The sequence below is a fragment of the Balaenoptera musculus genome, chromosome 5, assembly GCF_009873245.2.
Source record: "Balaenoptera musculus isolate JJ_BM4_2016_0621 chromosome 5, mBalMus1.pri.v3, whole genome shotgun sequence".
In the NCBI taxonomy this organism is placed as follows: Eukaryota; Metazoa; Chordata; class Mammalia; order Artiodactyla; family Balaenopteridae; genus Balaenoptera; species Balaenoptera musculus.
In genome coordinates, this window is record NC_045789.1 from 88,108,007 (window position 1) to 88,396,364 (window position 288,358).

The 288,358-nt window shown below is 44.0% G+C and overlaps 3 protein-coding genes across 5 annotated transcripts in view; 1 reads left to right on the forward strand and 2 right to left on the reverse strand.

Annotated features, from left to right (window-relative positions):
* SMIM20 (small integral membrane protein 20) overlaps positions 1 to 5,478 on the reverse strand; it is a 12,636-nt gene extending 7,158 nt beyond the window's left edge. Inside the window, exons 1-2 of one of the 2 annotated variants that reach the window (XM_036853774.1) lie at positions 5,260 to 5,463; positions 4,433 to 4,479 (exon numbers count right to left, since the gene is read on the reverse strand). In XM_036853774.1, the coding sequence (XP_036709669.1) occupies positions 4,433 to 4,479; positions 5,260 to 5,368 (156 nt within the window). In that variant the 5' untranslated portion in view covers positions 5,369 to 5,463. Of the gene's footprint in view, positions 1 to 4,432; positions 4,480 to 5,259 lie in introns of both variants that reach the window. The other variant, XM_036853773.1, reaches the window with a different exon arrangement.
* Positions 5,479 to 52,201: 46,723 nt separating this feature from the next.
* Positions 52,202 to 153,025, forward strand: SEL1L3 (SEL1L family member 3). The gene is given in 25 exon segments (XM_036852909.1): positions 52,202 to 52,453; positions 64,274 to 64,844; positions 75,077 to 75,203; positions 76,838 to 76,959; positions 77,312 to 77,427; positions 80,431 to 80,470; positions 80,473 to 80,488; positions 87,971 to 88,103; positions 89,969 to 90,101; positions 91,580 to 91,720; positions 105,266 to 105,477; positions 106,717 to 106,896; positions 115,464 to 115,583; positions 118,031 to 118,171; positions 121,773 to 121,835; positions 124,852 to 125,028; positions 127,405 to 127,532; positions 129,089 to 129,172; positions 136,384 to 136,474; positions 136,607 to 136,691; positions 137,813 to 137,922; positions 142,707 to 142,834; positions 143,443 to 143,545; positions 143,628 to 143,700; positions 151,883 to 153,025. Coding segments are annotated over 25 exon segments (3,402 nt in total). The 5' UTR covers positions 52,202 to 52,285; the 3' UTR covers positions 152,023 to 153,025.
* A 43,172-nt stretch (positions 153,026 to 196,197) lies between these two features.
* Positions 196,198 to 221,256, reverse strand: SLC34A2 (solute carrier family 34 member 2). Of its 2 annotated transcripts, XM_036854030.1 has the most exons (13): positions 221,122 to 221,256; positions 212,293 to 212,407; positions 212,051 to 212,185; positions 210,869 to 210,997; positions 209,253 to 209,396; positions 207,941 to 208,052; positions 205,003 to 205,198; positions 204,140 to 204,235; positions 203,589 to 203,709; positions 202,259 to 202,426; positions 200,757 to 200,873; positions 200,532 to 200,656; positions 196,198 to 198,612 (listed from the first exon to the last, which is right to left on the reverse strand). In XM_036854030.1, exons 1-13 carry the CDS (start codon positions 221,230 to 221,232, stop codon positions 198,007 to 198,009), a joined length of 2,175 nt encoding a protein of 724 aa, XP_036709925.1. In that variant the 5' UTR covers positions 221,233 to 221,256; the 3' UTR covers positions 196,198 to 198,006. The 2 variants fall into 2 exon arrangements, with proteins under 2 accessions (XP_036709925.1, XP_036709926.1); XM_036854031.1 differs by lacking the exon at positions 210,869 to 210,997 and having other exon boundaries at positions 221,122 to 221,254.
* Between the last annotated feature and the right edge of the window lie 67,102 nt (positions 221,257 to 288,358).

Sequence of the window (288,358 nt, forward strand, 5' to 3'; positions counted from 1 at the left end):
CCAGGGAAGAGAGTGTCTCAAGGAGGGAGAGTCTGGCTGGGGCTTGTGCCTCTCACGCACAGTCACCTGACCTCCTGCGTCACAAAGAGGACAGAAGCCACAACAAACAGGAAGCATCTACAACCTCCCAACATCACACCTACATCTAGCGGTATCCACACCTGCCCTTCCTCCTCAGTTGCTGGAAGAGGTGTCCTGCCTTTGGTCCAAGTCTCCCTCCTCCATCTGATCTCAAGATCCCATGCCACTTCCTACTCTATGGATTGTCTTCTCTCTCCAGCAGTCTTCTTTGTCCAGAGGCTCTCTTGGCTCTCCCACTGCTCCCAGGCAAAACGAAAACACAACAGCCCCCTTGACCAGCTGCAAAATAATTTGTCATTCTCCTCTCCATACAGCTCAACATCTTTAAACAGTCAACCTAATGTACTATTTACTCTTCAATCCACTGCTATCTGCTTTCTGCCATCAAACCATTGAAAGCACTTCTAACAAAACAACCAATGAGCTTTACCTTCTTTTTGCTAAATCCAATGGATATTTTCACTTTTTATCTTTCTTACCGTCTTCAAGCAGCCTAGCCCTGCTGACCACACCCTTTTCATGAAGAGCTATCTTCTTGGGGCTTGTGACTGCAGCCTCTTCTGGTTTTAATCCTCTCGCTCTGGCCACTCCTTTGAGGGCCCTTCCTCCTCTGACCACTAGCTCTTCAGACCTTCAAATGCTAGTGTTCACCTGCATTCTACCCTGGACCAGCTTGTCTTTTTCAATCTCTGAATACCGCCTGGGAGCCCCACCTACTGCAATGACTCTGCTTCCCATCCGATGTCAATGATGTGCCATCTCTAGCTCCAGCTCAGACCCTGTGGCTCAGCTCCCATCGCCTATAGGAAATCTCCAAGAGCACATCCAGGTACCTGAAACTCAATACATCCCAAACCGAACTAGCATGTCCTCTCGTCCTCCAAACAGACTTCCTGTATTTCATAATGCCTAGTACCGTATCTCCTCAGCTGCTGGACCCAGAAAGCTGGTTATCAATCTCTTTCCTCTGCCTCCCTCACCCCTGAGCTAATCAGTCACAAATCCCTGTAGAGGATTTATTTCTTAAATCTGGCTCTGGAATTCAGTCCTTCTCCCCAGTCCCATAACCACCACCACTCTGGTTAAGGCTACAGTCACCTCTCCCTGAGGTCACAGGAAGCACAGCCTTCCCATACCTGGCCTTCTTACCTCCAACCTTGACCCTCCCAGCCCCTCCGTCACACACAGTCAGAGATTCCTGGAAAGAGTGAATCAGATCACCTTGCACTCCGGATTAAAATTCTTCAATGATTTTCCACCGGCTGGACTCCGAGGACAGCAGGGTTACTGAAGTATTTTGACTAAGCAAGTGAGAGGATCGAATTCAAAAAGCAAACAGCACAATAGACTTTTCGACAGCCACAATGGAAGACCTGCAGTTCTATACACTCTCTGACACACAAGAATGGATATTCCCAGTTACAAATTCTCACCAAAGAAACACAAAGATGTATTTCAGAATGAAAAAAACTGAAACTAGAAAGGTGTGAGATGAAAGAAGGATCAGTGAGTAAAGAATGAGGGTAAACAGAAACAATCAGTGACTGTATAAAACACTGATGGTACTAAGTGATCTGGGGAGTAATAAACACAAGGCAAGACGGACGGTGTGTCTGGGACAGGAGCTAAGGCATTCTAAGGTCTTTGTATATTTCATAGGAGGTAAAGATACTAACTTTAAACTGTCACCACAAAAGAAAAAGAGAATGTAAAACTTTCAAACGAGTAGAGGGGAAGAGAATTAAATAAAGAAACCTTGAAGGCAGAAAAGGAGAAAAAAGGGAAGTAGAGAAACAGAAGAATAAATAGAAAACATAAGATAGGAAAAATAAATGTATATATATCAGTAAACATAAGTGAAAATGATCTCATTCCAACAGTTTAAAAAGATTATCAGATTGGATTTTTTAAAAACCCCGGTTTAGGCTGGTTATAAGAATTAAGGACAAATAAAGGCTAAATATAAGAGTATATCTATATCTATATCTATATATATATACATATAGATATACACACACACACACAAAGAAAACACTAACCAAAAGAAAGCTGATAACTATGATAATATCAGATAAAACAGAGTTCGGGAGAAATATTAGGGGTAAAGAGGACTCATATAATAATAATTGAACCCCCCCCAGAATATTCTAGATTGTGTGCACAGAATAATATGGCCTCAAGATATCTAAGTAACAGAATTAAGAATGATCTGGAACCATCATATACAGAACTCTGTACTCCCAAACAAGAGAATATACATCATTCCCAGCACACAGTGAACATTTGCAAAAACTGACTTGTACCAAGTCACAAAGCAAATCTTGACCTATCAAAAAATCAAAATCATATAGTCTGAATTCTTTGACCACAAATGCAAAGAAGGTAGATCAGCAGCAACACACTAACCAGAAAGACCACAGGCTGCTGGGTAAAGAATGGGTGGTCCTGGGGACCAGTGGGGCAGGGAGAACGGCTCAGAGTGCAGGGAGTGGGTGGGGGACTAGACACGGGTGAGGACAGTGACATGAGAGAAGAGCTCTGACCGTCTCGTCCGGTCACATACATCCGGCACCTAACACAGTGCCTGACACACCGTAACTGCTAAAATCCAGGTTTAAAAAAATGAAACGGAAGCTAACTAAATGCTAGCTGAATGCGCTGAAATGAACTGAAGCTCCGTCCTCACAGCGGGTCCCCATGACCCGGTCACGAATGCCTCACCTGGGTCGGTCCACCTGCTTAAATCTCCTTGTCTCACTTCCCTGCCCTTGTGGTTCCTTATTTTTGAAATGTTTTTATGGGATGCCTAGTGTACAAATATACTATGTGTTTCCACACCTGTTATCTCATTTAATTCACCCCAAAACATGTAAATTCAGTACTGCAAATTCCACTGTTACAGATGAGGAAACAGGCCAGGCTCAGAGAGGTTAAGTAACGCACCTTAAGGTCCTCCTCTAGTAAGGGATTTAGACCCTCATCTGACTTACTTCTCTCACCCTCTTAGAGAGGCAGTATGGTGCCGTGATGTAACGATTAAGGGCACTGGTGCAAATCCCAGATCTGCAACTCATCGGTTGTGGGTCCTTGTACAAGTTAACTGTTCCATACCTCAGTCTGTCCACATATAAAATGGGGATGATGGTCACACAGCAGCTACAATGAAGGGTTGTTATGAGCACCAAATGGATTGATATATAAGAAGTGCTTAGAAGAGTGTCAGACATATAATAAGCTTTCAATAAATATTAGCTATGTAGTATCATTACCTGTTTAAGGAATCAGTTATGACTCTCAGATAAGAGTGTCCAAATTAATTAAAACTGAACCAGAAAAGTGGGCAGGTGTTGACTGCCTTACAGTTAAAAATGCAGATATTGTAGCCACACACACTAAATGTTCACTTAAAAGGCTTAATCTGTCTGTCTCAAGGCGACTCAGACAACCATAGACTCCGGACTACCCCTATAAGACTGTTGTTGGGAGACACAGCGCAAACCCACACCCTGAGCATCTGACCCAGAGGAAGGTTTCTCAGCCTTGGCACCATGCGCATTTTGGGCTGGATAACTCTTTGTTAGGGGTGGCTGTCCTGTGCATTGCACAGTTTAGCAGCACCCCTGGCCTCTATGCACTAGATGCCAGTGGCACACTCACACTACCCCACCCCATGCCGCCCATTTTGTGACAAGCAAAAATGTCTCCAGATAGAACCAATTGTCCCTAGGGGGACAAAAATCATCCCCAGTTGAAAACCACTGCTCTAGTCTTCGTGACTGAAACTTTTCTAGTGGGATCCAAAGCAGACCCCCTTGTCCCAAGTTCAACTCTAGAGGCTGTCATAAAACAGCATGGGGCAAGGATGCAGTAAGGAGGGATAATGCAGATAGATTATGCAGGGCTTCACACAGCCCCATGTTCACCCTCACGCATGGTGCATGGAGATAGGCTGGAAGGCAGAATGCAGAGGCCATTTCAATCTTGGCTGATGAAAAGAAGCCACAAGGAAATCTGTGTACTTAAAACACTCTTAACTCAGAAACCAAATGTTGTAGCATTTGTAATGGGCAGAGCATTTACACGGAGCTTTCGCCTTCAAACCGCCAAGCTTTCAGCCTTCGCTAATATTGTCAAGGGGCACAGTTGGCCCTCTTCCATCTTCAAGACGATTCAGGTTTCCTGGAGAACAAAATGAGCCTCTAATGCCTAATATTTTCTCTCTGACAGATGGTTTCAGACATATCAAAGTGCTAATCCTTGCTGAGGTATAGGTCTCAAGGAAGGAGAGCTTGGCTTTTAGAATGATAGGACTTGAATGATTAAGGAAGAAAATTACTCTCAGGATATTGACCATTGTCATGTGAGCAACCAGCTTAAAATGAAGGAAGACAGCAGAATCTGGAAAAATATTTGAGGAGAAAGGAGAGGAAAAACTCAAAAACCCAGGTTAACAGTTTACGTTTGAAACATATCCACTCAGAGACATCTTTGGGAGTGGAAATGAAGTGCAATAAAAACACCTTCAAGCTCAGGATAATTAGGGTCCATCTCCCTCCCCTCAACATTATCATTCCCAGCTTCAGTGTCTGGAAGGTCTGGAAACAGAGGCGGGAGTAGGAATACTTGTCTTGCCACTTACTAGCTGTGTGTCCTGGGGCATGTTGAACAACCTCGCTGAGCCTCAGTTTCCCCATCTGTAAAACAGATAATAATACCTACCTCAAAGTGAGGGTGTGTAAATTAAATGGTCCAATGTGTGCCTAATGAGATACATAAAAAGACTTCAGTGAATATAACTATGAGTATGAACTACTATTTAGTGTCGACCTACTATGTGCAGATTGCTTTCACTACCACCTTTGAGTCTCACCGGAGGCTAGATGATTTTATTATACAAACAGATAACTACTAAAGGGGTTGCTGAGATTCTGAGAGGTTGAGTCACTTGTCCACTGTCACAAAGCTGCACACAGCAAGATTCGAACCCGGGTCTTCCTGACTGGCAAACCAAGCTCTGACCATGGCCCCACGTGGGGAAGGGAGGGGAGTTACTGAGGACAGGCCACCGCGTGGGGTCAGAGGTCACTCTCAGTTACTAGGCCCAGGCCACCGCGTTGGGTCAGAGGTCACTCTCGGTTACTGGGCCCTGGCCACCGCGTGGGGTCAGAGGTCACTCACGGTAATCCTCCAGCCGCATTAGGGGCCGGAAGTAGATGGGGTAGAAGGCGGCGCCGATCAGGGAGATGAAGCCGCCGAAAATCAGCGCGGTGCGCAGGTTCGGGGTCATGGCTCCAGCCGGTGGCCGCCCTGACCCGCCGAGCAGCCCTCACTCTCGGAAACACAGATCCCGCCGGCGGTATCGTGACCCCGCTCGGAAGAGGAGGAGTTGCTTTCGCTTCCGGGCCTTGGGGGCGGGGCTAGGAGGCGGGCCGGGGCCGGGGGCGGGGTGGGGTTGGAGGCAGGGGTGGGACCAAAGGCGGGGCCTAGGACTGGGTGGAGCTAGGGCAGGGTGGGGCGGGGCCAGGGACCCGGCGCACCGCCTCCCGGGCGCTCCCTGGCAGCGCGTAGCGCGGGGCGAGCGCGAGCCGCGGCTAGAGACTGGAGCTTTAATTGATTTCCTGTTCTGCCCCCGACCCCCCAGCCTGGTTTTTCTCTCAGCCGCTCCACCCACTCATCTTCTGACCTCGTTTACCACTCCCTCCTTTACCAACCACGTTTTTTCGTTCTTCCCCCATTGATTTGATTTTTGTGACTATACCAGGAGGTGGATGCTCTCTATGGCTCGTTGATTTAATCCTTGTATTTTTTACAGGTGAGGGAATCCTGGCTTGGCTGCGCGAATTTGGACAAGTCACTTGGCCTAAAGGGCGGTTTGAGGGGATTAGAGACAAAGGTGCAAATCGCCTGGCCCAGGATGGCCCGCAGGGGATTCTGAAATCGGAGCCACAGGGGCTTATGAACCACCTGGGAGGACGGTTTCAACATCCAAGCTACATCTGACTCTTGATTTTCCATGCCCTCCTCTCTCGTTCTTCCCTTTGCTGGATGTCAGGGTTACGAATGAGGATGGGGAGTAGAGATCAGCACAGGGCGGGGAGCCAGCAGCCAGTCCCACTGATGGGACCTTGGGGCTCTGCCTTGTGGCCTGAGGTGGGAGCCACTGAGGACAGACATCTGCTTCCTCTTCCTGAGATTGCCATCCTCCATGCTTCCAGGTGGGCTGTGCCGGCATATGACCCACCCAAGGCTACTGGGCAGCTGAGACTAAGATTCCTTGGGCCTTCATTCAGTCCTTTATTAAAAAGAATGATACCAGTGGCTGGGGGCTGCAGAGGAAAAAAGACCCCAGCACATCTTGACCCCAGCATCATTAGTTAGTCCAGAAAAGATCTACTGTCTTTCAAAAATGGTGTAGAGGACACAGGTTTCCTCTTTCTTTGTAGTTTTGTAGTTGAGTCAAGCTATTTACTTCCGTAGTTCCAGAAGCATATAAACCAGGTGTTTGATCTGTCAGCAGATTTAGGGACTGTCTGCTACGCCCCAAACATCAGGCAAAGTGCTTTGGGGGACACAAAGATGAATAAGACGTGACCCTTGTTCTCCAGGATCCTGCTATATGGATGAAGAGACAGGACATGTACATAAAAAGATAACTAATGACCCAATGCCACCTGTTGCTGGTGAGTGATACGGTCCTGTGGGCTACCAAGTTCAGAGGAGGAAGACAGATGACTGTAGGGTGAGACAGCTGCTCCTCAGGCGCTTGCAGGAGCTTGTTAGGGGGAAGACAAAGGACTTCATAGGAGAGAGGGAAGCTGCAATGCATGCTTTATATCATGTGATATAAAAATCCCAGGTGTAGGGCACATTTGTTGTTTTAGCCACCCAGCATCCACTTCTCTTTCTGTTAATAGTACCCCAAATATCTTTTGGCAAACCACTCCTCTCCCAATCTGTGAGGTAAACTGGGGCTTCTCCCCCCAACCCCAGTCCTTACTCTTTCCCAGCTCTGAAGGTTAAGCATATAACTAGGCCTGACCAAGCTCCCTCACTCATCATGGGGATGGTGGGCACTGGACCCAGGCCTGATTGTCCAGGGTGGCTGCATCCAGATTGTCCAGCCTGGCCACATTACCCATGTTGAGCCAACCATAGTCTATCCCAGCTGCTGGGAGGCTGGATTTGAACTTGAAGGGATGAGACTCTGGAACTGCTGGGGACCATGGTTTAGAGACTGAAAATGAGGACAGTATAGCAGAAGGAGAGCTGAGAGATGGAGAGAAATCAGATGCTGACACTACATTTGAGCCCCTGAAGCCAACTGTGCCCCAAACTGGATTTCTCAGTAACATGAACCAGTAAAGTCTCCTCTTCACTGAAGCCAGTTTGAGTTGGGTTCTTTTTTTTTTTTTTTAATAGACCTTTATTGGAGTATCACTGCTTCACAATACCGTGTTAGTTTCTGTTGCACAGCAAGGCAAATCAGACATATGCATACACATGTCCTCATATCCCCTCCCTCTTGAGCCTCCCTCCCATCCTCCCTATCCCACCCCTCTAGGTCATGGCAAAGCACCGAGCCAGTCTCCCTTGCTATGCTGCTGCTTCCCACCAGCGAACTATTTTACATTTGGTAGTGTATATATGGCGGTGCTACTCTCACTTCATCCCAGCTTCACCCTCCCCCCACATGTCATCACGTCCATTCTCTATGTCTACCTCTTTATTCCTGCCCTGCAACTGGGTTCATCCAAACCATTTTTTTTTTTTTTTAGATTCCATATATATGCGTGAGCATACAGTATTTGTTTTTCTCTTTCTGACTTACTTCACTCTGTATGACAGACTCTATGTCCATCCACCTCACTACAAATAACTCAACTTCGTTTCTTTTTATGGCTGAGTAATATTCCATTGTCTATATGTGCCACATCTTCTTTATCCATTCATCTGTCGATGGATATTTAGGTTGGTTCCATGTCCTGGCTATTGTAAATAGTGCTGCAATGAACATTGTGGTGCATGACTCTTTTAAAACAGAAGGAGTTCCACATGAAATCACCACAGGTGTGATTTCATTTGCTCAACATCTCCATGAGCTCCAAGTCAAGGATTACCCTCTTATTTAGATCAGGTCACTGAGAGCAAGAGACCTCACACCATTGGCTGAGCCAGGACCAGGACTGAGCTCTCATGATTCCTAATCGAATATGCTCCTCCATGACATCCTACTGTCTTTGCGAGCAAGCTTGGCAGATGGCTGGCTGAGCCCTGTCCACAGAGCCTCTGAAAGCCAGTGTGGAGGGTGCCAGGGTGTCCTCATTGGGTACCAGCAGTGCCTCCAAGGCAAGGACAGGACCAATGTGGGACAGATGAGCCACCCCCTCTCCAAGGTGATGAGGGAAGTAACTGGTGGTTTCTCTGTCCCCTCATGCTGATCTAGAGGTTTTAGACTGGCCAGCAGCCAGCCTATAATCTATACAAATACACTAATCTGTACAAACAATATAGTCCATCTATAGCTTATTAGCATCATTATACCATCACTTGCCTGCCACTGAGTCCTATTAAATACAAGTTCATCTCTTTGATCACAATGTTCTTCCCCTTTCTAAGAATCCCACCGGCCTATAGATTCAATCAGCAAATACTTATTGTGTGCAGGCAAAGCACTGTGCTTGTTGATCAGGAACACAAGAAGGAAGCAGTCCACGTTTGCAGATTTGACAAAGGTTCACTGAGCCAGGCACTTCTCAGGTGCTGGTGGATGCAGCGGTGAATTAAGAAGAGAGTCTGGGGCTTCCCTGGTGGCACAGTGGTTGAGAATCTGCCTGCTAATGCAGGGGACACGGGTTCGAGCCCTGGTCTGGGAAGATCCCACATGCCGCGGAGCAGCTGGGCCCGTGAGCCACAACTACTGAGCCTGCGCGTCTGGAGCCTGTGCCCCGCAACGGGAGGGGCCGCGATAGTGAAAGGCCCGCGCACCACGATGAAGAGTGGCCCCCACTTGCCGCAACTAGAGAAAGCCCTCGCACGAACCGAAGACCCAGCACAGCCAAAAATAAATAAATAAATAAAAATAAAAGTAGCTATAAAAAAAAAAAAAAAAGAGAGTCTGCTGTCCTCATGGTGGTTACAGTCTGGCGGAGGGATAAGATACTGGCTGTGGATAGTAATTGCTTTGTGGACACTCAGCCTCCCCTAATAATAGCTCCTGGTTCCTTTCAGAGAATGACCTCTCATCTTGTCATTCTTGGTTGGACTGTAAATCCAGGGACCCTGTGCATTCCTAGCAGTATTAATATCAAAGCTGTAGAAGACTTCCTTTGTGCCAGTCACTATCACAGGTTTACCCAGTTAGTACTCACCAATCCCCAAGGATAGGCATCCCCGTTTACAGAGGGGGAAGCTGGATCACTGCAAAAAGGACTACCTCTAGGTCACATGGCTAGTAAGTGGCAGAGCCTGGATTCAAATCCATGAGGCTCCAGAGACCCGCTCTTACCATCAGTCTAAACTGTCTTGCAAAGTTAGTGAGTTCATGTTGTCTGAGTATGGGTTCAATTCCAGCCGGGTCCAATTGTTCTCTTTCTCCCAGAAATAAGAATCATGAGGATGGTGACACAAGGACAGACAGCACTGTTGCAGTGGATTTCTTCCTATTGCTAATGTTCTGGTAAGATTATTGCATATCTCCCGCTTTCCTGGGGTCCTGGAGCTTCCCTTGTTTTCCCTCCTTGCAGTCTGATTCTCGATTGTTCGTTGTATTCTTTCTGAAGGTCACCCCGTATGCTTCCAGTAAACTCCCTCTGGATTTCAGTTAGTCAGTCAGTTTCAGTTGCATGCCATTAGGAGCCCTAATAGATAAAGAAATTCCCACATTTACTTCCAACACATGACATAGATGAAGGGCTTGGGGCTTCATAGCTGTGCTAATGTTTGTGAATGCCAAAGGAGGTTCGGGTCTGGGGAAGGTATTCATGCAAAGGGAGAGAGAGCTCAAGGGACGTAGGGAGACAGGATGCAAATCAAAGATGTCAGGAGTCCTAGGGTGCATATTTTCATCTCAGTCACTGAGAGAAAAATTGCTTTGGGCTCCTATCGGGCACTTCTTCCTTCTTCCCTTGGATGTGAAGATTGAATGCTTGTGGGAAGCAGACCACCAGTGGTGTCTTGCAGAGTTCAGACAGACCTCAAAGTTAACCCGCTCTCTGATCTAAGGAAAATGTGATGAGGGTTTCCTGGGACAGCAGCTCCACTAATTGTGGCACTGCAGCCCAGCTGCTGTATTTTTAGCCTATTGTGGATTCCCAAGAAGTATCATTACCTTCTGCGGGAAAACAGACTAGAAGCTTGGGGTTTGGAGTGGGGCGAGATCTAATACAGGACCCTCTGGACCTGTACTTTTGAGAATATGAGAGTAAGTTGGGGAAATGCTTCCCTATATTTCTTGGGCTCTGTGACTTTCTGAGTCCCTACCCATCTGTATAAATATTTCCAATTTAGATTACTTGTCAAGTTTTTCTTCTTTGATCTGTTTTTTACAGCTAAGAGATCTCCCCAAATGTCCATGTTGGCTTATCTCTTGCCACACCATCCACCCTACAGTTTTAACTGGTATCTTTATGACTTCCAGGTGTCTAGACCCAGCCTTCCTGATAAACTCCAGCCTCATGGGCCTGATGGCCATCTTCAGGTCCAAGACCCACTTGCTCCTGCTCCCTCCTCCTCATTTTCAAGGTCACTGGCTTGGTCTGAGGCTTCACCTGCTCACTTGGCCATGGCGGCCCAACCTGTCTTGCATGCGTCATCTTCTTCAGTCACTAACTGTCTCATTTGCAGGGCAGCCGAAGTTATTTTCTGAAACCATAGATCTGGTCAATCACTGCTCTTCTCAGAAGCCTTCAGTGTCTCTCTAAAGGATTAATTATTCATCCTGGACCCCAGGCTCTGGTCAACAGGCCATTAAAGGCCACCGCTGCATCCATGGGCTTCTGCTGCATGAAAGTAGTGCTCTATGTCTTGGTTGCCATGCTCTGTGCCCATGGCCATGGCTGATTGAATCAGCAGGGATGTAAGACCCAGAACATAGTCAAAGGCCCCAAATCTCTGCCTAAATGGGGAATGGGCTGACCCAGTCAGACTCTCTGCCTCTGGAATTTCAGCTGGAAGGTCAGGGAGAGTTGGGAGGTCGGCAGAGAGAGCAGAGGTTGGACAGATGCACAGGGGGATGCGGTAGCAACGCGAGAGGAACTGTGAGTAAGCCATGGTGATGAGTTAGCAGAAGCTGTGAGAGAAAAGCTGGGCCGAGTAGATGGGGAAGGAATTGCCTGGGAAGAACAGGAAGCGGAGCACAGTGGAGGAGAGTGAAAACCAAGATCCACAAATCCCTGCTGCTCAGAAGTAACGAGGTACCTTAAGCCCGAGGACTGCCTGAGATTCATTTATTCATTCATTGATTTCTACCAGTTTTATGGAGCACCTGTTATATGCCAGACACTATTCTAAGCTTTAGACAAAGTCCTTGCCTTCATGGTGCTTGTATTCTAGTTGGGGAGGTAAATAATAAATAGATTTAAAAAAATAAATGGGGACAGTTTGGCAATTTCTTACCAAACTAAACATACTCTTCCCATACAATCCCAAAGGAGTGTCCTCTCGAAAACCTGCACATGGATGTTTGCAGCAGCTTTGTTCAAAATTGCTAAAACTTGGAAGCAACCAAGATGCCCTTCAGTAGGTGAATGGATAAATAAGCTGTGGAACATCCAGACAAGGGAATGTTATTCAGCACTAAAAAGAAGGGGCTATCAAGACATGAAAAGACATGGAGGAGCCTACGTGAAAGAAGCCAATGTGAAGTCTACATACTATACGATTCCCACTACATGACTTTCTGGAAAAGGCAAAACGATGGAGACAGTGAAAGGATCAGTGTTTGCCAGGGGCTAGGGCACAGAGAGGGATGAACAGGCAGGACCTAGAGGATTTTAAGGGCAGGGAAAATACTTTGTTTGATACCATAATAATGGATTCCTGTCACTATACCTTTGTCCCATCCCATAGAGTATGCAACACCTAGAGTGAACTATAACTCTGGACTATGGACTTCGGATGATAACGACGTGTCAACGTACGTTTATGGTTTGTAACACATGTTCCACTCTGGGGGAGGGTGTTGATAGTGGGGGAGGGTATGTGTATATGGGGGCAGAGGGTATATGGGAACTCCCTGTACTCTCGGCTCAGTTTTGCTGGGAACCTAAAACTGCTCTACCGAATAAAGTCTATGAAAAAACAAAGTCCTCTTCCCCACTCCCCCCACCAAAAGTAGAAGAGGTTTAGTAAGCTGTGGCATCATGGAGCCATAGGAGGAAGGAATGGATTCTGAGGAGGGAAAAAATCTATTTCGTAACAAAACACTGTGGGAAGGGGTTACTCCAGATTAAAAGAAACTAAAGGGACAATCATAACTACCTACCTAGAAAGATAGATTAATAAATAAACAAATAGGGCTTCCCTATTTGTGCCACTGTGTGGACAGTGGTTGAGAATCTGCCTGCTAATGCAGGGGACACGGGTTCGAGCCCTGGTCTGGGAAGATCCCACATGCCGCGGAGCAACTGGGCCCGTGAGCCACAACTACTGAGCCTGCGCATCTGGAGCCTGTGCTCCGCAGCAAGAGAGGCCGCGGTAGTGAGAGGCCCGTGCACCGCGATGAAGAGTGGCCCCCACTTGCCACAACTAGAGAAAGCCCTCGCACAGAAACGAAGACCCAACACAGCCAAAAATAAATAAATAAACTCCAATCAAAAAAAAAAAAAAAGGATAGTGAAGTAAGGATCTTTAAAAATAATAATAATAATAAATAAATAAACAAATAAATGGAGTAGTAAGTGCTGGAAAGAAAAGCAGAACCAGCAAGAGGACTGGGGGCCAGGTGGGGGACAGCTGTTTTTATTTAGGTGTCAAGGAAGGTCTCTCCGAGAAGGCAGCAGACCCCTGAATGAACGGAAGGAGGGGCCCATGTGAATATCTGGGGGATGAGCCATGTGGAGGGACCGACCGGCGCAAAAGCGCTGAGCCCACGACGTGCTTGCTCTCCCGAGAGCAGCAGGGAGGTGGTGTGGCTGGAGCTGAGCGAGCGGAGGGGACGTGGATGCGGCCGGGGCAGGAGCACCGTGCCCGGGACCTCGGAGGCTGCGGAGCGCTCAGGATGTCACGGTGCGTGCGATTGGGGTCGGGGGTGGGGCGGTGGAGAGCCACTGGGGGATCCGGAGCAACCTTCCAGTGCCAGGGTCTCCGGGGGAAGTCCACCTGCTCTGCAGTTTGCATTCTTCCCGCAGACACGCCTGTCTCCATGGGGCCCCGTTGTTTCCCACAAAGCCCCTTTACTCAGAAGAGCAGGAACAAGTTTTCCTTCCTGGCAACAAAGTGAGCGCGTCCCCATGATTTGACCCTGAACGACGATGCCCTGGGCTTCTCTTTCTCCGTCTCACCCGTCTGTTCCAGGGCCTCACTCCAGCCACAGATCTGTTTGCCAGGTGCTAAATGCAGCCCGCCTTTGCCTGCCTCCACGCTTTGCTTTAACTCTTCTGTGTCTCTGGATGACTTTCTCTCCAGAGCCTCTTGTCGCAGTCCTTCTCTCCTAGGACGTTCTCCAATCCCACTTCTTCTAGGAAACCTTCTAGATCACTTGACTGGAAATGGACTCTTCTCTCCTAAACTCCCATGGGTATTATTTTTGGCTGCATAACTAATGACCCAAAACTTAGTGCTTAAGAATTAAAACAACAATTTACTATCTCTTGAAATGCTGTGACTTTACTAGGCGTTCTTGCGCATCACAGGTGTGGCTGGGCGCTGGTACAGCTGAAGTCGTCTGGGGGCCTAGCTAGACTGGACCATCTAAGATGACTCACTCCCATGGCTGACAGCTGATGCTTAGCTGGGGCCGATGGGAGCACCCATAGGTGGCATTTCTCAGATGGAGGCTCCGTTGCAAGAGGGAGTGTCCCAAGGAGATCAGGAGGGAGCCACAAGACTTCTGATGGTTTGGACTGGAAGGCACCTGGAGTCATTTCAGCTACATTCTATTGGTCAAAGGTCATGGCTGGACTAGTTTTAAGGGGTTGGGGGGTGGGGCATGGGATGGGGGCTAGCCCCTAGCTCTGCAGTTATTTTTAATCCACCATAGCTCGCATGGTGATTTTCCCACATACTGATTAGAATGTTTATCTCCTTTTGCCTATATTAAAATTATTTAAGTGTCTTTTACCTCACATACTAGATTTTAAGTCCCTGCTGAGAGATTACATCTTATTTAACCCAGTTCTTTCATTGTGATAACCACAATAGCAACAACAAATATTAAGTGCCTGCTATGTACTTGATCTCATCTAAATAAAGACATAATCTCATCTAATCTCTACCCAGATATGGTAGACGTTATCTCCATTTTACAGATGGGGAAACTGAGGCACAGAGAAATTCAGCCTTGCTTAAAGCCACATAGTTGGTAAATGGCAGAGCCAGGATTTGAACCCACTGAAGAATCTGCGCTCTCATTCTCTGTTCTATTGTCATCTTACAGTTTTGGCACCAAGGAAACGTGCTCGAGTCAATCTGTGTTGGCATTACAGAAGTGTCACTGGGCAGAAGAACAAAAGGAAAGAAGAAAGGAAGCAATACAGAAAGTGAATGGTGGCATGAAATTGTCATCAGGTGCTCCAGGTGGCTCCAGTCAATACATGGTCCAGGAGTCCAGTCCTTTGCAGCCTGGTAGACGGAGTGCGGAGCGTTTGGGATCTCAGCAAGAAGTGGGAGTATTTATTCGGTCTGAGCACCTGATGCAAAACTTTCCTCCCAAATCCCAATTTTCTATCTGCCAAGATAAGTGATGGAGGTTTGTGGTTCCCATTCTAGCACATCCACCCAGCCCAGGGACCTACAATTCTGAATTTCTGGCCTGCTTCCTTCTAGCTAGAAGTGAATCTAGATTTACTTCCCATCAGAAACAACACAACCTCCGTGCTCCATGAGATCCTAGTTTTAGAAGACTCCACTGTTATCCTGGGGACATCAATCTATGTGTAGAAGGTCCCTCTCTGTGGAAGAAGAGACACTGAAACAAAAAATAAGCGGAAACTTCATATTCAGAGAGATGACAAATAAAATTTTAATATTTCTTACATTAAACCACCTCTTACACCTCTGTTCTTTTATGAACATAAGGGCATCGATGGGCCAAAAGTCCAAAAAACAGCCTTAGTTCCTGTCTTGGTGCATTCAGGCTACTGTAACAAAATACCATAGACTGGGTAGTTTATAAACAACAAGCGTTTATTTCTCACAGGTCTGGAGACTGAAAGTCCAAGATCATGGTGCCAGCATGGTTGGTATGGGCCCTAATTCTGTATAAGTTGTGTCCTTCTTGCTGTGTCCTCATGTGGTGGAAGGGGGGAGGGATCTCTCTGAACCCTCTTTTTTTTAAAGCACTAATCCCATTCATGAAGGCTCCACCCTCATGACTTAAACACCTCCCAAAGGCCCCACCTCCTAATACCATCACCTTCGAGCATTAGGATTTCAATATATGAATGTTAAGGGGACACAAACATTCAGACCATAGCAATTCCTCAATGAGAATGTGAACAGTCGGTGCAGAAAACAGAGACAGATTTTTTTAGCCTCTCTCTCCTGTCACTCCCACATTCATAGGGCTGATGGTCCCCTGCCCACATGCTCACCATGCCTGAAGAACATCGCCTTGGAAAGTTCTTGGACATCACAATGCAGGCGTGTCTGTACTACTTCAAGGACACAGTCATGCAGCCTCTATGTACCTTGGAAATGAAAAAAGAATTTCACTGGTTGGCCTGGTCAGCCAACATTCTTAATCCTTTACAGTCAATTCTCTTTGTTCCAGGTCCAGCCCTGAGCCCCGAGAAGGATAAAAGGGTAGGTCAGCTTATAAAAATACTGCCTTAAGACCCTAGAAAGTCTGAAATGATGGAACTCTGCCAAACAACAGAGAAAATTCGTCCTGAATATACCAACTAGTTGTGTAGGAAAGTCAATAGAAAATTGGGCTCTATCAGAGGCAATATGATCTAACATGGACTGTTGGTCCCATTGAATATTTTTGTCCCCTTTATCCCTGCCAGTCACCCGCATAACCATTCTTCACCTATAAGCCAGAGCTAACTTTGACAAATTGAAATCAGATTGTATGACCTCTTGTGAGAATACCCACAAGTCTTCCCAATCACTTAGAATAGTATCCAAACATCTTACCATGTCCTTAGAAGGTTCTAGATCATTTGCCCCTGCCTACCTCTTCCAATCTCATCTCCCTCTATTCACCCTCCATTCGTCTCCTTGCTCTCTTTTCTACAGCGCCCTCAACCTACCTGTTTACACATTCACCATCGCCCCTTACTCTAGAATGTAAGCATCACGAGTGCAGAAACGTTATCTACTTCCCCACTGCGTCTCTAGCACCTTTCAGAATACTTGGCACATAGTAGATGCTCAATAAATATTTGTTGAATGACTGAAGATATCTGTTTTCTTATGTTCTCCAGGCATTTTAGAAAAACTCTTGTACAGGGGAGATAGTTGGAAATTTAACCTCTCTTGGGAAGGCAGGAAAAGCTTTGCTTCTCATTAATTATTTAATTACCTTCAAAGCTTGGGATTTCAGGAAGATTAAAAATCCTCCCTATTCCACTTATCACAGCTACATGCTCTCAGGCCTAATCATAGCACCTGTGACTCTTATACTGCTTGGTGGTGTCTGGTCTCCTGAAAGGATTAGTACAGCAAGAAAGCGTCTGCAGACTGCTACCACTGACATCTTTTGAGATTTTAATTAATGGAGTATTTTTTTTTCTTTCTCATTCATGGTCAGAATTTTGATTAACTTGTAAGTGGGAGCTTTTCATTTAGAGGAGTCTGGAGGAGGGTGCTTAGGGCTGATGAGAGATGCCAGGGCTGCCCTTAGCTGCTGGTGAAGGAATTGGCGTGTTCTAGCTGCTTCCACCCCATATCCACGTGGTCCACACCCCACGTGGGAGGATGGACACGCACACGATTGTTGGCTGCAGTGGGTGGTTGGACTTGCTGGGACCTCTCTGCTGATCAGACATTTCTTTCTGTCTACAGCATCTTTGTGGACGTGGGGGTCCCCAAGTTCTCAGCCGGTGAGACCAGCAGGCAGCAGCTCACTCTGATGCTTTGTCATTTGGGCACCTTCGTCTCAGTGTTTGGACCTCCATCTAGGCTGCCTCAGCACTTCTGAATGAGCAAAGCCTGGAAATAGTTCATCCACAGACCCGGCTCAGCAGGTGAAGGCTTCTCAGTGGAGCATGGGGTAAATCTGACCACTCCCCACTCTGGCCTGTTCTGTATTTGGATGCAGCTTTGCAGTGAGATAGATCTGGGTTTGCATCTTACCAATTTTATTTAACCTTCTAAGCTTCAATTTCTTCATCTGTCAAATGAGGATGATAAGTATAACCTACCACGCAATTTTTTAAAGAGGGTTAAATGAGACACTGCGTGCGGTTGTTTAGAATAGTAAATGTCAGCTGATATTATTTGAGTTCAAGTCTGTGTGTGGCAACTTACAAGCTAATTCACATCTCTGGACCTCAGTTTCCTCATCTATAAAATGGGGATAATGTGATTGTGTGAGGATGAAATAAGAATGCAAGATAAATAGTCAAAAGCACTGTACAAATCCTAGCTAATTTCATCAATGAGTCATCTGCATCTACCCCTGGCCATTAAGTTAAGTTGACTTTCTCATGAAACCCTAAACATGGACATGCCGTCTCTCTTACTCAGTTTTTAAAAATGTAGAAATATAAAATGGGGAGGGCTGTATGCAAACACTGCTGAAAAGTTAAAAAAAAAAAAAAGATAAAAGCAAATAGCATTTAAATGATTATTTCGAGTGACCGGACTATCGTCCCTCAGGGAGAAATAGTTCCCAGTTTGCTTAGAGCAGCAAAAATAGAGGAGGAAAAAAATGATTTGATGGTTATTTCAAAATCTGTCTCCCCCAGGGAAATTAAACCTGAGTTATGGGGTATTTTGCATAAAGCAAAGTCTAGTATAAAACTAACAAGTTAAAAAAACACTGTGAGGCAAACCTACGTGGATTCAGGCAGGGCTTTCCTGAGCACACCAGCACTCCTGCCACAGAACCTCCTCTTATTCCCACCCCACCCCACGTCCTCAGCCTGGGGAGACCTCGGGGTATCCATAAAGAGTTGCCTCACCTGGCTGTGGTCCAGTCTCCCTAGCAGGGACATCCTGGTGTTAACAGCTGATACGTTGATAGGCCCTCTCACTCTATGTCACTCCCAGCAGCCCTCCTTATCCCCAGCAGTAATTGATGTGCTATGAGGACCACAAAGGCAGTATTTTTATATTGAAGCAGCAAGTTATTATATATAAGCTGTGGTTTCCGTTTTTATTTTTTTCAAAAACTACACTGGGTACTTTTCCAGAAACCTGATGGTTTTTAGCCTCATTTAAAATTTTCTGTTCTATGGGCAATTTTAAGGATCAGGGGCATTTCTTATTTAAATCTTTTCAGCATCTCTTTCTGTAACAGAACCTTTTTTTCTGTAGGGACTCCATTTCAAAGGAGTCTGGAACTGCCCAATTCGCGTATCCTATGCTCTTGGCTAACTAACCAGTCATTAGACTGGTTCTGACAGGCACATGATCCAAATCAAGCAAATTGGGATCATTTTTGGATCTTTTCTGATGCTGCAATCAGGAAAGGCCATTTCTTTCCCCTGGGGTTGTTAGGCTGGGAGGATTTCAGTCTGAGGCTCTGGTAGCCACAGAAAGAGGGCCTCTTGGAGAAACGGGAGATCCCTGATTGCATTGTTTGCACTCTGGATCAAGCCTTGCCTGAAGCCAAACAGTAGGGCATTATGTGAGCTAATAAATACCTTCCGTGCTGCTTTTTGAATGGAGTTTGAATGGAGTTTCTGCCAGTTCCCACTGAAAGCATCCTGAAAAATACAGTTAGATTAGCCTGTATATTAGGCTTTTTGCAAATCTTGAAGAATTGATACGATGGAATGAATGTAGTGGAAAGAAATGTGAACTAAATGTGAAAGAAATGTGCACCACCATCCTGCATGTTATACTCATTCTAGAAAGGAGAAAATCGAGGCTCAGGGGAGCTAAGAGACTTGCCGAAGACCATTCAGGTAGAAGGTAATGGAGCCAGGATTTTACACTCAGAATTTGGGCCAGATGAGCCATATCATACAGATCTGGCTAATATTATCGCTAATTCATTCATTCAGCACTAATCAGACATTAGGTATTTGCTGGGTGGTCCTAGGCACTGGGGATATGAAATAAATAAAATAGTGCACATCCTTCAGTTGCTTACAGGCCATTGGGGGACCTTCATCAGGGTCTTCATTGGTTTGAACTGTCTCCCCCCAAAAGATAATCTTGAAGCCCTAACCCCCAGTGTCTGTGAATGTGACCTTCTTTGGGAATAGGGTCTGTGCAGATGTGATCAAGTTAAAATGAGTTCACTGTTAGGGCAGGCCCTAATCCGGTAGGGCTGGTGTCCTTAAAAGAGGGAAATTTAGACTCAGAGCCACACAGGGAGAAGGCCCCGTGAAGATGGAGGCCTCCTCCAAGGCCTCCATCTTGGAGTGATGCATCTCCAAGCCGAGGAACAATGAAGATTGCCTGCTGTCACCAGAAGCTGCGAGAGAGGCGTGGAACAGATTCTCCCGATGAGCTCTCAGAGGGAACCAACCTTGCCAACACCTTGATTTAGGACTTCTAGCCTCCAGAGCTGCGAGACAAGAATTTTCCATCGTTTCGAGCCACTCAGTTTTTAAGTTTTTGGTATTTTGTTACAGCGGCCCCAGGAAACACATACAGTCACCCAGGGTCCTGTCCCCAGCAACCTACGTTTATTTGAATCTCACCTAAGACTGCTCTGCCTGTGGCCCCCCCAGATCCCCCCCCACCAGGGACAGGTCTCTGCAGCCAGGGAGTCCCACCTTGTCCTTCCATCACACCCTGCGCGTGGGCTCCTCTTAGCCACAGCTCCCTGCCCTCTTTGCCACAGGTGTGTGAAGCCACCAGGTCGTGGAGTGCCCATCTCCAGGACCCACCCTGTGTGGCCGCTCTTCCCTCCCCTGCCCTCTGAACACACTCTGGCCCCAGTGGCTGCCTGGGGCTCCACTGTTTGCTCCGGATGGGCAAGTGCCTGGAGGCAGCAGACAGCTAATACCAGGGTGTTGCCCTTCCTTTATATACCAAGACTGTTCCGTTTCCAGGATACGGTCTCGTGATTTCTCCTTTGTGATGAATGTTGAAGCCATTTCTTGATGTACTGCCTTAATAACTTGGTGAAGGCACACAGCCTTTGGTTGGCAAACATGACAGCGCTTTTATCTGACCAGCCCTCACCCCCGCCTGTTCCTGCAAGTCAGGTAAGCAGCACAGATGTGGAAGAAGATGCAAGACGAGGGGAGATGAAGTCTGAATTAACGATTTGCCTAGAGTAGTGCTGAGCAACAATTTGGACCTTCTGCCTAGCATTTTAAGCAATGGCCCAACTTCCTCGAGTTGTCAACTGTCTCGCAGTGCCCACAGAACTCTTCTAATAAAAAGCATTCAGCTGCTGATGTGTTTGGAGGGCAAAATGCCAACTCATTAAAAATAGTGACGCTCCTAGTAACTAAAGCTTTCCCTGTGGGTGAACTTAAACTTTCCGTACTCCCGAAGAAGGGGACGATGGCAGTCATAATTACTCCCAAATGGGCGTTCTGTCACTAGATCATCAACACCTCAAGGCCAAGGCCCCATCTTGCTTTTTTTTTGGTATCTTTAAGAACATCTAACAGAGTGGGTGCTTCTGGCCTGCTGGTAGGCCTGATTAAGTACAGAGATTTAATTTGGGCCATGGTATCCCCAGTATGTTTTTTTTGGGTATGGTAGTTAAGAATTTGGGATTTGGGGCTTGGCAGTCAGACTGCCTGGATTAGAACGCTAGCTGGCTGTGCGACTTTGAGAAAGTTTGTTAACCTCTCTGAGCTTCAGCCTCTCATCTGTTAAACAAGCTGTTAGAACGAGTCAATGAGATATGTACCCGAAGTGCTTAGCATTCAAGAAAATGACAGCCATTATTACTATAATTAACTAGTGACTGACAGAGCTGGGACTTACCCAGGCTCGTCTGGCTCCAGAGTCCCCGCCGTTGCCCATTTTGGGAACTCAGCGTGACTTCTACTGGATTGCTCTCCACCACAGGGTGGCAGTCATAACGATGGAGGACCAGCAAGCAGCCTCTTGCTGTAAGAGCCACGCTGGTCGCTGGTCTCTGGTCGTTGCTAAACCCCTTCCACAGATGGCTGGGCACCTATGCCCCCCACCAACTCACGACCGAGAAACCCCATCCTCCCACCGCAGTTGGTGATCCAGAAATCTAGGGAATGTCCTTGCTTCTTTGGGGGAAATAGAAGCTCTCCAGGCTCCTTTAGGCCTCCCTCTCCCCCAGGGCTTGTCAAAGGCCCATGTTGTAAGGACAGGAGCTCAAGAAGAGAAGACCACTTTAAGGTTCTGCTTAGCTCCCTGCCTCCCCACATGGGCAGGTGCCCATGGTCTCTCAGATGCGGAAGCAAGGTTCCAGTTATCCATCAGTATTAATCCCCTAGGACTGCTGTAACGTGGTACCCAAAGCTAGGTGGCTTAAAGGCGAAATTTACTGTCTCACAGTTCTGGAGGCTAGAGTCCAGCACTGAGGTGCTGGCAGAGCCATGGTGATGACTCCAGGGGAGAACCCTTTCCTGCCTCTTCGAGCTTCTGCTGTTTGCCAGCACTCCCTGGCCTCCTTTGCCTTGTAAATACACCACTTCAGTCACATGACGTCTTCTCCCTGGGTGTCCTCATGTGGTCTTTCCTCTGTGCATATCTGGCCATGTGTCCAAATTTCCCATTTTTACAAGGACATCAGTGCTATTGGATCAGGGCCCACCCCAAAGACCCATTTTAACTGAATTTCCTCTGTAAAGCCCCTGTTTCCAAATAAGGTCACATCCTGTGGTACTGGAGATTAGGACTTCAGCATATCTTTTTTTTTTTTTGGGAGATTCAATTCAACTCATAACACCATCTGTGATGCTTAATTTTGTGTGTCAACTTGGTTAGGCCACAGTACCCAGATATCTGATCCAACGTTATTCTAGATGTTTCTGTGAAGTTATTTTTCCAGATGAGATTAACACTTAAATCAGGAGATTTTGAGTAAAGCAGATTACCCTCCATCTGATCAGCTGAAGCCTTAATAGAAACAGACTGATCTCGCTGGAAGAAGAGGGTATTCTGTCAGCAGACCGCCTTTGGACTCCTGCTGAAATCCTTCCCTGGATCTCCAGCCTTCCAGCCTACCCTGCAGATTTTGGACTGGCTGAGCCTCCGCAATCATGTGAGTGAATTTCTTAAAACAAATTCTCTCTCTCTCTCTCTCGCACACCCAGTCCATAGAGATATAGATATAGATAGAATTATAGTTATACATGGTCTCTTTCTTTGAAGAGCCCTGACTAATGCACCATCCAAGGGTCCCCGTCCCCAGACCCCCTCCTCCTTAGGCCTCAGGATCTTGGCAGGGCTGGCAATGCCTCACCTAGACAGAGCTGAGTACCTGAGGCTGCCTTTCAACCCCCTTCACTGTAAACAAACTATCAGTCACCCACTGAACAAGCATTTCTGAGCCTTCCATTTTTATTAATCCCTTGACAAAGGAAGGTTGAACAGTTCAGTCTCAGTGTGAATTGCTGTAATTGATGATGGGGAAGAAACGAGAAGAAATTCCTTCACTTCACAAGTTAATACATTTCTAGAAGCTGCCGTTCTGTACAAGGAGTTAGAGCAGAATCACACTTTTAAAACAATGCATGAAATTTTAAAGTCTGTTCCATGGTTCATGGTCTGGTGACCTATTGCTGTATAACAAACCATTGTAACTCTTTTATTTGTTCAGGACTCTGTGGGTCAGCAGTTTGTGCTGGGCTCAGTGAGGAGGTTCTTCTGCTTGATCTCTTCTAGAGTCCCCGAGGCAGCTTCTGTCATCTGGCAGCATGACTGCGTTCAGGCTGCTGTAATAAAAATATCATAGACTTTGTGGCTTAAACAACAGAACTTTGTTCCTCACCATTCTGAAGTCTAGGAAGTCCAAGATCAAGGTACCAGGGCTTCCCTGGTGGCGCAGTGGTTGAGAATCTGCCTGCCAATGCAGGGGACACGGGTTCGAGCCCTGGTCGGGGAAGAACCCACATGCCGTGGAGCAACTAGGCCCATGAGCCACAACTACTGAGCCTGTGCGTCTGGAGCCTGTGCTCCGCAACAAGAGAGGCCGCAATAGTGAGAGGCCCGTGCATCGCGATGAAGAGCGGCCCCCGCTTGCCGCAACTAGAGAAAGCCCTTGCACAGAAACGAAGACCAACACAGCCAAAAATAAATAATAAATAAATAATAAATAAATTTAAAAAAAAAAAGATTAATGTACCAGATGATTCAGTTCCTGGTGAGGACTCTCTAACTGGTTTGCAGGGGATGTCATCTCCCTGTGTCCTCTCATGATAGAGACGGAGACCATGTCTCTCATGTCTCTTCTTATAAGGTTATTAATCCCATTCATGAGGGCTCCACCCTCATGACCTAATTACCTTCCAAAGGTCACACCTTCAAATACCATCACATCGGGGATTATGGCTTCAACATGTGAATTTGGAGGGACACAACTCCATAGCACTGGGACTAGATGGTCCAAGATGACCTCACTCACACATCTGACAATTGGTACTGGCTGTTGGCTGTACAATCGAAGTTCTCATCTTCAAGATGGCTAGCTGGGTCTTCCTTACATGGTGGTCCTGGGTTCTAAGAAGGTGAGAGCAGAAGCTGCAAAGCCCTTTAAGGCCTAGGCTCAGGAGTCACCAAAACATCATTTCTATTGTATTCCTTTGGTCAAAGCAAGTTACAAAGCCTTCCTATGTTCAGGGCAAGGAGGAATAGACCCCACCATTCAACAGGAGATGGTTCAAAGTGACATTGCAAAGGGATGTGCATGCACTGATGCGAGGATTTATTGCAACCAGTTTTGCAAACAATCTACAATGTTCACTAAGCAAATTAAGCTAGTGAATGTAAAGGACAAGTTCTTTCTGGAGGTGACAGCATGATACCGATCAGAGCCAGGGATCAGAGGGCCATATCGGACATGCGAGGCCATGGCGGTTTATTATGCCATTTGATTGAGAACCCGGCAGGGAAGGTTTCTGGACTCTGCCTGATTCAAAGTCTAGTCTATAAATTTTTTTCCTGTGAAATTAGATATTTGCCTCATCTCTGTTACAGCACAGCCAGAGGCATCTGGTTGGGTCAGCTAACGTATGTTCTTAGACTTTCCTTGGCAGAAGTTAATTTTTTTCTTAAGAATTTTTTTTCTTTCTCCAAGGCTGAGTCTTTGGGTTAATACCAGGGATCCACAATTCATAAATTTGTTCCTCGTGGTTCATTGTTTCAAAATGAGACTTTTAATAGATTCCAAAGACTTAATAAGAGTGCTGCCTAGTCACATAATGAAGTTACGGTGCACATGGCTGACAGGTAGTAATTTATTATTATCTTTGTCCCTGATAAGAGTCGTGCCGTGCACAGTGGGTACCTAATAAATATTAGCTCTAACAACGTAAGCAATGGAAAAAGTTTGCCCCTTTGTGTTTCAACCAACCATTCACAATGCGTTCTTCCATTACCATGGTGTCTATTTTCTGTTAATTTTATCAGTTATATGTAGAGGGGAACCAGAGCTGTGTGTCTTTATTACCGTTAGCTTAAATGTCCTAATTTATCCTGTCGCCATGTTTCACTTAGCATAGCAAGTCACAATATTTTTCTGTCCCTGCAGTGAAAGACTGCAGTAAGTTGATCTTGCTAACAAGAGATAATTATTAGCTTCCTCAGGAATGTTACTGTATATGCATTGCTAAGCATTCCAGGAGGATTAATATTTCTGTGAATTTTGGACAAGACGAGGTAGCAGCACAGAGCAATAGGGCTGTTTGAATATTCTTCCTTTCTCCATTTGCCTCTCCATCACTAGTAATTTGTTAATGCTGCTTGTGTTTCGTCTGAGGTCATGCTGAGAATTAATGCACCTCTACTGACTAATACACCCAGTTCCAAAGAGAGAATGAGGCAAGTCAGAACCTTGGACGATCCCGGCAGTCACAAGGTTTGCATTCAAGAGCAACTTCTTCGCAGGGTGATGCTTTTCTGAAAAGTTGGCCGTGAAATGGCAGTTTAAAATCACGGTTCATTGATGTTCAAGGGTTTCTTCCTCAGATGAGCAGAGCTATTCTGGCACTTGGAATTGCACACTTTTTTGGCTTTTTTTTCTTATTTGTTTGTTTTTGTTGTTGTTGGGAGCAGACAGGGAAGGCAAGCGGATTTAAAATTCAGCAGAGGATCACTGAGAGTTAGAGGCTGGTGGGGCTGGGAAATCTTTGATTGTCAAGCTCAGGGTCCAAGAGAAATGGAAACCTTCTGAAATATCTGGGCCTAGTCATCCCTTGATTATATTAGACACCCTAACCAGACTGCATATGTGTGTGTGTATTGAAGACATTGCATCCTTCTAATACATTTCCAGTGAATTCTTCTATTTAGGAAAACTTTAGATAAACCACAAGTAGGCAATGTTGACATATCAACTTGAAATGGGAATTTGGCTCTCACTAGTAAACCTTTATGAACTATCTAGGTCAATCATGCATCGGTTCATTTAGTCGATCAACAAATAGTTACTGAAAGTCTCATGTGGGCCAGATGCATGGTGGGCTTCGGGAATACTGGAGGGGTTTGCGTTCTAGAGGAGGAGAAAGGCAAGCAGGCAGGCCGTTCCAATACGAGGGGATTTATGGGAGGGGTCAGCCCAGAGGGCTGTGTAGACACACACAGATGTCTCAGGCCCGATAGAGGAGGGGCTGGGTGGGCCCATCTGAAGTGACCTCTCAGGTGAGGCAGAAGGCGTGATGAGAAGTGAGGCAGGAGGGGTAAACAGCACCAGGTCTGTGGGATTTAGACCCATGCGACGGAGTTTGGCCAATGGGAGGCATGGACAGTTTTAAGAAAAGAAGTGACAAGATCAGGCTGAGGTTCTGAAGACTACACTGCTTGCAGTGGGGAGGGTGGCATAGAGAGGCATCCTAGGTTGGGATGCCAAAGAGCTGAGCCTGAGACTGGCTTTCTGAGCAAGCAGTTTCTTGGGGGGAGTGCTTTCAGGTGAAACCCGACAAGATGTGCAGGAAGCACGAATAGTGCAGGCAGAGACGTGGTCTAGCCCCAGCCTGATCCCATGGGGATCTCTGGGACATGAGGGCCTTGTGCCTCGTTATCAGGCCGTCCTGGCCGTGGGCTGTCCCCAGAGGGGAAACAAACCTCCCAGGCATTTCCAGGTGAAAATGCCTGGTGCTTTTCTCCCAGGGCAAGTCTCAGGAGAAGGGAGCAGCTGTGAGCTATTAGCAGCTCCCGGTCAGGGGGACGTGGGTCGGGTACCAAGAGCATCTACTCCCAGAGGGAAGAAAGAGCCAGTGAGGGGGTCTTGACCTCTTCCAAGGGGGTAGATTTCGGCTTGTCGTTGCTGGAAAGGAAAGGGCAAATCGGTTCCTCTAATGGAAAATGCATTAGGCTTTCTAGAAGGAGCTGCTAAGCGAGAGGTGAGAACAGTGGGAGATTACCAGTGGTTTGACTAAGAGCAAGACCAAAGAAGCGTATCATCAACCAGGAAGAAAAGAGACCCACAGTCCAGAATTAATCAGAGGTAAGGGGAGGGGGATTTGAGTAGCATTGCGGTACGTGTCAGTCAAGGCAGTGACGGGGCTATGCCAACATTCTAAAAATAAATAATTCTCTCCTCTTTCTATCCGAGGTGCTCAAGGTAATTTGCAAACATTTACAGGCAAGTTTTCACCAGGCTGAACTGAAGGCAAAGCCCCCGTTGACTTCACAGGGAGCTCCCGGGGGGACAGGCGGCAAGGTGAGGCTTCGGTTCTGGGTAATTAAGACTTAGAGCACCCTTGTTAGCGATGAGATCCCCGTGCGCATCATTGAAATGCAGTAGGCTCTGAAGCCCTATGACCCCTCGCCGGCTGTGGCCATCAGAGCCATCATTAATTTTGCTCTCCTCCACTTTCTGAAATCAAAGGAGGACATCACTTTGATAAAGAGGAACAGTCACGTTACAGACAATCAGTGGAGTCAGCCTGCGTTGGTCAGTGTCCTTAGAGCTACTTCCTGATGGTGGGGTTGGTGCTCCCAAGGGGAATATGAGTTCTGCGAGATAAGCTGAGAGCCCACTGTCACCTTCTGAGCAGGCAAAATTCTCCCCAGACCCCACCTGCACTCCTTCCTTAGTTTATCCTTTTCTGTTTCCCTTCCTATCGCCATTTCTGAGACACAAAGGTGCTCATTGGTGGTCAAGCCTGGATAAGAGGAAATGTCTCTAGAACACTTCAGCTCCCTCCTCTGGATCAGGGTGGAGGAGGGATGGGTAAATGAATGAGCAGGTGTCTATGGAGCTTCACCTCATGCAGGGTGCTGTGCTGGTAGCTAGGAAAGATACAGAGAATTCTGGAACACAATCCTGACCCTCAAAGAGCCTACAGTCTTGCAGAAGGGACACATCTCTACCAGCCAGGGTTAGCAGCACAGCTTTGGAGGCAGACAACTTGGTTTTGAATCCTGGCTCTACCACGTGGGCTGTGTGACCTTAGGCAAGTTATTCAACCAACCTCTAAAGACTCAGTTTTCTCATCTGTAAGATGGGGATAACAATAGTACCTACCTCGTAGGGTCATTGTGAGGAATAAACATATTAACAAAAGGACTTAAACCATGATCATTACTCAATAAATGTGAACAAAGCAACAGACATTTGTAGAGTATTCAGTGTGCTGAGCTTTACATGCTCTATCTCATCTAATCTGCAAACAGCATGTAAGATGAGTACCATTGTTATCCCTGTTTTACCAACAAGGAAGTGGAGGCTCAGAGAAGTTAAGTGACTTGTACAAAGCTACAAAGCTAGGAAGTGATGGAGGTGGGATTTGTACCCAGAGCCAAGGGTCCCTATAAGAAAATCCATGAGGGCTTTAGGTATGCAGAGAATGAAGAGCTCCCTGGGAACTGGGGCAGTCAAGGAAGGTTTCTGCTGAGTCTCCCATTTGCATGGAGGAGGTTCATTTATTTATTCAGCCAATATTTGTTGAACACATAATATGACTGGGCCCAGAGCTGGGGATCTCTTGAGTAATGCATGATTTCTATTCACAGTTTGAAGGGGAGGAAGTACACCATCAAATGCTACAATGGCAAGGAGGGGGCTCTGTAAAGGGTCCCTCTGAGCAGGACCTTGATGGGGGAGAGGGATGGAAAGACATGGAAGAAGGGAGAGGAACAGGAAAGGATTCCTAAGGAGGTGAAGGCTTATGGCACAGTATGAGCAAAGGCTCAGAGGGATGAAACAGCTCAAGGAACCCCAAGTATTTATATGGCTGAAGCCAAGGGTGAATGTGGATAGGAAGAAAAGAAATAATTACAATAACCGACATCCTTTGAATACTCATAGTGTGTTAGGTACTTTTCACTATCTCTTATTCTTTCTCTGAAGTATTTAGAAGAACTATGGACCAAATCTAGTCCACCACCTGTTTTTTTTTTTAGTCCACGAGCTAAGCATGAGTTTTCACAGATGAACATTTGCAAAAGATTTTTTTTTTTTTTTTAAAGGTTTCACATTATTTATTTATTTATTTATTTATGGCTGTGTTGGGTCTTCGTTTCTGTGCGAGGGCTTTCTCTAGTTGTGGCAAGCGGGGGCCACTCTTCATCGCGGTGCGCGGGCCTCTTACTAGCGCGGCCTGTCTTGTTGCGGAGCACAGGCTCCAGACGCGCAGGCTCAGTAGTTGTGGCTCACGGGCCTAGTTGCTCCACGGCATGTGGGATCTTCCCAGACCAGGGCTCGAACCCGTGTGCCCTGCATTAGCAGGCAGATTCTCAACCACTGCGCCACCAGGGAAGCCCTGCAAAAGATTTTGATGATAGGGAACCCTAACTTTGAACCTAATTAAGCAAAATATTATCTTCCCCCCAATAGAATTCCATTGTTCTCCGTATTATTAAAATAGCAGATCTATATTATTAAAAAAAAAGTCCTCAATTATTATTATATTTTGAATTTTGCCAGTAGAAAAAAATTATTTTTTGTGGAAATTTATTCTCTCTCTAGTTATATAAGTACCTATATCATAGCCTTAATTTTGCATCTTCACCTACAAAACCGGAAATACTACCTGAGCCGTTTATGGGAAAAGCCTGCCAACCCCTGTCTTTCCAAATGCCCACGAGGCATCATTCTAATTTAAGGAGGTCTGGGGAAGAAGCAAAGGACCTGAGCCAGAGCAAGGGGAGAAGGAATGGAGGGGTTAAAACTGCCTGGATGCGGAGACAAACAGGAAGTAGGAGCCTCCCCTGGCTATCCTGATGCCTGTGGACCTGGGCTCAGGGCCGGGACACAGTAGGAGTAAGGCTTGTTTACCAGAAAAGAATTCCTGGCCAGGGGCATTGCATTTCTTGCTTGGATGACTGGGCATACTCCCAGCGCTGCAGGAAATGCCAGAGGAAGTGCAGGTCTGGTGGGCTGATGGTGGGACAGACAGGCGGAGCTGGAGATGGCTGGGGATAAATATGTGGAGACGTCCAGGAGGAGGGTGGGTCTCAGGAGCCAAAGGTAGAGTTGGGAGTCACTAGCAATGGAGGCTGAAGCCTCGGAGAGTCAGAATCCATGCATTAAGGGAAGAAATTATTTCTTCTGTCAAGAGGAGTTAAAAGGTTCACCTTCTCAGAATGGGAGCGGGGACGGAGCACTTACGCATCTTTGAAGCTCTGGGGTGGAGGGGAGTGTGGCCAAGTTCCTGGGTCCAGTGGATCTGGGAAAAGGAATCAAGGCTATTTTTGAAATGGGTTATCCATGTCGGTATATGATATCTCTTCTCACACACACACACACACACACACACACACACTCCAAAGGATCATAAAGGATATATTTTTAAAACTCCAGTGTGTGCACTAATTTACACAGAATTATCTGATTAGCTTCAGAGGCTGTTGACTTGAAGATGTCCAAGTAAAAACAGAGGGGAAACGCTCAGTGTGATTGAGAACGCAAGGGGAATTTCCTTCCAGTGAAGTTCAGAAAAACAAAAGGAGTAGCAGCCTCTGATGACATAATCCCAACCTGGGAAAGTAAAAATCTTTGATTATCTATTTATGCTCTGCCAAACTCAGAGCCCAGAGGAAATCAGGCAAGCCGAAAAGAAACTGATTTCCACCACTTTTCCTCTTCCTCTCTCTCGTTTCGTGGCCTCTGTAACCTTGCGGAGCTGGCCTGCTCGGGCTTCAGGTTGGCGTGGCGCTCCCGGCAGGGTGGATTCTTCACTGCAGCCAGAGGCGCTGGTGAGGGAGCGACTGGGATGAAGGGAGAGAGGTGAGGATGCCACCGCCTAACCGGGGGCAGGACCAAGTCTACGTTGTCAGCTGCGGGGATTCTCATAGACCTACTGTTTCCCCAAGAGTTCTTGGGGCAAATAAGGGGGAAAATGTGAGGCTGTCTGAAGTTTTACAGGAAGTGAGGGCTTATTGAGGTTTGGGGTGTGCTCAGTCTTTGGAATTTTTGCCTTGGTTTTCCTTGGGGCCAGTCCTGGTCCATAAGGTGTCTGTGTGTAAGTTATGAAAAGATGACCCCCTGCCCCAGGCCCCATACCCTGGGCAGCCCAAGGCTAGGACTAATGTCAGGGCAGCGTGACTGGCCTCCCACTTGCCCTCTTGGGTGAGCCTGGGGGCAGAACACACCTGTACAACTGTCCTACCTCCACCCCCAGTCCTGTGTGCCCTATTCATTAATATGCAGAAAAAGCAGCATCTGGAAAGTGGGTGCTGCAGAAAACCTGATGACGTGGCAGGGTTCAACTAAGTACTTAATGCGTGTCCATCTCAAATACCTATTTGTCTTTCCCTTGGACAAATAATGTAACAGTAGGCCTGGGGACACCTGGCATTTTATGGGCTCTCTTCTCCCCTGGATTTAACCCTGTGAGGGATCATCCAGGAGGCACTTTGAGAAATTGCAGCCACACTTTGAGCTGCTAGGATTCCCCTGAATAAATGATCATTTTAGTGTTCTAAATGGAACTGGAGAGCAAATCAACAAGTTCTAGGAAATCCATTAAAAGAAGAAAAAATGCAACATGGTCCCATATCTAATACAAGAATGAGATTTTCATGAGATGTCTTTCAAAGAGAAAAATGCATGTGCAGAAACAGACAACAGCTGTATAAACTCAAACAATCATCTTTCCTGATTTGAAGGGAACGTATAATGTAGGTAGAGGAGAGATTCGTATTATTTACCTCTGAACCTGACTTGATTTTCATGTCATTCTGTCATTTATGAACAGTTCCCAAGTGCCTTGTCAAAAACAGTTGCTTATTAAGCCACTGAAAGTATAAAAATACAGACAATCTAAACTGTGAATCATTTCACGAACCCCTGGTGGCCCAGACTGGATTCTGCACTGAGTTAAACAGTTGTGCAAACATGAACTCACCTTCCTTTGCATGGCAGATCTGCTCCTAACTCCAGGTGAAGGAAGTTTCACAAGGCAACACTGTGTCTGAAAGTGTTCACAACCGAGTGGGGAAGAAGCAAACAGATCTTAAAAATACTATACAAGACAAGGTTAAACGATTAGAAATCAATTAGAAGGGATCACTCTGAAGTTGCACTGAAGAGTAGATTATGTATAGAGTGTGCTGGGAACATAGAAGAGGCGGAAATTAACGCAACCTAGGGGGACTGGGGAAATGTCAAGACAGAGACATTTGAATGGTGTCTTGAAGGATGAATAAGAGTTTGCAAATGTCAAGGGGAGTCTTCTCCGCAGAGTAACAGCATGGGCAAAGGTTGGGGGATGTGACTCTGCCCAGCTAATGAGGGATCAGGAAAGAGGTCTGCATGGTTGGACGGCATGGTGTATGTGAAAATGATGAAGGATGAAGCTGGAAAAGAAGGCAGGGTGGCTGGGCCAGGCTCCGTGTGAATATGAGCCCTGAAGATTTTCAGGCTGAGAAAGGCACAAACAGATTGGTGTTTTAGATGGTTTCTCCTGATGGCCTTTGATCTGCAGAGCAGAGCCTCTCAGTGAGATCCGCCTTAAGGTGATACACGGTGTTGTTTTTTTCACTGATTCAGAAAATTAATCCACTTCCTAAAGTTCTTTGTTTATTCCCAGGGGGTGTTTATACCCTAGAACAGGGGTCTACAAACTATGGCCCACCAGTCATATCTGGCCTGCCACCTGTTTTTGTAAATAAAGTTTTATTAGAACACAGCCTCGTCATTTCATTCAGTGCTCTCTATGGCTGTTTTCCCACTATGGTTGATTTCAAAGCAGAGTTGAGTAGTTGCAACAGAGACTGTATGATTTGCAGGGTCTGAAATATTCATGATTTGGTGCTTTACAGAAAAAGTGGGCTGACCCCTGCCCTTTGGTTCTCCAAAGACTTTGCCAAATTTCCCATCAGACCAGAAACTTCAGAGATCACCATGAAGATTTGCCTCATTACCTTGTGTACTGCTTACCTCCGCCTTTATCAAGTGGCCAAGTTTGACTGTGCTCTTCAAGTCAGTAGCAGGAAACAGAGTGGAGAGTCACATACAAAAGAGGCAGCAAAACACTGAGCACCAGGAACCAGGCAAGTCTGGTCAAACCACTCCATGTCTTCTCATCAGGAGTCCCCGAGTATGAGATCAGCAGCCTGCTAAGTATACCGATTGAATCAGAGTTCAAAAACCTCCCACCATGTCCTTATAGATAGGGCAGAACTGATTAGGTGGTTATGTTGATGGTCAAACAATGGCCCCCAAAACATACACATGAAAAGGCTGACATCAATCGTGGAGATCTCTAACAAGTACTCACAAGACTTCGGACCCAACTCCTGTCCTGCTCAACATTTTTACTGGCAAGAATAAATCAGAAGCCATGTTATCAATGTGAAGCTTGCCCATAGCTGGGGGATGGGGAACAGCTAATAACTGGCATCGATATGTTGGCATCACTGTTCCAAAAAATTCTTGATAAGCTAGAGTAGTGACCAAAATGTGCTTTCCTAAGGGGGAAATGTGAGGCTCCTATGGGTCCACCCCTAACATTCCAGGGCCCTGGGGTGAGAGTACAAATGAAGACCAGCATACCATATATCCAAATATTTAGAAGTTATAAATCAGTCTAACAAGCTTCTAGACAAAATATGTTCTATCTTCCTATCTTAACACCACCTAGAAGCCTAGATTCAAATTCAGATTCTCTGAGTCCTCAGAGTCTTAATGCTGGAACATGGCAGCATGGGAGAGCCAGCCCTAGTCCCCCAGGTCCCAGCTCTTAACCCACCTTTCTATTTTCTGATCTCACTTAAACTCCTCAGCAACTTCTCTCCAGTTGTCTCCTCTTTACTGTCTCATTTGTTATATCTGTCATTTGGTGCCATTTATCTGGCTCTACCCTCTGACTTCTATACTTAAACCCAATTCCTCTTGCATTGTGGATTAATCTGTTTCCAGTCTCTTCAGGTAACCCTGGTCTAGTGCTTACATTTGGTAGTCCCCAGGTGACAGTGTCCCTGATGGGCTTCCCCCTAAGGCTAGGAAACAGAACCTGGCCAACTCCCACCTACTTTCCAGCTCCCAGGTCTTCTACGATAACCCCTCTCCCTTGCCAATACCTCTTGAACTTAATCACAAAGGATGAACACATACTTCAGCAAATTGGGGGCCCTGGGGGTGGGAGGTAGTCCCACCCACAAGCAATATATTGTTCTGAAAGCTAGTGTTTTTATTTTCAAAGGGTTACATGTTTTAAGAAAAAAGTTTTAATCATTGGAATATGATTAAATTAAATATGCATAACATACATTCCAGAAAGTACACAAAACATAAATAGACAGCTTAATGAGTTATCACAAGGTGTATGACCACCAGGTAAACAAATGCCCCCAGAAGCCCCCCTGCCCCTTTGTGCCTCACTATCTTCACCCCAAAGGAAACCAACTACTATTGTTGGTTTTGCCTATTTGGGGATTTTATGTAAATGGAATCGAACACTATTTATTCCTTTGTATATGGCTTTTTCACTCAACATGAGATTCATCTACGATGCTCTGTGTTGTTCTAGTTCATGCACTTTCATTGCCATGTGTGCGTTATGTGAGTATTCCACAATGTATTTATATATGTCATCGTTGATAGGTTGGTTATTATGACTAATACTTCCGTGAACATTCTTGTAAATATCTGTTGGTGCCCCTGAGCATGAATTTGGGATTGTATATATCTAGAAATGGACTTCTGGATGGTGAGCTTTGCATATTTCAACTTAGTCAATACTCCCAAACAGTTTTCCAGAGTGACTGAACCCATCTGTACGCCCACCTTCAGTCTGTGAGAGTTCTTGTGGCTCCACATTTTCATAGGTTTTTTTAAAAAAAATTATTCCTTATGATATAGCCATGTTTGTTTCCATGTTGAAAATTTTTATACCTTTTTTGCCAGAAAGGGAAAATGACCCTTCTGGAAGATGTACCAAGTTAATTCTGTGGCTTCACCTGTCCCAAAGTGGAGGAGCTCAACCAAGCTGACCTCTTGGAGATTCTTTTTTTTTTTTTTTTTTAAAAACACCTTTATTATTTATTTATTTATTTATTTATTGGCTGTGTTGGGTCTTCGTTTCTGTGCGAGGGCTTTCTCTAGTTGTGGCAAGCGGGGGCCACTCTCTTCATCGCGGTGCGCGGGTCTCTCACTATCGCGGCCTCTCTTGTTGCAGAGCACAGGCTCCAGTCGCGCAGGCTCAGTAGTTGTGGCTCACGGGCCTAGTTGCTCCGCGGCATGTGGGATCTTCCCAGACCAGGGCTCGAACCCGTGTGCCCTGCATTGGCAGGCAGATTCTCAACCACTGCACCACCAGGGAAGCCCTCTTGGAGATTCTTTATCCAGAGTCATGACCTTCTGGCCTTTCACCAAACTGTTTCATATTCAGGGACCAGCTTCCCTTCTCTGTCAGTAAAGAGGATCCACTGCTGGCCTTTAGTTTATTTTTTCAAGACAGTACTTATCTGAATAATCTTATTTTGATCACACGTTCATCTATTTGTCACTTAGATTCGCCTCTAAGTCCTTTCAAGGAAACGGACCATATACTTCCTTTATACCTCCATTACCTGCAAGAATTCTTGGGACCCCATGGGGAGCAGTCAGGATTTGCTAATGGACTGCCTGACTCAGTGTAGCTTAAATTCCATCTTTATTTTTATATGATAGTTTAAGTGATTTAATGAGTGGCTGTCACTGACAAGGCATTTGGGGCCTGTGCATAAAATGACACAATAATTTAAAAATAAAGCTTTGCTCAGAGACTAATGCACAGAACTGCCTTCCACGTACACCTCACTCTTTATCCTAGAGGAAACAATTCTTTCTTTGGTCAAGTGCCGTTTGTTTTCATTGATAAAAATAAGTAAATCCACATTCCCTTCTCCTGCCTTGCTTGAATGCTTACAAAATCAGGAATCATATATAATATTCATTTCAGCAATGAATATGCAGAAAGTTCTGCATCTCTTTATTTAGGGATTTTAAACATTGCAGTCATGTTCATCATGGTGACGGTAGGCTTTTATATCTAAGACAGACTCATTTCTCAAAGTTGTATTTAAATATCTCACATGGTACTGTTGGCCTCTTGGGTATTGCACAACATACAACTGAAGAAGGAAGCTTAACCAAGCAAAAAAAAGAAAAAAGTAAAGGAATGGTGCAGCTATGGATATTTCACTTTTAGGAAGCAGCAGGACCAGGGAAGAGGAGAATTCTAGGGGAGCCAACTTTGCAATGAGAATCTGGATGTTGGCTTCATTTTAAAGCACAGTGTGGGAGTTGTTCTCTAACTTAATGACGCTCTAAGTGAGGTATACAATTTTTTCTCAGTTGTTTTGTAGGCCAGTTTTCTCTTCTGCTCCTTTCAATAATCTAAATACCAAATACTGACAATCCAGATGGTTACCCGGACCTAAGCACACACACAGTTTCACACCTATGGCTTTGCTGTTGATTGTACATTTTAGGATAGATTCATTCATTCATTCATTCATTCGTTTGTCCATTTGTTTAATTAAATAGTCAGGCAACAAATACTTCCCCAGCATCTATGATATGCCAAGTGTTGTGCTTGGTGCTCAGAGTACAATGACGTGTCCTAGCCAGACATTATTCAAATAATTACACAAAGAGTTGTAAAACTGCACCAGTGAGTGCTCTGAAGAAAGAGCAAGGTACAGTGGGAATGTGTATTAGAGGGATTTGACTTACGGAGGTCTGGGAAGAGTTCTTACGGAAGTGATAGGCTGAGCTGATGTCGGTTAAATGAGCAAGTAAATTAACTAAGTAAAGTTGGGGGAGTGGAGGGGAGCTTGAGGAAATGAGAACACCTTGTGCAAAGGTCCTGTGGTGGGACAGTACGCCTTATGTGAGGATTAGAATGAAGGTCAGTGTGGCAGGAGAGAGAGCAAAGGGTGTGGGTAGGAACTTGTGGGCTCTAAAGGAGTTTTGTCCTTATCTCTTTTTAAAAATTAATTGATTAATTAATTAATTTTTGTCTGCATTGGGTCTTCGTTGCTGTGCATGGGCTTTCTGTAGTTGTGGCGAGCAGGGGCTACTCTTTGTTGTGGTGCACAGACTTCTCATTGTGGTGGTTTCTCTTGTTGCAGAGCACCAGCTCTAGGCGCGCGGGCTTCAGTAGTTGTGGCACACAGACTTCAGTAGTAGTGGCTCGCGGGCTCTAGAGCACAGTCTCAGTAGCTTAGTTGCTCTGCGGCATGTGGGATCTTCCCGGACCAGGGCTCGAACCCACGTCCCCTGCATTGGCAGGCGGATTCTTAACCACTGCGCCACCAGGGAAGTCCCCTTTGTCCTTATCTTAAGAGCAAAGTTGACACATGGAGAAGAATAGGTGGAGGACAGGAAGAGATTCGATTTCACAGTGTGAATTGTGGGACTCAGAGGCGTGCGAGGAAGAGGGTTTTTGAACTTCTTGTTCTTGCCTTACGCAGTCCCTGGGCATCAACTTGACTCAATTGCAGGTGTCCCCTGACAGCTGTTAGCTGTCGGCCAGGCTGGTCTCCCAGGTCTGAGCGGGTAATAAGCAGGATGCTTAGGGGTGGTGGAGGGCCACGCTCCAGTGGTCCGGGCTGCTCCCTCTGCGCACAAGGAGCCATTTGGGCAGGACGCCTGTGCTTACTGCCGGAAGATCGGAACCTGTTGAGCTGTAACAGTCTGACAGGGAAGCCCAGTTTCAACTTGAATAGAACACAAGGCAACCAACCAACTGACATAATCTCTCCCCTGAAAGGTAACGTGTGGCCTTTGTGTGCTGGAGCTTCCATTTACAACTGAGATGAAATGTAGACAAATTCAAAATACAACCGTTCTTGACCCCATTTATAATGCTAATCATAATTTACATCATAAATGGCATTTTCAGACTCCAGTATTCAACATTTGGAGATGCAAAAGATCTGGAAAAGTATTCTAAAGCAGAGCGCGCTAAGACACAATAATAACAATAAGAATTAAGGCAGAATTCTGGGCGGGAGAAGAAAGGGGAGGGGCACCTACTTCCCGAATGTTGAATGTGATTGTCAAAAAGCAGAGTTTCTCAACCTCGGCGCCGCTGACATCTGGGGCTGGATCACACTTTGCTGTGGGGCTATCCTGTGCACTGCCACATGTTTACTAGCATGCCTGGCCTCCGCCCACTAGACGCCAACAGCAAAACATCCCCCGTCCCGGGCTGTGATAAGCTAAGCTGTCTCCAGACACTGCCGTATGTCCCCTGGGGGGTAAAGTCCACCCACCGTCCCCACTTTTGAACCACTCTCCTGGAGGATCCATAATTAATACACTGGTATAGAGGCTTTTGTGAGATAAGAATACTCATTGCCAATAATCTGAAGATTGTTTCATATAACAATGTTTACACTTTTCTATAGAATGTGGCCAGAAGATTTTCAACATGAAATCAGTTTTACTTCTCAAACAATTTAGACACATAGCATGTATATGAAAATGACTGTACTTGAAACTCCCAGCTAAGGAGCAAACGCCTTTCCATTCACTGAGGGAAGTTGAGCTTTTGATTCTGCAAGTCCACTTTTTAGTTTTAAGTCGGGAGTACAAAAACACCTGTGCCATTTCTTCCTTTGTAGAGGAACAACAGCAGCAAAAAAGAACCAGTTGTTCATCTTCTGTGCTCTTGAAACTTTAAATATTTCTCCCCATCTCAGTTTTGGTGGGAGATGGGAGAATATTAAAAGCTGTAATACCATCATTTGGATGTTTACCCATAGTCTGGAGGAACTGGAAAAGCTTTGTAAAATTTCCCAAGAGAGTGAAGTGCCCTGACAGGGGCCCAACGCTCCCCGTCCTCTGCTGGAACAGACACCACGGTCCAGCTGAGACTGCCGCAACCAAGAAGACTGAAGATGTTTGGCTTTCGGCCTCTTTACCGTGCTGTATGTGAGTGACCTTGAAAATTGGCTAAATCTCCTTGGATCTCCACTGTCCTTTTTCCGAGAATAAAAATAAAAGCAGTGACCGAATTCCTCATCCGAGTGTTGTGAGCTTTAATGAGATCACAGCTGGGGGATCTGGCATTATCATTTAAGGAATGTTACTTCCCACCTTGATGTTGCCAGGGCTTTCCCCTTATTTTGCCTATTTCTGTTAAATTGGTTAGGTAGACAGATGTTTCTTTTATATAACTGGAAATGCAGGATTTAGAAATGTCATGGAAGTACCTGTCAACCACCCTAAATTTAAAGCTGGTGAGTTGAGATTAGATATAGACAAATATAAACTTATTTCATGTATTTATAAAATACATAGATTATATAAACATATATACAAAAGAAGTTTAAATTTGTCTCTAATATATAGTTGTTTGCTTTCTATATGTAATATACAAAATAGATTCAAACTGTATTATATATATAGCAAATATCCTTGAATAGATTCCTAGTGTAAATGATAATAAAATATTACCTAAAATATTAATAATGCCTTAATAATACACCTTAATAATACCTTAATGGCTTACATGATTTGAAAAGGCTTTTGGTACTTTAGATTAGAAGTTATAAGCTATATCTACTGAAAATGTGACTAGAGTTAGTAAAACTTAGTTGGTCTGAATATCAGAAAGCCCTGGACAAAAGTCACCCCAGGCAGGCTTTGTGTTTATCTTGGGGAAGAAGAATTTATCTACAGCCCCTGAAAGAATACAGAGACAGGGCTTGTTTGGTTTGGTTCTGTGGTCTGTGCTGCTGGAAGGAGGAGGGTTAGGCAGGAAGATGTTGGTCCATTTATGTAAAGGCTGAAGACTGCTCCCTGAGGTTGAAAGTCACCAGATAAACTCCGGTGAGTCCAGGGGGAAAGCAAGTAATAAAAATGAGACCAACATTGGGACTTCTCTGGTGGCAGAGTGGTTAAGAATCCGCCTGCCAATGCAGGGCACACGGATTCGAGCCCTGGTCCGGGAAGATCCCACATGCCGCGGAGCAACTAAGCCCGTGCTCCACAGCTACTGAGCCTGCACTCTAAAGCCCGCGAGCCACAACTATTGAGCCCGTGTGCCACAACTACTGAAGCCCGTGTGCCACAACTACTGAAGCCCATGTGCCTAGAGCTGGAGCTCCGCAACAAGAGAAGCCACTGCAGTGAGAAGGCCGCGCACCACAACAAAGAGTAGCCCCCGCTCACCACAACTAGAGAAAGCCCATGCGCAGCAACGAAGACCCAACGCAGCCAAAAATAAGTAAATAAATAATAAAATAAAATTCTTAAAAACAGAAAAAGTGAGACCAACATCTTTGAAACTGGAGCATGATGTTGGAACATGCCAGGGGCAGCAGCATGGGATGTTGGTCTAAGGAAGAGGGTGGGAGGGAGAGACCTGTGTGGTTTTTATTCCTGACGCTCAGAAGTGTGTGTCCTGAACAGTAGACTTCACCTCTGTCCAAAATGGTACAAACAACCCCACATTTGTGTAGTTTGCAAAGCACTTCTCAGCCACTATTTCATTTAACCCTCAGAACAATCCTGAGAGAGGCTGGCGTCATTTTCAATGGATAAAGCCTGCTCAGAGGGGTGAAGGGACTTGCTCAAAGGACCTTGACTGGGAATTGATGGAGAACAAATTCTATCCCACACACTAAGGAAAACAAATCCCCTTTTTAGAAAAGGTAAAATAAAATAAAAATTGAAAGCAGTCAGGAATGCAGGTGGAGTTGGGGATCTAGAGGATGGTTGTCTTTGTTTTTTAAAACGTTTCTTCCCTTCCAACTCACCACGCTACCCTTTTTTATTTTAATTTCCTGCTAGTGGGCTTGGGGTAAGGTCATCTTTCATTTTAAGAAGGTATGAAAACCTGTCTTCTTGTTCATCACCATCTGTCTCCTCCACACTGAAACTTCCTGTAGGTTAGCTGGCCAAATTTCAACATTAGCTGCTAGGTACTGTGTCGCCCAGCGGTAGTTAAGTGAATGATTACATGTCGTGATTTTAATCACCATGATCTCTCCAAAGACCATGCCTGTCCTCCTATGTGTGTGGATTCCAATTTACCAGTTTTAAGATGCAGTGAACAGAAGTCTGTTCCTGTAATTGACCAAGAGGTCTTAGCCCACGAAGGCATGTGTCTGCCCTATTCACTCTGCAGTCATGCTCACTGCTGCCACTTTCACTTCTCAGTTTTGTTTTGTTTTTTTTAATTTCCTAAGTTTTTTGTTTGTTTTTGCCCTCCGCTGATTTGGCGAATACATTTTTACTTCCCGGAGAGATGTTTAAACCATTTGTGTTAGAGGTATATTTTTTAATGTGTGTCCTGTCAACAGTACAGTGAGAATACAATTTTAGGAACTCAAAATATGTTTAAACACAACCTAGTAAATGTTATGGCTCATCATTTGGTGTTTGGCCTTTGCAGTTTCATTTTATTTAATGCCATATTCGATGTTCTTGATTTGAAATACTTCCTTTTATATTCGTTTTGAAGGCAGTATTTTTTTTAATGTTCTCCATTTGACTTTCTTCTAATAACAGCCTCTCCCAAAATATACTGGATTTCTATAGTAATTTATGTCTATTTATGTGTCTGCCTGTCTGTCTGTCTGTCCTTCTAGTTTCATTTATTTACATAAACAAAAACTGCTTAATCTGGAAGGTGCTAGGACAGACCACCAGAGTATCAGCCCCCAGAAGAAGTCTTGTGCTCTGTGGCCTCTGCTGAGTACCACGTGGATTTGCCTTTTCAAAGCGAGACATCTGGCCATCACTCACCAACCCGCTTGGCCTTTCCTGGAGTAATTTTGCTGTCTCTCCACTTCACTCAGATTTGAGAGAGTTAATTATTTAATGTGTTTGCAAAGCACATTGGGTTCCCTAGAGAAAGTGTGCCACATAAATATATATAAATGAATAATTAACTAAAGTTTAAGCAGATTACTTGGTGAGTTCTTCCGTAACTGCCCCGTTTTTCTAATGAGGTATTTTGAATTTCCAGTCTGGGTTTGGTTTCTTGACCCTCCCCCTTCCCGGCACCTTCTCTTTCTCCTCTTCTTAATTTGCTTCTGTTTAATTCTTTTTCCCTTCTGCCAGTTCTATCAGTGCCTACCAGATTTTGCGGGCACTCAGTCAATCACAATGATTTAGCGCCTGATCTATAGGTAAAAGCCTTCATTAACTTCAACAGGAGTCATAAGCTTCTCAGAACTCTAGGGTGAGATTAATAATTAGATAATGATTCTAAGGCACTGTGAAAACGAGAAACCAGCCTCCTGAGATGCTGTGCACAGCGTGGCGATCGGTAGTCGAGAAAACCTTGTTTACTGACCCCCTTTCCCTGATCCGTTTCAAGTAAAACAAGAGATCCCTGATACTCTAAAAATTAATATAAATCAAATCCAATCCCTCCTACAGCCTTGGCTCCTCTCAGAGACTAGAACAAAACGAGGAGATTGCAATTTAAGAGCACGGTTTTGCGGTTCGTTGGATCCTCTTTGAGGGAACAATGGACTAATTTAGATGGAGTCTGAAGGGGCGACATAATTGCTTATTGAATGTGGACGTCCAAATCCTAGTTATTCCTTTACCAGAGATTAAAAGGAATTAGGGAACAGTTCACGTCCATCCTGCTAAACCTGACCCAGTTTATTTACACTGTAATCTTACTTCAGAGCACGAGAGGTAAAATGAGCTCTCTTATCAATTAATAGCTGAAGAAAAATTTAGATTTCAAGTTCAATGTAAGAGCTATTTATTCCAAAGCACTACAGAAATGAAGAGGTGCTCTCTGTTATGCTGGGGGGAGGTGGGAGAGGAAGTGCTGAAGAGAATTTTTTTCTCTCCCTCTCGACAGTTTGAATTACTGTGTAATCTTGGATTTTCTAGTGACCTGTGTTAAAGCCCTGGGGCTAAAGCAGACCTATAATGGATCTATTTCTGAATTGTTCAGCAGTATTGGAGTTTAAAACAGCAGTCGTGGTACATGCGTGTAATGAGGCCGGTGCTTCCTTCTGCATCCAGGAGGGCACCGGTCACAGCCCTGCACGGCCTCTCAAAGTACGGAGGAGACCCAGCTCTTCCTCAGCCCACTTCCAGAACTCTCCAAGGCAGCCAGCCTTATCCTGAGCAGACACAGAAGTTGCTTTAGGGATATAAGATAAAGGATCGGCAAAAGACTCTGTCCTTGGACTCTGCCCTTGCCCTCAAATCTCCCCGCCCTGCTTGGCCTACACCCCCCCAACCCCATCCCACATTTCACGCTCAGAAATTCCCTTCTCTGGGTGAAGGCATTGTTCCACATTCAAATACCTCTGGGAAGTATAACGCATTCTCTTTACCAGTCATTAATAATTTCGTGTTCATTCGACAAACATTTGTTGTTTGTTGAATTTATTCATAACATGAATTCATCAGAGTCGGGGAGTGCAAAGATGTGGTGGAGTCCAAGGTTGCCTTTCTGCCGGTGGCAAGACCCCTCTGAACCTCAGTGGGCACACCTGGAAAACCAGGAAGATGGATCAGGAGACCTCCCAAGTCCCTTCCAGTGCCAGCACTGTCTACCTCTCAGCCAGCTGTGGGAACAGGCACACACCAGATGGGAGGGGGGTGGCTGAGAGAGCCTGAGACACACGGGAATGCGCGTGGGAATTCACCAGATGTCTCGGGGGCTCTGATTTGCTCTGTATTAACCTATAGCCTTGTGTCTGGGTTCCAGAGCTCAGCACAGAGCCTGGTACACAGTAGGATCCCAATGACACTGGATTAAAAAAATAAGAAAAATGATAACACCTGTATGTTAGTTTTCTAGGGCTGCTGGAACGTGTCACAAACTGGGTGGCTTGAAACAACAGACATTTATTGTCTTACTGTTCCGGAAGGTAGAAGTCCAAAATCAGGGTACTGGCAAAGCCATGCTCCCCCTGAAGCCTCTAGACGAGGGTCTTTCCTTGCCTCTTCCAGTTTCTGGTAGCCCCAGTCCTTCCTTGGCTCATGGCAGAAAAACTCCAATCTCTGCCTCTGTCTTCACATGGCCATCTTCCCTCTGTGTCTTCACGTTGTCTTCCCTCTGCACATGCCTATGTCCAAATTTCCATCTTCTTGTAAGGACAGCTGTCATGTTGGATTAGGGCCCATCCTATGATCTCACCTTAACTTGATTATATCTGCAAAGACCTTATTTTCAAATAAAGTCATATTGGCAAGTACCAGGGATTAGGACTCCAGCCTATCTTTTCAGAGGACACAGTTCAACCCATAACCACTTACTCCACAGGATTGTTGACACAATGAACTGAAACACATATATGAAATGTCTTAATGATTAGAAAGTGTTTATGCAAATGTAGGATAAGGAACTCAGCTGTGATTTGAGTCTGGCCCCTTCTCCCAACCATTAGGCTATCCACAAAGAGTTTCAACATAAGGACTCTGAAATCCAACTGTGAAGACAAATGAAGGGGAAGAGTATAGAAAACGAGGTCAAAGGCCCAAAAGACAAGATTCGCTACCTTACAGGGCTGCCTGGGCCTAGTTCAGGTCCCAAGTGAGTGAGGTCACTTCAAATACCCCACCTGCTAACCCAGACTTCCCAGAATGTTCCAGGCATTGATTGCCTGCTGGTCCCATTTGTCAAGGCCACACTGGAGAGAATGGAAATCACTGATTCACACTCATCTCAGGTCTTTTATTATCATAGACTTGGAAGGTCACTTAATGAAGAAAAGCTTTAATAAACACCAGTAAGGCATTAAACATTGCACTATTCAGAAGATAGATATGGTTCCTGACCTTCCAGAGCACAGATTCTGAAGTATACAAGGCACAGGCACATGTATATATTTTACGTTTTTTTTTTTTTTCCTTCCCTTTTTGGAGGGTTAGCACCAGGGAAGCACTGCATTCTAGCTGATTAGGAACCACAAGTCTAAATTTCAATTCTGGGCTGAATAGTAATTTTTCCTGAAGGTCTGAATAAATCAACTAATCTTCAGTTTCAACTATTTTCAGCATTTCTATTTTAATCATTAATTTTGGCTGCTTAGGACCCCGGAGTCACCGAGCCCGTTTGTGACTTAATTTGGGATGGGAATGAGGCAGGAGGCAGAAGATGCACTGAGAACCAAACAGGAGAAAATGGGCTTGAGTTCCATTCTGAAAGATTTGGGCCAGATGCAAGGGACATTTTTTCGTTAATGACAATTGCAATTCTTCTGTCTAGCAAGGCAGATCATAGAATTTGCGCAACTGTAATTTTGGTACAGGTAGGAGAGATTCTCACGTAAGGAAGATAGTTTAATTTTCATTCTGATTTGACTGCTAGGAGATGGGTCAGAGGAACTATCCATTCAAGTAAATCATAGTACCTCAAGACAATAAGAAGTGCGTATAATCCACCCTGCTCCCTTTTTGCTTTGAATGCCAGGAAGCTCAAAGCCAACTATACTGTTCAGTTAAAACATTAAAATTAGCCTAGGGAACTGTTTTAGTTATCTATTGCTGTGAACAAACAACCCCCAAACTTAGTGACTCAAAACTATTTTTATCTTTCATGGTTCAGTGAGTTGACAGGACTCAGCTGGGCAGCTCTTGCTTGGAGATGCTCATGCAGTTTCAGCCTGATGGTGGCTGGAGTTGGAGTCATCTAAAAGCTCAACTGGGGTAAGCATGCAAGATGGTTTGCTCATTCACAGGTGTGTCCTTGGGTTGAGAGGGCCGGAATGGCTGGAGGCTGGCTGTCTCTCGCCCTCCAGATGGCTAGCTTGGGTTTTCTCACATCATGCCAGTGGTCGCAGTTCACACATGGCCACTGGCTTCCCCCAGAGGTCATACTGGGGGGATTTATTCCTCCCCTGCAAGGTTATAATGGGAGATGTGGTCCCTGGGTGGGGTCATCTTTGGAGACATGTTACCACAGCTATTTATTAACCTTTTATTATTTTTCATGGTCTCATCAGGGATGTATCTTTCATTGCGAGCCTTTTTTTTTTTTTTTTTGAAGTAGGCGAGCATGAATAATATCTATATGATGCTTTACTCTGGTCTAGGGCTTGATAATTGACAATGCACCCACCTGTGCTACATTACCTGGCCTTCATGACACCATGTAAATGGGCAGATCCAGTGACTTTATCCTTATTTTTACAGACGTGGAGATGGTTTCAAAAAGGATTAGTGATTTGCCCAACATCACACAGCTGGAAGTGGTGGGACAGCACAGCTGGACAGTGGTGTCTGAGATGGCAATCTATGTCCTCAAGCACTGGGTGAAGCCCAGACAGAGCCCTAAGCCTAAAACTCAGGTGTGACTCCCCAACACGCTGCACAACACCTGCTTGCCTCTCCGTCACCCATTCCCAGCAGGAGTTTAGTGCAGTGGTGCAAGCATGAGTCCTTGAGCAAAACTGAATCCAAACTGGCTCTGCTGCTTCCTAGCTGTGGAGCTGGGATCTTTCAGACGACTCAGCTTCTGCATCTGTAAAATGAGGTTGTTGATGACGCTGGTGCTTATTCCCTCTCAGGGTTGTCATGAGGATTAAATGAATTAATGCATCAAAGTCATACTTGATAAGAACTTTAAAAAGAAATCTCTCAGTGAAAAGCTGTAGAGATAAGTAGCTATTAAGAGGACTCTGGTCTAGTTTTCTCTTCTTTATGCTTTTCTTGATTTTATATGGACCATACTAAGCGCCCCAGATGATACTGACATTTTACTTTGCTGGATATTACATATTATCGGATAGACTAAAAGCCCTAAGTCAATGTTATTGCCTGACTGAGTATCACGATTTCAGCTGCAAGATGTAGTTATAAAATATTGTCAGGACTTGTCGACACAAGCTGTTTTCCCCAAGCTTTAGTGTGCACTCACTTTCCCTCTGCAGTTATTTACACTGACATTCTCTCCTTTGGTGCCCAGTGGCTCTCTCCTCTGACTCTCCATCCCAAGCAGATCTGCACATTCACACCCAGCTTCTCTCCACTCTGCTGCTTTCCACACACATGTTCTTCTCAACACACTCAGCCAAAGACATCCTTGCACCTATGGACCTTCTGCATCCCAGGGCACCTTCCTTCCTCAGACCCCCAGTGTACAAATATTTCTGTGCTCACTGAGCCTGAAATGTGCCCTCCATCCCAGGTTCCCCCGGGGATATGCTGGAGAAGATTTGCAGCCACGCCACACAGGGCAGAATGCAGACCTGTGTATGAGTGAGGAGGCTCTAGACCCTTGGCTGTACCTGCCCAGGGATGTTCGGTTCACACAGCTCTTCATCAGTGGCCAGAGAGTGGATTGCCCTACTGCCCACCTGGACACTGCACAGACATCCTGGGCGCAGTCCAGAGAGCAGACGACAGCTGCTGCTTAAGGGGACAAGTGTTCCCGACCCAGGCTAAGGGAAGCTGCCTGTTTTTCCCAGCTCAGGGTTGGGGGAACATTGAGCTGAATATGCACCTATTCAGAAGGGCAAAGAGCCAAAAATAACTAGGAGCAACAGCATTTCATCTGACAGGCCCAGAAATAGAGCTCATTTCAGAGCTACAGACCGAGTGATTCCAAGACCTTCACCATCCCCATAGAAATACACCTTCAAATTCCCACAGGAAAATTCTGAGGTGACACACGAACTACCATCCCCTCTTCACTACAGCTTCTCAGAGTGAGGGCTCTGGGGCCCATAGGAAGAGAGTCTGCAGAGTCAAAGACCTGAGGCTCAAAAGACAAGGTTTGGGGATCAAGACATGAGGATGCTATCCGGTGGAATGTTCTAAGGAAGGAAGAAGTAGGAAGTAATTGATCAATATGGAGATTGCAAAACAGGAAGAACAGAGATAGAAAAGGGATGTAGGGAAGGTAAAGAATAGGTGTTATGAGAAAAACAGAAGTACTGAACATTAAGAACAGTGTGCAGTGGACTTCCCCGGCGGTCCAGTGGTTAAGACTCCACCTTCCAATGCAGGGGGCGCGGGTTCAACCCCTGGTCGAGGAATTAAGATCCCACGTGTCTCACGGTGCGGCCAAAAATTTAAACAACAACAACAACAACAAAAAAAACACAACAAAAAAACCCAAAACGGTGTGCAAGATTTAGCTGAATCCTGAAGGTCACCCTTGGCAGAAAAAAAAGCCATGGTCTTCCAATCAGAATGGGAGTATGTTGCCTTCTATTTTTGTTTTCTTCTCTTCTATTTTGATGTAAAAGGCAAATGTCACAGTTCAGTCTATGTTCTGAATATCAGAAATTGCAGGAAGGAAGTTGGGGATGGAAGAGGCTGCAGGATTCCAGAGACCCCTGACTGTGGGGAAAAGCTGTGTTCTATTGGAAGAAGATCGGGGGAAGAGTAATGAATAAGAAAGGAAAAGGAGGAAGGAAGATAAAAAGGGACAGGAAAGGGAGGATGGAAGAAAAATTGAAAAAGGAAGATGAGGGGTTCAATTTTATTTAGCGAATTTGTCTAGGAACTTTCTATACAAGGCATGAAGGGTTTACACAGAGCTGATTAAGAAACAACCCCTGTTTGCAAGGAGCTTATAGTCTATCTGAGGAGGAGATACAAAATAAATAAATACAAAATAAATAAAGCAGGATTAAACAGGCAATGCTTGGTGGGGCAGAGAGAAACGACCAATTGAGTTTTTTTCATATGTTTACAATTTTATTTAGTGGCTTTTTAAAATTGAAGTATAGTTGATTTACAGTATTGTGTTCGTTTCAGGTATACAGCAAAGTGAGTCAGTTATATATATATATATTTTTTTTTTCCAGATCATTTTTCATTAAAGATTATTACAAGATATTGAAGTTTGTAATTGAGGTCATGAGGGGAGCTCCCTGGAGCTGGGGCCCTAGGTTTGTCCAGGGCCTCCTGCAGGGCCTCTCTGCCACCTCTGTAACCCCTAGGTAAGCTCTCTCTGTAAGAGCAGATCTCTTGACCCTACACATCCTTAATATTTAGAAATGTGGCTTCCACGTGCCCAGCAACGGACAGCACTGATCTGAAGGTAAGTTGCTACTCATCCACAGCAAAATAAGACCAAGACAAGTTAGGAGTATTTCACAAGCAAATGATATTCAATTTAAAGGACTGTCTTTTATTATAATGTTAGGTCTTTCCTAACTTTTTGCTCGTTAAAATGCCCTGTCTTTTTAATGAAATAATGTTGATAGAAGATTGTGTATTGGGGGGTTATTTTTTTGTTGGTTGGTTTGGCTTAAATATTTTTACTTGGCAAGTTGATAGCTGGCCAACTGCATTGGTCCCTGAGATTTTTCTGATCTCCAACCATTTCAGAGTCTGAGAACTACCGGCCTCGGATGTTATTCAGTGCCCACCCAGCAAGCAGATTCTCCCTAGCCCCTTTCCCTCCAGGTCCCTGGGTGCTCCTCCACGGAGCTTGGATAAGCGAGGCTGCCATCCTCCTTCCAGACTCCGTTGCCTTTGTCCTTTCCCGTGTTCAGGTGTGGCGTCATTTACCTTTCACTGTCTCTTTAGAGGGGACGTGATGAACTGACTTATACTTCAGCAGTAATGAGCAATACCAGATTAATATACTCTCCCCAGGGGCCTTCACATTTCAGTGGAGTATTAAAACTTAAGTCAAACCAATGAATTGTAATAGTGGAATTTTAAGCCCTTCCACAGGACAATGGAAAAGAGGGCTATTTTTAAATAAAGGCCCTCTGAAATCAGACCACACCCTTCAAATTACCGACACAAACGTCTAGAGAGAAGGCAAGGGCAATAATGGATTCTGTCTTCTGGATCAAAATTTCACACTCCACTGTGAGTAGAAATTCTGACCTTCTCTTCCTCTACCCCTCTGCAATACAGAATTAGTCAATCCCATCACCCCCTGCCCTGGGCCACAGAGCAATGTGAAAGTCACTTTTAAAGGACGGAATTGTGTTTTGGTGAGTTTTCTGCATGACTGATGCTCCTCAGGATTCCCAGGGCCTGGGGCGGTGCCAGACGCACAGTAGGAACACAGTAGAAGATGAATAAGTGAGACATTGGCTATACCAGGTTAAAAATAGCCCAGGCCCCTAGGGGGTGCCTCCACATTGACTATAGTTAGGTAAATTCAAACCTTTAAAGCTCACAGGCTTGAAAACTCCAATTCCATAAATCCTGAATGCCTGAGGGACTCAGTTCTCTGAAGACCAGCCCAAACCGGGTGCAGTGAAGGAGGAGAGAAAATCCAGAGGAAGGGCCAGGAAGATAGGTGGAAACCCCAGAAACACTGTGAAGTCCTGTTCTCTTGAACTGGAACAGTTTTCCTTCCACACACATTAAAAAGTATAGTCTACCATACTGATAGAAAAAACATGGACATGATCTAGGACAAAGCCACCAAATCTTTTATCCCCTTGGACACTCAGTAGAATAAATGGAATGGTTTTCTACATCACACAGGAGAATTTTGAGAGCTTTGGGTCTGTGGAAGTGGGACAAGGCATTGTCAAAGAAACCCTCAGATGCTTTAATGTGGTGGCCTGCGGATGAGAGAGGAGCAGAGTGACCCTTTCTTATCAGCCGGTGGTTCTGGAAATGGGGTCTCTGGATTGGCGGCAGCGTCACCTCCCAGCTTGTTAGCAAGGCGGCTTCTCAAGCCCCACCCAGGACCAGCTGAAGCTGCAATTCTAGCCCAGCAGTGTGTGTTTTAACAAGCCCTCCTGGTGATTGGGATGCACGCTGAAGTTTGAGAACAGTTGACATAAGTCATGACTTTGCAGGAAGTGACTTGGAGCCAGGAGCCTGACCCAGGGCCACAGCCCTTAGGTGACCTAAAAAAGGTAAGGGATGACTCAGCTGAGGTGCTGAGTGTGGCCAGGGCTGTACTGAGATGGCTGAGGGCATATTCAGGCACGGGAGATTCCAAAGCTGTTCTAACCCCACCCTGGGCATCCTGTCTTCACCACCAGCCTCTCCTGACGCCTGTCGGGACTTGACCTGCTATGGTGGCACCTCCACTGGGAAAGGGCTGTATCCTCTCAGACTCCCATTCTTTTATTAGTTCCAATCCGCACAAATCCACCAGTGCCAAAGGGAAGCTTCTGAGAACTTTCGAAGGTGGGTTAACTGTTTCAGAGCAGCCGCGGGCCCAAGCAATTATCTGAGTCGCTAGACACAGCCACTCTCTTCCCAGAGCGCCAGGGCTGGCGCGAGCTGGGGATCCCTCTGTCCAGCCGGGCCCCTCGGCCTGGCGGCAGAATCCGGGTCGCCGAGCAGCCAGTCCCAACCTGTGTCCCCAAGGCCGAGGATATGCCTGAATTTTTTTTTTTTTTTTTAAAGCTGTGCACTTCAAGAGCCTCACGCCTTTCACTTGGGGCTTGAGCACAACTGACTTGGCCTAATTAATTCATTTTCTTTTCGGTCCAAAGTGGAAGCCGGGGCACAGGGATGCAAATCAAATACAAACGCGATTTGGGCGCCGGCACTCTGGACAATTAAAACAAAGAGCTCGGCGGCAGCGGCGCCGGCCCGGCACAAAACCCTCGGGAAACATCCAGAACGTGCCGCGAACCAGCCGGCAGGGTGCGGCGCACCCCGGGCTAAAACTGTGCCCGGAGGGAGGAGGCCCCGCGCCTGCAGGTGGACAGGTGGAGGTTGGTAAGGGTCAAAATCCAGCCTTAAAGACTGGAAGCTGGGCCACAGCGCGGCGCGACTCCACGGGGGCACACTCGCACTGCGCCCGACGGGAATGGCGCCCTCGCCAAAAAAGCAACCAAACAAAAACCCATTGCACGGGCGGGAACTAGGCTGCAGGACCCGCCAAAGGAGTGGGTGGGAGAGAGAGGATGCGCAAGAGAGGAATAGAATGAGAAGAGGAGGGAGTGGAGAGAGGAAACGGATTGAGAGAGAAGGAAGCAAGTGAAAAAAAGAAAAAAGAGGGGGTTAGGAAGAGAGAGGTGAGAGTGAGAGAATTGTAGAGAAGGAAAAAAGGGAAGCGGAGGGCGGGGAGAGGGATCGCGGAGAGAAAGAGCGCGGAAGGGGGGGGGTGGGGAAGGAGGAGGAAAGGAAAGAAAGGGAAAGGGGGTCTGGCCGGGAGCGGGGGGGCGGCGGCCAGGGGGCGGGGCCCGGGTCAGTCCCCACCTGCGTGGGCGCCTGCTGCCCGCCGGGCCGGAGGGAGCGGCCGGGAGGCGGGCTGGGCCGGGAGCGGAGGGGAGGGAGGGGACGGGGACTGGGAGGCTGGGAGGAGCTGGCGCTCGGCTGGGGCTGCGGGGGCGGCGACGGCGGGAGCGGCAGTGGAGGCGGCGGCGGGTCCGGCGGCGGCGGCGGCGGCGGCGGCGGCAGGTGGCCCCGCGCGCAGCGGCCGGCCCGGCCGGGGGCGGGCGGGAAGGTGGCGCCTCGGGCGGGGGCCGGTCCCTGCACCAGGTGACCTGTTCCGGCCCGGATCCGGGCGGCCTCGCCATGCAGCGGCGCGGCGCGGGGCTCGGGTGGCCACGGCGGCAGCAGCAGCAACAACCCCTGCCGCTCGCGGCCGGCCCCCGGGCCGCAGCCATGGCCCCCACGAGCGGCGGCGTCCCCCCGGGCCTCGGCGGGCGCCCTGCCTGCGCGCTGCTCCTGCTCTGCTACCTGGTGAGCGCCGGACCCTGCCCGGGTCCTCCCCTCCGCGCGGGGCCCCGGGGACGCGGGTGGGGGCGGTCGGGGACCTCCACCTCGCGGGCGGGTGCGGCACGGCTAGTTTTGTCTCTTCCTCGCCGCCGCACCCTGGGCGCTCCCGGCACCTGGGACGGGTACCCGGGGCGCGGAGAGCGGTGCGTGGACCGGAGTTGCGGCGCTGTGCTCTCGCCGGGGTCCCTTCCTCTCCCTCCGAGACCCGCTCCAGACCCGGGTCAGGTTCCCCTCGACACCCAGTGCTGTCCCCCACTCCACCTGGGAGCCTCGCCACCCCGCGTTTCCTCCCTCCCCGCTGCGCACGGCTCTCCAGCTCCCTCCCTGCCGGCCCTGGGCGTCCCTCACAATCTTCTCGAGGTTCCTTTCCTTCCCGAGCCCAACTTCGCCTCTTTCTCTCTGTGAATGCCACCCGCCTCGCCCCTCCTTTTAGTTTCCACCCGGTCCTCATGGCCCGGACCGTTTTGTGCGGACGCACCCGGCGATGAACCTCGTATTTCCAGCGCTCTTCAACTCCTCCATGGTCACTCCAGCCAAGTTGCGGCTGCCAGAAAGAAATCTAGTTCTTTGTAGCACGCTTACCGCCAGAGTGGGGACTTTAGCTGCGTCTTGAACATTGTCATTTCAGAGAACACGTTTGGCTCCTGCGTGTCCGTTTACAATTTGCACACTTCCTGGCTTTTGTTTTAGTCATCAACTAAATGGCAGTAACCTGTTTTTCAAAACCAACTCATTTAAAATACCAGAGTAATTTAGACCCTCGGAACAAGGTGGGGGAATATTCCCCAATTCCTTTTCTGGCTTGCTCTCTTCTGCTTTGAATTCTCCTAAACAACAGTAAATTTACAGGAGGTGACACCCTTTCTGTCCAGCCTACCTTATGTTCCAGGATCCTGCAGAAACCTTGGGTTATCTCGCCATATATTACTGTAAATAAATGAAATGGAAAATGCTGAATCATGAAACTGATGTAATAGGAAATTCACAGAATGCTGAAAAAAAAAAAGAAAAGAAAAAAAATTGAGTAGTGTCATTGTCCAGAATTCTTTTCATTTATGTGGCATTGCCATTATTTGGAGACTTTCTTCTTGGAGGCAAAAAACGGCTTAGGAGACACTGGCAGGAATTAGAATTTGATTCCAAAGAAATTTGCCACTCAGCCCAAGTTTCTTTTGACACCCTTTACTTGTTGAATGTTTCATTTCTTGAAGCAAGAGGATGTAAAAATGCAAATTGTAACTCTGCCTCTTCATCTACCTGTTGAGCAATCCATGCTTTTCCTCATATTGTAAAATAAGCCAGTACCAGATTTTGTGGTTGGCTTTAGTTCATATTTTTGTAAGAAGTTGTCAGTTAACATGAATGATTTTTTTCACCCAGGTGATATTATTATTTAATATTTATGCCACAGGGTTACAGCACACAGGCTCATAAATAAAACTGCCATAACAGATGACAGGGTTGCAGTTTAAACAGATGATTCCTGTCCACAGTGCACTGGTTACCCACAGAGGCAGAAATGATGTAGTAGAGTAGTGTGTGAAACATTAATGTACAAGTGGTCAAGAAAGTTCCATGTGGAAATACCAAGACCTGGCAAGCAGAGACTGCTTCTTGACAGTTACAAGAAATCAGAGAAACAAGAGCAATAAAGGCCTAAGTGGTCCACAGGAGCAAAGACAGATGATGGAGCAAGTATAAAAGTGCTGTATGGGGGCTTCCCTGGTGGTGCAGTGGTTAAGAATCCGCCTGCCAATGCAGGGAACGCGGACTAGAGCCCTAGTCTGGGAGGATCCCACATGCCGTGGAGCAACTGGGCCGGTGAGCCACAGCTGCTGAGCCTGCGCTCTAGAGCCCACGTGCCACAACTACTGAAGCCCGAGCCCGTGCTCCGCAACAAGAGAAGCCACCGCAGTGAGAAGCCCGCGCACCGCGGCGAAAAGTAGCTCCCGCTCACCGCAACTGGAGAGAGCCTGCGCGCAGCAATGAGGACCCGACGAAGTCAAAAGTAAAATAAATAAAATTAAAAAAAATAAATTTATAAAATTTCTGTGTGGACCAAGGGGGATTTGAGACAGCAGATCACAGAGAGGAGAAAAATGATGCTATGGACAGACTATGGTGAGTTAGTGAAGTGGTGAGATAGGGCTCCAAAAAGAGAGATTACAGAAAATACTGTAATGTGGAAAATAACTAGAGCATGGATGAATGTCTTGGCAGACAAGGAGGGGATGGATTTTGGAACTACCATGGAGAGGGAAATGTCAGTGCTTCCTGAGTATGTGTGTTTCCTTCAGATGGGCTTCGGATATGCTACTGTTAAAAAAAAAAAAAAAACTTGAATAAACAAGAAAACCATTTTTCAACTGAATGAGAAAGTTTTGCAAAACCCGGGGAAGCAAAAGTGTGACTTGGAAAGTGGGCTTCACCTTTCTTTCTAAAGGTCTAGCCATTGGTAGGGATTTTGCTCGAGAGGTATGTGCTACCAGAGAAACTGCTGAAAGGTAAGCCTTCTTGACCTTGGAGAAATTCAGTTGCAAATTGGGGAAAATGTAAAACAGCTGCATGAACACATGAAAAGCATAAACTACTGAGAAAAATGCATAAGTGTGTGTCTTGTACATCAAGGAATACTTCCTAGAGAAAGTGATTGGTCAGGGCAGGGGGGTGGACAGATAGAGGGTAGAAGTCGAGCAGAGTAGCTAAGCAGGACCTCAGGAATAGGTAGACACTAGAGGAAGAAAGCTATCCCATAATTTGGAAACCTAAATAATAATAGTAGTAGTAGTGGTAATAATAGTAGTTTGCATTGTGCTAGGTTATTTATATGCATTATCCAATATTAGTCTTAACAATAACCTTGTGAGGTAGGAGCTAGTATGATCCCCATTCAGATGAGTTAACTGAGGCTCAGAGAGGTTAAGTTAGTTGCACTAGGCCACACAGGTAGTCCAGGTTTGAAACCCAAGTCTATCTCTTTCCAGAGCCCCAGTTCTAGCCGTTCATTGCCTTCTAGCTTATTGCCTTCTGGATTTTGCTGCTTGTAACCCATTCCCGTTATTCATAGATGTATGGGCCATTAGCAAAGTTCTCAAAATTAGCAGCTTCTGTGAAATTGGCCAGGATGTGAGGTCATGTCTAAAGTAGCCTAAAATATGCAAAGCTGGAAGCCCAGGCCACAGAGTAGAAGCAGGATGTTAAAGAGGGGGAAAAAAAAAAAAAGTAAAGCCAGAAGATATTTGCCATCACAATAGAGAGGTAAAGGATGGGGTCCTTGTATAATCCAGAGGCAGCTGGCAGAGTTTAGCACTTGAGTTTGTATGAACATGTGTCCAAGAGTATAGCCAAGTGTGCCTTGGAATGTATTCCAAAGACAAACTGTCCGTGATTTGGGGACTGACTCCTGTTTTGTGTTATCCTTACCTATTTGCTGGTTCTCAAGAGGTTGAGAGAGGCCTTCTAGTCAGATGCCTTTAAGCCCCTGCCACCCTCATGGAGAACAGGGTCCTGAGGTGATGGGCACATTCCTTCTCGGTCGGCTGGGACAGAATAACCTTCAGTAGCAGCCCAAGAACAGTACTGTGACTGTAGCTAGCGTACTGCCAAAGCATGAATAATTGTGACGAGGCCTGAAAGATAAGTCACGGGACGATGCCAAGCAGATTTCTGAAAAGATGATCCCTGGTTCCAGCAGCTGCCCCCCAAATTCTGAGGTCACCAAAGGTCAAGCAAGATGCAGAGAGCCTCCTCAGAGAGGGTGGGGCCTTGAAAGCAAAAGGTCACGGAAAGCGCTTCCACTGAGGTTACGGGTGCTGAGTGGTGGGGTCCATGCTGGTCTTTCTCTGCCTCAGAGACCCCCTAGCCATCCTCGTTCATCGTTAACTCTTACCTTCCACCAGACTTGGCTAGAACAGCCTGAGACTGCCCAGCCCCTTTTGTGACAATGGCACTTGGAGAAGGCAATTCTGTCTCTTCCAAACTCTGATCTCGAAGTATAATTTTTTTTCTAAAATGAGAAAACAAATCTCACAATGGCTGGTATTGGTGTCAGCTGTAGAGCTGAAATAATCTGAGTGGACATTTGCACTTGTGAGACAACCAGAAGACAAAGAAACAAGAGGGCATTAGCGGCACAGATGCAGATGTATGTGAGGCTCATTAGCAGACAGTGACTGTGAGAGTCTTGTACAGAATTCTCTGTAAGCGACCACAGACCATCAGTTATCCCTCCAGAAGTGTTCATTAACTCCTTGCTTTGTGTAACACAGGACCTAGGGACTTCAAAACAAGGTATAGAGACCTTCAATTATCCAGTTTGTGCAAGAGTGATTATGGATATTTGAAATACAGAGACCCATCCTCTAACTTCACATCAGCCAATAGCTGCCACATTCATTCCAACCAGAGTCCCTAAAATCTCCCAACTGGCCGTGTTTGCCTCTCGCCTTCTCTTCCTTCTGGCTGCCCGTTGGCAAAAGTGTGGGAGCCACCAATTGGCTGAACGGAGCAGCTGGAGGGAAGGTAGCAGAGAAGGCGTAAAGAAGCCAGGCAATTCACGGAGAAGTTGGATAGACTGGAGTAGACCGTAAATAGCCTGAAGTGAATTCAGTTACCCTGTTTATTGGCTCATCCCATTCCCCGGAGAAAGGAACGGAGGGGCACGAGGGCATGCGGGATGTGAGGAATTGCTGAGGAGGTTCTGCTTTGGTGGCTGGTCATTTGCCTCCCAGCCTCACCCGAAGAAGGGCTGAACCAAGCGGGGGAGTCGGCTCAGTGCAGTGTGTGTGTTTGTGAGTAAGATAACATCTACCCTCCCCAGACATAATGCATGGTGATCTGATGTGATTTTAGCCCCTCACCCCACACTTTCAAGACGGGAGTGAGCCAAGTCCCAAGATTCCCTCACCTGTAACCAGAAGGTGGTGACAGGTGTAGAAGTGGATGAGGTGAGGGCATCATTTTGGGTGTTTCTGGAGGGCAGCAGGCACACCATCACCAGCTTTGGAGTCAGCAGCTATGGATTTGAATTTTGGTTCTGCTTTTTAGTAGCTGGTTGTTCTTGTGCAAGTTACTCACCCTCTCTGAATCCATTTCATTTCCTCAGCTGTTAACTGGAATGTTGTGTCCCTCAGAGAGCTGTTGTGAGGTTAGAGGGGAGAAGTTCTATGAAATTCAGTGTGAGAGGATGAGGTTAGAAGTGAATGAGAAGACTTACTGCGTTTGTCCCCGTGCCTAGCACGTAGTAGGTACTCAATGAAATTAAACTGCACCAAACTTGGTTACCCTCTCATAATTTGTGTTAGCAAGAAATAGCATATCAAACAGTATTAAAAGGGGGAGAGGATCCAACACAGCAAGGAGTGTTGATCGTTATTGCAATGGCGTTTCTCTAGCCAGCTCTCAGGTTTGGGAAGGCACACGGGTCGGCTGGGAAATGTTTCCCAAGGCTCATCTTGATCTCGAAGTCCATATTGATGTCATCGCTCATTCTGCTTAATTGCATGCTTTGTTGACATAAACAGAATTTTTGCTTATTTCTAGTTGGCGGATATCGGAAACGTAGGCCTCTTAAGCCAATACAATTACCTTTTGACCTCTGGAAAGTTTGATCCAGCCAGTTTGGAGAGAGGGCGCTCAGGAGCCAAGGTTTTCTTAGGTGACTGGGGCGGAATGGACAAGGATAAGAAAAATAGTCAATTGTTGTTTGCAATCCGACATACCCACATGCACATGTAAGTGTAAATGGACTTCCCATAGAGAGACACAAGTGACGTGAGTTAAGATTTTCTAATCTCTCTGTTTCCTTAAATAATAAGTGGATCATATAGAGAAAAGAGCCAAGTTTTCTCACATCTTTGGAACAAGGGAAGGTTATTTGAATAGAGTTTCCTCTTACTGATTTTTAAAGGAATGAGATGGACTCATCCTAAAAAAAGTTCATGTGGTTTTGATAGATTATTTTTTCCATCCAGAAGATACATTAAGTTCATCTGTTTCTTGATTCCCAGGCTGAACGGAATGCATTTAGAGTTCCAATTTGGGGTCTTTTATCAGGAACACACACGAAATGACCCATTTCTGTCTTTTTTAAAAAAAACTTACAAAACATACACAATTACACAAAGACAAAGGAATCTATGTTTTGTGACTGTGTGGGATGTTGTCAAATTTGACTTTGATTAGGGCTTCATTCTGGTATAAACAGATGTTTGAGGGCTCAGGCATCTTTCAGGGCCCAGCTCCCGTTGTGTGCGGAGCAGATCAGCAGCTTCCGAGGTGAAACATCTATGTGGTTGCCTAAATGGCATAATTTGAGGGGCACAGAGGTGCCCTTTACACCGCAACTATCTTGCTTACAGCTGCAGTGCATTTGGCCTTTGTTTTTAAGGCATTATCTCCACCAGGCTGGCCTAGAAATGCAGAGATGTGACATTACCGCAGTGTTTCTTCATTATCACATTAACATGGGTGAACTCGCCAGATGAGCACGAGTCCAACAGGGGGTGGAGGGGCAGGAAATTTAAAATTTTTAATTTATATTTTTTGGTGTGGGGAAATGGAAAAGTTCTAGAATGTAGGGCAGTTGCCTGAAAGGGAGAAGTCCACCCTAACGGGACAAGGTGGGTGCGAGTGCCACCTTCTCTGACCTCACAGTCCCCCGGGTCAACTCTGACCCCCAGGGGCCCAGTGAAATGTTCTTTGGAAGGAGATTAATGAGGCTGGATGAAAAACAGAGAAGTGCCAACCCCCATCCCCCCACCTGCCCCAAAGAACTTGTGAATGTCAGGAAAGTTTCGTGGGGATTCAAGATTGGATCGAGTGCTTTGGTTTATATGCAGGTGCCCCCAGGGCTGTGGGGCAGTTGATCTGAGTTGGACCACCGAGGCACCTGGCAGAAATGCCCACGCCTGGTACTTATTTCAGCAAAAAACCCTTAGCCAAACTCTACAATGTGCCGAGCTCTATCTTATAAGCCGGGGACGTAACAATGAACAAGACGTGGACTCTGGCTTCATAATTTCTAAACAAAGGAACGTTTGGGTAATTTTTAGCTTATGTTAATGCAACCTGGCATGTGAAAATACCTTATGAAGGTTGGACACGTGTCATGCCCGTAGCTGAAACTCTTCAAGTTAATTGCCTTATTTTCCTGGCAGGAAATAGCTCATAACACACACATAACTTGAGCCAGGAAATCAGCTGCAGCTTAATCAATATTTAGAATGTGATGTGTCTCTAATCGGTGTTGGTTTTGTACATAACAGAGGTAGCCACGACTCATGGCGTAGCAGCTGCCCGCTGGGTCTGCTCCAACCCACAAGATGCCAGCTTCCTATGTTACACAGGTGCCCACGAGAAGGAAGATTGTGAAACCTTCCTGAGGGACTTAGACCATGCTCCTCAAATCACATACAGTAACTCTGAGGTCCTCTTTGGGGCTGGCATACCCCCATCATATTAGGGACATCACCCTATCCCTGAAGTTGCTCTTCTCTTGTTCCCCAGCTGTCACTGTTTCTCTCACTTCTTTAAACATCTATCTCAGTCCATGAAATTCTCATTGTTGTTGTTGTTGTTTTTTGGCTGCGCCAAGTGGCTTGCAGAATCTTCGTTCCCCAACCAGGGATGGAATCTGTGCCCCCTGCAGTGGAAGCGTGGAGTCTTAACCACTGGACCGCCAGGGAAGACCCATCAGACCATGAAATTCTACCTCTTTTCCTAGCCTAGCTCCAACTTCTCATCCTACTTAGATCTTTATTGAAACATTAGCAAGGTGTCAACATACCTATGAGGGACCCTTGGCAAAATAGCAAATCAAGCCCCATCAACCACATGTATAGGAAATGATGCCTGACTGGGTTATTCATCTTATTTCCCCTATGTGATTGTTCCTTTAAAAAGTCTATCTTCTGTCCCTCTGTGTTCTTTAAAACTCTATAGCACTTTAAGTGGTCTTCTAATTCAGCTGATTATTATATGATCTTGTCATCTTTGAAAATGGCTGTAATCTAAAATAATGAGAACACATTTTCATAAAAATGACAAAATAAATAATACCTAATAATACAAAAACTCTATCTAGAATAAAAGCTTGATAGTCTGTAACAGTGATCTGCAAACCATGGCCCCCGGGCCAATCCGGCCAGCTACATTTTTCTGTAAACAAGGTTGCACTGGACCACAGCCATGCTCACTGGCTTGTGTGTTGTCAGTGTCTGCTTTCTTGATACCACACTAGATGGACATCAAGCGGCTGAAAAACCCAAAATAATTACCATATGGCCCTTTTTTACAGGAAAAGTCTCTGACCTCAGATCTAGCATAGCACCACTGGGTAGAAATATGTGAGCCACAAATTTGAGCCACATATGTAATTTCACATTTTCTAGTAGCCACACTAAACAAGTAAACAGAAACAGGTAAAATTAATTTTAGTAATGCATTTTATTGATCTCACTGTATCTTAATCTTATCATTTCAACATGTGATCAGTATAAAAATTATTAATGAGATTTTTTTTTATCCTTTTTTGTGTTCAGTCTTTGAAATCCATTGTATCTTTTACACGTACAGCACATCTCAGTGTAAGTGCTTAGTATGACTTGTGGCCACCATGTCAGATAGCATACATCTAGGACCCATCAACCTGGAATTTACTTTTACTTCACTTGAGACTCTGAAGCCAGTGAAAACAAAATGATCTTCATGTGCGTATATGGAGATTTCCTTAAAAACAGAATTTCAAGAAAAAGTCCTGGAGAGAATACACAGTCAGGTGTCCCATACCTTTTTCATTCTCATCTGTCACCACCCATCTCCACAATGATGAGCCTGGGGTCTGGAAATTTGTGGGTCACCAAGCAAAAGTGAAACTATATTTAGCATGATGCTGTGCTTATTAACGTGGAAAAGTGGGCTGGGGCAGTTTTAGCAATAAGATGTAAATGAATTAACTGCACTTTCCAATGAAATTTAAGGAAATCAGACAGCTCTGTTTAAAAGAGGTTTTCACTGGAGTTCCTAGCATCAGCAATAAAAATGTGATTTAAAAAAATTGAAGTGGGAGAACGGGGCCTGGGTGAGGTATTAAGGTATACATGAAAAGAATGAGGAAGAGGTTTTAAGTCATTCTTTGAGAAGGGACACAATGTGATATTTAATATACCACAGCATATCCTGGACTCTGCTCCCTATTGTCTCACTAAATAAGCAAATGTCTCCTTCCGGGGAGCTGAGAAAGGGAAGCCTTTGGGGGCATTTGGACTGAGGAGCGCAGGTCACCCATGGGCACCACTCTGGTCCAGCTCCCATCAGCACCAGCAGTCTCTGGCTTCGGCTAAATGCTGCTATGGGCTTAATAGCTCGATTTGAATCTTGAGAAGGGGGCCACGTCTCGGCACATCTGGCCAAATGAATAAACCATCGCTTGTGGACAAATGCTGGCTGTATCTGTCTTCATATGAAAGCAGAATCAGCCTGCAGTTCTTAGGCAGCTGTGGAACAGCAAATCTTTGGTTTCATGGTGTGTGCTGTGGGGTGGAGAATGTCAGAGTGGGCATGAGGAAAAGGAGCCCGGCTTGCGGGCCGGCCTCTGCTAAGCCTGCAGCTGCGGGATGTCGGAGAACATCCCCTCGGGGTTGCCATGTCCTCGTCTGAAAACTGGGGTGGGCTGGCTTATCACCAAGGGCTTGTGACCCTCATATTCCCGTGTCCTTTTGTGTCTTTATTTACCCCCCTTCTGTCCTCTGGCCAAACCCGGCTGCTTGCTAGACCCCCAGGACAGCCGCCTGTCCCTCCTTTCATGTCTCTACTTAAACTGTTCACACCACTCGCAGTGTCCTCCCTTTGCCTCTCTACCTAAAGAACTTCTGTTCATCCATCGAAGCCCAACTGAAATGCCGTTTCCTCCATAAAGCCTTTCCCAGAGCCCCCAGTCAGAATTACTGTCATTTGGTGCTGTGTTCCCTTAGGATTTGCATTTAGTTTGACTGGAGTGCAGGCCATGTTCTGCCATGTGTCTGCTATTTGTAAACATGATTCTCTGATTCCAGACTTCGCGTGTTACTCACCTTTGGCCCTCCTACAGCCTTAAGCCAGAATTGAAGAAAGAGGTCCCTATTTCTTCCTTCTTTGGAGAAGACCACGGTGACCTTTTTCTTTAAACTTGTGGTGAAAATATTTATAGCCTAACATTTACCACTTTAGCCATTTTTAAATTTATAGTTCGGTGCCAGTAAGTACTTTCACGTGGTTGTGCAACCATCACCAGAACTCTTTTCACCTTGTAGAACTGAAACTGTACTCATTAAACCACAGCTCCCCATTTTCCCTCCCCCCAGGCCCTGGTAACCACCATTCTACTTTCTATGAATCTGACTACTCTTGGTACCTCATATAAGTGGAATCAGACAGTATTCTTTCTTTTGTGACTTTCATTTCACTTAGCATAATGTCCTCAAAGTTCATTCATATTATAGCATGTGTCAGAATTTCCTTCCTTTTTAAGGCTGAATAATATTCCATTGTGTGTATATACCACATTTTGCTTATCTGTTCATCCATCAGTGGACAGTTGTGTTGTTTCCACCTTTTAACTACTATGAATAATGCTGCTGTGAACCTGGTGTAAGTCTATGAACATATCTCTTCCAAGCCCTGCTTTCAACTTAGATATAGACCCAGAAGTGGAATTGCTGGATCATATGACAATTCTGTGCTTAATTTTTTAGGAACTACAGTACCGCCTTCCACAGTGGCTGCACCATTTTACATTCCCACCAGCGATACACAAGGGTTCCAAATTTCTCTGCATCCTCTCGAACACTTGTGGTTTTTTTTTAAAAAAATAGTAGCCATTCTAATGGGTGTAAATTGGTCCAAAGTAACCTTTTTGCTATTGTGTTACGGATGTCTAAATCTCAAAGTCACATTTAGAAGAGCTCTTAGCATCCATCCATCCGTGCCTCATGATCAAAACATTGCCTTAATTTCAGGACCAAACTTTCCAGATTTCTTCTGGAAGGAAAGTCCACACTGAGAGGGCTTCATCATCTAAAGAACTAGATAACTAACACAACATTGTAAATCAACTATACTTCAATATAAAATAAAAATGAAAAAATGAAGAACTAGATAAATAAACCTGCAGCTAAAATCTTTCTTGGCACCTGTGGCGCCATGCATGATGAAAGAATCAGACAACACAGCTTGTGGTCCACGCCTGCCTGTGTGTGATTTGGAGCAATAGAAACCTCTTGCTGGCCCATTCATCATGCATGCCTGTCCTAGCTCAGAACTTATGGAGAAAAAGCGCCCCAGCTGGCATCCCTGATATGTGTTCTCTCCGGTGCACTTTGAACTCTTCTCCCATCCTTTGATTTGGCTGCATTTGACCACCATTTGAAGTCAGGACAATAGTTTGGAAATGTCTGGAGCTGGATTGCCTCTTTTTCACTTTAAGGCACGTTCACTGCTCCTGGCTTTGTCGTGAACTAGCTCCATCATTTGGAAACCAACTCTGGAATGTTTGCCACGTAGATTTGAAAGTCCCATCTTGATGAGCAGATGCTACTGAGTCTGGAGAGGGAGTTTAATGTGGCCTAATCTTCATTTGTGTGTATGTTGGTTTTTCTCCAATTATTCGGTAGTGCTTTTGACATCTTTTATCTTCCACTTTCATTACATTATGTAAATGGATATTTTTTTCTTCCAGGAAAATAATGATTCACGTATCTGTTAATATGATCATTTTTAAGGTTTCTCTATTTTTTTTTTTCTTTTCAGAATTTTGTACCATCTTTGGGTAGGCAGACTTCCCTGACGACGTCGGTGATACCCAGAGCTGAGCAGAGCGTGGCTTACAAAGACTTTATTTATTTCACTGTCTTTGAAGGAAATGTTCGCAACGTTTCTGAAGTCTCGGTGGAGTATTTATGCTCTCAGCCTTGTGTTGTCAATTTGGAAGCAGTGGTTTCATCTGAGTTCAGAAGTAGCATTCCCGTGTACAAAAAAAGGTGGAAGAATGAGAAACATCTTCACACCAGCAGGACACAAATAGTACATGTGAAATTTCCAAGCATCATGGTTTATAGAGATGATTATTTCATCAGACACTCCATTTCGGTATCTGTGGTGATACTACGCGCCTGGATTACTCACCAATATAGCAGTGGAGACTTGAATGTTAAATGGGAGGAAAACTTGCTACATGCTGTAGCAAAGAATTATACCCTGCTGAAGACCATCCCACCTTTTGAACGCCCTTTCAAAGATCATCAGGTGTGCCTTGAGTGGAACATGGGTTATATTTGGAACCTTCGAGCAAACAAGATTCCCCAGTGCGCTCTCGAGAATGGTAGGTCGTTTGCCTTGCTAGGAACCTAATTCTCATTTTTTTTCAGACAGCTTGGATCATAAGAGGAGGGGAGGGGAAAATTCTTGTATTAGTGGTGGGGGACAAAGCAAATGGAATCTGTAATTTTGGACTTTGGGGACAAAAGAGGAAAAGTGAAAAGGTGTTGAGAAGAGACAGAGTAGCAGAGAATAGGATTGAACAGGGAGGTGAGAGAGGGACAAAGAGCCATGGAAGGGGTACCTTGAGAGGCTTGGATCTGCTTTGCATTGGAAAGGAGCTTTAGTGCCACTGAAATGAGGATCAGGAGAATCTTCCTCCCCATCTCCCTCAAAAATCCCACATGTGTCAGTTTTCGTGCAGCATTGGCTTTTCAGCCAAGCCTACCTGGGTTCAACTCCTGGCTCTGCCACTTTCTGCCAGTGTAACTTGCAGAGTCTCAGTTTTCTCATCTGTAAAATGGGGGTAATAAATAACAATTCCCTCAGGGCAGTATTGTGAGAATTAAATGAAATGTGCTCAGCACAATAATCATCACTCAGTAAAAAGTAGTAGCCATAGTGATGATAGAATGCAAACTCTGTATTGTATCCTAAACGTCACAGGGTCACAGCCACTGAAGGATCAGTAGAGGAGGCTCCCGTGCCCTTTCTCAGCCTCTTTGAAGCACTGGGTTTGGAGCTCTCTGGCTGCGTGCATTTAGAAGAAGGGGGGCTGAAGTTCTCTCCATTGTCGCGCGGGCACCTTGCTGTATGGATGCTGAGCGCCTGCCAGCTCCTCTCCATATCCCGCAACGGAAAGCCTATCCAGGCACACTCCCAGGCACCCGCCCGGAGTCGGGCAGTGTTTCCTAAAGTGGGAGCCTAAGACCACCTGCAACAGAATCACCAGGGCTCTTGTTGCAAATGCAGATTTCCAGTCCTCATCTATGTCCTGCTCAGCCAGGATCTGTGGGGCGCAGGGCCCTGGAATCCACATTTTAAATACATTCCCATGACTCTGATGCACCTTAAAGCTTGAGAACCTCTAGAGCAGGGATAGAGCTGGTGGGACTTTGAGTTGCAGTGGCTGGACCCCCAGGCAGGCTTGGTGGGTGGAGGAAGTCCACAGGCCTGTGACAGCAGACCCAGGGACGTGCCTGACACCTCTTAGTCTCCAAGAGGACTGGTTTGGAGCAAGGTGACTTCAGGACACAGTGAGAACACTGGCAGTGAGTATTTCCTGGGGCTACCCCCAAACACCCCTGCATATAATGAAAACTTAAAGGGCCAGAGCCCACTTGCTGTAGAGCCAACACATTTGGCAGTAAAAAAAAAAAAAAAAAAAACTCTTTATTTTGAAATAATTAGAGATTTGTAAGAAGTTGTAAAAATGGGAGAGAGTCCCCTGTATCCTTCCCCCAGCTTCCCCTAACTGTGACATCTTCCATAACTATAGTACAATGTCAAAACCAGGAAACTGACGTTGATATAATACTCTTAACTAGACTGCAGACCTTATTCAGCTTACACTGGTTTTTACATGCACTTTTGAGTGTGCGTAGTTCTAGACAATTTCATCCTACATTTTATTTTAATAGCCGTCTTCTGTGTCTGGCTTATGTTTGTGCAGTGCTTTAAATACAGAAATAACTAGAAGAAGAAGACAAATTCCCTTCCTGTGTGTGTGCGCACATTGGGGGTAGGGTGGGGTGGGCAATTAAGCCTCTGAAATCGTCGAGCTGCATGCGTTTTGATGATCAGTGTGCGTCCCTCTTCCAGGCAGAACCCCATGCTAGTATCCATCTGGAATGCCTTCCGCAGGGATATCTAATTTGTTAAGGAGAAGGAAGCATGGGGCACACGCAGCCACAGTTTTGCTTTGCCTCCGATTGATTTTGTCAGGGCTTAATGATTCCATTTCATGTTTGGCAAATCACATATTTCTCATTGAAGAATGACTGAATTGCAAGCTGGAAGTTTTCAAATGAAGTCATTTACGAACCGGTTGAGTACTTAGGGCTCCTGAACATACCCTTAAACTGTGAAACGTCTTTTCTTTTCTTTTGTTGTTCCTTCCCCTATTCACAGGGCTCAGGAACAGCACAGAGGGATTTTTTTTCTCCCTGCCTCCTTCAGACCATTACTTTTGGGGTGAGAACCAGTCTAATAACGCAGAGGAAAACCTTTTCTAAGAGTAAGAGTCACTGGAAATAGGTGCGGGGAGCTTCATCCACCCTCAAAACCAACTGTTTGTATGGCTAAGAAAAGGGGAGCACTTCCTCTCCCTCCCTTAAAAAGACAAATCAAAAGAGTGCCTGCAGCAGTCCTGTCAGAGTGTCCACGACCTCTGTTCTTGATATTGTCTGCGCGATGGAAGGGGGCCAGGCCTCTGGCTTGTTCCCAGCAGGGGCTTCTTTATTCGGCTCTTGAAGAGCAAGAGTCAAGTGGGAACAACAAGGTGGCATCAGGGCGCCACGGGGGAGCTCTCAGGCCTGGCCTCGTCACAGTCTGCAGCCAGCCCTGGTGTGGGGTGGTGGGGGGAGACATTTTCTGTGTCAAGTGCCTGATGTCATACAAGAGGTCTGCGTCTGAACTAAGCACCCCCTGACTCGCTTGCCTTTTCTCTTTTTCTTTGCAAAGAGAGAGCCCAGTCCTCACTCACCGATGTTCTGTGAGTGTGGCTGCAGTCCCCCTCCATCAGAGCCTTAGCTTCGGCTCCCAGGCCCCGAGCTGTGTGCGCCCAGACGCTCTGCAGCTTACCTCCTGGGCTGGGACTCTGCCAGGCCGGGCCGGTGGGCTGATTGTCGGTGGAGGTGCAGCCGGCTTCTGTCCCGCCCCGCTGAGTAAACCGACCCCAGATCAGAAGCCGGCAGCCTTTCAGGACACGTGTGTGCCAAGGCTCGGCCACGTGCCCTTCGGATGCACCTGTTCCTCCTGCATCCTGGGTGTGTGGGCCATCGGCGGCTGGGTCCCCCCTGCCTGGGGCCACTTATTGTCCTTTCCCTTGGGGGAGGGCACCGGCCATTAGCTGCTGCCCCTCACCAGCCACACGTGTGCCTGACTCACCCAGAGGAAGAAATCAACCACACAGGCGGGTAGCTCTAGGGGCGCACCTGGACTTGACGTCCTGTTTTGACAGGTCAGCTAGCCCTGCTGCCTCTATCTTCGGCCCGTCACTGCATATTCAGTTGCTTCTCACCAGTGTTTGCTGTCATCCTAGTCTAAGCCGCCACTGTCCCTGTCTGGACTCTGGCCATAAGCTGCAAATGGCCTCCCCACTTGCCCTCGTTCCTCACACGGCAGCCGGTGCAAGCAGCTCACCGCACCCCCTGCAGGCGGCTCCTCCCATCACATCAGGAAGGGTCAGCCATGTCCCTTAGCACGGCCTGTGGAATCTGTCCCTGTCCCCTTGCTGGCCTCATCTCCTGCCACGCTCTGCCACGCTCACCCTTGCCCACCTGTCCCAGCCACGCAGACCTGCTTGCTTCTCCCTTGATGTACCAAGTTCGCTCCCATTTTCGGACATCTGCATTACTGTCCCCTCCGCCTAAGATGCTCCTCCCCCAGATCACTACGTGGCTTCCTCTCTTATCTCATTCCTACCTCTGCACAAATGGCGTCTCATCCGGGACAGCTTCCTTGACCACCTTATCTAAGGCGGCAGCCCCACCCCTGCTACTCCCGTCCCATCGATATCCACCTTTTATTTCCTTCACAGCCTTGGCACGGCTGGACCTTGTAATTAAATATATGTAATGGCTTATTTGCCTGTTGAGTGTCTCCATACTAGAACACAGGCTCCATAAGTCCCGCTTTGTCTGGTGCCAGTGCCCAGCGCGACGCCCTGCACGCAGCAGGCTCGCGGTGACTGTTTGTTGATTGAGTGATGAATGCTGTGGGCCAAGGGGCAAGGACCCTTTCTCTCTTAGCTGATGTGTGACCATCACACTGTGACAGCACCCTCACTCGGCTATCGTAGGGAGCATGTGGGGATGGGCGGCACCCACGAGCCTTCCCTAGGGCCAGCACACTCTGAGGCTTCCCGGGTGGAGCCCGTTTGGGCTGAGCTGGATAAAGCTGCAGTGATTCTCCTTTGCAACCACACATGAGCTCACCTGCACCCTGCACATGCCCTCTAGTTTGAGTCTGTGATCTCCCACCCCTATGCCTCGGCTAAAGAAGCTTCTTTTACAGGCAGCTGCTGTCCCTGGCTGCCCCCCAACACTCCCCCACCCCCAGTGCCATCTTTCATGTCTTCCTGGCAAAATCATACTCATATTTCAGTAGCCAGCTCAAATTTCCCCTCCTTCCCCCAAAGCACTTTTCTTTTCTTTTGATTCTCACATCAGAAATTAACTTTCTACCCTCCAGCCTCCCCTAGTTCTCTGTTGGTACCCACCACCCCCTTATGATGTGTATCATGTTCAATTCAATAAAGATTGATTGAACACCTATCACGTACCAATTTCTTTACTAAGTCTGGAGGCTCCAAGATGCAGACATGGTCCCTCTCTTTAAGGTGGTTTTACAGGAAGTAAACACAGCTACCAATCGTAACAGCTACTTTCCCTTACTGAGCACTCGCTATGTGCCGGGAACTGGGCTAATTGCTTTGTGCGAGTATCTAATTTAATCCACCCCGTGCTCTACTGTCGTTATTTACAGAGGAGGAAACTGACTCAGAGAGGTAGAGTAATTTGTCTAAGGTCACACAGCTAATAATGGAGCTAGGACTTGAACCCAGGTCGTTTGGTTCCCAAACACCATGCCTAACCATTAAGCTATACTGCCAGATGACATCATGAAGCTATTTACTTATTTAAGTCACTTATTCATTGAAAAAAGTTACTGAGCAGTCGACGTGTTAGGCACTTTGCTAGGGTTCTTCACAGAGGAAGTGCCATTTGAACAGAAACTTGAAGGATGAGTAGAGTTTTCACTGTCAGAAAAGGAATAAAGGAAAGGCATCCAGGCAGAAGGGAAAAAAAAGAGGAGGCAATGCAGACTGATGGGGGAGTGGGGACGAGCCTGCATCCCTTGGTGTGAGGGATGGCAAATGAGTTTCATCTTGCACGCCAGCTCAGAGCGATGGGGGTGGCTACCTAGAGCACAGCGCTGAGAGGGATTCTGAGGCCGAGTCTGTGCTTAGTGAGAAAGAGTGCCATGCGGATTGATTACCGATGTCTGCCACAGGTGAAGTGTGGAGTAGCAGCACTTGAACTATTATTTGTTCAGGTAGAGTCTCAAGTGTGAGATAGGCAATTCAGGAAATAAGACTGGGAAGGCAGGTTGGGGCCGCACTTTGGAGGTTCTTAAATGCCAGGGTCAGGTGCAGTAAGCATTCTGTCCTACTTCTACCTATATGAACATTTTCCTGACCTTCCCTCTTAAGTCAGAAACTGGGGAACCTGGAAGTTTCCTTCTTCTCCACTCTCTTTTCACTAACAATTCATTCTCATTTTCAGGTCCAATAGATTGGAAGTGGAATTTCTTATAACAAAATTCCTTTACAACAAAACCATAGAAGACTAAGTCAAATTTTGGAGACAGACTTTACGTGTCTCTGTGAAAATATCAGTTTATTCAGTGAGACAATTCAGGTTAATGACATGACAATACTTTTTGTAACTATAAGAACTACACATTTGATACTTCTGGGAAAAAAAAGACACAGTTCTTTCTTTCCCCCAGTTAATCACTGTAGACTGGATTTTTCAGTAATACTGCTAATGAGTACCTAGCATCTGCATTGCCCTTTATGATTTTTGAACCACTTTTCCTATACAGAATGTCTCATTTAACCCTTAGTAGCCCCAGGGAAGGACAGTATTCTCATTCTCTCCTTACAGAGGGGAACACTGAGGCCCAGGGAACTCGTTAATGGAGTCCCAGTTCTTGATTCTTTCAACTTTGCTAAGCCACCTCTCTGAAATATGCTAATACAGTCCTAACCCAGGTTCTAACTTAGAAGGAATACACTTTTTTATAAGTTGAATTTTCACTGACCTGGATCACCCTGTTTTCCTCACCCACTGGACTTTGCCTCTTTGAAGCGGATTGAACCACCACAGCGCCCAGCGCGGGGAGACCTCTGCATGCGGCTGGCTCCTTCTCCCCGCCTGCACGGAAATGCTCGGAGATGTTGTTCTCTTCCCTTGTAGCCAAAAAAGTAATACATGTACCTGGTGGAAAGTTCAGAGAGCATAAAAGGGTTTGGGGGAAGAGTAAATTCCCACCCACCCTACTCTTTTGGTCCTATTTCTAGAAGCAAACTCAATAACACTAGTTTCTGTGTCTCCTTCCAGAAATGTTCTCTGCCCATATAAGCATTAGGTTGATAGCCCCTTCTCTTCATACACACGTTGGAGGATACTATAGACTCGGCCCTGCGCTCATTAACAATATGGCAGAGATTTTTCTATGTCAGTACTTGCTACACATCCCCTTTCTTTTCAATAGCTCCTTAGCATTACATTGCCTGACACTCCATAATTTATTTACCTTGTCCCCTGCTGATGGTCATGCAGGTCATTTCTAGTCTTTTACCATCAACAACAAGGTTTCTCCAAGCATCCTTGTACATGTATCTTTGTACACACAAATAAATATTTTTGGGGGTTAAATTACTGGGAGTGGAATTTATTTATTCTTAAGACTCCTAGTATTGAGTATGTTACAGACTTCCTTAGTCACTCACTTCACTGCCTAGTATCCTTGGGGTGGAAGTTCTGACCTAAATCATACTTGCTAGAAGGTAGAGTTTTTGTTCTCAGGCTTTGGCTTTAAGGAAAATAAAACTCCAGATCGCTGCTGCCTGTTTAGTGTCCTGCATTTGGAAAGCAGATTGAGTTATCGACATTCTAATTTTACTTCTCTGGGTGGGAAACTCTTAGCTTCTTTTCCTCCAGGTTCCCCTTACAAACTTTTAGCCACAGTTATTCCTTGCCTCAAGACTATCTCTAACTTCCCCACAAAGGGACTGAGGATCTCAGCTGCATCATTGTGATGTATTTGAAGCTCATCCTGAATAGGGCTTTGTTATGTAGAAACGGGCCCTTCCCCAGAGCAGGTGTCCTCTCAGGGCTCTGATCACTATGCTGAACTGGAGACTGGGCTATGTAACCCCCCAGCCACTCCGCTCAGGATGATACTCAAAATACTTAACAAATAGTATGAGCTGGGGGCCCCAGTCAGGCTCCCCCGGCCGCTGGCCCTGGTGCTGAAACAGGATGGTGCTGGAGATCCTTGCTGAGCCGGGTTCTACTCTGAAGGAGAAGCCAGGGTGGATGGGTAGTGGGTGGGGGCTTTGGAGGTTCAGGGCAACACCAATCATCTAACCAATACACTGACATGTTTCGGTACTTTAACAACCAGTACAGCCGCTCAGGGGCATGCCAGCTGAACATCAGTCCTAGCTCTCTCTGTGAGGGCTTGTGAGATGTGATGTGGTTTAATAAAAAGCTCATTGTTTTGCAGTGGCAGACCAGGTTTGAGTCATACCTGGGTCTCTTATTAGTTATACAACCTTCAACAAGACACTAACCCTTTTCTTGTCGCCAAATGAAGGCGTTTGCACCATGTTGTATCTAATGCCTCTTTTTGCTCTAGAATCTGAGGAAATAAAACAAGCAAAATGACCAAGGGGGTAGGTTCCAAACCTGAACTGTTTTCCTGGCATTTTGTGTTTACGTCATAATGATGCCTTTTCCCTACCTAACTTCCTCATTCAAGATTAGCCAAAGAAATGGATCTGGGGGAAGGACCTGAAAAAAGAGAGACTTAATTTTTGGCTTGGGCAGCATGGGGCAGGTTATAAAATTATGAACGTGTTGGGTGAAAGACAGGTTCAAATTCTGACTTGGCCACAACTATGCTCATTTGATCATTCATCCATTCATTCATTCACTCCCTAAATATTTATGGAGGCTCTATCAAGTGTTGGTCACTCTTCTGGCTCTGAGGATGGAATAATGAATGAAGTAAAGTGCATGCTTTCTTGGAGCTTACATTCTATGTAAGCGAGCCATTTAACCTGTTTGGGCCCAAGTTCTGGGCTTAAGTGTTCCTACCTGTAAATTCTTTAATGGGGCATGGCACTGGTACTGTTACTCCCCATTCTAGTGCCTATGACACCCATCACTCATCATTTATAGCACTCCAAGCAGCCAGTCAGTTACTAGAAAATGTTATCCTGGGCTAGGTGAATTCTGAAGTCCTTCCCTGCCCCCAAATTTCATTCATATTAGTTATTTCTAATGAAATGGAAAGACAATATTATACTGAGGGAAAATTGTAATAGAACTCCAAATCAAAGAACCATTAGAGCTACTGATTTTACAAGAGAACCACCATCACTTTGGTTTGGTTGGATACAAAAGATATGTGTTTATAAAAATTATTTTAGATCTTTGCATCTTAGAGTTTCCCTCCACAGTCTTTTGCTGCAAGTTCTCCTATTCAGCCAGCTTTTCTTTGATCACTGGATAAAGGAATGGCTCATCAACATTCACTTTTAACTCCCTTCACTTTGGAAACCTCCTTTATGAAGCCTCCTTTTACTGGAGTCAGGTTGGGCAGAATGAAATCCTGTTCATTTTGATAAATGTTTCTACTCTACACTGGATAACTCAACATCAATCACTAGCAGAAGGCTTCCCAGGGGGCAAACATGACCGTCTGGTCTCTTATGTTCCACTCAACATGGTGGAAGCCAACCAAGGTTGGCTGATATCAACCTCTTGGTGAATTTTTTCCTTGGATTCTGAAGACACCCTTGCAGTATTTCCACTTCTAATCCCCTCCCTCCACTCCCGTAACTAACCAGCAAGTCCGGTGTGCGCAAATTGAGCTCAAATTGCAAAGAAATAAGGTTTGAAGTGTTTTTGTTGGAATTGATAACTCCACGCTTTTGGATTTCCAAATGCATTTCTGAGACTATGAAAACATTGCTCTTATGATTTCCAAGTTGTAATGAACCAGAGGTACCTCTTTATATAATAAAACATTTTTCCCCCTTGAGGAATGAGAGCTGGGGTGTCCAATATCCCGGGCTGAGGCTCCTGTAATTTCTTCCAATATTGGCATTCGGTAACTTGCGCAGAAGTCAACTCTAAGAAGCCCAGGAAAATAGATTATTTCCACCATTTAATTATGGATATTTAAACCAAGGAACATTTTAAGAAAGAGAAAAGTGATCTTTATTTCTAGGTTGTATTCGGTGAATTTTTTTTCTTTGAAGGGGGGTGGGGTATTGGAAATAAAAAAATCCATATTAGCCTTGTAGGTATTAAATATAGATGAAATAATTCAGTTTTCCCTTTCAGATTTGTTATGGATGCTCCTCTTTTCTAGAACCACAGAATTCTCACACATTTGCAAAATAAAGTGGAAGCCTCCCTAGTTTTAAGGAGTATGGTTAGTAATATTTGCATAGGGTAACATGTTGAGGTTATGTGGAAAGTCTGCACAGATGAAAAAAAAAAAAACTATGCAATTTTAAGTGCATAGATTCTGAAACCAGACTGCTCGAGTTTGAATCCCAGCTCCACCTCTTATTATTCAACCTTCTCTAAGGCTCAGTTTAAAGGGGGACAGTAATAGAATCTACCTCATAAATTGTGAAACTAAGCAAGATTATTCCTGAAATGTGCTTAGCATGTTGCCTGGCATATTCTAAGTGTTAAATAAATGTTAGCATTTTGGCATCTGTGCATCTATTTCCTCATCTATAGACTGGGGATAATAATGAGGATTAAATGAATTTATATATAGATATATATATATATATATTTTTATACAGTAGTGTGGACCATAGTGAGTGCTACTGAAGTGTTAACTATTATTACTATTACATAATTTCAAAATGCTTTTCTTAGCATTAGAAGGGCAGGATGTAAAATGGTTAAGCACATAGACCCTGAGCTGGAAACTTGAAATCTCGCTCTACTACTTATTAGCTCTGTTACCTTAGGCAAGTTATTTTACCTCTCTATACCGTGGGCTTTTCATTTGTAGAATGGGACTAAAAAAGAATCTCCTTTATAGGGTTGCTATGAACACAAATTGAGATAGCTCTGTAAAGTGCTTCTCAGGTGCCTGGCATATATTCAGTGTGCAATAAATGTTTGCTAATATTTTCAGAATCTTCATTTAAATGTTTGATGGGAGCTAGGCAGTGGGTTCCAGGAAGAATGTGATGTTGGAAGCAGTGTTTTTCTGGAAATAATTAAAAGGCAGCCGTCTTGCTGTTTACAGATGTGGTCACCCTCCTGGGCTTTCTCTTTGCCTCCAGTGGAGAAAACACAGGCATTGTGAAGAAGTTCCCGAGATTTCGGAATCGAGAGCTAGAGGCCACCCGACGCCAGCGGATAGATTACCCAGTGTAAGAAGAGGCCGGTGATGGGGGCCGGTGGGGCGGTAGTGCTCTTTTTATCTGAGGACCAGAGCAGGCTAGTGGAGCCAGTTAGGAAGACCTACCTTTGTAATATGCTTTGGAAAAATGATGAGATCTACATAGCTTAGGCAGAATTTGTGGACCTGGGAACCTCAAAGCATTCTGAAATTATTCTTGCACTTAGCAATCAATCCTCGCTTGACCTTGTATGTTGGTGCTGGGAATGACCCAAGTAGGTGAGTCAGGTGTTGGATCCTGAGGCTTTGCAAGGTGTCAGGTTCAGCCAGCCACAGCCCTGCCAGATTGCAGCCTTCACTTTGCCTTTTCTGTCTTGGAAGATTGGATGAACTGCTTGAAATCTCACAACTTCTGATCTCCTCCACTGATTTCAGCAAAACCCAGATATATTTTTTTCCTTCTGCTGAATTGAAGATGCTGAAAATTGTTCGTGGTTCACCTCAGACTGGATGGATTTAGCAGGGTGATTTAATTCTTCCCATGCTGCTGGCTGTAGAAAGATCTTGAGTCACTTTACTAAGCGTATGTTCTTGCTAAGCTTCCTTTGTAATAACTTATCTTCATGAGCTTGCTCAGCTGGGTGGGTCAGGAGGGAGCTGTGTGGTACCATCTGTTTGCATATCTTACCACCGATTCGAAGGCCAGATGATAAAGCCCAGAATATTCTAAAGGTCTTGTTGGGATGAGTCCCCAAAGAACCTGGGGCTGCTGCCCCTTTAACCCAAACTGTGAATTGGTTACTGGGGTAATGGAGAGCATTCTCTGTACGGGTTTTGACCTTGATTCATGTTTCACGTGCAGAATGCATTACTCCCAGCTTATCTTTAAACTGCTGGTCACTAGCACAATGTGTGGCATCAAGCAAGTGTTCTAACAGCAAATATTTGCTGAATGATTGGTGGATCACATAGCTTGGCTAAATGTGTCCTAGTTAAGTTGACCACTGTTATTTTATCCTCACTCCACAAATCACAGATGGACAATATTTTTTCAACTAAAATAGCCCTAGTCCAGAAATGGAACAATTAGAGTAGTTGTTCCACATTGGTCAGCCAGAACTGTGATACTGAATAACCTAATATGGGCATTAAAATTGTATCTGTGTGTCCTGATTAGCATATAGTGGTGCCATTTGCAAATTATGGCATTTTTCTGCCTTACGGCTTTTATCTTTGAAAGAAACAAAATTGCTCAAAAAGCCCTAATTATGTTTTTTTTTAAATCATTGAAATTAGAACAACTTATCAAGTCACCTCTTACTAAAATCCAGATTTTTATTCTGTGTCTGGCTTTATAAGCCTTAATCAAGGATTCAAATAGTGGGCCTGTGCGAAGCTCAGAAAGGCACAGGAAGAGTTTTTGGTGCAAGGTACCATGTCTGCTAGTTTTGTACAGCGACGCTTAACTCCTGTCTTTTGCAGTTACTATAACTACCTCCTTTGTCTCAAAAATCAAGCTTTGCAAGCTGATCTCCCATGATGAACACGAAGGCAAATTCATCCCTTCATTGGAAAGAAAGCAATTTACTCCGTCATTGTTAACTGTAATTACCTGCTCTTGGATGATATCAATCTGCAGAATTTTTTTTCTCTTCACTCTTACAGGTTTACTGTTTCACTGTGGCTTTATTTACTCCATTATTGCAAGGCCAATCTCTGTGGGATTCTGTATTTTGTTGATTCTAATGAGATGTACGGAACGCCTTCTGTATTTCTTACTGAAGAGGGTAAGTATGAAACAGAACCTTTAGAACGATAGTGTAGTTTTCTTATGCTCTGTCTACTGGCAGATACGTCTGTCTAGAATAAGGAATGTTGTCAACGTGGCAATTCAATGAGAATGATGGTTTCCAAATATGGGATTCAAGTTAAATTTTTTTTCTGGAAGCTTAAAACAAACATATACAGATGAATGCACATATGTGTTTTGTTTGTTTTGCTTTGCTTTGCTTTTATTTAAAGGAAGAAGGAATGTGATCTAGTCTTATAGCTTTTTAGGACAGTCGTCGAAAAGATATAGCCCCTTCATCACTCCTAAGTATTTTCTGTCATTTTCACAAGCTTTCATTTTCCTTTTAGGCCACTTGCATATTCAAATGCATCTTGTCAAAGGAGAAGACCTTGCTGTAAAAACGAAATTCACCATACCCTTGAAGGAGTGGTGTCGCCTGGATATGTCTTTTAATGGCGGCCAGGTACTGAAAGCTGGCTCCACCGTGATTCATATCAACATCGTCACTTAACTTTAAGCATTGCTGTAAAGTCAGGGAGCTAGGAAATCAGCAAAAACAAATTTGTGGTATCTGATAAACTTTTACAACCATAACACTTTTTTAATCAAATTTTTATAGTTGGAAATTTAAATCATAAGAATTCTATCCCATTTAATTAACTTTTAAAGTGCTTCTTTCGACTATATTGTGAATGAGTAAATAATATAGCCAGCTACATAACCACAATTATCTGAGCAATTGAAGCCTTTTCTCCTAGCGAGATAGGCTTTGGGGAGATAAATGTTAAGACAGCTTTGGCCATATTTATATAGTGTTATCAAATCTACAACTTTTTTACAGGAAATTTATTGGTTAGTTCAGCCAAGAAATGGTATGACTGTTTTGGGCAGTTAAAACAATTGCTTATGCTTGGCATTAAACCGACAAATAGCAACCAACAAACCTAAGTGATAATTCTGGTGAGATGGAGGTTCTTTAACTACTTTGTACTATAAAACACTGCACATAATAGTTTCAAGCTTTCATAACACAGATTTTATGGATTATGGCAAACCTCTTGCTATAATTGAAGATAATTCCATTTCTTCATATATACGATGTCAGTATGCTCCTTTTTTCTGGTTACTTTATTTTCTCCTCAGCTTTTCTTGTTCATTTGTAATTTTCCGATAACAAAACTGGAAAAGACATTTTGTTTGTCTTGTGTATTAGATAATACACAGACTTCCCTTGGCGGTTAGGTCTATCACATTTCCTTTTTCTGAAGAGAAAAGAAATCAAGTCAGTCCTTGTAGCTTTCCTGAGGAGAGTCTGTAAGATGTTAGCTGGCAGTTTTTGTATGTTTGTTTCCTTAATGCTGTTAGGTGACATTGCTGTGGTCCATGTTTTAGCTTCTCATTTGCATGAGGATTATGGCGGCATAGCTTGGTTGCTGCATCCTCTTAAGGTCAGCTCAGTACCATGTGTCACTTAGGTATCAAATCATCAGAGCAAATCACAGATATTATTTTGCACCAGCTGTATGCAAGGCACTCTGCTCAAGGAGCTTACAGACTATTTATGGAAGTCACATTAAGCAGGTGAAGGGGTGTCATAAGGCGAGCTTAATTGCCAAATGATTCGTATTGATTCACAGAAGAGAGACAGCACTTCACCCTGGGGTGCTCAGGGGAGGTTTCATAAAGAAGGTTCCTACGGATGGGCAGAGTTTAAATGGAGAAGCAAGGAGGGGGTACTTTAGCACATCATTGGAGGTTGGCAGATAAACCAGTTTGGAGTAGAAATTCGCTGCCTATAGAACGCTAATAGAAGAAAAAAATGTCTTTAGGGCTAGAATGTGGAGAATCTTGAATATCATGGAATTTAAATTTCTAGTTGCAAGGCAGCACAGCGTCATCGAAGCTTTCGGGGAAGAGTAAATCAAAGTAGTTCTTTAATTAAAGAGATGAATTTAATGGCAGAGTACATGATCGGGTAAAACAGGAGAGGAGAATTAGGAAGACCAGATGCAGTGGAAAGAAAAAAGAAGTAGATTTTTTTTAGTAAACTTTTGCCATTTGCCCTTTCGTCTTTCCATCCATCTGGTCTCTCTGATCACATAGGTTCCAAATAGTACTTATTGTTTTTCTACACAAAATCCAGCTCTGTGGTGAGACTACTATATTCATTGCTTTGACTAAATGGACACATTGGCTTAAAGTAATGGTTGGTTTAGAGAAACAACTGGTCTGACTCATTTTCTTCTCTGAACCAAACATGCTCTATATGGCTGAATTGGGTTGGATTTTATGGGTTAGCTTTTCTTTCATAGACATGGTGTGGAGCCATATCTTCGACAATCTAATTAAGCCAGAATGTGTTTCCTGAACACTTGCTCTGCGCTAGCACTGGGGGGAATAAATTAAGCCCCTTAACCCCAGGGGCTTATGTTGTAGTCCCAGACACGAGAAGAATACATGACAGCTAACAACATTCGCGACGAAAACATTGTCACCATTGAAATGACAGTGACAATTCTCAGCGCTGAGGGAGAGAGGTTGGGAAGCCACAGTGCATGAAGAACATTCATCCCCTGTCTTGTTTTTCCCCCTAAGGCTCTCCTGGAATCACAGTCAAATTCCAAGAACTCCTTGTTGTATCTTACACATTTCCTTGTCTTTTTACGCAACAAGCTTTCAAGCACGAATACACCAAATGAACCTTTGGCTGGTAGTGTGGAAGTATCCACAACCCACTGGGGGAAACTGCATTATAGATATTTTTATCACATTAAGTCATTTGGAGGGACTTTCCTGGTGGTCCAGTGGCTAAGACTCGGAGCTTCCACTGCAGGGGGCATGGATTTGATCCCTGGTCGGGAACTAAGATTCCACATGCCACACAGTGTGGCCAAAAAAATTTTTTTCAATAAATAAATAAAAATAAAACGACCAAAATACTTCTTTAAAAAAAAGTCAGGACTTCCCTTGTGATGCAGTGGTTAAGAATCCTCCTGCCAATGCTGGGGACGCGGGTTCGAGCCCTGGTCCGGGAAGATCCCACGTGCCGCACAGCAACTAAAGCCGTGCGCCACAACTACTGAGCCTGCTCTCTAGAGCCCACGAGCCACAACTGCTGAGCCTGTGTGCCACAACTACTGAAGCCCACACGCCTAGAGCCCGTGCTCTACAACAAGAGAAACCACTGCTCGCCGCAACTAGAGAAAGCCCACTCAGCAATGAAGACCCAATTCAGCCCAAATAAATAAATAAATTAATTAATTAAAAAAAAAAAGTCATTTGGAGAAATTGTGTCTTAAGTCTCAAAATATACACAGGGCTAGTAAATTGCTCCTTTTATTTTTTGCAGAAACTGATCAGGTGAAAGACTATGAAGCCTATTTTACGAGTAACTGATATCAAGGACTGTATTTATGATGTGGGGTCTTGAGGCATAACTGATTCTTGTGTATCTCTCCCAACATAGATAGTAGTAACCACCAGCACTGGACAGGATTTGAAAGACTACCTAATCAGACCATTAGGTAAGTGTGATTTTTCTTTTGATTCAAAATTTGCTGGATGAGGGTTAAGGAACCTTCATACGTTAGCCCTCAACCCTGAAGTTATTCCCACCCTGTCTGATTCAGTTTTTTCAAGCATGGACTGTGGCTAATCTGCCCTGTAGCTAATCTTTGTACTATTTTTTTTCTTTTTTAAATGTACAAAAACTCTCCGTGTTTTCCCCACAACCTTTTTTTTTTCCAAGCAAGAGAAACTTGTTCTCTCTCCAGATCTCACTGTAAATTATTCCTTTCATGACACTTTATAATTTGTTTTCTTTGAAAATTATCTTCTACAAAGGATTCGGAAAAATAAAGTATTATGTTGCTTATTGAGAAGGGTTGGTAAGTTTGGCCTAGTATAGACATAAAAGCAGACAGCCTTCATATTTATGTTTATAATGTAAATTTGAAACGTATGCAACTATTGATATTGGGGTAACTTTTCAATCTTATATAACGATTCTCTACAAGAGTTACAGAAACTGAGAATTGGGTCTTTTTCCTCATTTGTCATATATTTTAATTTGCTTCTACATCCTGTTTAAGAGTGGTCTTACAGTGTCAGAAAAATGGGGCATGAGCTCTTCTTTAGGAACTCGGGATATCTCATCATAGCTAGATTTTATATATATATATCAATATATTATAATGTGTGTATATATATATATATATATATATAATGTATATATATATATATATATAAATTCAAATGCTTAAGAATAAGTAAAGGACAGAAACAAAAATTAGCAGCTTAAAAAAATAAAATAAAATTAGCAGCTTCATATGTATAATTTTAAAAATTTATCAGGGGAATTCCCTGGCAGACCAGTGGTTAGGACTCCACACATCCAGTGCAGGAGGCATGGGATCAATTCCTGGTCGGGGGAACTAAGACCCTGCATGCTGCACAGTGCGGCCAAAAACAAAAATGTATAAAAAAATGTATCAGGACTGTTGGCACTTTGGCTGGGGGATGGGGGGTGGTTCATTCCTTCATCCTTTAGTCATTTCACTACGCACAGCCAAAAACCATCTCTCCAAACAGGCTCCATTCACTCAGAGTCTCCACACAATCCAAATTTTCTTGGAAACCAATTATTAGAGAAAGGAAAGCAAAGAGGGGTGATGACAGCAGAGTAGGGGACGTACATTCTACTTCTTTTTTTCCCCCACCATTCTGTTTACATTAAGTCAAACAATTTCTTTTAGGCTCTGGGCACATAGACAATTCTTTTTTTTTTTTTTTTTTTTTTTTAGAACAATTCTATTTTCATGACTGGATTAAGGATTAGAGTTATAGCGAAAGGCTAAAGCAGTGTTATTCCTTAGCCTGCGAAAGAGAAGTCAGGGGGTGACTTGATAGCTATATTGAAGCATAGAGGCTGAGGCCTTAGAACAGAGCAAAGTCTTAAGTGCACCAGGTGGATTTAGACCAGTGAGGAAGAATTCAACAGATATGCGTTTGTTATATAACCAACGGCCATGGACTCTTCTATGAAGAGTTTGAGAATAGGAAAGGCCTGGGAGTTTGCTTTGGAGAAACAGCTGATGTGTGGCCCGTTTAGAAATCTCTTCGAGTGCCCTGTTTTGCCCCAGAATTAAGGGTTTGCATTTCAGGATGTGAGGTCTAAAATAATGCCTGCCCTTTCTCCCCTGACACCCACATGCAACCTCAGACACTTTTTGACAACCGATTGAATTTCATAAGCTTTTTTTCATTTTCGATGTAAGGGCTTCCTTTCCTCTTAAATCCCAGAAGCATAGCTGCTGACACGAGCGGAGTGAATCACAGTAAGATCCAGGGCTGGGACTAGGTGAGGCAAGGGAGGCACCTTCCGCATAAAATGTAAGGAGACACCAACAAACTTAGTCATTATATAGTTTGCAAGGCTGCTGGAACACAGTACCACAAACTGAGTGACTCTTAAACCACAGAAATGTATTGCCTTGCAGCTCTAGAGGCTAGAGGTCCGAGATCAAGGTGTCAGCAGAGCTATGCTCCCTCTGAAGGCTCTAGGGAAAGATCTGTTCTAAGCTTCTCTCCAGCTTCTAATAGTTCCTTGGCTTGTGGCAGCATAAAGCCAAACTTCACGTGGCATTTTCCCTGTGTGAGTGTCTGTCTTTGTCCAAATTTCCCCTTTTTATAAGGATACCAGTCATATTGGATTAAGGGCCCACCCTATTCCAGTATGATCTCATCTTAACTAATTATATCTGCAATGACCCTATATCCAAATAAGGTCACATTCTGAGGTACTGGGGGTTCAGACTTAAACATGAATTTTGGGGGGAACACAATTCAGCTCATAACGATAGTCATGATAAATAACATTTAATACAGTATTTTTTTTTTGCGTTTTTTTTTTTAATTAATAGCTACTCTATTTATTTATTTATTTGTTTGTTTGTTTTAGCTGTGTTGGGTCTTCGTTTCGTGCGAGGGCTTTCTCTAGTTGTGGCAAGCGGGGGCCACTCTTCATCGCAGTGCGCGGGCCTCTCACTGTCACGGCCCCTCCCGTTGCGGAGCACAGGCTCCAGACGCGCAGGCTCAGTAGTTGTGGCACACGGGCCCAGTTGCTCCGCGGCATGTGGGATCTTCCCAGACCAGGGCTCGAACCCGTGTTCCCTGCATTAGCAGGCAGATTCTCAACCACTGCGCCACCAGGGAAGCCCCTAATACAGTTTTTTAAAAAATCAAGATTAATGTAAAGGATCCATGATGAACGAAATTACAAACTTTTAAGTAAAGATGGAATCAGTATGATCATGTAAGATTCCTGAATTCAGGACTGATTTTCAGGTACATACCGATTCAACATCCTGGTGAAAGCTTTGAAATGATTCCTTACCTGGTAATACGAGCAGTCCCCAGGCCCAAGACTTCCCCTTACCACTGTCTCAGCTGCCCTTCCCCTACTCCTGGGACCCCCTCCATCAATAGAACAACTAAAGAATTAATGTTGGGCCCACCTGGGATTCCTGTGGTTAACTAAAGAATTAATGTTGGGCCCACCTGGGAATCTCATTCACCAGAGAGATTTCAGAATGGGCCAAGGTAGTAACTAAACATCAAATATTGTAGATGGTTAGGTGTTCCAAGGAAAGCCTCTTAATCCTCCTTTTTATTTGTTCTTGTAAAGTAAACATAATGATAGCTGTTATCCCCCGCAAAAGTGGTGTAGGAAGATCAGGAATTAAGTGCTCAGAAGTTCAGTGCTGCAGTAACAACTGCAGACTTTTCTAGTGTCGAATTCATTCATCTGTCCATCCATCCATCCATCCAGTATATATTCATTCACCCAACACATTTACCACATGCCTGACACAGTGCTGGACTCTGGGAATAAAACGATGAAAAACAAGAATACAGTCCATCCCTGCCTTCATGGAACTAAAAAATCTAGTGGGGGGAAGACAGATCTTAAACAAATACATTCACAAATAAATTTAAAATTACAGATTGTGATGAATGCAGGGAAGGAAATAAATAGGTTGGCTTGAGAGGATCTCAAAGGGGCCAGAATTTAGGCCAGGCCCTGAGGAAGTGACACTTAAAATGAGAATTACTTTAAGGGGTGAGAGGGACAGCTATTCTGAGGCTTTAAATTCCCCTGCTAAAGAACCCATGAGCAGGGAATTCCCTGGTGGTCCAGTGGTTAAGACTCTGCGCTTCCACTGCAGGGGGCCCGGGTTTGGTCCCTGGTCGGGGAACTAAGATCCCACATGTCCCTGCCATGTGGTGTGGCCAAAAAAAGAACCCATGAGCCAAAACTGTTCCCTAATTCTGAGTGAGGCCTAGTTAAAGACAGAGGCAGGCAATCCTTCCCCACTGCTGGGTCCTCCACAGTAATAAACCAGGGCACTCTCCCACATCCAGATAAGAATAAAGATAGTTTGCCAGCTTGTCTGAGGCTTGCGGAAGGGACTGGCTTGGGCTTTTGAACTGTCTAGCTCAGCTCTTATGTCAGCAAAATTGATGACCATCAAACAACGCACAGTGCAAGGAATCTCTTGCAGTCTTGGTGCAGTCACTGAGAATTTTAGAGGAGAAAAATGTGGAGGCACCGCTGTGGAGGGAGACGGAGCTGGAGAGGTCTGTTAGTTGTATCATAATGACGATAAAAAATTGCAATCTAGTACCATAGGGACCAAGTAATTTATTGATTAGTTGAGAGTTCAGTTAAAGCAAAGATCCATAAAAAAAAGTGGGTAAATATTTTATTTTAATTTAAAATATCGAAATGTGCATTAATTTGCCAATCTTTCTAGCTAGAGCCTTGCCTTTGAGTATGGGTCTACTGATTGGAGTTCCCTGTGATCTTTCTTGCATAAACGGTACCCAATTTCTGTTTCTCCCAAATGAAAAGAAAACAAAGACACCTGTGAAACTATCAGAGCCCAAAATCCATCTAGATTTCTTCAGTTTCTTTTTCCAGCCTTTTCCAGCTGTCCTAATTCCACAACAATTTTTTTAGTAACCATTCTTTACTGAGTCTACCGAAAATATTCAACTTAATTTTTAAAGAATGAACATCTCTTTCTTCTCCATCCCTATTTTATTGGATCACATAAGATTGAATTACATTGTATGGTTACAATGACCATACAGTTGGCAATTGACAGGTTTGGGAACAAACACATCTTACGTAAGCATGCAACTCAAAAAATGGCAGCAGGGACTTCTCTGGTGGCGCAGTGGTTAAGAATCCGCCTGCCAATACAGGGGACACGGGTTCGAGCCCTGGTCCAGGAAGATCCCACATGCCGCACAGCAACTAAGCCCGTGCGCCACAACTACTGAGCCCGTGCGCCACAACTACTGAAGCCCATGTGCCTAGAGCCCATGCTCAGCAACAAGAGGAGCCACCACGATGAGCAGCCCGCATGCTGCAACAAATACCCAACGCAGCCAAAGATAAATACATAAGCTTAATTTAAAAAAATGACAGCAAAAGTCCAAGTTGGAGTAGGTTAATAATAATAACTGTAGTTAACAGCTATGGTGCCTGCTATGGTGCCTATGATGTGCCAGGCACTGTTCTAAATGCTTTGTTTAAATATTAAATAAATTTTCCCAACAACCCTGTAGATAGGTACTATTTTTATCTCCATTAAAAAATGAGAAGACAGGGAATTCCCTGTCGGTCCAGTGGTTAAGACTCCGTGCTGCCACTGCAAGGGGCCCGGGTTCGATCCCTGGTCGAGGAACTAAGATCGCACAAGCCATACGGCGCAGCCAAAAAATAAAAAAACATTTTTTTTCAAATAAAAAATAAAATGAGAAGCCTCCAGAGAGGAACCTCCAGCTGGCAAGCATCCAGTGTGTTGCAGGGATGAGCCGTGAGGTGAGCTGGTGAGTTGATTAAGCAGAGTTCTATTACGAGAGCTTCTACTGCAGAAGCGTTGCTTTGCGTCCCCTGAGTGCTGGGTAATACCTCATGAGGGTAGTCAGAATGTTCAGATCTTTCGAAGGTCTTGAAAATTTTAATCAATTCGCAGCTCTCAGAGATAATAACTTTGTGGTCCCACGTAAAAAAAAAGGAGACGAGACCGTCATCTTCTTAGTGCCCTTCAAGCCTGAGATTCCAGAAAAAGAAATAGCAGGAAATAAAGCATTTCTTTTCCATGTTAGTTGCCTTTGTAGAAAGCTGATTTCTGAGTGTTCCCTCTTGCCGCCATCGGTTGATGTTGTCAGAGTGCCCATTTCTTCACCTTTTTGTCTTCCTTCCAGCCGGGAGCACCTGCCCAGGGTTGGGTTTCTGCCTAACAATCAGCCCGTCCTCTCTCCTGGGATGACCCCCCCCTTGCCTGGCTTCTCCGACCCGACCACTGGGGGCTGCTCTGTCCCATCCGTGTCACCCTGGCCCATCGCTCTTGAGGCTGCCGGGCTCCTGGCGGCCTGCCTGACATGCTGTGTTCTTCCCTTCTGCTGCCATCTGCCCTCGGTGTTCCCTGGCTCTTTTTGTCTTTGCCTGGCTTCTCACTTGATGCCGATCTTGATCCCTCCTTGCTGTTCACATATGCTCTGATGGCACTTTGTCCACGCATTCCTATTTTACTTTCTAAATAGGTAATAAATTCACATCGTATAAAAATCAAAACAATGTGAAAAGGTCTACAGTTAGATGTCTTGCTTCCAGCTCTGTCTCCATCCACTCCATCCCCTAACCCCCATGCCATGTGGAAAGACTTTTATTAGTTTCTTATATATACCTCCAGAGTTTTTTTTAATGCAAATACAAAAAAAAAAATCCATTCTCCTCTTTCTTGGATAAAAATATATTTATTGTTCTGCTCTTTCATTTTTATTTTTTCACTGAACAATGTATTTTAGAGATTATTCCAGGTCAGTACACAGAGCCCTTTATCCCTTTTTAAGCTGTGTAGATGTCCAGGGCCCATTGGATGGATGTGGGTACCAGTCCTCACTGACAGACACCTAAACTTTTTCAGTCTTTGGTGGATGTAAATAATGCTGCCAGGAACAACGTTGTGCATTTTATTCATGCTGACCCATTTTTTCCCTCCATTTTCCTTCCTGATCCTTTAAGTCTTTCAGGACAAAGTGGACTTCCAACAAATCACCTGTGCTGACCACTTATCTTTGGCCAAGCCCTTTGACCTTGCTGTGGCCTCCTTCTCCTAACTCTGAATTTGACCTCAGTTCTTATCTAATAGGGTATGTTTTTATTTTCCTCCACATCCACCTTCTATCTACTCAACAAGTTTTCTTTTTTTCCTTTTAGAGCAAAATACTTCCAATTAAGATCAGCAATTCCAAATAATTCCAATGATGCTAAACAATTTCACCAATATCAATAGGCAGCATGTATTAAGTACTTATGGTGGAACTTAGGATTACCAGAGGGGAAGGGTAGGGAGGTAGTTAGGGAGTTTGGGATTGACATGTACACACTGCTATCTTTAAAATGGATAACCAACAAGGACCTACTATATAGCACAGGGACCTCTGCTCAATATTCTGTGATAACCGGGAAAAGAATTTGAAAAAGAATAGATACATGTATATGTATAACTGAATCACTTTGTTGTATACCTGAAACTAACACAACACTGTTAATCAACTATACTCCAATATAAGATAAAAAGTCAAATAAAAAATAAAAAGGAAAAAAGGTACTTACGGTGGGCCAGGTGCTGCTAGATGCTGTACGTCTTTACTTAATCCTCTTATTAATCCAGTAAGAGAGGAATTATCATTTTACTAATGAGAAGACTCAGTCTCAGAGACGTTAAGCAACTGGTCCAAAGTCACACAGCTGGTAAATAGCAGGGTTGGGATCCTAGCCCAAGTCTGCCTGACCCCACCATGGTCTCATCTTCTAGAACTAGAGTGAAGGGTTTGCAGAAATTTGGAGTTTTAAGTCAAGGAGAAAGAGTCTTTAAAAAAAAAAAATCTGTTCAAACCCAGAACTCTCTTAATCCTTTGTTCTTCTCTAGCTTCCGAGAGGATTTCCATTATAATGACACTGCTGGGTACTTCATTATTGGAGGGAGCAGGTATGTGGCTGGCATTGAAGGGTTTTTTGGACCCCTGAAGTACTATCGCCTCCATGCTCTGCACCCTGCACAGGTGAGCCCAGGGGACCAAGGAGTTTTCGAATGCTTATGGGTAATGGGCGTGTGGCTCAGGGCTGTGGAACCAGTCCAGTGTAAACAAAAGATTTATCTGAGCCGGACCTCGCATCGGCTCTGTCACCAAACATAATTAATATTGAGGCTTCCCCTTCCACCCTGCAAACGTGATAATAGATTTTTGTTAACGTTTGGTTCATTTAGTACTCATAAAATGGAAACCATTTACTTCCTCTGTTTTTATAACTAGTAGCTTAATTATAGAGTCGATTTTTATCAGGCTCTTGCCTATCCAGCGATTAAGCTAATGAAAGGAGAGAGTCTTAGTTATTTGGTAAAGCTTCTTTTATATGCTATTATTTAAAGTATCAGAGAGGAGACAGTCCAGCAAATAGGACTCTTGGTTCTGCTTACTGCTCTCTCCAGAAACATGAGCCTTTGGCTCACACTGGGTGGGTGGGCTGCGGTGGTGGAGATCATAGAGGGCTTTGTAGTCAGCATTGAATTCTCAAGTCCAAAACCCACCCACAAATGGAATGGAATTGTCCGAGTCTCCAGGCCAGCTCCAGCAGGGCTGGTGGGTATTAGAGGGGGGGCTGCCCCACGAGGGAACATTCACCCTGGTTGCTTTTTGTGCCTTGGTAAGGAGATCACCGGATACCTAAAAAAGGAACATTCTTTCATTCCTGTGACCTTGTGGGATTTGTTCTGGGAAAAGCAGGGGTCACTAGGCAAAGTCAATTCGGAAAAATGGGGCACCTTATCACCCATAGGTCATCTTAGAGCCCCTGTTGAGATACCTCTATAAGAGGAAAAAAATGAAATTCTTTTATTCATGTGTGCAGCCAATACTTATTAAGCACCTACTATGTGCCAGGCTCTGTGCAAGATGCTGAGGCGTCCAAGATGAATTAAGGTGGTGGCTTTCAAACTTTTTTTTGAAGGTGGTCCACAATAAGAACTCTATTTAATAGCATGAGCAGTACATACATAAGCATATATAATACACATATACATACATACATACACACGTAATATATACATATATATATATAAAACACAAAACTGAAATAAGAATTTTACTAACGATACAGATTCTTGCTATGTTCAGTGTACTCTGATATTTTGTGTTCTGCTCTATAAAAAACAAAATCACTGCTGGTTACAAACCACTGAAATAATTTCACAACCCTCCAATGGGTCATAACCCGTATTTTGAAAACCACTGAGTTGAGATAAGGTCTCTGATCTTGAGGAGCTCCTGGCCTGGGTCTTAAACAGATAAGTCATGAAAGAATGGGGTACATGCTTAATGAAGATGTGAGCACTGTGTCTGGCAGTGCCGAGGTGCGGTCCTCTGCATCGGTACACGTATGAGGGTGCGGTAGGCTGTTAGGGAGGCTGCCCTGAAGGGATGATCTTGGATCTGGCTCTTGGAGGTTGAGTAGGAGCCTTCTAAACAGAAGAAAAGGAGAGGAGGCTTCCAGGCCACAGGTGCAGCACTGGTAGACTTGGGGTCCTTTGGGAACTCAGGGGAGATGAATGTCATTTTCTGGGGATAGCACATAGCGGCGGGGAAGGGAAGAGGATGAAGGCCTGGTCTCTGGGAAATCCTGACACTTAAGAAGCTCTGCAGAGGAGAAGATGACACAAAAAGAAGCTAGAGGGAAGCAGTCAGAGCTGGCGTGTCCTTGAATTACTAGTAACACCCTTCCTTTGAGAATCCAAAGCAGATGATCTGTGTACAAGCAAGCCACCTGTTGCTATCAATGGGAGAAGGAAATCCACCTGAACGTAGCCTCATGGGTACCATGGGTGTTTGATGACAATTGTTGTTCATTCTGTTTTCTTGCCCTCTTGTAGATTTTCAATCCCCTACTTGAGAAGCAACTTGCTGAACATATCAAGTTATATTATGAAAGGTGTGCAGAGGTTCAAGAAATAGTATCTGTGTACACATCCACGGTACAGCAGGGGGACAGGAGACAAGAAGCATGTAAGTATTGAACTTCAGGAGAGCGATTTTTAGCTCCAGGCATTTGTAGCGACACGCTTGGCTTCTTTCATAAGGGGGTTGAAATAGAACATATGTGACTTGACCAATGGGGGCAAGTATGACCTCCCCAGATGGATGCAAATGATAGTGTGCCTTCCACCTAGAACCCAAACCTGCCTCATAGCTTCAACTAGCTGTAATTTAGTTTAAGAATCTAAATGAGAGTGTTTTGAGCCTCAAATTACATTATTCCCATCCATAATGGGATCTTAGGCCAGTCTAAGAAAATAAAAATGAATTGGAAAATAAATTAATCATTAGAAATGTTTCCCCATCAGTGCACTTTTGTCTTGGACCATTAATATCTGAATATTAGCCTTCAGAAATGTTGAACAATGGCTTTGTTGTTTGGGGCTGGGTTTTATTTTTTAAATCTTTGAAATTGACTCATTCTGGAAGACATCGGTAACTTTTCAACAGAAGGAATGAATTTCAAATAGACTGCTTCCGTGCCTGCCCGTATTTGCAGACATCCTTTCATTCATACAGAGTGTGTATCTGTTATAAAACTCATCCCGTCTTGTCTTCCAAAGTTCCAGCACTTACAGATTCCTCTGGCTATAGCTCTTCTTGCATGATACGGTGGCACTAGAGTTAGTCACATATGTTCTTTCTGGAAGAGAAATTCCTGTGGGGCCTTTGCCATCAGCAAAAGTAAATTGAGTATTTCAGTCCTGCCTAAATAATCTCAACATCTCCAGAGCCGAGCTTCCCATTTCAGGCCATGGAGGAATGGATATATGTTGAACATACCCCATTCTGATAGAGTTCACATAAAATGGTCATAGGAAGTGATTAGAGACGGTGATAGGTAAGTGTAGAAAGGCAGCACTTCTGCAATTTAATTTAAGAATAGGCTATACTAGTCTCCCAGCTGCTGCTCTCACCGCTGAATCATCCAGAAAATATGATGCTGTCAGAAGAAGGGAAGATATATAGGAATAGTAATACCCCAAACAGGAAAGAAACTGATTTTGACAGCTGATGTAATTTCAGGAGAGATACCCAGAGTCAGAAGGCCGGTCTTGCATGCTGATCTGTTTGGTGGCATTGGGAAGATTCTCCTAACATCTTCTACTGCCTTGCCTCCCTGGGGGTCCCTGTGCTTTGCTCCTCGACTCACACTGCCAACAAAATGGCCTAGATATTGTCCTCCTGGGGACCAGTCGGAGGCCAGCTGCTCATTCTGTGGAATTATTCAACAGCTATCAGCAACTTTGGCACATTTCCCTTGGACTTGGCTTTGAATTTGTGACCTCGAGGCAGAGGCATCGTAGCCAATTTCAAATCCCTGATGCACCCAAACCAACATCCAGTAACACTAAGTCTGACCTCTTATTTCTAGTTCCCCGTGGAGGAAGGGAGTTAGAGAGGCAAGGCTTCCCTCTGATGGTATCCTGTGCTTCCCTTTCCTGTAGGCGACCTCCGGAATTCCTACCTGGACCTGAAGCTCAGGTACGGGCGGCCCTCAATGTGCAGAGCTCTCCTCTGGGAGAAGGAGCTGAGAGCCAAGCACCGAAGCTTGTTCCAGGCCTTGCTGGAGATCGGTTTGGTGACAGGTAATTGAGTCTGTGCCTAGCTCGCCTTTGGATGCTGGTTAGGAAGGTCCCTGTTTTTCTCCTTTCCCTCACCCTCTTTAGTGATTTATGCCTTGAAGTTATTTTTAACCCTAGTGTTCTAGCTTAATTTCAAATTTAAATTCTGCCCTTAATGTGTCCACCACTCAGTGTATCTGTGCACATTTTCAACCCTAAATACAAAAACTTAAATTTAGGAATCACTTGAGCAATTCTTTATTTAAAGCCAAGGCCACAAACAAGCAGCTGACAGCCAGAGCTGGCCCCCAAATGTGGTTGCTTTGGCATACACATTGTTGTCAATTTAAAAAAAATTAGTTACAGGGATCTAAAAACTTCTATGAAAATGCAAATTTCTAGCTTTTCTCAGAAGATCCAAGATCTGGCGACGCCGGGCCTCCGTCCTGAGTGGCAGCAATTCCAGAGGTGTGTGGATGGGACAGGCAGTCTCTGTCCATCCACAGCCCTTCCTGCCTCTGGTTGAGCACCTCCTGCCGACTTCAGTCATGGATCTTACCTGCCCGGGCCCTCAGGCCCTTGAACTTGAGACCTTTGATTTGAAGTACATTTTTTTTTTTTTAGAGGTTTTTTTTTTTTTTTTAAAAACTTTGTTTTTTTTTTTTTAAATTTATTGCTGTGTTGGGTCTTCATTTCTGTGCGAGGGCTTTCTCTAGCTGTGGCAAGCGGGGGGCCACTCTTCATCACGGTGCGCGGGCCTCTCACTATCGCGGCCTCTCCTGTTGTGGAGCACAGGCTCCAGACGCGCAGGCTCAGTAATTGTGGCTCACGGGCTTAGCTGCTCCGCGGCATGTGGGATCTTCCCAGACCAGGGCTCGAACCCGTGTGCCCTGCATTGGCAGGCGGATTCTCAACCACTGTGCCACCAGGGAAGCCCTGAAGTACATTTTAAGCAGCATCTCAGGAATCTGTGTATGTTTTGCAAATGTGTCCAGCTTAAGTCCATTGTGATTTAGGTTTGCATAGTAATTAAGTACATACTGTCAGACTACAAGGAATCTTGAAACGATGTCTGTTAGGAAGAGGAGAGAAGCTGGAGGTGTTCAGCCTGGGGAAGGAGGGTAATGAGAACTATCTTAGCGGTCAGCAGCAGCCCATGGTATTCCTGGGCATATGACCAAACCCTTGGGTCAAGGCAATGCAGAAACTGACTGCTGCTGCATATAAGAACTTCCTAAAAATGGCAGTGTCCAGTGGAATAGACTCTCTTTGCAGATAGTGATTCACCCTCACCCCATCTTGAAAGAATTCAAACCATACAAGATATTTCATCTTTGGTTCATTTGATATTTGCTGAGTGACTGCTCAGTTACTTGGCTAGACTTCAGAGGTAAGTAAAATAGTACAAGGTCTCTGCCCTTGAGGGACCGACTTGAAAGCAAAGAAAAATGGTAATGTATTTTTAAAAATAAAAGCTATGGGAGTAATTGGCAAAGGCACAAAGAAGGGAGTGGTCAGTTCTACTTGGAAGTCTAGAGTGCTCCAGGAAGGCTTCCTGGAGGAGGTGACACTGGGATTGATTCTTGAAGGGTCAATTGATGTTTGCCAGAATAAACAAGGTGGGGGTAGGTATTGCAGGCAGAGTACAGGCAGAGACAATGGGAACAGCATGCCATTTTTAATGACGTGCAAGGAATTTGGGAAGCAGGAGAAGGCCTGGAGAGTGATTATTCTTTTTTTTTAATTATTTGTTTATTGAAGTAAAATTGATCTACAATGTTGTGTTAGTTTCAGGTATACAGCACAGTGATTCAGTTATATATATATATATTTTTTTTTCAGATTCTTTTCTGTTATAGGTTATTACAAGATATTGAATATAGTTCCCTGTGCTATATAGTAGGTCCTTGTTGGTTATCTATTTTACTTATAGTAGTGTGTATATGTTAATCCCAAACTCCTAATTTATCCCACCCCCCTTCCTTTCCCCTTTGGTAACCATAAGTTTATTTTCTATGTCTGTGGGTCTATTTCTGTTTTGTAAATAAGTTCATTTGTATCTTTTTAAAAAATTCCACATATAAGTGATATCATATATTTGTCTTTCTCTGTCTGGCTTACTTCACTTAGTATGATAATCTCTAGGTCCATCCATGTTGCTGCAAATGGCATTATTTTGTTCTTTTTTTATGGCTGAGTAGTATTCCAGTGTGTATGGATACCACATCTTCTTTATCCATTCATCTGTCGATGGACATTTAGGTTGCTTTCATGTCTTGGCTATTGTAAATAGTGCTGCAGTGAACATTGGGGTGCATGTATCTTTTTGAATTATGGTTTTCTCCAGATATATGCCCAGGAGTGGGGTTGCAGGACCATATGGTAGTTCTATTTTTAGTTTTTAAGGCCCCTCCATACTGTTCTCGTAGTGGCGTGCCACCAATTTACATTCCCACCAACAACATGGGAGGGCTCCTTACTAGAGCTCAGACTCCATCCTGACAAGTTTGGGCTTTACCTTGTAGGTGACGGGGACCTGTTGAAGGGTTTCAAGCAGGGGCTAGAGGCGTGATCAGATCTGGGTTTTTGAGGTCACTCTTGTCAGCAGTGGGAGACTGAGGGAGGTAAACTAGAGTGCTGTGGAGCTGGAAGCAGGGGGGCCACTGCATGGCCCAGGGCGGAGAGGATGGGGGCCTGAATGGGACAGAGTGATGTAGATGGAGCCAAAGGATCTAAGGGGTTGGCTCTGAGGGGCTTCGTCACTGCCTGGATCCGGGAAAGGGAGGCCATGTGGAGTCAGGTGTCAGCATAGCCTCTGCAGCCAAGTGACCTGATTCTGATATTAACTTAGCACTTACTAGCTGTGTGATCTTGGGCAAGCCACTTCATTTTGCTGAGCCTCAGTTTCCTCATCTGCAAAACGGGGATGACAATAGTCCCTCTCTTCTAGTGTTGGGTTAAGGAATTGACACTTAGAAGAGTATGGGCACTTAGTAAACTCTATGTAAACAGCGTTTCTCAATCTTGGCACTTACTGACATTTTAGATAATTCGTTGTTGTGAAGGGTCTGTCCTGTGTATTGTAGGATGTTTAGCTGCATTTCTGGTCTCTACCCACTAGATACCAGCAGCACTCCGTCCCCTCCCATAAACCTCCACCCAAGGGTGACAACTAAAAATGTCTCCAGATATTGCCAAGTGTCCCCAGGGAGGTCACATCGCCCCCGGTGGAGAATCACTGCTGTGTAAGTGTTACACTGTTACTACCAGGCAGCGACAATTGCTGGGTTTTCGTGGGTCTCCTGGGAGGTGGTGGAACTGCCCCCTGACACAGGTGAACGGAAGAGGGCGATGCGTGTTGGAAGGTGTAGGCTAAACGGGCGAAGACCACATCACCTCAAAACTGGCTTTATGGGATTTCAGATATATTTAAATATAGTTTTACTGATTAAGAACAGGAGTGAATCATTTTCACAAAACATTCTTTTTCAAGGAAATACTCTCAATAAAGAATGTTTTTGTGTCATTTTTACTGCTCAGAAGTTTCTTTTAAAGAATGCAGAATGATTTTATTCTCTGTGGAGCTAATTAACACAGATCATGAACCCCCAAACCTTGAGACTTGATGGGCCGCAGTGCTGGGGAGTTGTCACACTGCAGCACAGACACGCGTCCAGCTGCCCTCGGTCAGGCTTCCGGGGCCCCCTGCCTGGGGGGAGAGGGGACACAAAGCCGGATTTGCCACTTTAGGGCTCACTGCTGGTGCCCAAGCAGCCAGTCAGGTCCTTCTGGTGCCAAGTCTGCTTAGATCAGCGCCAGGGAGCATACCCGGAGGGGCCCGTATCTCCCTGGGCATGTAGCCACTTGCATCCCGCCTCTCCCTGCCGTTTCCTGGCGCCCAGAAGCAGGTGGGGAGGGAGGGTGGGCAGGGTAGGCAAATCTCCAGAACCAACCTCAGGCTCCCATTCTGCCTTCACCCCCAATTTTTCTAGTTTACGTTGTCCCATCCATAGGGACTGGGAGCCTCCTGCAGGGCAGGGCTTACACTCATTAAAATTCATCTGTACCCGGCACACTGCCCTTGCTTGGGGCCACCATAGTTAACTAGATAATCTCTGTGGTTAACCCTGGAGAGAGATTCGTGTCAGACATTGTGCCCAGTTTCTAACAATCCTGAGAGAAGTGCAGAAGATTTGACTTTGTAAATTGAGGGGAAAAAAAAAAAATTACATTATTTACATATCTTTACTCTGGTCTCCTATAAAAAGAAGAGTAGTCAGACTGGTGTGACTATGTATCTATTCCTGGTTCCTCACATAACTTTTGATCCAAGTTTATCCTGCTGGGAGTGTCTAGCTGGCTTCGGAGTGCTTTGGACAACTCTAGTCAATAGGAACTATGTTTGCATCATGTTTTCTGCTGCTGGCCTGAGCTGTTTGGTCCTGTTGACCAGTAGACTTTACTAGAATATCCTCATCATGTTACATTTCTTGTATCTGAGATAAGCTACAAGAACAGACTCAAGGATCAGATGTTGGCTGCTTAGAATTCTTGCTGTAGGAACCGAGTAGATGCAGTCACAGAGATGAGGAATGAAACCGTGTGAGTAACTTAAGTCACTCGTATCACAACCTTCCATTCATTCATTCACTAGACAAGTATTGACCAAGTGGCCCAGGATAGGACAAAGATGGGGCCATGTTTTGAATGAGAGTGACTTAGGTTAAATGCAAAGAAAAACGTCAGCTCCCATAGCTCCCACAAAGGGAATCAATTGGTGGAATCACTTTTTTTCCTGGCATTAAAAAATATATATATGACAGCATGAGACGATGGCCTGTCATTTCTGGTTCTTTGCGACACTCACCCTTTTCTTGGCAGCCTCTCCTCACATATACAGCCAACTCTACTGCCAGGCTGCTGCACGTGCACGCTTCAGACGGCAGCGTTTCCCCCGACACTGTGCGATTTTAGATGGGTCGTCTGCTCTCCCGCTGAGCCAACGACGTACTTCAAGGGAGCCATGAGAACGGTGCAGGGAGTGCAGAGTCGGGAGCTCACAACCAGTAGGAGTGTCCTCTGCGTTCTGCCCAGTGAGGTCAGGAGCGGTCACCACCTTCTAGCTGTTCCCAAAAGACTGAGCTCTATTTTTCTACTGCACAAGAGAATCCCCAAATATTTACACCCTCCCTCTTTAAGGACTGTAATTTTTTAAAAAATTGTGTGGTAACATGCACATAATTTAAGACTCTCCATCATCACCATTTTTAAGTGTACCCTTCAGTAGCGTTAAGTACGTTCACATTGTTGCACAACAGATTCTAGAACTTTCTTATCTTGCAAAACTGAAACTCTGTACTCATTAAACCACAACTCCCCACTCTGCCCCCGCCCCCAGTCCCTAGTGACCACCATTCTACTTTCTGTGTCTATGAACTTGACTCTTCTAGATACCTGATATGAGTGCAATCATACAGTATTTGTCTTGCATGACCGGCTTATCTCGTTTAGCATAAGGTCCTCAAGGTTCATCCATGTTATAGCATCTGTCAGAATCTCCTTCCTCTTTAAGGCTGAATAATATTCCATTGTGTGTCTATACCACATTTTGTTTATTCATTCATCTGTTGATGGACACTTGGGTTGCTTCCCCCTCTTGGCTATTGTGAATAGTGCTGCTTTGAATGTGGTGTACAAGTATCTCTTCAGGACTCGGCTTTCAGTTCTTTTGGCTGTATACTCAGAGGTGGGCTTGCTGGATCATACAGTAATTCTATGTTTAATCTTTTGAGGAGCCATTATCCTGTTTTCCATAGGGGCTGCACCGTCTTACATTCCCGTCAACAGCGTGCAAGTGTTCCAATTTCTCCACATTCTCACCAACACTTGTGATTTTCTGGGTTTTTGATAATAGCCACCCTTATGGGTATGAAGGGTAATTTATGTTTGTAAGTTATATACTGGGGAAAGTCTGGTTTCATAGGAATGAAGAATGTAATGCTCTCATAAAGTGACAGTGTGTACGAAAGAGCTTCACAGACAGAAAGGTACCCTATGGATATGAGAGACAGAGTCACCCGGATAGGGCTCGTCTCATCTGCCTTGACTTACACCGCTTTGATCCTATGGGCGTCTCCATTACTCGCTTGATTGCAAGCTTGTTGAGGGTAATGCGAGAGGTGTAAGTATCCCACTATGCTTCCTATTCCTTCACAGTGTCTGCAACGGTGCTGGGCATACGTTAGGTGCTTAGTTATCAATCCTTCTTCCATATGACCCTATACAGTGCATTTATGCCCCACTCCCCTCAAAGAACACCCCTCAGCCACCCATGCTCTTCAACTTGCCTGCCTTGCAAGCAGCCTTCAAGTCCCAACTCAAACACTGCCTGCTCACATCGTCTTTCCTGTCCCCCCAGGGAGTCAGCTCCATCTCCCCTGCCCTCCTTGCCATTTTGTAGGTGTCCCCTTATCAGTACCTATCTTACCACATTACAATATTGATTTGCCTGTCTGATTCCACAGTGGGGCTCAGACGTCTTCAAAGACAGCAACAGAATCTAGGTTTCCTTTGAAGACCCTCAATAAGTATTTGTTGAGCCACTGAACGCACTCCAGATGAATAAGTGATCTCATTGTAAATACTAAAAACATCTTTTTGGGTCTGTGAATCAGTGAAGGAACAAGGAGTTTAACTTCCAGGAGATACAAATTCAAGGTCTATGCTAGCTAAACCATAACACCAATCCAGACCAATGGAGTCTGTGGGCTTATTTGCCTTTTCTCCACATTCTTCTCACTTCTCTCACGCTTCCTTAGCCTGCTTCTCCCTCAGAAGCTGCTGTCCTGGCTCTGAAAACACCTTTGCAAATATAGTCCTGTTTGCCAGGTCAGCCAGGATGCTGTCTCTCAACTCTCCCCTGACAGCAAAAGTAGGCCAGGATCCTTCTTCGTCTATGCACGCCCATTACAAAAGATTTCCCGAAACACAGGCCCCAGGGTTCTTGCTTTCATATATCTGTAACCTCGTTGCTGAGGTATTCAGGTGCCCAGATATGAAACAGCCCTAAGGTGCATGCAAACCCAACTTGGCACCCCTGTATTGAGAACCTCCAAGCATGGTGCTGGGCCCTGGGACAACCATAATGAAAAGCGTAGACTGGCCCACACATGAGTCTTTGCCATGTGCCAGGGGGTGTGGAGGAAGGAGGCTTCTTACACGGTGACAGCTGATGTGCTAACCTGGTATAAAATGCAGCTGTCCCCACTGGTGGTTCTCACTCTGAAGCATCACAGGACTTGTTCTTCAGTTTCCAGAGTCAGCATGCCTTTGAATTAAAGAGAGCAGTGCTGGGCTTCCCTGGTGGTGCAGTGGTTAAGAATCCACCTGCCAAAGCAGGTGACACGGGTTCGAGCCCTGGTCTGGGAAGATCCCACATGCTGCGGAGCAACTAAGCCCATGAGCCGCAACTACTGAGCCCACATGCCACAACTACAGAAGCCCAGGCACCTAGAGTCCCTGCTCCAAACAAGAGAAGCCACTGCAGTGAGAAGCCCACGCACCTCAACGAAGAGTAGCCCCTGCTCGCCGCAACTAGAGAAAGCCCATGCACAACAACGAAGACCCAAACGCAGCCAAAAATAAATAAATAAGATAAATAAATTTATAAAAATAAATAAGTAAATAAGTAAAGACAGCAGTGCTCTTGGGGCACCCAGCTGCAACGCACACAGATGTGGCAGCCAACCCTTCGTGCCTCCGGCATTCCGGAGCCACGGCTCTGCCTCCTGATTGCCTCGAGTGGCCCAGGAATGCTCCTGTGGTGCTCTGTCCTGAAGTTCACCGCTGTCCAGGCTCTGGGGGGCATCCGACACAAGACCCCATGTTCAAGACTTCAGGGGGACCATTCTGCTTGGTCAACCTCTGTGTTGTTTCCTGGGGAAACTCCAATTCTTTAGGAAAATGGCTCTTGTCAGAGCATAGAAATTGCTCTATTTGCATTGGGGCTTTTTCTAATGCTAGGCTGGTAGTATTTTAGTATGCATGCCTTTTCATCCTTTAAGAGGTATGCTGGCTGTTTCTTTTTACTCTCCTCTCACACTTTTCTTGACAAAATGGAACGCTTTGAATTCAAAAACCCTCTGAATGGGGCTCTGGCATCAGGGAAGAGAAGTGGTGAGGACCGGCTGGTAAGAGGCGGCAGGAATGGCAGAGCTAGGTGGGGCTCCAGGCCAGAGAGCTGGTATGGTAGGAAGGAGAAAGGAAGGACACGATGGCCCAAGTGCAGTGGGGACTCGAAGGCAGGGAGGCCCAGGTAAGCGTGACAGGTGAGTGGACCAGCACGCCCTCCAGACATTTGCCCTGAGGCCAGAACTGTTTACTTCCTTTCTTCCTTTCATGCTGGACTGGGCACCTCTGAGCCCATGGTAGCTGATGACTGTGGCTACAGAAAGTCCAAGGTCTGCCAGCAGATGGTTCTCGGGAGGAAGCCACGTCTGAGGCTGGGCTCCCCTCCCAGGGCTGACACCGTCTGCATTGTTCCTTCAGGGCCACAGCCTGACTCCTGCCCCAGGCTTCAGACAGCAGAGCGCAGGGGACGAGGTTCCTCTACACAATATGCAGACAGGTGCTGGCTGCACTGTCGTCCCTCTAGCTTGTTTCTAACTCTTCTGATTTTTGCCAACAATTGCAATGTTTATTTGGAGACTAAAACGCAGAGCATGGAAATGGTAGAAACACAATGGGGTTATTTAGTAACGCCAGGATCCCGTGTCCTTTAAGAGCTATGTTCACTGTTGTTCATTAAAGGACCTTTATCTTATTTTTTTTTGATTTAGAAAGCATCTTTATAGTTTTTTTAAAAAAAATCCACGGAGAGAGAGAAAGAGGGAAAGGGAAGGACGGAGGTTTTACATGTATAAAACCAGACAATCTGCACAGGACAGAAAAGTACAAGTAGTTTACTTTTGAGAGAGAAATAAGCCACTTCTTTGAGTCTCGGGAACCCAGTGGAGCTCATCAAATGAGAATGCAAATGAAGGATGTGCTATGTTTTTCTAAATCAGTAAACTTGGTGAAGATCTTTCCTTTTCTGGGTATATGGTATTTTCTCCTTTCACATTTTTTTCCCTTTTCAAACTTCTTCCCTGGAGGCATTACACCTTTTGGAAGCTTGAAACTAAAAATGACTTTCCTGTTGTTGTCTCGTTCCCCTCATAAGGAATAAGTCTGCCTTTCTTCTCCCAAATTCTCCATCAGAGGCAGCTCTGGTTCCTTCAGTAGGTGACTACCTTCTCATTTTCTGCTTTTTGCCTCTTTTAATGTTGAGCGTGGGCTTCCCTGGTGGCGCAGCGGTTGAGAATCCGCCTGCCAATGCAGGGGACACAGGTTCGAGCCCTGGTCCGGGAAGATTCCACATGCGGCGGAGCAACTAAGCCTGTGTGCCACAACTACTGAGGCTGCGTGCCACAACTACTGAAGCCTGTGCGCCTAGAGCCCGTGCTCCGCAACAAAAGAAGCCACCACAATGAGAAGCTCGCACACCACAACAAAGAGTAGCCACCGCTCGCTGCAACTAGAGAAAGCCCACGCTCAGCAACGAAAGCCCAGTGCAGCCAAAAATTAAAAAAAACAAAAAAAAACCCAATGATGAGCGCACAAATGGTGACCTTGTGGTATTGCTGGAAAAAGGAAAAAAGAGCAAAGTAAACAATGCTGTGCTACTCGGGGAGATTAAGAGTTCATTAATGCTGGTGGTGCCTTTGTTTCCTTAGCTTCTGGTGTAGGAAGAAAGAAAAATGGGAAAATGGCTCCTACTTCTATTTTGTTTGTTTGTTTTTCATTACTCCATTAATCTCCATAAATAAGGCATGTTTTTTAGTTATAGATCTACTAGAAAAAATGCATATGCTAAACCAGTTGGGTGAAATTAACAGTTTCATTAAATGGATTTTTAAATTGCCAGTTTTATATCACCAGTGACATCAGAGCTTTGATTTTGTGCCACATTTGGAATACAAACTTTAAAGAATGTGCAAAACGAGCGGTTTTCCTTTAGAAGTATTATGATTTTATTATTATACTCACTAGTGCAGAAAATTGTCTAGATTCTTTTGCAGAGAAAATACTGATTGGTAATGTCTTGGGGGGGGAGTTAAGAATTTTAATAGGTAAAAGAAATAATGAAGGTTTTTCAACCTGCCTCCGTTTCAGTCTGCAAAGTTTTTTTGTGTGTTTGCTAAGGATTTGAACTTTGTGAAGGATCCCCCTCCTGACCCTTATTCTCCTGCAATCCCAGTTACCTGGGCAATCCCAGTAATGATTTCTGGGATTCTGTGCCAGAGGTCAGCAGAGCAAGTGTTTCATTTGGACCTCCATTTGGCTTGGAGTCTCTTTTCTCCTCTGAGCCCCCAAAGCCCATGTCTGTGGGTACTCAGGCAAAACTCATCATATTGGTTATTTTTTTAAATGCCTATTTTATTTTATTTTTTGTGTGAAATGGCTCTTTTTTTTAAATTAATTTTTATTGGAGTATAGTTGCTTTACAATGTTGTGTTAGCTTCTACTGCACAGCAAGATGAATCTGGCAGAACAGGTAAGGCTGGAATGAATCGTTAACAAATTGTTAATGTTGCTTTGCTCAGAGTGTGCACAGAGGGGCATCAGAGATGAGTAAGTATTTAAAAGTAAATATATGAATAAGTAGGAGTAGGATTTACTCTGCAACTCCATCTGAGTACTGCAGTACACACCAAATCTAGCGGAGAGGGTTCTTATCCTGTCTAATGGTTGGGTAGGATGGACTTTTTCTCTCAGCTATGCAAAGGGAGAATCCAAAAGGAGATCCCCGGACTCCTGGTGGAAAAGAGGGTTATTAATCAGATACATCCCAACAGATGAGCAGAGGGAAATGCTCGAGGATGTTCATTGCTGTGTTGCTGGTTATAGCAAAACCAATGGAAGCAACCCAAGAGTCTAAAAATAGAGAACCGGTTGGAAAAACGGCACTGCTATAGAATGCAATACTATTGAAACTTTAGGAAGAATGAGCTTCTGACTGCTGTGGACAGGTATTCGTGGTGTGTGGTTAATTTAAAAAAGAAAGTTGACAGATAAACAACAACGATTTACTGTCTAGCATAGGGAACTATACTCAATATCTTGTAATAACCTATAAAGGAAAAGAATCTGAAAAAGGATATGTATATATGAGTCATTTTGCTCTACACCTGAAACTAACACAATATTGTAAATCAAATATAGTTTGATAAAAAGTTACACTCATAAGGGAAAAAAAGTTGAGAGTCCAAACCTATAGGGGCTTTTTGGAAGGAAAATGTGTATGTATATAGGCAGATAGAGGTGTAATGAATTATTGTCTGTGCCAAGGAAAAGTCTGGTAGTATATACAGCAAGCTTTCAACAGTTTATCTCCACTATTAAAGAAGGTTTGGGAGAGAGAGGACTTCTGTTTTTGTTTTATACAAATCTATATTATTTGATTTTTTTTTTTTTTACAACAAGCAGCTATTTCTTTAGGGATTAAAAACAAAACAGAAAGAGGAGCAAACTCCGTGTGTTTAGTTAAGGTGTTGTTTTTAACACCTACCTCTTGGGATGGAGAGTAAGTAAAAGCAAATCCAAGCTGCTGCCTCTCAGAAACCTGGAGAGGGCGGAGGTGAGGGGTTCCAGGAGCCAGGAGACGGGACTGCCTTAGCGCTGGGTGAGGGGGTAGGTGGGCTCCTTTTCCACAGCTCAGCAAGTGAAGGCATGTGCCCCCCTACCAGGGGCAGCCAGCCCGCCTGTGTGCCCAGAGGGATAGGCATTAGCTCATAATCAATGGTTTGGGTTTCACAGTTTCATCCGTGGATCCCACTGGCTTCTGTGTTGATGCCTTGGAAAAGGCATCAACCTCTGCCGAGGAATTGCCCTTAAATCCAATCTCAAATCCTCTCATTGAGAGTTTTCCCGCATTGGAAACTCATCTCTGTTCATTCCTTGATGGAGCGCTGATAGAGTGAGTCTCTTGTTGCCTCCTGGAAGTTGTTAGTGACATTTTAATTTGGGATGGAATGAAGAAAATCAAAGAAAAATGTTGGGTATAATTCTTAGGGGGAGAAAATTTCCGTTTTAAATAAATTGACCACATCTTTTTAAATGGAAATTGTACCTATGCAATGCTATATAGCCGTTTGTAACATAGCATCTAGTAGATGCACAGAATAGAATTGTAAACGTTCATTGGCTGAATTAATAAAATGAGAGATGAATAATGTAGACGGACTTTAAAAGACTGTAACAGATTATAGGGCCATATAACTTGCCCATCTGGACTTAAGAGTTTAACAATTTATGGGGGGATTAGGTAAAAGGAAATATCATAGCTTAAAGCAGTCGCGTAAAGAGGTCTCTACCATGGTGGCAAGGTTACCTATAAAGACAACTGGTCGCCCATTAATCAGGAGGTAGGGGGAGCAGGGTGAGTAGGAGTCTTGCTTCTGTGACCTGCCAAGCTGGATTCTAAGCTTGGCTCAGCCATTTGCCAGCGTTGGTGACTTTGGACAAGTTAGTCGACTTCTCCAGGCTTCAGTCTCCTCATCTGAAAAATGAGGACGTTAATAATAATACTTACCTCTTAAAATTTGTTTGGATTACATGACATAATTTGCATAAGACACTCAACCCAGTATTTGGCATTTTATAGGCCCTCAATAAAAGTTGACTCATTCTTTTTATTGTATTTAGAAACCCACAAGGAAAACCGGAAGCAAAAGATGATAAGAAAGCATCTCAAAATAAGGTTCTTGTGCTCAACTTTTTACAGCAGCACCTAGGAACTATTTCTGAGATAAAACACACCCCCCTGGGGCTTCCCTGGTGGCGCAGTGGTTGCGAATCTGCCTGCTAATGCAGGGGACACGGGTTCGAGCCCGGTCTGGGAAGATCCCACATGCCGCGGAGCAACTGGGCCCGTGAGCCACAACTACTGAGCCTGCGCGTCGGGAGCTTGTGCTCCGCAACAAGAGAGGCCGTGACAGTGAGAGGCCCGCGCACCGCGATGAAGAGTGGCCCCCGCTCGCCACAACTAGAGAAAGCCCTCGCACAGAAACGAAGACCGAACACAGCCAGAAATAAATAAATAAATAAATAAATAAAAGAGAGATTTAAAGACATACATAAAAAAAAAAAAAAAAAAAAAAAAAAAAAAACACACCCCCCTTCAGAGTCTTAGAGGGAAAAAAAAAATCTCTCTGGCAGTTTCGGTGGTCCTGACTTGGTGGTGAGTTACACTGAGTAAATTACTCTCTTGAGGCGCTCTCTCATCTATAGAAGGCACATCCTTTTCTCCAGGATACTAGGCTGTCATTTAGTGCCAAAGGAAAAGCTGTTTATAGAATGACATCCTGGCATCCCCAACGGGTTTGATTTACCTCCCCGGAAGCTGGTATATATCAAGTCACTGCAGGACCAACCGTATTAATAACTCAGGTGATTTAGTTGGCTGTTCCCACTTATTTTGTCGACCCCATGGTAGTTAATTGTGTGTTCTGTGAATTGTGTTATTTACAGTGCCGAGGAACCAAAGTGAATCCGTGTTAGAAATTGGTGGGCTGATGTTTGAGAAGGCTGTAAAGAGACTTTCCACTGTTGATGGTCTTCACCAAATTAGCTCTGTCGTCCCCTTTCTGATGGATGCCAGCTGCTGTGGATACCATAAAGCATCCTACTACCTCGCAGTCTTTTATGAAACTGGATTAAATGTACCTCGGGATCAGCTGCAGGTAGAGTATTTCGCGTGCTCCAGGAACATCAGTTACCTGCCTTATATTTGCAAAGTAAGGCTCTCATGCCCCGGGTGGAACTGGACATGTTCATTTTCCCTGGAGTCCTTTAAAAACTTTACACTCAAGAAAAACAGCCTAAGGCTGTGTTAAATACAGGATCTCCCGCTGTCAGTGAGTGAAAAAGGGCACTTTATCCATTTCTAGGCACAGCATGGGGATATGATTGGTATACTGACTGAGGAATAGTTCGAGCAAGGCTTACCAGAATCCCAGTCATTCAAGAACAGTCGCCTCTTACCCAGTTCTTGTAACTATTCTGGCTGTGGGTCCAGCATCCCATATGACTTTTTAGCTAAGTGAAATCATCTGGACCTCTAAGCAAAGTATTGTCACATCCAGCCTCCTGTCATTAAAATAAATGTCATACTAGACGGTTTTGTGGTATTGAATCCAAATTTATTATGCAACTTGCCTAACATTTGGAATCGCATTTTTATAAGTGCTGCTAAATGGTCCCTGATCACTTTTAGTTTTTGTTTGGGCACATGGGATCGTTCATCCTGGATTTGAAGAGACTCAGACTGTTTAGACCTTCCCAGGTGGCTCTGTGTTCCTTTCACCTGACTTCTTTGTGTGTGTCTCTGGCTGTAGAAGCTCATGATTGATGGCATGCTTTCCCAAGTCCCTGAGGCAGTCCCCACCAAGGTGGAATAGGGTGGAAGATTCTAGCCCCGTCTCTGTCACAAAATGACTGGTTGCCCAAGGACATATGACTTCAACTTTCTGAGCCTCTGTTTCCTCAACTCTGAAATGAGATGGTTGGACCAGTCGATCTCTAAAGACCCTTCCCAACACTAACGTTCTGAGAGTGTGAAGTTGGGATATGGCCCACCATTCAGATCATCTGACCCTAGGTGACGTAGCTGAAGTGGACCAAGATCCTTAGAACAGTTGTCAGATACACAAAGAGGTGCTGTGAGATAAGTCAGGGGAGGACTCCCAATCTTCACTGAGGAAAGGACAAAGGAATTTTCAGCTGTTAGACATTGAGAAGGACAGATAACCATTAGAAAGCTCTTGTGGCTTCTTTTCTAATGTTTTTTAAAAAGGCATGTTAACTTGTTTCTGGAATGACTAAGCTCATATGTAGAAGTGAGGCCAGATGACCTTTCTATGTTTAGGATTTTGTGACCCTTTTCTATGATCTCGTGAACACTGTCCATTTCTTCTTAACAGGGCATGTTGTATAGTTTGGTTGGAGGCCAGGGCAGTGAGAGGCTGTCTTCGATGAACCTTGGGTACAAACACTACCAGGGTATTGATCACTACGCCCTGGACTGGGAGTTGTCCTACGCCTACTACAGCAACATTGCCACCAAGACACCCCTTGACCAGCACACGCTCCAAGGAGATCAGGTACGAGACAGAAGTGGGTGGAAACGGTTATGGCCCTGCTGACTAGAGCTTCCTGAACAGCTTTTTATTTTATTTTATTTTATTTTTTAAAATTATTTGCTTTATTTATTTATTTATGGCTGTGTTGGGTCTTCGTTTCTGTGCGAGGGCTTTCTCTAGTTGCGGCAAGTGGGGGCCACTCTTCATCGCGGTGCGCGGGCCTCTCACTATCGCGGCCTCTCTTGTTGTGGAGCACAGGCTCCAGACGCGCAGGCTCAGCAATTGTGGCTCACGGGCCTAGTCGCTCCGCGGCATGTGGGATCTTCCCGGACCAGGGCTCGAACCCGTGTCCCCTGCATTGGCAGGCAGATTCTCAACCACTGCGCCACCAGGGAAGCCCTGAACAGTTTTATTAAGCGTCTGCACCTGTGGCTGGTTTATTCGCTGGCCTTTAGAGTACAGGCATAATCCAATGGAGAGAAAAGCTTTCTTGCATTCTCCAATTCATATTTCCTCAGTGTGTTCTCAGGCTGAATGCAAGGACCATCCTACATCTATGCGTGAAAAGTGTGAAAAGCTTTTCATGAGTGAGAGGGCCGGTATGGGGAGGGTAGATAACGGCCCTGGACAGATTTTGATTTTGAAAAAAATGTGTACCAGAAACATAGGCATTTTGTCTTTGTTCCAAAACCATGTGAAAGTGGTGGGGTCTGGAGATGTTAGTCAAATTAAGTGAGGGCAGTAAGCCAAGGGCTCCTCAATACGTCACAAGCAAATGAGGTCTACATAACGAAGAAGCTCCATCCCTAGCTGTGTTCCTGCTGCCGGACACCTTGGGCAGAAGCGTCTGCCCATCACATGAGCCTCAGTGCTCACAAGTGATGGACAGCAGGCGATGTTTGAAGACCCTGTCCCATCCTGGATTAAGAACTGGATGAAGGGCACTAACTCCAGCCCCTAATTTTGCAGGTTCCCACGTCTTATTGACTCATTAGGCAAAGAAATCAGTGGTTCACATCTGCCCAAAAAACAACATGTTACGTTGGACCAACTGATGGTTTGTTTGGGGGACCATGAATAAAAGGGTGTATAAAGGTGATAGTGTAAGAATAAAAAGAAAGCTGCCTTTAGATGATGTAGATTTGCATCCAGCAGGAGTAGATTATGACGTGGTTGGCTTCTTGGCATGTATTTTTCTGTATCTCTTTCTCCAGAATGGTTTTAAGATGTTTTCATGGTCACAGCACTTGAGGTAGTTGAGTTAAGTGCAAGTAGTCTGTACCAGGAGATGGCAATTTTTTTCTGCAAAAGACCAGATAGTAAATATTTTAGGCTCTGCTTTTACAGTCACTATTGCAACTACTCAACTCTGCCGAAGACAATGTATAAACCAATGGGGTGCCTGGGTTTGTGCAGCCATAGACAGGAGGTTACTGCATGGTCAGATTTGGCCCTGGTTTAGGCCATAAACCCTTAATTTTCCCCCTTATGCTTGGTGAGTCTGGACTGATAGCAGGATTGTGGAATCTGAGGCAGAGCAGCTAACTGGGAACCAGACCGTTCACTCTTCCCCGTGCTGCTCCTGTGTCGCACTCAGAAACCCCCAGTGGAGGAAACTTGTGCTTTGATCATTGGAAATGAATGGTTTCTGGAAAAGAAATCTACAGTGGCCACTGTACAGTTATGAAATAAATGACTCAAAGGTACATGTTGTCAGTGAACATGAACCATGAATCAAGCTATAAAATGCCCAAAGGCTGTCTGTATAGCCATTCTAATTCTTTTAGAAAATAATGATTTCTTCTGAATAAACTTACACACTCTTATCATTGTCATCTGTATTCTCTCAGCGTATATAGGCTATGTGCAAAATCTGACCTCAGTTTGACAGGAATTTATGTATTAATTGATAAAGTTTTTTTTTAAAGAATTCTTCTGAAAACACATTCATACAAAATCAAGCCACAAAATAATATTGCCATTGTTCTGCTAAGCCTGAATGTGTTAATAAAGCCCTGTATGTATATATTATACTTTTAGGAATTCTAATTCAGCATAATTTAGCAAGGGGAGATGGTATGTTGCTAACAAGCTCCTTTTCTTTTGAAGATTTGGCCCATGAAGTGTTATGATTATGAAAGAAAATGTTTAATTGGTCAGAACCAGAGAAGATGAATAGAGAAGATCCATCTTGCAGCTGGAAAGTCGTGTGATTAAGAATCATAGATAGGAATTATACAGTTAGAAGAGTTGTATCATAGCTCATTTTAAGAATGTGTAATTAATGGTTTCTTGAGAATTTAAGCAGGTGTCATACATTGATTTAAATGTCCTTTTGTTGAGAGATCTATTAATTCACCAGCAGCACATAACAAATGAGGAGATATGGAAAGCCAGACCCCTAATTAACAAACCAAGGATCCGTCAGTAACTTCTTTCTTGATTCTTGTTTCATTTTCTCTTTTATGTAACTCGTGGTTCCCATCAACTTCATCTTCTTTATTCATAATCTTGCTTCATGTCACTTCTTTATGATCTAGGGGGACTCTGCTTCAGGTTAAATAGAAAGAAGATGGTAGGGTTTTTTTTTGATTTTTGGTTTGTTTTTGTGGCTTAATCCCAAATGATTCCTTTCATTCTCTTCACACCTCAGAATTTGCTCTTCTGAAAGATTTGGTCCTCAGCCTTCTCTGTCTACACCTTCTAGAGGGCAGGGGGTCTCATCAACATCCCTGGTTTCAACTGACCTCCACATACTGATGACATGCACATCTTATTCTCAGGCTGAGGTCTTTCTTAAAACCCCCACCTGCAATCGTAACATACCACAAAGGGAACACACCACCTCCTCCTCTCCATTCCCCACAGACACCTCAACCAATGGCACCACTGTCCGTGCCAGCAACGGGGGAGTCACCTTTGATCCCCGCATCACCCTACCAGTTCTAATCCCCAACAGCGTTACATGCAGCTCTCCTTCATCATCTCTCCCCTGAGTGACTCTGACAGCCTCCTGTTCTACTCTGAGTTATGGAATGAATTGACCCCTAAATTCATATGTTGAAGCCCTCACCCCCAGTACCTCAGAATGGGACACTGCATTTGGAGCTAGGACCTTTGAAGAGAGGATTAAGTTAACTGGAGTCATTAGTGGCCCTACTCCAGTATGACTGGTGTTCTTACAAGGAGAGGAGATTGGGACGTAGATGAAACAGGGGGACAGCCATGTGAGGACACAAGCTAAGGAGAGGGGCCTCAGAAGAAACTAAAGCTGCCAGCATCTTTTTTTTTTTTTTTTTTTTTTTTTTTTTTTTTTTTTTTTTTTTTTTTGGCTGTGTTGGGTCTTCGTTTCTGTGCATGGGCTTTCTCAAGTTGTGGCAAGTGGGGGCCACTCTTCATCGCGGTGCGCGGGCCTCTCACTGTCGTGGCCTCTCTTGTTGAGGAGCACAAGCTCCAGACGCGCGGGCTCAGTAGTTGTGGCTCACGGGCCTAGTTGCTCCGTGGCATGTGGAATCTTCCCAGACCAGGGCTCGAACCCATGTCCCCTGCATTGGCAGGCAGATTCTCAACCACTGCGCCACCAGGGAAGCCCCTGCCAGCATCTTGATCTTGGACTTCCAGCCTCCAGAAGTGGGAGAAAATTAATTTCTGTGGCTTAAGCCACGCAGTCTGTGGCGTTTTGTTATGGCAGTCCTGGCAAATGAATTCACCTCCTAACTGGCCTTTCTGTTGCCAGTCTTGTCCCTCCCTATTTTCTTCCCACGGAGGCCACAGCGGGCTGTCGACAGTGGAGGTTCTCAACCTGACTGCACATCAGAATCACGTGGGGACTCAGAGAATACCTCTGTGCAGGCTCCGCCCCACAGTCTTATTGAAGTGACAGAGGGAGGGCCCAGGCATATAATAGGTGTATATATGTCTATGTGCATGTGTAGCTTTAAATAGCTCCTCAGATGGGCGTAACGTGCAGTCAGCGTTGAGAAGTACTGACCCGGAAGCACTAAGTCCAGCTCATCACCTGGCATAGGAGATGTTCCTTGATCTGGTTTCCCTCTGCTTCCCCAACCTCAGCTCTCAGCGATTCCATGTTTGGCCTGCCCACCCTGGCAATGCCAAGCTTTTGGTCACACCATGCTGTCCACAATTCCTGGCCCTGCTCAATCTCCTCTGCCTGGTTTGCTTTCTCCACTCCCACCCCCCTTTTCCTGCCTCCTGACCACCCCCTCCTGCTAGGATGCTGGGCTCAGACACCACCACCTCCTTGGATCTTCCCTTTGCTGTGCCGCCATGGCACCTGGGCACACCGCCGCCATTGCTCTATGATGGGTGCTGTGTGCGGGTCTCGGAGCTGGCTCTCCCAGTAGACTGTGAGCTCCCCGAGACAGGCACCTTGTCTGTTCACGTCGGTGACCCCAGTGCCCAGCCCTGTGCTTGACATGTAGTTGGCACTGACTGTTTACTGATGGGATGGTGGGCAGCATGAGAGTGCCGAGTATCCGGTGATGGACACAAAGCGATCACGTCTCGTTGATTCTCTGGTGCTTTTTGATGCAACCAGTGTTCATTGTTGATGGCAAGCACCCAGCCACTTGGCTTTCAACTCTGCCCCTCTTGCATTCAGCACCGCCTTTGTCTGAGGAACCGCCCGTTTGGGGAACCTTGGGTACTTGCTTCCCTGTCTCTCTCCATCATTACACCTCATATTCCTCCATTCTTACTTTAAAATCCCTAAAATGTTAAATTTCAACAAAGAAAACTTACACCCCCCATTGGGAGCCAAACATTATAGCTGATTTTAAACACGTTAAGAGGCAGGTTCCTCATGGTGGTGTCTACAGGCCCTGACGGAAGTAGTGGTTTAAGTGTAGCCTCTGAAGTTGCCCTACTCCTGAGTTCCCAGGAGCACTGGCCGGAGTGTTATATTTCACGACTTCAGAGAATGCAGATGCTCCAGAAAATGGGGGCTGCCGAGAGCCTTTTCTCTCCAGGTCCAAATTCCACCACATCCTTCGCCCTCCCTACTCCCTCCCTGCTCTGCACTCTGTCCTGCCTTTCCTGTGATTGATTGCAGACAGCTGATATGATGTGAACACTGCCCTTGCAGCCTATAGGCTGAGCGGAGAGAAAGGAGGTAAAGCGTATGAAGAGTCAGTGTCTGTAGGACAGTGTGATGCCTTCTCTGACACTGGGTCCAGGGGCATCTGAGGACTGTAGAGTCTCTGGACATTGGACCTCCTCTAACCTGGTCAGCCGGTTTTAACCCTACGGTATAGGCTATGAACTGCTCATTCTAGAGACGTTGATTTTACAACACAGCAACAAAAACAATCCACTGCCCCGGGAAGGCACAGAAGATTCCAGAACTGGTCAGTCTGGGACTCTGAGTCCCTGTCAGCTTCTCCCCAGCTCTGCCCCCCACCGTGGTCCCCACCGTTCCTTCTCCACACCAAAGCTTCTTCTGGGATTGGTCACTTTCCCATCTGAGGCATCATTCCCTGGTCTCAAAATGTTTGATGATGAACAACACAACACCGCTCCCTTTTAGGGGTTGTTCCTTCATCAGATATCTTTGTAGATGGTTGGCTTTCACAGAAGGCCTTGGACGTGTGGCTCTGACTGGTGCTAGTTGCCACTCTGGGGACCCCAGAGCTGTGAAGACACAACCACTGGCGCAGGTGTGGCAGGCAACTGTGGTGTGGCTCCAGGGCCAGTTTGCCTGGTTCAGGTCCCAGGTCTGCATTCACCGGGTGTAAAATCTTGGATAATCCCACTCACTTTTCTGTCTCTGCACAGCTTTTTCACCTGTAAACACTGCCATGACTGTCTGTACCTCACAGAGTTTATAGCATGTATAAATTAATCATATGATGTGCGTTGAGTGGACCTCAGCACACAATGTGGATTCTCTCAAATGTTTCCAGCCCCAGCACTCCCTCCTCAGATCTGTCCCTATCTTCAAAAGCACCGAATTCTCTTAGATAGATCTTCATCCCCCCAACGTAAGGCTTTGAGCTGTACAAAACTGCAAATACCAACAGGAAGGCTAACGTTCTAAACTGCTATCAGCCCTTTACATGCTAGAATGAACTAAGGACCTAAAAAATGACGAGTTACCATTCCTGAGAGCTTCCCATATGCCAGATGCCCTACTAAGATCTTCACAAACAATCTCATTTAATCCTCATGCAACTCTATGAGGTCAGTACAAGTATTGTTCCCATTATACAGATGGGGCAACTGAGACTCAGGGAAGCCGAAGAACTTGCCCAAAGTCACACAGCAAATGAGTAGTGGAGCCTAGATTTGAACCTGGATGTTACTAACTCTTCACACTATAAAAAATAATGGCTAATAGGTGGAGTGCTTTTGATGTAGCAGATACCACTCTAAGCTTCATTTTTATGGACATAGAAACTAAGGCTCAAATAAATAAAGTCAGTGGCCCAAGGCCCACAGGTAGTTAGTGGTGAGTTAGAATTCATGTCCACTGGGTCTGATGCGAAAAGTTGTGCTCTTAATGGCCCTGCCCTACTGCAAAGCTCAACAGTACTACCCAGGGAAGCAGGAAGGGGCTAGGTCAGGAGACAGTGATATAAAAGACAAAAGAATTCCTTCTTCAGAGTGATGCATGGTTGCCCAGGTCCCCTGCAAACGTGGCCTTTGCCAAGACCCCTCTCACAACACTGTTAGATGGAGTTCATTATGTATAAGGGGAGACGATGAAATAGCCCCCATCTGCTTCTCCCAGATGCATGAGTCATTCACAGGCTGGTGCAGCTAGGTGAGGACTATGGGCCCCACAGCCAGCCAGCCTGGGTTTGATTCCAAAGTTTGAAGAACGTAGGTAAGTTACTTAACCTTTCTGGGCCTCAGTTTCCACATCTGTGAAATGGGGATATTGATGGTGACTTGTCTTGTAAGGTTGCAAAGATTCAGTGAGTCGTTCTGGGCCAAGCAACTGGTCACCGCACACAGTTCTTGCTGGTGATTATGATATGTTACCACTGCCAGAGAGTAGCAGAAACACCTAAGAGTATAAATCCTTGCAGGATAGAAACTCTGGCTTCATGTGTTCTGTGTTTCATTCAAGTCCCATGACAAAGTTAAGGAGGAAGAAACAAAATAAGGAAAAGAAGAAAATTAACCCCAAATCAAAACACCCAAACTCTCCAGTTGAACGAAAAACTTCTAGCTGAGAATTCTGTTGTTCTAGCAGCCTTAGCTTCAGCCCAGGATTCCAGGGCCTTCCCGCTAGAGGGCGACATCATGGGGGAGCCCATCAGAGCCTGTCTTTGGAGTCAGACCAACCTGGCTTCCAGGGCTAGCTCTACAGTGCGACCTTGAGTTCATGGTTGCACCTTGTGAGCTTTAGTTTCTTTACATATAAATTGAGGACACTGATATTTGGGCCACAGCCCTGCTGTGAGGATTAAATGAGAAAAACGTTTGTTAAACACGCTGCACATACTTGGTTTCAGTCAAAGGTGGTGGGCATCATTATTCCAATTGTTGCTGTTTGCTGGGAGGCGTGTCAAGGTTAGACATCCAGCAGGAATTGATACCACTGGGTTCCTAGCTCTGTCCCCAAGTCTGCCCCCTATTGCCCCTGAGAGGGACCTTTGGCTCCACATGGCCGTAGCTGAGTGACCCTCTTAGGAATGGGCTACAAGCTAGTGCTTGTGAATCTAAGTCATTTTCTTCACTGACAAACAGAAAGGGTCAGAAGGGAAATCAGGCCTGGCTCCTTGTTCTCTAAGGCTTCTTCCCAAACGCATCCAGATCCAATTTTTTCACCATCTGCTTGTGGCCCTGAAGCCCTTCCCAGGCGCTCCTGGTACTGTTAGATAGCGTTCATCATGTATAAGGGGAGACTGTCAAACAACAAGACCATTTTTTGGATAAGCAGCCAAAATTTATACATAAAAATGAGTCTTATTTTCTTCAAAGGAGGCAGATACCTGGGAGGCTGTGTGCAAATTCAAAACATTTTGTGAACTTTCCCTTGGGTTCCTCTTTAGAGCCTCTGGCACATTCTTGCTCACATCCTCAGAGTTAAAATGCCCTCTTCTTTTCAGTGTAGATTTCATTTTGAAATAGCCGAAAGATATCGGAGGCTGAGCCTGCTAAATAAAAAGGGTTTAGTCATGCAGGATAATGACACTTTGGAATAAAAAAAATAAGGTTATACTTAGAAAATCTTGATTTACCTTTTTGGATGCCGTGTAATCTGGCTCTGCGATCAGCAGCACAGAGGTGGACTTCTGAATTAGCCTGAGCGATGGAAGAGGAAGTGGAATAAATTTTGTCCTCCCAAGGAAAACACTTTGATAGGAACAAAAATACCCATTTAGATATAGGACATGTGATCCATTCATTTAAAAAAGAATTTGATCTCATGGCTCTGTGGACACACCTCATATTTCAATTATTCATATAGTTTTTACTTGAGCAGTTGCTGCTTTAAGAATAATGTCATGTCTTTTGCATGCCCACATCATTTGGATATTTTCATTCTCCCTTCTTCTCCCCTCCTTTCCTCCCTCCCTCCCTTCCTTCCCTCCTTCTTTTCTTCCTTCCTTCCCTTTTAGGCATACGTTGAGACAATTAGACTAAAAGATGATGAAATTCTCAAGGTACAAACCAAAGAAGATGGAGACGTCTTCATGTGGCTGAAGCATGAAGCTACTCGAGGCAATGCAGCAGCTCAGGTAAAAATGCGTTCCACAGTTTTGGAAAGTCTCTCAGCCACGATAGACCAGGTTACGCCGTGATAATAAAGTATCCCAAACCTAGTGGCTTAACACAAGACCAGTGTATTGTTGTTCTCTGTTGTTGTCACTACACGTCCAATGGGGGTGGCATGGGCTGTGCTCTCATAGTCCCCTAGGAGCCCAAGCTAACAGAGGCTTCACCAAAACACGCTTCCAAAGCCATTGCCGCAGGACGACGCCGCGACACATCACAGGCTGAGTCTTAACGCTTCTGCTCAGAAGGGGCACGAGTCATTTCTCACATTTCATCGGCCAAAGGAAGTCAGCTGGTCACTCTTGACCTGAGTGAGCCGGAAAGGTAGTCCAACCGGACCCAGAGGAGAGAGAGCCACGATATTTATGATTAGTCCTAAGACTACCATCAGACATTTTAGTGCATCAGATAGAAATAAAAAGAAGCATCTTGGGGTGCAGGAGAGGTTAGGCAGGCACCGAGAAGAAGGCCACAAAATCAGCTAGGAGCATAATAGAAAATCTGTGTTGCATGTAAGACCAAAAGGATCGACCTTGTCTCTTGAACATGTTTTGTCTTTTGGATAGACCTGTAAGAGGTACAAGAAAGGGCAGAGGGATGGGAGGACCCCCCCCACCCCATCTGACTTCTTGCCCTGATTTCACTATGAAGAAAAGTCCTTATGGGAGCCAGCTAAGGCTGATTGCACTGGAGGAAGGAAACCTCCTTCCCTAAGGATGGATCTAGCTTTTGCTTTGTGTTCCCAGTGAGCACAGTGTCAGGAAGAGCCTCTGCTCTGGGTCTGCTAAGCAGGCAGAAGACCAGAGGTGGGAAAGAGAAAGAAAACCAAAGAACGCATTGGCAAACAAACACTTCAGAGACCCGGTAGTAACGGGTCTCCCACCCCTCCTTAGAGGTCTTCCTAGCGTCTCAGAAGATGTTTTTCCTGGAAGTTACAAGGTTTTCTTTTGGGGGGTGGAGGATGGAAGAGAAGAGAAGGAGATGAGAGGAGAAGTAGAAAGAAGGAAAGAAAATCAAGGCCCACAAGGGGCCAGAATGATAACAAATGTTGCCTGTGCTTCTGTCTTTGGCTCTGTCCCAGCCTGCAGTCTTTCTAGTTCAGGAAGGAATTCCAGTGCATAGTTCGGGAAATGCTGCTGCCGGATTTCATGGGTGCTCCAGAGCTTGCGTGAACATTCCTAACAAAGACACTTCTTCCCTCCTTCATTCAGCAAATCTTTGTTGCGTTGCTTCTATGAGTTTCTGTTGAGTTCTGCTGGGTGGGAGCTGGGGGCACAAGGGCAGACAAATAACGTCTTGAGATCCCTACCACCGAAGACCCCCAGCCTCGATCGAGTCTCATGGTGGAGCCAGCCATGTAGACAGATGCTGGGATAGTGCTGTAGGGAGATGCCCTGATGTGGATGTGCACAGGCCTCCATGCTGTGCACTGGGCCAAGAGGACGGGCAGTACCGCCCAAGGAGAGGGCACTTCACGAGAGCAGACAGTGTGGTTGTGGATCCATCAGCTCTGGCCTGGGTGCAATAGATTACTTCATGTACACACACACACATACACACACACACCCAACACACACACACCCCACACATACACACACACACCACCCCCCCCCCACACCCCACACACACACACACACACCCCACACACACACACACCCCACACACACACCACCCACACACACACACATACACCCCCCCACACACACACACACCCCACCCACACACACACACACACCCAACACACCACACACACACACACACCCCAACACACACACACACACACCCCCCAACACACATACACACACACACCACCCCCCCACACACCCCACACACATACACACACACACACCCCCACACACACACCCCACACACACATACACACACATACACACACACCCCACCCACATACGCACACACCCCACACACATACACACACATACATCCCACACACATACATGCACACACATACACACACCCCCCCCACACACACCCCACACACATGCACACACATACACACCCCACACACATACACACACACTCCACCCACATACACACACACACACCACTCGCATACACACACATACATGCACACACATACACACACACCCCACACACACCACACACACACAACACACACACCCCACACACATACACACACCCACACCCCACACACATACACACCCCACACACATACACACACACAATTTCCAACTTGTGTTAATGACTTGTATTGACACCAGTTCATCTTCAGGGCTCTTGTCCCCAGGAGGAAGATAACATGTCTCTACTCAAATCTTGGTTCTCAATATAAAAACATTTTAAACTAGGTTTGCCTTCCCCCCTTTTTAAAGTCTTGTTTATTAAGCATAACACAGGGAAGTCATTATTCTAAATTGCTATTGTCTTGAAGCAACGGTTGGCCCAGATGCTGTTCTGGGGCCAGCAAGGCGTGGCCAAGAACCCGGAAGCGGCTATCGAGTGGTACGCCAAGGGTGCCCTGGAGACTGAGGACCCCGCGTTAATATACGACTACGCCATCGTGTTATTTAAGGTAAGAATCACTCAATTTGTGCTGAAATTGCACAATTTCTATCAGACTTCCCAAGTGGTTTCCTGTAGGCATGCAGGCAATCAGGGAGCCTGTAACTGAAGAACCTTAGGACATGCTTCTGTCAGTCTGGATGGAAAGGGGTATTTGCTGAAAAGGCAGAGTCAGAAGCAGTTCCCTGCTCTCGTTTTTAATCATTTGTCTTAGGTTTGACACCTGGATTCTCTCTGCTTTTGCAAGGACTGGCATTCTGGAGAAGACACCCATATTTTACAGATTGGTACACGGCCAGCAGCCCCAAAGGTGCTGCAAGTTCTCTATCAGGCAGAGTTATCATTGAATTACAGCTAAGACCAAGTGCACGTTTGGGCTGGATCCCAACAGTCCCGTGGATCGATACAAAGATCTTGGTTTTAAGCCAACAGGAGAGCAGTGGGACGGATGGGAAGACCATTAGCCCAGGAGATAGAGGATGGAGTTCAAATCTCTCCTCTGAAACGATTAGCTGCATCCTTGGACTTATCCGATCTCATGAGACGCTGGTAATGACCACAGATGGAGTGAAATAACCTAAGGAAGGGGCTCCAAGAATTGTAAAATGCTTTACAGAATAATAATATTTCACATTGATTGATGCAGTGCTCATTACCTGATGTACATGTATTAATACATTCAATCCTCGAGACAACTTTGCGAGGTAGGTATCACGGTGTATTATGATAGCTGTTTATATGTGTGGTGACAGAGGCTCAGAAAGGGTTTGTAACTTGCCCAAGGTTGAACAGCTGGTGTGTTTCAGACCTGGGACTGGAGTGCTCTTCACCCCTGAATGCAGAGACATCAATTCACCAATCTTGGAAAAGCTGTTGGCTCTAGTAAGGAAACCCTTGGTCCCTATGTCCAGACCCAAAGGAGGCAGCTGCCCACAGAGAGCGAGTGTCTTCAAACAAGGACGTGGATGCACGTGGCTGAGCTTATCTCCAGAACCACAGCTGTGGCCGCTCACTGATTAACAACCAAGAGCCCAGACTTTTTCTTTGCAGTCGTTAAATCAACATAGAAATGGTTTGACTCTTAGCCATATGCCAGTGCATTCGTATATTTATATAATAAACACCCATTCTGGGCTGACAAAATGCCAGACTCTGTGCTAGATGGGGGGACATATGGATGCATGAGCCTCTTCCCTGACCTCAGGGGTCTCAGATACTCGTGCGGAAGACAGAGGACTGAGACAGGCACAGAGGAGAGGCACCAGTCCACCAGAGTTGGGGCTGGCCACGGCCCAAAGCACAGAGAAGATAAAGGCATGACTCAGACATTACTTCTGCCCACCAGGAGCTTGACATCTAAAGGGAAAGCGAAAGACATAAATAAATGATATGGGAGGTGACAGGATGTTTCTTCAGGGTCTGATTTCCCAAACCTTAAAGCTTTTTTGGTTTTCCTGCATTCTAAGTCATCTCTGAGTGGGAGGATGGAAGCCCTTTATCTACATCTCAAGGCAGATTTTTACCTCCAGCTAAAGATGTCTTTAAGTATTTTCAATGTAAAAAAAAACCCATACAAAAAATGAACTTTCCAAACATGGAGAACGGCAGTGTGCTCTCGGCTTGTTGTCTTGTGTGGATATTCGGCTTATTGTATTCAAAGATGGCGCCATGATGACAGCTATAGTTTGTCCAAGACGGTCAGATACATCCCATTTCACATCCACATGAGGACGGAGCTTGGACTTTTACTGCAGCAACTGTCCTCCATGGATTCATTCAGTGGATGAAGTTATTGAGCACTTGCTATGCATCAGGACTTGACACTTCTCTCACTTTACAACTTCCAGTACTACTCAGACTTGTGCATAGTGTGTAGTCTTTGTGCAAGAACTCACCCCACTTCTGATTATATAATTACACTGGAAAATCCTTGGCCTAGAACTCAGAGTATCTGAGTTCTGGTTGCAGATCTAACTGCGAGGTTTTGGGTAAGTCAACCCCTCTGGGCCCCAGTTTTATTCCTTGAAAACAAAGAAGTTGGAGAAAAACTTTGAGTGCAACCGGGTTCTGACATTTTGTCATCCTGGTCGTTCTGTTGCTTTCCCCGAAATCCAAAAAGGTTGTCTCATTGCTCCATCCACTACTACAAATAGCCTTCATGTCCTTTTGTCTTTCCTCTCCCTCTCTAATTAAACGAAGTAATGGTGCACTTCTGAAAAATATTTTCATCTTCCACTTTACTTCAGCTCATCGGTTTTATGAAATAGGTAAGTTAAAATCGAGTAGAAACTCATTGTATGTAATTTAACCTTTATTTGGATTCACAGTTTTATTTTGGGTCCTGGAAAACTACAAAGACAGATTCTGCAGCATGTTTTCTGTATCCTGTAAGGAGGTTACGGATCATTATACTTTCTCAGCATGGGAATTAAAATATATAGGAGAAAATACAACATGGCAGTTATAAACTTGGACTCTGGAGCTTGCGTTCAAATCCTGCCTCTACTCCTTGCTCACTGTGTGATTCTGGGCAAGTTTCTCTGATGAGAATGATAGCAGCACCCCTGCTGGGGTTGGGAGGATTAGATATGGCAGGAGAGTTCTTGGCCCACGTTAATTAACACAGGAATGTTGCTAGTGCTCTCTTCATATTACTGTAGAGCTAAGAATTTAAATAGAGTGAATAGCTGTATTCATTGCAAAGCCCTCTAACATTATATCACACGTGACCCTGTCAAGCGCTGAGTCTGAGACCAGGAGGACTCCATGGGCTGTGTAGGTCGATAACAGACTCTAAGTGAGCTTGGAAGCATCGGGGTTTTCATCCGGCTCCTCTTACTTGCCATCTGCATGGTCAGAGCTCTGTTTGAGAGAGCCCTCAGGGACCCCTCCTGCTCCAACCGTTTTCCCCACGTGGTCCTGCAGACACCCCCGCGTGGTCCCACAGAGTCCTGCTCTTGTAACAAGAACTCCAAAGCCACATCTCTCTCTGTGATGCACAAACCACCTCTGCTGGAAAAAACTTGATTTTGCTGGAGGGAAGCTTGTCAGTTTGACAGCGTCTGAGGGAACAGATTCTAAGGGGTCCTGTCTCCTTCACCACTGGCTCTTGAGCTGGTTCTGAAGCCACAGTGCTCCACCTTGGGGACTCCCACGAGGACGCTGGAAGGTTGCAAATGACAGCCTGATAACTCTTGACTGTCCGACACAGATAAAGTGCTTTGTCTGCTCGCATATTAGGCAATCCCCAGAGAAATACAGCCAGGATGACCAGACTCATTTAACCTTATTCATGGCTTCTTCCAACAGCACCTGCGGATTGACGGGAATATGATTCACTGGACCATCAATGGGGAATTTTTATGGATGCTAAGCTGGGAGGGTGAGGTTTATTGCCTCTCTTCTACAAATATATGCAAAATAATGACGATGATGATGATGATGATGATATAACAGCTCTGTATATAGAAAGTTTCAAGATTAGATTTTTAATTGAGAAGGCTTGGGCTTTAGTAATCTTCTATTGAACACTGACAAGATTGGTGTGATGGTTTTGCGTGCAACTCTGGCGTTTATTTTCTTCGTGATCATTGCTGTTTATCATTGTTTAGGGTCAAGGAGTAAAAAAGAACAGACGGCTTGCCTTAGAGCTGATGAAGAAAGCAGCTTCCAAGGTAACACTTGTGCATATTGTCAGAGGGAAACATTTCCATCACCACACACCCACGCTCTTACAAGTCGAGGAGAGTGAATGGCCAGCCTTCTGAAGAAGGTAGAAATGCAGTGGGGAGGGAGGGGTCGCTGGCATTGAAGTGATTATCATTTTTGAGCTACCAACATATACAGAAACCTGCACAATGAGGACGGCAAAATTCGAAAGCCAAACTCACTTTCCAGTCAGTAGAAGTCAGACCGATTTTGTTTGAAGGCTAAAATTATAACCAAGGGCTGCCCTAGTAACAAGCAGCAGCAGGGGGGCTCTTGAATTGAATGGGTATAAATGCCATTGAATTAGGAAAACCAAAAGCCTGAATCCTCTAAGGTTAACCCTGTTGTGTCCAATGCTCATTTGCTTCTCCGTGCTTTAACAAAGGGGCTGTTTATCAAGTTTATTGCCGAGTTTAGGAATTATTTTCCTTTTGTCACTATTTACTCTTCAAAGTTACCTTCAAGCCAACTAGTTTAAATATTGCACTACAGAATGGAGGTTATGATATCACCTGTGAGGGGACACACACACACACACACACACACATGCACACGCATGCACACAGGCATGCATGCATACGTATCCCTGCGTGCAAACCCCCAATGCATGCACATCCACACGTGCACACTCACATGTGCGTGCATACAGATTTGCAAGTAAACGGACTGGTAGAAACCGTAATTTTACAACCTTGACAGGGCCCTTTATAGCCCTACAGGCTCTTGAATGTGCCTCCCTCCCCAAGGCGGATAATATTTGCCCTATCAACAAAGACTCCTAAAGTAACCATGCCCATTTTTCTTCCTCAATTCCCTTTCTTTAGGGAGCTCAGAGTTTTCTTTTTTTTCTGTAGAACAGGAAGTTGGCGCATGGGAGTAAGAATGCCAGGAGGCTTTTTCTCCACCTGTGTGGTTTCTAGAGGACACGTGACCCAGGAGAAGGGAACCACTGAAGCGCACGCCAGCTCCTGACCCTGACACAGACTATAGGGCAGAAACAGAAAAGCAGCTTAATGGTGGTCACTGAGGCATGGTTCCAGAGCTCCTAAATTGGGGAAGTAATGGGGGCTTCCCGTCAGGTGTGAAATTTGCATCTCTTTAGCATGCTAGTGGTGAATTGTGTCTAAGGTGCTTTATTCTGAATGTAGTTTTGGCAGAGCTGAGATGCATATTGGAGGAAATGCAGTTTTATGGCCTGGAGTACTCGCATTCTTAAAAGTGTTACATGATTCTCACCCATTCATTCTGCAGGGAGTTATTAAGCCCTTCCTCTTTGTCAGGCACTGTGGAGAAGCACAGAGGTTGATTTTTGGAATTAGCTAAAAGTCACTTGGATACAGCTGGAAATGTCCGGAATAAGGTGTGAGCGTTAAGAAATAAAACAAGATTTCTTGTGGGGCTCCTGATCTGGGTCCAAATACAATTTCTAAAGGACATTCTGGGAATGTTTTGAGTGATGACAGGTACCTTTGAGTAAAGCTGTGTGTCTGGAGGTGAGCATTGCACAAGCCATTTTGATATGTATTCCGTAAGCTTATTCCAAAGCTGGTTCTTGCCACTATATATCACGTGGTCTATTACTTCATGGAAATGCATTCATCCTGCAAATTCTCAGGAGGCTGCCTTGCATCTGGTACCGTGCAAGGCTCAAGACGAACGCCTCTATGACTGATCCTCGGCACTGACACCATCCCAAGTGTTGACTATCTTGAGGGCCTACGAATCTGAACCCTACTCTTGATCCTCAGGGTGTAGGATTTGGATTCTGTTTTGTGTGTCATCAGCGTTCAAAGGATGGCTTTCATTCGTTTGTCGAGTATTTATTGAGCACTTACTCTACGCCAAGTACTAACATAGGTGCTTGGAATACAAAACAAAGATCCCTGCCCTCATGGAGCATCTGTTCTAATGGGCCTTGTCAGTTTCTTTCTCCTGGTCCTCCTGGCACCTGGAGTCCAACGTGAAAAGTAGGAGGTATAGCATTTTAGGAGTCGTTGCAGACTGAAAAGGCTGCAGGCTGGTATCTTGGCATCCATTATTGAGGGATACCTGTCCTTCACTTCTGAAAGGGGAGGCAAAAGAGGTTTGGTTCCACACTTGGACCCTAACTTAACCGGTCTCACAGATGCAAGGACACGCACTGTTTGCTTCTCCAGCCCTTTTCTCCCCTGCTTGTCCATGGTCTTGTGGATCTGGCAGGAAAGGAGGAATCAGAGCACCGAATGCCCGGGTTTGCGCACTTACACCCCTGCAGGGCTCCTGAGCCTTCAACAACCAGGCTGGAGCAGGTGGGGGCATCTGGGGAGAGCAGAGGCAGTCCCCTGAGAGCGCGAATCAGCAAGAACAAGAGGCTTAAGACTAGATGCACGTGAACCGGGCCTTCTGTGGTGCGGGTCCCAATTTAGACACAGTTCTGAACCACCCCCCTCCCCTCTGCCTCAGCCCCAAGCAGTCCCCCAGCACCTGTGCTTTACAAGTAGGCCATTGCGGCTGCTTCCCACAGAGGGTTTGTTGGTGTTCAGGGCAGAGTAATAAAAGATGGGCAGGCAGGTCACCTAGAAGTCCATCCCCAGCCAGGGCAGGTTTCTGGCCTCCTGTCACAGTTGAGCGGTCATGAATTTCAATGGCATTGTTGATACTGCAGGGCAGTAAGAGGTCTTCTGTAGACGAGGGCATTGCGTAAGAGCCCATAGGGGCTGAGAGATGATTTGGGGGCCAGCATCACTGCTGAGCTGGAAGGCAGAAATCCCAGCAGCAGCCGGGTGAAATCCTCCTGGGAAGACGCTGAGGCAGCCTCATGTTTTCCAGCACTTAGCTTTTCTTTAATGCCATCTGCCCCCCAAAAAGAGACAGGAAAGGTTTTTCTCAGACTCAGGCAGAATGCTTTCACAACAGTTGATTCTCTCTGTGTTTGGGTTTTTTTGGGGGTTTTTGTTGTTTTTTTAAAAAAAGGAATTCCTTTCTTGTTGTTCTAAAATCCAGGATTGCCATCAGGCAGTCAATGGCCTGGGATGGTATTACCACAAATTCAAGAAAAATTATGCCAAAGCGGCTAAGTACTGGTTAAAAGCAGAAGAAATGGGGAACCCAGATGCATCATACAATCTTGGAGTCCTGTACTTGGATGGCATTTTCCCAGGAGTTCCTGGAAGGAATCAAGTGAGTAAGACTTGAGACCAGCTGTGCAGCTGGTCAGTCACTTAGTCATGAAGCAGGTGTACTGTATGCCCAACCCAGACAAGGCCCCATGGGTGGTGCAGACACCACCCAAGACACAGACCGTGATCTTGAGGAAATCAAGTGCCCCAGTTAGGGAAGACAAGATGGTGAAGAGCAAAGGCTGGCATTAGCCAAACGCCAAGTGTATGCTAATTGCTGTTGACCCAAACAGTTCTGGAAAGAGGAAATAGTGAAGGCCAAAGCAGTCAGGAAGGATTCATGGAGGAGGAAGCCTAAGCTGGGGAGAGGAGAGAGAGATGATGCAAGGTGACAATGAGAGAGAGATGGTGCGGAGATTGATGACTGATCTTACTGGAAGCAAAGAAAGCTGGGTCCAAATAGGGTTGCCTGGTATGAGACCAGATTTAATAATAATGTAAATAACAATAACAATCTTCAGTGTTTGCCGAACACTTCCTCTAGGCCAGACACTCACAGACACTTTCCGTTCCGACTTTCCATGTCATCCTAACTACCCTCTGGGATAGTTACTGTTATTATATCCATTTAGCAGAGTAAGCAACCGAGGCTCTGAAAGGTTTCATAACTTAGAGTCATACACTTAAGTGGAGTCAAGACCTGGTCCTCATGTGAAATGGAAACCCCTTGTTATTAATAATAATATTGATGATGGTAATAATAATCTGAGCACCATTACATTCAACAAATTAATTGAATGCTCACCCAATGCCAGGCACTCTTCCAGGCAGTGGGGATACAGCAGCACACAAAACAGTCCCTGCTTTGGGGAAGTTTACATTCCAGTGGAGCAGAAAGATAATAAACAAACAAATATATAGTATGAGGGCAGGTGGGATAAGTGTTATGGGGAGAAATAAAGCAGGATAGGGAGGACCGAGAGGGTAGAGATTGGGGGATGCTATTTTATAAGGGAGATCAGAGAAGGTCTCTCTGATATTGTGACATTGTACAAACTCCTAAAGGAGTCTCGTGAATGTCTGGGAGAACATTCCAGAAAGAGGGAACAGCCAGGGCAAAAGCCCAGAGAAGAAAGCAGGTTTGGTGTGCTTGAGGAATAGCAGGGAGGCTGAGCTGGCAGGAGCAAAGAGCAAGGAAGGTGCGAGGAGGTGACAAATCAGGTCAAGGAGGCAGCTACGCTGAGCGAGATGGGACAGCTCTGAACAGGGCGGGAGACGCTGTGTTTCAACAGGTCCCTCCTGGATCCTGGTGGAGACTGGGCTTGAAGGAGACAAGAGCAAGAGCCAGGGGGTTAATGCATTGAGCCCAAGTGAGAAAGGATGGGCAGTATCAGAAGAGGCGCTGAGATGTGACTAGATTCTGGGTGTATTTTGAAGGTCAAGGCATCAGGATTTGATGATGATTGGTTGTGAGGTGTGAGGCCAGGAGAGGAGTCAGGATGACTCCTGAGTGTTTGGCATTTATTGAGATTGGAAGAAAAGGTAGCATTTAATGGGATGGGCAAGCTCTAGCAGCAGAATTGGGGGTTGGGAATCAGAAAAAAATTATTTTTTGTGAAGTGCCATGCCAAGCCTCGAATACATGTTATCTCATTTAATCCTCACACCATACTCTCATGCTAGCTACTATCAGAAGCCACATTTTTTGGTTGCAGAAATTGAGTTATTCTCTTAGTTGGAGAGATTAACTAACGTGCCCAAGGTCACGCAGCTAGTAAGGAGCAGAGCTGGGATTTGAACCCAGGCCTGTCTGACTCCAAAGCCCATACTTAAAAATGGCAGTTAACTGCCTGGGAAAAATAATAGTAATCAGTGGAATGTATACCAGTCTAAGTGTTTGTTTTCTTTTTTCCCTCCACCTCTCTCTGACTACTAGGAAGCTGTATATTTTTATGCATTGCAAATGTCTTTTACCCCTCCCACACATCTGCCAGAATGGACTTTTTATTGTCATATTCTAATTCTCACCTTCCTACTGGAAATGCAGTTTTTGTGTCTGAGTTTGAAAAAAGGTATTAAGCAAGGTTAGGGAAGTAAATGCCTGAAGTTTCACCTGGTGTGACTTTTGATGCTGTCTTCTGTCTGGCTGGCAGGGGTTACGTGAGGATCTGATAAGGTGATAATGATATCCGTAGGGTCTTGTTATCTTATTTATTGGGTAAACTTAACAGAATAGCTGCGGTCAAGGTTATCATGTAGAGAGGCCAGCTTCTGTGAGTGGCTGTCTTCCTGGAACTTGACTTGGTTTTCTTAAAGATGTTAGAAGTTATACCTGTGATGATATCAGGCGTTAAGTGCCTCAGGACCTTAGCTCTGATGAAACCAGCCCAGGAGGACTTCTCACTAATGAGACTGACGTTTACTCATCTCTTTACAGACATTAGCTGGTGAATATTTCCATAAGGCTGCACAAGGCGGACACATAGAAGGAACCTTGTGGTGTTCTCTCTACTATATCACAGGCAACCTGGAGACATTCCCTCGAGATCCCGAGAAGGCTGTTGTGTAAGAACCTGCCAGATATTGCATATGAAGGGAAAGCCATATATTCAATACCATATTCACCATGCCTGAGAAAATAGAGTTTTCTTTTATTCTTTTTTTTCCGCATTTAAAAAAATTTTTTTTTATTTTAGGCTGCGCTGTGTTTTCATTGCTGCGCGTGGGCTTTCTCTATTTGCAGCAAGCAGGGGCTACTCTTCCTTGTGGTGCGCGGGCTTCTCTTGTTGCGGAGCACGGGCTCTAGGTGCGCGGGCTTCAGTAGTTGCGGCCCGCGGGCTCAGTAGTTGCGGCACGTGGGCTCAGTAGTTGCGGCACGCAGGCCCTAGAGCGGGTGGGCTTCAGTAGTTGTGGCACGTGGGCTCAGCAGTTGTGGCCCACGGGCTTAGTTGCTCTGCGGCATGTGGGATCTTCCTTGACCAGGGCTCGAACCCGTGTCCCCTGCATTGGCAGGCGGATTCTTAACCACTGCGCCACCAGGGAAGCCCTTTCTTGCATTTTTAAAAATTCATCTTTATTTTTATCAGTTACACATGCACATAAAAAGCCAAGTCATTTGAAAAGACAAAAATTAAAAACAAAACTTTAATTAGAAAAAGTAATAATTTGACAAGAAAAAACAGGAAATCTCTGCCTCCCTCCCACACACTCCATTTCCTGCTCCCTGGAATAAATCACTTTTCATCTTTTAATTATTTCTTTTTTATTTGCCTCTATGTCTAAATAGCATGCTTAAACCACTATTTCTTGTTATACTCATTATAGGCATTGTCTAATGATGTCTCACTAGGAAAGATAAAGAGATATAGTTTTTTCACTCTGCCACCTCTTGCTACCCTGCATGCTCATGCTTCCTGCCCTCTCCCATCTTCCCCATAAATATATCACTGGTTTGGTTGGATTGGGTTTACATTATTATGGGTAATAATGGGTTTACATTATCATGACAGGGTTTACATTATTATGACAATTTAACGCTATTCACAGCTGAGCCATGTAGTATACTGTGACTACTCTTTCTTCCTTGCATAACTTTTTGTTTTCTATGGGATAATAATTATTTTTTATTGTTATTTATCTGCTTAGCTCTGTCTGTGTATTTATCATTTCTATGTACTCGATCTCCACATTCTCCTTCCATCGTCTAAATCTCTTCTCAGTATGTCTACACGCATCAGGTACTCTATTGATTTAATCTTCTTGGCAATGTCTCTCTTGGAGTCTTTGTTTAGGAAGAGCTGTCCTTCTGAAATCAACTTGCTAGAACTCTTAATAAAGATGATCTTTTTCCATGTTAGTAGACTTTTTTCATTAGGTACTTTTCACATCTTTTTTTCCCCAAAATGACAACTCCTAAGCATTCATTAGAAAGGGCACTGAATACAAGGCTCTCAAAATGTATCTTTCTTTATCTTCTTAACATTCAGTTCTGGTTTGTTGCTCCATAAAAATTCTAAGAAGCAAAATATTCCCCAAGTGGGATTTATTGAAATCATACGAAGTAAAAAGCTATCATTTAATTTGCCATAGTTTGGATATTTTCCCTTCTGTTTCCTTTTCAGATGGACAAAGCATGTAGCCGAGAAAAATGGCTACTTGGGCCACGTCATTCGCAAAGGCCTCAATGCCTACCTGGAGGGCTCGTGGTAAGTTAGATTGGACTTTCTCAGTCCTTACCTTTCAATCTGTCAGTGTAGTCTTATGAGATGGAGTCTTAAAATGAAACCGAAAAAGCAATTTGCAGGGAAATCACAGCCTCCCGGTAATGATATTCAGAGTATCACCGACTGATTGGCTGTTGATTAGAAAACACAGCATTTCCATGTTTAATTATACACAAAAATTAGTTCTCTAGAGGGAGCGTCCGCATTCATCAAATTGAGAGACACATGAATACGTTGACTTCTCTTCCCTTCAAGCTTGCTCTTCTTGGTTTCAGAGTCTGGAGACCGCACAGGGGGTCCTAGCTGACCTCTGCCTCTCACTGGCAGGCCACACAAAGTCCAGGATTTCCACCTTGTTTGTGGGAAGGAGCGAAAGCAGTGTGTTGAGGGTTCAGGCTACATCTTCCGGTAGATATTTTATCGCATCTTCCCTAGGATTGCTGGAAGTCACTCACCAGACCTCCAGTGTCACAGCCACACAGACTCACTCTTTCTAAGCTTCTTCTGATGGAGTTAGCAAATTTCATCCTGTGCTGAATGGGATGAGACCCCGCACATGAGCACTTGTAAATGCCCCCCATTTGCAGTTACTTGATTTTACAAATAAGGGCGCACTTCTCCAAGCTCTACCTGAGTCCGTCTTTCTGTTTTCTTCTGTCAGCCCTCGAATTCTGTCCTACTTTTCCTTGGGCCATATTTTCTTGGCTCGTTTATTGCCTAAATGATCTGGGTATTTCCGTAATAACTAAAAAAGATATGCAAATCAGCACATATCCCATCTGTCCACCGCCTCAAAGACATTAGAGCAGACCTATCACTGATCATACTCGGATCCGAACCTTAATTAAAAATTAAAATATAAGTCCCAGAGAGCGCCATTTTCTTCTTTGGTCCATGGGTGCCCACGTAATCAACAGATAGCACCTCCGTGAATGAGAATCTCAAATTAGGGAATTCAGGGAAAATGAGCCCAGGGAAAACAGCACTGAATAACAATGTTTATTATTATCATTCTTTAAAAGTTTATCATCTGTGGCCTTACTTTGCATAATCAGAAAGAAATTTTTTAATGAAATGATCATTTTCCAATTGATACACCTTACAATTTGTGGGCTGTTTTATTTGTTTCCCAAGTAAGCTTCTGTTCATGAAACTCCCAAATTTGACTTTTGCCCATTTCTACTTCTCACCCTCGAAATTTCCCACCCTTTATTCCCCACAACTTCTTAGGGGAAACTAAGCATTCAAATATCAAAATGTTTGTTATGTGGGGTTTTCCCAAAGGGAGAGCACATCTGTAAACAACCCCCAACACACACACACACACACACACACACCCCAAGATGTCTGCCACTTTCCCACAAAGAGAGTATCTGCTAATAGCTTATCTTTCTTGCCGACTTTTGAATTTAACATCACAAATCACTTCAGGGAGCGCATTTAAAAATTTGCTGTGAAGGTCAAGAGGAATTAAGATTTCGTGGCCTGCTGTCTTTCTTAGAATATTCAGCCACATCACATGATTGATTTGGGGGGAGGGGGAGCTAGGGATTACGTGTGTTCTACACTGTCGGTGAGTTTGGGTTGAGTTCAGATTTTACTGGGTACACTTAAATGCAGGGTGCCTTGCCATAGCTGCGGGGGATGCCACAAGTAGGGCTGGGGGAAGTCTGCTGCCTCATCTCTTCCTGGTGCTAAACTACCTGCAGTTTCTCAGATGGCTCATATTCTTTCTGACCTCTGGGCCTTTGCACTTGCTGTTCCCTCTGCCCAGAAATCCTGCTTAACTCCTTACTCCCTTTTGTCCTTGGATGGGTCATGATGGCTGTTTACTTGTTGATTGCCCTGTTATGTGTATCCCAGTGCCCAGCACTTAATGGCAACTGGGGAGTACTCAAAAACTACTGAGAGAATGAATTAAGGCAAATAGATGGAACAACTGTAACTCAGGAGCCATGAGCAGTATATAAAGTGCATCAGGGATTTGGAGGAAGAAAAGACCGCTAGCTGGTTTGGGGGACTTAGGTCAGCTTTTATGATGGAGGTAACAGATGATATGGCCTTGGGGGATGGGTGGAATTTCCACTTAGTCATGCAGAGAACAACACTTTTAGTGAAGGGAATCACAGGAACAAAAACAAAGAAATAGGAAATTTCAGGGTATGTCTAGAAATTTTTAAGCCACCAGTTTACCTTGAGGGTAAAATTTGTAAAAGAGAGTGCTATATGACAAGACCAAAGAGGTGCTGCATTATGGGAATTTAAATAGCGGGTCATATACTTTTTACTTAGCCTGTGGAGCAGTGGGGAGCCCTTGATGGTTTCGGGAGAGGGTAGTGACATGACAGAGCTGGGTTCTGAGATTCCTAACCAAACGTCTGCGAATGATGGTGAAGAGAAGGGAGAACCTGAAAGGGGGAGCTAGTTCAGAATCCAGGTTAAAGGAGCTGAGCTTTTGAGCTGGAGCTGTAACCTGAGCCAGGTAAGTTGTTTTCCCTTCTTTTATCACACAGTAATTGATACATACCAAATAGTAGGTGATATGTAGGTAAGTTCCAGAGTATAAATGAACAATAAAATGAACACCTATAACCCTACCACCCTACTTAAGAAAATGAACTGTCAAAGCCCCCTGCGTGTTCCTCCCAGATTAAACCCACCCGTGGCCCCAATATCCAGAACTAACCATTGTCCTGAATATTATTGTTGCTCTGCCCCTTGCTTTCTTTATAGTTTTTCTATATATGGATATATTCCTAAGCAATAGATTTGACTTGTTTCTGAGCTTCATATCGTTAGAATCATATTATATATAATTCTTCACTGCTTTTTTTTGTTATTGTTTACTTCACCTGATGTTTCTGAGATTCATAGGTCATTCATTTTCACTGCTGTCATATACCACAATTTATTTACCAATTCTCATATTAACTTGCATTTGGGTTGTTTCCCATCTTTTTTTAAGAACAATGTGGCCATGAATATTTTTTATGCATATCCCGCCACAAATAGGAAAAGTTTCTCTAAAATATGAACTTAGGAGTGGGGTCACAGGCTAACCATATGTTCAACTTTACAAGATAATGCCAACTGTTTTCCAAAATATTTTACCAATTTATGGTCCTATCAACAACATATAAATATCTGTTTCTTCATATCCTTGCCAATTTTGATGCCAATGCTAAGTATTGTTAAAGATATGTCTTAATCTGGACTTGAGACCATTTCCTATCAACAGGAAGAAACACTTAGTATCCATTATAGTGGGACTATCTTTGTCAAAATATATTTGAGACAAAGTGCTTTTCTCTCTTCCTTCTCTCCGTGCCTCCAAATGCCTCAGGGGTTAAACTGGAAATATATGAGCGTTGGCTTCCCCACACCGCAACGTGGAATTTTTTGGGTCCCACCTATTTTGTTGTAATAGAACTAAGTCATCCATCAATGTCCCAAGTCCATCCCCTTGTTTCATTTTCTGTGAGTGAATTTATTCTGGACGTTATTTTCAAATTACATGTGTCAGTTTGATGAGCTTGTGCTTTTCTGTGTTGTTCCAAGATTTATATGGGATAGTTTGAAAGAGGAGCGTGATGGGAAAAAAAGGGCATTTTGCTGTTTAGGCAAAATACTGAAGATAATGTCGTCATGCCCGAGGCTATCCTCGGACACCAGGAGCAGTCTGCTAAGGAGAGGTCGCCTGTCGTGTTTCATTTCTCTCTGTCTTACCCCTCTGTGTGTTTCATCTGTGAGCTAAGTGTTTTACTGTCCTTTGTCTTAAATATACCCCAAATACTTAATTAACCCAGGAGGTTAGCCAGATTCTAGTAAGCTTGAGACAAGACAAGCAGGCATGCAAGATTCCACTTGAAAGAGATTCATCTTTTTGCCTTAGAGCAGGGTCCTAAATTCCACTGAGACCCCAGGATTCTTTTTTTATCCTTCCAGTTTGGGCTGCTTTAGACATTGGCAGAAAAGAACCCAGAGAAAACAATAGATTGTTTGAGAAACTGCTCAGAGATACTCAAATTCACAATTCACAGAAAGCAGCCAAAGGATTGATTATTAAGATGTATCATTATAAAAGTTCTATAAATGGATGTGCCGAGTCTGAAGTGGGAGGGTAGCAAGTGTGCCCCTACACACATCCTTTACTGTAAATCCCCTCCTCTCTGCATCCCTGCCCAGCCCCCAACCCCCCATCAGAATGACTGCCTGGGGACTATTTCACTTCAATGCATCGGAAACAAAGCTGACCTCTGGTCGCTTCCTAAACCTTGAGGACATTCACAGAAGGGCAGTACAGTTTTGTGGCTTTGGGCCTCCTGTGCAGAGCACATACTGAGCAAATGTTTATCCCATGAATATAAGGATAGAAATATCTGTAATTAATATTTTCAGGCAGACTCAGTTGAGACACAAGTAAGAGCAAAGTGCTAGGAGGCTAAGTGTGGATAGGGTTTCTGCAGAAGTGTCATGTCTCCGAAGTCTTAAGGTAAGACAGTCTGTTCTTCAGTGTTCTGACCCTTGCCTAGAGTTCACGCTTAAATATATGAAAACAGATGGTGGTGGTTTTGGAGTCTACGGCCTCTGCTGAGGGCTTCTGCAAGATGGAAGACAGAGGTGGATTTCTGTTCAGTGCTTCTATTGACATCAATATTTTTAGACATCTCTGATGATTTTAGTGCTTCCTCAAAGGAAATACTTGAGAATTCTGTGAAATTTCCTCCCGGCTTATACAATAATTGGTCAATTGAAGTCTTCCTATAAAATGTGTTCCTCCCTTCCCTCCCCCATCTTCCAAGTAACTTTAGAGGCAAGGTATTGTCTTTATAAAATTTATCATAGTGACTGTTCTTACAGGAAGTGTCAACCTTGTGTCCTCCACTCCCAAATTCTAACAGTCTGCCCAACTGCTAAGAAAACCTCATTTTATTACATTGCAGTTATATGAACCCCATTTCATCCAGTTATGGCAGCAGAGGGAGCCGACCTGATATTTGACCTTGGGCCGGCAAGTCTACACCATGTCCTTCCCTTATCCATCCAGTGCCGGAAACTGAGGCACTGGGGCAAACCTGAGTGTTTGAGATTATAAGACCTTTGGAACGGGACCTAATTGTAGAATGATGGAGTCTTTCTGCTGAACTTCCCTCGAATTTAGTTCCCCCATTTGGGGTCCGCTCCGAGGATTCTTGTCACCAAGCACGATTCTTGCAAGCTATGTAAGAAAACGTCTGGGGGTCTTTTGCGTTGTTGCAGTTGCAGTTGTGGTTCTCTTATGTGGCTTGTCCTCGCAGGGGAAGCTGCTTAGCCAGCCTTGTCTCTTTAGCATGAGTCATGCCTAATTGGTCGGCTGCCTTGGGTGTCTCAGAGGCCCGGAAGCAGCACACTCTGCAGCCACGTGGCCGTGACCTGCAGTATGTCTGATTGAAGGTCTGCCTGTCCTAATTTGACCCCCCAGTCACCTCCCTCTGTCCCCACGGGATGGCCTGCCAGGAGATGCTTTAGCCATGTAGAAAAGATGACTTCTGGATCTGCTTACTTATTCCCCCGACCCAACCTCCCCCCACGCTTTCTTAAACCGTTTCCTAGATGGAGCTAAAATTAAGAAATAGCTCTTAATATCAGCTACTGAAAATGAAAATAAGCTTTAGAAACAACAATTTATGGTTAAAATGAAGGAAATCAGATAAGTAAAAAGAAAATAAAAATCACTTGCATTCTCACCACCTAGAGATAAGTACCGTTAGCATTTTGGTAGATCTTTTTTTTTTTTTCCCTGCATATATGTATTCGTGTGTGTGTGTACATGTGTGGATTCAGTTTTTTTTTTTTTTTAATTTTATTTATTTTATTTATTTTTGGCTGCATTGGGTCTTCGTTGCTACGCACAGGCTTTCTCTAATTGCGGTGAGTGGGCTTCTCATTGTGGTGGCTTCTCTTGTTGCGGAGCACGGGCTCTCGGCACGCAGGCTTCAGTAGTTGTGGCTCACGGGCTCTAGAGCGCAGGCTCAGTAGTTGTGGTGCACGGGCTTAGTTGCTCCGCGGCATGTGGGATCTTCCCAGAGCAGGGCTCGAACCCGTGTCCTCTGCATTGGCAGGCGGATTCTTAACCACTGCACCACCAGGGAAGCCCTGTGGATTCAGTTTTATTTTTGTTTTACAAAAATGAAATTGCACTGTTTTTTATCCTTTTTTTTTTTTTTTTTTTTTACACAGTGGAAACTTTGGCATAGACATTTTTCTACATTTTTGAATACTCTTCTTCAACATCATTTTTAATGGCCTCGTCTGAAAGTGGCTGTACCATGGGTTAATTGAACTAGTCACTGATTTTCAGATATTTGTTTCTTTTTTTTTCCCTCACTCATAGAAACAGCTCTGCCATGACCTCTGTTGCCACAGAATCTTTGCACATGTTTCTGATTATTTCTTAGAATAAACCCTCATGAGGCAGAACTGTTGGGCCAGGTGGTATGTACCTTCGTAAGAGTCCTCACATTTAACTATCGCATTTATTGGCTTCCCACTAACAGTGGTTGTAGGAATAGGTCCATTTTTCCCCAAGCTCTTGCCATTATCTGTATTATGAATCAGGTGCCAGTCTCAACAAATGAAAAGTGGTCTCATTGTTTCGCAATTATTCAATTACCAGTGGTGTTGAATATTTACTTTTTTCAGAGTGTTTTTGGCCATTGGTATGAAGCCCCTTGTAAACTGCCTCTCCTTTGCCAAACTTCTAATGTACCACAGAAGCTCAGCTTTAATTAAGCTTGTTCAGAGTCGTAAGCCCCATAAAGCCCTTCACAAAACAGGACCCAAAAGTGCAGAGCTTTCGCTTAATACCATTTATCTCCTCTAAGCGAGGATGGAGGATGGAAGGATTTCAAGGACCCAAAGCTAATAGACAGCTCCCCAGCCAGCACTCGACGTACCATTCGGCCAGTAGAGGTAGCTGTTGTATCAACTAGCTCCCCAACCTTATCTGTGAGTTCAGCCTCTTAAGAGAGAAAATAAATCAGTGCATGCAGTATTTTTAACAACAGTATTTATTTAAAAAAAAAAAAAAACTCATGATTTTGTGGTTTTAAAAAACTGCTTATTTTGTGCCCTCTTACGTGTGAATATAAAGCTCTCTGTGAGTATTAGTAAGAGCCACTCTATGAAATTTATTATTAATCATCTATTTTTAGGCACGAAGCTTTGCTGTATTATGTTTTAGCAGCAGAAACTGGAATTGAAGTGTCACAGACAAATTTAGCACACATCTGTGAGGAGAGGCCAGTAAGTAAATGTATTCTCCTCAGACTAGAAGCTCTAAGGTTAAGGATAATGAATTGGGTTTTATGGAGGCAAAATTAATCACTTGGTGGAAATATTAATGAGTTAACTTTTTCTCCCCCTTCATCCCCTTAGGACCTGGCCAAGAGGTACTTGGATGTTAATTGTGTTTGGAGATACTATAATTTCTCTGTTTTTCAAATCGATGCTCCTTCATTTGGTATGTATAGAGAAATGGGTGCTAACTTGAAGCATTGGAGGCTTTTAATCTTTAGTAACAGGGAACATCTAACAGCTTTGTGTGAAGTGTAATATTTCTAAACAATTAAGAAACAGAGTGAAAAATCTCGGCTATTAGGATCTTCCCTAAACTCTGCCCTCAATCTCAAGCAATACATTTCTCTTCATCCATTGTCTATCGAATGCCTGGACCCACCATTTCTAAGGAATCAGCGAGAATTCAAAAGAAAAAGCTATTCAGGAGAGATTCTCTGGGCCAGCCTTTTGCCTTTTTGCCCTCAGATGGATTCCCTGTCTTCCTGGCTCTGCCCTGTGGGCTAGAGGGCTGACCCTCAGTAACTACAGTTCCCAGACCCCTTTGCCCAGTGGCATCTGATTATTTTCAGCCAATGGAAGGCGCTGGCAGGAAATTGCGGGGTGGGAGGAGGTGAGAAGCGCAAGTATTTCTCCCCTTGTCTCTCTGCTTTGGGCTGTGTCTCTGGCAATGGCTGCATTTCCATGGTTCCAGCTCCTGCCTGGCAGTCCATCCTCTGTGGTCTCAGCTGGCCCCCAGGCCTAGGAAGGTAGTGGCTTCCTGCATTGCTAATCTCCGGGTTGCCTTCTGTTCCCCATTTGCCCTTTCAACTCTTCCAACACCCTGGCAACCAGTTCCCAGTGTTAAAATCCCTTTTTTGAACTACCTGAAGAGGATTCTGTTTTTCTGATTGGACATTGAGTGATACATACACTCAAACAAAACTTTTTCCTCAGAGGAAAGATAACATATATGGCTTAAACAGAGTAAAGAAATACACATCAGTCATCAAACCCGGGCAGCAAAATCTCGGTGCCCCAAACAACCTTGGCTGTTGGGGCTGTGTTGTTGCAGACTATGATTCTCACAAACAGACCCATTTAGGAGAGCTACCCAGCGAAGCAAGAAAATGTGTCTAGAAATGGGAGTGCTCAGTGCAAAAATCTTTTTTTCCCTCTCCACGTCAAGGAAGCCTAAGGATGTATCCGTATCCAGATTCTGGTGGGAAAAACTCGCAGTCATGCAAATGGGCCAATCATTTAAAAGGTCGGTCTGAAATAAAACTACTTGTCCTTTTTGTCCTGCAGCGTATTTGAAAATGGGAGACCTTTACTACTATGGCCACCAAAACCAATCACAAGACCTTGAGTTGTCTGTGCAGATGTATGCCCAAGCAGCGCTGGATGGAGACTCACAGGTAAACGGCAACAGAAATGAGCCCCTGGTGATGCTTCTTTGTGAGGTTGCAAAGTCACTTCTCATCCGTGTTCATGAGCCCCTCACAAAACCTCTCTGAGGACACTAACCTGAATGGCGAACGTTTACTGAGCACTTACTATGTTTTCCCTGCCATTCTCACAGCAATCTCGTGGGAGTGGGGATAATTAGACCTATTTTATAGTAAAGAATATCAAGATTGTGACAAGGTGATAAGTTGCTCAAGGCCAAACAAGCAGGTAGTAGGTGAAGCAGCCAGAGCCTAAACCCAGGTCTCCTGGCTCCAAACCCAGGAGTCTTTCTACCAGATTCCATCAAACTAGCTCACCAGGTAGGAACTCAAGAAATTGGAAGTGGTCAAAATGGGAAGTAGTTTGCTTGCACAGCTGAGCCAATACTTTAGTGATAGGACTTCGCTCTCAGTGACCTTTTTTTTTTTGGGTGGGGGAGACTTCTTATTTTGGAATATTTGTAGAGTTATAGAAAAGTTGCATAGTCACAATACCATTATCAAACTAAGAAATCAGTGTTGGTTCAGTACCATTAACTACATTTCAGACTTTATTTGGATTTCACTAGTTTTTCCACTAACATTATTTTTCTGTTCCAGGATCCCACACTGCATTTAGTTGTCATATTTCTTTAGTCCTCTTCAATCTGGGACAGTTTCTGTCTTTGCTTATCTTTCATGATGTTGATGCCTTTGAAGAATACTGGTCAGATATTTTGTAGAATGTCCCTCGATTTGGGTCTGTCTTCTGTTTTCTCGTGAATAGACTGAGGTTATGCATTTGGAGCAAGGATAGCCCAGATGTTATATGTCCTCCTCAGTGTATCATATGTGGCATACATAGTGTCAGTATGTCTTATTATTGGTGAGGCTGATCTCAATCACTCGGTGAAGGTGGTTTCTACTAGGTTTCTTCCATGTAAAGTTAATATTTTTCTCTTTCTAATTTATAGATATCTTGGGGAGATAATTTGCAACAATGCAAATATTTGATTTCTCCTCCAACTTCTGCCCACTGATTTCAGTATCCTTCAGTAAATCTGGCCTGCAACAACTAACTGTAGTGTGCCAATGATGATTTTCTGTTTCTCTCCTTCCTTCTACATTTGCTAATTGGACTTCTCTTGTGAGGATCTCAGGGCTGTTTCATGATGGAAGCTGGAATAGTTGTTACCCTCTTATGCCACAGGTTTCTTGTGTGATTTGTGATCTGATCACAAAGCAGAAGTTGGAAACTCATCCCCATCTTAGTCTTTTTTTTAAAAGGAGGTACTACTTTTACCCCACATCTTTGTGCCTTCACAGCTATTTGTATATAGCAAGTCACTCAATCACTGACTCTTTGTTTTCTCATTTGTGAACTGGGGATGATAATAACATCCACCTCATAGGTTACAAGGATTAAATGAGATGTTGGACATAAAGCACCAAGCCCAGCACTGAGTATGCTTAGTGGATATGATCTATCCTTTTATTATTATTTCTTCTGGAATGGAATAGGAGTTGGTACTAAAAGGATTTGCTGGTGAGCCAAACTCTCCTAGATGATATATGTTGTTACTCAAAATTAGGCCTGGACCTAATTTTTTTTTTTTTCAGTTCTGATTTTTAATTTTTTCGCAAGACGATGTTATAAAAACGTTAAAGAGGGCTTCCCTGGTGGCGCAGTGGTTGAGAATCTGCCTGCCAATGCAGGGGACACGGGTTCGAGCCTTGGTCTGGGAAGATCCCACATGCCGCAGAGCATCTGGGCCCGTGAGCCACGGCTACTGAGCCTGCGCGTCTGGAGCCTGTGCTCTGCAACAAGAGAGGCCACAATAGTGAGAGGCCCGCGCACCGCGATGAAGAGTGGTCCCCACTTGCCGCAACTAGAGAAAGCCCTTGCACAGAAACGAAGACCCAACACAGCCAAAAATAAATAAATAAATATTTAAAAAAAAAAAAAAAAAGTTAAAGAATAATTTTTTTAAAATAAATTTATTTATTTTATTTATTTATTTTTGTCTGCGTTGGGTCTTTGTTGCTGCGCACGGGCTTTCTCTAATTGCGGCGAACGGGGGCTACTCTTCGTTGTGGTGTGTGGGCTTCTCATTGTGGTGGCTTCTCTTGTTGCGGAGCACAGACTCTAGGCACGCGGGCTTCAATAGTTGCAGTACGCGGGCTCAGTGGTTGTGGCTCGTGGGCTCTAGAGCACAGGCTCAGTAGTTGTGACGCATGGGCTTAGTTGCTCCGCGGCATGTGGGATCTTCCCAGACCGGGGCTCGAACCCATGTCCCTGCGTTGGCAGGCGGATTCTTAACCACTGCGCCACCAGGAAAGCCCAAGAATAATTTTTAAAGAGAAAACAAATCAAAGAATGCACCCACAATTCCATGTCAGGGGCTTTATTCCTTTGGGTTTTCTTTTTTTTTTTTTAATTCCTTCAGTCTTCATGTCCCTTTCTAGTCCCAGCCACAGGCCAGTGGGTCTCTTTAATGGTAACTAGAGCACACGGGCCACTTGAAAAATCTGCTTCTTCTCACATATTGTAGGAATGGGTGCATTCTATTGCATGGTCTCTGTAATTATTACTCTTAACTGCTGCCCCATATCCTGCTGAGCTGATAGACTGTAATTTATTGTTTTATCTTTTGATGGACATTTATTGTCTTGTTTGCTAATTTATTGATTGATTTGACACATGTTTATGTAGTCCTGCCATGTCTTAGACACTGCTTAGTGGTAGGGACACAAGATGAAAAGATAGACAATATTTTTGCCTTCATGGGATTTATAGTCCGTTAAGGAAGACGTGAAGGTCATTTCCTATTGTGTTGCAATTATAGCAAGTGCTACAATGAACATTCTCATATTTCCATCTTTTACCTCCATTTGAATAATTTCTTTATAATCTGAGGGATGGCATTGCTAAGTCAAACAGTCAAAATGGTTTCATGGTTACATAATAATAGTGTATTGCTGATTTGCTTTCTGAAACTGTTTCCCAATTAATATATCACCAAGCAGTGCTTAGTATAAAAGGATCACTGAAATCTTGTCAACACTGGATGTTTTTGTGACTTAATTCTGCTAATTGAATGATTATAAGTTGATCCTTCCTTATTGCTTCAAACTGTATGTATTTGACTACTACTGGGGATGGACACTTTTACATATACTCGTCTATGATAATTTACCCTTTATATTTTCTTACATGAATTCTCTATTCTTACTCTTTGTCTGCTTATCTACTGGAGTTTTGATATTTTTTAATTTAAATTATAATTAGTTCTTTATACATTTGTCCAGTAGATAGTGTACCTTAAGCTATTACATTGCATACAAATATTCCCCTAGTCCATTTTCCCATTTATTTTAATCTTGTTATTTTTCCATTGTTCAGAGACTTTAAAATTTTATAAAGTCATTTTCTTCTTTTCTTCTAATACCTCGAGTTTTAAGAGAACCTTTCTTTCAAAAAGTGGAGAAACAGTCTATTTTCTGCTTGTGTGTGTGTGAAATTTTAAGACACCTAATACTTGTATCTATTTAGAGGTTACTTAGCAGCAAGGTGGAACTTAAGATTTGAGGCTCTGAATCCTGTCTGCTTGCATTTGAATCCCCTTTCCAACTGTGTGACCTAGGGCAAATTCCTTAACTTCTCTGTGCCTCAGCTTCCTAGTAATAATAGTATAGAGGATAACAGAACCTATCTCAATTTGTTGTTGTGAGGATTAAGTGGATATATATATAAAACAGAACAAGCCCTCATATATAACATCACTCAGGAAATGCCAGCTGCTGTTATTTTTATCATGATCATCACATAGCCTGCTCGTGAGACTCCTGCAATTTTACAACCTGGGGGATGGTGATTTTTATTTAGAATCAACTAAATGAAAGGAAAGGGAGGATATAAGTCATTAAAGCATGACTATGAGTTCTTTGAAGGGCAACAATTCAGTGGAATTTGTAAAGCCGTAATAGTAAGTGACGCATCATTTTTTGTTTATTTCTTGGTCTGGCCACATGCTCAGCTCATGATGATGGACAGTGCATCTCCTCCAGGTCCTATAATAGTTTCCATCCTCTATGAAGCACTTCAACCATCAGGCTCTTAACTGTGTTATTTTACTGGACCTGCACAGCCCAGTAAGGCAGGTCCTACCTCTGTGGGTCAAGAACAAGATATATAATGAGCGGGAGGTGGGGAAGCGTACCAGAGTGGAGGGTCTGTACCAAGAGGAATCAGGTGAGGAGGTTTTCCTCGCTGCCCTAGGAAAGATCGGACGAACACCTGCATGTTACTGTGCACATCGGAGGCCCTCTCTGCTTAGAATGTCAGCCCCGAGCACACCCACAGCCACATTTGTGAGAATTCTGATATACCGATGGTGACCCAGGATATAGTCTGTAAGTGACGGACACTGCCTTTGAGTCGATATTCTGGGTTTGTTGATGATACAAGGGCACGTTTTCCAGCGAGTTCTGTTTTGAGAGAATGAGCAGGAAAGGACAGATTCCCCCGGTTGACTGGCTTCTGAGCAGATGGGACACAGCATCCTCTGAAAGCCTCCTGGTTCTCCTGCAAATAAGTTTCTCAGACGCATATATTTAGGGAAACAATTCATCAGTGAAGATGACAAAACCATCTGGCTCTAGGGACTGAAAAAAAAAAAAATCTAGAGGTTGTAAAAGTTTACGTTCTGATGAAGGGTGTCCGTCTAGGTTTTATTATAGGGAGTGAATGAGTTTGGTTTGTGGCTTGTTTTCAGGGATTTTTTAACCTGGCCCTGCTAATTGAGGAAGGTGCTATAATCCCACATAATATTTTGGATTTCTTGGAAATTGACCCGACTATCCATTCTAGTAACATCTCCATCGTCCAAGAACTGTACGAAAGGTGAGTTCAGAGCCTCTTTAATACTGTGGCAGCTAGAGGAACCCAAGTGGGTGGTGTTTGCTTCTTGGTTAAAGTTAGCCTTGGTCTTATTTTCTAATGTCAGTGGTTGTAAAGGGCTCAGGATTTGTTCTGGTTAGAGAACACTCAGCTGGACCCAAACTTAATTCCCTTTTCTAGTATCTGAGGATTAAGATATAGAATGTGCTTGATTTGAAGTTAAAATGCTGACTAAGTTTTTCCATGAGAGTGGAAAAAATAAAGTGTCCAATAAGATGATGCTTTTCTGCAAGATAGGGAGGCATCCCAGTGTCTGGACTTTGGACACAGACACTCAGATAAAAGTGCTACTTGGCAGCTCCTATGCTGCAAGGTCCTCCTTGACCTGTCTTTTTATGGAGGACAAGACTGACCTTTTTCTGAGATTTTTGCCAGGATCCTAGAATTTCAGCACAGTCTCACACCCCTCAGAACTGGTTTTATTTCTTTTTTCTCTCATTTTACATGTGCTCATTTGACCCAAAGCAGAAGGATGTGGGTTTGAGGATCTGCAAATATCGGTCGAAAGTAATGCTACCAAAGTTTGGCAACACTGTGCTTTTTGTCTGCAGGTGCTGGAGCCACAGCAGCGAGGAGTCCTTCAGCCCCTGTTCCCTGGCCTGGCTTTACCTTAACCTCCGGCTTATCTGGGGTGCCACCCTGCACTCTGCCCTGGTAGGAACTGTCTCCCCTCAGCCCTGTCCTCATGGTCCCTACCCTTTGTCAGCCATCTGACATGTGCTTTGGATGTTTGCAGATCTACTTTCTGGGAACCTTCCTTCTGTCTGCATTGATCGCCTGGACCGTGCAGTATTGCCAGTCTGTCTCAGGTAAAGATTTATAAAAAGCCAGGGCAATATAAAAAATGTAGGAGGGACTTCCCTGGTGGCGCAGTGGTTAAGAATCCGCCTGCCAATGCAGGGGACACGGGTTCGAGCCCTGGTCCGGGAAGATCCCACATGCTGCGGAGCAACTAAGCCCGTGCACCACAACTACTGAGCCCGCGTGCTGCAACTACTGAAGCCTGTGCGCCTAGAGCCCGTGCTATGCAGCAAGAGAAGCCACCACAATGAGAAGCCCACACACCGCAACAAAGAGTAGCCCCTGCCCTTCATAACTAGAGAAAGCCTGCACACAGCAACGAACACCCAATGCAGCCAAAAATAAATAAATTAATTAATTAATTTTAAAAAAATCTTAAAAAAAATATAGGGATTCTTTTTCCTTACTAGAAAAATGACACTCTCCCTCCTTAGCCATTCTACTTCCTTTCGTTAGGAGGATCGTTCACATGGTGGTTACCCCTAGGGCTGTCTCATAATCTCTGGCTGATGGAAGGCTCCAATTATCGTTACATTTTTCAAAGTAAGCAAGGATTTTTTTTAAATAAGATGCTTAAGAAATTGAACAAAAATGTCTTCTCCCATTCAAAATACACCTGCTATCAAAACTATACCTTGTGTGTCTTAAAACCCAGTTCTGAGGCCCCCTCCAGCACGAAGTCTTCCTATTTATCCCAGTCGAGGAATCAAATGTGTAGGATGATAAACAAGCACTTGTGATGAGTAAAAATACCCAGCCACTTAGATTCAGAGTGAGGGGCCGAGGGGGACAGTAGAGCCAGCAGTTAGTCTAGTGTGGATTCCACTAGTCACCATCTCTTTTCTGAGCTAGTGTAAGGCAGTAGTTAAGGAGATAGGCACTCCGGTCCTTTCTAGCTAGGTTTAGAGTCCAGGCTTAGCTCTTCTTTAGCTGTGTGACTTATGGCCAGTTATTTCACTTTCCTGATCCCCCAGTTTCTCATCAATAAAATAAAGTTATAATAGTAGCTACTTCTCAGGGATGTTAGGAGGGTTCAGTGAAAAAAATACACATGACACCAAAATGACTACTGTAGTTCATTGTTAGCTGTTGTATTTATTTGGCCTATAAAACCCTCTCAATAATGTTAACTGTCATGTTTATCTTCCCTCTGAGACCATAAGCTGAGTCAGAGGAAGGCCTTGGTCCCATCATTTATGATCTCACACTTAGTAGGTACTCAAATTTGCAAACATCTCTCAGGGGAGAATTCCAATTCCCAACCATCTTGGAAGCTACAGAAGGACAGAATCACTCACGAAGACCAACGGGGACATTCACACATGGATACATTAGGGCTGGACTTGGCATTTGAGCATCGGCACAGCTGTTATTTGTGTAGCAGATAATGAAAAGCAAAAGCAGTGCATTTCAGCACAGATTGGATGGTGAGACAGAAGCCACTGTTCCGAGAGGCTAATACGGAGTCATTTCCCCCCATTTACCTGAGGAGGTTAACAAGGAGCCATCAAAAGCCCTTCCAGGTTTGATGCCCTGGAACACGCCGGCTGATAAGTTTTCCTCATGCAAATTCTGTCCCATCCCTAAATTTGTTACCAGGTATAGCGCATTTATTTTGCATCTTGTCGGTGTTTTCCATTTCAAATTATCTTTGTCTTTTCTACTCTGTAGAAATATTGTTACGATTATTACAAATGCAATTCCGTTAGAGGAGCTGAAAATTGTCTTTATGATTTTATGCCAGCTGGTAGCCATGAAAATTCATGGGCTGGCGGAATGGCTTTTATCAGAAGTCGTCTTTTTTTCCTTTTTCCATAGCTTCATTATCAGTCCCTCCACATTCCCATCTCCCTGTCCCTCCTGCCTTTTGATATACTTTCCCCTTCCTATGTATCCTTTGCTCTTTCACTCATTTGTTTTTCATTTTTTTCAAACTCTTTCACTTGCTTCTTCCTGTACATACCTCTTCCCTTCAGTGAGCATTGGAGAAGTCTGGATAGGATCTTAAAAATAATTTAATTTTATGCCCTTCATTTTACAGATGAAGTAATGGGGCTAAAGGAATGCCGTGGTCTGCCCCAAATCACAAAATAGAGTCTGTGAAAGGATGTAGGGCAGTAGACTTCTGAACTTTTTCACACTCATGATACTCTAAAACAGTGGCTACCATCTGCCTCTGACCCACTGTCCCCTTACATAAGATGTATTTTTTAACACATTTTTTTGGTACCTTGAAATGAATGACAAGTAATCTGCCTACACACTTAGTTTTAAAAATAATGCCCTAAACAGCAATATAAAGGAGAAATAAAAAGAAAGTAATTATAATAAAATAATATGTATTTCAATATGTAAATTCTAGCCCCGTGCTTCTTAATTTCAGTGTGCACAGGGATCTGGTTAAAGGCAGATTCTAAGTCAGTCGGTCTGTGGGTGGCCTCTGAGATCCTGCATTTCTCACAAGGTTTCAGGTTACATTCACGATGCTGTTCGACACAGAGTCGTAAGGGCATAGAAGTTAAAAAAAAAAAAGGGGTCTCCACATATTTCCAAAACGTGCCCCTACAGTGGTACATACCAGCCCTGTTAGGACTAGTGTTGAATTAAAATATGTAGTAAATTATTTTCGTATTTTTAAAGTCCTCCATATAAGTGCAAATTTGTCAATGACTTTGAAATAAGAGGGTACTCCATCAGTGATTGGACAATGGGGCAAGGGGGATGGAAGCATAGAAAAGCAGGAGAGAAGCACTGCAGGGGCCCCTCGGCGGGCAGAGTTTCTACCGCAGGCATCTCTCCGAGGAGCTGGTGCCTGAGGTCCATGAGCCACCCCGTGGGAAGGTGACGGATGTAGTAGATGCTGGTGGTAACCCTGGCCGTGGTTAAGCCGGCACAGGAACGCAGCCTAGATGCTGACTGCCAGAGTAGAGAGGGACAGGATTTGAGAGTTAAGAGCCTCCCTTAAGGTGCTGGGTAGGAGGATTGTGCTCTAAGTTAGGGATCTCTGTCATTTTGTGATTTGCATTTTTTCCAGTCAGGTGTTTTTAAAAACTAATGATTTATGGCCAAACCTTTAAATTGAGCTGTCCATCCATTTTGCGTTCAGCTCCAACTACCTTCATTTTCCTCCTGAGTTTATATGCTTTGTGATATATAGTCAACACTTCACCACACTTGCCACAGGAAACTGTCCTGCGTTCAGAAGGCTAGCAGTGTGGGACAGTAGCTAACAGCACAGACCGCTAAGATGCTGGCCTGTCACTAGCTGTGTGACCTTGGGCAAGGGAGGGACCTTCTCTGTGCCTTAGTTTCCTGTTCTCTAAAACAGCAGAATTAGTAGTACACCTATGTCATATTGCAGTTGAGAGAACCCAATGGGAGAACACTGAGTAAAGTATTTAGAACTCAAGAAATGTTAGCCCGGTAGCTCCTAAGGAGTAATGCCCTCTAGGGCATTTTACTTGCAATTAAAGCACGCTGACACCAGGTAGCGCCTACACTTAAAGAGCTTGGTTTACCTCAGTAAGTAGCAGACACCACTACCAGACCCTAGCATGCTTTTCTATGCTATTAGACTCTTTCTAAAACATAAAACTCTTTTTTAAAAAACAGCTAAACAGAGATACTGACTAGTCTAGCTAGCGTACCAAAACAAGTCCACAAAAAATATTGCGTATGCAAAAAAATCTCTTTTATTTCCTTTGAGGGAACTTGTTTTTGATTCCTAGCTTGCACACTACCAGGCAGCTCAGTCCTTCTTGAAGCTGATGCCTCCCAGGGACGTGCAAAGGTCCCTGGGTTTTTGGTAGCACTAACCACTCGGATGGTCACTAGTCTGACAGCAGAATACACATTGACCCGGGCCTACGCCATCCTTCCAGGTCTGTCGGCTTTGCAGCTTCTGGGTCACCTACAAGTCCCATTGTCTTTGCCAAAGCTGAGCACCTTAGCCTTTTTTTCCTGCCAGGTCTTCCTTTCTCAGATTGCTGAAGGGCAAGGTGAGGGCTCCGCTGGGGTACACCCACAGCCAGTCTCAGCCACTTTCCCACACTCCAGAAACCTCCTTTCCCTGCCTCACTGCATCTCTAAAGCACTTTCCCTCTCCCCCTCCCTGTCAAGGATGCCAAGCATAATTGCTTTAATGGACCCAGGCTTTTGGAAAAACAAAACAATCCCAAAGTAAAGTATGTCTAGAACCATCTCCATTTCTGTCCCTGCCACAAATCTCCCCTGAGACTGAAAAGGCATGGAGGCTGGCTGGCTGCCTGGTGTGAAGGTAAAGGGAAGAATAGAGGGAGAAAATGTAAAAGACCGCTTCAGAGAGAGAGTCCTGCCTTCCTCGTGTTAGTGTAAACTTTATGTCTAAATAGAATACACAGTATAGAGCAAGAGCTGCAGAACTACCAGCTCTGGGCATGACGTGGTCACCTTTTAAACCAATGTCAGCCTATTCAAAACATTCATAATTTAAGCCAACTCATCCTTTTTGCCTAAGTGGTTAGCCAAGTGGTCTTTTAAAAAGAGTAAGATGATATGAACAAGATTAATTCAACCTTTTCCTACTCTTTTCCTGTCCTCTACATTTCCAGTTAATGAGGTACTAAAATTACAGTAAAATGTCACAAAGTGGTATTCATGCAAAAAGCAGCAGCCTTAAAGTCAGAGTGATTTAATGGTGAGATTTTACTTTTCTCCTTTCTCATTACCCTTGGTGCCCTCCCGGTATCTTTACTCATAAGAAATGTTTAAATGACATGGATCTTATACGCGGACGGGTCCCTGCTGGATCCAGAGGCCCAAATGAAGTAGATTAGATCTTATTCATAGTATATGATTTCCAGAGCTTCCCTCCCTCACCTCCTTACCGCCCCCCCCCTTCACCTTTGTAAATATTCTATTATCTCTGGATTCACCCAATATGTTCTCTCCTATTCATCTTTCCTTTATGCTCCCATCTGGTCAACTGGCAAGCAAATATTTCTCCTGCAATGGTCCGCAACAGAGGTTGACCAACTTTTTCCGTAAAGGGCCAGATAATAAACATTTGGGGCTTTGAGGGCCATCTCTGTCACAACTACTCAACTTTCATTACAGTGCAAAAGCAACCATTGACAATACAGGAAAACAGATGATGTGGCTGGTCTCCGATAAAACGTTACCGTGGACATAAAGATTTGAATCTCATATGTTTCTCACATGTCACGAAATAGTACTCTTCTCTTGATTTTTAATCAACCATTTCAAAATGCAAAAACCATGCTTAGATTGCAAGCCATACAGAAACAGGCAGCGAGCCGCCTGAGGCCCACGGGCTGCAGTCTGCCAGCTCAGGGCCAGCTCTTTATTATTCTCACTAATATACAGAAAATGGTCCCCCAAGCAGCAAATAATCCAAAAATCACTTTTATTTGACTCAGGAATAGACTAATTTTTTAAGCAGCACACTGATTTTCCTCATTACCTTGATTCTAATCCGGTAATCAAATTAGGACAGATTCCAGGTGATCGGAGACAAAGAGGCCACTTTAAAATTATGACGGGCTGTCTGGGGGGGTTTGTCCAGTGATTGCAAACCTCTGTTGGAAATGGGAGCGTTATCACGTGGATAATAACAAACTTACTGCCGAAACATGGAGCATTTTTGTTATGCTCTGACAAGAAGATTTCAGTGGTGGAGATGCTAATTATGCATTCCTTCTACATTTACACAGTGGCACTTTTTTTGTTTTAATCAGAGAACTGATTGCTGATTTATCTTGTTACCATGGTGATTTAAACATTTCCCTGAGCTTGAAAAGGAAAAATACGTGCCTTAGTACTTCATTAACTTCCTCAGAGAATCATCAGAAAGATAACTCTTAGGGCCCAAGAAGTCTTGGACACCATTTAATCCAAGCCCCTCAATTCACAGATGAGGAAGCCAAAGCCTATGAGATTCAAGCATTTTAGGACTGAAATGTCTGCCATTCTGTATCTACCCCAAAGTCACCTCTTAGTGGTAGATAAATGAGACTTGCCCAGAACAGGTCTCCTGACTCCAGCAAATGGTCTTTGTACCACACACATCACTGGGTCTCATGGTCCCTGCCGCGGTTAGATCACCTGCCAGAGTGATGGCTTTGACCTAGAAGCGTCACATCGTTATGCAACACCTGGGTCCCCTCCCCACCGCTACCACTATCCTGTTCTTTCAGAACAGTCTCTGGATTCACAAGGTTTTCTGTAGCTATTGGAAGGGGTTCCTTGGAGAATTCCTTTACATATTCAAAAAGGTCAGAGGCTTTGGAGCCCATTCCGGAATTTCCTAGTATAGCCTCTTGCAGGTGAAAATCTTGAAGGGCTTATCTAGAAGTCAGATGGTCAACAAGTGATGGCATCTTCTACAAGTCGATACATTTCAGGATGGACATTTGGGAACCTTTAAAAATGGTCCCACCTACTGAAAATTGTATAAGACTCAAGGACTGCTGAGCTTAAGAGCACTGCTTAAAGGCAAACTAGCAATTGTTCGCACAAACCATGGCCACTGTGCTAGCTGTATGTCCCACACCTCTGCAAACCGGTACCGCCATTTTACAGATAGAGAAACTGAAGCTCAGAGAGGTTAAGTAGCTTGCTCAAGATCACTCAGCTGGTAACCGTAAGGACCATGTGACTCTGGGCTTTCTGGCTTCAAAGTTTTGGCTATTTTCCTAGGCTACTGGGGTCTAAAAGTGGACTATAAACATCCCAGAAACAAACGCCCCAACTCTTTCATCAGACCTGCACGTGAGGCCCCAGAAATTGATAAATCAGCACATTTCCATGGTAAACCAGGTCACTAGTAGTAAGAGCTAACATCTGTTGAGTACCTAGGCGAGCCAGACACTGTTCTAAGAACCATATATACGTTAACTTATCTAATCCTTATAAGAGCAAGATAAGGTACAGATATTCTTATTTTCTCCATTTTTTAGAGGCAGAAGGAGAGTAGGTAGCTTGTCCAAGGTCACATAACTGATAAGGGGCAGAGAAGCCGGGTCCCAGAGCCCACAGTCTCATGGACAGGATACTTCTCAGCCTGAGTACGTAAAGCAGGCGTGTGGGCCTCAGCACTAGTGATATTTGGAGCTGGATTACTCTTGGTTCGGGAGGGGGGCTGGCTCAGGCATTTTAGGATGCTTAGCATCCCTGGTTTCTACCCACCAAATGCCAGCAGCACCCCATCCTCCAGTTGTGACAACCAAAAATGTCTACCGACATTGCCAACTGTCCCCTGGGAGTCAAAATTACCTGCACTTGAAAACTATTGACATAAAGTATAAAACTTTATAAGCTTCCTTAACCTTTATGGTGGTTCAGCCTCCTTACTAAAGGTAGACTGATAAACAATTAAACCTAGTAATTATGTTTTCCAAAATGTATACACATTTACTTAAACAATTCAGTTTAAATCAAATTTGGCATATCATCCAAATGGAATCAGAATGTGAATAAAACCAACACTCTTTCTGATTGATTGGTGTAATCCATAGCTTGCATTGCATCAATACTAGGTGAAAAAAAAGAGATAGGACCATAGGAAACATAGACCAAGGAGTTCCTTCCTTCCTTCCTTCCATACAGATATCAATTACACTAGCCCCAATGTGATGGTCCTAATGTCGTTTCTTTCTTTCCTTTCTTTTCTTTCGTTATTTAGGGATTGAGTGAGGGAGTGCTTTCTTGCTTGAGTTTCTTTCCTTTATTTCGTTTATGTATTTCTTGTCTTCTTTCTTTCTTTCTCTTCCTTCTTCCTTCCTTTCTTTCTTTCTTTCTTTCTTTCTTTCCCTTCCTTCCTTCCTTCCTTCCTTCCTTCCTTCCTTTCTTCCTTCCTTCCTTTCTTTCTTCCTTCCTTCCTTTCTTTCTTTCTTTCTTTCTTTCTTTCCTTCCTTTCGTTCTTTCTTTTACACACCCCTGTAAAGTCACAGAATAAATGCAGAACTTAGAGTCCCAGAGATCTTTGCACATCTATTTCAACCTGCCATTTTATAGGAGGGGACACCAAAGTCCAAAGAACCTAGATAATGGGTCCAAAGTTGCTCATCCAGTTAGTGCCAGGACCACTAGTCTAGAAACATCTCTCCTGGCTTGCAAGGGTCTAGGTGTGGTTGTGTGTCCTGCACGTACTGTTTTGAATATTCAGCACTTGTTGTGCATGTGTCTCTGCAGCCAGCGGTTCCCATGCGACACCAGCCCGGGCCCCCCGAGACCCTACTGCCCCCACTGCAAGTCCATCTGTGACTCCAGCTGCAGACACCTCTGCTCAGGACCAGCCCACCGTCACCAACAACCCGGAGCCACGTGGGTGAACTGTACACTCCATGTCTCTCCAGATGAGAGAGGATCCTTTCAATAGCTGGTATTGGATAGCTGGGGCTGGGGCATTATACACCTTAAATGTCTTGTCAACTGGATGTGAATTTTGCACTTGGTGTCTTTTTTTTTTTTTTTTAAATCAAAGAAATACCCAGAGCAGACAGTGGTTATACCAGAGGTTATCAAACAAATACAAGGAGTATCCTGATCACAGGGACATGTCGGGGAGGTTAAGTGGGTCATTGAGGATGTCCATTTCTAATGACTGTGTGTATGGGGGAGGCAGAGTGTGCCTTGTGGCGTATCCGAATCCTTATACACTGAGATGTATTTTAAGAATCTTAGGCCCTTGTTCATTCCCTTTTATTAAAAAACAGAAAATTGTGACTTCTCTACCAGTTAGATAATATTTGGTATGTGTGTTTGCCACTGCCCTCCTCCTCGCAGTCCCATGGACAGATTTCCATTTGACATCCAAGACCCAGCAAGTCTAAGGCACCTTGAAATAAATGGGTTAAGCCTGGAAATACAGGGAAGGCAATGGCTTTGTAAATTGGGTTTATATTTTTCTCCTTGAAGTTTCCTAGGGCTGTAGTGCTTCCGAATCATTTAATGACACTGTTGGATATCGTTTACCTTTCAATTGCAATCCATAAAATAACATTTAGAAAATTCTTAGTATTTAAGTCTAGTCTTTTCCATGAATTACCCATTAGAATAGACTGGCAGCAGTGGAATGCGCAGGAAACAAGCCTTTAGCTCACAGGCTCATTCCCCACCCTTTATGCCTGCCTGCGTCTGCATAGGGGTGTGTGTGTGTGTGTGTGTGTGTGTGTGTGTGTGTGTGTGTGTCAGGGGGGACGGGTAGAGAGGAAGAGGAAGAGCAGACTCTCTACGCTGTATGCTGCTAAGGTAGTAAATAAATTGCAATACTGTGGGTCCAAACTACTCTTTGCACTACTTTATTTACAGTAGCAAATAAAAATTATTTTTATACCATTGTCTCCTAGGAAGTGTCTTTATTTCCTTTTTCAGAGTTACTGTTGTCATCACACAAAGTCCTAAGGTCCATGCATTCTCCTCAAGGAGGCAAAAAATGTCCCATCATCAGAGGGATTAATTCTGGTAACCATTAACATTTCCGGATAGAGAGGTGGCCTCTCTCCAGTAAGCCCGAGCTCAGGGTCTGGCCCCTGAAATGTTTGCACAGTATCGGCCATTGTTTCAGGGTTCTGGCTGTTGTAGGGCTGGATTTCTGTCAGTTTTGGGTGAAGTCTGCGCCCCATCCTCTTTCTCCTATGTGTGCTATGTGTATTGCTCTTGTTTTAGGAAAGGTTGTCCTTCCTGCTTGCGAAAGAGCCAGACTTTGGAGTCAGACAGCCCCGGATTCAAATTCTGGTTCGGTAGCTTACTAGCTCAGTAATCTTGGGTGAGTGATTAACCTCTCTGAGTCTTGGATTACTGCTTTACAAAATAGGGGCCATAAAATCCACCTCTTGGGCTTTTCGTGAGGCTTAAGAGGATAACATATGTAAAACTCACAGCACAGTGCCCTGAACGTGGTTGGTTGTTATCGTTATTAGAGAAGTCTGAGGGGCCAGATCAAGTGCTCTTTGGTCTACCTAGATCCTCTTCATGGCAAACTCACCCATTCCCCAGCTGCTGGGAGCAGAGGCTGCTGAAAGTTCAGAGCCGCACCCCTCACTGGGAGCTGCCATCAGCAGCAGGGGTCTGCCCAAGGTTAAATCCTGGCCAGAGCAGCTCAGCAATTGTTGATGTCAGGAGGCTTTTTCAATCTCAGCGCTATTGACATTCAGGGCCAGGTGGCTCTTCGTTGCGGGGTGGCGGGGCGGGGGGGGGGGGGTGGGCACTGTCTTGGGCATTAGGATGTATGGCAGCAGCATCACTGGTCTCTACCCACTAGATGCCAGTAGTGCATGCACCGGCTCCCCCAGTGTACGTGCACACACCCAATCCCCTGGTGTGATAGCCAAAAATGTCTCCAGACATTACCCAATGTTCTTTGGGGGGCAAAATAACCACCCCTCCTTCACCTTGACAATGACTGATGTAGGAAACCAAAGGCCCCTTTCCTCGATTTGGAACAGTCCTTGAAGGGCCATCCCAGCTCCAGAACACCACCTTGGTGGCACACTCATTATAGCTCAATTTCTCCCTCTGCCCAATTCCGCCTTCCTTGTTTTCACATGGGATTTCCTGACATTGCTCCTGTAAACCTTCACACACAGCCCTGCACTCAGAATCTGTTTACAAGAACACAACTTTATTAGTCTGCTAGAGCTGCCATATAAAAATAGCACAGACTGGGTGGCTTAAACAACAGAATTCACTTCCCCGCAATACGGAGAATGGAAGTCCAAGATCAAGGTGTCAGCAGGGCTGGTTTCTTCTGAGGCCTCTCCCTTGGCTTGTAGATGGCTGTCTTCTTCCATTATCTTTATACAGTCTTTCCTTGTGTGTGTGTCTGTGTCCTAATCTCCTCCTCTTATGACACCAGTCCTATTGGATCAGGGCCCATCCTAGTGACCTCATTTTACCTTAATGACCTCTTTAAAAGCCCTGTCTCCAAATACAGTCATATTCTACATTCTGTGGTCCTGGGGGTTAGGACTTAAATATATGCATTTTGGGAGGACACAATTCAGCCCATAATACCAACCTAAAACACCATGGAAGGTTGGTTCAGGTCCAGAATGTGGACTTGTGGGAGCCATCTTGATCTAAGACAATTGCCCACACATGCTCACCCCAGCTGACGCTGGAAAGATCTGTGTGGTTCCAGTGCCAAACCACTTCAGGTGAAGCCGGTAGCTCACCTATCGAGTCCTGTCCCAGCTTAGGCTCCTGTTCTCTTGGGAGTTCTCAGGCAGTATTGATGTGGGTCCAGCCTCAACCTCCATCTTCTCTCCTCAAGTTCTAAACTCAGTTCCCACAAGGCTGATGTCCAAGCTAGCTGGAATAGAACCCCACACAGTGAAGACAATGGGGTAGGGGTGGGGGAGGAAAAAAGGAATGGGAGGATGGGGTCCGGAGATGATATTCAGTTACTTCCCTATTGTCCCCTCCCCTTGGGACATTCTTAGACCAGAAGGTGCAGCCCTGTAGATGTGAAACAGAGCTAGCACACAGATGTGATCTCTTTGGTCCAGCCAATATTTTTAAAAATTTGATTAAGTTGTTATCTTAAAATCAATGATTTGAGGCTTTTCTTAGAAAAGTCTACAGATGTGAAAAAACTGGGCTTTCATTGCTGCATGGTAAGAATTAGCTGAAACTGAGTAGGTCTGCTCCTTTTAGACAGAGCTTGTGCTTTCTGCTTTGCCCCAGTCTCCACTATTCCCTGCTGTTTAAACTTAGTCCATGTAGGTATTTGAATTTATTATCCATGCTTTGGACTTGCTTCTCTTCATTCATAATGACTTTATTTTGGCAAGTTTGAGAGAGACCCCCAAATTCATCTACTGCTTAATCACTGTAAAGCCCCCGGGAACTGGGGAAATGGTAGTCTTTCTTTCCACTCTCTGATAGAGGGAAATGCCAAGTTGTGAGTCATTTGAAGTCCCAATAAAGTGCCCAAAAACGTTGCAGGATAAAATGTTAATTAAAAAATAGTATTTTCGGGAATTCCCTCGTGATTCAGCGGTTAGGACTCCGTGCTTTCACTGCCAAGGGCGCAGGTTTGATCCTTGTTCAGGGAACTAGGATCCTGCAAGCCACGTGGCACAGCCAAAAAAAAAGTGGGAAAAAAATAGTACTTTCCTACACCAACAAGTAACTAAAAGATAAAATATTAAAGAATTATATTTATTAAAAACAAATATTTAATAAAATAGTAAATATTGTAAATTAAATTATTTCATTTACAATAGTAATACAGTTATAAAAAGTCTAGTAATTAACCTAACAATGAATTCACTTGATCTTTACCAAGAAAATTTTTTAATTTGAAGGATGTAGAGGACTTCCCTGGTGGCACAATGGTTAAGAATCCGCCTGCCAATGCAGGGAACATGGGTTCGAGCCCTGGTCTGGGGAGATTCCACATGCCATGGAGCAACCAAGCCCGTGCACCACAACTACTGAGCCTGCACTCTAGAGCCCGTGAGCCACAACTACTGAGCCTGCGTGCCACAACTACTGAAGCCCGCGCACTTAGAGCCCATGCTCCACAACCAGAGAAGCCACCACAATGAGAAGCCCATGCACTGCAACGAAGACTAGCCCCCACTCGCCGCAACTAGAGAAAGCCTGCACGCAGCAACAAAGACCCAACACGGCCAAAAATAAATAAGTAAATTAAAAAAAAAAATAAGTAGAGTTAGGAAATTAGCCAATCATATGTAGAAAAATAAGACTGAAACTGTACCTCGTGTCCTTTATTTTTAAAATCCCAAAGAAATTAAAGATTTAACTGTGAAAAGTAGAACTGCAAGGCTAGTAGAGGAAATAGTAGGAGAATATTTTGCACATTTTGAATGAGAAAAGATTTTTTAAAACAATATATAGATTTCCCCTCTTCAAAAACGAAGGATTTCCATTCAAAAAAAGGCTACCACAGCCAAATTTGGTGGCTTGGTGACAGACTGGAAGAAGGCATTTGCAACATCCAACACCACAAAGGATCAATATCCGGAATGTACTAGGAATGCATGCTAATCAACCATGACAACAAACAGAAAACCCAGTGGAAAAAATATTCGAAACCTATGATCAGGTAATTCATGAATGGAGAAAATTTAATGACTTACAAGTAGATAAAGAGCTGCTCAACCTGGCTTGAAGTCAAAGAAATATGAATTAAAATCAAAAGGTATAACTTCATATCCATTTGGGAGTTCCTTAAAAAGTTAGTAGTACACTTCCTAATTTAGTGTTGCCAGATAAAATAAAAGACACCAAGTTAAATTTGAATTTCACATAAACGGTGAAAAAATTTTAATATAGGTATGTCCTAAATATCACATGGGACATATGTATACTAAAAAAATTACTTGTTGTTTATCTTTTTTTTAAGTTATATACTTATATGGTTTTTTTAAAAAATTTTTATTTATTTTATTTTTGACAGTATTATGTCTTTGTTGCTGCGCACAGGCTTTCTCTAGTTGTGGCGAGTGGGGGCTAGTCTTCATTGCAGTGCGTGGGCCTCTCATTGTGGTGGCTTCTCTGGTTGTGGAGCATGGGCTCTAAGTGTGCGGGCTTCAGTAGTTGTGGTGTGCAGGCTCAGTAGTTGTGACACATGGGCTTAGTTGCTCCGTGGCATGTGGGATCTTCCTGGGCCAGGGCTCGAACCCCTGTCCCCTGAATTGGCAGGTGGATTCTTAATCACTGCATCAGAGAAGCCCACTTGTTGTTTATCTAAAATTCAATTTTAATTGAGTGTCGTGTATTTTTGTTTACTAAATCTGTCAACTCCACTTCCCATACAACCCAGCCATTCCATTCCTAGGTATTTACCCAAGATAAAATGAAAATACATGTCCACTTGTACACCAATATTCATAATAGCTTTCTTTGTAATAGCCCTAAACTGGAAACAACCCAAAGGTCTATGAGCAAAAGAATAGATAAACAAATTATGGTATGTCCATAAAATGGATTACTACCCAGTAATAGAAAGGAATGAACTATTGGTACATAAAAAACATGGATGAATACCAAAGTAATTATGCTTAGTGAAAGAAGCCAGATCAAAAAAAAAAAAAAAAGAGTACATATCAAATTATTTAAAAATTATCCATTTAAATAAAATTCTAGACAATGCCAACTAATCTATAGTGATGGAAAGCTGATCATTGACTGCCTAGGGCATGTAAAGGTTGGAATGAAAGTAGGGGGAAGGATGCTTTTTGAACTTCTCAGAGTGTTAGATATATTCCTTATCTTGATTGTGATGATGGTTTCACTTGTGTATATATATTTCAAAACTCATCAAGTTGTATTCTTTAAATATGTGCAGTATATTATATGTCAAGTATATCTCAATTGAGCTGTAAAATTTTTTTTTTTTAAAGATTTATTTATTGATTGATTGCTATGTTGGGTCTTCGTTTCTTTGCTAGGACTTTCTCTAGTTGCGGCAAGCGGGGGCCACTCTTCATCGCGGTGCGCGGGCCTCTCACTACCGCGGCCCTCTCTTGTTGCGGAGCACAGGCTCCAGACGCGCAGACTCAGTAGTTGTGGCTCACGGACCCAGCTGCTCCGCGGCATGTGGGATCTTCCCAGACCAGGGCTCGAACTCGTGTTCCCTGCATTAGCAGGCAGATTCTCAACCACTGCACCAACAGGGAAGCCCCGAAGCTGTAAAATTTTATTTCTAAGTTTTTTACTCTGTATATAACAGTGTGTGAAACTCTGGTGGATAAAACAAGCATTTTACTTACTTATAGAGACAAGACCAACAAATATACAAAGTTAAATAAAAGCACAAGTGTTAAGATGAAATTTGAGTTAATATTTGCAAATATTGAACCAGTATATTTTAATTTCCCCTACAACTCATGTTCCTTTGCAGCCTTCTCCCTCGGAGAGAGCCCTGAAGCTTACAACCAGAGGGTAGAAGAAAGCAGGTGTTTGATTTCAGATTAACAGGATAATGGACTAGCAAACTAAGCCTGCTAGAGGTGAGTTTCCTACAATCTTTAGTATATCAAGGGATAGGTTTGGAGGACTAGTTCATAGATTTTTCTATCAGTAGTGTAAAGACAGTATCCCTTCCAGTTGTGACAACTAGATACTATGGTTAAAAGAATATAATAAAGGAAGTAAGAGAAAGATCCACTCCTTCCAGCCTGAAGGGTGGTGGGGAAAAGAAAGAAGAGAAAAACAGAGTCTAGAGGAGGAAGACAGATGCCATAGTTCTCCTTTTTTATATCCTCTCAAGTCCCCAGGAGGACTGACCCTCAAACTTAAACACAGGGGCATCCTGGGGCATAGAGAGATCTGTCCTGCTTCCATTGGAAGGCGCCATGACCCCTGACCATACCTGGGGCTCAACCAGTGCCTCTGTTTGCTGTAGCCAAGGGGAAGAGCCTGAGTTTGGCTTGCCAGTTTTCTGTGTGGTTAGAAGGTGTCCAGACAAACACCTTATATCACATTGAGAAAAGAAATTATGCAATGAGAAAATGTGTATTTGTAGAGGTTGTGGAATATGTTTATAAGCTTGCCAATCAGGAAATGCTAATATGACAAACAGTTCACCGTTACTTCCTTCTTGGTTTTTGCTAGAGATTAAGGTTTCTAAGGGTTAAAAATTATTATGTGGATGTAATTAAACTACTAGAAATAATAAGGGAAACATTTCAGTATAGAAGAAAACTAAGATGTGTGTTTCTAGTAAACAAAGTTATGAAGAAAGGAAATGGATTTTATTAAGGGAAAATGAAGTGATATTGTCCTGAAGCATCTCAAAGAGAGATACTTAATGATGCGTATTTGGTATATTATATTACACAGGAAGCATTGTCAAATAAAAGGTAACATTTAAAAAAAAAAAAAGGTGTCCAGAAAGTTTTATGTGCCCCAGGGGGAAGATGTGGAAAGTTGCTGAGGGTGCTGGCTGTCAGGACTCTAGCAGGGACTGCAGCTTTGGGAATCTTTAAATACCAATGAGAGCCAGAAGTGGAGCCCATCAGTAAGAGGAAGCTGGAGACGATGTCTGGAAGCAATGCCCAAGATGAGGGAAGCGACCACAAGTTTCCTGAAGCAGGTATTAGCTTCAGAGGCTAGCCCAATGACTAGACAGTATGAAGACATTGTACACATCACCACAAGCATCCCACTGTGAAAGGAAAATCAAAACGGAGTCGGTATTGCTAAGGAGCTCTCGAAAATGGAGCTGGGAGGTCACTAAGGAAGTGTGACTTATGCACATCAGCCTGGATGGAATCTGAACTTTTGACCTGATGAAGTGACCCAGAAAAACTGCCAGAAACTCAAGATGCTTATTGAATCTTTACCCTAAAATAACTCGTGACAGTCTATATATGTTTCATACCCCTACCCTAAAACAATTTGTGATTCCTTAAGGACAAATATTTTCTGACTCAGGGTCAGAGTCAGTCACAATTCTTACCAGGCAACTTTTAAAAACTTCGTGGCTTTTTGTTTTTGTAAGTGCTTCTTTCTCTTCCTCAAAACACTGTTTCAGGTTACCCAAATCTGTGCCTCCTGAATTGTAATTCTTAAGACCCTAAATAAACTCTTCTTATTTGCAGTCTCCTGAGTTATTTTTTTGACACCACAAATTCCAACATTGGTACCATCTTACAGAGGAATAGTGTGTCTATGTGTAGGGGGAGGGGGATTCTGAGAGAGCAGGCATTTTACCTAAAGAAACTAAACTACCCAATGGCACAACATTAGTTTATTACATTGGAATAAATAGTTTCCTGATTCTACTCCTCTACCCCGCCACCCACCAATACCCAGAGGACACACACTCAGAAGGAAGGCTAGATTATAGGCAAAATTAAAAAATATATTTCCAACACACATGAGCGTAATAAATTTGTAAATCATTACCAAGATAAGACAAGGGATGTTTCAAGGCATTCGATGCTCAAGGGCAATAGTGGTGGCCAGTAAATGCCAGATAGTCTCAGAGGTGGGGTTGACTCTTGCAGGATGGGCAGAATTGGGGCCAAGCAGATAGAAGGAGACATGTCAGATGAGAAGAACCTCGTGAGCAACGGCCTGGAAGTGAGGGCGGGCACATGGAACAGAAAGCTCCTGCTGGGCTGTGGTGCCCCTGTTGGTTAGCGCAACCTGGGAATTCAGCAATGAGTAAGCTCAGAAAAGGCAGGCTCTGAACAGACCTGGACATGCCTTCTGGAGACTTTTCAAAAAGAAAGCCAGAGGATGTTAGTTGGCCCCACAATAGGCCAAGAAGCTGCAGGGTAGCAAACATCTTCGACATGTCACTGAGACAGATTGAGATGATTCTTTAGAGGGTATGTCTAAGGCACTAGAAACACCAAGGGTCGTTCTCCTAGTGGGTCATCTTAAAGAAACCGGGGACTTGGAACAAAGGCTAGCTGGTACACTGTAAGGAGAGCTCTTATTTTCTAGTTTCTATTCACTCCAGGAAGAAAATGTCCTGGGTCAATCTGTGCGAACTGGCCTGGCTCACCTTACGTGCCACCTCCTGTGGCCGAGCCACTCAGCCAGGCAGAACTCCTTGCCGAGAAGTCACGGAACAGGAAAGGGTGCTGGTTCTATGGGAGCAGCAGCCACTCTCCTTCATTGCTGGCGGGAATGCAAAAGCGTTCACCACTTCGGAAGACAGTGTGGCGGTTTCTTACACAACTGAACATACTCCTAACCTATAATCCAGCAATGGCACTCCATGGTATTCACCCAAATGAACTGAAAACTTCGGTCCATACAAAAACTTGCGTACAGATATTTATAGCAACTTTTTTCATAACTGCCCAAACTGGGAAACAACCAAGATGCCCTTCAGCAGGTGAATGTATAAGTAAACCGTGGTCCATCCAGATAATGGAATATTATTCAGAGCTAAAAATAAACAAGCTAGGAAGCCATAAACAGATGTGGAAGAAACTTAAATGCATATTACTAAGTGAAAGAAGCCAATCTGAAAAGGCTACGTATTGTATGATTCCAACTATATGGCATTCTGGAGAAGGCAAAACTATGGAGACAGTAAAAAAGATCAGAGAGGGGTGGGGAGGGATGAATAGGGGAGCACAGAGGCTTTTAGGGCAGTGAAAATCCTCTATATGATACCATAATGATGGACACATGTCTTTATACATTTGCCCAAACTCATCAAATGTACAACACTAGGATTAAACTGTAATGTAAACTCTGGACTTTGGGTGATTATGACGTGTCAATGTAGGTGTGTCAATTATAACAAATGTACCACTCTGGTGTGGGATGTTGATGATAGGAAAAGCTACGCATGTGTGGGGTGCTGGGAGTTATGGGAAATCTCTGTATCTTCCTTACAATTTTGCTGTGAACCTGAAACTGATCTAAAAAAATAGTCTCAATAATTTTTTTAAAGCTAACAGAGATCAGTAATAGTTTTAAATGAATAATGTTAACATTTGAAGAAGAGTCACAAATGTAAGAAAAATAGTACTCATTAGGACTTTAGGAAATTTGGGGATTCTGGGAGACCTTAAAATAGTTTCATCCCCAGGGCTTCCCTGGTGGTGCAGTGGTTGAGAATCTGCCTGCCAATGCAGGGGACACAGGTTCGAGCCCTGGTCTGGGAAGATCCCACGTGCCGTGGAGCAACTAGGCCCGTGAGCCACAACTACTGAGCCTGCGCGTCTGGAGCCTGTGCTCCGCAACAAGAAAGGCCGCGATAGTGAGAGGCCCGTGCATCGCGATGAAGAGTGGCCCCCGCTTGCTGCAACTGGAGAAAGCCCTCGCACAGAAACGAAGACCCAACACAGCCAAAAATAAATAAATAAAATAAAGAATTATATAAAAAAAAAAAAAGAGCAATGGCCAAGAGAAATTGTTCAAAAAAAAAAAGTTTCATCCCCAAAAGGATGTCTTCTGGGTCCACAGGTCTGCAATCTCCCAGAGCAGGGACATCTGGCCTGAACTACTTGCTATGTAGCCCTGAGCAAACAGCAGGCCATTTGGGCCCACATTACTGGTCTAGCTGTCATCTCTGAGCTGTCTTCAGGGTCTGATGTACAATGATTGGGCTTTTTTCCTCACAGTGGGCCTGGAGACTTCTGGCCCCTCTCGTTTTCATTCCAGCTGCTCCATAATCCAGCTCGAATTTCCTCTCTTCCAGGAAGTAGAAGAGAACCAACACTTCTTGTCTACCAACCATTCACCTAGTACTTTCCATACATTATTTCTATAAGCAGGGGTCCAAGGAGGATCCCATCTATCTACTGGGAGTAGTCAAAGGATACCCACTCTCTCAAGAAACCATTTGCAAACTCAGATTTGCATGGAGCCTGGAATGTCTTCTGGGAACATGTCTTGATTTGTGGTTCATGCCTGGGGCTCAGACATGCCTAACAGACTTGAGGGCCATGGCTTGGGAAGTCCTTATAGAAGCCAGGGAGGAAATTGACCCTAGGGACTCAGACTGGGCAACAGGCCCTCAGGGCTACTGGGGGGGAACTAGATTGGGTTTACAAATAGTCTCTTCTCAACTCTGCCATTCTAGAAACATTTCACATTTGAAAGAGCTGTTTCAGTTCTGACTCTCTGGGGCCCTAGCAGGCTGTGGAGTCCACTAATGGACTTATACTAAGTGAGGGAGAGAGTATTTTCTTTTCTTTTTTTTCTGTTTAATTAATTTTTTTTGGAATATAGTTGATTTACAATGTTGTGTTAGTTTCTACTGTACAGCAAGAGGAATCAGCTATACATATACATATATCCCCTCTTTTTTGGATTTCCTTCCCATTTAGGTCACCATAAAGCATTGAGTAGACTTCCCTGAGCTATACCGTAGGTTCTCATGAGTTATCTATTTTATGCATAGTATCAATAGTGTATATATGTCAATCCCAGTATGAGGGAGAGAGTATTTTCTATCCTCATTCTTCTCATCAGAACCACTACCCTAAGTCATGAATCTGGCCTAGTGTGCTGCTGAAATATGTCGCTCAGTCCTCTAGAGACGTTTGTTAAGTAAGTAAATGAACCAAGCCATCCTGCATCATGAAGTTCAAATCCTCTGTTGGTGAGTCTCCACGGCAGTTCCACCAAATGACCAGCCCGAACCAATAAATAATGAAGAACCTGAGCTTAGAGTGGTACCCTGGTGGAATTGTGGGGACCAGGGGCTGGTGAGTGAAGGGGCACACCCCAACATTGAGAAACATCAGATCTACTTATGGACCCACTTCCAGGAAGGGAATGTCCTCATGAGCAGGTCAGGTATCAATATTAACATGACCTCATTTGTATCCTCAGGGTGAGATATTAGGTTCGTATTTCACTTAATTCTCATGATACCACTGCAAATAAGATACACATTTTCCCCATTTTACAGATGAATAAACTACTGTTGCAATCATACTAAAGAACGAGTAACTGTAAAATCTCAGTGGCACATAGCCATAAGCACTTATTTCTCGTTCAGGCACCTGTAGGTTGGCTGTGGTTCAGCTGATCTAGTCTGGGCTTGGTTCCAGGCTGTAGGGTGGGTCCAACCATGTTCCATGTGTCTTTTATTCATCTGGGGTCTGCAGGTAACTGGGCATGTTGAATGAGCTCAGGATATGCAACCCCAAAATATACCACTTTGGCATAAGTGTTATTGAGAATCAGAAGATGCAGGAAGAGTTCTCTGCCCTTCTGTTTTCTGCCCAAAATTAGGGCATAAATTTCCCTTTGTGAAGGTGTCCTCTCCTCTCTCATACCAGGAAGAGGAGAGCAACTCTTTTCACTGGAGATGGAGAGTCAGCACTGAGATGAGTCTGCATTAAAAAAATCTTTCTAAAATAACCCTTATGTTCCATTAGTTTCCCCATATATTTCTTAGTTACTTTCCACAAAACATCATCCCTCAAATCTCAAACCCCCTTTCCTTTGTTAAAATGGTATATGAGCTTCTGAGTCTAACCACTTCTTCGTGTTTCTCTTTTTCTGTAAATTCTCAAGTGTGTAAAATATTAATAAAAAAGTGTGTGCCTTTTCTCTTGTTGTCTTTTATTGCTTTAATCTGCAGGCCCCCATGTACTGAACTGAAGAGGGTAGAGGAGAAGTTTATCCTCCCCAACAATCTCATGACAAGAGGCTCAAAACCCAACTGGGCAAGCATTTTGAAGCCTTCATTCACATCACCTCTGCTAACATCCCATTAGCTAATGCAAGTCATATGGGTAACCATGTAGGTAAGGAAGAGTACACCTCCTGTGGACGTGGGAGGGGGCTTGCTTTCAACTTCCATTTGTCTGACAGAAAAGCTGGAGCTGTTTCTTGCAGCCTTCATCAATTGCCCCCTTCTGTGAATTCCCCAGGCTTGTGTTTACCACTCAATGAAGCAATTAATCACATACTTTTGTCACATTGTTCAGGCATTTGTGCTTTGGTATTTCCTTTGTTTCTGCAGTGGGATGATTCAGTTATTAAAGCAGGGGCACTTCAGGGGCACTCCTAGCCCCTGTACAATGCTGGTACTGAGAAGGAGCACAGTGAATAATCATAGAAGGACTGCTCAGGTATGTTTTCCGTATTTTCCTACCAAGAAGTCTGCAGTAAGTGCCACTGTGGGTATCCTGGCAGATTACATGAGAACGAGCCCAAAAGAGCTGAGCATGTAACTGCAGCCCCACAGTGCTGGAAGAATTTGATAGCTCTTCATTTATTTTGGAGGATCTTCCACTAGCAGGTACAGCTGATTTAATCAGTACTGTATCCTCCTTGCAGACCTAATTAGCAGCTTTTGTCAAAACTTAAGCTTTCTGTTAAAAGCAGACTTAAAAAAAAATTTGTTCCAAGCTTATCTCCTTATTTTCAGTTACGTTTCATCCAGACAAGAGACCAAAATCTCATTTCCTTTTTTCTTTTAAGTTGAGCTATAATTGACATATATAACATTGTGAAGTTTAAGGTGTACAGCATGTTGATTTGATACAGTTATATGTTGCTATATGATTACTACCATAGAGTTAGCTAACACTTCCATCACATCACATAATTATCATTTCCTTTTTGTGTGCAAACATTTAAGTCACTTTCAAGCATATAATACAGTATTGTTAAAAATTTAAAATAGAACTACCACGTGATCCAGCAATCCCATTTCTGGGTATTCATCCAAAGGAAATGAAAGCAAGATCTCAAAAAGATGTCTGCACTCTCATGTTTATTGTCACTTTATTTACAATAGCCAAGATATGGGAACAACCTAAGTGTCCATCAATGGATGAATTAAAGAAGACATGGTATAAATATATAATGGAATATTATTCAGCCATGAGAAAGAAGGAAATCTGGCCATTTTTATTGGATGGAACTTGAGGGCATTATGCTAAATAAGTCAGACAGAGAGAAACAAATACTGTATGATCTCACTTACATGTGGAATCTAAAAAAGCCAAACTCATAGAAACAGAGAGTAGAGGTGTGGTTACCGGGGGCTGCAGGTATGGGAATTGGGGAGATGTGGGTCAAAGGGTACAAACTGGCAGTTAGAAGAGGAATAAGTTCTGGGGATCTAATGCACAAAATCTCACTTTCTAGAGTTAAGAAATGAAGAGTCAGAGTGATTCAAGAATGCCCTTCCCCTAGTCAAACAGAGACAATGGTAATACTGGTTAATATTTACTAAGCACCTACTATGTACCAGGATTATTCATTCATAACCTTGTTCAATCTTTATCTTACCCCATCTTATAACTGTTATCATTATCCCCGTTTTGCAGCTGGAGAAAATGAGATTTAAAGAGATTATGAGACTTTCCAGGGTCACAGTGCTTACAAATGATAGAGATGGGAGATCAACCCTAACCAGAAAAATCTGTGCTCTTTAGTGCTCTATGCTAAATCTCTGTGTTCTTTTTTTATTTTAATGAACTATTTCAGACATTAAAAAGTACAGAAAATAATAGGTACAACCAACCAGTTTTATAAAATGTTACCTTTTTCTTTTTTTTCTTTCAATGATAGACTTTAGACAAAAACCAAAATATGGCAGACATGGAAACCGTCCCACAGGTACCCCTCCCTCGCCCTGTGCCCAGGGGGGACCACTATTTGAATTTAGAATTTCTAATTCCAGTGTATTTTTAAGACTTGCTGTATATGTAAATAAGGACAAACATTACATAGAATCATTTGGAATGTTTTAAAATTTTATTTAAATAGTATGCTTCTAAAATTTGCTTTTCATTCCACCTCATGTGTTTGAGATTTATCCATGTTGATATATATGTATGTATATCTAAATATGTATATATATACATATGTATAGGAATATTAGAACTGGAATATTGGTATGTAATATTTCATTTTGTAACTATACCATTAGTTATCCATTGTCCTGTTGTTTTTTTAGTACCAACAGTATGTCAATGACTATTTTCTGTACGTGTCTCTTCATGCACAAGTGCTAGAAGTTTTCTATGATACGTACCAAAAAGTGCAATTACTGTGTCAAACAGTATGCATATTTTCTACTTTATAGCTGTGTAGCTGTCTAATGTGTTAACATCCATTTACACTCCCACCAGCAGGCCTGAGAGTTCTACATATCCTGTATCCTCACCAACATTTGGGATGGTTGGAATTTTTAATATTTTCCAATCTCATGGCAGTAAATGGCAATTTATTTTAATTTACAATTTTCTAATTGTTAGAATACATGCCTTTTAAAGATGTTAATTGACCAGTCATGTTTCTTTTTCTGTGAATGTTTTCATCTTATTTTCTGTCCATTTTAATATTGACTTGTTTGTCTTTTCCTTATTGAACTGGAACTCTGGGTACTAATCTTTTGTTAGTAACATCTGTTGAAAATACAGTCTCCTAGTATGTGATTTATCTTTTCATATATTTATGATGTCTTTAATTGTATAAATTTTTTTAATTTCAATGTATTAATAGTGAATTTGCTAAATTTAAATATGGGAATTCCCTGGTGGTCCAGTGGTTAGGACTCAGTGCTTTCACTGAGATAGCCCGGGTTCAAGCCCTGGTCAGGGAACTAAGATCCTGCAAGTCGTTCAGTATGGCCTAAATAAGTATGTAAATAAATAAACAAACAAACAAATAAATAAATAAACCTTTCATTTCATGCACATTGCTCAAAATTCAAGAGGTACAGAAGAGCATATAGTGATGTCTCTCTTCTCTGGCCCTACCTTAGTCACCCAATTTCCTTCAATATCCTTACAAAATTATTTTATGCACATAAAAAAGCAAAGATAAATTGTCTCTTTTACCTTGTAACCCAGATATTGTTTTTCTGGGGTTTTTTCGGCTGCACCATGTGGCATGTGGGGATCTTGGTTCTCCAACCGGGGATCGAACCCACGCCCCCTGCAGTGGAAGCCTGGAGTCTTAACCACTGGACCACCAGGGAAGTCCCCAACCCAAATATTAACATACTGTATATACTATTACACATCTTGAGGGGTTTTTCTCCTTTACTGTATATCTTGGAGATTATTCCATATCAGTACTATACTAAAGATTATTCTCATTCTACAGCTCCATAATATTCAGTAGTATGAATGTACTGTAATTAACATTTAACCAGTTACTGATTAATATTGGGTTGTTTCCCATCTTTTGCTCTTCCAAACAATGTTGCCCTGAGTAACCTTTTTCTTTTATCATTACACACATACGTGCAAATGTCTAAGGGACAAATTCCTAGATATGGAAATGAATGATCAAAGGATATATGAGACTGTAATTAATAGATATTGCCAAATTCCCTCCTTAGGGGTTGTAAAAATTTATACCCCACAGTGTTGTAAGAGGGTGTGTTTCCTACACCATGGATGTTACCATAAATCAGACTTCTGGACTTTTACCATCCTAACAGGTAAAAAGTAGTATCTCAATGTGGATTTAATTTGCATTTCTGCTACTGTTAGTGAAGTTGAACTTCTGGCACAGAAATAAAATATTTTTAGGTTTTTAAAAGACCACTTACGTATACTTTTCTGTGATCTGTCTGTTCATATGAAATTATTGTTACTTTATTAATTTGCAAGAGGGTTTTTTATTTATTAGTGATGTTAGCTCTTTGTGATGTAAGTTGTAAATTTTTTTCCAGTTGGTTCATTGGTCATCTGACTGTACTCCTGGTGGTTTTGGTCATGTCTATAGTCAAATTTATTAGTACTTTATTTTATAGTTTGAGCTTTCTCTGCTTTTGCTAAGTTCTTCTCTGATCTCATGGTATCAAAATATTCTCCTAAATTTTCTTTTAAAACTTTGTAGTATTTTTCTTTTTTATATTTTAATCTTCAGTTCATGTGAAATTGGTTATTGCTTATGGTGTGAGGTAGAAAAACAATTAAAAATTTTTTCATATATATACATATATATGAAATATATATATAAAACTAGCTGTACCATTTCTTGAATAATCCTTTCAGTCCTAAGAGATTAGTAATGGCACTACTTTTGGACATGATAAAATTTCCATGTATATGAGAATCTCTTTGAGTTCTCTTTTCTAGTCCACTGGTCTATTCTAGTGCTTTGTAACCTTTTCACATTATGAACACAAAGAAAATGATCATCATCATACAGCACATTGGAGTAGTTGGAAAAGGCTGCCCCAGGCCTCACCTAACCACCCTAAGAACTGACAGGATAAATATCTCAGTGCATTTTTTTTTAACACAATGGAAGAGAGTCACGTCTATTTGTCTTAACACCAAACTGCTTTATTTCTATACTCAATAATAAATCTTGGTGTTTGTCTGGTAAGGCAAGTCACTCCTCTTTGTTTTTCTTCAAAATTGCCTTAACTCCTTTTTGTCCCTTTGCTCTTCCAAAAGAATTTTAAAGTCAGGTTTACTTACAGATAAATTATTGGAGACTTGAGGTATTTATGATATTGAGTCTTCCAATCCATGAACGTGGTATACATCATTTATTCATCATCATCTTCTTTTAAGGCTCTCAATGAAGTTTTATCATTTTTATCCTAAAGGTTTAACAAATTTTTTGTTACATCTGTTCGTTGACATATTATTGTTTTGTGGATATTGTGTGTAAACTGTGCCTTTTTTCTCTTGCATAAAGAGTGAGGAGAACATAAATGATAATAATAATAATAACAGTAATGATAATGCAATAATATTGGGTTGGCCAAAAAGTTCGTTCCAGTTTTTCTGCACCATCTTACAGAAAATCCCGAACGAACTTTTTGGCCAACCTTATAGTTACCATTTATATAGCCAAGCTCTCTTCTAAGGATGTTACATATTTTAACTCATTTGATTGTCAGAAAAACCCTATTAGGTTGGTTTATTCCCATTTTTTTCCTAAAGTTTTTTTTTTTTTTGATGTGGACTATTTTTAAAGTCTTTATTGAATTTGTTACAATATTGTTTCTGTTTCGTATTTTGGTTTTTTGGCTGCGAGGCATATGGGATCTTAGTTCCCTGACCAGGGATCAAACCTGCAGCCCCTGCATTGGAAGGCAAAGTCTTAACCACTGGACCACCAGGGAAGTCCCTATTCCCATTTTATAGGTAAAGAAACAGAGGCACTGAGAAATTAACTTGCCCGATGTCATCCAGTTGGTAGACGGCAGAGCTGGGATTCACATCCCATCAGTCTAGCTTTGGAGAATGAATTTTTAAAATCCTAAAATACCACACACTTATTTATGCTGAAAACTCTAATAAAGACCAGGAGGGGAGGAGACACTTACAGAACACATGCTTTGTGACACAGATTGGGTCACGTATTTTCAATCTCACTTAGGGCTCACAGCAATCCTGCCAAGTGAGGATTATTATTCCTGTTTTTAAAATGCAGAAAACCAAGACTCGGATAGATGAGTAATTTGCCCAAGATTACTTTGCAGGCTGGATGCGGAGTGCGATGTGAGTGTGTGCCTGCCCACCTCCAAACCCCGTGTTGTGTGGTTGCTCTCACATACTACAGAGATAGTAGAGTCACTCTCTTGCATGACTTTTCAGGAGTATGAGGCTTAGTAACCCCAAACCAACACCACCAGCCCTAGAATGCCAAGTATGAATACAAATAGCATAAAAAAGAAAATGCCTCATCTTTATTTTTTTTTAACTGCTGTTGTACTTAATTCTCTTCTAAAGTTTTTTCATGATTTGATATTGGTGTATATTGCAAAATGATCACCGCAATGAGTCTAATTAACAATCATCCCCATGCATAATTAAAACTAAATTAAACAAAATGTTTTTTCTTGTGACAAGAACTTTTAAGATCTACTCTCTTAGCAACTTTCAAAAATACAGTACGGTCTTATTAACTATCGTCACCACGCTGCACATTACATCCCTTTGACTTATTTATTTTACAATTGTAATTTTGTACTTTTTGACCTCCTTAACCCATTTCACATAACTCCCATTTCCTGATTCTGGAAACCATCAATCTGTTCTCTTTATCTATGAGCTTGGTTTTTGTTTGTTTCTTAGGGTCCACAAATAAGTGAGATCACATGGTATTTGTCTTTCTCCGCCTGACTTATTTCACTTATTTCAGCACAATGCCCTCAAGGTCGATCCATGTTGTTGTAAATGACCAGATTTCATTCCTTTTTATGGATGAATAGTGTTCCATTGTATATATCAATATATACCACAATTTCTTCTCTTCATCAATTGAAATCAGGGAGTTTGATGTCTCCAGCTTTGTTCTTTGTTCTCAAGATTGCTTTGGCTATTCAGGGTCTACTGTAGTTCCATATGCATTTTAGGACTATTTGTTCTATTTCTGTGAAAAATGCCATCGGAATTTTGATAGGAATTGCCTTGACTCTGTAGATTGCTTTGGGTAGTATAGACATTTTAACAATATTAATTCTTCCAATCGCTGAGCATGGAATATCTTTCCATTTATTTTTGTGTCGTCTTCAATTTCTTTTATCAATGTGTTATAGTTTTCACAAGAAAAAGTATTTACCTGAGGAGACAGATCCAAAAACATATTGCTGAGACCAATGTCAAAGAGCTTACTGCCTATGTTTCCTACTAAACATTTCTTGGTTTCAGGTCTTACATTTAAGTCTTTAGTCTATTTTGAGTTTATTTTTGTATATGGTATAAGAAAGTGGCCTGGTTTCATTCTTTTACATATGGCTGTCCAGTTTTTCCAGCACCACTTATTGAAGAGACTTTATTTCTGTGGAAATGCCATGGGTATTTTGATAGGGATTGCACTGAATCTGTAGATTGCTTTGGGTAGTATAAACATTTTAACATGAGTATGGAATATCTTTCCATTTATTTGTGTTGTCTTCAATTTCTTTTACCAATGTTTCGTAGTTTTCAGAGTACAGATCTTTCACCTCTTCGTTTAAATGTACTCCTAGGTATTTTATTCTTTTTGATGCAATTGTAAATGGTATTTTCTTAATTGTTCTTTCTAATAGTTTATTATTAGTGTATAGAAACAAAACAGATTTTTGTATATTAACTTTGTATTCTAAAACTTTACTGAATGTTTATTAGTTCTAAGAGTTTTTTGATGAAGTCATTAGGGTTTTCTATATATAATATCACGTCACTTGCAAATAGTGACAGTTTTACTTCTTCCTTTCCAATTTGCATGCCTTTTATTTCTTTTTTCTTGTCCGACTGCTGTGGCTAGGCTTTCCAATACTATGTTGAATAAAAATGGCAAGAGTGGGCATCCTTGTCTTGTTTCTGACCTTAGAGGAAAAGCTTTTAGCTTTTCACCATTCAGTATGAATGCTAGCTCTGGGCTTGTCATATACTGCCTTTATTATGTTGAGGTATGTTCCCACCATACCAACTTTGTTGAGATTTTTTTTTTTATCATAAATGGGTGTCAGATTTTGTCAAATGCTTTTCCTGCATCTATTGCAATGCATTAATTGAAGAAGTTAATAAAGAGTGGAGAGATTATAGTTAGAACTCCCTTCTGGGTCTTGGAGGGACCTCTGAAGGGAGTCAAGGAGCTCTGTCAATCAACTAACAAACACGTAACGAATAGGAATAGTGTGCAAGGCACTAGGTCCTTCCCACACTTCTTAGGCTGGTTAGTACCTGCTCTGTAGCTACTCAGGGACGTGCCAATCACAGGGGCCTGATCCCATAGGAGTCAGTGGTCCTAGGTAAAAGGGAAAGAGAATCCCCAGACTATCACAACCATGACATAGTCTGCTCTCAGCTATCCAGGTTGGTCAGTGAGATGGACTAAATACGTGTTTAAAATTGCAAATCTCATCCTCTGGAAAGCAAATTCTATTGAAGTGCTGAAATTTAATGTTCTTCTCTAAACAGAGCTACAAGATTCTGGCTCTGTTTTAATTTTTGCCTAAATAATATTTTTTACCAATTACAAAAGTAACAAGTAAATTACAGAAAAATCTGGAGAATATGGAAAAGCACAAAAATGTCCATAATTCCTATAGCTGAGTTCTCCTGTTGCTAGTAGGGTTTACATTATCAGGTTTTGGAGCTAGAGATAATAGATTGACAGACAATACTGCTTTGTAATCTTTTTGACTTAGCTCTTGTTTTCACTTAACAACGTTCTATGTCAAAAAATTAGTCTTTCTTTGCCATACTTTAAATAGCTGAACTGTATTTCATTAAATGGATATATTTGTTTGGTTTATCCAATCCCCACATGCAAGATATTTATATTATATTTGATCTATTATAATAAATGCTGAGGGGGGAAATAAAAACCGTGTAGCCAGATCTGTAGTTTTCATATTAATTCCCTTGGGATAAATCAACAGAAGTGGAGTTGTTGGATCAAAAAGAATTACAGTTTAAGACTTGTTGTATGTGGCTGGTTGTTTTCGGCACCTCAGGTTGGGGCTGGCTTGACCATTCAGCTTAAGGTGCTTGGGTTTCCAGCAGGATTCTCAGCAACTGTGGCCTCCAGGAGCGAAGCTGCATTTGAGGGCTCAGCAGCTGGCTTGCCCTGCTGGCCTGCGGTTCTGTAACTCTAGGTAACCAGACACTCCTGTACATGTTTCTCCTGCCCTGTGACCTCTAGATGTTCAGAACCCAGAACTAACTAAAATCTAGAACTGCTAAAACCTTCAGGAAGAACTGGCAAGTCCAGGTTAGAACCAGCTCAGAAGATCTCTTGGGGAACTGTTTGAGGGAAAGAGAAAGATGAAACTGCCTCTTGAAATGGTCGATTTTAAATAAAGGAGTCAAATGATTCTCAAACAGGTGCTGGCTTCCTAGAAACTTCTGGTCAAGTGTATGGGAGGCCAACGTGATATCCCAGTTCGATCATCTTAAATGTACATAAACAAGAGAAGCTTCAGTTGGATTACTTGGGTGTTTTTTTGGCTTTTTATTTTTTTTATTACAATTGGACTAAACTTTGTTCCCAATGATTTTTCAGTCTTTAAAAGAGAGTGGGTGTGGACTTCCCTGGTGGCGCAGTGGTTAAGAATCCGCCTGCCAATGCAGGGGACACGGGTTCGAGCCCTGGTCCGGGAAGATCCCACATGCCGCAGAACAACTAAGCCAGTGCGCCACAACTACTGAGCCTGTACTCTAGAGCCCGTGAGCCACAACTACTGAGCCCATGTGCCACAACTACGGAAGCCCGCGTGCTTTAGGGCCCGTACTCCGCAACAAAGAGAAACCACTGCAATGAGAAGCCCGCGCACTGCAACAAAGCATAACCCCCGCTCACCACAACTAGAGAAAGCCCGCGCGCAGCAGCGAAGACCCAACACAGCCAAAAATAAGTAAATTAATTAATTAATTAATTAAAAAAAAAAAAAAGAGAGAGAGTGGGTGGACGTTGGGACCATGTGATCTGAGCTAAAATCCTGGCTTTTACGCTTCTTAGAGATCTGCCTGGGGCAAGAGACTTAACTTCTTTGTGCCGCAGTTTTCACATCTGTAAAATGAGAATCAGAATATCTGCTTCTCAGGCTGTGGCAAGGATTAAATGAGAAAACAAAAACTGTGCATCTGTCTGAGTGTCTAACATATAGTAAAAACTTAGAAGACATTAATCCTGTTTTCCTGTTCTCTTAGTTCAACAGCAAGTCTGTTGTGGTTTCTGTATTATAAATGTGGAGTCCTTCCTAAGTGTTTTATTTACAATTTCAAGTTCACTGACTCTCTCAGATTAGGGTGAGATCTTATTTTAGTTAATAATTCACTGCAATAGAATATGAATACATTTTGAAAACTGTAAAATGCTGTACTGTAATTACCAGCTTGGATAATGCTCTGCACATTCAGGAGTATTAGAAAAGCAAGTGGAGGGAGTAAATTACTCAAGTGATGGAGATCACATGGCCTCCCCGTACAAAGGTTAGCCTGGCGTGTTGGTATGTCAGCTGCACTGAGTTCTGAACTGGGGATTTGGATGTAACCTCAATGGTTTGCATCATTTTTTCTTTCCATTGCATTGGATAAATCAAATCAATTTGAAAAGTCAGTCAACTCATGTTTGGTGAAATCATAAACAGCGAGAAATCCCCCCACTTACATGCAGGGCTATAGTTCTAGAAATGTTCTTCCCAATCCTTTGTTTGACATGCCAAGCAACCTGTCCCAATAGCTCCCCTTGTTCCCAGACCAGGGCTTGAGATGCCTGCTCTTCTTTAACTGTCTTCATGCCTGTTCCACAGAGATTAAAATCACAAGGGGAAAACCATTCAATGGGGAAAGAATAGTCTCTTCAACAATTGGTACTGGAGCAACTGAATTTCCACACTCAAAGCAATTAAGCTCAACTCCTACCTCACATTATATGGAAAATCTAACTCAAAATGGGTACATGACCTAAATGTAACAGCTAAAACTGTAAAACTCTGAGTAGAAAACTGGAGTAAATCTTCATAAATTTAGATTTGGCAATAGATTTTTAGATGTGATGCCAAGCCAAGAGCAAAAACAACAATGAAAATAGATAAATTGGACTTTATCAAAATTAAAAACTTTTGTGCATCCAAGGCCATCATCAGGAAAGTGAAAAGACAGCCTATGAATGGGAGAAAATATTTGCAAATCATACATCTGATAAGGTTTTGTATCCAGATTATATAAAGAACCCTCACAACTCAACAAAAAGACAAACAGCTCAATTTAAAAAATGGGCAAAGGACTTGAACAGACATTTTTCCAAAGAAGATATACAAAGAGCCCACAGAGCACATGAAAAGATGTGCTTAGTCGTTAGGGAAATGCAAACTGAAGCCACAATGAGTTACCACTTTACACCCACTAGCATTTTTTAAAAATGGAAAATAACACATGTAGATGAGGATGTGGAAGAATTGGAACCCTCACACATTGTTGGTGGGAATGTAAAATAGTTCAGCTGCTGTAGAGAACAGTTTGATAGTTCCTCAAAATTTAAACATAGAATCAGCGTATGATCCCACAATTCCACCCATTAGTATATATCCTGAAAAATTGAAAGCAGGGACTCAAATGAGTGAATGTACAAGCATGTTCGTAGCAGCAGGACTTAACAATAATCAATAGGTGGAACCAGTCCAAATGTCCATCAAGAAATGAGTAGATAAGCAAATTGTGGTATATAAAATGTGGCATATAAATTGTGGTATATAAAATGGAGAATTATTCAGCCATAAAAAGGTACTGATACATGCTGCAGTGAGGATGAACTATGAAAGCATTATGCTTTGTAAAAAAAAGTCAGAAACAACAAAGTCCCGTATTATATGATCCATTGATATGAAATAATCCAGAATAGATAAATCTACAGAGACAGAACACAGATAGGTGGCAGCCAGGGCCTGGTGGAGGGATAAGGCGTTTTACTTTGGAGTGATGGAAATGTTTTGGAACCAGACAGAGGTGATGGCTGCATAACATTCTGAATGTACTTAATGCCACTGATTTGTTCATTTTAAAATGGTTAATTTTGTGTTATAGGAATTTTGCCTCAATAAATTATTATTTTTTTAAATCATGAGAGGTCCAAAGCCATTCTTCAACAAACAATCCAGCAGGAGTAGATAGGTGAGCCCACTCTCTAGGGGACGAGGGTATTTCTCTTGGTCTATAAAATAAGGATGACAGTAGTTCCTGCTTCACAGAGCTAGTGGGGGAATTAATGAGTTAGTCCTTGTAAAGTACTGAGAACAGAGCCGTGAGCATGGGGAATACTCCATACATGTTTTCTATCATCATTATTAATAATTCTTTCTTAAGGAACCCACTAGAAAGCTTCCTCAAAAGTCCTAACACAAAAATTTCTTCCTTCATTCCTGTTAAGATTATAAAAAATCAACAGCTCTGCATTTGAAAAAAAGGTGGGACAGAACTAACCTGAGCATAACTAGCATCAGTGGAAACTACTGTCAGGTACTTTGCAAACACTACCACGTTCATCCTTCCATCTTCTGGGTGGGTATACAGCAGCTGGGGAAACTGAGGCTCAAAGAGATTAAATAACTTGACCAATACCTCACCGATGGTCAGTGGTAGATCCAGAATTCAAACCCACTCTGGCATTTATCCAAACGTATAAGCTTCCTTCTGGGCCAAGCCGGTTGGAGGGGTACCCGGGTGAGAGGTGAAGGAGGAAGAGGAAGAAAGAACTACGGGGCAAAGGGAAAACCCTCTTGGGGTGTGTGGGGGGGAGGGGCAGCGGGGTGCACACCCTGCCGACTGGTATTCCCAGCACCGCTGACCTTCTAATTGGCCTTGGCAACATCCTCGATTCCTTTCACGATGCATTAATTGCAAGCACCAGACTGGGACCAGCGTGATGCGGTCTCACCTCGCTACGTTCACTTGCTGATTTGAAAGGAGTTCTAAAATATTGGGCAGGACAGATGCATGGGAAATCTGAGACCTCTCCCTGTCCTCTACTTCCACCTCGCCCCTGCCCCACGCCCACCGCATCACCTGGCGGCTTCTGCTCGCGCTGGGTGTGCAGAGTCAAGACAGACGTGTCTGCCCGGATCACCTCTTCATAGGATGATGTCTGGTCCCTGCCCTCAGCCCCACCCCCCCCCGCCCCCCTCCGCACCAACACCCCAATGGATCCAGAATTGCCTGGATAATCAGCAATATAAAGCTGACCTCAGCGAATCAGCACCCGCTTTAGTTGCTTAGGACCAGGACCAACCAAGAGGGAGGCAGGGGCATTGCTCCCTCGCTGAGCTGGGGGTGGGAGAAACTACAGAGCCACACTTTAATAATGAAACGTACCAGCCTGCTAGGCAGCCTGTGGCTGCTCAGGGTTGACGGCAAATCCCTATCCCTGGGCAGTCTGGGTGCCTGGGACACAGACACTCATCTCCTCCTGGCACTGCCCTCACCGATGTCACTGTAACCCTAAGCCTCCCCTGGGCTCTCCCTCTTCCTTCTACCCCCTCGGGTCTCAGAGTACCTGGAAGGCTGCACTGGAGCTTGCTTGCGTTTTACCCACGGCTGGAGAGTGTGGTTCTCTGTGTAGAGGATCTCTCAACTAGAGGAAAACAAAGCAAGTTGTAAACCCATCTTTGGAACTAGGGCACAGAATTTAAGGGAGCACTTGCACGACCCTGAGAGTTAACGCCTCCTTCCATTTTGCACCCCAGGTGCTTCTCTCGCCTCACCCCAGCCTCGTCCCAGTTGATCCTTGCAGGGCTTGGTCATCTGCACACAGAGAGCAGCTATGAGTCTCAGGGACTCCATGGACCCTGTCCAGGAGGCTGGTGACTAACACCAGAAGGCCAATTTATTCACGTATAGAGTTTGGGTTTTTAAGGCAGCTATAGATTACAGAATGGGAGAGGGATATAAGAATAATGCCAAATCCTTACTGAACTTCTGTGTACCATGCAGTATAGGAAATGCTTGACACTCAGTAGCTTACATAATCCTCACAGCAACCCTGTGAGACAGATAGGTATATGAATACATCATCCCCATGTGACAGATGAAGAAACAGAGACCTGTAAGATTAAGGAATTTGCTTAGGATCTTGTCGCTACCCACGCGGAGGAATCCAGATGTAACCAGCAGTGAGATGTTTTGGAGACCATTACAAAGCATTGAAGGGAGAGATGAAGAAGGTATGGGGCTTCCCTGGTGGCGCAGTGGTTGAGAATATGCCTGCCAATGCAGGGGACACAGGTTCGAGCCCTGGTCTGGGAAGATCCCACATGCCGCGGAGCAACTAGGCCCGTGAGCCACAACTACTGAGCGTGCGTGTCTGGAGCCTGTGCTCCGCAACAAAGAGAGGCCCGCGCACCGCAATGAAGAGGGGCCCCCACTTGCCGCAACTAGAGAAAGCCCTCGCACAGAAACGAAGACCCAACACAGTCAAAAATAAATAAATAAATAAATAAATAAATTAAATTAAAAAAAAAAAGAAAGTATGAACTTCAGGGGCAGTGGGAGGCAGAGGGGGCACAGAATTTGATCAGTATCGCAAAGGGGAAATTGACAGGCTGCTGAGCCTGGTTGTGGAAGGCGAAGCAGAGGAGGGAACTGAAGACAGCTCCCAGGTTTGTGGCTTTCAGTACTAGGTGGGTGCATGACAGTTCTAACAGCCACAGCTTTTGGGGACAGTAGAAGCTGACATCAGAAACAAAGTGCTCATTTCTGCTGAAATAAATAGTTCCATATGATTTATGTGGAAGCCCCAGTTAGCGAATGAAGGGATGAGAACCGGGAGGTGTGAGAGGTGTTTCTACAGATTTATCAGGCAGCCTTGTGGACCTTCCATCTTGAGCTACTCTAAATAATTCTGAGATCTTCTTAGGCTGTAAATGGAAACATGTGACTCCTCAGGGTTTCACCCTATCCACCAGGATCAAGTCCAAATTCCTCAGAGAGCATGCATGCCCTTCTTTATCTGTATCTGAGCAAGCTTATCTATGCTTCCAAGCTCATTTCTCACACGCTTCCACTTATAGCCCAACCTGCTACCCTGCAGGCAATTCCTCGAAAATGCTCTAATGTCCTGTTCTGCTCCTAGCCTTTGTCTCCCTTTTCTTAGAAAGCACCTCCTTTAGCTCCTCCTCCCTTCCTCAAGCCCTTTCACCTGTCTGATGACAGATAGCTCCAGCTTCCTTGCAGTGTTCAGATATCACCCCTCTGGGGAGCCTTCCGCCTCCCCCCCCCCCACCCCAGCCCTAAGTCATCGGGTCCTCTCACCTACTCTATGCTTCTCCGAATCAACAAAATTGTGTGTATTTAGCCTCTCGAGAAGCAATATAATTAAGAATATCCCAGAATATCTGTATTTCCCTACCTAAGTGTGGTATTTATGGCCCAGCAGGCACATGAAAATTTGCTAGGTGGACTTGAATTTTTACAGCTATGCATTTGTTTTAATGTTCATTAGAAGAAAAAATAGGACTCACACATCAAAACCATGATTTCACAAATATTGGTGCTTAGGAAGAAAAAGTGGGTGGCAACGTTAATGAAATAAATGTAGAAGTTGCAGGGAGATGGAGCAAACATTCTAAAGGAGAGATGCTAATTCCTGAGGTTTGGACCAATCTCATTTTAATCCTTACAACCACCCTGTGAAACAGATGTCTTCAAATTTCTGCGATAGCAGCCCACAGAAGCCAAATAACTTGCCTCAGGTCACAGGTCTTAAGGAAGGTTAGAATTTGCTCTGAGATTGGCTTGATTCCTCCTGTCCTAGCAAAACTCACACGCTGGCTTTGTCTAAGTGTCAGTTTCTCTCCCTGGACAGCTGAAGTGCCTTGAAAGCAGGAATGTGCCTTCACTGTGTATACGGCCCATGCCCAGGGCATCCCGATGCACAGCAGAAGTTACTAAGGTTCTGTGGAAAGCACCGAGGGCTGCAGGAGTGACTGCTGGGCACCACGCGCCAAGCATTTTCACAAGCATTTGCATTTAATTCTCCCAACCCTCTCGCAAAGAAAAGGTGATTGCTCCCTTTGCTGGCTGCACAGGTGAGAGTGCTGGTGATCAGAGTCTTGCCTTCAAGCTAAGAGAGGGGCAAATTGGGATCAAACTCACCAAGCTGCTGCAGAGCCGCAGGGGACAGTCTCGTGAGGCGGGAGGGTGGGAGGTGGAGAGGGGTGGTACCCTGCAGACCTGAGGCAGGTGACATTTAACCCCCAGCACATTGTTCCTTTCCAGGCTCGGAGGTCAGCAGGCCCAAGCCACAGGAACTTCCTGCCCTGGCAGTACACACAGTCACTTGGGAGGTTTCTTTGGAGTCCCAGGAACAACCCCCTGGTTACTTAGATATTAGGAGATGAAGACTTGTTCTTGAGCAAGGAGAGACTCCAGGGTCAAATCCAGTTTCCCAGTTGACACACTTCCTAAGTCATTCAGGTTTTTCTTTTCTTTATTATATATTTTTCCTAGGGACAAAATAAGTTCAAAAAATTGGGAAAAGGGGAAAAAATATAAATACAAGCATTTCTGTTTTCTTATATATTCATATATAACGAATATATATAACTATAAATAAATATATAATATATATAATTTTCCTTATAAATGTTTCTTACAACCCAGAAATGACTGTTAGCATTTCTGTGAGTGTAGGAAAAAGGAGGAGAAAGGAAGGAAGGAAGGAAGGAAAGAAGGAAGGGAGGAAGAAGGGAGGGAGGGAGGGAGACAGGGAGAGAAAAAGAGAAAGCTTGACAAACTATATGAAAAAGCATCTTGGGACTTCCCTGGTGGCCCAGTGGTTAAGAATCCATGCTTCCACTGCAGGGGGCACGGGTTTGATCCCTGGTCTGGGAACTAAGATCACGCATGCCGCGTACCCAAAAATGAAAAAGCGTCTTACTTTTTGCCCTTTGCTGAGGGCAGAGTGCCTCCAAGTACGATTTGAGAATTACCAGCATCAGAATCACTTGGGATATTTTCTCGAAATGCAGACTCCTGGCCTTCCATCTCCTAAGCTGCAGTGTCTGGGATGGGGCCTGGGGTTCTGCATTTTAACAGGTTCTGTGAAGTTGCGAGCACTCCAGGAACAAGTGGCCCGGAGAAGTCATCCTGGAGACGGGACGATGGAGGGGCTGCTTTAGGTGGAGGAGAACCTCTCCAGTGCTCACGCCAGGGCCTGGCCTGGACATCTGCATTTTTGAAGGAAGAGCCCCACCGTCCTGCAGAGCCCAGGGTCACTGTGCCTGCCTTGGCTTGCCTGGATGCTCATTGATTTGGGGCTTCCTCTGTGGACACCCGAGATGCAGGGAGTTTGGAGGTCCCTGGGCCTGGACAGAGGAGGGGAAATTGAAAGGAGGCTGCGATCTGAGAGGAAGGAGCTTGACGAGCACCAGGGAGGTAGGCCAGGGAACAAGCCAGACAGGTGACCAAATGAGGCTCACAGACTGAGTTGAGATGAAAGTTTTCCTTTTTGCGTTGTGCGCACTGTGACATTTTCAAGGTTTTAGGAAAGCCTGTGACTTTAACACAGTCTTGGTGCTTTGGGAGCGGGAAGGAAAGGGTAAAGTGACACCAAGTAAAGAAGTAGTAGCATGACCTGGAGCTATGGGCAGGAGACAGAAGGTGCAATTTGGAAGGAAAGGTGAGCAGTCACAACCAAAGGTGTAAGCACTCCTGGCGATCCATAGAACTTCACAGGAATGAACCAGAATTCCTGTTATCCTGGACTGAGTGTGAATTGTAAAGGAAATGTCTGGAGAATATAGTGACACCTGTGTATCAACACACACACCCCCAACACACACACACACACACACACACAAACAGCTTACTTCTCCCTCTCTCCAGGTGGGCCCTAGGAAAGAGGAGGTGAAGAGTAAAGTCGGCCAGCAAAGACTCATTCCTACCCTAGGCTGGGACCAGGCACTCATCAAGAATAGTTGGGCCATTAGAAGCCCTAGGGCCCCAGAAGCCCAGTCTGCACATTATCTGGGATTAGAGGACTTTAATCAGGTGGAAAAATTTTATCACACAGCCTGCTTGCCCTCTGGTGTCTTTTACAGCCATCTAATTGCCAGCAAGTTTCAGCTTGACTCACAGGAATTTGAACCCCAATCATGCAGCTCTGAATGTCACACTCAGGTCTGGATGAACAGAGACATATTCCAGGAAGTAGTATTTCCTAAAGAGTCTTGGGGAGAGGAGGGTATGCACCTTGGTCCCCACTCTATCCCTTTCCCAACTTGCCCCTCTCTCCTGACATTGCAAACTCATCATATTTTCAACTCCAGTTCTAGGGATTTTAAAATTTTCTTGTTGTGGCTTATCTTTTTATGACCATACAGTTTATGCTTATGCTTATGGAAAGTTTAGGAAGGTATAATAAAAAAGTTGCATGTTATCTATGCACTTTTTTCTTTAATAAAGGTTACATTACATATAATTTTGATTCCCCCTTTTTCCACATATCTTTCTAGGCTTATTTCTGGGTAACTAATGGCATTGTTGCTATTGTGAATGATATTTCTTTGCACTTTATTTAGAAATGGCTAAAACTTTTGGAATCATGGTAAATAATTGTGGTGGCAACCTGAATCTTTGTCTTGTTTCTGATTTTAATGGGAATGCTTTTGGTGTTTACCTTTTAAGCATGATATTAATTCTTATTTATACCTGTTAGATGTTGGATGTTGAGACAGATGTTCTATATCATGAAAAGAAAGTATGTTTTCTAAATCAAACTTTATTTTTAAATAAATCAGAAATGGATATTGGAGTTTATTAAATTTTTTCAAAACTGTCTGTCGAGAAGACAGATATTGATGTGAATTTTATGAGAAGTTTTATATTAAACCTTCCTTACATTTCTGACATAACATCATTTGGCATTTTATATACTGCTTGGCTTATTTATTGGAGCTTTGTTTAAAATTTTTGTCTCTATATAAGAAAACATTATCTATTTTTTTTAACTTTTTGTCTGAATTGCTTTAAAACTGAATTATGACACAACCCATAGTGTCCTCTGTTCCTTGTCCTAGAACAATTTCTTTATCATGGGAATTATTTATTCCTCAAATGTCTTTTTTTTTTAATCCAGCTTATAGCTATTTTATTTATTTATTAATTTATTTATTTATTTTTGGCTGTGTTGGGTCCCCGCCTCGTGTGAGGGCTTTCTCTAGTTGTGGCAAGCGGGGGCCACTCTTCATCGCGGTGCACGGGCCTTTCACTATCGCGGCCCCTCCCGTCGCGGGGCACAGGCTCCAGACGCGCAGGCTCAGTAGTTGTGGCTCACGGGCCCAGTTGCTCCGCAGCATGTGGGATCTTCCCAGACCAGGGCTCGAACCCGTGTTCCCTGCATTAGCAGGCAGATTCTCAACCACTGCGCCACCAGGGAAACCCTCAAATGTCTTTTTAAAAAGAATGTTCTTTTATAATTATTTAGCCCAGCATTTTTTTGTGGAGGCAATCAACTTTTCTTTCATGGTTATTGCTTTGTTTAGGTTATCTATTTCTTGAGTCAAGTTTGGTAATTTACATTTTACTCTGGAATCATACCCTTCATAAGGATTTTCAAATGTATTAGCACTGAGTTGCACCCAGAATATAAAATTTTCTGTATCTGAAATTTTATCCACTACTCAGTACCGTGTAGAGATTTAAAATGGCAGGACCTAAGGTTTAGAGGTCCTGGTTTTAAGTGTCCATTCTATTTCTTATTCCTATGATGAGCTTAGTTAGATAAGTTACTTTGACTTCTTTGATCCTGGTTCTTGAAATGTAGAAAATGAAAAATAGAGCTATTAGTATTCTGTCTTTCATAAGGATGCTGGGAGGTGAGCTGGAGCAGGTAAAGTGCTTAGCTAGTGCCTGGTACATGGGAAATAGTTGGTAAATGTGGGCTATTTTATGCATCTAATATTGAGTATTTGAGTTTTCACTTTTTTCTTTATTATAAGGCCTTTTTAATAAGCCTTATATGAAATGTTATCTATTTTATTGTTGTTTTTTTAAAATCTAAGACTATTTACTTATCCTTTCTTTTTTCTAATTCAATTTCTTTCTGTTTTATCTTTGTATTTCTTTTCTCTGGGTTTCCTTCAAGCTACTTTGCTTTCTAACTTTTTGAATTTACTGCTTCATTCTGTTACTGTCATTCTTGCTGTTTAATAATGAAAGCATATGCTACTTTGAATTTGCTTCTAATTACAGCTTTGTCAGGCCCTATTGGGTTGCTGCATACTATGCTCATTCCTGCTGGTTTCTAAATATCTTACAGTTGCATTTTGGTTTCATATTTGACAAAACAATTACTTAAGAGAGAATTCGTATATTTTTGTAAGGTTGGGTCTTTCTGTTGATTCCAGTTGTGCTACTAATATTGGTTAGAGAGTGCTCTGAATAATTTGTGCTTTGGGGAATTTATTAAAATTTTTTTTGTTGAACATATATAATTAATTTCAAAATAATCTGTGAGTAATAGAAGAGCTAATGTTTGCAGAAAAAGGAAGTCCAATATTTATCTATTAAATTGATCTTATTGATCATACCATTCAGACTTTTTATATCAGCACTGGCCAATAGAAATATACTGTGAGCAACATATGTGATTTAAATTTTCTAGTAGCCATGATAAAAAAGTTAAGAAAAATAGGATAAATTAATATTAATTAGCATATTTTATTTAGCTTACTACATCTAAAATATTTTAACATGTAGTCAGTATAAAATATATTGAGATATTTTACATTTTTTTTCATACTAGGTCTTTAAAATCCAAGGTGTGTTTTACATTTACAGCATGTCTCAATTCAGATGCTAAACTGTCATCAGTAATTGCTCTATATTTAGATTCCATAAAATTTACAGTTGAAAAAGTAGATTCACACATTCAAGTTGATCTAAACATTCTTTAAAAATCATCAATACCGAATCAAGTATCATTTAAAAAATTTTATATGAATTAATTAAAATTAAATAAAATTTAAAGAATTAGTTTCCCAGTTACAGTAAGCACAAGTGCCCAATACTTGTGGCTGGTACTTGCTGTACTGGCCAGTGCAGGACTATATCCTTTATTTTATTTATTTTTGACTGCTAGATCTATTAAACAGAGGTGTATTAAAATGTTCAACTACTTTTAAGAAATTTTTGTTAATGTTTTTAGATGTGCTAATGGTATTGTATTTTTAAAAATTTTTTATTGAGATACAATTGATATATAACATTCTATTAGTTTCATGTACAACATAATGATTCATTATATGTATATATTACAAAATGATCACCACAATGTCTAGTTAACATCCATCATTGTGTATATTTTTTAAGCATTCTTATCTTTTAGAAATGCATGTTGAAATGTTTATGAATAAAATTATCTTATCTTTTAGAAATGCATGTTGAAATGTTTATGAATGAAATTATATGATCTTTGAGCTTGGTTTTGAAACAATGTGGGAAGGGAAGAAGTGGGTTGGGGTATAGGTGAAAAAATACTGGCTCTGAGCTGATAATTGTTTAAGCATAGTGAAAGGCATGTTGGAATTCATTATAATTTTCTGTTTACTTTTTTAAGTGATTGAAAATTTTCATTATAAAAGAAATTTTTAAAAACATTTTGGATTAAATATTTTCCCTTTATGAATTTTTTCTATCAAAAGTTTCCTGTATTTTGCTTTATGTATTTCAAGGCTATATTATTTTCTGTTTATTTTTATGATCATAATTGAGAAATTAAATAAATATAATGAGAAATGTACAATCAGAATGTAACTTTACTTTTTTTCTCCCACTGATCTTTAAAACTTGTTCAATGGAAAGTTCTTTCTTTGCTTCCTCCTAAAACCCCACAATTTTTCTAGTCCTTGTTAGGTTAAGAAAAAAGTCTTAACATGAAAACAACCTAAATGTCCATTGAGAGATGAATGGAGAAAGATGTGGTATATATATATAATGGAATATTACTCAGCCATATAAAAGAATGAAATAATGCCATTGGCAGCTACATGGATGGACCTAGAGATTACCATACTAAGTGAAGTAAGTCAGAAAGAGAAAGACAAATACCATATGATATCACTTATATGTGGAATCTAAAATATGGCACAAATGAACCTATCTACTTTATCTATGAAACAGAAACAGACTCACAGACATAGAGAACAGACTTATGGTTGCCAAGTGGGAGGGAGGTCCACGGAGGGATGGACTGAGAGTTTGGGACTAGCAGATGCAAACTATTGTATATAGAATGGATAAGCAACAAGGTCCTACAGTATAGCACAGGGAACTATATTCAATATCTTGTGATAAACCATAATGGAAAAGAATATGAAAAAGAATATATATAACTGAAATCACTTTGCTGTACACCAGACACTAACACAACATTGTAAATCAACAGTACTTCAATTTTTTAAAAAAAAGTCTTAGCTTAGAGAATGAACTTATGGTTACCTGGGGGGAAGGGCGGGGGGGAGGGATAGACTGGGAGTTTGGGATTGACATGTACACACTGCTATATTTAAAACAGATAACCAACAAGGACAGTATTATATATAGTAATATAAAAAATTAATTAATTAAAAAAAGAGGAAAAAAATTAAATTAATCATTAAGTGATAAAAAAAGAAAACAAAAACAAAACAGAAAGCAAAATTATATGTGGGGCTTCCCTGGTGGCGCAGTGGTTGAGAATCTGCCTGCTAATGCAGGGGACACGGGTTCGAGCCCTGGTCTGGGAAGATCCCATATGCCACGGAGCAACTGGGCCCGTGAGCCACAATTACTGAGCCTGCGCGTCTGGAGCCTGTGCTCCGCAACAAGAGAGGCCGCGATAGTGAGAGGCCCGCGCACCGCGATGAAGAGTGGCCCCCGCTTGCCGCAACTAGAGAAAGTCCTCGCACAGAAACGAAGACCCAACACAGCCATAGATTAATTAATTAATTAAATTTTTAAAAAAACTATATGTAAATAAACATGTTTTGATATGTTTGAGCATCAAAAAAAAAAAAAGTATACTTCAAAATGTTGGCACCAGTTATCTAGGAAAGGGCAGGAATGAGTTCTTTTCTTCGGTTTTTCCTTTAATGTCTCTGTGTTGTTTGCTTGAGGGCACTGACTCTATATTGCTTTTGTAGATAAATGGAAAATTCAATAAGGTATTTTTTATCAAAAGCACTCAAAAGAGGAAGGCCTCAAAGTGTTCCAAAAATTTTTGTTAGAAAAAACTACAGGTCTTTTCCTCCCCTTTTAAGTGAGCCGTGGTGACCTGTCAACCGTGAAACAAATGAGAACTTGTGAAGTTCTTGAGCTCACTTGCTTTGTCCTCAGGTACTGAACGTTCTTCCCTGTGATGTTGTTGAAATGATTAACCTGTATTAAGAAGGAGGGACTTTCAAACAAAGGTGAACTTCACTGCTGCCTAAACTATACCTAAAAATTTGCTTGAAGTGTTCTGAATATTGAGATTAGAAACGTCCAATCAAAAGATCCCCTATTAGTGCAATTTCATCATGTAACCGATCCACTAGTTAGCATTCCTCTCAGTCCCAGGAGGAACCGAAAGCAGCGCCTCGAATATTGTCCTTGGTCTCTAGAGGTTTATCATGGAGATGAAAAGTCTAAAAACGCGTAAAAAATTAGAGAATGCAATGAGACAAAAAATAACCTTTCTGCGCAGTGCCCACTTTCAGTGCTGTAGACATTCAAAGAATGAACAAATGAATAAAGGCTGCCAGATTTGGATAAACGCTACAATGAAAATGTTTGCATAACTAGAAATAAAATAAAATTAGAATAAATAAACAAATAAAAAAGTCTTAAGATCACTTAAGTCACAAAACTAACATGGTGGATTAAAGATGGCTGCAAATTCTTTGCAATTCTTCCTATGCAATGGTGGAGTCTATTCCTCTCCCCTTGAATTGGGACTGGCATTGCTTTGAGCAATAGAATGTGGCAGAAGTGATGCTATATAGCTTCTGAAGCAAGGCCCTATGTAAGAGATCCAGAGCTTCTTCTTCCCCAGTCTTTGTACATTCCCTTTTTGAACCAGTCATCATGTTTTGTGAAGCCCAAGCCACATGGAGAGGTCACATGAAAGAGAACTATGGCACTCTGGTTGACAGTCCCAGCTAGACTGGCAGCCAGCAGCTATGTGAATGAGCCATCTTGGACATCATTCAACTGTCTGTCAGAGGGGACTGCAGTTATTTCTCAGACACAGCCTTTTTCTCTGCTGCCACCAGCTACTTTTTCTGACATAAGACGCGTCCCCAATTGCGGGACACTCCTAGCTCGCTCTCTGAGGGTTCCATTGAAGTCACCTCACCAGACCTGAGTGAGAGAGGAAGCAAGCCAGTCTGGACTAGTGTTCAGACAGAAACATGTGAGGGCGTGGGGAGCAGGAGTTAATGGTCACAGCCAACACTCCTCAGCTTCCACCTGGGCCACCAACTACTAGACCTGCTTCTACTGTAACTTCCTGCTCTATCTAAAAAAAGTCTCCTGATAATATTTTCCCTCTACTACACCTAGATTCTTAATACCTTCCTTCCTCAAGGAAGTTATCTTGAGGAGCAAAAATGAGAGTGATAAGAACAAACAAGGAATAAGATTCCTTTACTGTTTTCAGACAGAATGAGGAGAGCCAGGGGTAGGATCAAGGCAAGGGATGTACACATTCCCTGAGCAAAGCTTCCCTCTTGGCTAATTGGGACTAAAACTCCAGGGGGAAGAAACACGCTTTCCTTTTCGCCTCAGCCCTGGGTGTTTGGGGAGCAACTTGCTGCCTTGACTCATGATGTGTCCCACAGATACTTCACTTGAGGACTAGGGCACCTGTGGGGACTAGGGAGCTGGCCTTGGGAGTTTGATAATGCCCCATGGGGGACACCTGTGGCATTTATATCTGCCTGTAACTGGGTTAATAAATTGGTTTAATTCCAGGGTGGAATGTTAGCAAGATTTTTCCCCCTTTGCAGAGCTAAAAGTCACGTCTTACAATCAGCTTCCATTTATTTTCCATTTTAGTAATAAAATTTCCATTTTAGTAATAAAATGGATATTTTCATCTCCATAAGTCTATCTTCTGTCTTATTTTTCAATTGATTTCAAATTCTGTAAGGGAAGGAAGGGACATTATTTACTGACTCCTAAGACTCCAGTGAGGAATGTAAAACTAAAACCTCAGCACTAACAGGCAGATCTCAGAACCCCTTTGGATCCTATGTAATGAACTTGGACCAAATAAGGAAGCATAATTTTATTTTATTTTATTTATTTTTTGGCTGTACCAAGTGGCTTGCAGGATCTTAGTTCCCTGACCAGGGATCGAACCTGGGCCCCAGCACTGAGTCCTAACCACTGGACCGCCAGGGAGTTTCCTGGGGAAGCATAATTTTATATCATGGCAGCATAATTTATCCTCTATTCACAGCCAATACGTTAGCCTGTACCTGAGGAGGATGATTTATTCTAATATGACACACCAATAACATTGAGCTGAAGCTAATAATTAAATAATGCACCGTTGGTGGACCTGTAGTTCTGCTCTACCACTCCAGGCAGGAGATAGGAGACATTCTCTGAAGGAATTAAACCAAAGCAGCCATACTAAGAAGAGGTGCTTGAAAATGAAGTGCAGGAAAAGCACTGGACTTAAGGAAAAGTCTCTGCTTTGGAGTTGGGTTCTGTATCAGTTATCTAATGCTGTGTAATAAACAGCTCCGAAACTTAGTGCCTTAAAAACAATCATGGGACTTCCCTTGTGCTCCAGTGGGTAAGACTCCATGGTCCCAGTGCAGGGGGCCCAGGTTCAATCCCTGGTTGGGGAACTAGATCCCACATGCTGCAACTAAGAAGCCTGCATGCCGCAACTAAGGCCCGTTGCAACCTAAATAAATAATAAAATAAATACTTAAAAAAAAAAAAAAAGAAGGAAATCTTAAAATAAAAAAATCATGATTTTATTTGCCCACATTATAGGTCAGCAATTTGGGATGGGCTTTTTGGGCTGCGAAGACAAAATAAATTTTCATGTAAGTATGGACTAAAATTTTTTCTTTCTTTTGTACCCTGTCTTGGGTAATCCAAGCAAACTAGAGAGTAAAAAAATCAAATATGAACTCGAGAAAACAGGGTAGCCATCCTAGGAGAGTGGCAAAGCCCAAGATGACAGTTGTTTGAAAGGCAGACAGAACCACTATTCCAGACTGAGTCAAGAGGATAAGAGTTTTTAAAAAAGAAAAAGAAAGAAACCAAAATGTAATCAGAAACTTTGGAACAATAAAGAAAAAAATATTTACAGATATGACAGCATTGATGTGTTATTGAATTATTTTCAATTCAAGAAAGAAAATAATGTTGGTTCACTATTTAGTTCTGCAAGTTATCATAATCATATAATCACAGTAATATAAATATTGATTATTGGTTTGGAAAATGAGCAGCAGTGGAGGGATGGTGTGAAAACTAAATCTCATATACCAAAAAACAGGAATAGATGCATTCAGAAAAAGCCATTATAATCATATGATGGTTATGGAGCAATATTCCAGAAGAAAGCACTAAAAGAATTGGAAAGGGTTGCCTCTGGGGAACCAAACAGGAATATGTGGAGGGATGGGGCAAATGACAATGTCGACAGTTATAAACTCTCTCCAACTATTGGATTTTTAACAAAAATAATGTAAAAATCCTGTAAAACAATGCCCACTACCACGTCCTTGACTGGGACTAGAAAATGAGTCACTCAGAGGACAATACAACAGTTTCCTAAAGGCTAAGGGTTCTTTGCATCCTGTCTCCCCCCGCCCCCCACCTGCTTGTAGCCCTGTCCCTCAACTGACCCAGGTCCATTTGGAGACTCATCACATGACACTAGTCTAGCTCATCCTAATAATGAATCCAAGGCCAGTTCTGGCCTCTGTGGCTTGGGTTTGATAGTAACTTTCTTAACTTGGTATGACACTTTGGAAATACTCAAGCAAAATGCAAACAAGTGTGGGAAGTGTGTCTTGTACAACTGCCATGCATGTTAGTCCAGTACACTTTTGAGGCATAACTATATGCCAAGCACTTGGAGTAAACCAACCCCAGGGCTAAACGTTTATATACATTGCCTCATTTTAATAACCTTGGGAAGCCAAGGGTTTCTGTCCCATATTCCAGAAGAAGAAATTGACATTGAGAAAGTCTAGTAGGTTTGCTAGTAAATGACACAACCAGAGATGGAACACAGCTCTTCAAATGATCCCAACCTCCAATTTAGCACCATTCTGTGGTGCTGACCCAGCCCTCTGCACGTGCTTCAGCTGCCCTAGAGAGTTGCTACCAATTTAGAGTCTTCTTGCTCACATTCCTTAATTTAAGTCAACTTTTCCTTAACACTTTGATTGGCATGGGGTGGTGGGCAGGGCCAGCTTCTTGAGCATGCAGTCACACAGAAGGGCCTCATTCCTGGCTGAAATGCTCTGCTGTTGGGGTCCTGAAATTCTTGACAATTTTATCTTTTAACTTAGTTTTGCAAGTTAAGTCCAATAGGGCAATGGAGCATGCGTGTGAACAGAGGCAAATGGGCACGGTGTGCACCCACAGTTCTTTGCCACCCCACTCATTTGCATAGAGCATTTGCAATGCCTCATGAGTACAGAACTCCAGTAGACCCACAACAAGTGGGAGTACAGCGAGACTCAAACTACAGGTGTGTTACATCTAAAACCGATCAAGCAGGGGCCCCCAAGAGACCATGCTTTCCATTCAAACCAAAATTTTGTCCAAATACAACAAAAGAAATAACTAAGAAGCCCTATCACATCCTTCCTCACTCGTGTTACTTCCCTGCATTAGCAATCCACTCAAGGCTGAAAATGCTGATGCAGAAGCAAAGGACAGCCGGGAATTCTTCTCCCTTCCATTGCTTCCTTACTCATCAGGAAGGTAAGGAATGTCAGTAGAATGTGCACAAACAAGAAAAGAAATTAAAACAATTGAGTGAGTTTTGTGCAGTGTCCCTGCTGCTGGGAGCAAAATACATGAATGAGCCACAACATATAAGTTGTGTACTTCCAGCAATACTGCATTTGAACTAAAAAGTTCTTGCTTGTATTTAAATCTGGCACCACACAATATAAAGAGGAACCATAAAAATTCATGCTACGATCAGAAATAAATGAAAGCGAAATGAAGGAAACAATAGCAAAGATCAATAAAACTAAAAGCTGGTTCTTTGAGAAGATAAACAAAATTGATAAACCATTAGCCAGACTCATCAAGAAAAAAAGGGAGAAGACTCAAATCAACAGAATTAGAAATGAAAAAGAAGAAGTAACAACTGACACTGCAGAAATACAAAGAATCATGAGGGATTACTACAAGCAACTGTATGCCAATAAAATGGACAATCTGGAAGAAATGGACAAATTCTCAGAAAAGCACAACCTTCTGAGACTGAACCAGGAAGAAATGGAAAATATAAACAGACCAATAATAAGCACTGAAATTGAAACTGTGATTAAAAATCTTCCAACAAACAAGAGCCCAGGACCAGATGGCTTCACAGGCGAATTCTATCAAACATTTAGAGACGAGCTAACACCTATCCTTCACAAACTCTTCCAAAATATAGCAGAGGGAGGAACACTCCCAAATTCATTCTATGAGGCCACCATTACCCTGATACCAAAACCAGGCAAAGATGTCACAAAAAAAGAAAAGTACATACCAATATCACTGATGAACATAGATGCAAAAATCCTCAACAAAATGCTAGCAAACAGAATCCAATAGCACATTAGAAGGATCATACACCATGATCAAGTGGGGTTTATCCCAGGATGCAAGGATTCTTCAATATACGCAAATAAATCAATGTGACACACCATATTAACAAACTGAAGGATAAAAACCATATGACAATCTCAATAGATGCAGAAAAAACTTTCTACAAAATTCAACACCCATTTATGATAAAAACTCTCCAGAAAGTAGGCATAGATGGAACTTACCTCAACATAATAAAGGCCATATATGACAAACCCACAGCCAACATCGTTCTCAACGGTGAAAAACTGAAATCATTTCCTCTAAAATCAGAAACAAGACAAGGATCCCCACTCTCACCACTATTCTTCAACATAGTTTCGGAAGTTTTAGTCACAGCAATCAGAGAAGAAAAAGAAATAAGAGGAATCCAAATCAGAAAAGAAGAAGTAAAGCTGTCACTGTTTGCAGATGACATGATACTATATAGAGAGAATCCTAAAGATGCTACCAGAAAACTACTAGAGCTAATTAATGAATCTGGTAAAGTAGCAGGATACAAAATTAATGCACAGAAAGCTCTTGCATTCCTAAACACTAATGATGAAAAATCTGAAAGAGAAATTAAGGAAACACTCCCACTTACCATTGCAACAAAAAGAATAAAATACCTAGGAATAAACCTACCTAAGGAGACAAAAGACCTGTATGCAGAAAACTATAAGACACTGATGAAAGAGATGAAAGATGATACAAACAGATGGAGAGATATACCATGTTCTTGGATTGGAAGAATCAACATTGTGAAAATGACTATAGTACCCAAAGCAATCTACAGATTCAATGCAATCCTTATCAAACTACCACTGGCATTTTTCACAGAACTAGAACAAAAAATTTCACAATTTGTATAGAAACACAAAAGACCCTGAATAGCCAAAGCAATCTTGAGAAAGAAAAATAGAGCTGGAGGAATCAGGTTCCCTGACTTCATACCATACTACAAAGCTACAGTAATCAAGACAGTATGGTACTGGCACAAAAACAGAAATAGAAATATAGATCAATGGAACAGGATAGAAAGCCCAGAGATAAACCCACGTACATATGGTCACCTTATCTTTGATAAAGGAGGCAAGCATATTCAATGGAGAAAAGACAGCCTCTTCAATACGTGGTGCTGGGAAAACTGGACAGCTACATGTAAAAGAATGAAATTAGAACACTCCCTAACACCATACACAAAAATAAACTCAAAATGGGTTAAAGACCTAAATGTAAGGCCAGACACTATAAAACTCTTAGAGGATAACATAAGCAGAACACTCTATGACATAAATCACAGTAAGACCCTTTTTGACCCACCTCCTAAAGAAATGGAAATAAAACTAAAAATAAACAAATGGGACCTAATGACGAAACTTAAAAGCTTTTGCACAGCAAAGGAAACCATAAACAAGATGAAAAGACAACCCTCAGAATGGAAGAAAATATTTGCAAATGAAGCAACTGACAAAGGATTAATCTCCAAAATATACAAGCAGCTCAATATCAAAAAAACAAACAACCCAGTCCAAAAATGGGCAGAAGATCTAAATAGAGATTTCTCCAAAGAAGATATACAGATTGCCAACAAACACATGAAAGAATGCTCAACATCATTAATCATTAGAGAAATGCAAATCAAAGCTACAATGAGGTATCACCTCGCACCAGTCAGAATGGCCATCATCAAAAAATCTACAAACAATAAATGCTGGAGAGGGTGTGGAGAAAAGGGAACCCTCTTGCACCATTGGTGGGAATGTACATTGATACAGCCACTATGGAGAACAGTATGGAGGTTCCTTAAAAAACTAAAAATAGAACTACCATATGACCCAGCAATCCCACTACTGGGCATATACCCTGAGAAAACCGTAATTCAGAAAGAGTCATGTACCACAATGTTCATTGCAGCTCTATTTACAATAGCCAGGACATGGAAGCAACCTAAGTGTCCATCGACAGATAAATGGATAAAGAAGATGTGGCACATATATACAATGGAATATTACTCAGCTATGAAAAGGAACGAAATTGAGTTATTTGTAGTGAGGCGTATGGACTTAGAGTCTGTCATACAGAGTGAAGTAAGTCAGAAAGAGAAAAACAAATACCGTATGCTAACACATATATATGGAATCTAAAAAAAAAAAAAGAAAAAATGGTCCTGATGGACCTAGGGGCAGGACAGTAAAAAAGACGCAGATGTAGAGAATGGACTTGAGGACACAGGGAGGGGGAAGGGAAAGCTGGGACGACATGATGAGAGAGTGGCATGGACATATCTACACTACCAAATGTAAAATAGATAGCTAGTGGGAAGCAGCCACATAGCACAGGGAGATCAGTTCGGTGCTTTGTGACCACCTAGAGGGGTGGGATAGGGAGGGAGGGAGGGAGATGCAAGAGGGAGAGGATATGGGGATATATGTATACGTATAGCTGATTCACTTTGATATACAGCAGAAACTAACACAACATTGTAAAGCAATTATACTCCAATAAAGATGTTAAAGAAAAATAATTCATGCTAATAATTTCTAAATTTCAACTTAGAATAGCATTAAATAGCAATTTTTAAAAAAGACAACTCAAGAGAGAAACCATGGAAGAAAGGAAAGCTTGGTATTTTTAGTACTTACAGCACTTTTCCCACTTTTTGAACGAGGGGCTCCACAAATTATATAGCTGGTGCTTTTGGTCAGTAGTGATATGAAATGAGAAAGACCTCAAATTTTTAGGAAATAGACCCAGGAGGCCCTCATTTCCCTGTAATTGAAAGCAACCTGCTCCTTTTGGGTTTGATTATCTTTTTTTATTTTTTCATTTCCCACAACCAGTAAAAAAAAAAAAAAATCAACGCAGGTACAAGGATCCAATTTTTAAAAATCATCAGAGTACAAAGAAGGCCACAGTCCTGCCCAGGTTTAACTTACATATTTACAGGGTGTGTGACACGGGTGTGGCTGCAGAAGCAGTTTAAAAGGCAGGATTACAAAATATACAAAGGTGGTCTTTCTTAGTAGAAGCCAGCCTTGTTTCCACATGAGAGCACTTCATGACACAAATCACAGAACTATTTACTATATAACTTATGAAAAATGCTGTACATTGCATGAGTATAAATATAGAGTATCAATGGCTCTGTTTGGGAATCCGTATCTACACAGGGAAGGTCAGGGGAAGGCTCATTTTGGTACTACAACCTATGAAAGTGATGGAGAAGCTAGGATGGGGGAGGGCAGGGTCTGGAGGCACGTCTGCACTGACCCCTTTTCCCAGACTCTGTTGAAGCTCACTCACTCTCTGGGGAGACCTGGGGTTGTTGAGGATGAGAAGCAAGGGAAAGAGGAGGTGTACATACCACAGGGGGCTCTTGAAGGCACAGAGAAGGCATCTGGGACAAGAAAGAGCACACTTCTCGGTCCCACAGACACACATGGACCCCACTGCCACTTGATGACATGCCCTGGTTTCTGCCCTCAGTTTTGAGCTTTGCAGGCATGGAGAGCGGGCAGAAAGTCAAAGTTCTTCTATCTATGGGAGTATGGGAGAATGCTGGGAAAGAGGTTCTGGCTTAGATGGATGGACGGGTGGGTGGATGTATGGACAGAAGTTGACCACCGAAAGCTGACCCAGATAGTCATCTTGCACAGGACAGAGAGAGGCACAGAACTGGCCCATGCTCAGGTGCTTCCTATGATTCAAGGTGGCACAGTGGAGGGGACTCAGAAACTGCGTATCTTATTCCAAAAGACTCAGCAGGGATGATTTTTATCAGCACTAAGCTTTAGCCAGAATGTCTGCCAATTTGGCTTCTAAATGAGCCAGGTTAAGAAGCATCCGAGGCCTTTGTGGCCGCTGAAACATCTCCCCCAAATGTTCCCCGTTTCCCAGCTCTCTTCCTCCATCTGTCAGCTCAGGGATAGGACCACTCTCTTCTTATGAAGACTGGAGCGCCGGGTGAGCCAAAGCTCTCTGAAACCCTCTCTGTAGCTCAGATGTGGCACCCATCCTGGAAACTTGAGGGCACAGCAGGTAAACTACTGGGACTAACCCTCCCTGCCCAGGTGAGAAAACTCTGACAGGGGACGTGGGGAGCACTGAGAAGGGGGAAAGGCCCACATCTATGGTCTTCGCCCAAGTCCCCAACAATGACACCATTTGCCCTGAATTGGGCTGCTCTGGGACACATGGGGGCAGCTGCTCTTGGTTGAATTTGGTCTTTGGTAAAAGAGAGAAGTCTGAGCTGGATCATAATAAAGAAAAGTGTATGTGTATATGCACCTTTAACAAAGAACCTGCCATAAATTCCTCCCTTGGGGCTTTTCCTTTGCAAGGGGATGTTCTGAAAAAAAGTCCTACTGACCAACCCCGCTGTGTGTGGGAGTGGGTGTGATCACCTCTCTGGCCAGGTTTCACTATCTAATTCTCTTTCAGTGTTGTTCTGCGCCTTCCTGGGCCTGGAAGACCCAGGGAGCATGGAGCTGAGATGAAACTACTGTGCGGGCTGATACGCTGGGCCAGGGAATGAGAGTCGGGAGGGATGTCATTTCTCAACGGGGAACAAACCCTCCCGAGGTGGAGGAAGAACCAGGAGGGAGCGGGAGCCCTGTGGGTGGTAGGGCCCTCCTCCCACCTCCAGGCAGCTCCTACCTACAAGGCTGTGATGCTGGAAATGGTTTTTGTGCCCGAGGCATCCACCTCGGACTTGGGGACCCCGTCCTGGGCCTTTTTGTCCATGGCCATGTTAGCAAAAGCCTCGGGGGACTTAACGGGGACGCCCTGCTCCTCTTGCAGGTCTTCACAGCACTTGCTGCAGCGGCAGCACTTGGGGCAACCACACAGCAGACAGCAGGCACGGCAGCAGAGCCGCCGGCAGCAGCTGGTGGACGCGCTGATGAGTTTGTCCCAGGGCTTCAGCGAGTGCATCCACGGCGGCAGGAAGTTCCAGTTCTGGAGCTTGTGGGGCAGGACACGCGGGCAGTGGGACTGCAGGAGCCTGAGGACCACCACCAGGAAGACCACAAAGATGATGGGCGCCCCCACACCCACCAGCACTGGCCAGCCGACCAGCGAGAGGCCAAACACAGCCAGAGGGATCAGGAAGAAGAAGATGACCAGGTAGAAGACGGCAAACCAGCGGTACTCAGCTGAGATGCTGCCCAGCCCCTTGGCCAGGCGGATGGGCAGGCGGGTGAACGGGATTGGGTACCACAGCAAGATGCCTGAGATGTTGAAGAAAAAGTGGCACAGGGCAATCTGAAACGCAAGAGGTTGGACAGGTGAACGGGTCTGCTACACGGTGGGGTCGGGGAGAAGAGGGCGTCGTCTAGTAGCGGAGGCCTGAGTCTTCCTCGTCTTCATAGCTCAGCCCAGAGTGGGACCCGTATTACCTGAGGTCCTACTATGTGTCTGGGGGGTAAGGGAGGGAGGGCGAGGGAGGGCAAGGGAGGTGACTGGCTGAATCACAGCTCAGTTTTCAGGGCCTGAAGTCCTTTAGGCCAAATCTAACAATGAACTTCATGAATGTGCCCGCTGCCACCCAGTGCCTTGACCCTGCCGCTTCCAACTGAGCAGTTAAGAGCTGGTGGGGCAGAAGGAAAGGTGTGCAAGATAGCTGGCTTTCTTGGCTCAGTGGCCCTATGTCAGGGAGGGGAGAGACAAGGAAAGATGGTTACAGTTAATAAAGATAATAGCAGCAGCAGCTGATGTTTATAGAGCGCTTACTATGGGGGAGGCAACAATTCCAAGCACTTTTATGGATTACTTCAATCCTCAAAAAATATCCTGAGTTGGCAACATTATCTCCATTTCATGCAGGAGGAAACTGAGGCACCATGAGGTCTAGCTATTTTCCTAGAGTCACACAGGTGGGAGATGAGATTCAAACCCAGGTAGGGGCTTCCCTGGTGGCGCAGTGGTTGAGAATCTGCCTGTTAATGCAGGGGACACGGGTTCGAGCCCTGGTCTGGGAAGATCCCACATGCCGCGGAGCAGCTGGGCCCGTGAGCCGCAACTACTGAGCCTGCGCGTCTGGAGCCTGTGCCCCACAACGGGAGGGGCCGCGATAGTGAAAGGCCCGCGCACCGCGATGAAGAGCGGTCCCCGCACCGCGATGAAGAGTGGCCCCCGCTTGCCGCAACTAGAGAAAGCCCTCGCACGAACCGAATACCCAACACAGCCAAAAATTTTAAAAAAATAATAAATAAATAAATAAAGTAGCTATAAAATTAAAAAAAAAAAAAAACCCAGGTAGCCTGTCTCCAGAGGCCACGCACTTTGCTAGGTGTGCCCACCAGGTACCAAGCATGATGCTAAGGGCTTTGGACCAGCCCTGTCCGATACATTAGCCACTATCTATTGAGATGTGGCATAAGCATAAAATACACACTGGATTTCAAAGACTCAGTCCAAAAAGGAATGTAAAATATCACCATATTTTTAGATCAGTTACATGTTGAAATGATAATGGGTTCAATCAAACACATTACTAAAATTAATCTCCCTGTTCCTTTTTTACCTTTTGAAACTGTGGCTACTAAAAAATTTCAGATTTCATGGGTGGTTCACATATTCTACACTCACTCTATATTTCTATCAACAGCATGGCTTTAGACAGTGCCTCATCAGATCCTTATAATAATCCTAATGAGATAGGGATTATGGTTCCCATTTTTCAGATGAGGGAATTGATGCTCAAAGCTTAGGTCACCTAAGGGCACTTCCTGTGTAAATGGTGGCACAGTGATTCAAACACCAAAGATCATCTTGCCCAAGGTCACCTAGTTGATCCAGGCAAGGCAGGTCCCCCTGATTCTTCTCAATGCCAGGCTCAAGACACAGGTGACCTCCCAGTGCCCAGGCAGAGTTCACCAAGAGGAGGGCAAGGAGACGGACAGTGGTATCTACGCTTCCTGGATACCCTTTCCACCTCTAGTAAAATGGCCACCCCACCTTTGTTTAAACAACCCCTGGTGATGGGAGTCTTGACTACCACTCTAAGGAGTAGATGGCTTTGCTCTCAAATCTGTCTCTCCGTGGCTTCTCCACATCACAGTTTTGGACATAACAGAGAAAAGCTTGGCTTGGTTTCTTGGTTAAAAACCATCTGCTTACAAGACCATGGATAGGGTTGGATCCCACCCACAGAGCCCCTGCCCCATGCAGCATTTCCTGACCTGGAGCGAGCTCTTCAAAGTACTGCCTGGGCTAGCTAAGGCGGCCAAGATGGCGGTGGTGGTGGTACCGATGTTGGCGCCCAGCGTGAGTGGATACGCCCTCTCAATGGATATCACACCGATACCTGGGGGGGGGGGGTGAAAATACAAAGCCCATAGCATCAGCCCCAGAGGATGACAGAAGATGGTAATGTTGGCCAGAGGGAGACCCAGGGAGAAACTCACCGATCAGAGGGGTCATAGCAGACGTGAACACAGAGCTGCTCTGAACGATGAAGGTCATCCCCGCCCCCACAAGGATGGCCAGGTAGCCAGTCACCCAGGCAAAGGGGAAAGGGAAATCTGGAACGCAGAGGATAAGAGATGCGTCACAATCCTTCTGGGGAAGGCATGGGTTGGAGGCCCAGCTGGCATCTCCACAGGACCCAGGGGGCACGGCTGGGCCAGAGGTTGAGGTTGTGTAAACTCCTCCCCACCCCATACCAAGTCTGAAATTGCAAATTGGATTTTCAGCATCCTTTCACCTTGCATATTCAGATGGTGGAACCAAGGATGTGGGTACGTGTTATGAAGACAAAAATACAGTTCACTGGAGTTCTAAATGCTGAACCCATCTGTTATGGACAGAATGTTTGTGTCATTCCCCCTTCCCCCAATTCATATGTTGAAACCCTGACCCCCTAATGTGATTGTATTAGGAAGTGAGGCCTTTGGGAGGTGATTAGGTCAGGAGGTTGGAGTCTTCATGAGTGGATTAGTACCCTTATAGAAGGGAGAGCTTGCTTCCTCTCCACTCTCTCTTCCATGTGAGGACACAGTGAGAAGGCGGCCATCTGTAAACCAGGAAGTGGGTCCTCAGCAGAACCCAACTGTGCTGGCACCCTGACCATGGACCTCCCAGTCTCCAGGGCTGTGAGAAACAAATTTCTGTTGTTTAAGCCACCCAGCCTACAAGAATTTGCTACAGCAGCTGAGTAACGACAAAACACTTGGACCATTCAGACCTCTATCTTTCCTCCTGTCCTGGTCTCCCAACGCTGCATACCCTCCACCTTTGTTTCCACCTAAGAGAGCAGTGAGGATATGAAGCAGCTTGGAAGCCCTATAGACCCCGTCCTCGGCACCACCAGCACAGGATCAGGCCCTGCACGGCCAGCAAGCGTCCAGGGCACGGGTACTCAGCTCACCCTCGTGACAACCCTGAGAGGTAGATATCCTCGGCCCCATTTCACAGGGAGAGTTTATGGGGTATATTTTCATTGGCCAGGACGCCATTCTCAGCAGTGGAATCTGACTGGCTGCCTCAAGATGCTGACGTATTTATCCAGAACCACATTTTCTTCCCAAGAGTCGAAGGGAAGTAGGGACCATGGTGGACTTCTGTTAACCTTCTCCTAAGGTATCCTGACAGGCCCAGTAAAGTCCTGGGCAAACAGGGAACCTGCCAGGAAGGAAGGCCTATCTCACAGCTCTCTGGATTTGAGCTGGCGCTTTCTCAGGACCTTGCAAACATCTGATGGAAGCTTGCACCTTCTCCCCAGGCTGCACCCAAGACCCTAAGGAAGATTTCAAGGGTGAATGGCATCTTAACTTCCTCAACTTATCAGAGCCCAGAGAGAAACTCCATGCAGAGGCCACTGCTAGAGGAGAATCAAAAGGAGCGCCCCTGGAGGGACCACAGTGACACTATCCCCTAGAAGGTCCAGAATGGGGGGCAGTGTGCTTACCAGTGTTGATGGTCTTCTTGATGACAACAGCTACCTGCCCCCTGAGCACAGAGCCCAAGAGCTTGACAATTAGGATCAGGCAGCTACAGAGGACCAGCAGGGAGACTACCAGCAGAATGGTGCCCACAACAACATCCGGGAGGTTGAAATTCACGAAGATGTGCTGGCCTGGAGAGACCATACAAAGCCCTCGTTAGGAGGGCATGGAACCCTTGACAGCCACAGAGTGTTACTTATTCCCCAGCGTCCTTCTGTCTCAGAGTAACAGAATCTTGGTTGTCAGCTTGACACAGAGCAAGGCAGCCCAGAATAAACACCACACTTTCCAGTCTCCCTTGCAGCTAAGTGTAGCCGTGAGGCTATGTTCTGGCCAATGGGATCTCATGAGGGTGAAGATGTAGTGAAATCCAGGGGCAGACCCAGGCTTCCAGCCCCATTCTTCTGCCTCTAAATCCCATGTTGTGTTTTACTCATGATAATGAGGATACCTACAACGAAGTATTTGAGGAGCAAGGTGGGATAGGATGGGCAAGTCAGAGTGGGAGCTATTGTTAATTATAAAACTCCTTGTGTTCTTTAAAAATCCCTGTGTGTCCCCATGATGATTCCAGAAAAACATGGTTATATCAACGGATGTATAGCACCTAGAACACGGGAGGTGATACGTTCACTTGATTCTGTGAGGTAAAGCACAATTGGAGTACTAAGGTATATGGCTCAGAATTAATGTGGGGTGCACGGAGAAGAGGAGAAGCAGAGATATGCAAATGGGTATATAAGGAATAAATAATTAGAAGAACTAACGTCAGGGCCATAAAAGAGTCCAGAGGCAACAGTATAGCTTCTTAAAGAACTGGAGCATTATGCAGGCTCACTGCTTTGTTCAGTGCTATAGCCCTGCTATATGGGGCCTGCTGTACCGTAGGGACTCATGACTTGAGGGTGAATGTGTTCTGTGTGTGCCCCACATCTCCTTCAAATCAGGCTGTCATCTGCCTAGAGTTACTGCCAAAGAGATACTGAAGCACATAGAAGGAGCACTCTGGTATCTGTTGATGAGTTCTGAATCCGTCTGGAACTGCCAGAGGAGCTGAATATCAAGTCCTAGTTCTGCCCCTTACAGGGGGACCTTGGGCCTGTCCCCTGTCCCTAAGCCTTAGTCTCCTCTGCTCTGAAAGCTCACAGCTCATTGGCCATTGTAGGATTGGTGTTCAGTGAATCTCACTGCCCTTCTTTCCTTCACTTACTGGGGCTCCACACAGATAGGAAACACCCATCATCACCCCAGACAGCCTGTCCTGGTGGCTGATGCTCTGTGAGTTTCACTCACACTTGGCAATGTTCTCCTGGTGGGTCACGTTCTTGATGGTCCAGGTGTGCAAACCATCCGTCCAACAGAGGGAAGGAGAGGTGCAGTTGTCAGGAGAGGGGACGGTGACATTCCTCTCAGTCTGGGTGGCAAACATGAGAAATGCTATGTATAGTCCACAACACTCATTTCTGGTGGGGAATGGCAGGAAATGCGAGGCGTCAGGGGAGACCCATATCAATTCGTGCACTGTAAGCATGATGCACTGCTTCCATGGGTCCCTCCATAAATGGAAGCAAGGAGGCAGCCAGAGGTAAGCCAGGAGACATGAAAATAACAAGCCAGGAATAATGGGTCCATGATGTGCGCTGGCTCTGTCTGTCCTACTGTATAATGTCTGTCCATCTAGCATTCAAGGACTTAAGGATTCTCACTGGCTAGTTTTGATTTTTCAGGAATCCCTGATTTTTCTTTCCCCTTACCTTTTATATGCCCAATCTAAATGCAAGATCTTGCTTTATCAAGTATAGACACAAGAGTTCACCCACCCAGCAATATTCTCAGAAACTTACCACGTTGGTAAAAGTTTTACACCAAATCTTGATCATACTCTTGTTTTTGGCTGTTTCATCATTCATTGCAATTTGGTTGATAACTTTTTTATCCAGCTGAGGAAGGCAATGGACAGAAGAGAGTCAGCACGTTCTCAGAACTGATGTGGGACAGATGTTAAGCTGTTAAAAGGGGCTGAGGATGTGAACCGCACTGAAGGGGTGATCTGGGACTCACTCTATCTGCACTCTCAGGGCAGAGCACAGCACCCAGATGTCAGTGTGTGCTCAATAAATGAATGATTGTATGAACAATGAACCCGTATCTAAGAAGAATGCAGTAGATATTCATCAGATGACTGAATGACAGAAGAAAAAACAGAAGGTAAGAGTGAAAGGGCAAGGTCCAAACTGGCCCCTTCTCCCCAAGGCAACATCCACAAAGCCTTCTTTCATTTATTTCAATAATATGGGCAGACCCTAGTGAGCAGAGGGGTGAGATGGAAGGAAAGGCAGTAAACTCTTCCTCTTTGGCTGGGAGCAGGGTGCTACTTTAATCAGTGAGCCCACGGGTGCTGAGGCCAGTAGTGGGAACAAAGCGCCCAGGTGTCCACGAGAGAGTCCTTGAGTCTAGAGCAGAGCTCACCCCCGCCACCTGCCCCCATCCTAATAAAGATGATACAATTGTTGAAATCAAGGAGATAATAAAGGCCAATTACTCCATCTCATTGGGTGTCCCTGAAGTTCTGCCTCCCTTGGCTTTTTTCAGAGCAGCCAAAGGGCAGTTTTTACAGACCCTCATCCATCTCTTCCGTCCCAGCCCGGTGAGGGGGGAGCAGGGGAGGGTGTTGGGGCCTTTCCCTCTCTGCAGGAAGGCGGGTTACCTGTATAATGAGCTTCGTGAAGGGATCTGTGATCACTTTCAGAAGCTCCGGGGCATCCTCTCCATTCTTGAAGTTGAAGGTCTCCACTACCAGGTTGGTCAGGCGCTCCAGGTAATGGGTGGCAGCCTCCAGAGGCAGGAGCACCAACACAGAGAGCCAGTTGAAGAAGTCATGGACCGTGGCCCCTGCAAAGGCCCTGCAGGAGGGGAACCCCGTCCTGAGCCAGACTAGTCAACAAGCGACTGGGCACCATCTAGGCAGGTCATCACTTGTATCACCGGCCAGGTGCCACCTATCTGAGTGCATAGAGGTGTACAGTCTCACTTTTGTTCTCACAGCAATCCCCAAAGTGAGTGGTATGAAGATCCCCATTCAACAGATGAGGAAACTAAAGGCCAGTGAGCACAGAGGAATTGAAGACCACTGCAGGAGCACTGGGTCCAGGACCCTTGTCTCCCACTGTCCAGCAGAACCTTTCCCACCAGATCAGACAGTACACAGTTTGCTCTGCTTGGGGAAAAGGGAACTAGATGTGTTGTGGCTGCAATTATTAGTTCAGGGAGCACTGTTTGAGAAAACTTCATCAAGACCACTTTCAAATCATGCACATGGAAGACGACCTTCCTTTTGGAAAGGCAGGGGCCAGTATGAAGGTTACCATCAGAGCCTTCTACACAATTGAATTCTTAACTGTAAGATCTTGAGACTTTGATCAAATATTTGAACAGTCTCTACAGGAAACAAAGCTAATATATACCACAATTTGCATCTACCGGAGAAGGTTCACTGATTCCCCCTGAATTCCATCTTACCTATCTCCAGATTTAAAAAAACTCTATAGTTTTTTCCCCTCAGTGAAAAAATGCTCCTTTAAAAAAAATCTGCATGTCAAGAAATACCCAAAACAAATAGAAGATGGGACATGAAGGGACAGAAGCTATTAAACACGTAGGGGGAAATGCTTAACTTCACCAGTAATAAAAGAAATTTCCAATTTATTTATTTGCAAGTACAAATTTTCACGTACCATTTTAACTAATATTTTACAATATTTTACAAAGTTAACTTATTCTTCCTGGAGAGGGTGATTTAAGACATTTTCATACACTGCTGATGCAAAGTGATACAAATATTTCTTTGTAGTTTGGCAAAATGTTTAAAGAGTCTTATAGGTGTGTTTGATACAGTAATCTATCCAGGAAAAAATTACCAGGAAAGAATGATACACATCTCCAAAGATGTTACTGAAAGCAATCTATTTAAATATCCCAAACAGGGGGTGAGCTAGGCCAATTATATTCCTATGTGCAGGCACTTTCATAGATCGTATATTTATACATCCAGGGGTAAAAATTAGTGTAACAGTGAAAAGAACCCAAAATTTCCAATAAGAAAACCTGGATCGAGTCCCAGCTATGCCCCTCAGTGAAGTTACTTAACCTCTTTGTGTTCCTATATTAATAAAATGGGGCATAGAAAAGTCTGCTTAGCTTCTTGAGAAGATCAAATTAGCAAACACCCTGGGTAATGTGTATTATTATTTAGACCTCAGAACATTTCATCAGGGTCCAGACTTTAGCCATGGTTGAGGGAAAATGAATGTCTCTGAGGACATCCACTGCCACCCATGGATGAGGGATGGTGTTAGCTGACCCCCAGCCAGCCAGTCATCTGTCTGATGCCACAGATGTCTGATGATGTCTGATGCCACAGTTGAAGTATAGTTGGTGTACAATATTATATTAGCTACAGGTGTTCAATACAGTGATTCACAATTTTTAAAGGTTATACTCCATTTATAGCTCTTATAAAATATTGGCTATATTCCCCACAATACATCCTTGCAGCTTATTTTATATCTAATAGTTTGTACCTCTTACTCCCCTACTCCTATCTTGCCCCTCCCCCTTCCCTTTCCCCACTGGTAACCACTAGTTTGTTCTCATATCTGTGAGTCTGCTTCTTTTAACAAACTAGTCTCACTAGTTCGTTATATTTTTTAGATTTCACATATAAGTGATATCATATAGTATTTGTCTTTCTTTGTCTGACTTATTTCACTTAGAAAAATGCCCTCCAAGTCCATCCATGTTGCTGCAAATGACAAAATCTCTTTTTTTTTTTTTGTGGCTGAGTAGTATTCCATTGTGTGTGTGTGTGTGTGTGTGTGTGTGCGCGTGTGCGTGTATGCATCACTCTTCCATTCATCTCTTGATGGACACTTAGGTTGCTTCCGTATCTTGGTAAATAATGATGCTATGACCATTGTGGGGCATGTATTTTTTCAATTTAGAGTGTTCGGTTTTTTTGGATGGGGACTGCTTCTCTATTTTAACAAGCTGTGGAAGAAGCCCATCACCAGTTAGAAGAGAGGCTGGGAAATGTGCTTAATTTTCACATGAAACTTTTGGAAGAAAAGGGTTTCCTTTGCCTGTATTTATCCTGCCCCATTTTTAGATCTTACACATTCTCAAAGGCTGTATGTTGCCTTTTATTGGCATGTGAGTGAAGAAGAAAAAGTGGCATGGGTTGAGCTGGCGAAAAATGGAAGCTTTAGGAGGTAATAATTATTTCTAGGTGAGACAGTAAATCCTATTCTAACTGGCCTTGTTTTACACCACAGGTCAAGCTTCTAGCTAGGACTTGTATTCAGGCAGCCCTGACTGTGTGCCAGGCACCTTGATAAGCATTTATCTGCATGATTGTGTTAATTCCTTTAGACAAGGCGGCAGTGATAGATACTATTATCCCAGCCCTGCATATCAGGGAGCTGAGTTTAATCAACTGATAAGTATGTGATCCCAACCCCAGCCATACTCCACTGTGTCTATTTCTGAAGAGGTCTAGGGATAACAAACATGCTCTAATGTTAATAGTAGTTAGGACAACCTGGTCAACCCCAATGGCTGGTGGCAAAGGCTGATACTGAGCCTCCTACCTTCTGAACTCACTCCGGTCTCCTGCCTGCATGAGCGCCACAATGGTGTTGGTGATGGAGGTCCCAATGTTGGCCCCCATGATAATGGGGACGGCAGCCTGCACATTCAGCACTGGAGGGTGGAAAAGAGTAACTGATCAAGTTAGTAAGTTGAGGAAGGCAGCTTGGCCATGTTCCTGGTGTGGCCCAAGGCAAGCTGGTCACATTCAGGCTGGCAATCCCCTAAAGCATCAGTTCTTAACCTCTTTAGGGTCTGCACCTCGCTGTGAATCTGACAAAAGCTTGGACAGCTCACCATAGAAATATGCACGTGTACCAAAAAAATATAAAAAATAAAAAAAATAAGTAAAAAATTTTACTTTCTGTAAAATATTGTTCAGTTTCAATTTCTAATTCCTATGGATTAAAAATAAAACCAAACAGTGTGAAATTAAAAAAAATTTCAGCACTTAATTACAGGGAATTCAGAGTCTCCATAAAGCCATTTTGTGGACCCCAGTTTAAAAGTTTCCTTCTAAATTCCTCTGTCCTACCTATTACAGATGCAAGGGTAGCTTAAAAGAGACCAACAAACAATGTGTAAGGACATGTGTATTTATTATGGCAAATTTATGGCAGTATAATTTCTTTTTCTAACAAAATTAATATATTGCCACATGTTCTAACATATGAAAGTATTTTGGAGAAGTAATGAATAACTTTTTCTAATTTGGCCCCCAAAAGTTCTAGGTAATTTTAGCTAAAAGGCTGGTTTGGGCTGAAAATTAACCAGTTCAAACTGGTCCACCCCAGAGGGTCTGTCTCAATTTAGCCAGGGCAAATGTTGAACAGGTTCAAGTTTGGAACGTCAGCTCCCCAAGCTCAGTTGCCCCAAAGCCAGTGTGTGATGTGATTACACAGCTTTATTCTTAGCCCTGACAGCGGTGATGAAATGTTCTAAATCTATGTGGTCCAATATGGCAGCCACTAGCCACATATGACTACCAATCCCTTCAAATATAGCTCTTGCAACTGAGCAGCTGAATTTAAGGTTAAATAAAATGAAATAGCCACATGTAGCTAGTGGCTGCTGGACAGGATAACACAGTTCTAGAGAATTCAGAATTGAGTCTTCAAGCTTTGGGGCCAATTTTCAGACTCAGCCATGGGAAGGGAAACAGGAGACTGCCTATGATCTAAGCAGAACACATCATAGTTAGACAAGATAAGAAAGTAATGGTGATAAGCCCACATTCAGAGTAAATCCCAGCCTCCCCAGCTGAACAGGGAAATGCCTGAAATGTTATCTGGGCTCATGGGTTCTTGGACTCACAGGAGGAGGCCACCATGCTGACGACAATGGACGAGGAGGTACTGGAACTCTGCACCAGGACAGTCACTAGCACCCCGATCACCAGCCCCGCCACAGGGTTGGACATGATGGAGTTGTTGCTGAAGAACTGCCCGGCCACCTTTCCTGAAAAACAAACCCATGGCCACGTGATGGGGGTTAGGTGGGTGCTGAGTAACAGAAGTCACCAGCTGGCCATAGGTACCAGCCTCCAGACTTTCATCTTGGGCATCTTGCTTCCTCGGGCTTCTCCCCAGTGCTTCTCTGATGCCCTGACTCTGCCTCTGTGACCTAGTTTCCCATCCACCCCTGTTCCTCTTGTCCCTTCACCCTACACCCTCCCATCCTTCAACCACTTTCATCAGCAAGTCCCCCTCTCGTCTTCTCTTTTCATGAACCTGGCCTCAACTCTGTACTTGGCCCGATGAGTGCCAGTGCATCTCCTGATGCCCTCATTCTTGTCTCCGGGATGTATTCCCAATTCAGAAGATTTACCCAAGTGGATCTTCTCATTCTTTTCTATCTACCCCCCTTAGACCCCAACCCCGAGCCCCAGCCTATAATTGAATTCTGGGAGTGTCATTTTTGAGAATGTGCCTCTGAGACCATCAATCCACCCTCTGATACATTTTTTAAAAAAGACTGAGGCCCAGAGAATGGAGAGTGGAATGACTTGTCTGAGATAGAGTGCAAGGCCCCTTACTGATGCTGCCTTGGACCAGGGGGACCAGAGTGGCATCCAGCACGTCGGTCTGCTCCTCACACTTTCCCAGTTCTCCCAGGTCACAAAGATGAGTTCTCAAGAAAGGCACCAAGGGGTGCAGAAACCTATGGTTTTCCACGTCACCGGATCTGAGTTTAAATCCCACTATGCCAATGATGGTTATGAAACTCAGTGCGGGGCGGTGACCTTCTTGAGCCTTGGCCTATTCCTCTGTAAGTGGGAAGGACTTTTGGGATGGAATGTTTAAGACAATGCCCCTGGAAATGCCTACATCAGTAGGCATTCAAACTGTTAGCTCTTACTGTTGTCGCCCATCAGGGATACACAGGTGACCAAGTGTATGGTGATTACACTTCCAGGTCCCCTCACCCTCCATAGCCACACTCAGTGGTGGGAGGTGTTTAGGCAACTGCTCTGAATGCAGATCCCCTAGCACAGGACCCCTATCCTTCTCCAGCAAAGGGCCAGCTTTGATTTTTAGCAATGGCCTTAGCCTAAGAACACTCTTATTCAATAATCCCCTCAGGTGGGGAAGCCCAAAGACAGCAGGGATCCCTCAGATAAACCTTTAGGTCAAACAGGTTCCTGTCCAGTGTTCATAGACAAACACATGGAGCTGATCGCTTGGCCTTGACTCTAGCCCTGGCTCTGGTCTAAGCCACTTCAGCCAGCCAGTCATAGCTCTTTCATGGGCCTCAGTTTTCCTTTCTGTAAAATGGAGGCATGACTTCACAAGATGATCTGAGGTGGCTTCCAGTCCTAAAATACTCCAGGAGGCTGCAGCTGGAGAGGGCCTGCTGAGTTGTGACTTTCCAAACCAAATTCAATGAGAACACCGCCCCCAACCCAGACCTTTCACCTCTTCCATCCATACCTCCAACCAGCTGGAAGGCACTGCTGAGGACATCCAAGGAGCACACGAAGAAGTAGAGAAATACCAGAAGTAAAATAAATTTCCCAATCCCTTGGAAGACACAGAGAATCTTCCCTTTGGTGTCTCTCTCTGGGGGAGGGGAAAAGGCATGGAGGCTTTTAGTGTCCAAAACACTGAGAAGTTTGACAATGAGCTCGGAAGTCCCCCGCCTCCCCTCCCAGCCAGGCAGCTGTAATCTTATGGATCACAGGACCTAGAGATGGGATGTGTCCACGGCTGCAGTTTTCAAAGCAATTACCACTGTACTCCATTTCATTGAAACCTGTGGTGAAATGTCTCTAAAGCATTTGGCTCTGGGAGGAGGGGTCAGTGGGCCCTGGGGCACACACAGGCCAAGCAGGGCACAGGCTTGTGCTGGGCTGAACCAGGGTCACTGGTGAGCCGTTAAGAGCACTCGCCCCTTGCTAAGCGTGGGGTCAGAGATAATGGCTGTCCTAAGCACCTTCAGAACCGCACGGAATACTGTCTACAAAGTGGCCGCAAGGCAGCCGTCACAGCCCCCACCTGGAAGGGCTTGGGCCCTCATACATCCTGGAAGGCTACCTCCTTGGTGGCTGCTTTCGACACTCACTTTTAAAGTGGTTCTCACTTCCTCCCTCCCAGCTCCTTTACCCTCCCAGCTGTCTGATCTGCACAGACCTCACACCCTGCCTGGAAAAGAAGTACAGCATTTGCTTGCACCCCAGCTGTTCTGTCTGTATAGTGTGTCTTCTGCAAGCCTTCCCTGATGCCCACATTTAGGTGAGGAGCCTCCTCTCCCCCAACCGCCGGGGCTCTCAGAGGCAGGGCCTCATCTATTTACTGCTGCATCTGCAGCACTGGACAGTACCTGGGACCTGGTTCAGCACAAAACGGATTATAAGGAGCAGCGCAGGGTCTGGCCTGGTTATAACCCCGATGCCGGCCCACATTTGTTGAATGAATGAATGAAAGAACAAAAACATGCTCCGGTCATCACAGGATGCTTGACTCTTAAGCTGGGTGGCATCCCCTAGCCAGGACCTTTGCTCAAACAATGGAAGGGAGAGGCTGGCACAAATGAGGTGACGCTGTGAAGCTAGTAACCTCAATCCCTTGCCGACGGGCAGTCCCCTCCCGCCTGCCCCGGCTGGCCTCGTTTACCTGACCACTTGATGCCCGTGTCCTGAAGCTCGGGCAGGTTCCAGGGGTCTTCCCCCGCCGTGGGCTCCTCTATCAGTGCCATGGTGGAATAAGAGGGCAGAAGTTCAATCTTGGTGACAGGAGTGTCGGTGTCATCTGCCCAAACAAGCAGTGAAGACCATGAGGAACGAGGAACCATGCCTGGGTCTCCTCCTGGGTGTCCTCCCAGGGGGCCAGCCCAGGGCTGGAGGGGTGGCACTTACTTTTGCCGGTCTCCTTGCCTTTTGCGGGTGTGGTGGACTGCTGACCGGCGGCCCCTTCGATGTATTTATCCGAGTTAGGCTGGGCATTTTCCAACTCAGGCCAAGGAGCCATGGTCTGTGGATGGGAAAACAGCTTACAGAAGTAGCCACTGAAAGGAGGCACACTCAGTTTCTGTGACAAGAAGGGCCAGTGGTTGCAAAGATTTGGGGGAGTTAAGGGATTTCGTCCTTATACCTTCTAAGTATGGACCCTTAAGCACCATATTTCACACCTCTGTAGGCCTCCCTCAATCACTCACCCAGGCTGTCACTAAGTCCAACCACTGTTTCCAACTTTTCCAAAGCCACAAATCTATACATCAGTTGAGCCTCCTTTGATTGCTCTAACATCTGTCTTGGCCTCTGTCTTGACTCTCTCCTTTAGTCGGAAAGGGAACACGAACCCATTCATCTTCATCAACCTGTGGTACCGCCAAGTCCTCACAACCCTCCAATGGGCTCCCCACCTGCTGCTCATTAAGGGACAAGTTCAAGTGCAGATCTGTGCCAAACCTCATCCAGTGGACTTAACGTCTATGTATACACTCATACACATTCTACCTGCTTTACCTGCTGCTGTGTCTTCTATGAGAAGCATGACACATTAGATCTGGTTCAAATCCCACAGGAGCCACTTTTCAGTGGGTGTGTGTTTAGGCAAGTCCCTTTATGCCTCTGAGCCATCTATAAAATGGGGACAATTCTTCATGCTTTGCAGGGTTATGAGATTAATGGTGATGCCTAGAAAGTGCCCGGTAAATAGTAGCAATGATTACTATGCCATGCTGCCTGGATTAACGACCCTTTGTCAGAACCACATTGTTCCCAGCCTTTGATAGAGACTTCCTCATAACCCATTTTCTCAACAAAGCCTCTCTCGGTTCCATGCAGAGGAAGCCTGGCTCCCGACAAGCCAGGACGTCCACTACTAGCATTCCTTGTCCGGACACACATCAGACAATGCGGCCCAAAGGACTGGAACGAACAATTCACAGAAGAGGAAGTACAAGGGGCTAAAATACTTATTACAAAATAGGAGTTCAGCCTCATCAGCCACCCAAGATATGCAAACCAAAACAGTGAGATAACTTTCAACTATCAAATTAGCAAAAAATAAATAAAAACTTGAGTATAATATGTCACTCTGGAGAAGATGCAGTGAAATAAGCACTGCTGAAGCTCTGGAAAGCAGTTGGCGAAATGCCTCAAATGTCCTACATTTTTCAAACATCTCTGACCCGATAATTTCACTTCTAGGAATTAAGAATCTAGGAACAATGGAAAACTAATAAGAACCTGCTGTATAAAAAAATAAATAAAATTAAAAAAAAAAAAAAAAGGAATCTAGGAACTTTTTTTTTTCCCTCAGAAAATCAAAACTACCTGCCTTGCTCTGATCACCTCTTTGGAGAGGGTTTTCCAGAACCTTTGTCTATTTGTTTCCTTTCCTATTTTTCTTCAATAGATCTATTTCTGGCCTACCAGAATGTAAGCCCTACCAAGAAAGGGGGCTTTGTCTTACTCATAACTGCATCCTCAGCGTCTACAGCTCTGCCTGGGACATTGACAGTGCCCAATAAATATTGGTTGATGAATGAATGTGATGCAGGCCAAAATGCACTATAATTTACAGAGTGAAAAATAAAAACAGGAAACTATTGTATTAACTATGGTACATCCATGCAGCATAATAGCATGCCATTAAAAATGTTATAAAGAACCAGCAAAACAAACCAAAAAAAAAAAAAAAAAACCCAGGAAAATGCTTTAGATGAATTGTGAATAAAAGGCACACTTATGTCCCATTCACAGTATGATCTCAGTAAGGAACCAGAAATGTTCAATGGGGTTCAGAGTGGGTGATAGGATTGTCTGTGATTATTTTCTTCTATCTGAAATTTCCATATTCTTTTAAGAGATGCAGCCCAACCCCCAAACCCACAAAGGTAAAATGGTTCAGGACACCTGTATTATCACTGTCACTCATACTGTCAAAGCTAGAAGTTAAAAGAAGCTGATTCTGTGAGCCCCATCATGAGAGGATTTCATGAATTTGTTTGGCCCAGGGAACTTTTTGACTTTCCCCATGCAACTGCAGAGCATGGCACAGACTTCTGCGATCACAGGGAACATCCTGCAGTCATTGGCTTCCAGGAAGGCATAGGCCAGGTCTTTCCTTCCAGCTTAAGAAGCACCCAGCACAGGGCCTGACACCCAACAGGCCTCGTGCGCTTTCTGAGCAGGATGCTGGGACCTGCCTCGCCAGCAAAAGCCAATATTTATTGAGCCAGGCTGTGCTCTACCTCACTACCACCCATTTGGGGAGGTGTTTTTATTCTCCCATTATACAGATGAAGAAACTCAAGCACAAGGAGACTTATAACTTGCCCAAGGTCCCACATAGTAGAGCCTTGGACACAGGTCAGTTTGAATCCAGAGTCTCCTGCAGCCACTCAAGCATGTGTCCTACCGGTGTGACTCATCTGGCACTCCATCACACATCACTGCAGTACCTTTTAATTGATTTCTGATAACAAAAACTATCATTTTAATGAGTACCAAAGAGGTGCCAGGGGCTGTGCTGGTGCTTGACACATATTATGTCATTTAGTCTTTAGGCAAGAAAGGGGTCATGAGCATCGCCATTTACAAATGGGAAAAAAACTGGAGCTCCAAGACATCTAAGCAACTTGTTCAAAGTCACCCAGTAGGTGAGTGACAGAGCCAGTTTTTAAACACAGCTCCACCTGTCAGTGAGGCTATGGCCCATACCCCCAATATCCTTGGCTGTGACAGACATATCTTCCTGGAGCACTGTTTTAACCCACACAATTGGGGCAAGGGAATGTTAAATAATGTGACCAGTGGATGATTTACATTTGACTAATCCTATGAAGGGTTATTGTGATGATCAAGTGTGTCATGTTTTAAAAGCTCTCAGAACAGTGACTGACATATTGTAAACCTTGTGTGATTATAAAGCATCATACTAAAATGAGCATGGACATATTATAGTACAAAATGCAAGATGTATAATTAAAAATTAAAGGAAAGAAAACAGAACACAAAAAACTGCTTTGAGCTTGCAACTGGCTGTTCTGGGCTCACTCACAGACCTCCAAGGATTTAAATACCTGCCTCTCTGCTCTTGGGGGCATTCTGAAGGAAAAATTTGGAAATTGCAACCTTCTACCATCTTTCTCTCTCTTATAATCATAGTTCACCCTAGAGTTGTTCTCCTATCATTTATGCACACTTATACTGCCTTCTCAACTAGAATTTAAGTTTTAGAGGGCAGAAACCCTGTTAGAATTTTCTTCCCAGCGTTCAGTAGACCACACATAGTAGGTACTGTACATTTGCGAATGGAGGAGTCATATAGGGTTTGCTGGGGGAAACCCTAGAAGGTTTGCTGTGTCCTAGGTCCACACTGATCATGACCAGGAAACAAATCAAGCCTGAATCTTACTGATGAGTGCTTGTTCCTCATCACCATATGCAAGTTGGGTTGGCCAAGATCTGCTGGATGGAGCAACAGTATCAAGAAGCTGCAACCGGGATGTCACAGCAGTGCCACTTGGGAAATTCTCATCAGCAGTAAGGTGTTATTATTTAAACTGTTTCCGGTGACTGGATTTCTGACTGATCAGAATCATTTTCTTTCAAGAAGTGAACAAAGCATCTAGCGAACTCAGAAACAGACACGTCTACGGTCTGACATCCAAGTAATTCACAATAATACAAGCAACAGAATGGGCAGACACTCATTTCCACTGAACTGGACAGAAAGGAGTAGAATATGGCTGTAAGAGATCCCACCAGCTAGGGTACCTTGAATACTTCCTCTGTGTGAGGCCTGCGCTGGCTTCCTTCCCTTCCAGGTCCTGGGTCCTCATTTACTATTAATCAGCATCACCAAGAAGCAAAGGCAACTTTCTAATGAAATTCTCTACTCTTCCTTCCTGGAAATCTTGCTTCCCCTACTCCAAGTTCAGCCATTTGTCAGAAGCCCAAATCCCCTTTACAAATTTTCCCTGATGAAGCAATCATTTCTCCTCATCCAGTTCAGTAGGCCCTCCTTATCCTTGACTTCTGCATCTACGGATTCAACCAACCACAGATGGAAAACATTCAGGGAAAAAAACATATTCCAGAAAGTTCCAAAAAGCAAGAGCTAAATTTCCAGCACACAGGCAACTATTTCCATAGTGTTTACGTTGTATTTACAACTATTTACACAGCATTTACACTGTATTAGGTATCATAAATAATCTGTCTAGAGATGAGTTAAAGTACATGGGAGGATCGCATTGGTTATGTGCGAATATTACACCATTTTATACACGGGACTCTGGGAAAGTCCTGGAATCAATTCCCGCAGACACCGAGGGACCACTGTTCTTCATTTCCTGGTACATTCATCTACTCCACCATCACTCACTGGGCGTTCACTGTGCTAGTCGCCTGCAGGTAAGGAGAGGAGGTGCAGGTCCACACACCGAAGCACTGCCCCCCAGAGGGGCAGGCAGCCAGGAGTCATCAAACCCAGCCCAGGACATTCTGAGGCAGCTGCCCCCCCCTCGCCGGCTCCCAGCCCTCCCTCCCCCCGCCCTCCCCCCCCCCCCCCCGGCTCAAGTTGCTCTTCTTAGGACCTGGAAAGTGGTGAAATGCAGGCCACCTGGCACCCAACCATTGCACTAGGCAGCGTGGCTGCGGAGCCCCATTGCCCCGGACTCCCCAGCCAGCAAAGCCCCAGCACTCCCAATAGGCTCCCCCCGCAGATTTGGAGTAAAGGAGGACTTGGAGCAAACAGTCCATGATTAATCCCGAGACTAGGCAGCTGCTCAGTACGCTGATACCCTAGCGCTTGTCACATGGCACCGGGAGAGAGAGAGCCATGCAGTAGGTGAGGGCCTTGCAGAGCCCTGCCACTCACTGTGTGTGAGCCTGAGCCTCGGTTTCATCATCTCAAAAATGGGGACAGTACTCACTGAGCTGTTGTGAGACTACTTGACTAATGAGTGTAGGTGAGGCCCCGAGCAGAGTGCCTGGCAGAGTGAACACTCAGAACTTTGTGAAATGAATTGCATCACAAACAATGAAGGGCCTCAACTCCACTTTGCCCCAGAGCATAAGCTCTTCATCTCAGTGCACAGCTGAGTGGACCTCGGTAAATATTTGCGCGACAAATGAATCCAAAGCACCTAAGAAAAAAGGATCTAACGTTTGTTTTGCCATGGGGAGTGTCCTATGTGATCTGTGACCTCATTAAGTCTTATAATAAGGAAGTCTTCTTTCCAGTTTACAAAGAAACTGAGGCACAGAGAAATTTTAAAAGTCCCACAGTGAGACTTCCCTGGTGGTCCAGTGGTTAAGACTCCGCGCTCCCAATGAAGGGGGTGCGGGTTCGACCCCTGCTGAGGGAACTAAGGACTCACATGCCCCACGGTGCGGCCGAAAAAAAAAAAAAAGTCCACAGCTACCTAGGGCTAGTCAGGATTTCAACCCAGGACTGCTGGTTCCAAAGCCGGAGAGGCTTTCAATAGAGCTCTCAGCCAGGTGCCAAGACAGGAAGGAATAGTTATGCTCTGGGCCGCATCAAAGCGGCAAGGCGCCTCAGGTCCAGGCTCAATGGGGGCTCTGAAGGTGTCTGAGATAGCTGGCTGGGCTCGCACCTCTGCAGGGGTCACTCCTGCCTAGTCATTCAGACAGCTGGAAATGCCAGCTAAGATGCTCTAACGGCAGGCTGGTGATTCCCTACAAAGGCTCAGGCATACCAGAGGCCTGGATTCGGCATATGCCAAGACTTTTAGTAGGCGCTGGCCAGACAGAAGATGTAGCCTGAATCTGAGGCCACTACTCCCAGGGGTGTGGCAGACACTAGCCTGTCTGGAACCCGATTCCCTTGGGAAGGGGTTTGGGGGCCCGAGGGGTCCTTGGAGCCTGTGTTCCCCTCCAAAGGCCTTCTCCCATCCTTATTCCTCTGATTCAGCTGTTCCCTCTCCGCGACTTCCCCCAAGGTTGTACTCTAGCACTCTCCTGCTACCTGCCAAAAGCAGAGAAGGGTAAAGTCATCCCTTTTGGCAGTTTGGTACTAATACCCAGAAAAGTGTTTTTTATTGCCCAGGCACAAGATTAGTGACTATGACTGCACATCTGCTCCCTTGCCCCCGCCCCAAGCTCCTCCCTTATAATTGAGCTGGCTGTATTGATAACTCTTTTGGCTCAATTTCCTGCATCCACATGTGTACCCAATGCCAAGAGGAACTCTTGTAGGCCAAGGAAAATAAACTGCTCAGCCTTCTCAGACCTGGGCAGCAGGGAAATGTAGGGCACCTGGAAGTCACCCAACCGCTATGCTCTGCATTGTTTGAGCCTCTCCAACCAGGACCTGTTCTGGGGACACCTGCGATCAGAATAGCAGCAGCTCAAGGCCATCTGAAGAAGTGGGGAGAGGAGGAAGGAGGCACGGGGCATCGTCCTGCTGAGAGACCTCAATACGCAGGCATTTTCCCACCGGGCTGTGGCCTCCACAAGCACAGGGAGAATGACCTTGAGCTCCCAGCACGCAGGACAGTGTAGACAGTGTCTGCCAGCCAAATACTTACTGAGTGATTTGTGCCAGGCACTGCAGTAAGCCCTGTTCACAAATTAACCTGTTTAATCTCACAAGCACTTGATATATTCCTGTCAATTTGCTTGAAGTATTTATACCTTAGTACCAATGTTATCCCCATTCTACAGAAAAGCAAACCGAGGCACAAAGAAATGAATTGCTTCAAATCGCACTAAGCCTTCAGAGACAACTCAAGCATGGGTATTCTGACTCCAATGTTCTCAATATGCTCAAGAAATATTATCTTATACTTTGAAAGAATGACCAAGACTTCAAAAATTCCCAAGAAGGCAGTGGTTACTTTCCTTCAGCTTCCTCTAGCCATCATAAAGCAAAATAATCCCCAGAGAACACGGTGGTGGAGGAGGGAGACATGTGAGACACAGAATCAATTGGCTCAGTTTTACCTTGATGAATGGCTTTAGACTTTCGAAGATATGCACTAATAGGATTTTAAAAAGATGTTTACCCTACTGCTTTAAACTAAGGCCCTCTGACCAAACCACACCCTCCCTCATAGTGCACTTCCAATCTGTATTTATGATATTTTAGAATAAATCCTGCAATTAACTTATAACCATATCAATTATTTTGTAATTTGGGGGGCAGAGGTTTAAAAGGGTTAATTTATAAAAGATAAGCATCTATAAATATCTTGCAATCTTTTTGCAGCCTTCTTTCTGTACTGTTTTGCATTTTTAAATTCACTGGGATGAATTAATTCTCTGGGATGCCCTGACTACTCCCAGATGATACTGCCTTTCTGTCCCCAGGGTGGAGTTGGGGGGAAGGTGGGAGGAAGGCGGGGTGGAAGGTAGCTAAAAATTAAAATTTTATTCTAAATCACTGATCCCGAGAAGATGTTTTCTTCATTAAAGTGAATTCAGGCTACATTTATGTCCGATTCGTGTCTAACAGCAATAACCCAGACATCCATCCTCCCACCACTGGGGACTTGTTTCAGTGAAACAGTTGAGTGACTTAGGGTGGATTTTGGAGGGGGCAGTTTAACACCCAAACCTTTACAAAGCATGCAGTTCCCAAAGTTACAAAAAATAGAGAAGAGATCATTATCAGCTAGTTGGCTGGCAGGGGTGAGAGATTCAAACACACTTAACAATCTGAAACAATGGTTACTGCCATGAGGCACAACTTTTTCAAGAACACTCAACAGAGAACAGGTTAAAGAATTCCAGCACAGGAGCCAGGAAGGGAAGAAGTCAAACAGGGCTGGAGCAAGCAGAGCTAACACAAATCTCTTGGTGAACCTAAACAGGCAGGAAGAGGGGATTCTAAGTGATGAAATCCACAAGCCACCTCTGTGAAATCAACAAGTTTGAGAAAGTTGCCTCCTCACTAAGGGAAAAGGAGAGACTTTCTTCACCTCAGTACCAGCTACCCAGGGAATCTGAAGACTGAATTAACTCCACTCCACATGCCTCCCTTTCTGACCTGGAGATGCTTGAGCTCCCCAACACAACCTTGCACACATCTCCCCAGCCCACCAGCCTGGTACCTTGACTCCGAAAACACTGAAAAATTGTGGGCTCTGTTTTCCAAAGACAAGCGGAAGGCTGTCTGATGCTGCCTGCCCTGATGGGACCAGCAAACCAGGACTGTATCTTGCAAGTCACTTTAGATAAATAACCCTGCAAACTAGAACAGTAGCACGTGGAAGTCACACTGGGGGAGGCACGGCATCACCAGACAGCCACCCAAACCTGGAATTTTCAGCGAAGGAAAGACAGCAGAAAAGACAGACCATTCTGTTCCCCTTCTTGTAAAGAGGGAGAAACTGCAGCCCAGGGGCACACAGGGACCTCCCTCGGATCACACAGCTAGTTAATGTGCACTTCCAATCTTCTTCGTACGGGGTAGGAATCCCCAAACATCTATTATTTTAGAATCCCCAAGTATGCCACTACTAAGAGTGTAGTCATAGGCGTTGAAATAATAACAGCAGCAACAGTAAGTAGAAACAGTAAGAAGAAAAAGAAAAATCTGAACATTTGGGGGAGATTATGTTTTTCTCTTCCAAGCCCAAAGCCAGCCAAGTTCCTTGAGGTCAGGATAGAGGGAGATCTAAAAGAATTAAGTAAATTAAAAGTGAATTAAGGTTCTTTCAAGAGCCAGAAGGGAGGAGGAAGCGCCCTGACCCCAGCGGCGGTACTCACCGGCACTCTCTGCGCAGGTAATGGACCGGAGCAGGCTCCCAGGTAGAGCTCGGCGCGCTGATATATATCGGGAAGGTGTTGCGCAAAAAGGCCGGCGGCAGCTGCAGTCATCACGCCCCTCGCACATTCCAGGACCGCCTGCGGCCGCCGCCGGGGCACTACTTACCCGCCGGCTTAATGAGCCCATCGTGACCTCGCCCGCTGCGCCGAGGAAAGAGGCGGCCGGGCTGCGGGGAGAAACTTCAGACGGCCCCCCGCTCCCGAAAGGCGGCGAATGTCCCCGCGCCCAGAGCCCCCGGCTGCTGCACGCCCGCGCCGCCCCGTCGCAGGCCGCCCGAGATCCCAGACAAGGCGGGCTAGGGGGGCTCCCTGTCCCCAGCTTCCTCCTCCCCAAGAACCTGAACCTTCTAGTTTAGCTCCTCTAAGGCTGAAGAGGTCAGAGACATTGAGACATAGATAGAAGCCAACTGGAAACTCAGGGACAAATCTTTCCAAAACAAAGCCAGGATTGTTCGCCTTATCAGGCTCCGGGATGCTTTCTGCCCTCGTAGCTTGGAGTCAGTAGTCAGACACTTGGCCAGCTGGAGCCCTGGGTCTGCGACAGGTCGGTGCTGGCTTAGCCAGGCTGAGAAAGGCGAGGAGGGCTGATCTCACCTCCAGAACGTCCTGCCTGCCTGTCCCGGCTTTGGCAAACCGTGGCCCTTATTTCACCTTCCGCTCTGCCCTGTATTCCCTGTGTGACCACACATGTTTCTCCATCCTGGCTTTGAGAAGACCTGTCCCAGGGAGAGCCCATCATGACACATCAAAGCAGCAGCTCATTTATGTGTGGAGCAAACACTTCCTCCAGGGCCCACACAATGCCTTCCTTGGGGTAAGAGTGGCTCCCTTTCCAGCTGAGGTTAGAGGGGTTAGCGAGCATGACATAGGATTACTCAGGATTTGCTGAGCCGGGATCAAACTTGGGTTTTATTCCAATATCCAGGCACTTTCCCGCTGCCAACTGGTCCTGGTTTTACATCTGAGGAAAGGGAGGCTTAGCAAGTTTACGAGTTGCGCAGTAGCCCACAACTAATAGTGGAAGTGCCCCATTGGAACTAGGTTGGTTTCATTCGAAAACCAAGAGTTCTCTCCACCATAAGGGGGAAGAAGTCAGGAGTGCTGCTTCCAGGAATCCACAGAGCGAGGCTCTCCCTGGGGCTGAGAACTCAGTGGTTACACACACTAACTCTGGGGTCAAACTGCCTGAGACCAGTTTCCTGTTCTGCCCCTTGCTTTTTCCCTGTCTTCATTTGCTTGTCTATAAAATGGAAATAATGAACACTCTCTGTGAAAATGAGCTAAAATATTTATAGCACATAGAACAGTACCTGGCATATGAAGAGTCCTCAGTACATGTTAAAAGTTTCACTGGGAGCCTCTTGTGTTGGGAGATGAGTGGGAAGCTTTGATTAGACTCATCTGGAACCTTGGGACACTGAGGTCATTCTCCACAGACTCAAATGCTGGTCACATCAGTCCAAGGGCTGAGACATATTGCTTGGAGAGTGGGCACTAGAAATCAAATCAGGTCAGCCTGTTCTTATTAGAGGGATAATGATTTTGCCAGTGGGCGCTGGTCTTAAAAGCCGGCCCTGGGAGACAGTGGGCAAGCAGCACCTTCCCAGGGAGTGACTTCTAAAGCAGAGTCCACCAGTGATAGGCATCCACTGGCAGGTGCTTCCTGGGCTCAGCTCCGCCTCCAGCCCTAGGCAGCCTGCAGATTCATCTGGGGGGGGGGGTGTTCCCTTAATTCCCTTCCCAATTAGGGCAGGCCTTAATTGGACATTCATCCCGCTGAGCCTCCCCCAGTAACTGTGGGCTTTATATGGGGTATGGATCTAACTGTGTTCACATTGCCTTCATATCACTCCCAACAAGGAGCTGACAGACGGGAATTTCAAAAACTTGGAGAAGGTCTCAGGTCTCCCTTTTATGTTCCAGTTGAAAAGGCAAAATGCTGTTTCAATCAGGAGGCTTTTTGTTTTTTTTTTTTTAATGGGAAGGGATTTCATTTATAGATCAGGGATGATATCTGTTTGATTCCAGTTTGGGACTGTAGGGTTTTTGTATTACTTTGTACAGTGAAGAGAAAGGGTGGATGGTGTGTGTGCATATAACTCTAGAATCTGTCCCTTTAGCAGAACATATTTTCCTATCTTCATTCCAAATCTGATACTATCACCATTTAGCATTCTAAAGTACAACCTATGTTTACCCGTAAACTTCTAAACTACTTTCCTTCAGCATACATTGTTTGCCTGCTGTTGTCCTATAAAGTAGAACTGATTGAATTAGATGATATCATTAAGGTGGATCTGAGGCCCACTTAGAAACCGCATAGTGTCTTGCCCAAAGGTACAACACTCTGAGCTAATATATGTCCACATCCCTTACTGAGTCTCTGGGGCCAGATGTATTTCAGAATTTAGGAATTTACATTTTTCGAAAGATGCAGGTACTCTAATGGGACCTGGGCAGCATCCTGTAATCAAACTTGTTGATATTTTTACTGTAAAAATGTATAAATATTGGTAGTAAGTGGAATAAATTTGATTTTATACATCAGGCTAGGGCATTAAATGAGTTTTTAAATTGCAGATTAGAGATGATGACTGCTTTTTTTTTTCTTTTGGCCACAGCCAAGTATTTTACATTTATTTATAATATTTTACATATGTAGGGTAATTTACATTATCTATACATGTGTTCCATTTATCTATACTTTTATTATAAACATTTTAATTTTTAAAAAATTTTTTATTTTTTTGGTTGCACCGCACGGTTTGTAGGATCTCAGTTCCCCGACCAGGGTTCAAACCCATGCCCCCTGCAGGGGAAACGTGGAGTCCTAACCAGTGGACCAAGAGGGAATTCCCCATAAGCATTTTTAAACATGCAGAAAAGTGGAAATATTTTTACACTGAACACCTATATACATACTACCTAGATTTAGTAATAAATATTTTACTATACTACTTGCTTTCATTACATATCTATCCATCTATCAATTCTTCTATTAGTCCACTATTTTTTGCTTAATTTTTCATCAGTTCACTTCAGCTATACATTCTTCAGCATGCATATTATTAACCAGAGTTCAATATTTCTTTCTGGTTTATTTTCTAGGTAAAATTTATGTAAATGGATGTGAATTGTACATTTTGACAAGTACGTATGCTTGTGAAACTCAAACTCCTATCAAGATATAGAGTATTTCTACCATCCTGAGAAATCCCCTCATACCTCTTCCCAAGAAATCTAAACTTTCCCTCCCCAAAAGGCATGATGCTTACAACTGTTTTCCACCAGAGATTAGTTTTTTCTGTTCTCAAACTCCAAAAAAAGGGAATTGTAGAATATGTGCTATCTTGTGAAAGACTTGATTCATTCAGCCTAATGTGGTGTGTATTAGTAGCTTTTTTACTTTTTAAATTGAGGTATAATTGACATATAACATTATATTAGTTTCAGGTGTACAACGCAATGATTCACTATTTGCATGTAAAGTGAAATGATCACTACAATAAGTCTGGCTAACATCCATCCCCATACAAAGTTACAAGATTTTTTTCTTATGATGAGGACTTTTAAGGTCCTTTATTGAGTGCTTACTGTGTGCAATTACTGTTGTAAACATTTTACATATACAAAGTCATTAATCCTTATAATATTATGAGCTAGATATAAAGGCCAGGAAACGGGGCCCCAGAGAAGTCAAACAACTTACCCTAATGTTATAGGACTAGTAGGTGGCAGAATTAAGATCTTAACCCAGTTAACAAATTTCAGCCACAGAATCAGCAAAGTTTTTGCTACTTTCTTACCTCATTTTCCTTATACAGATATTTGGTTGCCCAGAGGACTTGTGTGATGAAAGGGATGAAATAAGACAGAGAACTCAGAAACACATATGGATACTTGCTTTACAACAATATCACTGCAGAGCAGTAGGGTAAAGAAAATCTGCAATAAATGGATATCCAAGTGGGAGCAAATGTAATATTCTCCACCTATACATCCACACTCTGCCTCCGCCACACAAGAATTTATCTAGAGGTAAAAGGCAAAACAATAGGACTTCTAGAAGACAAAATAGGCAAATAGTCATGAACTCAAGGTAGGAAAAGACTTCTTCAATAGAATACAGGATGCATTAACCATAAAGAAAAAGATATTTTGAGAGAGTGAAAAGGCCAACCAGAGTCAAGGGAAAGATTTGGAACACATATAATTGACTAAAAGCTTATTCCAAAATATGTAAAGAATGCCTGTATATCAAGAAAAAAGAATAAAATTGAAAAATGATCAGGAATTCCCTGGTGGTCCAGTGGTTAGGACTCCATGCGTCCACTGCAGGGGGTGCAGGTTCGATCCCTGGTCAGGGAACTCAGATCCTGCAAGCCACGCGGCACAGCCAAAAAAAAAAAGAAAAATGGTCAAGACTAGAACAGGGACTTCACAAATGAAGATAGTTAATAAACACATTAAAGGTTTATTTATCATAATTGAGGGGAATGCAAATTGAACCACGGTGAGATTTAAACCCAGTGTATATACGTCCACTCCCAGGCCTCTGCCCAAGAGAAAGGTGCACCTATGTTCACCAAAAGGCATACACAAAATAGCCCACAAAATGGCTTGGATGTCCATTTCCATTCATAGAATGGAATATTAACTGTGAAACACTCCTACAATGACATACTATTATGAAATTGCCATTCTTTGTAGTCAAAAGTTGTCAAATAATATGCATCAATGAAAATGAACAATTTATTTATTGTTCCATGGAACTAAATGGATAGGTCTCATCTCACAAACATAATGTTAAGTTAAAGAACTAAAGGTTTGGGACTTCCCTGGTGGCGCAGTGGTTAAGAATCCTCCTGCCAATGCAGGGGACACAGGTTCGATCCCTGGTCTGGGGAAGATCCCTACATGCCGCACAGCAACTAAGCCCGTGCGCCACAACAAGAGAAGCCACGGCAATGAGAAGCCTGCTCACCGCAACGAAGAGTAGCCCCCGCGCGCAGAAACGAAGACCCAAAGCAGCCATAAATAAATAAATAAATAAATTTATTAAAAAAAAAAAAAGAACTAAAGGTTCATACTGTTTGATTCTACTTATAGAAAAGTCCCAAACCAGTCAAAACTAAATCTTAGTGTTCAATAATGCATGCGTAAGTGGTAAAACTCTGAAGAAAAGAAGCAAAAACTGGGAATTCCCTGGCGGTCCAGTGGTTAGGACTTGGTCCTTCCACTGCAGGGGGCATGGGTTTGATCCCTGGTCAGGGAACTAAGATCCCACAAGCTGCGCAGCACTGCCAAAAAAAGAAGTCAGGTAAAGGTCACTTTGGTGGGAAGGAGGGAGTAAGAGTGAAGGGATATTAGGGGAGTTCTGAGGTGTTGACAGTCTCCTTCTTGGTTGTAGCTGTTTGTTCTGTGATAAATCCTTGAGTTATACTAATCTTGTGTATTTTTTTCTATGAATATGTCACAATTAAAAATTTCATTGGGGGCTTCCCTGGTGGCGCAGTGGTTGAGAGTCTGCCTGCCAATGCAGGGGACACGGGTTCGAGCCCTGGTCTGGGAAGATCCCACATGCCGCGGAGCAACAAGGCCCGTGAGCCACAACTACTGAGCCTGCGCGTCTGGAGCCTGTGCTCCGCAACTAGAGAGGCCGCGATAGTGAGAGGCCCGCGCACCGCGATGAAGAGTGGCCCCCGCTTGCCGCAACTGGAGAAAGCCCTCGCACAGAAACGAAGACCCAACACAGCCAAAAATAAATAAAATAAAATAAATTAATTTAAAAAAAAAAAAAAAAAAAAGCAGCCTTCTCCGTGGGGCTTCTATTTAAAAAAAAAAAAAAAAAAAAAATTTCATTGGTATTAGGGAGGAAAGCAGGGAAGAGGGTACGTTCTGAGTTATGTCACTGAGTTGAATCCTTCTAAAGCCAGTAAGTTTGAGCCACTTACTGGCTATGTCACATAAATGTTTAATCATCAGCAGAGCTAGTACTTTTATGTGGCTTGCTCTGTCCAGGATGCTTAACCAATTGTTGGTTCGTCAATTGGCCCCATACACAGAGGGCAGGGAGAGACCAAAGAGGCAGCCACTTCAGATTGATAGGTGGCAGGTTTAATAAGCTAGGGAACTCACACATGAGGCTTGTCTTGGGCAGCTGCAGGACAAGTAGATTTCTGCAGCCACCCGCCAGAATCTTACAAGTTTATATGGAAGCCTTAAATGGACTCAGTCCCATATACCACCCAGATGGTCTCAACAACACTTTACTCTCCCAGGCTGTGTCCTTGAAACTGTTCCCACCGTGGGAACAGTTGGCAGAATGTACATTCCAAGGACAGGGGAAGGGGTGAGGAGCCCCCAGTTGCCTGGGTCCAGCTCGTGGGTCAAATGGCGGTCACGTCCTCTCTATTACCTCCTCTAACACCAATTATGTGATAAACTTTTAAAACAGAACACACAGACTTTCCTGCCGGGAGCAAACTGAATATAACAACCTCCTCATGGCTTATTGACTTATGATCATTTTACGAAATCCAATGACAATCCCATAACTCCTTAAGCGCTTCAGAGCTGTTTTTATATCCTAAATAGGTCCAGACTGCTACTGCGCTTTAAAATTTTTCCTGTGTGCATATGTGTATCTGTGTGTATATATCTGTATGTATATGTGCGTGTATATATATATACACACACATATATATACATTTTAAAAATTTTTTTATAAATTTATTTATTTACTTCTCTTTTCATTTTTGGCTGCGTTGGGTCTTCGTTGCTGTGCACGGGCTTTCTCTAGTTACGGCAGCTCCTCTTATTGAGGAGCACAGGCTCTAGGCACGCGGGCGTCCTTAGTTGTGGCACATGGGCTCAGTAGTTGTGGCTTGCAGGTTCTAGAGCATAGGCTCAGTAGATGCGGCGCACGGGCTTAGTTGCTCCGCAGCATGTGGGATCTTCCCGGACCATGTCCCCTGCATTGGCAGGCAGATTCTTAACCACTGTGCCACCAGGCAAGTCCCTATATATATGTTTTTGGTAATTTTTCTGCTTCTTCCTTTGCAGCGTGGTGTTGGCAATTAGGCCATTCACAGGCACTTTCTGAGTTATCACTATAACTACATGTACCAGTAACCTCCCTACTTTATCATCATCATCATCCAACATTATTATATTGCTATTTCTAACCTGTTGTGGATTAAGAAATGAGCTCACCTCATCTATTTATCTGTTCCGCTAACAGTCATTGAAACCGTGTGTCAAGCAAGAGTGGGTAAGCCTGAAAGTTCTATTCATATTCATCTTTTGCTACCTAGATTTAATAACATTTACTTAGGATAATCAGAAAACTTTCCCTTACGTATTGATACTTACTGGGCCGGGTTCTAAATAGTTGAGGCCAAAAAATAAATAAATAAATAAATAGTTGAGGCCATTGGCACTAAACTCCCATTTTATTTTATTTTATTTATTTATTTTTTAACATCTTTATTGGAGTATAATTGCTTTACAGTGGTGTGTTAGTTTCTGCTTTATAAAAAAGTGAATCAGTTATACATATACATATGTTCCCATATCTCTTCCCTCTTGCATCTCCCTGCCTCCCACCCTCCCTATCCCACCCCTGTAGGTGGTCACAAAGCACCAAGCTAACCTCCCTGTGCTATGCGGCTGCTTCCCACTAGCTATCTATTTTACATTTGGTAGTGTAGATATGTCCATGCCACTCTCTCACTTTGTCCCAGCTTACCCTTCCCCCCACCCCATGTCCTCAAGTCCATTCTCTACATCTGCGTCTTTATTCCTGTCCTGCCCCTAGGTTCATCAGAACCATTTTTTTTTTAAAGATTCCATATATATGTGTTAGCATACGGTATTTGTTTTTCTCTTTCTGACTTACTTCACTCTGTATGACAGACTCTAAGTCCATACACCTCACTACAAATAACTCAGTTTCATTCCTTTTTATGGCTGAGTAATATTCCATTGTATATATGTGCCACATCTTCCTTATCCATTCATCTGTTGATGGACACTTAGGTTGCTTCCATGTCCTGGCTATTGTAAATAGAGCTGCAATGAACATTTTGGTACATGACTCTTTTTGAATTATGGTTTTCTCAGGGTGTATGCCCAGTAGTGGGATTGCTGGGTCATATGGTAGTTCTCTTTTTAGTTTTTTAAGGAACCTCCATACTGTTCTCCATAGTGGCTGTATCAATGTACATTCCCACCAACAGTGCAAGAGTGTTCCCTTTTCTCCACACCCTCTCCAGCATTTATTGTTTCTAGATTTTTTGATGATGGCCATTCTGACTGATGTGAGGTGATACCTCATTGTAGTTTTGATTTGCATTTCTCTAATGATTGGTGATGTTGAGCATTCTTTCATGTGTTTGTTGGCAATCTGTATATCTTCTTTGGAGAAATGTCTATTTAGGTCTTCTATCCATTTTTGGATTGGGTTGTTTGTTTTTTTGATATTGAGCTGCATGAGCCGCTTATAAATTTTGGAGATTAATCCTTTGTCAGTTGCTTCATTTGCAAATATTTCCTTCCATTCTGAGGGTTGTCTTTTCATCTTGTTTATGGTTTCCTTTGCTGTGCAAAAGCTTTTCAGTTTCATTAGGTCCCATTTGTTTATTTTTGTTTTTATTTCCATTTCTCTAGGAGGTGGGTCAAAAAGGATCTTGTTTCGTTTTATGTCATAGAGTGCTCTGCCTATGTTTTCCTCTAAGAGTCTGATAGTGTCTGGCCTTACATTTAGGTCTTTAATCCATTTTGAGTTTATTTTTGTGTATGGTGTTAGGGAGTGTTCTAATTTCATTCTTTTACATGTAGCTATCCAGTTTTCCCAGCACCACTTATTGAAGAGGCTGTCTTTTCTCCATTGTATATTCTTGCCTCCTTTATCAAAGATAAGGTGACCATAGGTGCGTGGGTTTATCTCTGGGCTTTCTATCCTGTTCCATTGATATATAATTCTGTTTTTGTGCCAGTACCATACTGTCTTGATTACTGTAGCTTTGTAGTATAGTATGAAGTCAGGGAACCTGATTCCTCCAGCTCTGTTTTTCTTTCTCAAGATTGCTTTGACTATTCGGGGTCTTCTGTGTTTCCATACAAATTGTGAAATTTTTTGTTCTAATTCTGCGAAAAATGCCAGTGGTAGTTTGATAGGGATTGCATTGAATCTGTAGATTGTTTTGGGTACTATAGTCATTTTCACAATGTTGATTCTTCCAATCCAAGAACATGGTATATCTCTCCATCTATTTGTATCATCTTTAATTTATTTCATCAGTGTCTTATAATTTTCTGCATACAGGTCTTTTGTCTCCTTAGGTAGGTTTATTCCTAGATATTTTATTCTTTTTGTTGCAATGGTAAATGGGGGTGTTTTCTTAATTTCACTTTCAGATTTTTCATCATTAGTGTATAGGAATGCAAGAGATTTCTGTGCATTAATTTTGTATCCTGCTACTTTACCAAATTCATTGATTAGCTCTAGTAGTTTTCTGGTAGCATCTTTAGGATTCTCTATGTATAGTATCATGTTATCGGCAAACAGTGACAGCTTTACTTCTTCTTTTCTGATTTGGATTCCTTTTATTTCTTTTTCTTCTCTGATTGCTGTGGCTAAAAGTTCCAAAACTATGTTGAATAATAGTGGTGAGAGTGGATAACTTTGTCTTGTTCCTGATCTTAGTGGAAATGGTTTCAGTTTTTCACCATTGAGAACGATGTTGGCTGTGGGTTTTTCATATATGGCCTTTATTATGTTGAGGTAAGTTCCCTCTATGCCTACTTTCTGGAGGGTTTTTATCATAAATGGGTGTTGAATTTTGTAGAAAGCTTTCTCTGCATCTATGGAGATGATCATACGGTTTTTCTCCTTCAATTTGTTAATATGGTGTATCACATTGATTGATTTGCGTATATTGAAGAATCCTTGCATTCCTGGGATAAACCCCACTTGATCATGGTGTATGATCCTTCTAATGTGTTGTTGGATTCTGTTTGCTAGTATTTTGTTGAGGATTTTTGCATCTATGTTCATCAGTGATATTGGCCTGTAGTTTTCTTTCTTTGTGACATCTTTGTCTGGTTTTGGTATCAGGGTGATGGTGGCCTCGTAGAATGAGTTTGGGAGTATTCCTCCCTCTGCAATATTTTGGAAGAGTTTGAGAAGGATAGGTGTTAGCTCTTCTCTAAATGTTTGATAGAATTCGCCTGTGAAGCCATCTGGTCCTGGGCTTTTGTTTGTTGGAAGATTTTTAGTCACAGTTTCAATTTCAGTGCTTGTGATTGGTCTGTTCATATTTTGTATTTCTTCCTGGTTCAGTCTCAGAAGGTTGTGCATTTCTAAGAATTTGTCCCTTTCTTCCAGGTTGTCCATTTTATTGGCATATAGTTGCTTGTAGTAATCTCTCATGATCCTTTGTATTTCTGCAGTGTCAGTTGTTACTTCTCCATTTTCATTTCTAGTTCTATTGATCTGAGTCTTCTCCCTTTTTTTCTTGATGAGTCTGGCTAATGGTTTATCAATTTTGTTTATCTTCTCAAAGAACCAGCTTTTAGTTTTATTGATCTTTGCTATCATTTCCTTCATTTCTTTTTCATTTATTTCTGATCTGATCTTTATGATTTCTTTCCTTCTGCTAACTTTGGGGACTAAACTCCCATTTTAAAAGGACGTACTATATCAGGAATAAGTCTAACAAGTTGGTGCCAATCTGGACAAGTATATATGTGTGTGTATATTTTTATATATGTATATATATATATATATATATACACACACACACAAACACACACACACACACACACACACACACACTCTTAGCCTCACAGCCTGGGTGGTGGCCAGGAGACTATTGTGGAGAAAGAGGTGGCTTTCCTGCCATTCTGGCCTTCTTTCTGCTTCCATCACTCATTCCTACCCCAGGGCCTTTGCTCTTGCCATCCCCTCTGCTGGGAACATTCTCCCAGTTTTTTGCAAGGACACACCACCTTATCATTCAGGTCTCAGAGACCTTTTCTCTTTCTATGAGCATTTCCTTGGTCCACAACCATTGTCACTCTATTTTTATTTCCTTCACAGATTATTGTATGGCTTCTTTTTTCAACAGTAGACCTCCAAAGAGATGGCTTCTTCCTGGGCTGAGGGATTGGAATTGGGGTCCAAATTGCTCCCTAAATATTTCACTTTTGACTTATACATTTTTTAACCAAGAGGATTTAAAGTTTAGAATAGGGAATTCCTTGGTCCAGTAGTTAGGACTCAGTGCTTTCAATGCCAGTGCCCGGGTTCAATCCCTGGTCGGGGAACTAAGATCCCGCAAGCCACGTGGCACGGCCAAAAAAAAGAGTTTAGAATATATAACTTTGATCACATTTGAACTTTAGCCTGAACACCATCCAGAAGGCTTGCATCTCCCTTCTATTCTCCGTTGATTCTGGGTCCAAGAGGCCTGGTCGGAGATGCCAAAGGAAGAGATGTGAGTGATTCCCAAGCACCCCACCCACACAGAAAGATCTCCTAACAGGTCTTTAGGGCATCTCATATTCCCATCATGTGTAACTACACCCTTCAGAAAATGAAAGGTATAGAACCCAATGTGGGTGGAGCTATGGAAAAAAAAAAAGGGGGCATATGTATTATCTCAGGAGACAATGCTGACAGTGTGACAGTAGTGCTTAAAAATGGTCTTCAGGACTTCCCTGATGTCACAGTGGTTAAGAATCTGCCTGCCAACGCAGGGGACATGGGTTCGAGCCCTGCTCCGGGAAGATCCCACATGCTGCGGAGCAACTAAGCCTGTGCGCCACAACTACTGAGCCTGTGCTCTAGAGCCCGCGAACCACAACTACTGAGCCCATGTGCCACAACTACTAAAGCCCACACACCGTAACAAAGAGTAGCCCCCGCTTGCCACAACTAGAGAAAGCCTGTGCACAGCAACGAAGACCCAACACAGCCAAAAATAAATAAATAAATAAATAAAATTTAAAAAATGGTCTTCTAGGTATCCCTTGGTGGCCCAGTGGTTAGGACTCCATGCTTCCACTGCAGGGAGCATGGGTTCAATCCCTGGACCCGCAAGCTGTGTGGCACAGCCAAAAATTAATTAATTAATTAATTTTTAAAAAATGGTCTCCTACTCTGCTTTAGCTCCTAGGCCTCATGACCTTTCCCCAAAGCATTATGTATTTAGATGTTCCTAAAGGCAATATTTATGGTGACAAATAATTGGAAACCATTTAAATGAATGTATAATGACTTCAAACTTCACAACCTTTTTCACATCGACATCTATTATAATGCTGTAATATAGTCTAGACACTGTATTTTCATACATAACAAAATCTTTATATCCAGCCAACTGTGAGCCATTGGGGTACTACTGAAAAAGCAGAGAATAGCTACAGAGAGAAGAAGATTGGAAGACATATACCAGCTTTAGCAGAGATAATCTGAGGATTTAATAATTTTTTCTTATGGATATATATATCCATATATACTAATTTTGAAATTAGAAATAAAAGTTTAATTTTTATCCATCATCCATCCATTTATTCTGTCACTCATTGACCTGTTAAATGGGGGCAACATTTAGACCTGCCTTACCTAACTCATAGATGATGAAAATTTAGTAAGATAACATAAGGAAAGGGCTTTGTAACTGTAAAGAGTTACACAAATGTATGATAGTTGGACTGTTTCAACATCATATACACATACACAAATATTGTTATGTTCAATAGGTAGAAAACAGGGGAGTCCCTCTACATCCCCAGTAACCTCTACCAAACATGTACTTGTGCATTGACAAGGATTGGAAGTGCATTTGGAACATTTTTATCAGTTACATGCCCTTGGCTTTACCTGAAAAGCTGCTGAAATGCATAATAAATTATAATAACACAAACTCTAGCCCTTTGGGCTCCTATTCTCATGCATATAACAACCCAACCCGAGGTTATGTTAAGGGGAAGCCTGGCCTGTGCCGAAATGATGCTGTCCTATCTCTTCCTTCTGAAATGCATCCTGCTTTCACCCACCCTGTTACCCACCTCACACTTTACCAGCTAACAGAGAAAGGCTTTCAGACTTTTTTGCCCATAAGTAGTGTCCTCTCCCACTGTTTCCTCCTTGAAAGATTTATTTCCTAGAAATCCAGCAGCCTCCCCAAATGTCCCTGCTTTCCAGCAAACCCCTCCCACCCCAATGTCCCTGCCTTTGGAGGAGGAAGACACACCAGGGGTAAGACATCTTATCTTTAAACAGTGCTGCTGTTTTTAGAGGTCATCATCAGTCCCGCTTAGCTGTTAAGGACACAGATAAAGTGCCTGAGCACAGAGTGGGACAGGAGTCACTCCCAGGGGCAGGCCCCAGGCAGGGATAAGACAGGTGTGTTCTGTGATAGTCTGGACAGGCAACGCCCAGGCTGGGGCTCGGCTCCAGATGCTGCACGAGAGACAGGCACTGGTACTGCCAGATCTTTGGACTTTCCTGGAGAAGCCAATTTTTCATGTGAAATTTACCACTAAAAATAAAAAAGATAATAATAATAAAATTGGGCAGGCCAAACAAAGCAGGTCTATGGACTGCCAATTCAATTTTCATCCTGATGCCAGAATATGTTCTCAGGTGTTCAGACCTTGGCCCAGTGCCCTTTCCACCAGTCACGTATATAGCTTGTCTTCTGGGCCCCCAGGTGCTTCTTCCTGCTGGTTTCCTAATCCACTCAGTGGGGCTGTTGTTCTTGAAAGTGGCAGAAAGAGGCTCCCGAGAGGAGACAATGACACTCTTGCCCGGGAGACAGCTGTGCCATGAGAGATGGGCAACCAGGAACCAGACTCTCATTTCTCTTCCTCGGCTCAGTGCCCTGCCCTCTGAGTCACCAGGCCTGGGAAAACCAAGGCACTCTGATAGGAGAACCAACCCCTGGCCTTGCCCTGTTCATCCCTAATTCCTCAGCATTAGGAAGCTGCCAGTGACTGAAACAGAAAAGAAGGGGATGGCAAATATGCCTGTTTGACTCGCAGCTGTCCAAACTGGGCCTGGAGAGACGGAAGCTGCATTCTGAGCCTGTCTGCTCGGGCACCAACCCCAGAGGGCAGTACACAAGCAGCTTGGTGCTGTCCTGGCCGCAGCGGTTGCAAGAAAATGGTCTAAAGTGGATTGTACCATAAAAGCCTGAAAAAGTGGCTCCAAAAATAACACCTGAACAAAACCACTTAGAACTTTTGTATCCATTAGGAGCTTCTTCAGAGCCTGTGACAGTGTTGATAATTTTAGAATTGTTCAACCAGGCCCACTGACAGGGTATCTATCCCCTCCGATGCAGCCAGAATTCAGGAAATGTCAAAGAATGTACTACATAGTTGTGAGAAAGCACTAGACTTCAAAGAATCAGGTTTAAATGGGGAATGGTTAAAGGAACAGAAGACAGACTGACATAACTATAGGCTATTCTCAACTTTGCTTAAATATGTGTATAAATATGCAGAGAAAAATTCTGGAAAGCGATGCACAAAAATGTTCAGAGTGGCTATCTCTGATAGTGGGAATGAGCGAGTTTATTTTCTATCTATTTGTATGCTGCTCCAAAAAGGATTTAAGGAAACCTACAAATAGACAAAGGAAAATTGATTCAGAAATAAAGAAGAAAGAAGGGGCAAAGAGAAATGTGGGGAAGTAAGACTGAGGCAGGAAAAAAGGCAGGTGCTATGGATTAAGTGGAACAATATGAAATTGCCATTTTTGTAAATCAAAAATCTTCCCCAATCTCATGGGGTTCAACTTAACACAAAATGCAGATCTATACTCGCTGGAGCTAAGGCAACTTTGGCTCTTAGTTTTCTAATCACCAACTAGAAGGGGAAAAGAACACTAGTTAAAAACCTATGGCAGGACTTCCCTGGTGGGGCAGTGGGTAAGAATCCGCCTGCCAATGCAGGAGACACGGGTTTGAGCCCTGGTCTGGGAAGATCCCACATGCCACGGAGCAACTAAGCCCATGCACCACAACTACTGAGTCTGTGCTCTAGAGCCCACGAGCCACAAGTACTGAGCCCGCGTGCCACAAGTACTGAGCCTGCGTGCCACAACTACTGAAGCCCGTGTGCCTAGAGTCCATGCTCCACAACAAGAGAAGCCACCACAATGAGAAGCCTGCGCACCGCAACGAAGAGTAGCCCCTGATCACCACAACTAGAGAAAGCCCGCACGCAGCAATGAGGACCCAACACAGCCAAAAATTAATTAATTAATTAATTAATTTTAAAAAAACCTATGGCATTCATCAGGTAAAAGCAAACTAGATGTGCAAGACTTTCCTTCTATAGTTTCCAAGACCGTATTTTCCTTTTGTAACCAGAGATTTTTAAAGTAAATGCTGTTTAAAGAAATTGGTGCTGGACCTGAGGCCTCCATCCCTGAGTTCTCAGATTTGGGGCAATGTCACTCTACCTCTCAACAAGAAGATAATGTCTACTCAACCCACTCCAAAGGTGGTTTTGAGTATTCAAATAAAATGATGTTCAATAAGATTCAAATAAGATGTGAAATTAATCAAGAAGCCTTGCAGAATTGGTAATGGCACCACTTATTAAGTGCTTGCAATAGTCAGATACTGTGCTGGTGCCTAGTAACAAATAAGCCCTAGAGAGTTATAGTCACAGATGTAACAGACTCACACCTTATGAAACTGGTGAATGTGAAGTGCCTTGCATGTCTGACACACAGGATATCAACCACAGTAATGATTGTTAGTATTAATACTTCCAAGAGATTTGGATGCTTTGCTTGAGTAATAACTAACAGGTCCTAATAATAAAGTTTGCAGAACTTTGCATATTTTATAAGTTGTTTAGTAAATTAATGAATATCAAGTATTATCATAGTGCCTAATACATAGTAGGGACTCAGGGAAAAGCTATTATTCCATTTATTTCTTGTTAAAGGTCTGTTACAACTAGAAGCAAAGTCCAGATCTCAAACCCTAGCCTCTCTTGCTCTCAAACCCGTCTTACCACACTATACACACATTCTGAACACATAGTAGGTACAATATATAATTATCAATTTAATGAGTCAGGCCTCAGTAACTTGAGCTTTCTTTTTTTTCTTTTTACCTTGAATCCGTTTTTTAAGTTGTAAATGTTCCCTTAAAATTCCCTGCTACCCTCTTTTGTTACACTGCTATTTAATTTATCATAACCAATTTCTCCTCCCACCTCTCCTAGGGGGACAAATTATTCTGCGTTTTATTTTCCTCTGGAATTTGAGGTCTCCTCTGACACTTCTCTCTGGCCAACAGAGAGACTGGGACCCTCCCACAGCAGCCAGTCAAGAAGCCTTTATGGAGCACCTACTATGTGTCAAGCTCTATATGAAGGCCTAGTCCCTGCGCTCATAGAGCTTACAGCAGTGGATTGTCATGAAGACTAATTTAACTGATGCATGTACAGTGCCAAATATAAAGCTTGGCACACAGTAGGACTCCATTTTGGTTCTTATCTTTAGTTCTGGGTAGGGAGCCTCTTTGTTCCAAGCCCCAAATCTAGTCCTCATGCATTATCTCATTTCATACTCACAGGGACTCAATTATTAATTGTTTATGCACTAGAGAAGAAAAATCCAGTTTGCCTAACTCCAAAGCTTATGCTTCTGTCCAGGGCCTGGCACAGGGGGAAGCATGAAGCACTTAAAGTACAAAACTCAAGGAGGGACTCACGCTCATGTTCAAGTGCAGACATTTCCATTCTCTCCAGGATCCCAAAAGTTTACTGATACCTGCATTGCCTCCCACCTGGTAAGATTCTAGCTTGGAGGTTTTCTGTGAAATTAACGTGTTCTTTCTCTACCCCTAGACTTACTTTCCTTCTTCCTTCCTTCCTTTCTTTCTTTCTCTTTCCCTTCCTCCCCTTCTTCTTCTCCTTCTCCTCCTTCTTCTCCTCCTCCTCCTTCTTCTCCTTCTCCTTCTTCCTTTTCTCTTCTTTTCTTTTTTTTTCTTTGCCCCAACCCAGCTCAGAGTTGGCCTCTGTCCTGCTCCAAAACCATAGCAAGGAGGCCTATCCGTACCTGGTTTTCTGGCAGCACAAATCTCTGAGTGGTTTCTAAAAGGCTGCTCCATGCACTGGGTTAACTTGAATTTAAATCACAGGGCAGCAGTCTAACAGCAGGACCAGACACATCTCCAACAGCCAAGGATGTTTCATACTTTCCAAGGTATTAAAGCAAGAGTCAGGCCAGCTGGCAGGAGAGACCAGAGAACTCACAATAGCTCCTCATCATTTAAACAGTAGTTCCTAAAGTGTGGTTCCCAGACTAGCAGCATCCGAAGCACTGGGACCTTTTCAGCAATGCAGCTTCTCTGCCCCACCCCAGATTTTCTGATGGGAAAGTCTGGAGATGTGGCTCAATAGTCATACAGGTGATTCTGGTATGCACATAATTTGGAGAATTGCTAGCTTGTAAGATAGAACCCAAAGTCTGCTGTAGCAGAACCTCCATGGCTCTGCCTACACCTCCAGCCTCATCTCTTTTCTCCCCTTGTCACCTCCTCTGGAAAGCTCTCCCAGGGATGGGCAAACACTGTGCCTTACTAGTCTTTGTGTCCCTGGTGCCTAGAATAGGATCTGGTTCTCAGTGAATATTTGTTGAATAGTAATAAAATCAAAGCAGACATGAGAAAGTGGGGCTCAGGGTATAGTTTCCATAGAAGTGCAACAACTCCCGAACCAAAACTCTGGCCAATAGCCAGTGCCACGGCCAGGTGTGTCTTCAGTGAAAAAGCTCGGATGTAACAGAAGGTCTCAGAATAATGAACTGACCCACTTATTTCCTCCTAAAAGCAGCAGCCACTACCCAGCTTCAGCTCATTGTTGCTATTGGGAGTGAGGACCAGTGTTGCTACGTCTCTCACGTCTCAGAAACCAGAAACTAAGACCTTTAGCTAAAATTTCAGAATTTTTGAGGTTGGCTCAAATTTTAAAAAAAGCAAAAACCTACAAAAACTCAACTGGAGGAGCCAAACAAAATACACCTCAGGCCAAATGCAGCATACTAGCTCCAGGCTAGCTCACTACCTCTGCCTGGCGTCACTGCTTAGTTCTTTCTAGAACTTAAGTTCTTAATGACAATAGAATATACACTGCACGAAGGCAGATATTTTTCTCTTACTCATTGCTGTGCCCCCCAAACCTGGAGGGGTGCCTGGCTCAGAGTAGAACTAAATTGACATCTGTGGAATGAATGAATGACAGAGAGGACAGCCCTATGCCATCAATATCATGGTCTGTCTCTGTGCCAGTTCCCCTTTTATCAGAACCTGGCTCATCTCAGGAAGGAAGGCCCCCAAGAGCCCACCTGATCACAGACATCACATTCCTGCCCCGACTCTCCAAAACACCAGTGCCTTCCCACTGCTGATGACGATTAGTGGTTGCCCCTCTGGCTCTCTCCCATCACAGAATGCAGAAGGTGAGGAGGGGCTCCTTGCCCCTGTGATGTGTCCATGTTTGCACTGGGCAATCCCAGAGGATTTTATCCTGGGAACAGCTGCTAGTTACCAGGAATAATAAAGCCTCTTTGTCCTTATAGGAACTCAGTAAAATTGAGATATTTTCCCTCCCTTGCTAGAGGCTTTATAACCCCTGAGAAAGGGCAAGGAGGTTTGCCATTTTTAACTGCTACCGTTGGCTGTTATTTCATCCTTTCTGATCTGCTGGAGGTGGAATCCTTGAATGTAACTCAGAAAAAAGCTGTAGGCAGCCACAGTGGAGCAAACAAAATCTAGTCTCATCTTGTTTCAGGAAGTGAGCCTCTTCTAATTTGGGGTCACTGCACAAGTCACGTAGTCCCTGCCCTTAATGGTAATCCGGCCAAATTTCAATTCTTTCCAGAAACTTCCAAAGTAACCCCTTCTGATCCATGCACTGTGGTACCTACTGAGTCCTCTCACAGGGAACCTGTCAAAGCACTTTCCTCTCTCCCAGGAATTTAAGGCACCATCCTGTGTATAACTCCATGGAAACCTTTGTTCAGATAAAATTGCAGTGCTGCCATCATCTCAACAATTTACAGCTAACACAGAAGCACAGACTGTTTAAGTTGGAACAAACCTTAGAAATCAACCATTCCAGTGATTTTTTTTTTTTCTGTGCAAACAGATAAAAGAGATAAAAGCAGAACTGCATGATCTGATCCCCCAGCCTCCCATGCTCTTTCCTCCTCCCAATCTCCCTTCCAGCCCTAATAACCTGGGGGGTAGGGGGGGACAGGGGTGCATTTGGGAGGGAGCTCTGTGAAACCCCTGTGATTTCCAAGTTGCAGTTTGAAAACCTGAATCAGTCTTCATATTCAGAAAAAAAGAAAAAAAAAACACACACATTTATTGAAGATTTCTGTTACAAAAGGAACCTACGGTTGCGTGAAAATTGTGAAATTTCAAAAAAAGGAGGGAAGTTACTATCAATGAATAGTCACTATGACAGTTTGGGTACATTTCCTTCCAGTTTTTTTATTTTCCTACACACAGAGGGTTTTTGTTTGTTTGTTTGTTTTTCTTTTTTGCCTTGAGCTGTGTGCCACCAGATTGAGGGCACCTTTTCCCAATTCATACAAAAAAGTGAGGCAGGACTAGGGCCTGTGTTGGAGGTCCACAAACCTCCGGCATGCCAGGCTCATTCCACAGATCTGGCTTCATTCTGTTTGTAACCACAATCACCCTTTTTGGTGACCTCACTATTTACCACGGATGAGTGTAAGTGGCAGATTCAGGGCCCTAGGGAGAGATTTTAGTAGGAAAGCAGATACTAAGCCCCAAGTGAGACCAGAGCTAAAGCCATCACATGGACATCTAAGCGTTCAGCCACAGGTCGGGGGAGGAAGGTGGGCAGCGTTCCAGTGGCAGGCTGCAGACCACCAGAGGGCTTTCTCATTTTCTGTTGAGCAAGTGAGCAGGGATCCCTAATCCCCTACCTCACCCTCAGCTGATGATACTGTTTTTAATCTTGATGAGAAAATGGAAGCCCTCAGAGCAGACCTTCCTGTGCCTCCACCAAATTAACTCATCTCCCTGAATCTGTACCCATATACTCTGCACTCCCTCTTTGTCCATGGCTGAGCTCTCCTGGCTCCTATCCCAGACAACCCTTTACTAGATCCTCTCCCCCGTCACCTGCTCCAGGACAACTTTCCTGAAAGTGTGCCAACCCCCACCTGCCTCATTTAGTTCTTTCCTCAGTGGGGATTTTTCCCATTGGCACACACATGGGAATCTTTCTCATTGGCATACAACCTGCTGGGTTTTCTGCCATCTTTCGAAACCATCCTCCTCCTTGACCTCACATCCCCCTCTTAGCTACCGTCCCATTTCTCTTGCTCTTCTTTTAGCAAAACTCCTTGAGTCATCCACATTCTGTCTTTACTTCTTTCTTCCATCCCATTCTCTCTTGAACCCATTCTAACGAGGCTTTGGCCCCCAGTATGCCACTAAAAGAGCTTTATCAAGATCACCATCACTGGGCTTCCCTGGTGGCACAGTGGTTAAGAATCCGCCTGCCAATGCAGGGGACACGGGTTCAATCCCTGGTCCGGGAAGATCCCACATGCCGCGGAGCAACTAAGCCCCGTGCGTCACAACTACTGAGCCTGTGCTCTAGAGCCCGCAAGCCACAACTACTGAGTCCACGTGCCGCAACTACTGAAGCCCGTGCACCTAGAGCCCGTGCTCTGCAACAAGAGAAGCCACCGCAATGAGAAACTCGCGCACCACAACGAAGAGGAGCCCCCACTCACCACAACTAGAGAAAGCCCGCGTGCAGCAACGAAGACCCAACGCAGCCAAAAATAAATAAATAAATAAATAAATTTATTTAAAAAAAAAAAAGATCACCATCACCTTCCATGTTGCTAATCCCATGTTTAGTGCTTGGTCATCTTAACCTTGTGATAGCATTTTTGAGACACATGATCCCTGTCTCTGACTCGAATGTTTGATTGCTTAGCTTCTTTCTTAATGTTCCTCCTACATCATGACCAGTCATTCCTTCTCGTGAGTTGCTTGTTGGAGTCCTTTCCTGACCTTTACATGTCAAAGTGTCCCAGGGATCAGTCCTCAGTTCTCTTCCACTCAGCCCTTAGATCAATGACCTTCAAACTTTTGACCATTTCTCACAGTAAGAAATACATTTTATATCCTGACCCAGTTTGTGCATGTACACAAACACAACTGAAATAAAATATTTCACAAAACAATGACCAACCTTACTATGTACAACAAACTGTGAAATTTTTTATTATCTATTTTCTTTTTTTAAAAATGCTGGTCAGGACCACCGTTAGGTCATGGGTCATGCCCTTGTCATTAAATGCCTTTAAATGCCATCTCTATGCTGACAACTCCCAGATACATTATCTCCCCCCTGGACCTACCTGAGCTTCAGACATGAATTTCCAACTGCCTCTCAACAGTCCCCATTATAGGCATATCTCGCAAGGCTTTCAAACTTGACCTGACCTAAACTCCACTCCTGACTCCCCCAGACTTCCTCATCTCAGTAATGGGTCACTCAATTGCTCAGATCAAAAACTTTAGAGAATAAAATTTAAAAAGATGTAATACCTATCCTTCTCAAATTATTTTTAAAAACTGAAGAGGAAGGAATGTTTCCAAACTCATTCTATGAGGCCAGCATTACCCTGATACCAAAATTAGACAGGCACCACAAAAAAGAAAAAAGAAAAAGAAAGAAAATTGCATGCCAATATCCCTGATAAAAATAGATGCAAAAATCCTCAACAAAATATTAGCAAACTGAATTCAACAACACATTAAAAGGATTATACACCATGATCACATGGGATTTATTCCAGGGGTGTAAGGATGATTCAATATTCACAAATCAACATGATACATCACATTAACAAAACAAAGGATAAAAATCATATTATCATCTCAACATATGCAGAAAAAGCATTTGACAAAGTTCAACATCCACTGATGATGAAAACTTTCAATAAAGTCAGTATAGAGGGAACACACCTCAACATAATAAAGGCCATTTATGACAAACCCACAGGTAACATCATACTCAATGGTGAAAAGTTGGAAGCTTTTCTTCTGAGATCAGGAACAATACAAGGATGCCCAGCTCACCACTTTTATGCAACATAGTATTGGAAGTCCTAGCTACAGCAATCAAACAAGAAAAATAAATAAAAGACATTCAAATTGGAAGGGAAGAAGCAAAACTATCACTATTAGCAGATGATATGATACTATATATAGAAAACCCTAAAGACCCCACCAAAAAACTATTAGACCTAATAAGTGAATTCAGTAAAGTTGCAGGATACAAAATTAATATACACACCTTGCTGTACATCTGAAACTAACACAACATTGTTAATCAACTATACTCCAAAATAAAATTAAATTAAATTAAAATTAATATACAGAAATATGTTGCATTTCTATACACAGATAATAAACTATCAGAAAGAGAAATTAAGAAAACAATAGCATTTACAATTGCATCAAAAAGAATAAAATACCTAGGAATAAATTTAACCAAGGAGTAAAAGACCTGTACTCTTAAAACTGTAAGACATTGATGAAAGAAATTGGAGACAACACAAATAAATGAAAAGATAGTCCATACTCATGTTAAAATGTTTATACTACCCAAAATAATCTACAGATTCAAAGTAATCTCTATAAAAATACCCATGGCATTTTCCAGAGAACTAGATCAAATAATTCTAAAATTTGTATGTAACCACAAAAGACCCCAAAGAGCAAAAGCAATCTTGAAAAAGAATAACAAAGCTGGAACCATTACACCCCCTGATTCCAAACTATACTACAAAGTTACAGTAATCAAAACATCATAGTACTGGCATAAAAATAGACACATAGATCAATGGAACAGAATAGAGAGCCCAGAAGTAAACCTACACTTATATGGTCAATTAATCTATGACAAAGGAGCCAAGAATATACAATGGGGAAAAAAACAGTCTCTTCAATAAATGATGCTGGGAAAACTAGACAGTCACATGTAAAGAATGAAATTAGACCACCTTCTTACACCATATACAAAAAGAAACTCAAAATGGATTAAAGACTTAAATGTTAAGACCTGAAACCATAAGAACTTTAGAAGACAACATAGGCAGTAAGCTCTTTGACACTGGTCTTAGCTGTATCTTTTTGGATCTGTCTCCTCAGGCAAGGGCAACAAAAGCAAAAATAAACAAATTGGACTACATCAAACTAAAAAGCTTTTTGCACAGCAAGGAAACCATCAATAAAATGAAAAGGCAATCCACTGAATGGGAGACGATATTGGCAAATGACATGTCCAATAAGGGGGATAATATCCAAAATATATAAAGAACTCATACAGCACAATATATTAAAAAAAAAAAAAAAAACCTCCAAGCAATCACTTCTCACCATCTCTGTTACCATGCTAGCCTGCCCATCTTCTTCTCTCACTGGATTATTTCTAGTGTCTTAATGGGCTTTCTGGGTCTGCTCCAATCCCTCTACAGTCTATTCTCCAATATAGCAGCCAAAGAAATATTTGACATGAACTAGATCATGTCCTTTCCTACTCGAGCCTTCCCGTGTCTCCCCATCCCACTTACAACACAATCTAAAGTCTTCCCAGAAAGAAAGAAAACTACAGGCCAATATCACTGATGAACATAGATGCAAAAATCCTCAACAAAATACTAGCAAACAGAATCCAACAGCACATTAAAAGGATTATACATTATGATCAAGCGGGGTTTATCCCAGGAATGCAAGGATTCTTCAATATATGCAAATCAATCAACATGATACACCATATTAACAGATTGAAGGAGAAAAACCATATGATCATCTCAATAGATGCAGAGACAGCTTTTGACAAAATTCAACACCCATTTATGATAAAACCCCTCCAGAAAGTAGGCATAGAGGGAACTTCCCTCAACATAATAAAGGCCATATATGACAAACCCATAGCCAACATCGTCCTCAATGGTGAAAAACTGAAATCATTTCCACTAAGATCAGGAACAAGACAAGGTTGCCCACTCTCACCACTATTATTCAACATAGTTTTGGAAGTTTTAGTCACAGCAATCAGAGAAGAAAAAGAAATAAAAGTAATCCAAATTGGAAAGAAGAAGTAAAGCTGTACTGTTTGCAGATGACATGATACTATACATAGAGAATCCTAAAGATGCTACCAGAAAACTACTAGAGCTAATCAATGAATTTGGTAAAATAGCAGGATACAAAATTGATGCACAGAAATCTCTTGCATTCTTATACACTAATGATGAAAAATCTGAAAGTGAAATTAAGAAAACACCCCCATTTACCACTGCAACAAAAAGAATAAAATATCTAGGAATAAACCTACCTAAGGAGACAAAAGACCTGCATGCAGAAAATTATAAGACACTGATGAAAGAAATTAAAGATGATACAAATAGATGGAAAGATATACCATGTTCTTGGATTGGAAGAATCAACATTGTGAAAATGACTCTACTACCCAAAGCAATCTACAGATTCAATGCAATCCTTATCAAACTACCACTGGCATTTTTTGCAGAACTAGAACAAAAAATTTCACAATTTGTATGGAAACACAAAAGACCCCAAATAGCCAAAGCAATCTTGAGAGAGAAAAAAGAAGCTGGAAGAATCAGACTCACTGACTTTATACTATACTACAAAGCTACAGTAATCAAGACAGTATGGTACTGGCATAAAAACAGAAATATAGATCAGTGGAACAGGATAGAAAGCCCAGAGATAAACCCATGCACATATGGTCACCTTATCTTTGATAAAGGAGGCAAGCATATACAGTGGAGAAAAGACAGCCTCTTCAATAAGTGGTGCTGGGAAAATTGGACAGATACATGTAAAAGTATGAAATTAGAACACTCCCTGACACCATGCACAAAAATAAACTTAAAATGGATTAAAGACCTAAGTGTAAGGCCAGACACTATCAAACTTTTAGAGGAAAACATAGGCAGAACACTCTATGACATAAATCACAGCAAGATTCTTTTTGACCCAGCTCCTAGAGAAATGGAAATAAAAACACAAATAAACAAATGGGACCTAATGAAACTTAAAAGCTTTTGCACAGCAAAGGAAACCATAAACAAGACCAAAAGACAACCATCAGAATGGGAGAAAATATTTGCAAATGAAGCAACTGACAAAGGATTAATCTCCAAGATTTACAAGCAGCTCATGCAGCTCAATAACAAAAAAAGAACAACCCAATCCAAAAATGGGCAGAAGAGCTAAATAGACATTTCTCCAAAGAAGATATACAGATTGCCAACAGACACATGAAAGAATGCGCAACATCATTAATCATTAGAGAAATGCAAATCAAAACTACAATGAGATATCATCTCATACCGGTCAGAATGGCCATCATCAAAAAAATCTACAAACAATAAATTCTGGAGAGGGTGTGGAGAAAAGGGAACCCTCTTGCACTGTGGGTGGGAATGTAAATTGATACAGTCACTATGGAGAACAGTATGGAAGTTCCTTAAAAAACTAAAAATAGAACTACCATACGACCCAGCAATTCCACTACTGGGCATATACCCTGAGAAAACCATAATTCAAAAAGAGTCATGTACCAAAATGTTCATTGCAGCTCTATTTACAATAGCCAGGACATGAAAACAACCTAAGTGTCCATCAACAGATGAATGGATAAGGAAGATGTGGCACATATATACAATGGAATATTACTCAGCCATAAAAAGGAACGAAACTCAGTTATTTGTAGTGAGGTGGATGGACCTAGAGACTGTCATCCAGAGTGAAGTAAGTCAGAAAGAGAAAAACAAACACCGTATGCTAACACATATATATGGAATCTAAGAAAAAAAAAAAGGTCAGAAGAACCTAGGGGCAAGATGGGAATAAAGATGCAGACCTACTAGAGAACGGACTTGAGGATACGGGGAGGGGGAAGGTTAAGCTGGGACAAAGTGAGAGAGTGGCATGGACATATATACACTACCAAATGTAAAATAGATAGCTAGTGGGAAGCAGCTGCATAGCACAGGAAGATCAGCTCGGTGCTTTGTGACCACCTAGAGGGGTGGGATAGGTAGGGTGGGAGGGAGGGAGATGCAAGAGGGAAGAGATATGGGGACATATGTATATGTATAACTGATTCACTTTGTTATAAAGCAGAAACTGACACACCATTGTAAAGCAATGATACTCTAATAAAGATGTTAAAAATAAATAAATAAATAAATAAATAATAAAGTCTTCCCAGGCCCTCCACATATGGCTGGTCTAACCTCATTTCCTTCACTCCAGCCACATCAGCCCTCCTGCTGTTTTGTAAACTTGGATATGTTCCTATCCCAGGGCCACTGACCTTGCTGATCTCTCTGCCTGCACGGCACGGGTATTGTACAACTTGCTTCCTTGCTTCACTCAGATCTCTGCTCAAATATTATCTCCTCTGAAAAAGCTTCCCTGACCACTTGGGGGCTATTTAACCCATTATTTTGTCTTGTTTTCCTTTTCTTCATGCTCATCACCACATAACATTGTTGTATATTTTTTACTTTTTCCTTTGTCTATAGACCATAAGTTCCATGAGGGAGGGTTTATCTTGTTCACTGGGTCTAGTAAATTCCTAATACCCAGTAGGAATCTGATGAATTTTATTGAAAGGAATGATATTCAAATGGCTCCATTCCAAGCAGGTCAATGTAGGAGTGGCCGCTGCAGGATGATAGGGAGTAGTGGGGCTACAGGCGCAATGGCTAGAGCTTGCCCTGCCCTAAAATATTCATGCAAAGAAAGCTTACATGCAAAACAAAGCTAATCTAACAAAAAATGCCACTGTGATGACAAAACCAGAATCCTTCAACAGGCTACCAAGGGAGGGGCAGGGGCTAAATTTTAAAACTCAGAGAATGTTAGAGTTGGGATCTTTAAGATCTTTGAGACCTTCCTCATTAAACAAATGTAAATGTAGTTACTTGGGCACCATTGGCATGGAAATGAGATGGCCTACAGAGATGTTAGTAGAACAGTTATCACGCTCTACAGAAGCTTTGATTTTCTTATTTTTCTCTTTATTATGTTGTGAGTGTTTTTCTTTGTCATTAAATTTTCTTTGAAGTTGTTGAGGCCACAACTTGCAGATGCCTCTTCCCAGTCTTGCTGAGAGCTCCTCCTCCCTCTCCAGACTGTCCTGCATCTTGCAAAAAGAGAGTTGTGTATGGGGAACTAGGTGGTTCTCTCCCGCGTTAATAGGGTCTTGTGAGTGCTTCCCTAAGGATGGGGTGGCCCTGAACACCCTAAGGAGGACTACCCTCCCCTCCTATCCTAAATCTCCAAGAGCAAGTGGGGTGGGGGAAGGAGGTAAGGAGGTCGTGTAATTCTGGAGGCAATGCCAGGGGCATCCCCAAGGCTCCAATTCACACAAGGCCCTGCCCACACTTTGCCTGGGGGAGGTGGAGCTGGAGCATCTGCTGAGTAAATAGAATATCCCCGAGGCTCTTGAAATCACCGTATTTGCCAAGAGTGGAGTAACATGTGATGGCCCAGGGTTTGGATTTATCTCATTTAATCTTCATAATTGACTTATAAACTTGATCCCATCCACATTTTGCAGAGTACCTAAAATCACACAGCTAGTAATGGCAAAGCACAGGAACCCAGGATACCAAAACCTATTGCTTTTCTTCTCTAAACTTTGTGACAAACCACAAGACTCATCATTTAACTTTCATAACCTAAGCAGTCCAGTCATTTAATCTCCATCTTACAGATGAAGAGCTTGGGCTCAGAGAGGCTTCCATATTTTGCCCAAAGTTACAAAGTTAGTTTCTGGTCCAATCAGAATTCAAACCCAGATTAACTACTGCTCCAATGGGACACAAGCTCTTGAACAGGTGTCCCCCAGTGAGAGGCTCAGTGACAGATGAGAACACCACTGTTATTCTAGGCACAGGGACTCTTCCCTTTGCTCTACTTCCTCCTTGATGGATCACTCTGACTTCCTTCATCACTATCTGCCAAGCATGGGGTCCCCTGACACCCCACCCTCCTCCACTGACCCAGAGACCAGCTCTGTTCACCCAGGACTTAAGGAAACCAAGCACACTGTGGTTCTAGGTCCCTGGGACCCCACAGCTGTCTTCATAAAGGGAAGAATGCAATTGGAAAGAGCTGGAAACTGCTGCCACCTGAGAAAGAGGAAGATATTAGGCATTACACAGGTAAGCCAAGATGTAGCCTAGCCTTCAGCCTCTCTAAATCTACTCCACCCAGCTCCCACCTCAGGGTTCAACAGCCCCACTCATGCCAGCTCCCCCACTAAACACAGCTGGAAGAGGGGATGTTACTGGCACAGAGTGGGTAGAGTCTAGGTTTGCTGCTAAACAGCCTGCACTGCACAGCCCCACACGAAGAATGATCCAGCCACAAATGTCATTAGTACCAAGGTTGACAAATCCCAAGCTAGAGTGTTTCTGTTTTCTTCAAAATGAATGGAGACTGCCACTCTGCAATTTATGCCCTAATTCTCTGTTCCGTCTACTATGTGGCACTGGTCTCTACTCCTGTTTAGGAGGCTCACAGTGTAAAGATTAATTAATTGCTCTCTTCAAGAGACATAGGAGGGACTTCCCTGGTGGTGTAGTGGTTAAGAATCTGCCTGACAATGCAGGGGACACAGGTTCGATCCCTGGTCCAGGAAGATCCTACGTGCCCCGGAGCAACAAAGCCCGTGTGCCACAACTACTGAGCCTGCACTCTAGAGCCCGCGAGCCACAACTACTGAGCCCACATGCTGCAACTACTGAAGCCCGAGTGCCTAGAGACCGCGCTCGGCAACAAGAGAAGCCACTGCAATGAGAAGCCCGCACACCGCAATGAAGAGTAGCCCCCGCTCGCCGCAACTAGAGAAAGCCCATGCGCGGCAACGAAGACCCAATGCAGCCAAAAATAAGTAAATAAATAAATAAATTTATTTTTAAAAAAAGAGAGACATAGGAAAGTGACCTGAAGGAAGGTCAAACGATCGATTTCTTCTTCCAGAACCCAGGATAACAGATTAAGGGAGTTTGACAGAAATTTGAAATGCCTGACATGACAATATGGAGCCTGTGTGGAAACATACAGGCTGCCTCTTGGACTATAATATAGTATGGGGGACCCAGGCATTCTAATATATCCAAACACCCTCCTGCAAGGCTGCTGACCTTTGTGCCCAGGACCAGAGAAGCTGCAGCTAATGGTCAGTTTTGGAAACCAAGCTCTGATAATCCAACCTCATCCATCTCAAGTCCTCATCCATCTCAACCTTTCTAGTTGTATTGACATTTCTGATAAATGCTCCTTTCTTGAGGCTGTGGCTTCTATGACATTGCACTGTTCTGGCTCAATTTGTGTTGCCTCTGATGGTTGACCCCTGCCCCCCATGACTCATTCACCCCCTTTGAACAAGTTCTCTTCTCTTCTTTCTCTAAATTCAATGTTAATCCCACTTGGGGGTCATAAGTTGGGGTCCGTGGGCCTCTTAACAGCCTTGCTGCTGTCACGGGAGTGGCCCAAGATTGTTGTGGACTCAGCAGAGCCTTGGAGGATCCCACCCGACATTCTGGTACTACCTGTGAGCTGTGGGGTGCCACCAGAGTGGACCACATAAAAGAAGAAAGAATTCCATCAAGTTCAAGGTCTTCTTCGTGGTTAAACAGAAAAGATATTTAAATATCCTGAGAACAAAAAACTGAAGTTCAGGAAATCAAATCTGATTTTTTTAAAAATGTAATCTTAAAATGTAGCAACATGGGTGGAGACACAGATTCTTGGGATTACTCCTTCTAGATTGTTGGAGACCTTAAGATAATGACTATGAAAAAAGCTCAGGACTGGAGTAACATGAATTTTTTTCCCTTGATGGGTAAACAAAATTAACCCTGGGAGAGGTTTAGAATTAAGAAGAGCTGCAAAGTAAATCAAACCTAGAATAGCAACATTTTTGTGATAAATTTAGAAATAATCTGTACGTATCTGTTCTTTTAATATCTTGAAGTGTTACATACAATTTAGCATATTAGTATTTACAATAGGTTAACCCAGAGATTTTAATTTAAAATAGGTAATTGCATAATTGATTTAGACTTGTGAATTTAAATTGAATTTTTTTAAAAATAATTTTTTAAAATATTTATTTATTTATTTTGGTTGCACCTGGTCTCAGTTGAAGCAGGTGGGCTCCTTAGTTGCAGCACGTGGGCTCCTTAGTTGTGGCATTCGAATTCTTAGTTGTGGCAGGCATGTGGGATCTAATTCCCTGACCAGGGATCAAATCCGGGACCCTTGCATTGGGAGTGCAGAATTTATCCACTGTGCCACCAAGGAAGTCCCTAAAACTGAAATTTTATTCAGTTTGTAAATCATATTGGAACACTTAAGAGTACTTAAAATCCATCACTTTAAGGTTTAATTTGTTAGATTTATAAAAATGAGGTAAATATCTTGGAAGGTTTGTTATATTTGACAATTGCAATAACTTAAAGAAACCAAACATATTGAAAGTATAAATGAAGTTTAAAATGTAAATAAAGTGATTTTAAAATTAGTTGTTTAAACTTTGGTAGATTTATAAATAGTAAAAAGATATTTATAAACTGAATTTAAGATGAGCAAAAAGAAGAGTTTTCAAAATTTGAAACTTGAACAAATTTAAAATGAGATTTTAAAAACTGAAATCGGGCTTCCCTGGTGATGCAGTGGTTGAGAATCTGCCTGCCAATGCAGGGGACACGGGTTCGATCCCCGGTCCAGGAAGATACCACATGCCACGGAGCAACTAAGCCCGTGCACCACAACTACTGAGCCTGCATTCTAGAGCCTGTGAGCCACAACTACTGAGCCCGTGTGCCACTACGGAAGCCCACACGTCCTAGAGCCCATGCTCCGCAACAAGAGAAGCCACCACAGCGAGAAGCCCATGTACCACAACAAAGAGTAGCCCCCGCTCGCCGCAACTAGAGAAAGCCCACGTGCAGCAACGAAGACTCAATGCAGCCAAAAATAAATGAATAAATTTATTAAAAATAAATAAATAAAATAAAAATAAAGACTGAAATCTTTTCAGAATAATCCTTTCCATACACAAAAACCAATCTCCAGGGCACACAAAAGATAAACAAACAAAAAACACTCATTTGACAACTGAGTTGAACTTGAATGCAAGTTTTTCCAGAGTATGTGGACCTGTGCATTTTTCTAGGGACTGGATCCAATCTTTTTTCATATCCACAGGGTCCTTGACCCCAAAAGTTTAAGAATCTCTTCCTGTGGAAGGAGTGACTTGTACATCTCTTTTCCCAGCCCCATGGGTCCTAAGGCTGCCCTGGAGCATCACCTGGACATCCCACCAGCACCCCATATGCAACAGTCTGCAAAACCATTTTATCAGAGACCCTCCCAAACCAGTCCCTCCCACAGAGATCCCTCTCTACCCTGCAACCCAGACGCTGTCACCTTTCAGGGGCCCTCTTCTTTACCAAAAAATCCAACCACTTACCTAATTCTATTGGTCTCTCTATTGGCTTTCCCTAGCCTATTGATTTCTGCAGCTGCCTGATCTATTGATCAATTCCAATTGATTCTATTGCGAATCAATAGAATTAGGTAATTGGTTGGCTATTTATTTCCCCTTTGCCACAAAGATCCAAACTGCCCCAAAACCCTAGTGATTCTTCCCTCTGAGTGTTCCCTGCGTTTTCCTTTCTCCCAGTCCTCACAGGAGCATCAGTATTGCAGCAGACCGATAATTCTCCCTGCCATCCCCAGTGACTTTCCCCAAAATAGTTCTCAGGTATATTGCTCTAGAGCTTTCTGTGGCTCCCTGCTACTCCAGTAGAGATTTAATCACCCAGGCATTTGGTGACTTTATGCAAACTCTGAAAGTCAAGCCAAGGGCAGACTCCTGTGTGCAGCTGTTCCCGCCTCCATCTTCCACATGTGGGGAATGCCCTTGGAGTGTCCTTAACTTTGCCTCTGGAAATCGCATTTTCCTTCAGGACTCAGCCTACTCAGGGATGCTCTTTTCCTTTGAACGACTCAGATAATACTTAATCACATGTCCTCCTTCTGCTACTGTGTCCTCCAGCCCTTAAATACTCAAAGCTCCTGGAGGATGGAAACCATTCCCTCTGCAGATTTGAAACCTGTGAAGGGAGGCCCTGCTTCCACTCATTTATTAAGCACCGACTGCGTGCCAGGCACTGTTCTACATGTTGGGGAGAATGAGGGAAAGAAAGTTCCTGCTATCAAGGAGTTTACATCTTGGGGGGAGCAGAGAGGAGGTGAAAGGCAATAAATAAACAAAAACACATACAGTTGGGCTTCCCTGGTGGTGCAGTGGTTAAGAACCCGCCTGCTAAGGCAGGGGACGCGGGTTCGAGCCCTGGTCCGGGAAGATCCCACATGCCGCGGAGCAACTAAGCCCGCGAGCCACAACTACTGAGCCCGCGTGCTACAACTACTGAAGCCCACACACCTAGGCCCGTGCTCCGCAACAAGAGAAGCCACCACAATGAGAAGCCTGCACACCGCAACGAAGAGTAGCCCCCACTCGCCGCAACTAGAGAAAGCCTGTGTGCAGCAACAAAGACCCAACGCAGCCAAAAATAAATAAATAAATAAATTTATAAAAAAACAAGCAAACAAAAAAACACGTACAATTGCTTTAGTAGTGACACATACATAAGGAGAATATAACAGAGTTATGGGATAAAGCGTGACAATTTTGGGGGGAGGCCACTATAGATCTGGGTGGTAGCAGAGTCCTTTCTGAGATGGTGACATTTGCACCAAGACCTGAATGATAAGAAGCAGGCCGCATGTGGAGATCTGGGGACAGCATCCTGGGAAGAGGGGACAGTGAGGGCAGATGTGCGTGGGGTGAGGGGACTTGTCATAATGAGGTGGTGGTCCCAGTTTGGTGACTGAGGAAGTGCTGTACCAGAGAGGCGAGAGTGAGGCCACAGCCCATCATACAAGGCCTTGAGAGGATGTGCTGAGGGCTGCCTGTGGGTTCAAGTGCATTGGAGGGTGTCAAATCCCGGGTCAGTTGTCTAAAAGCTTACTCTGCCGCTGTATGGAGCATGGCTATGGGTCCAGAGCAAAGCAGGGAGGCCAGCTAGGAGAGTATGCAGTAGTGCAAACTGGACTAGAGTGGCCATAGCAGATTAGGGTGACCGACTGCTCCAGTTGGCCTCGGACTAAGGGGTTTCCCAGAACATGGGACCTTTAAGTGCTAAAATGGAAAAATCCCTGGCCTGGGTGGTTGGTCATCCTAGGCCACCATGCTTGGAGGCAAGACCACCTGACTCGCTGATGGATGGGATGGAAGGAAAAGAAAGAAATCTACAGAGACTGCCAGGAATTAGCTTGAACAGCTGGGTAGATGGTGGTGCCATTTACTGGGATAGGGTGGATGAGAGAGAAACAAGTTCAGGGATAAAATCAAGAGTTTGACTTTCTGAGCGCCCCAAAATGAGCTCCATAAATCTCTACCAAGAGGCAAAACCACTATAATAACGTGGGAGAGAACTACTGATATCCCATATCTACAGAGAACTAAAGTGGATACAAAAATAGGCATCCAGTCAATAGCAAAATCACTCTGGAATTGCTTAATTGCTGGCTAACAGTCACAGATGAGCCAACCTTCCGAGAAAGAGAGAATGCATCCATTTCCTGCAGATGCAATGCTAACGAAATCCAGAAGTGGGACTGGGGGCTGCACAAACCCTGGCTTCGGCAGTCTTGTGACAGACCTCACCCCCAACAATTTGTGATGGTTGCCAATATAACTCAAGATGAAGATGGGAGGCCATAGGGAGGGGTCACATCAAGTTACCACAGTAGCATCCTTCTCTGTCTCCCCTCTCCCCTCCAGGATCCTCCAGCCCAGCTCCAATTCAGCGCTCTTTCCTCTGTTAGACAACAGCTTTCCCTTTTCTCTGACTCCAGCTGTCAGTGATGCTCTGGGTCCGCAGCCTGTACAGCAAGTGGGCTTCTTGAAGCATTTCTCAACAGAGATGGTCCTCTCTCCCGCTGAGGCTAAAACACTCTCTTGTCTCCTGTTACAGCTTCCCTCCCTCAGCCTTCCCCTTGCTAGCCTGCACTTCTCTTGGAGGGAATACCACTTCTTGGAATTCCTCTAAGCCCAGCCATTCCTTCTGCTTTGCAGCAGCTACTCCTACTTCTCCTAGAGATTTCCCGCCCACTTGCCCAAAGCAAAGTAAGACCAGAAGGACAGGTCCCGGGTCCCAACTGGTGGGAGGGGGACAAGGGGCTGGCCTCCCTCTCTCCATTGACTCGCCTGGAGCAGTTCATGCTTTTCCCTCAGCAGGGGAGTAGTGACCCTCACTGACACTGATCCTTTCTTTATTCAAGTTGTGTTATTTTGTTCATCTTGAATTTTTTACATTAATTATGATTATTTTTAAAGTGCTGCATTAAAATATTATTTCTCTTGATTAATGAGTGTTCGGCCCCCGCCTTAAATTTTGTGCCCAAGGTGAGTATCTCACTCATTTCACCCTGGCCTGGACCTTCTGCTTTTTTGGGAGGTGGATCTTTCCATTTTAAAACCAGGATGGTCCTGGGAAAATCGGGAAGAGTTGGTCAGTCCTGGACTGCCAGAAATGTAATCCTGGAGTGGCTGCTCTGTAGATGGGGGCAACCCCTCTGAGTCTCCACGTCCTCATCTACACAGCAGCAATGGAGCAGCAACTACCTCAGAGAGCGGCAATTGTGAGCTCATCTGCAGCGAGCTTGTTACAGTGCCTGGCACCTAGCAAGTGCTTCAAAATATTAGCGGTGATGGTGATTTATTGAGTGTCTGCCACGGGCCAACCTCTGTGCTGGGGACAGTGTATCCAGTGGTGCTGGTGACAGACACAGCCTTGCCCTGCAGGGGCCCGGTTCTAGTGGGGAAGCCAGACCATGAACAGGTAATATCAAGAATTATTTGCGGGGACTCCCCTGGTGGTGCAGTGGTTAAGAATCCGCCTGCCAATGCAGGGGACATGGGTTCGATCCCTGGTCCGGGAAGATCCCACACACCGTGGAGCAACTAAGCCCGTGTGCCACAACTACTGAGGCTGTGCTCTAGAGCCCACGAGCCACAACTACTGTGGCCCACGTGCCACAGCGACTGAAGCCCGCGCGCCTAGAGCCCATGCTCCGCAACAAGAGACGCCACCGCAATGAGAAAACCGCGCACCGCAACGAAGAGTAGTCCCCGCTCGCTGAGACTAGAAAAAGCCCACGCACAGCAACAAAGACTCAACGCAGCCAAAAATAAATACATAAAGAAAATGGTTAACTTAAAAAAAAAAAAGGAATAAAGTTTAAACTCAAGTTTAAGAAGAAAAAAAAAAGAATTATTTGTGTAACACACGTGCCTGAGAATGTCCTGTAGACGCATGTGACGTCATGTCACCCTCTCAACCTCCCAACCCACTTGTAAAGGAGGTTCTTTTATTGCTCGCAGATCTTTTAGACGGGGTCAGTCGGTGCAAGACCAGGACTTGGATGAGATCCCACAAGGAGCGAGAGACAGATTAAGGATTCCACACCTGCCCTCAGAGCTGATCTTTGTCCCACTGCTCCTGGGCAGCTCTGGGAGGTGCCCAGAGCAGCTAGGATTCAGGAGGAATGAACCCCAGCTCATACTGTCCTACAGAAAATTCCTGACACCAACAACAACTAGTGTTCATCAGACAGGTTCTCCCCTAGAGGATGCAAATTACGCATTACCGCTGGCTGCTTTTACATGATGGAGCTGGCTGCCTGGGGAAAAGGGAAACATTGTACTGCCTACCCTTTTGCACTTCAGAACTTTGAGCCACCTGAATATCATTACTACCTATTCCAAAATAAATGCTAATATTAAAGTTCAAAAAGCAAAGAAAGACTTACAAGTTATCTTCAGGAGAATCCCAGAGTGGATTAGCCCCTAAACAAGTTCGGTTTCAGCAAAATCTCTGGTGGGTCCCCCAGAACAGTCTTCCCTGGCTGGCGAGGGGAACCATCCTCTCTCGGGTTAATTCACCGCTTGGGCCGCATTCCAGATTCCCCAGATATATGAGTTTCTGTTAATCTCAGACAGACAGACCTGGAGCGACACTGGGCCTAGAAGGTTTTCCTCAGGGCCCCAAATGATCCAGACTCAAGCACAAGCTTCACAGGACAGCTCCCGAAGAATGCAGAGGAGCTGTAACCGGCCTGACCACTCTCTCGGTTCATTGGAGGGGAAAAAGGAACACCGCAGCCAATAGCTCACATTTGGGATTAACTATAGAATCCAAGGTGACACCAGACCCACAGCCCTTCTGAGGGAAGATCACGTCCTTCCTCTTGGTTGGGTGAGAAACTCAGAATAAAGGATTTTTCTAAAATAAAACACAGGAGATGGTGTTATGAGGTGAGGAGTGTCCCAGGCAAAGAATCCAGAGACCTAAGGGCAGGTCCGGGCTCTGTTACCAACCCATGGCACTGGGTAAGGCCCCATATTCCTGACCCTCTGAGTCTGTGGTAGCGGAGTTGGGCTGATGTCAGTCCCCTCCTGGGTTCTCACACCTCATTCGGGGCTCGTCCTCTGACTGTCTCCTCCCTCCCTGGATTCACCGTCTCGGACCCCAAGAGCTGGAGTCCTAGCTACCTGGCTGTGTTCCGGGGCACGGCTCCCCAACGCAGGGAACGGGGCCTTCACTCCTTTTGTACGTCTTCCCACAGAACACACAGTCCCAAATTCTGCACGTGTCGGAGGAGGGTGGAGGGAGGGGACCCTCCGGAGGGTCCCCTCCCTCCACCCTCCTCCGACATCTCCAGGGCTGCCTCAACCAATGAGGCAGTCACTTCTGCCTCTGGCCTCACAGGACAAGTGTCTTGCCATCTCTGTCCTGCTGAGCTGCGAGGGTGTCTGAAGACTGTCGGTACTGGGGGTGACCCCAGGCTAGACCAGCCCCCCAAGGTGGGCCTGGAGACGTCAAAGCATTGCACTACTATTGAAGGTAGTTTAATACAGGCAGGGACTTACAAATTCCACAGACTGGGACCCATATCCTAGGGAAAGTCCCCAAGCCTGTCCTGCAAAGCGCTCCCTCCCCAAATCCACACTGGTAGTGTTCAGACTGTCTCCGCCCCTCTGGCCTCAACTGATTGGAGCAAAGTAGACAACTGACTTGAGCTGGACCAATCAGTTCCTTGCCTGGAAAATTGAAATTGTTTTCAATCTTAGGCCCTCCCTGCTAAGAGATTCAGTCCAGCTGTGGCTGGATCAGTCAAGAAATCCTGAGGCTGTGGACAGCCATTTTCTACCTAGGATGCAGAGAAAGTCAGTTTTCAGGGAAAGCGAGAAATGAACGAAGCAGAAATATAAAGACGGCTGAAAATGGGAGTTGGAGACAGTCCCGTGGGCAATCCTGTCTCTGGTCAGTTCATGCTTAAAGAACAGGTTTTTGTGTTTTCACTCTCCAGCGCCCATCGCCTTCCAAATTATGCCCCTGTTTCCTTTGGAGGAGTGGCCTCTCTCCACTGTGTCACCTTGCAGGGACAGGTCATTCCAGGCACTGCCTCACTGTGTTGGTTGAGGAGCCAGATCCTTCTTCCCTCCCCAGGGACCACCATGTACGGTCGTATGTCCTGAGCTGAACAAACACAGTGGCAAGTGGCTGACAGGGACCGTTCACCCCAGTGGACCGGATGGTGGTTGCCTGCTCAGGCTATCCCTGCTGGGCCTCCTGCTTCTGTCTTTCCAGGCAGCCTTGGGCTTTGCCCCAACTGCAGTCAGGCGCAAGCTCTGTGTGCCCCCATCACTCTTCCTTTAAATTTCCTTTCATTTTTGCAAAACCAGAGCTGCATTCTCTTGTTTACAAGTAAGAAGTCCTGATTGATATTTGCAGTTAAAACATGTGCTTGGGTTCCGTGAGACATCGGGTGTTCACCCCACTTCAGTGAGCTGGCGTGGATTTCCATTTCCTATGACCAAGAGTCCTTATAGGTTAGGGTAAGCTCCTGGACAAGTTGTTTTACCTCTCTGAGCCTCTGTTTCCTCATCCTGAAAATGATGTTACTGATTCCTACTGTGCAGAGAAATTGGAAGAATAAAATAGCAACAATAATAAAGTACTAAAAGAATAACTTTTAGATAAGTGCTTAGGATGTTCCATTAACTGTCCAAAGAGCCTACATATAGTAACTCATTCACAACAACCCTACGAATTAAATACTTTTAGCCTCATTTTAAAGGTTAGGAAACTGAGGATCAGAGAGGCTAAGTGATTTCCCTGAAGCCACACAGCTAACAAACACCAGCGTGCCTCATACACGTTTTGTTGTCCAGTAAATGGTAGCTCTTATGTGTGTTAGCCAAAGGATTTAACAAGTCTGAAAAGTCAGTTTATGATTTAGGTAGCATCCCACGTGTGAGGGTGGGGCTGTGCAGGCTTCCATCAGAACAATAACTAATTGACTGTGGCCAAGGCTGTTGCAAAATGTGAAAGAACTCAGTCTGTCCCCCTCTCCCTTTACACAATCTTCCAGTGGCCTCACCACTCCCATGGCCTCAACTGTCCCCTCTCTGTCCCCTGGCTCAGGCCTCTCCTGAGCGCCCAGCACAGCCACCAGCTGCCTGTTGGGCATTTCCGCTTCGATGGCCCAAGGGCCGCCCAAATTCAGCACAGCTCATGGCTGACCAGAAACACTGCATCTTTACCCCGAGCCTGCTCTGCCTCCAGAAGTTCCTGCTTCACTGAATGTTGTCGCCAACTGTAAGCTTCCTAAACCATCTGCCCAGGGCTCGCCTCGCTTTCTCTTTCACCCCAAATCCATTCACTCCACCTCTAGACTCAGTGCATTCTGCCTGGATAATTCTCATCTCTCCACTCCCTAAAGCAGACTGCCATCACTCCTGCCCCATCACACAACTGCTGCTCGCCAACCTCCTGTCCGCCTCTGATCCCATCTTACCTGGCAGCCGAAGTGATGCTTTTAAAACACAAATCAAGCCATTTGTTGCTCTGCCTAATTTTTAGTGGCTTCCCCTTGACCCCAAGATAAAGTCTAAACCTCTTTTTATGGTTTATGGGACTTCCTGATCTAGCCCCTGCCTACCCCTCCAGCTGTAAACCTTGAGATTTTTCACTCTGACACTTCCTGCTTCAGACATGCTAAACTTTCCCCTGGGTTTTTCACCATTCATTCACTTACTTATTAATTCAACAAAGATTTACTGGGCCCTTGCCATGAGCCAGGCACTGGGAGTTCAATAAGATAAACATGATATTTGCTCTTATGAGGCTTGCACTTGTCTGGTTGATTTGTTTTCATCTTTGAGATCTCAGCTTAAATATTAGTTCCTCAAGGAAATGTTCCCTCTCCCCTAAACCAGGGTAAATCCCTTGGTGTGTGTTCGTAGGATACCTTGTTCTCTGTATAACATACACCACACCTTATTATTGTTTAACCCCTCTCTTCCCTGCCAGACTGTCAACCCCGTGGGGATGGGCACTGGCTCTCTTGCTCACCTCTGTATCCCCAAGCCTGGTACATAATAGACACTCAAAAATAGTTGATAAATGAATGAATACATGAATGAATAGCATTATTATATTCAGCAAATACTCATACTTCTGGTTTTCCTAAAAGGCTGTAAGCTTTTTTAAAAAAAAAAAAAAAAAGCAGGAAAGACCATGTCATGTTTGTGTTTTTCTCCCAATAGCTTCTACATTAGTGCTCTTGGTTGAATGGACAAGTGTGTCTTCATGTAGGAAAATAATAGTTAATAAGGATGGTCAAAGCAGGAAGGCAACATCTTTAGGAAACTGAAGAGTGTAGGGACCTCTGGAATTCACAATCACATGATCTGATTGTTCTACGAAGGGGCATGGAGCCCCTTGCTTCTTAGTCCTTGCTGTACAGTGGATTGATGTGGGAAGGTTGACAAAATACTGATGCTTAGGCCCTTCCTGCAGAGACTCCAGTTCAATCGGTCTGGGCTGAAGCTGGGCAATGGAAAAAAATTTTTTTTCGTTTTCCAGGTGATTCTAATGTGCAGCCAGGGATGGACAGGTGTGGAGCGCCCTGGAATTTAAAAGGCTTTGGCCGGATCTAGGTCCGCAGATGAGTAGATAATCTGTCGGGGATTCCTGGGTATTGGATGTGGATCAAGACTTATGACATAATCAGAGGTGAAACCAAGGGAATGAAGACAGAGAAAGAATTCAGGACCAATTAGTCATTGCTTCTAGATATGCACTTATTGAATGAATGAGGGAATAAATGAAGTGAGTGGGCAAGAGCAGGTCCTCCGTACCGCTGTGGACTCACTGGGAATAGCTTTCTTTATGGACATCAAGCTAGTAGCTACTCACAGGCAATCAGGAAAATAAATCCTGAAAAGATTAAACAATATTAAGCCGGTTGAATCTTCTGATACCATAGACTCCCAGGAGCTACAGGGTCATCCACTCAATCCCCATTCACCCATTCAACAAACATTTACTGAGCATCTACTATGTGCCAAGCACATTCTAGATGCTAGGAAGGATACATCTTGTTTGGGGCTGAATTGTTTCCACCCAAAATTCACATACTGAAGTCCTAACCCCCAGCAGCTTACAAAGTGACTGTATTTGGAGATAGGATTTTTTAAGAGGTAATTGAGTAAAAATGAGGTCATTAAGGTTGATCTTAATCCAATATAACTGATGTGCTTATACGAAGAGGAAATTTGGACACAGACAGACACAGAGGGGAGACCATGTAAAGACACAGGTAGAAAAGGGCCATCTATAAGCCAAGGAGAGAGGCCTCAGAAGAAACCAACCTGCTGACATCTTGATCTCAGACCTTCAGCCCCTAGAATTGTGAGAAAATAAAGGTCCATTATTTAAGCCACCCAATCTGTGGTGCTCTGTTTGGTAGTCCTAGAAAACTAATAGCTGCAAATGAGACCAAGTCCCTGCTTTCTAATGCATATATCCACTAAGCCTTCATTTCCTAAGGGCTATGTGCGTACTTTCAATGTATCTTTCTACTGCTATTTTTCAAAGCTTTGTGGTCATAAGTTGCATTTAATAAAATCCACATTCATTGAAAGAGCTCCTTGATTCTAAGTGGCATTTTGTCATTGTATGTATTTTGTACTAGATAAAGTCTCAGCTGGGTACTAGCATGTCTTTAACACCTGTCTAACACTTGCTAATCTCTCTTGTATAAAAAAGACCTCTGGCTCAGAACCATCGCCAAGCAGAAATATCTGGCTAGAATTGAATAACATCACTGTTTTATTTTTTCTGTTATATGTATTTGAAGAGTTACTTGTATTTAATAGCAAGTTACAATGACTTTGTAGTAGTTATAGGGTGTTTTCATTTCAAATAAATTTTTTAAGGCAAAAACTAAGTGATTAGACTTTAAGAATGAATATTCAACAAATAATGGTAATGTAGTTTGTATATAAGGTAAAAGTCATGATGATGGTATGCAGTGACAAAAGATTGGAAAACACTGAATGAGATGACTTCATAGAAATTGCTAGTTTTATTCCACCAACACTGATTGAGCTTCTTATTCCACCAACACTGATCGAGCATATACTAGCTTCCAGGCATTGTGCTAAGTATTTTCTCATAAAATATCTTATTTAATTGCAGAAATATCCTAGAAGACAGGAACCACATCTGTCCTATTCATTGCTGTATCTCCAGCACCTTGTACAGTGAAAAAGCGCTGAAAACTTTTCCTTTGAGTGATGCATGTGCATTTTTGAGTCAAGATTCAACATATTAAAGGATGAATATTCAAACCCAAAGTGCCTGCCACTAAGAACTAGTAGGAATGAAGGGCCAGTTATTGATTTTCTCTACTTCCCTGGTCTATATTCTCTTTTTAAAAAATATTGTTATGGGGAGGGCATTTGTAATTCAGTGAGACTATGGTGCTTTCTTGAGACATTAGATGAGCTGCCCTATAACCTGAAATGGGCCCCTCGTCCCATCTATCTATCATTTATCAGCCTTTCGTCCATCCATCTATCCATCCAATGAAGAACCTCTGAAAAAAAACAAGAAACCTATATCCTTCTCTGAAGAGAACTTGATTAGCATTTGCAGAGCAATTAATAGAATTCCATCAAGTGCCAGGCCCTGTGAAGGAGTGAAACTGGCTACCACTTCCCCCTTTTTCCACTTCCAGGGAGCAGTCCAGGTACCCCTTATAACCCTCAAGCACTCTGGGGCCTCAGCCCCAGTAATTAAAAGTTTGGAATTTGTGACAGGATTTGGCGTTGGATTCCCAACTTCTACTAAGGACTAGCTGCAGCCTCCCTGTGCAAACCAGGAAATATAATAATATAAAAGAAGATTAAATAAACATGCTTCAGCTATTAGAAGAGTAGCTGGCACATAACCAGTATTCAACAAATTTCAGCCATTACAATTGTTATTATTATCTGGAATGACTGGCCTGCATTCAAGGACAAAAACTCCTGCTCCTCAAGGTCAAGTTCACTTTGTCTGGGATTTAGAATTTAGGCACATTCTAAATTGGGGAAGAGGTTTCAAAACAAGATTATGGCATTCTGGGGAAGAAATAACAGCAGACCTGCCTGTGGCCACTTTCTATTTGGGAGATAATGAAGGCAAGTCACACCTTCAAGGCCAGGGTGAGAAATTCACTATCAATGGAAGAGACTGTAGGTTTTTTTTTTTTTTTAATTTTATTTATTTATTTATTTATTTTTGGTTGTGTTGGGTCTTCATTTCTGTGTGAGGGCCTTCTCTAGTTGCGGCAAGCGGGGGCCACTCCTCATCGCGGTGCGCGGGCCTTTCACTATCGCAGCCTCTCTTGTTGTGGAGCACAGGCTCCAGACGCACAGGCTCAGTAGTTGTGGCTCACGGGCCCAGCCGCTCCGTGGCACGTGGGATCTTCCCAGACCAAGGCCCGAACCCGTGTCCCCTGCATTGGCAGGCAGACTCTCAACCACTGCGCCACCGGGGAAGCCCAGACTGTAGGTATTGATTAAACATTGTTGATCGGTTTCTGCTCTGTCCTACCAGGTCAATTGCTCAGCTGTGGATGTCATCCCAAGTTTTAGCATGGCATGTGTGGCCCCATCTAATTCGACCTGACCCCCCTTTCCAGCTTGCCTCCCACTGCTTCCTTTCTGGAAACTTCCACACCAGAGAGACTGGTTTACTTACTTACCCCTAAATGTTGCACAGGATCTGTTCCCATTCTTTTGCTTGTGCTGTTCCCCGAGCCTTGATCACCCTCCCTTACACACACTCCTCTCTACTTAGATAAATTATAACCCACCTTGGGCTCCAAATCCCATCATACCTCTTCTTTAAAGCTTAATGTGATCTCCTTAGTGTACAGGGATCCCTCCTTCCTCAGAATTCCTGGCTTATTTGGAGTCTATATCGTTAATTTGGGGACTCAAAATAAAGGACATTATGATGCCTCTTCTATTATTGCCTGTGATAGTTAATTTTATGTGTCAGCTTAACTGGACTAAGGGATGCTCAGGTAACTGGTGAAACATTATGTCTGGGTATGTACCTGAGGATGTCTCTAGGAGATATTAGCATTTGAACAGGCAGACTGAGTACAGAGGATCACCTTCACCAATGCGAGTCGGCATCATCCAGTCCAATGAGGGCTTGAATAGAACAAAAAGGGGGAGGTACCGAGCCCACGTGCCACAACTACTGAAGCCCGCGCGCCTAGAGCCCGTGCTCCGCAACAGGAAAAGCCACTGCAATAAGAAGCCTGCGCACCACAACGAAGAGTAACCCCCCGCTCACCGCCACTAGGGAAAGCCCGAGCTCAGCAACGAAGACCCAACGCAGCCAAAAAATAAAAATAAAAAAAAAATGTTTTAATATGTATATATATTTTAAAAAAAGAACAAAAAGGTGGAGGAAGGGTGAATTTGCTCTCATGTTTGAACTGAGACATCCATCTTCTGCCCTCAGACATTGGCACTTCTGTTTCTCAGGCGTTTAAACTTGGACTGAATTACACCAACAGCTTTCCTGCTGTTCTCCAGCTTACAGATGGCAGATCCTGGGTCCTCTCCACCTTCATAGTCACACGAGCCAATTCCTATTGTAAATCTCCTCTCATGTTGTTAGATAATAGATGGATGGATAGATAGATAGATAGGTACATAGATAGATACATAGATACATAGATAGATACATAGATAGATGATAGGTAGCTGGCTAGTCTATTGGTTCTGTTTCTCTGGAGAACCCTGACTAATACATTGCCTCAAACTAGTTTTGTATGATTTCCTCATGTAGACTGTAAGCTCTTTGGTGACATAGAATCCTTTTCTATGAGCTCTCCCTCAGGACTTCAGAAAGTCCACTATTTTCTTGCAATAACCAACATCAGTTTCTGTTGCTTGCAGTCATGAACTAGAGGCAGAAAAAAAAATTGAATTAAGTTCAGTAAATGCCACCAAGGATGTCTCAATACTCACATCTATAGCCAAGAGATTCTCTTCCTTCCTAGGCAGGACCTATTTACTTGTATTTTGTATTCATATCTCCCAAGCTCAACTATTGTTTCATCAAAATTACAAATGACTAGTAGAAGAACAGTTGTTGTAGGTGCTTCAGGGATAGAAAGAAGAGCTGATTGGCCAAAATGAAGAGAGAAGTCATTAAAAGCAGAGCCAAAACTTCAACAATCACAACGGTTTGTGTAGATGCAAAACAAACAAACAAAATCATGCCTTCAATAGGTCTGGATGATAGTCCAGTATAATAACCAACATTGATGGTGATGCTCTAGATCATTCAGAATAGGTTTAATTTTCTGGTATCTTCTATACATGGAAAGCATGAAACCAAATAATTCACCTTAGTAAAATTTCTAATCCAAATGTCTAAATTTTTTTTAAAGTATGAGGCTCTGTAGAATATTCACACCCAGTGCATACATACATTCATTCAAGAAATATTTATGAGCACCTGCCATAGACCAGGAACTGTCTAGTGCGGGAGGACAGAGGGGTGAACAAGACAGATAGGATCCTTGTTCCACTTGAGTTTACATTCTAGGTGGGGAAGAGACCTTAGACTAGGAAATACTTAAATGAACAGGATAACTTTAGATAAAAAATAAGTGCTATAATATATATAGAAATAGATCAGAATGATGTATCAAAATGATGGGGTAGACAATGCCTGGGGTGGGGACAGCCATGAAAGGCCTCACCAAGGAGGGACATTGGGAGTCATTCCCATCTCCCCTTCCTGCATTCGCATCCCACTCTTTTGGCTCCCAGAGATGCCCCTCCCCAGCTGGAAAACTGGTGAGCCACTGACTGGCTTCCCTGAGGTGGGGAGAAGAAAACAAAACAAACACATTCTTTTGTTGAAGAGGCATTAGAGCAAACTCAAGAGTCCTGCTTTCTCAAAGGAAGTTTTTGCAGTGCCTGGATTAACACATCCTGCAGTTAACCTGAAGGCTGTCCAAGTATGAATGACCCAGAATATACATCAGCGACAGGTCACCAGCTCTCAGTAGAGCAGGCTGTTTTATCCCCCTTTGTTTAGCAACCAAGGCTCTGCCTCCCACACACCCAGGAGGTGATAACACAATGACTGTCAGTAATTCAGCAGAAGGTTTGAAGCTAGTTTAGCTCTGATCGGCTCTACACTCAGTCATCCAGAAATTACCTAGGGCAGAGACTTTTCGTGGCCTGACACTTGGACACAAAGCTTGACACTTTGACAAAGAAGCCTCTCAACAATTCCTCCAGAGCCAGCAACCATCTCACTCTGGCTCCAAAGTACAATCTGTGACCCTATTCATGTCCTCTGCCTGCCAACCCTCCCAGGAAAGTTACTTCTTTCCCATCTGGGCATCTGGCATCTTCTTTTAAAGCCTGGTTAAGAAGCTTCCGCCTGCTTCCAGCAAGAATGTTGGAGCAGATTCCTGTTTCGCTTCACATGCCTCAGGAATGCGTGTAATCCCATTTAAGAAGATGCTTGATTAAGTCTTTAGAACCCAAGTCAAGTTGGTCATTCTTCATTCCCTAGAGCATGTCCCCGTTCATGAGATGGAAACATTCCTAATCGAATATTGTCCTACAGAGAAGCCTGCTTTGGCTGGTTCAAAGCATACAGAAATGAGTTCCTGTAAGAAATAACAGCCATTCCCACATACAAATTCTCTTAAGCCAACTCAGATCCTTCGGCCAAAGGGAACGCATGTGCCGCTAGACACCTGGCCTCTGACAGAAGCCAATATGTGTAAGGCAGAGAGAAGGAAGGAGCTGTATCATCAGGCCTCATTGTGCAATGCACCCTCCCCAGCCGCCCAGACTTGCGGGTGGAAGCACTTATATGAAAAGTGCGTCATGCATCATGTAACAGGTCAGTAGAAAAATCTCTCTTGATCTCCCCCTGCCAAGTGCCCCAGCAGCACCCGTCCACGGAAGCCATGAAAGAGAGCTCAGAAGCTAGGAGGTGAGCTGTCTCAGCCCTTGCAGAGCCCATGCCATCTCCCGAAGCCATGCCAAAGAAAGCACAAAGGCTTAGAGGTAGCAACCCAAGGTGTCAGAGCCCTCATCACGACATGGAAGGAAAGCAAAGGACTTGCTTCAAGACCAACTCTGGGTTAATTTGAAAATTGGTGTGTATTTCAACAGACGAGAATTCACTTGCCAAGTTCTATCAAAGGACTATTTTTCCCCTGAGAGTACCCAGTGGGATTTGGCATATATGAAAACCTGAAGAGTTTCCCTCCATGACTGCTGAGCTGGAACTAAGGGGTCTATAAAGTGTGAAATGAGAAAGGGACTCGGTGTAGCTTAATGCTAATGACTGCTCAGGTGATGGGGCTGAGCTTCCACATCCTTACAGCTCCCCAAATCAGAATCTGATTAGCAATTCTTTCACGACTGCATTATAGAGTCTGCCCCAAATGCTTTCTAAATAAGGGGAATGTTATGGGCTGCCACCAGGCTTTTCCTCCTGCTAATCATTTCAAGGATGCATGTTGTACACACAAGGTGACTCTTAAGCCATTAACCCATTAAGGGTACTTTTTCTTTAAATTTTATTTCAAGACTTGGCTGAACTTGACAATGATCCTCCTTCCCCCTCCCCACCCCCATCCCTTTTAACTAAGTACCTGAGTTCATCTATTACAGTCTGTTAAAGGTACAAATAAATAAATTACTAAATAGTCTGACGATAAAAGCCAGGGAAATTATTTCTATTTTTAAAAAGCATATTTGTATTAGGATGATTGCCCTTGATTACAGAACTAGAAACAGTTATAAACCTGAAATTTCCTTTTCCCAAGTTGTGTCGCTATCATTGCTTCTGAGGTGTGGAATAACCAATCTATTCACTTCATTCCGCTCCCTAGTTTTTCGATTCTGTGTATTTCTACAAAAAGATGTTGGTGATTCTTTTGTTAATGCGGTGATTTGGGGCTGGGGTCCTGATGGGGAGGAAGGAAAGGTGTGATTTGAAGTTCAGAAAAGCATTTAGTGCTATATTGCTCTCCCAATAGCTTTACTGATTTGCAAAATTACTAAGAATAGGCATAATCTTTCCCTCCAAACTGGCTTTCTTACTGTGTCTGTGTATCTGCCCAAAGTCAGGAGTCAATTAGTCTTTTTAGGATTTTCTTTCAACTTTAATACCCACCCACTGCCAATCACCAAAGCCAGCTGATTCCATTCTGAACTAACTCTCGAGTACACCCCCTCCTGTCCAGGAGGAGAGCCAGGTATTCCGCTGTCATTCAGGACCCATTGCCGTCTCCCAGGGCAGCAAGCTGTCCCATGACTGGGATCCCTAGCACCAGCCTGGCCTTCCACAAACCCAGCCTCCACGCTGTGCTGGTGTGACTTTCTAAAAAGCTATCAGAGCCCCAGCTCCCCAGACCTACAAAGTCCCTCCTCGCAAGGACCCATCAGTGATCCCTTCTTGCCTCCCACAGGCCAACTAGGGGCTCTTCTCCAAAATGCCCCTCACCCTCCTCCCTTGTAAGGGATCACACTGGATCTTAACTGCTTGCTTATAAAACTATCTCCCTCACTAGACTGTGAATGTTCTGAAGTTTGGAACCGTGACTTCCCCAGGGCACCACACACTAAGAAAATGCTCCACAGATGCTCGTAGGAAGAAGGTAAGGCAGAGGGGTGATAGGAAACACTTTGAGTTTTTTTTTTTTTTAATTTTATTTATTTGTGGCTGCGTTGGGTCTTCGTTGCTGCGCATGGACTTTTCTCTAGTTGCTGTTGTCTTCGTTGTGGTGCTCGGGCTTCTCATTGCGGTGGCTTCTCTTGTAGTGGAGCACGGGCTCTAGGCATATGGGCTTCAGTAGTTGTGGCGCACGGGCTTAGTTGCTCCACGGCACGTAGGATCTTCCCAGACCAGGGCTCGAACCCATGTCTCCTGCATTGGCAGGTGGATTCTTAACCACTGCACCACCAGGGAAGCCCACTCTTCGAGTTTTTTGTGTCATGATTCCCCGACAAGAAATCGCTTGTCACCCTGCTCCGCTAACTTCTTAGGATGAAAAAAGGGCATCCCAGAAGAGGGGCCATTGTTAGGCATCCAAGATCTGCTGCTCTTTGGGGAGAATCTCCTAGCTGCAAAGCCAGCTGCGTGCGCATGTGACCTGTGCAGTTGCCCAGGACGCCACACCCAGAGGGTCCCCGTACTTGCTTTGATGTTCTATTGTCACTATATTGAAATTCTTAACACATTTTTAATAAGGGCCCGATGTTTTCCTTTTGCACTGGATCTTACAAATTAGGTAGCTGGTCCCGCCTGGTGAGTATGGAAGTCAGGGGGCCTGGGGGCTCAGATCCTCCTACTTTCTATCCCCTGGCAACAGACAAGATCAAGTCCCTGTCCTCTGATGTATAGATTCACCAAGCATTCATTATCTGAAGGCTGAGCGAATACTTTCTGCATATCTATCTACCACTATTTTTCAAAGCTATTTAGTCATTGATGAATTTAATAAAATACATGTTTATTTGAAAGAGTTCCCTAATTCAAAGCGGCATTTTAGCATTTTACATCGTTTGTACAAGAGAAAGTCTCAGTTGGTTTCTAGCATATCTTTACTACTTTTCTAACACTCACCGTGTTCCTTTGTCTAGGATAGAAAGGGGGCTGCAGGCTCAGAGTCTTCCCCAAGCAGAAACAGCTGGTTAGGATTGAACAACCTGGTATTTCCCACCCCCTGGGAGCCAGGAGCCCAGGCTCACCTCAGCTCCCACCCAGGAGATGAAGGGGTGATGAGATACTCTTTTGGGGCGGCCATGGCAGTGGATTTCAGCAAGAGAAGAAAGGACACTGCCCATCCCTCTCAGGTTCCTCCTCAGCTCCTGCCTGTTTTCCCAGCCTGCACCTTCAGGCACCCACTAATTGTGGGGATTCCCCACTGACGTCCAGTAGATTCTCTTTTTATCGAGGAAGTGGGGAGACTTCCTCCTAAGGAACTAGAAAGAGCCAACCACTTCTGCTGGAGCTTCTTCTTTTCACCCACCCACACTGCCCACATCAGAGGTGGGGACATTCAGTGACAGATAACACACCGCCTTCACACTCAGCCTCGCAGTGCCCTCGTCCCAGGCCCACAGGTGGGACATTTTTGTCATTTGATGGAATTCGGTATTGTTGTTAGTTCCCAAGCTCACCTCTCTCCCTCTACCTGCTCTTCTGAGTGATAACAGCTAAGGATTATTTCAGTCTGACCTGGTGCTCGGTCTGCCCTGGGTCCTGCATGTGTCCTGAGAGGAGCATCCTGGAGCCATCATGAGCTCAGAGTCTGACTGCAGACTGTTGGATTAGAATTTCAGTTTCCATATCTGAGAGATGCAAACAACAGAAAGTACCCATCTCCAGGCTGGCGTGAAGTTAAATGAGTTGAAGTGTACGCTACACTTAGCCCAGTGCCTGGTAAGCACTGTCTGTGTTTGCTATTATTGTGAATCCTGCATCATGTAACCTCCACAGCAGCCCACTGAGGGAGATTTTATTATTATCATCATCACCCCCATTTGGCAGATAAGAAAACTGAAGGGCAGAGAGATTAAGCAACTTGCCTCTGGTCACCCTTTAGTCAGTAGTGAGGCCATCAAAAATGGCCTGAGGGCTTCCCTGGTGGCGCAGCGGTTGAGAATCTGCCTGCCAGTGCAGGGGACACGGGTTCGAGCCCTGGTCTGGGAAGATCCCACATGCCGCGGAGCAACTAGGCCCATGAGCCACAACTACTGAGCCTGCGCGTCTGGAGCCTGTGCTCTGCAACAAGAGAGGCCGCGACAGTGAGAGGCCCGCGCACCGCGATGAAGAGTGGCCCCCACTCGCCGCAACTGGAGAAAGCCCTCGCACGGAAACGAAGACCCAACACAGCCAAAAATTAAAAAAATAATAAAAAAAAAATGGCCTGAGATGGTCTCAGTCTGGAGCCAAGCTCTTTCATCACTAAGTACCACCACCTTCCCCTGGGGAACATCTAGGTGACTGTGGCCCACTGTGACCCCAGATATTTTTCCAGGTCTAACGCATTGTTTGCAATCCTGTGCCTGGGTCTTATATGTCTAAACCTGCCGTCTTATTACAGTGCCTATGGAATTGCCTCTTGTTTTTCACTGAGTCCTCTGACTGCCAATCCCCAATCTATTATGGAGGCTGGGATAGGAGTTCAGAGTGGGGGTAAAGGGGGGAGTTAAGGGCTGGGCCCATGTGGTGTAGGGGCAGCAAGAGATTATGTGATGGAACAATATGGCTCCTGGGAGAAGTATGGTGGACCAGCATTTCTTACCTTCTCCTCATGTGTCTTCCTCCACTGCAGAGGCTGAAAGTTAAGAACTATAATTCCCAGATGCACGTGGGGTTCCAGCAACCCGAAGGAGGTGAAACCAAGTGGGACCTGGGCAGGGAGGCCTCCTTTTGTCCTCCATTTCTTAGAGGCAAGACTCCAGCCTCCACGACCTTCCCTGAGTTCCAAAGGGCGGATTTAAACAGTTGCTAATCAGGGAAGGAGCAGCCAAGAAACCACCTGAGGCAAGGTTAAGAGACGACCACCTGAGACGAGATTAGGGAGTGCAAGCCCAGCTCACAGCCTAATCTTGTCAGAAACCCCACCTTTGAACCACTGTTATAAAACCCTTCATCAAATCCTCTCGGGGTTGGGACACATAGTTTTTCGAGGCAGAAGCCTGGTGTGTTCCGCTTTGCCTGACAAAGCAATAAAGCTATCCTTTTCTATTTCACCCAAAACTCTGTCTTGGGGATTTGATTCTGCACCGGTGTAACAGAGAAGCTGAGCTTTAGGTAACAGAAGCAGTGATGGGAAAGCCACGCTTCTGCTGCTTCCACTGTTTCTGCTGGCAAGTGCCATTGCTGCAGAGTCTGGAATTTCCAGTGTTCTTTCCAATCCAACTGGTAGTGTCCCGATTATAAAAGACAGTGCTGCTCTTGGTGCCCGCTCCGTACTGCAGGATGGTTCTCAAAGCTATTCCTAAAAGCTCAGCGTGGTCCCTCCAGCCTCCTGAGTAATTCTGTAAACACTATTAAATCTCCTTCAGCCTAAACTCACTAGGGAGCTAGAGTGGATTATGTCTCCACCATTGAGTCCTGAACAATACAGCATCAGAGAGGTGGAAACTTGACCATGACTGAGGGGTAACATGTCCCATTAACAAATATTGTATATTTTTTATAAAAAAGTATAGAGAAAAATATGACAAATATCTCTGTATCCACCACCTAGATTAAGAAAAAAAATTACAAATAAAATTGATGATACCCTGTTTCCCTTTTACCATTTGAAGCCCCTTCTCCTACCCCAAGGACCTACCATCATGAAATGTCTATACATGTGTTTATAGTTTTACTTCTTATGTAGTCCTGCACCAAATATAGCATGATTTTGCATGTGTCCTTTCACAACACTTTTTGTTGTTCAACATTAAGTTTTTGAGATTTGCCAGTACTGATATTTGGTTGCCTCATTTTATTTTTTTAATGGCTGGATGGTATTCCATACATGAATGTATTTCATGCATGATTTTATCACAGTTTAGTCTGCTATTGATAAGGGACATAGTTTAACTTTCTAAGGCATTTCAAATGTCTTCAGAACAGACAGGCTAGAGAAAAGTGCAAAATGCTCTAATGATAATAAGGACTAGTGCTCACGATGACCGAGACATTTGCATTTACATCTTAAAACAGTGCCTTGGCTGAGCAAATCTCTAGAGTATGATCATCATAGGGTTCCACTCTGCTGTCCCCAAGATGTACCACAGAGGCTGTCCACGACAGCCAAGGTCTCACGACAGACAGAACCAGACTTGCTACCAGGAAACGAAAATCAAGATGAAGTGGTTAACTGGCTTATGAAGTCCCCGAAGCCGTGTCCCCCAGGTTCTGGGAAGATGTTGATGAGCTCACTGACCAATCATGGAGAAATTCCAACACCTTTGCCAGGAAATCTGGGTGAAAGGATTCAGGAGCATTTATCCCCAGGGCTTAAAATTAGTTAATTACTCTGTCACCCAAAGTTACTGAATCATAAAAAGTGGAGATACATTTGCTATGATTCAGTTCCGGTCAGCAGAACTTTCCCCTGCATAGCATTGTGGGGAGAGGGGAAAAGAGCAGGGCTTTGCAGTGGCGCACACCACTTCCTTTCACTCTCTGTGTATGACCTTGGACAAACAGCTTCCTGTCTCTGAGCTGTGGTCACCTTGTCTCTAAATGGGATATTAAAATAATACTAAGTGGACGTGGTTGACTTGGTACCCCATTCCCACTTCTTTGGGTAACAGCGCCCAGATTTCCTTCTGGGGAACCACCCCTTCCCCACTATCGTCCATACATTTTGGGTGGTGCCTCCACCCTTTGCTTCAGAGGTGGATGTGGGTCTCAGGCCTGGGTAACAAGATCACCCATGACCCTGGTCCTCACCATTTGTTCAGAGGCAGGCACATGATGCAGTCAGTGCCAATGAGATGCAATGATACTTTTGTTGGCACTTCTGGGGCTCTTTCCTGCTGAACTTGAACTCGGGAGCCTGGAGTTGCAGGGAGTCATCAAACTTTCTACAGGAATGAAGGCCATACAGCAGACTGCATTGTTTAGAGGTAGAAAAAAACCCAAGTCCTAGTGGCATTATGTGAGTGCCTAGATCAAGTTATACTGAAGGCCAAGGTCAACTCTTGGGATTTTTAGTTTCTTATTAATCTGTTTATTTGTTTTACTTAAACCAGTTTGAGTTGGGCTTTCTGTCACTTACAGGATAGTAAGCCTTGACCAACACTGTCTCATTAGGCAACTGTGAGGATTAATTGAGATGACATGAATGATACCTACTATGGACCAGATTCCCTTTCCCTGCCTTGTTCTTGTTCTGATCCAAATTTATCTTCATTTAACTCCTTCTTTTTTTTTTTCGGGGCGGGGCGCCCCGCACTGCACGGCTTGTGGGATCTTAGGTCCCCGACCAGGGATTGAACCTGAGCCCTCGGCAGTGAGGGCATGGAGTCCTAACCACTGGACAGCCAGGGAATTCCCTTCATTTAATGCCTTTAAAATTTTTATGTAATTCTAAAATCATTCTGGGCTTCTAGAAATGTCTCAAAACTATGATATATTAGAAACTTGAAAAAAATTAAAATGCTTACCTTAATCATATGGGCCAGCAATCCCACTCTTGGGCATATGTCCAGAAAAGATGAAAACTCTAATTTGAAAAGATATATGCACCCAAATGTTCATAGAAGCACTATTTACAATAGCCAAGACATGGAAATAACCCAAGTGCCCATCAACAGATGACTGGTTTAAGAAGATGTAGTATGTAAATATATATATTACTCAGCCATAAAAAAGAATGAAATCTTGCCATTTGCAGCAACATGGGTAGACCTAGAGATTACCATACTAAGTGAAGTAAGTCAGGCAGAGAAAGACAAATATTGTATAATATCACTTATATGTGGAATCGAAAAATAATACAGATGAATCTATATACAAAACAGAAACAGACTCACAGACATAGAAAACAAACTTACGGTTACCAAAGGGGAAAGGTGGGGTCAAAATTAGGAGTATGGGATTAACAGATACAAACTACTATACTTAAGATAGGTAAACAACAAGGATTTACTGTATAGCACAGGGAAATACATTTAATATCATATAATAACCCATAATGGAAAATAATCTGAAATATATATATAATATCTGAATCACTTTGCTGTACACGTGAAACTAATACGATATTGTAAATCAACTATACCTCAATAAAAAATTAAATAAAAGTTTAAAAGATGCTTAGCTTAGAAAAGATTGCTTGGCAAAATAATAGATTTCTCAAAAAACTTAAGAGGCTGTCATAGGGAGAAGAACTAGACTTCAACTTGAAGAGCAGTATTGGGCGACTGGGCGGAAGTCAGCAGAGGATGCATGGCTTCGATGTGAGGACGAACTGTCTAGTAAAAAGCTCTGAATCGCACCTCTGAGGTAGAGGTTTCCCATCACAGGAGACGATCATGTTGAGAATGGACAGCCACTGACTCTTGTAGAGGGGACTCCTACGGCTACTCATACTTCAAGGGCACAATTACATGGTGATGACCACTAAGCCCTCTCACTTACAGGATGCTAGAATTCTAAAGTGCCAAATACAACTACTACTATTTATGCCCTCAATATGAGAGTATCTCTGGGACTTCCCTGGTAGTCCAGTGGTAAAGAATTCGCCTTCCAATGCAGGGGATGTGGGTTCGATCCCTGGTCGGGGAACTAAGATCCCACATGTCAGAGGGCAACTAAGCCAGCGTGCCACAACTACTGAGCCCGCGCACCCTGGAGCCCTAGAGTGAAGCCTGCAACACACAGCTAGAGAGAAGCCCGCATGGCGCAACGAAAATCCTGCATGCCGCAACTGAGACCCGATGCAGCCAAATAAATAAATAATTTTTTCAAATGCTCGTTAAAAATATATATATGTATGTAAGAGTATCTCTGATTTTTCTATTGAAAAGGGGTTTTGAGCAATTTGAGGATATAAACTTATAGGAATGTGGAGGAATATTCAAATGTGTATTCATACCTTCAATTTATTATATCAGCTACATAAAGCTACATGTTTATATATTATATAAAATTATCATATGTGAATTTTGGAAAGTTGCTTTTTCCATTCTCACATTTAGTGAAATAACATTCAAGCCCTTCACATGCACTTTGGCATTAGTTTCTTTTTTATTAGAGTCACTTTTGAACTATGTAATGTTAGATTTGTTCAACAATGTTTAACTTTTAGAGCTGTGCCTTTATGACTATAAAAAACAACTCTAAGATAGACATTCTTGCAGGAAAAATACCTTTTTTATTGCGAGTCTAAAACTTTCTGGCCCCTAACCTCTCTGGTTTCATTGTAAGAGATTTTTTTTAAAGTGAGTTTTCTTAGAAACTCACCTATTACAATTTAGCAGAATAAACCATGCTTAGTAACTAAGAATGTTCTCTGAATAAAGGAAGATACAAAACACATATACAGAATGATGCAAAATATGATGAAAACTTAGATACGTAGGTGCAAACAAAAATATGAGAAGGAGTATACCAGAAGATTAGCAATAGCTGTCTCTGAATTGTCATTATTATGTATGCCATTGTTTTATTTTTCATACTTTTCTGTATTTCCAAGTTTTTGCAATCAGCAGGAGTACCTTTACAATGAGAAAAAGAACTAGTTATAAAAATAAATGCCTGAGTGGTAGTTATAGAGTATAACCCCTATTCCAGCTTCTGTGAGGTTTACAAGATGCAATGGGACCAGGGGTCACAAACTCAAACACTTCCATGTCACATAAATGATGGGAGTGGGCTAATTATAATATAATAGAGAGTGGTGAGAACTGTGGCAAACTGGAGAATGTTTGCCTAATTAAAGTGGGGCAGCCAATTATTGTTAGGTAGGAATGTGAGTCCAGTGGAATCAAATGCTCTGATACTGGATATATATGTAAAATTCCCCCCACCTTTTTTTTTTTTTTAATAGTGAAGGTCAAATACAATCTTTTTTCCAGTTTGTCCTTGTCTGTGACCTCTAAGTTAGACAGGGTTTCCAATCTTTATGAATTGGTACTCATACTGGCCTTTACTGCCAACTAGAGATTTTAATTGCCCTGTTCCTCTTCAGTTTCCAGCTCTCTGGTATCCTATTTCACCATTAGCACCTAGGTCAGTATTTCCCTACATGTGTTCCATGGAATACAAGTCCTTTGGGATGTTCTGTGAAAAGAAAAGGGAAGGTTCCATAATTAAATGTGTCTGAGAAACACTGCTTTATATTTCCCACCCAGAGGTTCACAGTGTACACTCTCATTTTAAAGTCCCTGAGAAGTTCTGCAGTTTACTCAGCAAGTAAACTTTGCTTAGTCTAGCATTTCCCAAACTCGCTTGGCCATGGAATCCTTTGAGGCATAACTTCTATTAACATGTTATTGCTACAGATGTAGTGGACCATGGAATACAATTGCAGTAACACAGATCTAGGTTATTTGGAGCTCTCGGTGGAGAAAATAACCTAAGCTAAATGAAGGTCAGATTTGTTTTTCCTGGTTGAGGAAATGCTTGAAGTTTTGCAAAAGAATAAAAAGAGAGAGGGTGTAAGATGCTGAGTGTATTATGACACATCCATGTACCACATACTGAATACAGGTGTGGTCCTCAAAGCCAGACTTCCTGGTTTCGAAAGCCAGGTCCTGCCACTTCTTAGTGATGTGACCTTGGGCAAGTTACTTGATTCCACCGTGCTTCAGCTTCCTTGACATAAAATGGAGATAATTATTGTGTTCACCTCAAGGAGTTGTACAGAATGAATTGTACAACTACATTGTGAAATGTAGAAACATTCCTAACGTTATGTAGGTGCTCAATAAATTTTTATTGTTATTCTCACTTCCCTGTTCACATTTGCTAGTGCATAGATAATAATAATGGCAATTTTTTTTAATTAATTAATTAATTAATTAATTTTTATTTATGGCTGTGTTGGGTCTTCGTTTCTGTGCGAGGGCTTTCTCTAGTTGCGGCAAGTGGGGGCCACTCTTCATCGCGGTGCACGGGCCTCTCATTATCGCGGCCTCTCTTGTTGCGGAGCACAGGCTCCAGACGCGCAGGCTCAGTAATTGTGGTTCACGGGCCCAGTTGCTCTGCGGCATGTGGGATCTTCCCGGACCAGGCCTCGAACCCGTGTTCCCTGCATTGGCAGGCAGACTCTCAACCACTGCGCCACCAGGGAAGCCCCAATGGCAATTATTAATATATCAAATGTTTGAATAGTTAACATATATTGGGAGCCTAGTATGTGTTAGGCACTATGCTAAGTAGATTAACTCTTACACTCCTTACAAAAACTGTATGAGGTACATATTATTATTATTCCCACTCTATACATATATGTCGGGAACCGAGGTTTGGAGAGTTGACGTGACTGGTCCTCGATTAAAGAGCTAGCAGTTTGAGAGCCAGGATAAACCCCTGCTTGTCAAACTTGAAATCCCACCCTTATAAATGCTGTGTTACAGAAAATTCACTGGTGCCTCTGTTTTACTGAAACTAAGGTCCAGGGGGTCGTGTGACCCACCTGAGGTGAAATAGATGAGTGCAGAATTGGGATTAAAGGAGAGAAAAGAAGGAAAGAAAGAAGGACAGATGAGGGAGATCCAGAGGAGAGGTGGGAGGATAAGCCCAAGACTTCTTATGTTGGTCAGGAAGGGGATGAGAATACGCCACCCCAAAATATACCATTTTGGCATAAGGATTATTCTGAGCTGAAGGCAACTGAGAATAAGCAGATGTAAGAAAAGCTCTGTATCCTCCTCCTTTCTGTCTAAAAAGACAGGGCATAAATTTCCCTTTGTGAAGATGTCTCCACTCCCTTCTTCTGTACCAGGAAGAGGAGATGACTCATTGCTAGAGATAGTACAACTTGAATCTGCATTAACAAACCTTACTGGAAGAACATTTATCTTCCATTAGTTTCACCCATATGTATCCCTTCACACAAGTTACCACCCCTAGAAGCCTCAACCATTTTCCTTCGTCTTATCACTTCTCCACAATTATTTTATTCTTTGTTAAACTGGTATACAAACTCTCAGGGCTAACCATCTTCCTTTTCTGTGAGACCCTTGTGTACATATAAAAATTAAAATATTAACGACCAATATCATTTTTATGCCCTTTCTCCTGTTAATCTGTCTTGTGTCAGTTTAATTTGCAGGACTATAGGTACTGAAACTAAAAGGGTAGAGGACAGTTTTTTCCTCCCTTACAGCCACATGCAGTTAGAAGAGCCTGTTAGTCATCTATAAAGATGGTCAAGAAGTCAGTTGAGGGACTTCCCTGGTGGTCCAGTGGTTAAGACTCCATGCTTCCACTGCAGGGGGCACGGGTTCCTTCCCTGGTCAGGGAACTAAAATCCCGCATGCTGCGTGGCGTGGCCAAAAAAAAAAAAGAAGTCAGTTGAGTCTTCAAGCCTGGAGCTCAAGTGCCAGGTTAGGTTTACACCATCATGTACACTTCCAGATGCATCTCCTATCCCAGGAGCCATACTAGACACTGCCCCTCCCATCGCCCCTCATATCCTATGGAATCTCCAACTCCTGGAGGCCCTTCCTCCATGAAGCTTCTATAGCATATGCACTTCTCTCCACTCCTTTTCACCTCCACCCTAAGCAAGTCCACCGTCATCTCTCCCATGGATGCCTATACCAGCCTTCAACTTGGACTCTATTCCAGGCTTGCCCCTTTCAATCCAACCACCATACTATTGCCAGGGCAAATTTGGTCATATCCTTATCCTGCTTAAATATCCTTCCATTACTTTCTTTTTGCTCCAAACTCCAGGCTTACTAATGCCCTCTTTGGCCTCTGCTCAGTTCCCCAATCTCATCTCCTCCAGCTATACCCCACAATATGCCATGTTCTCTCCCTTCTCCCTGCTTTGGCATATGCCATTTCCTCTGCCTGGAGTACTTTCTGTTCTTTTCACCTTCTTCATACCACGAATTCACACCTGTGTTTCAGGTTTTCCTCTAGAGACCCTTTCCTGCCCCCACCTCTGGGCAAGTTCCCTCCAAGGGTCCTCATCAAAGCATCATCTCATTGAACTGTAATTGTCTCCACCTATCTGTCTCCCCCAGCAGAATGGGAGCAACTTGAATGCAGGATGCATCTTTGTCCAATGCCTGGCACATAATAGATGGACAAGACATACTTTTTTTTTTTTTAATCTTTAAATTTATTTTTGGCTGCATTGGGTCTTTGTTGCTGCTCATGGGCTTTCTCTAGTTGTGGTGAGCGGGGGCTACTCATCATTGCGGTGCGCGGGCTTCTCATTGCGGTGGCTTCTCTTGTTGCGGAGCACAGGCTCTAGGCGCGTGGGCTTCAGTAGTTGTGGCACATGGACTCAGTAGCTGTGGCCCACGGGCTTAGTTGCTCTGCGGCATGTGAGATCTTCCCTGACCAGGGCTCTAACCTGTGCCCCCTGCCTTGGCAGAAGGATTCTCAACCACTGCGCCACCCGGGAAGCCCCAAGACATACTTTTTGAATGAATTGATGAATAAGCAGGCAACTAATACTAATTTATACCCTTGCAGCTTAGATTCCCATCCCCTGACCTCACTCGGCATTTTTATTAGACAGCATTTGCTGTAGGCTGTGAGTGCCAGCTGCATATGTAAGTTAGGATCACCTACAACCAACTTTCTTAGAACGTGCAATCTATGACATTTCTACCAAATTTTATATATGGTTGTTTGGTTTGTGTTAGTTGGTTCCAGGGGAAAAAAGATATCTTTCCATGTCCAAATTCTGAGCTCCCAGCTTCTAGCTGGGCTGCATCACTGGCGTACGTGGCCTGGTGCCAGGGAGAGGAGAAACCAGTTTACTCATTCAAGTGGGGCACATTCATGGAAAGCTGACTCCGCAGCCAAAAAGACAAGGAGGGTGTTGTGTCTGTCCATCTGGGGCAGTTTTAATAAAGGAACCTGAAAACCAATCCTTCTCAGTAGCCTCATCTGACAAAATTGGATGCCCCAATCCAGGCCCAGACAGCTTCACCTCAGATACTCTCCTTTTAGAAGGCCTGGTTGCTGGGAAAGAGAATCTGGATGGCCGGATAAAATACAGAACACCCAGTTAAGTGTGTATTTCAGATAACAATGAATAAATCTGTAGTATAAGTATATCCCACATACTGCTTGGGACACACTTATGCTAAAAAAGTGACTCATTGTTTACCTGAAATTCACATTACCTGGGCATCCTGTATTTCCATTTGCTAAATCTGGCAATTTAAATGAGGTTGGGGGTTGGGATTCAGAATGGGCATGTTTTCTCAGCAGGCCCCCTCTGCCACTAGGCTGCCCAGGGATAATGTGTGGATTCCAGGCCTGGGAGGAGGGGTTTGAACAGTCAGAAGCTGTCTCCTTTGAGGGCACAAGACTGGGTCATGTGGTGTGGGAAACAGAAAGAGGTTCCCAATCTCAGCTGCATATGAGACTCACAGGGGTGGCTTTAAAAACATCTCAAAGCACAGGCCACACCCAGATCAGTTAAATCAGAATCGCTGGGGCTGGGATACAGGCTTGGGTATTTTTTAAGCTCCCCCCCGCGCAAGAAGATGCCACTGTGTAGCTAAGGCTGAGAAACACTGACCTACAACCTCTCCTCCCCTTGCATGAGTCACATGCTAATCATCTTCTGCCTTTGCAGAGTGTGGTAATCTGCCATTCAACTAGCAAAGGAGCAAGGAGGCCAGGGGCCCTAATCAGTGGAGTCTGGTATCTGTCGCCAAAAGAAATGGAATTGCAACTCCCAACTTGGCCACATACTAGCTGTAAGGCCTTGAGCAAGAGGTGCTTTTACGGCTCCAAATGTCAGCCTCCAGTTTATAGAATGGAACCGCTAAAGCAGAGCTAATGGTGACTAATCTGCCTGCTTTGCAAAAGGGCAGCATGAAGATAAGAGTTGGGCAAAATGTAAGAAGTCACTGAAAGTGCCTGATGAGTTCCAAGTCTCTAGAAAATTCAGTTGTCATCATGCTGACAACCTTCTGGGCTCAGGAGCAGATCTCAGGGTTAACATTCAAAAGAACTAAACGAGAATCAGAAACTGCATTTTAGCAAGATGCCCAAGTAATACACAGGTAGATTAAAGTTTGAGAAACACTTAAGATACAAATCTGGGTTCAGTGGACCTTGAGGGGCCGGGGCCTGAGAACCCGATTTCTAGCAAGTTTCCAACTGGTGCCAGGCTGCAGCGCGCGGATCACACCTTGAGCAGCGAGGGTTTGGAACAGTGATTCTCAGCTCTGGCTGTTCTCTGGGATCACGTCTGGGGCACATCTAACCCCACTTCAGGCCTATTGAATCAGAATCTGGGGTGGGCCCTGGGCATAAGAATTCCCACTCCCGAGGTGTGGTCAGATGCACCTGTTTTCCGGACCCCTGGAAAACCTGGCTCAAAACTGTGAAGGCAAACAGCTGCTTTCTTGTCCGTGCTCCCAGCATCCATTTGCTGTGTTGCTTTATGATAGCTCTACAACCACCTTTCTTTCCATTGCCAAGTCCTAAAATAGATCACATCCGGGTCACCCCAGGCCTGAGCCAGCACTTGGACAATGGCCCCTGAGCCTTTTCTAGCATGCCCTTCTCAATCCGTCTCATGCACGCCTTTAAGATCCATCATCCTGAAGCATTATACTTCCCTGGCTGAGAAACTTCCAGTGTCTTCCAAGCACTGGTGTACTGGAAAATGCTTAAATATTGCCCCCTGCCCCTACCCCGGGGAAAAACAATCCTGTGATTTGTAACGTTTGCCGGCAACTGCGCTTCTCACATAGGAAACACCCACTCACAGTCGCTCTTGTGATTATTACTATTACAAGTAATAGTCCGAGGCTTCTCCAGCCCTACAACCCTTCCCCGGGTGTTTCACGGTCCAGTTACTAATCTGCACACTCTGTCCCCCTCGGCCGGCCAGCTTCCTCGATCGGGAAACGGGCTCCGCGTTTCTATAGCCTAATCCCCAGGCTCCTCCAGGACTACAGAGTGGCAGGAACAGTGGCGAATCTTCCTCTGGGACTTCTAATTAGTGTGCGGAAAGAGTCCTTTGTGATCCACAGATGAAAGGCCACTCTCCCTGAGGGGTCATTACGATGATGAGAGCTTCCCCATCTGTAAAATGGGCGTCAATGAGACTACTTGTTTACAGAGTTCCTGAGATGAAAAGGCTTGTGATGGGACAGGATGCTGACCAGTCTGGCTCAGGGCCCAGTTCTGAGTTTGCTGGAGGCGGGGCAGAGGCAGGTGTGGACTAAGGAGGCCGGGGGCTTCTCCCTCCCCTCACTCAGCTGGAATCCAGTGCGATACAGGAAATGGGGTGACATGAGGGGGAAAGCAGAGATTAGGCTCTTGTGTGTGTGTGTGTGTGTGTGTGTGAGAGAGCATGTGTGAATGTGCATGTGAGAGTGTGTATTTGTATGGGGGCAAGAGTACTGTGTGTGTATGTGTGAATGTGTGTACGATTGTGTGTGTGTGTGTATTCATTGCCAGAGTGGACAGATAAGGTCCCAGCCTTGAGGTCAGGAAGAAATCACAGGTTTCTAGCACAAATTCCAAGAACTCCTTAAGCCGAAGCTCAAGTAGTTATCCCTCGGGTGATGTTGCCGTTCAGTTTTTCATCCAGGGCCCCGTGGAGCCCCTCTGGGATTCAGATTCCACTGCTGGGGGAAGGGGACCAGAGTGTGGTCGTCAGCACCCCGTCAACCAAAACTGCTCCTCGTGTACCTATTTTTACATCAGATTTCCTTACAGATTTCACTTGAAAGGAAGGGTCAATGGCTTACAGATGCTTCAAAAACACATTTTAGGGGCAGGAGAAAAAAGTAAATGAAAAGGGATCTCCCCAGTGTCAGAATAGCATACAGTTAAGGAACACAAATGTTAGGGACAGATGGCCTAGGTCGCAGCTGTGTGATCTTGGGCAAACTGCTCATGACTCTGTGCTATTTCCTGAATAGTAAAACACAGATGATAATAGTAGCTGCCTCACAGGGTTGCTGTGACGATTAAATGTGTTTGTACGTGTAAAGCACCGGGGGTGGCACCTGGTACATGGTGAGGGCTCTGATCTATCTGCTATTATTACTGGAGGCCACGATTTCTCCTTGTCAAACTTGCCAGGTGCAGTGCCTGATACTTCCACATACATTTCTCTACGGCATCTTCTCAACCACCCACTAAACTAAAAATATCGTTGACCCATTTTACAGATCAGGACGTTAAGGCTTAGGGAGGTAAGTGGAAGAATCAGAGCTGAAGCCTCCACCCAGGCCCTCCAAGCCTAGGGCTTCCCGCTGCTGCCCCCTAGACAGGAAGAAGGAGCTGTTTCTCAGGCAGATATGGTCCCCCAGCTCGGCCCTTCCCCACACTGTGTCATTGTCCACCGTTACTCTATCCATCCAGGCAAGGGGCCATCTCCAGGGATGTGCTCATCTACCCCCCAAACAGCGGGAGCAAGAAAGCCCAGCAGTGACCAGTGGAAGCTAATGACCTGCCCAGTGTCAAGAGGCCCCGGTAGCCAGGAATTTAAAGTTTTTCTAAGCTGTGCCCAGTGATGTAAGTCAGTGTCTCTCCAAATGCTTTCTGGGAATCTCTGTTTCAGAACCCCCCAGGGGCCTTCATTAAAATGCAGATGTCTTGGCCCCCAAAGTACTGAATCCCAATCGTGAGAGAAGAGGCCTGGAATCTGAGTTTAACAAGCACCCCAGGGGATTCCAATGCTTCAAAGGGGAGATCCCTGTGTTCCAGCCCTGCGCAGTATGGGGGCAAGATGGGTTAGCTCCTCTGACTTTCTCTCCGCATCTCCTGCCCCGGACCCAGGCTCACCCCCCTCTCTTAGAACCCTGGCCCCAGATCCGTGAGGCCTTTTCTGCCCAGGCACCAGGCCCACCTCCCTCTGCAAAACTCTGCTGGCGTGAACTCAGGTCCCACGAGTCTTCCGTGAGCTGTGCTGCTGGGTTTGGGCTCTGCCTCAAAATCTTCTTCTCCCACATGTGACTGTCCCTCTTTTTTCCCCTCCCATTTGTCAGGCTGAACCCCCTCTACCCCATGACAACACGATGGCCTTTTCTTCATCTGTAAAATGGAGGCGTCGACCTCGTATTTCTCTCCTGGCCCCTTTCTAGATGCACGACCACCGCACCCCACGCGCCAAACCTACACATTTTCATGAAGTGACTATGGATTGGGTGGGGGGACAGAGGGGTGATAAATGGAGAGAGATGTGTACCTGGGGACGTTCTCAAAGTCTGGGCGAGAACAGCGAGATTTCTGGGGCCCCAATTGTGGCTCTCTTCCTCACAGGAGGGTACCATGACCCTGACAGAATAACGAACGTGAACGTGGGCCAGAGGAGAAGGCAATTCCACAGAGAGTGCAAAGAATATAAGATCTGACAGGACTTTGTTGGGAGGTGTTTTGTAAAAAGAGAAAATGCAAAGATGCTCTTCCTTCGGTAACTTGTTGTACAAGTCCTGGATCTATGAGGAGGGTAGAATGCGACCCAACTGAATGCAGGGACGAAGCAGGGGGCTTCTTGAAGACTGAGCAGGAAGCAGTATTGAGCAAGGGCCTGGGCTCTGGCGTTGGATCCTTCTGGGCGCTCAATGCAGGCCCATTACGAGCTGCGTGGACTCGGACAAGGTACTTAACCTCTCTGAGCTTCAAGTCCCCATTTGCAAAATGTTTCACCAGCAACACCTCATGGGTTTGCGGTGAAAACCAAATGAGATCAAGTATGCACCAGGCTTAGCCCAGTTGAGTGGCATTTACTACGTGTCCAGTGTCATATCCAAAAGCCCACGATTCCTAGTCTTTCTGAACATCTCCAAACTGACAGTTCAGGGAGGGTCAGGACTGAGCCATTGACCAAAACACAATTGCAGGTTCTGGTCCCCAGGTGTGAAGAGGAAAAAGAAGACGTGTGATTGTGAACCATGATGATACATTAAATCCCTTATAATAATACAGAGTAAATCAATATCTGTAGGCTGGGCTTAGACATTTTCCCAACAGGCAGCAGTTTTGCTTCTGTTCCAATGTTCAAGCCCATTCTCCTGGGAGGCCTCTAAAGCTTAGAGACTATTTTTCTCTCTACCTACTAATCTCCTGGAGGAAAATGCAAATTCACCAACAATAATATGAACCACATCAGTAGCAATGACAATGCCCTGGGCGAAGCGGTAGGTGGTCACTGTTCATTTAATCCTCAACAACCCTCTGAAGTGCGTGCCGTGATTCCCCATCTCCATCTTAGGACACTGGTGTTGGGAGAGCATCTCTCCAAAGTCACACAGCAGGTACGAGGCGCAGCCAGGGCAGGACTCCCTGCGTGGGCTTGTGAGTCTTCTGTCACACGGCCTCCCAATATTAGTCAAACGGTCATAGGGAGAAATGCTGCTGGGGACAGAGAGAGAGAAGGAGAGAAGAGCCTAGAAAATTCTGAGGATTAGATAATAAACAACGAGCCCTGAATCATCCACCCTGTCTCTGAAATTAAGACTAGGAACAACCAAATGGGGATGAGAGAGCAGACCAGAAACTTTCAAGTCAGGGTCAGGGTTGGGGTATAATCTCTCCCTGACATCCTGCTTTTTCATGTGACCCTTGTGATTAAAGTCAAACTCTCAGAGCAAAGTCTGACTGTGACAGCCTGTTTGTCCCTGGCCACTGGTATGTGGAAAGACGGTAGGGAGGGTAATGTGCCTTCCCAGGCAGTGCCCCAGGGGGGTTCTTTGTGCTGCGAGGGGGCTCTTGAGGTGGGAAGATGTGATGGGCAGAAGATGCTGGCAGTGAACCTGATCCAAGATGGCGACAGAAGACTCAAGTGGCCCTGAAGGGAGGGAAAGGAGTTGTCCCGGATGAAGGTGGCAAGGATTAAAAGAAGCCCAGCCCTGCAGAGGACCCAGGAATCAGGAATGGAGACGGGAACCAACCTCTTCTGATTGCCCACGGCCTGGGTACTAGGCTCCCTCTCCCACCTCCCAGGGGCCCAGAGGCCTCCTCCTCCCAGGACACACTGAGGAAGGGGACTTTGACACTATCACGTAGGAACTGGAAGAAACGTGCTGCAAGATAAGATCCTGCAGTTCTGGAAACCAGAGTTTAGAAGATGGGAAGAAGGAAGGAAGGAAGGAAGGAGGGAGTGAGGGAGGGAGGGAGAGAGGAAGTTAGTTTCAAGTTTAAAAATAAATTATATTGTTTTCTACCCCCACCCCCCACAAAAAAAAGTGTTCTAATCTACCACAGCTTTCTCTAACTAGAAACTCTTCTGCTCCACTTAAGCATATGTTTAGACCTCATGGAGTACATTGGAGAGGGGCAAAAGGGCAAAAAACCTTAAAATTCCAGGCATTTGGTCATCCACACAAGATCACTGAATCTCAAACCAACATACTGATGGTGTAAGCTAATGGGGAGGGGAAACGCTTAATGACGGTGTAAACCAAGGGAAATTTTATTTTAAGGACAACTTATAGAACATACACATACATACCTCAAACCCCTAGGGTGGTCAGAACCAAAAATATAAGTATGGTAAGAAAGACATAGACTCACAGTGAGTCATCAGTAGGTCCAGGAATTCTTTACATCCTAGGAAAAATTGTCTTTTCAAAAACAATCCTCAGAGCTGCTATCAGAGACAGAACAACACACAGTTGCTGAATGAGCACTGAATTGGCAGTCAGAGAGCAGTCAGAGGTACAAATTCCAGCTCGGCCTTACTGTTGCCCTAATTGCCCTGTGTGAGTGCCTTAATCTCTCCAAGGCTCAATGTTCTGAGCTGTAAAATAGGGTTCATCGAGTTGTAAGAAATAAGGACATTGAAATATTTATTGAGCACCTATTATGTGTCAAGCCCTATTCTAGGCAATGCGGATACAGAATGAACAAAACAAAAGTCTGCCTTCGTGGAGC

Coding starts and splice junctions, on each gene's coding strand:
- SLC34A2 (XM_036854030.1), bottom strand. CDS start 221,232: ATGACTGCAGCTGCCGCCGGCCTTTTTGCGCAACACCTTCCCGATATA. Junction 212,408..221,121: donor TACCTGCGCAGAGAGTGCCG/GTGAGTACCGCC, acceptor TCCCATCCACAG/ACCATGGCTCCTTGGCCTGA. Junction 210,998..212,050: donor CACGGGCATCAAGTGGTCAG/GTAAACGAGGCC, acceptor CCCCTCCCCCAG/AGAGAGACACCAAAGGGAAG.